The sequence below is a fragment of the Macrosteles quadrilineatus genome, unplaced genomic scaffold (assembly GCF_028750875.1).
Source record: "Macrosteles quadrilineatus isolate MER2022 unplaced genomic scaffold, UCM_ALF_1.0 Scaffold_6__1_contigs__length_79288215, whole genome shotgun sequence".
NCBI classification, from domain to species: domain Eukaryota; kingdom Metazoa; phylum Arthropoda; class Insecta; order Hemiptera; family Cicadellidae; genus Macrosteles; species Macrosteles quadrilineatus.
Genome location: NW_026542599.1, coordinates 65,650,465 through 65,865,731, shown reverse-complemented (window position 1 = coordinate 65,865,731; position 215,267 = coordinate 65,650,465). Strand labels below are relative to the sequence as shown.

The following is a 215,267-nucleotide window of genomic DNA, read 5'->3' as shown; positions in this document are numbered from 1 at the left end:
CGGCTGGACCGGGGACCACCGACATTGGCCATAAGCCTACTAAGAGCAGCAACACTCCTAGCAGCCTTGTCCGCCGTACGGAAGATCTGGTCCCTCCAGCTCAGCTTGTTGTCCACCATGACACGTGAAACACCATGACACCATGAACGGCTTGGCGCGTGTCAGACAGCTAACATGGACGGAGACGATGACATACTTGGTATTGACAGCTACAGGAACAATGATTGTATGGAGTTTGATAATTATAGACAATTTTCGGATTTATTTACCTTAGAACCCTCTGAGGGGTTTTTAAAAGTTATTCATTTCAATATTCGCAGTTATAATAAAAATATAGATAATGTATTAATTCTTCTTGAAGACTTGAAAGTAAAATTTGACTTAATTGTACTTACTGAAGCGTGGTTGGAATGTGGAAACAATTTGACAGATTTGGAGGGATATGATTTGTACTCAACTGAAATACATTGGAACAGAAACGACGGTGTAATTGTGTATTGTAAAACTGAACTTGGAGTAACATCACAACAGATATCAATGGGTGAGGCGACGGGATTACAATTAGACTTTTACACTGATAACAGACACTTTAATGTAGTAGCCATATACCGTAGTCCATCTATGAACTATCATTCATTCGTAACTGATCTAAACAACTACTATAGCAATGTTAATAAACACACTACTTACTTTTATGTTGGTGACATCAATATTGACATTTTACATAGTTGTCAAAATGTTTTTGAAAAAGACTATTACTTAAACATACTTTACAGTGTTGGCTTTACTGATTACATAAACAAACCGACAAGAGTAACTGAACGATCTGAGACCTGTATTGACCATTTATTTGTAAATCACTTTGATTATTCCGCAATAAGTTCATGCATACTTAAAACAGATGTTACTGACCACTATGCTATTGTTGCTAAACTTGAATACTGTTCTTCTAAAAATCTACACACAAAAACAGATGACAACGAAACAATCACTTACATAGACCGGAAATTGCTACAAGAGCTGATTGAGCGTCAGCCATGGGACCATGTTCTGGCTCTGCATGATGTTAATCTCTGCTGCGATGCATTTATTAGTACTTTTGACCATCTTAAATGCCAAGCGACGAAGTCTAAATATAAAACCAGTAGGCATAAGAAACTAAAGCCTTGGATCACAACCAATCTAATTCGTGGGATACGTGAACGTGATAAATTAAGTAAACGTGTAAAAACGCACCCTTTCGACGAAAACTTAAAAGTCAACTACCGTAATTATCGTAATTGGCTAAACCGAGAAATCAAGTCAGCAAAAATTTCCTATTACAAGCACAAAATTCTCGAATCAACTGGACGGCCAAAAGAATTTTGGAATATAGTAAATGAAATAAGTGGTATAAAGAAAATTCGTGAAAAATTTCCATTAAGTCTTTTTTATGAGAAATCCGATAAGGACGGTATAAAAAAAGTAGCAAACTCGTTTAATAACTTTTATACAAATGTAGGTAGGAATATTGCTCAACGCATACCGCAACTGGCTGGACCTCCGCTGATTGACGATTCAGCGTTCAGAGCCAGACATGAGTTCCGGCTAGAGCCGGTCACCGACAGCCAACTTGAGTGGTGCATTAGGGATTTGCGTGGTGGATCTGCTCCTGGTATAGATGGAATTTCGGCGATTTTATTACAAAATAATATTCCGGCACTGATACCTCCACTCAAACACCTAGTTAATCTAAGCATTCTCTCAGGACAATTTCCTGACCGTTTTAAGATAGCGAAAGTAGTTCCTTTGTATAAATCTGGCACAAAGCAAGAGTTAAACAATTATCGCCCAATATCCCTGTTGAATGTTATGTCTAAGATTTTAGAAAAATGTGTCAAAATACAATTGCACTGTTATTTGGAAGATAATAATTTGTTATCAGAATGCCAGTATGGTTTTAGGAAGAGTAAAAATACTAGTGATGCTCTCTTCGCTATGAATAAATATATTTCGGAGTGTATTAACGGAAATGAAAAAGCATTGACTGTGTTCATTGACCTTGCAAAGGCATTTGATTCCATTGATAGAAATATTCTTTTAAATAAAATGGAATGCATCGGAATTCGTGGTTTGGCCCTAAAATGGTTTAGTAGTTATTTGAATAAACGAAGCCAGTTAGTTTCTATTAACAACAATTTTAGCGATATACGTGAAATAGACTATGGAGTTGTCCAGGGCAGTACGCTGGGACCATCCCTTTTTTTAATTTACATAAATAATTTAGACAAACTTTCAATCACAGGAAAGCTCTTTTTATTTGCCGACGACACTGCAGTTATATTCAAAGGTAATACTTGGGACCAAACATTCAATGTAGCGCAAACAGATATGTTCCTTATTCAAAAATGGTTCTCCCAAAATGTATTATCAATGAATGTTTTAAAAACAAAATATATGCCAATTTTCCTCAGACAAAGTAGTAAGCCTCCCACCAACCTCAGACTAGTGATGCATGTTTGTGGAGATCCAGGTGTCTCTTGAATATTTAAAGACAAAACTTAGGAAATTAATTTATGTTTTTAGAAACGTTCGCGAAATTCTTAACATCAATGAAAAAAAAATGTTATACTATGCATTTGTCCAATCAGTACTTCAATATGGAATTATAGTATGGGGAGGAGCTAGTAGCAATATTTTAAAGCCTCTGTTTGTCATACAAAAACTAATTATTAAAATAGCTTTTCAATTCAACAGGCGATTCCCTACAAATGTATTATTCAAAAACACTCAATTACTTTCGGTGCGTCAACTTTTTATCAAAACTTTACTTGTATATACCTACTCTAATCAAGATTTGATAGTGACGCCAATCACACATAACTATTCCACCAGAGGAGCTGTAAATGTAGGTATGCAGGTACCCCGAGTTTTCAAGTCTGCAAACCTTACTAATGCTTTTTATATTGCGAATTTTTTGTATAGGAATATACCATCAGAGATTAGAGATCTACAGGTATCTCTTCCAGTTTATAAACGTTCGGTAAGCAGTTGGCTGTCGGAGATTGGGCTCGATCAGTCTGAGACACTTATCGGTTCAGTATACAATACCTAACAATAATTATACACAAGTACAACAAACAATATTTAGCGTACATATATCAGTAACTGCAACTCCATTCACTCGACTACCTTTTATTTAGCATTAACTGTTCCTGTAGCTGTCTCATAGTTTAGTTGTAAATAGTATTTTGATTAATTTAGTTTTAATTTTTTAAGAATATTTCTAATTTGTAATAGAGCTCGTCCCGCGCACAGGTCTTTTACGGCCTATGCGGGACTATTGTTCGTATTTTGTACATGTATATATTGTAAACATTTTTGGAAATAAAGCAGATTTTGATTTGATTTGATTTGATTTGACACCAAGGTACTTGGCGGTTCGCGTGGTTTGGACAACTACGTTCCCAACTCGTAGCGGAACGATGGTTTCAATCCGTTTTTTCGTGAGGATGACGATCTCTGTCTTGCTCAGAGCGAGTGTCAGACCATGATCAGTCATCCAGGCGTTTACAACGCGCATGACTTGGTTCAGTTTCAGTTGGGCTAGCTCAACGTTGCGTGCAGCAATGAGGGCTGTGACGTCATCGGCGTACCCAACTAAAACGGCCTCCTCTGGCATCTCAGATCTCAGAAGGCTGTCGTAGGCAGCGTTCCACAAATCTGGGCCGAGTATCGAACCTTGCGCGGCACCGGAAGTAACATCCATCGTCCGCGAACCATCTTTAGTTTCGTAATTAAGAGTTCTGCAGCGCAGGTAGTCCTCGATCAGCCTCAACAGATATGCTGGTACGCGGAAGCTGTTCCTCAACGCGCTCAACATATCGACCCATCTCGCCGAGTTAAAAGCATTCTTGACATCTAGCGTAACAAGAAGCACGATACGGCGAGAGTAATGAAGCTCTCGGCACGCTCTACCGCTCTGTGTACCACGGATATCGCGTCGATTGTTGACCGACCCTTTCTGAAGCCGTACTGACGAGGAGACAAATCTCCTGCAGCTTCCACGGCAGACGTCAGGCGGCAGCGGATCAGTTTCTCGAAGAGTTTTCCGGCCACATCCAACATACAGAGGGGTCTGTAAGACGACGGCATATTCGGGTCACCTTTCCCCTTGCTGATTAGCACAAGCCTAGCCCTTTTCCAAGGAGTTGGGAAAACCCCTTCGCACAGGCATGTGTTGTACATTCTCAGCAGTAAGAGGGGGTTAACTGAGAATACCTTCTTGAGAGCCTCACTGGGAATACCATCAGGACCAGGTGCTTTTATATTTTTCAGGGAGAGGACAGATGATTCCAGCTCTTTAATGCTAAAGAGTGGAATGTCCCCTACCTCGCCATAGTCGAAAAAAGGCCGCCGAGGATGAGACGGAAAGAGGGCGGTGACGATCCTGTCCATGGTGGTGCCCTCCATGACGGAAGGTGGTGATCGGGCGCCGAGTTTCTGGGTTACAACCTTGTAGCCCAGTCCCCAAGGATCAGAGTCAACATCCTCCTGAAGCCTCCCCCAACAGCTAACCTTGCTCCTGATGATAGCCCGACGAAGAGCTATCTTCGCAGCCCTATAAGCCGATGACTTAGCCTCGAAATCCGGGAATCTTCTGGCCCTCATAGCGGCACGTCTGGCTTTCAGACAAGCTTTCCGAAGGTTCGAGATCTCTAAAGTCCACCAGTACACAGCTTGCTTATCGCGACGGCGTCCCCTGCGTGGCATGGCCTGGTCACAAGCCGAGACAATCAGTTCCATCGTGGACGTTACCAATGCCTCGGCGTCAACAGGTGCAGCAGAATTCACCAGCGCTCCCCGTGAGATTACGTCAGTGAACTTCTCAACATCCAGCTTGTCCGTATTCCATCGGCGTGGTCCAGATCGTGATACAGGCGCCTGATTATGGTGTTCATCCAGTATATCAAAAACGATGTACTGATGATCATTTGCCGTGAGGTCTTCGATGACTCTCCAGTTGGAGATCCGTGCAGTCGGGGATCGTACCTCTCATGCCGGGGCGCCGGAAAGTAGGCGTGTCGCCCTCGTTTAAGACGACAAGTCCGGCCCTGGTGGCAAAGTCCAGGATGTATTTCCCCCGGGAGTTTGTAGAGGTCATACCCCACTCCACAGCCCTCGCATTAAAATCACCAGCAACAACGACATGCCCAACGGTACCCCGTACACTGTCTTCTAAGCGGTCAATCTTCAGACGGAATTCCCGAATTGGCTCGTTGGGGGTAAGGTAGACACTAAAAAACGTGACGTCCCTACACCTGACCCAAACGAAGCCTCGGCCGCGTCCGTGATCTCGCACTGGTGCTTCCGTGCTGTTTCGAACCCAACAAGCGGCAGTACCAAGAGAATCTGGGAACCAGAAGTGTGGGTCCCTGTCACGGTACTGCTCGCTGATCAGAAGGGTGTCCGCACCGATCTCTTGGGCCAGCTGATCTAAGAGGGAGTCAGCCGTTCTGGACCTCTCAATGTTACCCTGGAGAATCCTCACTTCCTAGACCTAGCCTTCTCAAGGTCGAGTGCAGCCTTGAAAACACTGCATCGCCCAGCCCCTGGAATGTGACCTAATGAGGCGTCCTTTTGGCCTTTCTCTGCGCAGAGAAAACAACGCTCTGCTGCGGTACAGTTCTTCCTGTTGTGGCCCGAGCCGCCACACCTGAAACAATTCTTGGATAGGTCGGGTCCTTTACAGTTTCGGGAAGAGTGACCAAACCCGAGGCAGCGAAAGCATCGCGGTACAACCACCCTCCGTCTGAGCCTGCAATTGACCCATCTAATTCTCAGGTGTGTGAGATTAAGCATCTTGCTGGCATCTTGGTTTCGCATTTCAGCGATAGCTATGCGTTGCTCGCTGCGGTTGGGCCGCGTAAGCCATACTTTAAGGGAGTCGGCATTTTGGATATCAGGGATGGCCTTGTTGATAGCCTCCCTGACTTCAGCCTCAGTCGAAAGACCGTCAAGGTCCCGGATCTCCACTGAGGTCCTAGGCTCGAGTTCCCGAACAGTACCGTGGTCCCCCAGAGCCTTTCTGACCTTTGCAGCAAAAGCCACTCGGTCACCAGATTTCCCCAGCTCGAGGAGAACTTTCCCATTCTGGGTACACCTATTGACTTAACAATCGTATCCGTCTCCTCTGGCTTGGCCTTAAACTTGAGTCGACCCAAGACTTCAGCAAAAGAGCGCCCCCCTAAGGGGTTGATCAGGATTGCCTCAGCCCTGGGCTTTCTCGGCCTGGGTTTCTTTGAAACAGGGGGGGGGGCCTTTCCACGAACCTCCCTCGCCGGAGCAGGGTCAGCAATCTTTCGATCTCTTGCTGCAGGTTCTTTGTTAGAGACAGCCTCCATTCGTCTCAATTTCCTCTTTTCTTTGCGGGAAAGCCTCTTCTCCCAGTTACCCACATTTGATGGTGCCACAGCAGAGTTCATAGAGCTGCTTCCGTCAACCGTTGGGAGAGAGGCAAGCTCCCTGGTTTGCTGAGGGCGCTTCTTTAGAGCTGGAGTGTGCTCAGTAGGGGGTGTCATCTGGGTGGCCCTGTCCTCGACCTTCTGCTCGACATCTGACAGAGGCTGATTGGCCAATTCAGGAAGATCGGGGCTCTCCGCTGGTGAGCTCCTTGCCCGTTCCCTTTGATTCCCGCCCTTTTCGTTCAGTTTAGGGGCTAAAACTTGGTTCACAAGCTCCCGTTCATTAACTAAAGCCTGTCTCATCAAGCCTTTAATTTCGAGAACTCGGGCAACCCGATCCTTCACCTTTAGGAGACCGTCCTTGATTGACTGGTTTACGTTGGTCCGGAGCTTCAAGGTTCCCTCCATATTATTGATGAGGTCCATCATCTCTACCAGGAGGTCAGACTCCTCCTCATCAGCATCGTCGTATTGTTGACGGTAACGCTGAAGTTCAGGATCCGACCTCTGGGGGCTGATTTTCGGCGCTGTACTTTCCAGGAGGGTTCCCGTCAACGCCGGTTCAACGTCTAATTTTCCTTCTCCACTTGTCAAAGGAGATCTAAGAGACGTAAGTTGGACCTTAGTGATGTGCTAATTGATTACTTTCAAGTACTGGTCACAATTGATAAAACTACTCTTTCGTACTGGTTGCAAATACTGATTATATTGTAATCATGATTACTCTGTCTACTTGTAGACCTTTAGTGTAACATTAAACCATTTTGTTACCGACTCCTTCTGTCTGTTCTCTGTACTGTACTCGTAAAGTCACCTGACAACTGAACTAGTGATTCAATTGGCTCTGTAGTACTCGGTTTCTTATAAAGCGCTCCTATTGACCCTAAAATACTGAGTTCCTGTCTCTGCTGTTACTAGTTACTTGTGATACACTCTTTGAGGTAATCATGATAAGTGATTACTTTGTATTTGGAGTAACAGATACTTCCAATACTGACCAGTACTGATTACAAAATACTAATTACTGTAGTACCGTCACATCGCTATAGAGGTCATTCGTATGTGTTTAAAAGAATAGGAAGCTAGTTTACAGTTATAGTGTAGAGTAGGTTCTTTCTTTTGTTTATTCAGTTTAAAGGGTTATTTGGAAATCTGGAAATGACGTAGATAATAAGGGATGGCGGATATGAGCTGACGTGATACAGATCAGCTGTTTTTTAATGTTTAACTAGCAAAACACAGTTTATACAATTAATGATAGATATAGTTAAATTCATACTCAATAGTATTGTGTAGTATCTAGTAAGTTAAGCGCCTGACTCCGGTTGGAGAGGCGAGCACAGGTCGTTTTTGGCCGTGGACTAGTTGGAGAGAAAGTGGTTTTGACGGTCAACGACAACAGCTGACCCAACCCACTTTTGACTGAGCCACAGCAATACGCTCAGACTCAGTTGTGTTGGATCGCTCGGCTTCATCACGTCTATTACGTAACCTGTTCGTTCTCTGTCCTCATTATTGTGTGTTTTGCCGTGATACGATGCGACGATGTACCGTCTATAGATACTAAGAAGGGAAATGTGTCCACCTTTGCGAGCCTGTGTTTTTGAACTACGCAGCTTTGATCGCACTCAGTGAAAATAGGTAATGGTAAAAACCAAAATTGTGCGCGGCACGGCATGCGTGTGTTCGGCTATGTGATGTAGCAGCTTCATCTCGTAACCAGCAATGAGGTAGGCCTAATGTAAAACCAAATATAAGTTATATCTTATGGTAGATGTTTATATTGTGGTGTTTGATAAAGACGTAATAAAATGGTAGATATTAAAATTTGCCCGACATTAGGGAATCTTGTTTTGCCAATAAAGAATTTGTAAAAACTTAAGTATGTATATGTGGCCGACACTAGTGTAGAAAATATTGTGGTGAACTTTGTGGTAAAAAAATATGCTTATAATTAGGTCTTTAGAAAGACCAATCTCTTTTTGTACGTGAATTATACACAATATCATGTGTCCTAACTTGTGTGAATCAAATAAATTAGTTTTCCATATTTAACGTCAGGAGGATTTGGTACATTTAATTGTGTCGGAAAGCAAACCTCTAAAAACTTGCCATAAAAGAAAATATATGTTTTACCATTTGCATTTTCATTTTTTCTTTGTTCTACTAATTGATAATGTTTGTTTTGCAACAGATATTTCAATGCAACTATTTCTGTTTCTATTGGACTCACTAGTTGAGGAAGCTTCATTTCTTGACAGATGTGATATTTGATTAGAATAATTTGATCCTGACGCATTCGAATGTAGTGGTTATTTAATTTGCTTCTGAAACTTTAGACGTATTGACATTGACTTGTGAAAATTGCTGGTTTTAGTAGTAGTAGATTTCTTTAAATTTTATTTTATTCTCTTTTATTATCTTGTGTGATTTTACTTGGCTTGTCCATAGTTAACATCAGAACAGAGCTAGCATATGTGAACAGTCTCCGTTGAAGGTTGGACACTGAATGATGTAATGTTGGAGACTTCCTTACTTAGTAGGTATAATTACCCGACAGTAGGGAAATTTACCCGCGAAGCAGGGTAAACCTCCCAACCGGCCCCCCTCCCAACTGGCTCGCGCATAAAAGTAGTGGCAACGAACGGACTGTAGTCAGTCTCACCCAACTGGTACAGCTGACTGGTTGAGTTTAGACTGACTGACTTTTGATTAAAACCTTTCGTTAGATTTGGCCAATCTAACTTAATGTTTTAGTCAATAGCATGTGCTGCATGTTGGTTTTAGCTTGTAGCTTAGATGGTTTTACTTTATGTGCATCGTGTTTTTGGTACTTGAATTGCGCAGAGTGTTGTATTTTTCTAATCATGTGATATTTCAGCTAACAAAGGATAAAGAAGTCCCCCATTACAATGAACCCTTTCTTTTGACTGTAAATATTCTATATTTAAAATTTAAGTTGACCATTTTGTAATTGATTGAAAGTTCCTATGACCTGCATACCATTCTGCATTTGGTTAAATTAAATTTTAAATTTCAAGTTCTTACATAAGACCTCTCTCACTACAACAGTATGAGAGATAGAGCAAGTTTGACACACACAAACATCTTTATGGAGACTGACCGATTGTAGAACAGCTCCGGCTTTAGCTAATGAGTCTTTGATCAATACCATAAGGACTGCCCGTTGGAAGAACAGCCTTTTGATCATAAGCCTGTAACATCAGTCTTTAGCCAATTCAGACTAACACGCAAACACAAAAATAAAAACAAACACTAATTTCCCCCCGCTACAACAAAAGGAGAGATGGAGCAAACTTTTGCTCCATCTCTCCTTTTGGCATTATTTTGAAATGACCTTGACCTACTTACAGGACTTTGAAAATATCTTGGAAAAACAGAAAACGGCATAAGTGGATCTGGCTTGTATATGTTTCGATCCAACCGGGTGTGTGTTATAGCTTGGAACCGTCAATTACTAGTTAATTCACATAAGCAGGTGCAGCATTGTTCTACCACCCACTACAACAAACAATACATACATACATACAAACACAAAAATAAAACAAACACTAAGTTTAAAATTACCTTAGAGTTCTTTATGGAGACTGACCGATTGTAGAACAGCTCCGGCTTTAGCTAATGACTCTTTGATCAATACCATAAGGACTGCCCATTGGAAGAACAGCCTTTTAACACTTAAATATTACAAACAGCATTTAAAAGGCACACACCATAAAGTGGACAGTAAATATTGCTGTCCTAATTGTGACGCACTTTTCGCTGAAAAATCTAAATTAGAAGAACACATGGATGAGACCTGTACCGGTGACAACATTCTAAAAAATTCAAATATTATTCTAACTGAAATTCAATTTCAATTGCAATTCTATTCTGAAATTGGCCAAGATCATTCCATTGCACAAATCTATTGATTTTACAGGCATGAATAACTATCGACCGATTTCTTTGTTAAGTGTAATTGCTAAGCTTTTAGAGAAAATTGCCAAAGACCAACTTGTTTTTTATCTCCACCAGTGCAATATTTTAAGTGAAAATCAGTATGGTTTCAGGAGTGGCAAAAACATATCTGATGCTTTATTCGATATTAATACATACATTAACGAGGCAATTTATGGCAACAAATGAAGTATGTTAATTTTCTTAGACTTGAAATAAGCTTTTGACTCAGTGGACAGAAGTCGATTGTTGCGCTAACTTGAGCTTGTCGGGGTGCGCGGCTCCTCGCTCGCTTGGTTAAGCAGCTACCTATCTGATAGGCTACAAACTGTCGCACTTGGTGAAGTGTCAAGCGATGTTTTGCCAGTGGAGTATGGTGTGGTCCAGGGGTCAACCCTTGGTCCTGTTTTATTCCTCATTTATATTAATAATATTTCTAAAATTCAAACAGAAGGAAAATTAACATTTGCTGATGATACTCTAATATTTGTAACCGGAGCATCCTGGGATGAGGTTAAAAACAAGGCAGAATCAGACCTCTGTTTACAAAAAAATGGCTTGACCAAAATGTATTGTCTCTTAATATATCTAAAACAAAATTTATGCCAATTTCATTACGCAAGATAACCGAATACAAACTTGATAACCTAACTATTCATGTCTGTGGAAATCATTTCAATAACTCTTGTTTCTGTAGCAAAATTGAAAAAGTTGATTCATACAAATATCTTGGTATTGTTTTTGATTCAAAGATGAAATGGTCGGAACATGTTGAATATCTAAAAAATAAATTACGTAAATATATTTATGCATTTAGGCAACTTAGTGATATTCTCGAAGAGCAAGAAATTAAAATAGCATACTATGAATATGTTCAATCAGTGTTGTCTTTTGGAATTATTGCTTTTGGTGGTGCTTACAAAACTATCTTGCAACCTGTTTTTGTAGTGCAGAAAACAATACTTAAAGTTGCTTTTAAAAAAACACTTTAGATATTCAACTGACGATCTTTTTGTAGAATCGGGAGTTTTGACAGTCAGACAGTTATTTTTAAAATTTATTTTAGTTCACATGTACAAAAACTTTGATAATATTTTTGTAAAAATTACTCATCCCCACAATACGCGCTTTTCTCGAAATGTTGGTCTAAGTGTTCCACAAACTTTCAAACCATTTTCAAATACGAATTGCTTTCACTTAACCCAAATCATTTATCGTAACATGTGTAACAGATATCAAAATGTCAACTTTCTAAATTCACCCTCTCTCTCTCTCTCTCTATTTAAGAAGCATGTTGTGGGGTGGCTTGTAGGACTGAGTTCAGAGAACACCGAGGCCGTTATCCCGTTGGGCGGACCTGACCGTTGACCCTACACAATCACTGATACACCACTTTCACTGACTGACTAATACACCACACTCCACCAATCTGGAGTGATTCCACTCTTCAATCTTCACCAGATTTAAAATTACCTCTGTTTCACCCGTTCCTGCTAGAGAAATCTTAGCACACGACCCGTTCCTGCTAGAGAAATCATAGCACTCGACCCGTTCCTGCTAGAGCAATCTTAGCACTCGACCCGTTCCTGCTAAAGCAATTTTAGCACACGACCCGATCCTGCTAGAGAAATCTTAGCACAAGACCCGTTCCTGCTAGAGAAATCATAGCACTCGTCCCGTTCCTGCTAGAGCAATCTTAGCACACGACCCGTTCTTGCTAGAGCAATCTTAGCACACGACCCGTTCCTGCTAGAGAAATCATAGCACTCGACCCGTTCCTGCTAGAGCAATCTTAGCACACGACCCGTTCCTGCTAGAGAAATCATAGCACACGACCCGGTCCTGCTAGAGAAATCTTAGCACTTGACCCGTTCCTGCTAGAGAAATCTTAGCACACGACCCGTTCCTGCTAGATAAATCTTAGCACTCGACCCGTTCCTGCTAGAGCAATCTTAGCACACGACCGATCCTGCTAGAGAAATCATAGCACACGACCCGGTCCTGCTAGAGAAATCTTAGCACTTGACCCGTTCCTGCTAGAGAAATCTTAGCACACGACCCTTTCCTGCTAGATAAATCTTAGCACTCGACCCGTTCCTGCTAGAGCAATCTTAGCACACGACCGATCCTGCTAGAGAAATCTTAGCACACGACCCGATCCTGCTAGAGAAATTGTAGCACACGACCCGTTCCTTCTAGAGAAATCTTAGCACTCGACCCGTTCCTGCTAGAGCAATCTTAGCACACGACCCGATCCTGCTAGAGTAATCTTAGCATAATCATTGATCCTCATAGTTGGAAGTTTAGCACTAATTCAGACATTCTACTAGTTTCTTATCCACAACCTTTCCTTTGTGGCTGTGATGACAGAGGCTGTTTGAAAACAAATAACATTTTGTGCCACGAATCTGAGCCATTCCTTTGCTTCCCGTTGTTTCGACCCCTGGAACAGATACCCAGCAAGTACTGAGCTATCCCGGACCTCCTCCGATCCTGCTAGAGAAATCTTAGCACCCGACCCGTTCCTGCTAGAGAAATCATAGCACTCGTCCCGTTCCTGCTAGAGCAATCTTAGCACACGACCCGTTCTTGCTAGAGCAATCTTAGCACACGACCCGTTCCTGCTAGAGAAATCATAGTACTCGACCCGTTCCTGCTAGAGAAATCTTAGCACTCAACCCGCTCCTGCTAGAGTAATCTTAGCATAATCATAGATCCTGTTAGTTGGAAGTTTAGCACTAATTCAGACATCCTACTAGTTCCTTATCCACAACCTTTCCTTTGTGGCTGTGATGACAGAGGCTGTTTGAAAACAAATAACATTGTGTGCCACGAATCTGAGCCATTCCTTTGCTTCCCGTTATTTCGACCCCTGGAACAGATACCCAGCAAGCACTGAGCTATCCCGGACCTCACTTGAGAGAGAGAACTTCACAGGCTTGAAGCATCTAATTACCCTAAACACCATATTTTGTACCAGGCTGAGAGACGTTTTGGTTTGGGTCTGGCAAAGGACGAAGCTGCTGGAGATTTACCAGTAGAATATGTAGGGCTGTGCTCCTAAGTGTAAGCAAGAAGAAATTGATACTGGAGACCGGACAAATAGTAGTTTACGGGATGAAGGCTAAGGGAACGCCAAATTTGATGTTTCGAAAACATGTGACCTTCGACGACTACTTTCAAAGTTAAATGTCTCGAGGGAATTTTGAAATTAAGCTCCCTTTTACATGCATTTCAAGCAGTAGAATGCAAATAACTACTGTTACAGGATTTAAAACCGCTCTACGATGCTACGATCCCAAACGTTTCCTCTGCTCTGACGGGATACACACCCTCCCCTTCGGAGACAAAAGGATTGAAGATGAAAAGAAGAAAATAGTAGAGGAGGAGTCAGAGGCCAGAAGAGAAAATGAGTGAAAAAAGGGGGGGGGTCAATTGTAAATTTATAAATATTTTATCAATGTAAAATATATTATATCCCACCTAAAATAAGGAAGGGGGGGGGGGTAATAAAAACAGGCTTTTTCTAGTTGTATTTATTTTATGTTTATGTATATAATGTATAGTTTAAGACTATATACAACTTTAAAAAGTATGCGTTTTTATTGCTCGAACCTGGGGTATGATTTTGGTGACATATCGGATATTCTCAAACCATATCCTATTGGGTTGGGTTAAAACATATTTTTTGTTTTGTTTTTATTTGATATAGAAAAAGAAGATAAATTGTCCAGATCATTGTTCCAGGAAATACCCTGCACATTTAGGTGTAGGGTAAAAACATTTGCTGCATATCCAGCATCATCTACAAATTTAGAAGAGTTTCTTTCCACTATACAACCAGAAATAGTAAACACTTTCCAGCAATGCTTAGAAACACTTGGTTCTTTTAAAGCCAATTTACTAGTAGAAGTGGAGTATTTAAATGGAGACGATGTGGTAACTATAAACCTAAAAACAAAAAAAAAAGGATTTTATAATTCTAGTAATTTGCAAGAATTAGTTGGTAGTGAGTTAGATAAAATCAAATATGAAATGCGAGAGTACCAGTTAAAGGGAAGTGGGCATACATTTTCAAATGTTAAAAAAGTTGAATTACGTGTAAACAGGCACTGTATATACTAAGATTTTATTTTAGTTATGTACATTGTAAATAATATAATTCTATTTTAATAATCAATTTAGATTAGTCTAGACAAATATTTTATTTTTTTAATACAAACAAGCCACCATTCCTATTAAAAGCTGTAAAAATTATGTGACAAATCCACATCACAGTCACAGTTAGTTGATACATTGTGTGAAATGACACAAATTCACATCACAGTCACAGCTAGTTGTTATATAACATAAAATTGTTTGTAAAAATTGTGTGAAATGTGTGAAATTTGAGTGAAATTTTTCACACAAATTCACGTCACAGTTACAGTAAGTTGTTATATTGTGTGATATGTGTGAAATTGTTAAACAAATTGTGTGAAATGTGTGAAAATTTTTTTAAATGTTTTACATAAATTCACATCAGAGTCAAAGTTAGTTGTTATATTGTGTGAAATGAGTAAAATGTAAGTAACTAATTCACATCAAAGTCACAGGCCACAGTCAATTGTTGTGTTTGATGACATTATTAAAACATTTTTGACATAAAAATATAACTACTTTTACTTGTGAAAAAGTACACAAACATGTATATTATTATTCAAACAAGACATCGTGTTTCATTAATTTCATCAATCCAGAAATCTCTGGCACTAATATTGGATTGATTTTCATAATTAACAAGGAGAGGCTAAAAACAAGTAGCAAATATTATTTTTATTTTCTTGTCGTACAGTATTATACTTTTGTATATATATATGTTTGAATAACATTTCCATTTAGATAAAAAATTGTAGCTCATCATGATAATTGACTCTCAGATTTACATTGCATAGCCGTAGTGATTTGTCTATTATAATGATAAAACAAAAGCAATATTATAAATAGTTCATGTTACAATTCAATATAATAAATTGATTTATCTATGTATTTGTTATTGTATAGTATGTTCGCTTGATGTTTACGACTCGAGGGGACGAATTTTAGAGTATTTGATGTAAAAACTCATATGTATTCTAGAAACGAATTTGTAATAGTATTGGTGCTATATTCTAGAATAAACCTCTTGACATCATGAAAATGTAGTACTTTTTATCCCTAGTTAAGGTTTGAAGGTGATGATTTGTACATTTAATTCTTGCAACATTCTCATAGTAATCTTGCACAGTTACAAGACAGATCAAATAATATAAGTCTATGGAGATGTTTAGCTTTGAAAATATCTTTCCTATATCCAGAGGTATCAAAAAAGTGCCAGTCACATTCTATTTCCTTGTAAAGGTCCTCTGTAACCATAGAAATCTTTTGTTCTTAAATTTAACATATAACTATATTTCAACTAAGTGGGTCTTGTATTAGCGTCTTCAATTTACAAGGTTGTAAGCTATTTAAAATTAATTTTTAATTTTAGAGCATTTTCTTGTAGCAAGACTTAAAATCACTTGTATCTCTAAAATGTTAAAAGATACAGCAAAACGGTTAAATTTTAAGTACACTATATAGATTCCAACTTTTGATAAAAAAACAATAATACATCTCAAGATTAAGACAACTTTAAATATTATTTCATATGGATGACTCTCTAAAGGTAAGAGGTATTTATACAATATGATTGGAATAACATAAAAAAGAAAATGAAAATATTATACAACTCGTACGACAAATATCTATGTAAATAAAATTAGAGTTTTGTCTGTACATTGCTCAGAATCATACATTTTTAGGTTATTTTTACGTTTTATACATTAAAGAAGCCGAAACAAGTCTCATATAATTTCTGTCTGTCTGTCTGTAACACTCAAGATGGCATTTTACGCAATCTTCTCTAGGAAAACGAGAGTACCTATCAAGATCCAAGCCATTTTAATGTTTTCACTGGATTGGCGAGAGTGTCTTTAGCCATTAAAATATGGCCTCCCTGCTATGTATTTAAAATGACGGAGGTTCAAAAATGCAGTTTTGTGCGATTTTTGTCAAGTTTTCGTCCAATTTTTATCACATAATCATCTATGAAATAACGAACAGCTGTTCGGATCAAGATTATTTTTTCTAGCTGTCACTGAAATGCTTACAAATGTTGTTTACAGACACCGCAACCATTTCCGATCTCGTTTTGAAGGCAAATCACATCCAAGTGAGATTAAAAACGGTTTTCTTACAAAAAGGATTTAATTAAACGCAAGTGGAAAAATATAGTGTAACCGTAAATTAAATAACTAGGCATCATCCAGGTCAGGAACCAGAGATTCTTTGTGTATAAAATTGTTCTGGACTTTTTATAACCAGAAAGAAGACATTGAATCACTGTTGTCTACGGCTGGGAAACTTAATTTATTAATGATCGTCGCCAATAGCTTAGAAACAAGGTTCCAATCATTGACGGCGCTTCAATGGCGGTTGTGTAAAGTGAAAAGTAAACAACCACAACTGCAGTGGGTGATTGTAACAGAGGTTTACGGATGATGCTAAACTCGATTTTCCAATGTGTCACTATCAGTTCCTACCATTGACTTTATATAGTCAATAGTTCCTACTCAACGTGTGATGCAATCGCTGGACCATACAGCCAATAGGCCCATAGCCCATCTCTTGGGTACGTACGCTTACCCAATTGCTTATAAAAACCTTTTTGACGACGATCCTTGAAACCGATACTTTTCCCTAGAATACACGGCCTACCTAGGTACTTAAGAAATAAAATTACAAACGTCCAAAAACCCAACGTTGTGTGATTTTTGTCAAATTTCCTTATAATGGTAATAGATATACCAATAATTGTTTAGAGAATACGTAATCTATTACATAACAGAAAGTTGTTGTATAAGGTTGTTTTTTTTTTCAAACTGACATCTATAAGTTTACATCAAGAGTTGCGTACAAATAAAGCAATTAATGGGAAATAACTTTTTACGAGAAAATCCAAAACCAAGAGATCAATAACCTTGATTAACGCATATAATTGGTCGGATGTACTACAGTTCTTAACTGTAAACGTTGATTTTTGGTACGGTATTGGTTCTTTTCCTTTTAACCATTGGTAGCAGCGAGAATCATTTTTACGTACCAACACATCACAGTAATTTACAAATTAGTTATCCTTGGTGTTGCACCTTATTTATTACAGGCGTATTCAATTTAATTGATGTCTTAGCTATATAAGTTTTGCTTTTTCTGTCTAGATTCCAAAATGTTAGTTTATGCTAAGAAAACGAAAACGCATTTTAGTAAAACATTTATTTAGCAAACCATCATGAATTGTTCAAACGCTTTGAACGTTGTTCATGTATCAATAAATCGTGGCCTATTTTGGTAATTTTTATTATAAATTACCAATCTAAATTGTCTATAGTACTGTACTTAGTTTCATATAGCAAACCGATTCAGATAGCATTTCGACAGAATTTCGGGTCATCTTCGGTCCAAGCAAATATAAATTGTTATGATAAAGTTTTATGACATTAACAAAGATTTCAAATACTAATTTTATATGTACTTTGTTATGCTTAAAGCGTAGCAAATTCCCTAATTAAGTTCTGTATTTTTGTGTGTATGTCTGTTGGTAACACATTAATGTCCTTATTTCTCAGTGTTTCACGGAAAGGACAAGAGCACCTTGATAATGAAAATGTCAACCCGAATAAAGTGTTAAATTATGAGGTTGAGGTAGTACCTTAAATATTTTTAACCATTATGTTATGGTCCTTTAAATTCTGAACAAAATTGTACAAATCCCATTTCCGTATATTTACTCTCACCACATGATAAAGGTTGTTGACAAACTTATGGGAGAAAGTATGTGTCAGAATGCTGATACCGTTTATTTACTTTAATCATTGGATTTAACATATGGACCAACAAGATCCGGGTGACATTTAATTGCGAAGCATTACTTTTGGCTGGAAATTGTCAGATACTGTATTTGCGAAGGAATAGTTTTGTCAGCATATCTGAAAGTATGCAAACCAACTGCTGTGCTTTATATAAGAAGGTTTTAACTGACTATGATAAGATCCCCGTGCGTAGAACGGGCACAAAGCTAATTATTTGTAATCTTAATCTAAATTGTAATCTCTTAACAAAACAAAATACTATAAAATCAAGAGCAAAATAAAGTGTTACATGGCGAGGTTCAGGTAGCACTATAAATACTTTTAGCCATTGTGGAAAGTAACTTTCAATTATAGGCCTGCCTTAGTGATATGCCTCATAGATTCAGTATGAAGCAAATTTTAGCATATAAAAAACATTTGTAGTTTAATCATTGGATTTAACATATGGACCAACACGATCCGATCCGGGTGACATTTAATTGCGTTTGTTTTGGATTAAAACTGTCAGATACTGTATTTGCTAAGGTTTATATACAATATTTTTGCCAGCATATCTGAAAATATGTAAACCAACTTCTGTTCTTAGTATAAGAAGGTTTCAACTGAAAACTATAAAATCCCCTGCGGGGATCTTATCATAGTCAGTTAAAACCTTCTTATATAAAGCACAGCAGTTGGTTTGCATACTTTCAGATATGCTGACAAAACTATTCCTTCGCAAATACAGTATCTGACAATTTCCAGCCAAAAGTAATGCTTAACAATTAAATGTCACCCGGATCTTGTTGGTCCATATGTTAAATCCAATGATTAAAGTAAATAAACGGTATCAGCATTCTGACACATACTTTCTCCCATAAGTTTGTCAACAACCTTTATCATGTGTAATTGGTGAGAGTAAATATACGGAAATGGGATTTGTACAATTTTGTTCAGAATTTAAAGGACCATGACATAATGGTTAAAAGTATTTAAGGTACTACCTCAACCTCATAATTTAACACTTTATTCGGGTTTGACATTTTCATTATCAAGGTGCTCTTGACCTTTCCGTGAAACACTGAGAAATAAGGACATTAATGTGTTACCAACAGACATACACACAAAAATACAGAACTTAATTAGGGAATTTGCTACGCTTTACGCATAACAAAGTACATATAAAATTAGTATTTGAAATCTTTGTTAATGTCATAAAACTTTATCATAACAATTTATATTTGCTTGGACCGAAGATGACCCGAAATTCTGTCGAAATGCTATCTGAATCGGTTTGCTATATGAAATGAAGTACAGTACTACAGACTATTTAGATTGGTAATTTATAATAAAAAATACCAAAATAGGCCAAAAGTTATTTCTCATTGATTGCTTATTTGTACACAACTCTTAATGTAAACATATAGATGTCAGTTTGAAAAATATTATTATTTAAATAAAATTAGAGTTTTGTCTGTACATTGCTCAGAATCATAAATTTTTAGGTTATTTTTACGTTTTATACATTAAAGAAGCCGAAACAAGTCTCATCTAAATTTCTGTCTGTCTGTCTGTCTATCAGTCTGTAACACTCAAGATGGCATTTTACGCAATCTTCTCTAGGAAAACGAGAGTACCTATCAAGATCCAAGTCATTTTAATGTTTTCACTGGATTGGCGAGAGTGTCTTTAGCCATTAAAATATGGCCTCCCTGCTTTGTAATTAAAATTACGGACGTTCAAAAAATGCAGTTTTGTGCGATTTTTGTCAAGTTTTCGTCCAATTTTTATCACATAATTATCTATGAAATAACGAACAGCTGTTCGGATCAAGATTATTTTTTCTAGCTGTCACTGAAATGTTTAGAAATGTTGTTTACAGACACCGCAACCATTTCCGATCTCGTTTTGAAGGCAAATCACATCCAAGTGAGATTAAAAACGGTTTTCTTACATAAAGGATTTAATTAATCGCAAGTGGAAGAATATAGTGTAACCGTAAATTAAATAACTAGGCATCATCCAGGTCAGGAACCAGAGATTCTTGGTGTATAAAATTGTTCTGGACTTTTTATAACCAGAAAGAAGACATTGAATCAGTGTTGTATACGGCTGGGAAACTTAAATTTATTAATGATCGTCACCAATGGCTTAGAAACAAGGTTTCCACTCATTGACGGCGCTTCAATGGCGGTTGTGTAAAGTGAAAAGTAAAAAATCACAACTGCTGTGGGTGATTGTAACAGAGGTTTACGGATGATGCTAAACTCGATTTCCCAATGTGTCACTTTCTGTTCCTACCATTGATATACAATCTAAATTGATATACCAGTGATACGATCTAAATCACCTAAGTTGGTTTGCATATTTTCAGATATGCTGGCAAAACTATTATATATAAACCTTAGCAAATACAGTATCTGACAGTTTTAAGCCAAAACAAACGCAATTAAATGTCACCCGGATCGGATCGTGTTGGTCCATATTTTAAATCTAATGATTAAACTAAAATATGCTTTTTATATGCTAAAATTTGCTTCATACTGAATCTATGAGGCATATCCCTAAGGTAGGCCTATAACTGAAAGTTACTTTCCACAATGGCTAAAAGTATTTATAGTACTACCTGAACCTCGCCATTTAAAACTTTATTTTGCTCTTGTCCTTTCCGTGAAACACTGAGAAATAAGGACATTAATGCGTCACCAACAGACATATACACAAAAATACAGAATTTAATTAGGGAATTTGCTATGCTTTAAGCATACCTAACGGAGTACATACCTATAAAATAAGTACAGTATTTATGAAATCTTTGTTAATGTCATCAAGTTTTATCATAACAATTTATATTTGCTTAGTTCGGAGATGACCCGAAATGCTGTCGAAATGACGGCTTATTATATGAAATGAAGTACTATACCATAGAAGATTTAAATTGGTAATTTATAATACGTACCCAAGAGATGGGCTATGGGCCTAATGGTTGTAAGGTCCAGCTATTGCATCACACGGTGAGTAGGAACAGAAAGTGACACAGTCATTGGAAAAGCGAGTTTAGTATCATCCGTAAACCTCTGTTACAATCACACACTGCAGTTGTGATATTTCACTTTACATTTTACACAACCACCATTGAAGCGCCGTCAATGAGTGGAAACCTTGTTTGTAAGCTATTGGCGATGGTCACTAATAAATTCAAGTTTCCCAGCCCTATACAACACTGATTCAAGGTCTTCTTTCTGGTTATCAAAATTCAAGAACAATTTTATAACCAAAGAATCTCTGGTTCCTGACCTGGATGATGCCTAGTTACGGTTACACTATATTATTCCACTTGCGATTAATTAAATCCGGTGATCGGTGATCGGAAATGTTTGCGGTATTTGTAAACAACATTCGTAAACATATCAGTGATATCTAGAAAAAATAATCATGATCCGAACAGCTGTTTGTCATTTCATAGATCATTGTGTAATAAAAATTGGACGAAAACTGGACAAAAATCGCACAAAACTGCTTATTTGAACGTCTGTAGTTTTATTTACTAAGTAGTGAGGCCATATTTTAATGACTAAAGAAACTCTCGCCAATTCACTGAATACATTAAAATGTCTTGGATCTTGATAGGTACTCTCGTTTTCCTAGGGAAGATTGCGTAAAATGCCATCTTGAGTGTTACAGACAGACAGACATAAATTTGGATGAGACTTGTTTAGGCTTCTTTAATGTATAAAACGTAAAAATAACGTTAAAATAAGATAAAAAATATTTTAAGAATTATTTCATATGGATGACTCTAAAGGTAGGAGGTATTTATACAATACTAGCTGTTGTACCCGTGCTTTGCAACGGGAAGAGGACACAAAATAGAAACATTTTAATCTTTACATTTGTTGCATATAATATTTACACATCCGCTAACGCTTTTAGAAACAAAATTCAACTTTTATGGCCTTAATAAAAACGTTTAAGTTATGACTTTTAAATCTGGTAAGTTATGGATACCACCATTTTGGTTTTGATTAGTTTTAAATCTTGTGTAGGCTGATATGAGAAAAACTTACCAAATCTTCGAATAAAACTTTGACATACATGATTTACCTTTATCTCTCTTAATTGCAAAAATACTAATTATTGAATTTAAATGAACATTTTTTTTTAATTTCACTCTTCTTTATATTAAATCGCAAATCCTTCCAGCTTCAGTTTCTTCACTCACAATAAATCATTAGCAAAACTAAGTCAGCTGTTATAAACTTAAGAAATATCACTGTGCCTTATCAATACAGTTTTTTGAAATATTAAATAAACTATATATATAGGTACTATACAAAATTTTAAACAAATAATTTTAGTATAAAGACAGCAGACAAAACTAATATGATTATCAAAGACTAAAAAATGTAATAGCAAATACAGTATATGTTTAATTGCATCTCTGATTCTACTCTACAAAAATATCAACAAACCACTTAATATACAAATAAGTTCTTTTAATCAGTTCCATTGCCCATTGGCTTTACATTTTCACACTTACCATTAAGTAAACATAACAGATATTTCATTGATTTTAGAAACAAAAGAACACTGTGTACTGCTTAGTTTTATGATATTTTCCTTGGTTTAGTTTAATCAGTGTTGTGGCAAAACACAAATAATAAATGTATCAAATAAAGTAAATGTGAACTGAAAGCTATGTTAATATAAAATAAGAGTATTTTGTATTACCATTTGATAATTAAATAACAGATTTTAGAAAATAAAAATCAACGACGTACAATTTAGTTATTGATGATATTCTATAGTTTAATTTAAGCATAGGTTTAGCAAAACATAACTTAATTTACCTAAATATACATATAAAAAACAATGTTATGTGCAAGTTATTGTTAATCAAACACATGTTAAGCAGTTAGAATTTATTTAAAGTAGCCTTCAAATTCATATAAAACATCTATACATTGTAATTTTCATACTGTTTCCATGAAAACATATCAATAACATTATTTTCATAACTTAAACGCTTTAAAAAATCCAAAGCAGAGCCGAAGTTGATACAGCAACGGTTATAGAATCTTTTTTTTTTATAATCATTGACATAGTTTTACAATAAATAATCAATGATAAAAGGTTAGATTAAAATAAACCTACCTCATAGTTATGGAAAATAATGTCTTTGTATCAGCTGTCTGAAATTATGAAATATGCAGTTTGCAGTTCTTCTTGTTTACATTTAAATGTCAAAGCAAATGTAAACAAACATTGTTAGTGTTCTAATCGCAGCCATGGAGACCAATCAATATTTACTTTTAAAATGTTCACCTCAGAACGTTTAAAGCCAAAGGGGCAAAACCTACGGTTAGTATCGAAATGTTAGTAGTCCTATAATGGTCCTTAGTATGGTAGCTATATTTTTGTAAAATTTAATCCCAGTTGGTTCAGTAGTTTTTGCACCTATTAGTAACACACATACAGACAGACACCATTAGATTTTTATATAATAGTATAGATATAGATGATTGGAATAACATAAAAAAGAGAATGAAAATATTAAACAACTTTTACGACAAATATATAGATAAGACAGAAATATTGACAACAACATATCAACATATCAAACAACTGGAAGGGGGGGAATGGTAGATGTACTAGCAATTGGACATGGGGCGGGTGAGTTGGTCCAAAAACCTCGCACCCCAAAAAACGTCACCGAAAAACTATACTGACAATATTAAACAACTCATACGACTAATATATAGATAAGATAGAAATATATATCAACATATCAAACAACTAGAAGGGGGAATGGTAGATGTACTAGCAATTAGACGTGGGGCGGGGGAGCTGATGCCGAACCCCAAAAAACGTCCTCGACAAACTATACATAATGGTGGCACATGGCACAGCTAACCTGTTCACCCTGTATATAATGTGTCCGTTAGCACAAAAACTCGAGCAATTCCGATCCGATCTCGATGATATTAGGTACAAACATGTAAACCTACGTTTACTAGAACGAGTTCTCGAACCAGCATGAACGGACTATGGGAACGGGGGTTTATGGGTGTTTACAGCATAAGGGGTAAAAACCGGATTTTCCCGTTTTTGACCCAAAACATCAAACTCACCAATTACTTTCCAAAACATTTTGTAGGGCTTAAAATAATAAATCATTTTGTATATTGAAACGTTTATGCACCTAATCGTTACGGCAAAAATTAAAAATATGGTAAATAAAAAAAAATCAGAGTTATTTTTATGGAGAATAAGTAACTGTTATAGTTTGCTTGTTTATGAAGACATTTTGATCAAATTTGGGAAATGCAGTTATTTCTTACTCAATCATTCATTTTACAAAAAATAAAATAAAATTAATTTTAGTGTTCATCCAACCAGGCAAATGGAAATTTGCTCATTCTGAAGGTTTGTTGTGGTGGGGGTATTTTATAACATCATGGAAATCATACATAAAATGTAGCCCTTTTTTTGTAACTTATTTTTTTTACAGCTGATTTTTTGAATCAGCGAAATAGAAGGCAAGTTAGAAGTTTTTTTGAGAGATTATCTTTACGTGAAAAGTATTTTTTCCTACAGTTACCTTACAATGTACATGTTTTCTCACTGATTTGAGAAAGCAAAGTGGCCAATTCGCTCATCAGTGAGACAATGTTAACATTGTCTCACTCTAATTACTTTGTCTCACTCGCTCCAGATTTGCAACGTGAAGGCAAGAAATAGTGATCGCGTAACATGCAGACAAGGTCATATGCGCGCGAAATACATTGGCAGCACAGGCTGTAAATCAACTGGTCAGCTGTTGTACTGTTGTATCATTAAATGTAATAATAAAAGTTCTCTTCTTTAATAATAAAAAAATATGTAGTTCATTTCACGTGAATTAGTAATTTTCGTTATCTATACTTATAATGAAAAATTTTAAAACAATAACGTGTTATCATCGTCAAGCTAATTTAGTTTTTATTGATCTTTTATCACTCATCTCATCCACTCAGCACGACTATAAGTTGGTTGCAAAGATAAATTACATTTATGTTGTATTTGTTTGGAGAACTGAGGTGAGTTAATTAGTACTTAGTCTTATTGTAATCTGTATATTACAATGCAAAGGCTTTTTATGCAATTCATTTGAACTTTTAAAGTTGTAATTAGTAGGTACAATATAGGAAAGAGACGACGCTTGAGAGTTTTTATCCCATAAGAATAACATGGAGATAATTTTTTGGGCAGTTAGAAAAAAATCCTGGTCTTTGCCTACGTATCACTATATAAATATCCAACCTTTTAAATATTACTAATCATCACTTATCACTTATATATTTTCAAAATCAAGCTAATTCTTTCATTTATTGACCCATACAAGTGTAAATGTAAAGTAGGGGCAATATAGGAAAGATACCCTACTTTAGGGACTTTTTCCTCGTAATAATAACATAGGTGAGCTTTGTGATGGTGCAATTTCGTCCTGGGACAAAATTGTACTGTTGGCCTCGGATAGCTAATCTAATTGAGTTAGTCCAGGGTTAGTGGTAATAATAATAGTATTTAGTTTTAAAATATGGGCTCAGATATGGTCGTTAAAGCATCAGCTTTCAGTAAATGACACATTCATCACTGCCCGGGTAAGGCCTTAATTTGAACAAAATTTGGCGTTAATTCCGTGAGTGAAACACTGGTCGTAATTAACTAAAATCTTAACTTCGAAAATAAAAATAAACTTCTACTTAATGGATATACCGTGTTTCACTTTTGGAATTAAAACCAACTATACTTATAATTAACCGATTCGATTGTCGAGAGTCCACGAGCTATTTCGCCCTGGCCTAACACCTACTATTCGACGATACCAGAGTTATTTCACCACTGGCTAATTACCGGGCTATTCCGCCCTCGACCTACCGTCTCGTACTATCCGCGGGTCCGAGAGCTATTCCGCCCTCAGCCTAACCCTAGTATTCGACGATACCAGAGTTATTTCACCACTGGCTAATTACCGGGCTATTCCGCCCTCGACCTACCGTCTCGTAATATCCGCGGGTCCGAGAGCTATTCCGCCCTCAGCCTAACCCTAGTATTCGACGATACCAGAGTTATTTCACCACTGGCTAATTACCGGGCTATTCCGCCCTCGACCTACCGTCTCGTAATATCCGCGGGTCCGAGAGCTATTCCGCCCTCAGCCTAACCCTAGTATTCGACGATACCAGAGTTATTTCACCACTGGCTAATTACCGGGCTATTCCGCCCTCGACCTACCGTCTCGTAATATCCGCGGGTCCGAGAGCTATTCCGCCCTCAGCCTAACCCTAGTATTCGACGCTTCCAGGGTTATTCCACCACTGGTTATTACCGGGCTATTCCGCCCTCGCCCTACCAGGGAGATGTTGCTAGCTATTCGCCCAGCACTCCGATTCAGAGCTCCCCAAGTCCGACTGAGCCTTGTCCTGCGCCGCTTTTATAGGGGTCGCGACGCTAGCGCAGTACGTGGCCGCTTGGAGAACTAATGACTCTGCGCGGGCCATTTGAATTCGTACGAACGCTCGTTTTCTTATCTCGTGAAATTTTTACCGTTACAGCTTTTAACCATTTTTTTTAAGACCCTGCTCTCGGCCTATACAAACCCATAGAAATGTTCAATACTATTGTACAACTCCGTTAACATTTCAAATCTACATCTATTCCCACGAATATTTTCAAACACATCGACTTGACAGTGCGAGGTTTGCACAAAACTCGAGCGCCAACCCGGCCGCGGGCATTGACATGCTTATCGCTGCTCGCTGCTTAGCTCCTAGGTATAAAATCCTCCCCTGATCATATTGTCATTTTCATCTTTCAAAATATACCTTCTTTGCCAAATACATGTCTTAAAACTTGGTCTTTAACAACTCCTCTGTATAGAATCCTCCTCTGATTATATTGCCATTTTCATCTTTCAAATATAAGTCACAGGCTTAGTATTCTTAACTTCTGCTATTGTAAATAGCTCCCCTGTCAAATTTGGGGTATATCCTGTACTAAACACATTATTATACTTGGAAATCCTTACACTATCAGCCACCTCATATATTTGGAATTTTAACTTGCACTTTAAAAGTCAAACCATCATGCACATATTTACTATTCTTAACATTCACTTGGTTAGGCTTCATTCCAGAGAACTGTGCCCTTCATTATTATATTTTCTGATTGACTTTGGAAGTAAATCCAATAATTTATAGCTTCCCTGAGTATTAAATTCTCTATATAATTAATTCTTTAAAGTAGTTCTCAGGAACCTTTCTACAATTGCAGATTTAGTAGTATATAAAGTGTGATAGTGATTAAGATTTAGTTTGATAAAATTTTCAAAAATTATTTTCCATCGTCAGTTTTAATGTTTTTAACCCCCTTTGGTAAAATGGTTTTAAGGCTTCTGTAACCCCCAACCCTGTCTTATTCTTTATCAGTGAAGCAGCAGAAGCTTTTTTAGAAAATGTATCTATTAATCCTACTAATAATATAAATTAGAAAGTTTGGATGTTTGTGATAAGTGAAGGCGAAAAATACTGGTCAGATTGGGCTGAAATTTGGCATGATGATAGCTCACATTCCCGATTAACATATAGGCATATTCTTATTTCAAAAATCCTTTCGGGCTCCGCCCCAGTGGCTCTGGAGTTTCCCATGTTAACCTTATGAGAAATGGAATTATTGAATCTTAACAGCTGTTTCAACTAAACAAGTTGGTTCTGTTCTATGATGTTCAATAGCATTAAAGTTACAAGGATTACCAACAGGGTGCAGCACTATTATTTCTTTTACATTTATGACAACAGCTAATTTGCAACCTGAAGGTAAGTGAGCGCAGCGAACGAGCTCCAACCTAAAGGTGAGTGAGCGTAGCGAACAAACTTCAACCAGGACGTGATTGAGCCATGCGAACGAGATAATCTTGAAAATGAGGAAGTTAAACGGGGCAAAGCCCGCGGGTTACAGCTAGTGTTAATATATATTTATTGCCAGAATTTTCTCTAGCATAGATTTCCATAGTTGACACCCATGTAGTAGGCTGAAATTTTAACTATTTTCAAGCTGTATTTTAAGCTGTTTTCGAGATATAAGTATTTTAAAACAATAAAGCAATGCATTGAGTTTGTAATCTTTACCAACACCAACATTATGTTATTATGCGTTGGCATACAAATTAAACTGTTTAAACTATTTAACAAATGGTGATAATTATTTTTAATCAAGTGTTGTAACCCAATTTGTAGGCTTACATTTTAATAGTTTTGCCTATTTCAACCCGGTATTGAGATATACGCATTTGAAATTAAAATACCCCCACCACAGCAAACCTGCCGACTAAGCGAATTTCCATTTGTCTGAATTGATTTTCAATTAAATATATTTTAACAACATTAGGTTTAACGAGTACCTAGGTTTGCTGCTACAAGGAAACTAATATAGTGTGTTTTTTAGTAAAGCACACTTTACTCGAATTTATCAGAGTTTTGATTTTTGTTTGATAATTTTTAGTAGGGTCTTTTTTTAGTTCAATAACTTCGTTGGCAGTGATAAACTCATCAACTTTAGCGATGTAATCTTGTTTTTACATGATAACAGTGGTATTACCCTTGTCGGCTTTGCAAAGCATAGCATCATGTTCAGACAATTTGTTTCTTATGTTTTTTAGAACATTAATTTGGTGTTTTTGTGACATCGTTAGACTGGCAGAATTAGGGCTTTGTTTGTATTTTGCTTTTAATTTTCGTGATAAACATAACCTGGCTAAATTCGAGTAAAGTGTTATTCTCTGATAACGATATCCGCTATCTACGTATCATGAACCCATCAGCCCCAATACTACGGGGGCTTCCTAAAGTTCATAAAACAGGTGTTCCCATCAGGCCACTAGTCGACTACACAAACGCACCCACATACAATATCGCTAAACGACTAGAAAGAATCCTAAAGGATAATATAGTGCTAAACAATAACCACAGCCTAAGGAATTCCTATGATTTAATTGACAAAACTAAAGATTGGCGCATACAAAACCATCATTTGCTTGCCTCATTCGACATAGTGAATTTATACACGAATGTGCCCGTAGAAAAAACCATAGATATCATACAAACAAACTTAACAAACAAATCAGCTATGTTACCAGAGGCAATAAAAGAGATTATTGACCTGTTAAGAGAGATTTTGAGGCAAAACTATTTTGCATTTAATGGGAAATATTATTCTTAAACTGATGGTCTGACAATGGGCTCCCCGCTCTCTGGAATTTTATCTAATATACACTTAAATTACATTGAAAATGAGTACATTTTATCTGGCAAGAACAAATATCATTCTAAAATAGTATTATACAATAGATATGTTGATGATACAATTGTCTTGTTTGATGGCAGTAAAAGGCAGTTGGATCTACTTCTAAATTATCTAAACAAAATAGCCCCGAGATTAAAGTTCACATTAGAAACAGAAGAAGACAACGCAATACATTTCCTAGATTTAACCATAACTAAAATTAACAATAAATTCGATTATAAAATCTACAGGAAACCCACTTTTTCAGTTCAGACCATTCACGCAACCTCATATCATCCACATTCTCAAAAAATTGCAGCATACAGCTCTATGGTACACAGACTTTTAACGGTCCCCTTAAGTCCCACAAATTACAATAATGAATACAATATCATCAAACATATAGCCATATCCAACGGCTATAATAGCGGGCTTGTAGACAGACTTATTATCAAACACCGTAATAGAGAGGTCAAACAAAAGGACGAAGTACGTATGTATTGAATATTCCCACACACTACAAAATTGCCTATCCAAAGAGCTTCGTAGGCAGGGAATCGAATTAACATTCAAAACTACAAACCGTACTCGTAACACCCTGTCACAAATTGACCGATCAAGAGATAAAATGGAAATGACAGGTGTTTACAAAATTAAATGCCAAGATTGTCCGAGCCAATATGTTGGGCAAACAGGTCGTGGGTTCGCCAATCGCTACAACGAACACAGGCCCAAACCACGATTAATCAAACAAAATTCAGCGTTTGCCCAGCATTTAATCGACCTAAACCATAACATGAGTGAGATTAATGACGGTCTTGAGGTGCTACATAAATGCAATAAAGGTAGTAAACTAAACACGTAAGAGGAGTTTGAAATTTACAAATTGTACCACGACACACTGCCAGTGGACATATCCTCAACGAAAAACTGCAGTTCCAGTCACACTCTATTTTCAATGTGCTAATTCACCAAAATAACCGGCCACCGGACCTTTGTCCTACTGATAAAATGGACAACAACGAGGAAGGAGTCTGACACTGCAGTCTACTACCTGGGCCGGGACCGTCCGTGTCGTGTGCGTGTGATAGGCCTATCAATGTCAATTAAATGTTTACTTTGTCTTTCCGTAATTAAATGTTCGTATTCGTGTATTTATTGTGTGCGTGTGACATCGATGTCTTCGTTTTTGTAACCCTGACGATGCCGTATTTACGGCGAAACATGTAGGTTGTTAACCTCAAACAACATTTGGATTACTTGACGAGGTATAGTACCATTATTATAGTCATATAAAGTAATCCAGGGGCCATCAACATGGAATTTTATTTTGAAATTAAATATATATTAACATTAATAGATACATTTTATAAAAAAACTTATGCTGCTTCACTAATAAAGAATAAGACAGGGTTGGTGGTTACAGAAGCCTTAAAACCATTTTACCAAAGGGGGTTAAAAACATTTAAACTGACGATGGAAAATGATTTTTGAAAATTTTATCAAACTAAATCTTAATCACTATCACACTTTATCTACTACTAAATCTGCACATCAATAACTGCCTTCGATGCCTTCTTTCCTTTGCAAAGAAAATGGGCTCGCTGACAAACACGTAAAACATATAGCTAGGTCTGGGCAGTGTAGTGTATTTAAAACTGCACTACAGCAAGCGAAATCCCTCCCACGAAGATAAGAATCCTTCAGTGCAATCTGGAGCGATCCAGGACGGCTGACACACTTCTCCGTTAGTTTGCCCTCGAACACGATGTCGACGCACTCATAAGCAGCGAACAGTACCAGTATCGAGATAGGGACCCACCTTTATGGTTCCCTGATAGTCTTGGTACTGCTGCATTCTGGGCTCGTAATGCAGCTTAAGTACAAGTGCGGGGTCAAACGAATGGCCAAGGTTTCGTTTAGGTTCGGTGCCGGGATGTCACTTACTTCAGTGTCTACCTTACTCCCAACGAGGCCATCCGTGACTTTCGTGAGAAGATAGACCGCCTAGAAGAGAGCGTGCGCGATACCACCGGACACGTCGTCGTGGGTAGGGACTTTAATGCTAGAGAGTGGGGAATGACCCTCACCAACTCCCGGGGCAAGTACATTCTGGACTTTGCTGCCAGAGCCGGACTCGTTGTCCTGAATGAGGGCAACACGCCAACTTTCCGCCGCCCTGGGATGCGGAGGACGATCCCAGACATTACCCTTACATATTAGTCCCTTTTGCCAAGGATCAGATCCTGGAAATCCCTGGAGGATTACACGGCCAGTGACCACCAGTACATAATTTTTGACGTCCTAGATGGTCATCTGAGACAAGTGGCAGCGTTTTGTCAATTGCCCGTTCGATAGAACATTAAAAAACTGGACGTGGCTAAATTCAATGGAGCTATCCTACGAAGAACACCGGTGGTTCAACCCGCAACTGGCGTGCCTCACGCAGAGGCCTTAGTAGTTGCATCCACGATGGAACTGATTGTCTCGGCCTGTAAGTTTATGCCTCGCAGAAGATACCGGTGCAATAAGCGTAGCCTTTCCTGGAGGTGAAATCGGGCAAGTACCCGTAAGCTCACGGGGACACTCTAGGAGAAAGTAACTTTCCGCAGTGTGAGGGCAACGGCTGGGCGCACTCCATCAGCCAATCCATGTCTCTGAGTCCGGAAGGTATGGTTATCTAGAGTGTGTGGGGTTCTCCCTGGCACCTTAATTGAGCAAAGGGTGTCGCCACCTTTGATGGATAGGTTCATCCGGGTGGGACCCACTTCTATTCCTGCCTCCTTTTGGGAAACCCTGATGGCCTGGCAGTGATGTTGAGCTTGATGGGCAAACGAAGTAGATCGGGTGCTGGGTTCAAGCCCGCTGGGGGTGTTCAGGGATCTATCGCCTTGGTCACCTCTGGTTTCCCAGCAACTGGGTAAGGCCTCGATCGGGTAGTGGTGTAAATAGGTGGTTGGGGTTTCCCCTATCAGCTTGCTAGTGGTTCCTTTCTTCCTGGCTTTGATGGCGGGTTCTGCTTGTCAGGGATTGAATAGGTCCCGAGTGTTGCTTGCACTAAATGCGTCAGGACGTTCCACTATGGTCCTTCTGGGTTTCGTACCTGGGGGAACCCAGGGGGAGTGACGCTTAAACAAGTAGCCGGTATCCCTGGTTAGGATTGAGGGGCAACCCTCTCTCCGAAGGGTTGCTTCGGGGGACCTCTCCCCTCGTCAGTATGGATTCAGAATGGGGCGATCAACTATTGATGCGATTGAGGAGGTGAAGCAACCCGTGATGAGAGCTGAGGATTTTAACCACTACTCTCTCAGGGTTGTGCAGCTCGTAACGCTCGATGTGCGAAATGCATTTAATTCGGCGAGGTTGTACGATATACTGGTCGCTCTGGAGAACACCTTCCACGTGCCGGCATACCTCATGCGCATCATAGAGGATTATTTCCGGTTTCACCTCCTCACGTATGACACTGCGGAGGGCCCGCGGACGATGAGTGTCACTTCTTGTGCTGCCCAATGTTCCATACTCGGGCCAGACCTCTGGAACGTCACTTATGACAGCCTTCTGAGGTCTGAAATGCCTGAGGAAACTGTTTTGGTTGGGTACGCAGACGACGTTGCAGCTTTGATAGCTGCACGCAGCATTGAGCTGGCTCAGCTAAAGCTTAGCCGAGTTATGCGTGCCATAAACGCATGGATGGCAGACCACGGTCTTTCGCTTGCTTTGAGCAAAACCGAGATCGTGATTTTGACAAAAAACGGATTGACACCATCGTGCGTTGAGGGTGGGAGAGGTCGAGGTTCAAACCAATCGTTCTGCCAATTATCTTGGGGACATGGTAGACAGCAAGCTTAGCTGGTGGATCAGATCTTTCGTACAGCGGACAAGGCCGCTAGGGTTGTTTCTTCTCTTAGCCGGTTGATGGACAATGTCGGAGGGCCTCGGTCAAGTCGTAGAAGGCTGTTAATGTCTTCGGTCCAGTCCGTACTCTTGTACGGTGCGGAGGTGTGGGCAGACGCACTAAATAAGGAGGCATACAGGATGCGGCTCACCAGAGTGCAGCGTCATACAGCACTGATGGTATCATCTGCCTACCAAACAGTGTCCGAGCCCGCCATCCTGGTTGTTGCTGGAGTCATCCCCGTGAAACCTTTGGAGGCAGAGCGAAAGGCAATTTACCGGCACCGTGGAGAGGACGAGGCACGAACAGAGGAACGCACCCGCAACTACCAGCTGTGGCAGGAGGGCTGGGAACAGGAGACACGGAGACCCATCATCATCCTTGCTGGACCAGGCGACTGATACAGCAAGTCCAACTTTGGTTTAATCGGCGGTACGGAGAGGTGGACTTCTACCTCACCCAATTTCTGACGGGACACGGATTTTTCCTGTCATACCTGTTCAGGATGGGCAAGGCCATGTCACCCGATTGCATATACTGCCCAGGCATTCTCGATGACGTGGAACATACTTTTTCCACTGCCAGCGCTGGGAAAGGCCCCACCTGGAGGCTCAACAGTTAGTAGGACTGCTGTTGGTGGACACGGTCATACCAATGATGACAATCGGTGAGGACAATTGGACCTGTGTGTCATATTACATCCAGGGTATTCTCCGCACCAAGAAGCTCGACATTGACCGGGATGCGGTGTAGGTCATAAAGAATCTAAATGCCAGAAACGGTGCGAGCCCTGAGTGCTTAGGTCACATGTTGGCCTGACTTGAAGTAATGTGACAAACAATTCCAGGTCTGTGTCCAACAGAGTAGAGGGGTTTTTAGTGAGTAGTCTGATAATTTCAGGAGTCTCACACTACAGACTGGCTAGTGTGCGTAAAAGCATTTTCCCACCTCTCCCTAAAAAATATATATATATATATATATATATATATATATATTATATTTGATACTGTTCACGTGTAGGGCTACTGTAATTAATATTAATAAATAATACACCATAGTACCCTTTTTTTAATTATTTTTAATGACTGATGCATTTCAACACTAAGGTCATGGTCACAGTCTTTCATAATGACCTTAGTGTTGAAATGCATCAGTCATTAAAAATAATTAAAATAAACGGTATCAGCATTCTGACACATACTTTCTCCCATAAGTTTGTCAACAACCTTTATCATGTGTAAACGGTGAGAGTAAATATACGGAAATGGGATTTGTACAATCTTGTTCAGAATTTAAAGGACTATAACATACTAAATTTTTATCAAAATTGTTCGAGCCAATTTTGGGAAATCCGATTTTTCCATTATTTTATGGGGTTTTTATGGGGAAATAAAATAATGTACAATAACTTTTGAACCGTAATTTTTACAGAAAAGGGATTTGTACCATTTTGTTTAGAATATGAAGGACTATAACATACTAAATTTTTTATCAAAATCGTTAGGGCCATTTTTGGGAAAATCCTATTTTTCCGTTATTTTATGGGGTTTTATGGGAAAACCCCCATCTAAAATCAAAATTTCTAAAAAATGAAAAAAAAACTATCAAAATTGTAAGGACCATAACCTACTATGTTAAATCAAAACTGGATTGTTGTCTAAAATCCTATTTTTCGTTATTTTATGTGGTTTTTATGGGAAAATAACATAATTTACCATAACTTTTGAACCGTAATTTTTACAGAAATGGGATTTGTACCATTTTGTTCAAAATTTAAAGGGCTACAACATACTAAATTTTAATCAAAATCGTTTGGGCCATTTTTGAGAAAATCCGATTTTTCCGGGTTTTATGGGGTTTTATGGGAAAATCCCCATTAAAAATCAAAATTTCAAAAAAATGAAAAAAACGCCTGGAGATACCATGGATTAGAACCTACATACCAAATTTCATCGAAATCGGACCACAGGTGTAGTCTCTAGCTCTGTACACATCCAGACACACAGACACACACACACACACACAGAGATCACTTCGAAAACCATTTTTTTGGGTCCAGGGGGACCCAAAACGAATATATCCACTCAAAACTCAAACTCGAAAATTTTGACGAAAACAATACTTTCTCCATATACTATGGTATAGGGGGAGAAAGTAAAAAGGGTACTATGGTGTATTATTTATTAATATATATATATATATATATATATATATATATATATATATATATATATATTTATATATGTGTGTGTGTATATATATATATGTGTGTATATATATATATATGTATATTAATAAATAATACACTATAGTACCCTTTTTAAATTATTTTTAATGACTGATGCATTTCGACACTAAGGTCATGGTCACAGAAGGAGATTATGAGGAAGGATGATTTATTGTATGTCAAATGGCTTGGGTTCCTAAGGAGGCAGAACTCATGGATTTCTTCATTTTGAGAAGCAATACTAAAAGAGCGGCAATTCATTGCTCCCTATCACGAGCTGCCACTGGGGACAAGAAGCACGACCATGGGTCGGGAGCGGGAGCTTGCCCATGCCCACGGTCGGGAGCACGCCCGAGTTCTTGTGCAAATCTCGCACAGTCACGTCCTTGATTTTGAAAATATACGTGGAAATGAAAGGGGATTTTGAATGTTTATGGAGTTTGCCTGCATATAAAATTTATAGGGGTGTATACTCCGTGGGCAGGATTAAAAACAAAAGTGGCTAAAAATGCCCACCATGTAATTCTTATGGGAAAAACGCCCCAAGTGACGTATCTTTGCCCTCCTAACCACAACTTAATTGCAGGCTACTAGAAGTTTATGCCTGCTCTATCACATGGTGAGGGTGAGATACCTGAAGTAAGGTACAGCCCAGGAATGGGGTACGGCCCCAAGGCCCTGAAATTGGGCACAGTCTAGGAATGGGATAGAACAATCTAGATTGGAGCCAGACACCCATATAAAGTATGTTGTTCGCTTGAATTGTCAGTTGTGATGCAACAATGTCAGTGAAGTAAGCTAATTAAGTAAGTGTGTATAGTCTAATAGGGCTCTGACTTATAAGAGGGGTCAAAGTTAATGTTTAATCAATAGTATAAATAACTAAAACATGATCCTAATTACTCTTTCGCTATCTGGTTGAGTAATTTATTTGACTGTGAAAATATTGTTTGCCAGTTGTCATACATTAGTATACATCGTTGTACAATCATACATTGTCGTATTGTCATACATTATCGTACATAGTTGTACCAACATACATAGTCGTATTGTCATACATTGTTGTACATCGTCGTATTGTCGTACATCGTTGTACCATCATACATCGTCGCATTATCATACATCGTCGTACCATCATATATTGTCGTACATTCATACGACAATATTATAAATTTGTAATATATTAAATTGTATTTAATATATTTTTGTTAATTTTTATTTATTGCACTTGTACATCATCCATCCTATAGATAAATTTTTATTAACACAAACATTCAGAATAATAACCCTAAGAATAACTTAGGTACTAATCAAATATATACAAATATATACATGTATAGCATTCAGTTACTAATATATATATAAACTTATTATTAATATTGGTGTGAGTATAATATTTGTAGTAAATTAATCAAAATGAACTCAACATATTGTCGGTCAATAACACCTCAAGCCATAGGTCAAAAGCCAGACTATGAGAATGTACTGAGTAACAATATGTGGTTGTGTCCATTCTTCATAATTTATACTACAAGTACCAGTGTTAGTGGTATTACAAACATTTTACCTATCATAAAACTAAATAAGTTAAAGGTTTTATGGTCATGTCCAATGTGTACTGACCGGTGTCCACTGTCACCTTGTGCTGCCAGTCAAAATACACCTTGGTGCATTTCGTGACAGACAGGCAGAAACAGTAGGCCGACTAGTGTGGCAACAGCCCTTGGGTCGAGTCGCACACACTAGCCATTTTTACACCCAGCACACCAGAACATAGCAACCACCTTTTACAAACACTCCTGAACATACCAGCTGAATTATTAAATATTAGTTTGTCTAATATGGAATTTTCGTTATTTATCTCAAAATTTAATATGCACAAGACAGTAGAATTCGCAATATACACACTGTTACTTGGTAACCAGTACTAATATTTACTATCACTGGCTGATGTTTTGTATAGGATTTTATATAATAACAATTTTACAATACGAAAGTTTACAGTACAACATTTGAACATTCTGAAATAGCCCTCACAATCAGAGGAGACCAGTGGATGTTGGATCACAGTAGGTTTCGGACGGTTTTTGTTACATAAAAACATTATAAATCATTAACAGTTTAGAATTATTTGACATATTCAAAGATATTGAAGTGTTTTTATAACTGTTCATCTTATTAAACCCAACATCAAGAACATGGCTGTATAGCAATCTTATACTGAAGGTTTAACATTTGTTTGTGTACAATTGTGCGTTCTCTTTATAGAAATGTTACCTTGTACATATGTTTTGAAGCAGCCAATATCACCACGTAGAGCTGGCCAAAACATTTATAAAACAGCAACAGAGTTAAATATTTTTATTTTTAATATGATGGCAAATAATTTGACACCTTGTCTGAATTATTTTTACACATGTCTAAAGTCAACAGACACCGAATGTCTAGTGACGGTGCTGCCATTGTTTGTTTGGTACCAACTCTAGATAGGGTCTGACTTAGGGGAGGTACGAATGAGGCATTTAGTTCTAAATTCCTCCGTGAACAGCGCTGTAGTAGAGAGCACTTTGGCAATGAAGGTTTACTAATCGCAAAAATAGTTCTGTTCATAAAATAAAATTATAATTGCCTCAAATTCAATTTTATTATTTTTTAATTATAAAATTAAACTATCATGACCTAACCGAACTAACCAAACTTGCTGATAAAGAAATAATATAACAAAAGTTTAGTAATCGGAAAAATAATTCTGTTAATAAAACTAGAAATTGCTCAATTAAAATGTTATAATGACTTAATAATAAAATTAAACTGTAATAACCGAACCAAACCAACCAAACTTGCTGATAATAAAAACATCTTGGACAAAAAGTTAATGCTACCAGCGGGATTCGAACCCGGGACCTACAGTATATCAGCCCAGCACGCTAACCATTAGACCACCGAGGCCGATGCCTATTATCCGTTTTGTTACGGTAATGGCGTTCCCTCAGCTAATAAGAAGCCCACAGCTGTCATCGTAGCCTCTTCTATACCTCCCCTGAGTAAATACCCTCTAGATATTGGTGCCCACAACAATGTTTGTCTTGATATGGAGAGCTATTGTCTGAACAAGTATTTCATAAAAAATGATGTTTGTAAATGTAAACACGTTTTAAAATACAACAACCTCAATGAATTTATCGTTCAACTTAAACCATTGTAACAAACACAAAAATGAACTAGTGAATCTTATTGACCAAATTACCTCAAATTACCATTCTAAGATATATTGGACTATTTAGCTAGAAATGTATCTAACAAACAAAAGAATAAACCCCAATATAATCAACAAATAACTAAGTTTTTGGAATGTAAAGAAAAGAGCTGTCTGTGGGAAATGGATATAAGTATTATCCACCCAACATTAGCGGTAGGGTATTTCATATAGCCTGTTGCATACATCAACTGTGTTTGCAGCCATTGTAAAAACATCTTCTGAGGCTGCCATTTTAGAAACAGGTAAGATTGGCACTACGTTAAAAGTAGAAGATGCCATTGTTTACACTATGAGTGACAACAACTCTGTATAAGTTGGTAGTCAAATTAAAAATAAAACCAAAGTGTTGTACAACATAAATAGTGAACCTTATACAATGGTTGCATATGAGGATAGATGTGTGCTTGTTGAGACAGTCAATAAAAGTGTAGAAGCAAATTCTAGAATCATGGGTGAATCCAACCAAAATATAACGGGGGATGTATCAACAAAATTAAAGATGAGCTCTTCCACAATGGCTATTGACACAAAATCACCAACCAATATAAAAGACATTAAAACACCAAAGGTCAACAGAAAAAGTGTTAAAAACCCTTTCAAAAACCCCTTTCGTACCTGGGGGAACCCAGGGGGAGTGACGCTTAAACAAGTAGCCGGTATCCGGTAGTTTAGTGAACGACAGCTGGCCAAAGCAATTGACAATATAGTCTGTTTGTTTAAATTTTTGTTTGCTTATTATTTTATTTACTTTTCTGTTTTTAAAAGAGGTGCGGTGAATGAACAGTGATGCAATTTCTAGCTGTTTGATACAAGTGAGTAATTAAAGGTGTTCGAAACACGATGAATATGAGATTAACATCGTTCCAAGAGGTTGTCACCGATCTTTAACAGGTTGCCATTTCATTGAAAGGTAAATATGCATTTTAGGTTTTGCACGCCATTTTAGAATTTTTTCTCATTCTACTCGAAATTTAACACTGATTCCGGAAATGGTGCTCTTTTTCCGAGGAAAACGATGATAACGCGGAAACACGACCAAAAAAACCAACAATATTTTTTAACCAAAACACGTCATCGCGTGCAAACACTAAAATGCATATTAACTCATTGAAAAGTATTTAATAAAGTAGACATCGTAAAAGAGAGCGGCGAGTATAGGTACAACCGTACCCATCTCGGCTACCTTAGAACGTAAGGAGGAATGAAGGTTCCACTGCTTTTAACATCCTTTCAGATGACAATTTCTCGAACTTGGGCCCTTTAAATGAAATATAAAGTAAAAGTTGATGAAATTTATTTAATGGTGGCTTCTGGACACTCGTGAATTCGCGGGTAGAATCTCTTGTATATATACATTAGTAATAGAATGCTATACATATGTTTTTGATTAGTACCTAAGTTATTCTTAGTGTTAATATTCTGAATGTTTAAGTTAATAAACATTTAATTATAGGAATGATGTCGTACAATAAATAAAAATACACAAAAGCGTATGAAATAGAATTTAATATATTACAAATTTATAATATTGTCATATGAATAAACGACAATATATGATGGTACGACGATGTATGATAATGCGACGATATATGATGGTACAACGATGTACGACAATACGACGATGTACAACAATGTATGACAATACGACGATGTATGTTGGTACAACTATGTACGATAATGTATGACAATACGACAATGTATGATTGTACAACGATGTATAACAATGTGTGACAACTACTGGAGAACAATATTTTCACACATTCAACCAGATAGTGAAATACTAATTAGGACCATGTTTTAGTTATTTCTACTATTGATTAAACATTAACTTTGACCCCTCTTATAAGTCAGAGCCCTATTAGACTATTCAAACTTACTTAATTAGCACACTTCACTGACATTCTTGCATCACAACTGACAATTCAAGCGAACAACATACTTTATATGGGTGTCTGGCACCAACTAGATTGTTCTACCCCATTCCTAGACTGTAACTCGTTCTGGGACGGGGCCTTTTTCAGGACTGTACCCCATTCCTGGGCTGTACCCCACTTCAGGGCTCTCACCCTTACCCTGCGCTAGAGCAGGCATAAACATAACTACTGATACTTTATGTACATATCGACTCAATTTACCTGCAGTAAGTTTAGGTTGCTAATCTAGGCCAGAAGAAATAAATCAATTTTCAAATTATTAATGATGTTTCATTATTTATTTGTATGTTTTAATTGAACATAAAACATATTATGTTGTATGTTTTGGGAAAAAATTGTAAATTTTTTACTTGCATATTTCCCCCCCTAAAAGAGTGCATTGCGCATTTAATTTTTGCATGCATACATCAAACAATGCAATAGTTATATACACCAAACAAGATAGGTCATTAAAAACTATTTAAAAGAGTTTACAGGGTTAGTACAAATTATTTTCATGATTTAAAACGTACATTAAATATAATTTTTATTTCTTATACAATATACTCGTTTCAGCAACCCGACTCATACTTTCTCCCATTAGCTTGTCATCAACCTCTATCATGTGTAAGTGATGAGAATAACTATGATATTAAATGGGTAAAATCACAAAACTTGAATTAACTTTTCAACAGTAAATTTTACATTAATGGGGGTTGATCTATTTTGTTTCGAATTATAAGGACGGTAACAGATGAATTTCAATCAGAACAGCATTCTTTCTATAGCATGGGTAAATTGTTACTGGATCTCAACTATGATATCTGGTAAAGGTGGTGCGTATACATTGTCTTTGATTTACCACAAGAAAAGAATCACAGGGAGTTGACCGGAAACCTTAGAGGTCAGTTCACGAGTGTGTCGAGACAATGTTAACATTGTATCACTGATGAGCGAATTGACCAATTTGCTTTCTCAAATCAGCGAGAGAACATTTACATTGTTAGGTAACTGTATGAAAAATTGGGTTTTTAATGGTCCGTTAAAGCGAGGCGATGTTTTTATAGCCAAAGACACTCTCACTAATCAGTATAAGGGAAATGTAAATGTAAAGGCTAGGTAACTACTATTCGAAACTATTTGGTATTTCCTGAGCCGTCCATATATTACTCATGCTTAAGTTTAAGACGGAAATAGCTAGCTCATTTCCAGAATCGTCTCTATGCTATTACTCTAGTGATCCAAAGAATTGGCTGCAACATATTTTGTCTAACTTAATATCTCACCCATAAGAATTCTAGGAATTATTCTATTCTATTATTCTATTATTGTATTCTATTCTAGGAATGTCACTATAATCAGTTGCCCAAAAACACATTAATGGCAAATTATGGGAAATTAATGGAAGTGTTTCCTCCCTAAAGCCATTGCCCTTTGCAACCCTCCCCCACAGGGCCACCAACGTCCGTGTGCTCCCACAATCTCCGCGTTCCGCCACCTCCGAACCCAAATCTGTCCCGCCACCTCCGAATTCTTGAGTGACCCTTATAATCCCGTCACTGCCTGCGTTGTTAGCTGTCATTACATCCACGGCTGCGAAGCCCCGTGGATGGAAGATTTAATGAAAATTTAACCCGTGGGTTAGGTTAGGTTAGGTCAGGTCAGGTTAGGTTAGGTTAGGTTAAGTTAGGTTAGGTTAGGTTTGGATGGAAAGTCTTAACGCAGGAAGTAACCGAGGATTATAGGGGTCACTCTGAAATTCGGAGGTAGCGGTACACGGAGGTGGCGGGACGCGAAGATAGCGGGAGGTAACCCCAACGTCATCCTTCTCTCTTACCCAAAGGGTAAGGTATTTTTGGGGAGAGCGGTATTCTTGTGGGGGGGAAGCTAGTTGGTGTGCGAACTGAAGCCTAATGAAGCGTAAAAGGGTTCAACCCCAGATTAGGGCTAGGGCCACCAGTTCTCCGTTTCCCGGTATTTTCAGGCCCTGAGTAACAAAACCCAGAATTCTGTTAGTAAAAACTCAAGTCCAATGTCCCTACACCTTTCACTGTCATTTTATATATTTTTCACCAAGTTAAGCCTACCATAAATATTTTGAAAAAAATAAAATTTTAAAAAAAGCTTCTTCTTCAACTGCTCTTAAACATTCAAAAAATATTTAATTAGTTAAACAAGACCTTTAATCAAACATAAACTCAGTACAAAATTGGAAATATAATTTTTTAGGTTAAAATTGCTAGTAGGACGGATGAGTATATGAAATTGGCAAATATCACAAATTGAGACAAAACTAGAACCCTTAAACGCGCGCGTGGGGGTATAACATACCCTAACGTACGTCAAATTTATAATAATTTACAAGTACGGTGGCATCCCCGGTGAGCATAACAGTAGCTGCCTAAAATAGCAAATGCTATAATCTGGCCACAGGGTTGATAGTCTTTAATGAGTCATTGACCTGTAATCACACGAGACGTTACTGACAGACCACCACCACCCACCACCGTGCCGTGCAGAATGCATCATACCGTGCATAGCTGAACTGTTCACGGGAAATTGTTATCTATATCACTGTCGCTGTCAAAACGTATCGTTTTGTAGGCTAAATATAAATTGAACTAAATTTAACTGTCATAACCTAACCAAACTAACCAAACTTGCTGATAATGGAAATATCGAATGAAGGTTTACTAATAAAAATATGTACTGTTCATAAAATTAGACTATAAAATTTTCAAAATCAATTATTAATTTCTTTAATTATAAAATTAAACTATCATAACCTAACCGAATCAACTGAACTTGCTGATAATGAAAAAAATCAAATCAAAAAATGCCTCCGGTTGGTTTCGAACCGGCTACCTTCAAATTATTAGCCCCTAGCCCTATCCACTACACCACCGAGACACAGACCGAGACCAATGGCTGTACAACGTATAGCTGCGGTAATGGTGTTCGCTCGAGCGGCGGTGGTCTGTCGGGAAGGATTTCTGTAATCACTATCCTGGGTCTAGCATACCTCCACGCGCATTCATGTGTTACCAGTACAGTACTGTGTTTATTAGGGGGTCTAGTATACCCGCGCGCGCGTAGTAGTGTCTCAGTTTTATTAACATGATTAGTATAATAACTTTATAACTTTATCATTATTATTTTTATAGTATTGAAAGTTTGCAAAAAATCGATATGTAAACCAATTGGGTGAAAATGTCAAACCAAATTGTCCACTGATCTAGCCTTCCAGTGCGAAGGCACATCTGCATTGATAACCGGCTGTCTTGGACAAAAAGAAGCCAAGACCAAATTAAATTGAAAAAACCTTAATGAACCAATGTTCTATGGACAAAATATTTGTGAAGTGTGATTAAAAGTTCTTCTAAATCATCCATATGACGAGGATGTTTGAAAAAAAAAAACGTTATCAAGGATGGATTTTTGAATTTTTATATTTTTTTACAGTATTTTCTACAAAATCAGGAAATTTATTAATTCATGAATTATTTACCGTTTCCATGGTTTTAAAGTAATATTATACTTTTGCAAAATTTAAAATAACTTTTGTTTGCAATAAAAACTTGTTTAACTAAAATGTTTCCCCTTTTTAACACCATAATTACATTCATGTCGAGAGAAATTAAGGGTTCAAACTATTACTCTCAAATCAATTAAAGCATATTATGATAGGATCATAAAATTGACATAACAATATAAGAACATGAATATAGACATTACGAAGGTTTTAAAAGTTCAATATCAAAAGATCATTTTTTATACAAATTCTTATTTGGGGGATCACTTGATTCCCGCGCACACTCCATCGTAAAAAAACAAAACAATCACGCGCGCTTGGTTTTTAATTTACCGGGTCAAAAGTGGCCAAAAATAAAAGAACACTACAAAACAATTACATTAAAACAGAGGAAAAAACCTTCAAAAACAGCTTTTAACATTATATGAAAAACTTCCTAGGCCAGCGTGACAACACGTTTGTATTATTTTGATAATTCCGAAAGTTACAATTAAAATTTGCTTGGAAGGGCCTTAAAAGTTGAAAAGAATATTCCGGAAACTTTTCCAAAACATAATAAGCCTCAAATCAAAGTCTGAGGCCAGTGGAACTTCAGGTTACCCATAAATAAATAAATAAAAATGCCTTTATTTACAAGCGAGTTTCATATACATGATTTTCAAACTTACTCAAGTCAAACTAAAACTAAACTAACCTAATATATACAAAAATTTAATATAAAAAAAAAACTACAAAGAAAAAACATTTACAATTTACATTTGTTTTTCTGCATTGCGGCCCTGAATGAGCCATAGGCCTACGATTTGGAGCTCTTTATGTCCTGAGGGAGGCCATTATTCAACTGCGGGCCAAAATAAGAAAATTACTTTCTTCCAACCTCAAGCCTCACTTTAGGAAAGTGAAGCCTGCGGTCGGAACGAGTACCACGCAGGCAGATCTCCCCCCTGTACTTAAGCCTCTCGCTGAGGTACTGAGGCTCTCCCAGCGTGAGCACTTTATGGACCAGGCAGCAGGTCAGCCCCCTGCATATTTCATCCATTGGGATGAGCTTTGCAGCATCTCGGAAGGAGGACACGTGGCCAAAGCGGTTTAGGCCAAAAATGAACCTTATAGCAGAATTTTGAATTCTTTGAACTCTTGCCATATCCTCCTTAGAGATGCTGCTACCATATGCAGGAAAGCAATATGTAAAGGCTGGGAGGACGAAGGACCGCATAAGTTGCATTTTGGCATATTCTGGCAGTAGAGTTTTAAATCTGCTAAGACCTCTCAGTCTACCCACTGCACGTTGAACTGCAGAATGCAGATGTGACATGGTCAGAAAAAGAGAGGTCTTTGTCAAGTACAACACCAAGTGTGTTGACAGTGTTGCAAACAGACAATCTCATGCCATCAAGGGTGATTTCTATAGCAGATTTACTCAATTCCTGTATCATAATGTTTGGTCCAGTATGCATGACTACACACTTGTCAACATTCAATCCAAGGCCATTCATGACAGACCATTGAAAAATGCTGTGAAAATCAGCATTGATGAGCCGGATTGCTTCTGATGTCTTGTCTTCCCATGTCATACCTCATTGAAAACTTGCTAAACTCTAAAAGGCTTATAAATTACGTTTTTCTCAACTAAATAGAATCAAACTTTGAAAAACCATGAAAACCATCTAAATTTAACTTGTTTGGCAAGGACAAAGAAACGAAATTGAATTTAAAATCATTTGCCTGGGTAACACAAACAGAAAATGTTACAAGACAAAACAAACACTATTTTTAAGGAGACAAATAAAACCATAGCTACAAAAATGATAGTAAAAAAGTAAAAAGAATAAGAATAAGAAAAAAGCGTTATCACGAAATTGATGGTGTATAGACATATTCCATGAAATTCTACACCTATGTACCATGTTTTGTGGCCCTCGGTCCAGCAATATCAGTGTTTATAAAAACTGCTAAATATATAAATATACAAAGAAACATACTCTTTTATACTTATAGACTTTTGTAAGGAGATTATAGATTACTAATAATTTATTTTTGTAAAAAAATACAACCAACTTCAAACGCTCTAAAAAGAATGAAATAATTTCAATAAAGTAAACTTTTGTATTAGGTAAGCTCACGTATTTTAAGTCGGCGCGGCTCTATAATGATTTTTGATACAAAATTGAAAGAGGGTGTCCATATTGCTGGTGACTATCTATAACTAAAGGTGTTAATCTGCATGTCTTTTTCATAGTTATGCGTTAAGTGTTATTTTATTACCGTAATCAGAGATCGGCATTAGAGTGGTGTTAACGATTATCTTTAAAAATCGTATAACGCATTTAAATGTTTTTTAATTGGAAAAGTAACGTTTTAATACTAAACTAGCTTCTTTTCCCTATCATAATCCAACTAAATTATTTTCCTATTCATATAGAACATTTGTGTGTGTTATTTTCATAATGCATTTATTCTGAAGTAGGCCTAAACATAAAATACAAGAAGATATTTCCTTTAATATATAAACAAAACAGTTCAGTATGTTTTTTTTTATATATTTATGTTAAGTTATCCAGCTACAATTTATTAATTTTCAAAATATACACACAATATTTAGTTTCAATCATATTTGCAGTTTAAGCCGCACCGACTTGAAATACGTGAGCAAGCCTAATACAAAAGTTTACTTTATTGAAATTATTTCATTCTTTTTAGAGCGTTTGAAGTCGGTTGTATTTTTTTACAAAAATAAATTATTTCATGATTTTTAGTGACTGTATAAGTTTTTATATATTTAATACTTGAGGATTTTTGATAAGCAAAACTGTTTGACACAATCAAAAGTTCCACAGAACAATCATTATTTTAAAACTGCTTGAGTCACCTGTTCAGGTTACATAATCAATGGGTATGAAAATAAACATTTTTAGATATTCCTTAAGGAAGGAAAGAGTTGTCCATTACATTAGGCCTAATGACAAACTAATTGTCTTTTCTAGATACATTGACATGTCAGACATCATCGTTTCCTGCAATCGGTGTACTTCTACATTATAAAAAGAAATACAGTAACGTCTCAAGCCTTATGGAATGAAAGTTATTCCTCAGCTACCAGCACTAAAAAATCCCTCAAAAGTGGAAAATTGGTCGTTAACACGTATAGTACCTTTGGAAAATATTATATAAAAGATTGGTTCAGCTTAAAGTGGTGTAAGTCATGTAGGGGGTTTTGTTTGCTCAAGATATAGCCTAGTCGAAATTGCAAATCATCTTCCTCTAAGACTTTCCAAAGCAGGCATAATAGTATTGATATGATATAGTAACTGGGTAGAGAATATTAATAAACATTCCACATCTGCAAATGAAATATGTATATGAAAAATTGGTTCAGCTAAAAGTGGTGCAAGCCATGTAGGTGGTTTTGTTTGATCAAGATATAGCCTAGTCGAAATTGCAAATCATCTTCCCCTAGGACTTTCCGAATCAGGCATAATAGTATTGATATGATATAGGCCTAGTAACTGGGTAGAGAATACCAATAAACATTCCACATCTGCAAATGCATGTTTAGTAATTAAAATATTTATCACTTTTAAGACAATTGACGATAATGCACTGTCACACTTCTTCGGTCGTGTAAGGAATAATTGCATTTAATTTATATTTAGACCTGTTTTACGAATGCTTTGGTTTTCACAATACACCTTTATTTGTCAATATCATACAGCTATTCACTGAAACATATATGTTTTTGTAAGTCAGTATTCAATACTAATAACAGAATTACTGTATACACAAATCAGGTCAAACGTTAAAATACATTTTTTATAGTAACCAAAACAAAATGCATTTTTCTCAATGTAATTCAAAGGCTCCATGGCAAGAAATAGTTTATTGATCAGTGAAGCAACTGTTTTATGAAGAATTGTCTGTAGCTTCATTGAAATGGTTTCAACTAACAGCTGTAGGAATGTTATTATTATTTATTGCCTTCTCTGCACAAATGTAAACAATCTGCACAAATGTAAACAAAACAAATGTTGAATATTTAAGGTTTTCAGAATTTTTCACCGAAACAAATATTATACTTAAACATAATATATAAGGTACCAAATAGAAATTCTCCTGGTTATTTTGGTGGTGGAACCACACTGATCGGTAAAAGAATCACAGAGAAATTGGTGAACATACATAGAAAAAAAAAACATCGCCACAAACAAATTGAGAACCTCCTCCTTTGTTGGTAGTGGGGAAGTCGGTTAAAAAGAGTAAATGTTCGATAGATTATTCAATTAAAGCTGTCTTTTAGTCTGCAGGTTACTAGGACATATGAGGCAGAAATCAGTAATTTCCATTAATGGAATCTGTCAGCAGATTACTTCAGCTACGTTAAACTTTCATTTTAAAACTTTCCAAAATTGTTGTTTATTATTCCAATGTTGCTTTGTAGTCAATATGAAGCTGTTGCTATTGTTGGCCCTTGTTGCTTTGGATTACTTGGGATGCATCGCCTACTCCGAGGAGGACGAGGCCCAATGGGAACTATTTAAGGTAAGGCATCTTCATAAAAAAAGGTTTATTGCTTCTGAAACAAAATTAAAAAAGGGTTTTTTCTTGTGATCACATGGCCACAAAATGACAAACTTTGACATAAAAATTAGCTCAACTTTAAAGGAATTTTATTTCATTGTTTGTGTTTACGTCAGAGATATTAAGTATAGAAAAATGTTTGAGTAAACTTGAGTTGTGAAGTGAAGTTGTGGATGAAGCATAAATTTAAATTAATCTAAACATACAACTTTGGATACAAAATCAAGCGTTTATAAGTATCACCAAATGGATTTATTCAGTTTTAAAAGTTGTTTATATAGCTTTCAATAAGTCAATGACAGTATATTCATAAATCAGTGAAACGAATAATGTTCATCTTCAGATCGAATATAATAAAACGTACAAAAATGAAGGATACGAACCTACGGAGAAATATAGTAAGAAAATGTTCATGAAAAATCTCAAGTACATCCGTAAACACAACAAGAAGTACGAGCGAGGAGAAGTTACCTTCACCGTAGGAGTCAACAAGTTCGCTGACATGGTGAGATGTAATAATATCATTTGGTTAAATTACATTAGTAATAAGGTATATTAATACCACATACGATCTTATGACTATGGTACGACCGTATGGAAATGGTTTGGTATAATGAGAATGATGATATAATAAAAATGGACTATACGATAGAATGCGACCACTGAAGCTCACAACATTACAGAACACGGTGATAATAAAAAAACATTAAAAAAATATATTAAAATAAACTGTTACCTTGTTCAATATCCTTTTTCTTCTTATAGCCTATGTGTTTTTAAGGGGAATGGTAGGCAAATTAACATCTTCAAATATTATCTGCACGACAAACACCTGCAAATTAAATTGAAAAATAAAATAGAACAATACATGAAATATACACTTACTTTAGTGTATACCTCACCCCCAACGAGACTACCCGTGACTTCCGTGGTAAGATAGACCGTCTGGAAGAGTGTGTGCGCGATACCACCGTGCACGTCGACGTGGCGGGGGATTTCAATGCTAGGGCTGTAGAGTGGGGAATGACTCTCACTAATTCCCGGGGAAGTCATCCTAGACTTTGCTGCCATGACTAGACTGGTTGTCATCAACGAGAACAACACACCAACTTTCCAGCGTCCCGGAATGAGGGGGACGATCCCAGAAATCACTCTTGTATCTGAGTCGTTCTTGCCGAGGATACAAGCCTGGAGAGTCCTGGAGGATTATACCGCCAGTGACCACCAGTACATCATTTTTGATGTCCGGAATAATCATCAGAGACAAGCTACTGTGTTTCGGCAGGTGCCCGTTAGGTGGAACACCAAAAAGTTGGACGTGGCCAAATTCACCGAAATCATACTACGGAGAGAGCCGGTGGTACCTGCTGCATCTGGAGTGGCTCACGCAGAGACATCAGTTACATCATTGATGAGGCTGATAGTCTCCACCTGTGATGAGTCAATGCCTTGCAGGAGATCCCATTGCGATAAGCGACCTGTGTACCCGTGGACAACCGAGTTCGCAGAATTGCGTCGGGCAGAATTGAGAGCCAGACGTCTTGCTATCAGCGCCAGAGAACCCGAAGATAGACGTCTGAAGCCTGATGCTTACAAGGGGGCTAGGAAGTCTCAAACCGGAGAAAACGTAGTTGCTGGGAGAAATTAAGGGACGATGCCGATTACGATCCGTGGGGCCTCGGCTACAAGATAGTAACCAAGAAGCTTGGCACCCCCTCCCCCATTATGGATGGGGCCTCTATGGATAGGATAGTAAAGTCCCTTTTCCCGACTCACACACTGCGCCCATTGCGGGAGTTCGGAAGGGTGGACGACGTACCGCTGTTCCGTATTGAGGAGTTTGAGGCGGCCATTCTATCCCTGAAGAACAACAAGGCTCTTGGACCGCATGGGATACCTGGTGAGGCCCTAAAGAAAGTCTTTTCAATAAAACCACAAATCCTTTTGAGCACTTACAATGCCTGTCTGGCCGAGGGGAAGATTCCCTTCTGCTGCCTTTGAAAATTTGATCCGTTCCCAACTGAATTCAGCTGTGGTTGCTGTGGGAAATCTGTCCCCTCGTCAGTACGGCTTCAGGAAGGGACGGTCAACGGTCGACGCTATTGAGGAGGTAAAGCGAGCCGTAATGAGAGCTGAGGAGTATAACAACTATTTTCGTCGGGTTGTGCTGATTGTGACACTTGATGTGCGAAATATTACATACGGAACTATAAGCATAGAACAGACTTATACTATTGCTTATCACACTGATCATAGTAGAATGAGACTGAGGATTGAGCAGTGGCCGCTGACATCACATGTTTTGGCAGTGCAGCCACCACACACATATTTACAAATCTCTAACTAGCGAGTTAGTTCATATATCACACTCACCCCAATTAAATTTGCTTCTAATTAATCAATAAAACACTTGACCAAGGCCATTTAAATATAATTAACTTAACTTCTCTTTAACATTAAAAACCAAAAATTTTGTTATAAAACTGATATAAAAATCTTCTCGTTACGATCTTCCGTAACTTTACAAATCAAGCCTCACAGGTTTGTGTACAGTTCTCCTGGATCTCCGAAGTGTGGGTGGACTGTACTGTGCAACTGAGGGTCTTGACGGACTCGGTGCTGTTGGTCGAGTCGGGGAACTCTGCTGCTCCGTTGCCACAGAAGACGGCCTCGAATAAGGGGAACTAGCCTTCGGCGGCGAAGTAGATGCAGGCGTTGCTGACGAGACGTGCGTCGGTGATGGTGGTTTAATTGTTGTACCAACATTAGGCCTATCAATAATAACTAGTGTACATGTTGCTCGAAATCGAGCAATTGCAAAGTACAGGAGTTAATCATAAACAAATGACTTGTTTAAAAACTAATAACAGTCTTTATTTCCGATGATTTTAAAAGAGTCGACTAAAATATTATTAACTAATGGAAATACTCACAATTTACATAACAGTCCTATTCCAGTTTAAAGGGTTAATTTTTAACTATCAAACTGTCCATGGACGGGATAAGATAAGCTTACAATTAAAGTCAACGTAAAAAGGCTGTCAGAGCTTTTATAATGTACCGTACCTAAGTTATTTAGCCAATTTTTAGACAATAAGGCCCTGATAATAAGGCTTCTTTAAACTCTACAGAACAGAGCTAGGCAAAAACTGGCAGAACAGAAATGGTGTTATTTATCATAGTCATACTCATATGAAAAATCATTAAAATAAAAATTCAATAATGAATAACTTATATAATTAAACACAAACCAACATCCAAAACCATACACATTTTTAATACATCATAGATAATTTTCACATTGGCTGTTTACAATTAACATAGGTATGTTCTTTTTCTCGCTTTTGATTTTTCCTTCGCAACGGGAAAAATCTGTTTCATAATCATTGAAATAGATTTATAATAAATTTAATAATCCATCATAAAGTTTATGATTAAATAAACCTACCACTACCACATAGTTGTTTAATTTTTTTTTTTTTTTGGATCAGCTGTCTGAAATTGTGAATTAAGTATTTGATAGTTATATTTGTTTACATTTAAATGTCAAAGCAAATGTAATAATTTTGTGAATTTTCTCATGCTTCCATGGAGACCATGTATTAACATTTAATTTCTGACAACAGCTGGAGTTTCAAAACAATGTTTGTTTCCCATGTTAATCTTATGGAGAAATACGAAACTTCAAAGGGCCATAGGGCCTCACTCTCCAATTATTTGCCTAAAAAGAAAGTTTCCTGCACAACTTTACGTTACGCTCTTTTAAATGACACAAAAAACATGTCAATCGGTTCAGTAGTTTCGGAGGAGTAATTGTCACAAAAATCCTGCTTGCGTATTAAATAAGTAATAGATCGATGTTATCTTCCTCCTCAAGCTGACTTGCTCGTAGATGCTCTAAATGGCAAAATCTGTTTTTTTGCCTAACACATGGACGATGTAAGTTACTGGACTCTTACTCTCCAAAACCTTGCCAGGGACCTAATTGACCTTTTTCTGCCTAACAGTCTTCACCAAAACTTTTTCCACTTCCAAGAAAAATCTAGGCGCTCCTCTGTGAGCGTCCGCTGCCTTCCTCTGTACCTCACGTTTGTTTTCAATCGTTGTACCTAAGTTGGGTTTTAATTGCAAGCCTTGTATGGGGTTTTCACTGTAAGAACAGTTCCGCAGGGCATAGACCGGGGCCTACGTAAACTACGGGCCGGCAGGCTTTTTCCCGCCTCCGCTGTGACGTCACGAGCGGAGTCTGACCTGAGCCGGAGTAGCCCGGTGCCACGAGCCAGCTGATCGCTGTTTGTACTCTGGTTTGTACTCGCCACTCTTCAGTTCAGTGACAGTGGTGTTTGTGTTGATGTTTAAATCAAATCAAATCAAACCGAATTATCTTTATTCACTTTATACATTTACATACATGAATAGTGTCAACGCATACAAAATTGGTTATGCAACTTAATCCAAAAGACTTAACCATACAATTTGACAATTATTTTAGAATGTATAGCTAAATCATTTTTTATTTAGAAACTCGTCTATACTATAAGGAGCCAGATTAATTAAGAATTATTTTAATTTCTTTAACAAAATTGGTTTTGTTTTGATATTTTTTTAGTAAGGCAGGCAAACTTCTTATGAATAAATTGTCGATATACGAAGGCTTCATTTTTGAAAGTTTCAGCCGATGATGACTTTTTACAGAAAGATTTTTCCACCTTGTATTGTATTTATGGGAAACTTCAGTGTTTTTATCTTTATAAACATGCTGAATAGTTTTAAAAATATACAAACCATACACTGTAAAAATTTCCATTGCTTTAAAGCACTTTTTCACCGACCTCTTATTCTTAAATTTTTCAATAACTCTAATGGCCTGTTTTTGTAGTTTTAAAACCTTTTTCAAATTTTTTTGTACTATCCCACCATAAATTTCGATTTCGTAACCAATATTACATTCTATAAGCGAGTGGTATATCAATTTTAACACAGCTTTATCACAGAGATAAGCCATTGATCTTAAAACAAACAAGCCTGAATTAATTTTACCAACCAAATCCTTAATATGTTCATTCCAATTTAGATGTTCATCAATTATCAAGCCTAAAAATTTGGTTGATTTCACTTGATTGATCAGGTTATTATTTAGAGTAATTTTAGGGGTTTGATCTTTTTTGAACTTATTTGTATGAAAGAGAACAAAATTTGTCTTGTTTGTATTTAGTGTTAAATTGTTGTTTGTTAAGAATTGTTCAACATTTTTGAGCTCCAATTCAGTAGAATTTTTAATATCAGTGATTGAATTACCCGAAGTTTTAAAATTGATATCATCAGCATATATACTTAATGTACTGGCTGACTTAGTCAATGCATTTGGGAGGTTTTTAATGTAGCATGTAAATAAAATGGGGCCCAAAATAGAACCCTGAGGAACCCCTAGATGCGTTTGTAGTAAATCTGATTTTGTCTTCTGTTTCCAATTGGTTTTTGATAAATAAGAGAGTTCCACAAATTGATAGCGATCCCCCAAATATGGAATAAACCATTTATTCGCAACACCCTTAATGCCCATTATCTTAAGCTTGTTTAGCAATACCATATGATCTACATTGTCAAAGGCCTACGGCATGTCCATAAACGTTCCAGCAGTATTTAAGCCCTTATCAACAGAATTTTCAATGTACTTTATGCAAAAAATATGAAAACCACATCTCTAAAAATACTTTTATCATTTTAATATTTTAGGATATGCAGTGAAAAAAATAATATCATGTCAAAAAAGTATCACATGCCAGGAGTTGGTCATGTATGAAAGGAATTGTCAATCGAAGAAACTGCAATGGGAGAGGCTGGCAAGTACTTGTCAATCATTGGTCGGGGTGGACTAAAAAAACCAAAGCCTCAAAAAGTACCAAAGTACTCAAGCTTTTTAAGTGCATAACTGATCGACATGAAGACAGTTTCCCTAAAGTGAAGTCACAGAAAAAATTTCTTACTACACTTTCTTTGGAAATACTACAGGAGAGTTCTGTGCTATGTTCGACTAAATGTAGTACATGTGAAATTCCTCATTTAGTAATAGTAAAAAAATGTGTTTCGATATTTGGAAATATATTGTTGAACAATCATTCGAAGAACATTAGGGATGAACTGTACAATGATAAAAAGGACAAACGTAGAGTAAAAAAGTTGTCATCTCAGTAATATGTGAACATGTAAGTACACTTCTTCAAATATATTTATTGTATTCCACGCTCGTTGTAATACGATTTAGTTGACACGATTGTGTTCCTTTATTCATGCAGATTAAAATAACGTACAATTTGTATATATTCAATCCTATGTGCCCCAGTGAGGGCAGATTAGAGTGAGCGATGACAGGCCCGCGCAATGCTTTGCAACGTAAGGCGGCTCGGCTGGTAAGACTCCGCTTGTGACGTCACAGCCAGAGCCTGCAGGCCCGTTAGTTTACGTTGGCCCCGCATAGACCCCGTAGATGTAGTAGGAATGTTGCCATATGCAAACAAAAAGTCGTCCAGTTTGTGCTGTTAGGCATGATCACAGTACCGTAAATCCAAAATGTGTTTTTGAAGGCCGCGCTTAACCTCTTGAACGCAACTTTCCACAGCACCTTTGGAAGCTGGATGATAAGGTGGAGTCCTGGTATACTTGATACAATTTTGGCAAGAAATTCTGTAAACTCGTCGCTAACAAAACTAGCTTGATTGTCACTCACCAACTCTTCTGGAAGTCCATAAGACGAAAACAAGGTTCCCAACCACTCAATGATTTTAAGTGAAGTCGTTGATTTCATAATAAAGATCTCCAGCCATTTTGGAAAAAAACTATCAACAATTAATAACATCTGCTGCCTGGAGCTAGTGTCTCCAGAAAAGTCGATATGGATACGCTGCCATCTACCTGTAGCCCTAGGCCACTGTTGCAAAGGAACCTTTTGGACGGCATTCCTAGTAAATTGGCAAACACTGCACGAAGCAACTGTGTCTTCAATGGACTGTTCTAACTCAGGCCACCACACATAACTTCTGGCCAACATTTTCATCCTCGTTATACCTGGGTGCTGCTCGTGTAAAAGGCGAGAAACTGCAGATTGAAGTTTACGAGGAATCACGACTCTTGAACCCCACAAAACACAATTATTTTCAACTGACAGCTCATCCTTACGCCTCAAATAAGGTACCAACTCTTGGTCTGAAACCTGTCACCAACCATGCTATACGAAATCTTTAACCTTTGCTGACACTGGATCTGTCTGGGTATACTTGGCTATCTCCTTAGCAGTATTTAGAGTATCACTGACCTTCATATTGTGAAATACTTCCACACAGTTGCCCACATGGGAGACGCTGTTACATTCCATTTCCAGAGTGTCCTCCACAGGCAGTGGCAGACGAGATAGAGCATCCGATCGTGGTTCCGATCTTGAGATTCCAGATACCTGAGGAAACTGTCTTAGTTGGGTATGCAGATGACGTTGCGGCTTTAATAGCTACAAAGAACAAAGACCAAACAAGGACAAAGGGAGGAGGTGTTGTAGTGCAGGTTGACCTGTTGCTGAACAGTGCGCTGCATAAAATAGATCGGTTTTTTGCCGCACTCTGTATTTGATTTCAAATTCAATGTCTAGTACTGTATTCGTGAATAACAATATAAACAATATTTATTGGTTCCGTTCAATTTTGTGAAATCTTTTTTATGAACATGATACTGATGAACATGATCGTATCTATGTAAATTTAATAAGAAGATTAATTTTGCGATAAATGTTTCAAAGCAATCACCCAACTAGTCGCCACGACCAAGGTGCTGTTTGGACTTTTTTAATCAAAATTAATGTTTAACATTTTTAGTTTGGGAAGGGATATTTCCATTTAAAATAGGGATAACCATCATCCTGACTGACTGTATTTTTTAACGTGCTTTAGCATCACTGGGTTTTAAAATTCCCTTCATTGTAATTAAAATAAAAGTTTTATCATAAAGATTATTCGTTTAATCTATATATTAACTAGCTGTACCCGCGGGCTTTGCCCCGCTTAACTTCATAAGTATTCGCATGGCTCAATCACGTCCTGGTTGAAGTTCGTTCGCTACGCTCACTCACCTTCAGGTTGGAAATCGTTCGCTGCGCTCACTTGTTTTCAGGTTAGCTCGTTCGCTACGCTTACTCGCCTCCAGGTTGATGTTCGTTCGCTACGCTCACTCACCATTTGGTTGCAAATTAACTGTTGTCATAAATAAAAAAAGTCATCTCTTTTATTGTTCATAATACTTTGATAAAGATTTTTATGTTTTAATATTTAACATTGGAGAATTTAAACGTTGTTTAGTGCACAGGTGTGCTGCGATTGGGGTTTAATACATTTGGACTTATTAAAAAGTAAAATAGTTTTCTGTGCTGCACTCTGTAGAAACACTGTGGCACTATTTCAAATCATGACTAATGCTAATACAGAATGTTGTGATTATTCAAACCTACAAAACAGTTGGTGAAAGTAGCCTAAACATCTGCTTTTAAATTATATTCATTTGTAAACATTGTGGATCAAAAAGTCTGACATTGGCCCACTTAAAACCCTCTAGGGCAGAGCCCTTTTGACGGATCTGCACCAAACTTCACTCGAACCATCCTTGAAAGATGCTTAACAATGCCTGAAAGTTTTATTACAATCTGTCTAGCGGTTTCGGAGTCCATAACGTATATACACACATACACACACACATACATACATACATAGTTCCTCTTTTATAGATACTAGTGTACATGTTGCTCGAATTCGAGCAATTGTAAAGTACTACAGGAGTTAATAATTCAAAACGAATAACAGTCATATTTAGAATAAGTTTAAAAGAGTCAACTCAAAGATTACCGGTGTGTACTCAGACCATGTTTATCTTCGTTATTGATAAACCTAAAGCATTCCGGCCGGTTTTCTCCTTCTCTAAATGCCTCGCTGTCCAAGCAACACAGGTCATTGATAGAGGACCAATTGAGAACGAAAAATCGTTTTGGGGTAGTGTTAGGGCGCATTTTTAACCTATTAGTTGAGATTGTCCAGGGTCAGGTGCTGACTATGCCTTTACGCGACACTGTTCTGTAGCTGCGGTCCTTATCACGATTACGCCTCCGTTGTCGTCACGTCGGAGGCATTTAAAAGGGGGAAAAAAACAATAAATGAACAAATTATAGCTACACAAAACAACGATAAATGTACAAATTTAAGTAACAATCATGCTAACACGATCCGTCAGAGCGACACAAAACAACTATAAATACACAAATTTAAGATAAAACCAAACTAAGACGATCCGTCTTGGGGGTTATGTTTACACAAACTCAAATAGTAAACAAATGTACTCAATGCGTTTCATTGAATTGAAAAATAAATAACAGCAATTAAATTATACAGCTGATCAAAATGTAGACAATTATGTTCTTCATAAAGATAACATGGGAACTTTCAAAGCCACTGGGGCAGAACCCGAGGGACTTTTTCAAAAATGTAAGGCCAGTTTGCAAATCTACACGACACGCTCTTTCCAATGAGACGTCAATGGATAAAATCGGTTAAGAAATGGCGGAGGAGTTCAACCGACAAAGTTCCATGTAGCGTATTAATTATATAGATAGATTTGAAACTGTTTTTCTTTGTGACAGCTATTTTGAGAGAACGGCTGGGCGTAGAAACTCGGTAGAGGTGTCTAAAGAAAGGTCCTGGTCTGTAGATAATCAATCAAAAGAGAAACATGGAGAATTCCCTCGGGGCTCTGCCCCAGTGGCCTTTAAATTCCCATCCCATGTTATTCTTACGGAGGAAAACGAGGTTTTTGTCACAGCTAATTTGAGAGAACGGCTGGGCGTAGAAACTTGGTAAGGGTGTCTAAAGAAAGGTATTGGTCTGTAGGTGAGCCCTCAAAAGAGAAACGATGTAAATTTCCTTGGGGCTCTGCCCCAGAGGCCTTTAAATTTCACTCTGCAATTTTGTTTACATTTCGACCATATGGATAATTTTACACTACTTTTAATGAACCAGCTGTTAATATTAAAATTGTATTCAAAGGTTTACTGAAACTGTCAAAATTAAATGTTTACATTATTATTTATGATTTTAAATGGATTCTCCACTGCATGGCAAGTTTTTTATAGTTTCAACAAAATGATGAATTTATGATACGTTTTAAATGTTTTGTTCAAAAATCTATGCTTTATTGCTCTTAGAAAATTTTAAATTATGAAATAAGTGTGACTTATCAATTTAAAAGGAACATATAACTATTCCTTATCGGGTTAGCTTATACATAATGTAAGGTTGGCACTTGCCTTTTTTTCTACTTTCAATCACCATTTATTTTTAAATTCAAGAAAGAACACCTGAGATGCATTTATTGGTATAACAGTTTTTGATAATCGGGTTGAAAATTGTGTCATAGATGAGTACGTTGAGGATGAGAGCTGTGTTAAAGTTTTGGAATAGACTAACTACGGAGTCTATAGTTTTGGTAAAGTAGGTGAACTAATGTCAATTCAGGTATTTTTTTTAAATGTGTGCACAGTTTTTACTTTGATGTACACATGTAGCTAGGTTTAACAACGCATCTAAACCTCACTACATACAAAACATTCGGAAACACAACAGTGTCATCACATCTCATCGCATTTGCATAATTTGTTACCAATGCTGGACTAGGTTATGGATTTGGTTCCGCAAATGTTCAAGATTTGTGATAAAATTTCCTACAATTATGGTTCATTCCATTCCACGAAATACATGCACAGCTTTATGTGATCTATATGGCCAAAGCAAAACTACCCCATAAGTTAATGAATTGTCAAGTAAGAACAGGATGATTACATACATGGGTCGATGTGGCAAGAGAAGGATTTAAAATTGCTGAGATCGAAGTAAGAATGTTACTGCTTTCTGGAGAATCAGATATTAAAAAAAAAAAAATATGAAGATTTACATCTTTTAAGATAAATCCGGATACAATCTGAATGATTTTCCTAAAGCAGATAGAATTAGTGGTTAATAAATATTGACTCTTTCCGTAACATGATAGACTAATTATATGAACTCATTCTCCCATATAGTGAAAGTGGCTTTGGTATGAAACAAACTCGTGAACAAACAATTATAAGACTCCTAAAAAACCTTTTGGGCAACCTAAAGCCGATAAAAAGAAAGGTAGGAAATATTGTGTTAAACGAATTCATCAATCACGTTTTTTAGGGAACACAATCGTCATACTTATTATTGCTTATCCTCCCTTCTTATAACTAAGATTTTAATGACTTCACTCTATCGAACGCAGTTAGCTGAATTTACATAAAACCTCAAGATTAACCGTCGATTTCGACGGGGTTCCTCTAGTCTATATATAAAGCCAAAAGTACCCATGAACCTTTGAGAAAACTACAAGTCACACCCCCATAAACCATATACTTAAAATGTTCGTCATGACGAGAAACCTTGCGCAAAATTATCCATTATTTCATAAGTTGCCCTATAAGGTCGTTATTGCTTTCCAAAGGGAACTTTCCATTTACCTAATGTTAAAAATACCTCAGCTGTTATTATTTGTTTGTATTCTGCTTTGTTTATTTTATCTTAACTTAACCAATCAATAGTTTTATTAATACTAATGTAGTAAAATGGGGTAGAGCCCGTGGGTTAATCTTATAACTGAAATATCTGATTAGTGATTTAATTTTTATTTACTGTCATGTTTTTGTTTACATTATGGATCCTCTTAGTAAAGCTGGGACTTTTTTTGGAGAGGAGGGAAAACACTTTTACGCACACAGGTAACCAGCCTGTAGTGTGAGACTCCTGAATTTATCAGACTACTCACTAATAGACCCCCTCTGCTCTGTTCCACGTCATCGAGATTGCCTGGGCAGTATATGCAATTAGGTGACATGGTTTTGCCCATCCTGAACAAGTACGACCAGAAAAAGCAGTGACCCGTCAGAAATTGGGTGAGCTAGAAGTTCACCTCTCCGCACCACCGATTAACCCAAGGTTGTACTTGCTGCATCAGTCACCTGGTCTAGCGTCCCCGTGTCTCCTGTTCCCAGCTTTCCATGGCAGATAAGGGTGCGTTCCTCCGTTCTTGCCTGGTCCTCCCAACGGTGCTGATAAATTGCCTTCCTCTCCGCCGCCAAATAATTAACGGGGATGACACCAGCAACCACCAGGACGGCGGGTTTGGACACTGTTCGATAACCAGATTGTACCCTTAGTGCTGCCTGACACTGAACTTGGGCGAGCCGCATCCTATATATCTACTTATTGATAGCGTCTGTCCACACTTCCGCACCGTACAGGAGCGAGGAGCACGGACTGGACTGCAGACTTCAACAGCCTTCTGCGGCTGGACCGTGGACCTCCGACATTGGCCATTAGGGCTAAGGGAAGAAACCACTTTAGCGGCCTTGTCCGCCATACGGAAGATCTGGTCCCACCAGCTAAGCTTGCTGTCTACCATCACCCCAAGGTACTTGGTGGCACGAGTGGTTTGGACTTCAATGTTCCCCACCCTCAACTGAACGATGGTGTCAATCCCCTTTTTAGTCAGAAGTACAATCTCAGTTTTGCTCAGAGCAAACGAGAGACCATGTTCTGCCATCCATGCGTTAATGGTGTGCATGACTCGATTTAATTTTAGATGGGCAAGCTCAACGCTACCCCACACCACATCCCGACTCCCCCCTGACGGAAAAGTATTGATACATACATGTTGCCCTAATTACAAGAATGCATGGCAATGCCACTGAGTTGCAATGACTGAATCAATACTTTTTAAATTCGACTCGATAACAAACGCACGATGCTCTGGTGACCACTGATCTATGACCACAGATAATGGCATCGAGTAGGCTTTCCAACGAGCCCAACCACACCACTCTCAGACGACCGGTCGCAGAACAGTGCGCTTCATAAAATAGATCGTTTTCTTTTGCCGCACCCTGTATAAGCATATTGTTACATATTCTTTAAAATATCCTTTGTAGTAAAAGTGTCCTTCAATAGTATGTGTATACTGTTATAAATTACATTTTTAAATTTTCATACATTGTAAGTCGTCACTCTGGAAGCGGGGAAGAAGTCCTCCTGCCCAGAAGCACAGAAAACATCAGAAGTGCCATAAATGTTAAGCCAAACAAAATTGACGAACGCTCGTTATGTCACTTGCCTAATTGTTCTGTGTGCATGTTCGTGAGATGACCTTGAGTAGAACAAGGCAATAGGAGAGAGTTAATAGTAAATTAACGCACTGAACGAGGAGACTCCCCGTTTTGGCAGCTGTCTACTGTGATGCGGTTAGCTTCAGTGGAGTGCTGGGATGTTTCCAGGGGTCTGAAGTTGGCCGAAAATGGAAAAAAGGTATATATAGCTCAGATCGATGTGGTTATCCCAACGGGATCGTACAGTTCTGGTATACAATAGTTATCAGTACTGCTCGGATTACTCTGGCAGGAAAAGGTAGGGCTCGGATTTCTCTAGTGGGAGTGGGTACTGCTCGGATTTCTCTAGCAGGACAAGGTACTTCTTGGATTTCTCTAGCAGGACTGGGTACTGCTTGGATTTCTCTAGCAGGAGTGGGTACTGCTTGGATTTCTCTAGCAGGAGTGGGTACTGCTCGGATTTCTCTAGCAGGAGAGGGTACTGCTCGGATTTCTCTAGCAGGAGAGTGTACTGCTAGGATATTTCAAGCAGGAGTGGGTACTGCTCAGATTTCTCTAGCAGGAGTGGGTACTGATCGGATTTCTATAGCAGGAGTGGGTACTGCTTGGATTTTTCTAGCAGGAGTGGGTACTGCTCGGACTTTTCTAGCAGGAGTGGGTACTGCTTGGATTTCTCTAGCAGGAAAAGGTAGGGCTAGGATTTCTCTTGCAGGAGTAGGTACTGCTCAGATTTCTCTAGCAGGAGTGGGTACTGCTCCGATTTCTCTAGCAGGATTGGGTACTGCTCCGATTTCTCAAGCAAGAGTGGGTACTGCTCGGATTTCTCTAACAGGAGTGGGTACTGCTCGGATTTCTATTGCAGGAGTGGGTACTGCTTGGATTTTTCTAGCAGGAGTGGGTACTGCTCGGACTTCTCTAGCAGGAGTGGGTACTGCTTGGATTTCTCTAGCAGGAAAAGGTAGGGCTAGGATTTCTCTAGCAGGAGTAGGTACTGCTCAGATTTCTCTAGCAGGAGTAGGTACTGCTCAGATTTCTCTAGCAGGAGTGGGTACTGCTCCGATTTCTCTAGCAGGAGAGGGTACTGCTAGGATTTCTCTAGCAGGTGTGGGTATTGCTTGGATTTCTCTAGCAGGAGTGGGTACTGCTAGGATTTCTCTAGCAGGAGTGGGTACTGCTAATATTCACCGGACCTTGTAGCGTTGGTTTTTCGTCGAGAAGTGGGAGCGAGGACCTTCTCGTTTCGATGCCCGTGATCGACTGACTCGTGGGCTCTCCTGTGCCTCACTAAAAGGTGAGATTTTTTAACCATTCTTCTAATAATGAAGAATGTTTGATTATTAAACGGCTTAAAATCAAACAAACAAACATCCCAAAGCTCAATTTATGCTGAACAGATTTTAGAAAATAATCATAATTATGGCAAATTGGAAGAATGTTTCAAAATTCTAAATTTTGAGAAAAAGAGGGAAAATGGATGTAAAAGAAGAACTGCAAATATACCTACACTCAAAATAACACGGCGACCAAATTCTTAATGTAATGCAAAAACACAAAAGAAAATCCAATTAATGAAAAAATCTGACAAATCAGGGAAGAATCTTACACATTCACATGTTAAAAAAATTCACCTAACCATTTAATCAAAATTGACTATGAATTCAATACATATGTTATTAATTTATGTATTTTATTTGTTTACATACTTGAATAACTCATACTGTGAACTTGGTCTTAGTGCCGAAATACGTACAGTTTTAATAAAAAATAATTTTAGTATACTATGGTTTTTAGTATTTCACTTATAAACAAGGTGATTAGTACTCAGTGTGACAAAAAATTGTTGGTGTAAGTACAAAGTAAATGCAGTGTGATGATGCATATAAAAGGTTCCAAATATAAAATTTAGCTTACCAAAGAATTATTTTATGTTTATAAAAAATAACTATGTTTTAAACTTAATACATCAATTTCTCAATTACCTGTACATAGATTTGAGTAGATAATATAATTTTCGTGTTCTACATTACATTTTGAATAATAATAATAGAAAATGATGGAGGATCAGTTGTAAAAACTTCATTGTAAATAGATTCAAAGATAAAAATTAAGATGTTTGATCAACATTTCAAAAACATTGGTCTATTACATTTGTTCACACCTTGTATACAAGAAAGTGTCCGAAAATTGTAAAAACTGCGCCATTATATAAGCTTTCCAACCATATGCTACACTATCGAGCTTTATGTCTGCTTATGTACGCTTTAGTGGTTTGAAGACTACAAAACATGGTGTCTTTAACATTTAAAACATAGATAGTCGGCATGTATTAAGCAAAAGTTGGATTTTTTCTGTTTGAACAGTAAAAACAGTAAAAAGTTTTCCAGTTTTCTGGTATTCAAACCACTAAAACAAACAAAAGAATATCTAAACCTCAATAGTGTAACTTATTCTTGTATACAGGGTGTGAACAAATGCAATAGACCAATGTTTTTTTTTAATTTTTATCAAACATCTTAATTTTTATCTTTGTATCTATTTACAATGGAGTTTTTACAACTGATCCTCCGTCATTTCATATTATTCTTATTCAAGTTTAATGTAGAACACTAAAATTATATTATCTACTCAAATCTATATACAGGTAATAATTAAGGAATTGCTGTATTAAGTTTAAAAACATTGTTATTTTTGTAAAACAGAATAATTTTTTGGGAAGCTAACTTTTAGACTTGGGACTTTTTATATGCATCATCACACTTCATTTACTTTGTACTTACACCAAAACAATTTTGTCACATTGAGTACCAATCACCCTGTATATATATGAATTTGAACGGATGGTGTTTTGCCTATAGGGACCTCAAAACGACAAAGTAAATCAGTACCGGGTCTAGGTCTAACCATGAGACCTGCGGCAGTAGCTTATTACCTCATATGGGAAATTAACTAAAAGTACACCATGCAAAATGAATAAATAAATAAGTAAATAAAACTGTAACATGCTGTAAAAGTTTTTAACACATGAAAAAATCACAAAATTCTCACACTTGCAGGCAGCGTAAAATTTTATTTAATCTCTTTTCAATTTTATTTCTCTTTACTTCATTGTTTTATGCTTTGAAAAGAAAACCTCCTGCAAGGAATAAAATGAGTTTGCAACCAGCCAATCCCTTACACTTTTCACTAACGCTTTAGCAGGTTTCCTTGTGACTTACAGAGGTAAAGAATTCAAAATGTTATACCTGCAACAGAAAAGCAAGTTTTTGTCAGCCTAACCCTATGTCTATGATCATTAGCACTGGCAAAGCGTGCCAAGGATGGGCCAAGGTTTCAATCCCCATAAAGACAGCCAGAGAAGAGAAGCTTCGTTTAAGACCAATGAGACCCTGGAAATTCCCGATAATATAGACTGGAGGATGAAGGGAGCCGTAACCGAAGTTAAAGACCAGGGTGAATGTTGGTCTTCCTGGGTCTTTGGTGCGGTAAGTGGATCAACCTGGGGTGTAGTGTTGAATGTATAAATGTAAACCTTGTGTACAGTCTGTCCGTGTCTGTGTGTACAGTGGTGAGAGAAGGGAGAAGTGCGAGATGAGGACGGGGGAAAGGTATACTTATGTCCAACGGTCCAAAGCCTGCTTGTGTTATTGAGTAGCCTAATGTAAACCTTTTGTTATCTGTAACCAAATGAAAAATATTTCTTGGACCAGAAACGATCGTAATTTAATAAGATTTTCAGATATAACATAAATTTTGAGCTGGATATTGTTAGTGCATTGTCAGTCTTGGCCTGTGGATAGCGTCTAAGGGTTCGATGCAATATAGTTCGGTCAATAATTTTACAAAAAAGTATTAAAATATAAGGTTAGACCTAAGCCTGCTCTCCCTTAAAAGCATTATTATTATTCTTAACAATTTGTCACTAGCGCATACTGTATTGAAATATTAACAGGATGAAAAATTAGAGACACAGTCCTATAATCTCAATTAGATTTTCTTTTACAAATGTTAATCTACTTTGTGGCTTTTTGCACTAAGAGTATAACTTTAGGTATTTAGTATTGTAAACTATAACGATAGTATACACAGTAAAGTGTTTTAAATCATAAGTACGATTCTTGTATTACATTAAACAGTAGTATAAGAGGAAGGTATACACATTTTCAATAAATATATATGCCTATGATGTTTATAAAATTGTGAAAATATTCTGCGTTGCAAATACCATGGGTATAGGAAAGAATGGATTTTGACACGTTAGGTGCATATGTTACGGTTTTCCCTGATATTTGGTGTTTAACGCCAAGAGGGATATAACAAGTGTGAATTATAATACTATCTAGCTGTACCCGCGGGCTTTGCCCCGTTTAACTTCATAAGTATTCGCATGGCTCATTGACGTCCTGGTTGAAGTTCGTTCGCTACGCTCACTCACCTTTAGGTTGGAGCTCGTTCGTTGCGCTCACTTGCCTTCAGGTTAGCTCGTTCGCTACGCTAACTCGCCTCCAGGTTTAAGTTCGTTTGCTACGCTCACTCACCTTTTGGTTGGAAATTAGCTGTTGTCATAAATTAAAAAAAATAATAGTACTGCACCCTGTTGGTAATCCTTGTAACTTTTATGCTATTGAACATCATAGAACAGAACCAACTTGTTTAATTGAAACAGCTGTTAAGATTCATTAATTCCTTTTAAATATGAAAAATCATAAGGTTAACATGGGGAACTACAGAGCCACTGGGGCGGAGCCCGAAAGGATTTTTAAGATAAGAATATGTTTTAATGTTAATCGGGAATGTGAGATATCATCATGCCAAATTTCAGCCCAATCCGTCCAGTAGTTTATGCGTGATTGAGCAACACACACACACACACAAACTCACAAACTTTCAGATTTATAATATTAGTAAGATGATAATAATAATGTGATCATGAGTGAACACAGATAAAAATCCAGAAATTTAAAGGTGAGGGAATATAATTTAATATATGAATTGAATTTATAACACTTTGTATTTAAATTATTTTTCGATGAAAACATACTCCGGTATTTGTTTGTATTACTGTAGTAGGCAATATATTTTGTTTACTTTTGCTTAATTTAACCAATCAATAGTTTTATTAATACAGTATTGATGAAGTCAAACGGAGAAAAGCCCGTGGGTAACAGCTACTTTTAAAAAGAATAGTCTAGTGGTTTTTTTTCAAAAAACTGATTTTTTTTTTATTTTATCCGTTTTTAAAGGGGAAAGATTCAAAAGTTAAAATATATTTTCAACCGCTATCTTTACTCTAATAGGGTTCATACCATCTTCTTTCTAGTAAAAAAAGAGTATAACATAAAAATATTTAATCAAATTCGTAACGGCCAATTGTGCCAAATTGGGCCAAATCTACACAACACCCTATGCCTAGATTGGTCAGCGCAATGGATCAATAGCAGTGCTTATCATTTCTGCAATACTGCCCCCCCTCCTACCATATAATACAAAAGGAATAATTTTGACAAGGTTTGTGTTTAAAGGTGTATAACATAAAAAATAAAAATACTTGCATCACAGCAATCCTTCTGATTGAGTAAATTTCCATTTTTTTCTGACTGATTTTGATCAAAATATTCCCTTACATTTGTCAGCTTTATTCTTTATTAAATATCCGTACCAGGGGACTGAGCATTGCTTGATGGTGATTAATTTGTATTGGAGATTGACCTAGCCTCTACAGCTTTGTGCAAGGCCTTCTGGAAATTTATTTTTTGTTTTCAAACAAATCATTCCAATGAATAATCCACACTTACAATAACTTTAGAAATGTAATTAGTATAAATAATGAAAAAATATATATTGACAATTGTACATAAACAGTCTGCATATTTTGTCTAAGATATAGTTGTATGTCTGGATAATAATTTCAAAAGCTAAATTTCAAGGTTTGTGAGGCGAAATATGACATTTCCTGCATTTTATTCTCTAAATTCTACATGGTATGTGTTATGATTTGAAAGAAAGTAAAGAGGTGAATCTCTACTTAATGTTTTGATATGAATTAGTTTAAAAATTTTTCGTTTACAAATTTGTTGGTTTAAATATGTAGATAATTCTTTTACACGAAGAAAATCTTTAAACACTTTTGAGAATGTGAGACAACTTAGGTTTACAAACCAGTTAATTTGTTATTAGACATGTAATCATAATTTTAAATCTGTTCTTATCTAGGGGTTTTCACATAGAGGAAGTACTACTGTACTTCCACTTTCTTCCATCATTGACTTTAAATATAACAAGTTGTATTCAAGTTTATTGTAAAAACGTATGTACTTTTTTATGCTGTTTGACAACCTTTTAATATTTCAAATTATGTAGTACTAGTAGTAGTAGGCCTATTTTTTTGATACCGTGCATAGGTTTCTTAAAACTAAACCAAAGAGAATACAGTACTGTAAAACTAAATTGAATACAGTTATATTTTGTTTTCATAAATTAATGTGAAAGGTTTTTACTATATTTAATCAATGATCAAGCGTGTAATTGTTTATCTTAGTTTATTAATTAACAATAAGTGTGTAAATTTTAATTGGCATCATCCTTGGAATCGGTAAAATGACACTTGATATTGGATGTAAAGAGTATGAATCGCATAACCGTATAATATGCTGTTTGTTGATGATGTATTTAATTTGATAAAATCTTTGTTGTGAAAAACAAATAATGAAATATTCCATTAAAGAAAGGTTGCGTTTGATCGATATTTTGCGGAATACCTTTACCTTTACCTTTACCTTCTTCTTCACCGCCACTCTCCTTAAGACAGGGGACGCCTCCTTAGTACGTTTTCCTCTTTGGGCAAAGACCAAGTGTTTCAATACACAAGTGTTTCATGTATGTGTGAGCCTATCTTTTTTAGTTAACTGTGTAGAATTCTTGTTTAGTGTAGCATGGATTTTGTGTGAGATGATTTGTTAGGGTTTGTTTGAATTTGTTTTTGTTGGATTTTAGGAATTTGATATTTTGGGGAAGGTGGTTGTAGAATTTTAAGCCAATATACAGGGGTTGGACCTGTGTCATCTTTAATCTTTTGTAAGTGTTACGAATAAACTGACAAAAAATGTGAGTACTCAGTGAAAGTAGTGACAATAATTTATTTGAACCATTTTACTAACATCTTCTTTATAAACCAACATAAACTCAACTCTTTTGTTTACATTCTCTCCTTTAAATTAATAGCATGTGTTTTAATTATTAGTAAGCATACGATATTAACATTGACCACAGCTGGCAATTTAAAACCAGTAAGTTAAACCATTGACTATAGGTTAAACCAACACAGCATATATAACATCCTCCCACCCAAGTTAATTAACTTATGGTTGATTAACTTGTACTTTGGATCGTGTACTTCTTCTTGTAACTACTTTTCTCTCTTCATTAGAGTTTATTTCCAATGGGTATAAACGTTGTACTGGGCGAATCAATTCATTGGTTGGTGTCTTCAGTCTTACTGTGCGTACAATTCCATCTCTTCCTTTCATTACTGATTCTGGCAATCACCCAGTTTATCCGCTTGTCAAAGTCATTACCTATGAGTACTATTTCCCCCACTTCAGGTTCTCGGTAACTTTTGACATTATTATGGTGTGATATTGACCAAGATACTCGATTCTGAATCCTGACTTCAGTCCTTCTCTTATTTTCTTTCTGTATACAACTTTCTTCGGTAAATTTATCTCCTCAATAGCATCTAAGTCGGGTTGTCTCACATCGCTCATATCTTTCAAAAACATTGATGGAGTAATGGGACTCAACTCATTCAGATCATCTGACATGTAAGTAAGCGGTCGAGCATTGATAACACTTTCACATTCGCATAATGTAGTTGACATTTCTTCTTAGTTCAAACTAATTTTCTTCAAAACTCTTTTCATAGATCCTTTAGTGATCTTATAAGTCTTTCATAGAACCCACCCCACCAAGGTGAATTTGGTGGAATGATTTTTCACTCAATTCTAGAAACTTCCTGTATGTTTCCCAATCCAGCTTCTTAAACAGACTTTCAGTTCCAGTGAAGTTCGTACCGTTGTCTGAAAATATTGTATGTGGTCTGCCCCTTCTGCTGATGAAACGTCTCAATACCTGAAAGAATGCATCTGTAGACAGTGCCAGGATAAGTTCGAAATGATCTGCTCTCACAATAGCACAAGTAAAAATACAAATATATGCTTTGAGGTTTCCTTTAAGATAAACTGGACCTGTCATATCTATCCCACAAACTTCAAAAGCTACAGGATCACGAAGTCGTTCGAGTGGTAAAGACGCAGTTGGAGCTTCAAATCTTTTGGATGAAAACCTTCGACAAATCACACAATGTTTTATTACAGTCCTCAACGTCCTCCTTCCTCCTAAAATCCAAAACCTTTCTCTCAAAATGCTCAGCAACCCTTGTACTCCAACATGACAAGACTCTTCATGGACGTGGCGAATGAGACGCAAAACAACAGGATGTTTGGATGGTAGTAATATAGGTTGCCGAAAATCAACTGAATCTTTTCGCTGCATTACCTTTGTCTTCAATCGTAAAAGTCCTTGTAAACCAATCTGGTGGAATGTTTATGATGAGTTTTTGTTGATGAGCGGAACTCTTGACGGATGATGCAATCATAAAATGGGTTACAGGACACTTGAAATAGTTCAGCCATGTAAAAAGTAGCTATAAAATCTCTTAAGAAAGTTCAAGAAGAAATATTCAAGGTCTAATGAAAAGACATGTAGATAAAAAAAATAGAATAAAAAAAATAGGAATTGTTAAAATGCATAGACAGTCTTGTAGATAAGTTAGCACAATTTAGAATAAAACATTTAAAAAAGCTTAACTGCGTAGAGAGTCTATTTAGATATGTTAATGCAACTTAGAATAAAAACTTGAGATAGTAGAACTGCTAGAGAGTCTGTCGATTAAGTTTTTGAATTACGTATGTAGTAATGTCTTGAAGGCTAATAAATATCTTGAGATGATCTAAGAATGTCTTGTAGAATCATTTTGAAGAACTAATTGGATAAAAAACTGTTTTAAATAATTTTGCACTGATTATAGATTATATGTTGCTAGTAAGAGGGAATGCTGTGTAATGGTCTGGTCTAGTCATTGCTTAATCATGTACTACGCCACTATCAGCATTAGCATATGACAACACAAAAGTATTTTTTCATTGATTTACTTAGTTAATTTAACAGTAAAAGTTTTCTAATAATTAACATAGGTAGATCACTTTTGGTAGATGTTTTAGGGAATACATTTATGTTAGAAATAAGAAGATTTGTAATTGTATCTGTTAAAAATAAGTAGTTTTTTTTTTAGAAAATTTACCATGCGTTTTATTTAAATTTGTGTTAGAATTTGGCAATGTTGTTAGAAATCTCTTTAAAATTTCATGATTTGTAGTAAAACCCCCGAATTCTAGATAATTAGACTAAAAAGGTTACAAATCAAGCAAAGCTTTGTTTTAAAACAGGAAATTTTACAAAATTATTGAATTCGTACTTTTTTGGCCGAGGATTGGTACACCATTATCTACTTATAATATAGCCTATCTATATATTTAATAGGCCAAAATTATTTTTGCGATAACTTTTTTGAAGCTGTCACGCATCCGATGACCATGTTAAGGGTGTAATTGATTAGGTCATTGCCTGTAGATTTGCGATCAAACTAAAACCTCTTTGAAATTTCATCGTGGCTCTGTCCCAGAGGTCTTAAAGGTTCCCATGTTATTCTTAATAAGAAAATGTTTTTTTATTTTATTTAAACAGATGAATACTTAGAAATTTACACTAGTATTTGAAACAGCTCGTTATGCTAAAATTTAAATTAATGGAGAGGTATCCTATAAGGAATTATTAGATTTGTTGAAAAGATAAAAAACTTACTCTGTTTTTTTTATATATTTTTTATTGCAAAACGCAGTTTTAAATGTTCAATGAATCTAAAAATCAATTAACAACACAACAGTTGACGCTACTACTATTCTTAATGAATGTGTAATAAAGATTAATTGTCTATTGTCTATTGTCTACAGTTACACTGTAAGATCTCTGTTTTACTGAAACCAAATAACAGGATTTAATGAATGGAGGATATCGCTATTGAAGGAACAATATTTTTCACCAGGCTTTATCTATTATAAGGGATTGTACCTTCATTCTTTTGTATGATTATTTATGATAGGTTCTCAAAAATAATGATCATATGTTATTAAAATTAGTTTTAAACACGTTTTCAAACTCCATAAAGAATATTTGCTTATATCAGAAGGTAGAATGGACAGGGAAAATTTCTAGGAAACACCATTGCTATGTTAACAAGGAATCTTGATATGTCGTCAGGCTTGATTAAGGAGTGCCTGTAGGTAAAGGAAAGGCTCTTGGAAGAATATGACGAAATATCGGATTGAGAGACAATAGTTATTTGTGCAACTAGTGAGAAAAGTGAGCAATTGACTCACTCGAGAAAAATCCTTACTCACGAGCCGTAGGCGAGTGAGGAATGGTTTCTCGAGTGAGGCAATTGTACTTTGAACTCGAGTTGCACATTATACTTTTCCTACAGTTACCATAAAACAAATAAATTGGTGAAGAAACATAACCTATTTTTACACAGAAGTGAACTTTTAATATAACATTTAATGTGAAGTGACAAATACAACAGTACAACAGCTGACCAGCTGATTTACAGCCAGTGCTGCCAACGTATTTCGCGCGCATACGACGTTGCCTGTATGTTACGCGCTCACTATTCGTGCCTTCACGTTGCAAATCTGGAGTGAGACAAAGTAATTAGAGTGAGACAATGTTAACATTGTCTCACTGATGAGCGAATTAGCCACTTTGCTTTCTCAAATCAGTGAGAGAACATGTACATTGTTAGGTAACTGTAGGAAAAATTATATTTTTAAAATACGTAATAGTCTTCTCACCTGAAATTAGGTCACACCTTTAAATTTGTCCAGATAGCTTAGCCTACAATGAGATAGTCCAGGGCTCTAACGTGTTTGCTAATTAATTATCGTTTTGAGTTTATTGGCTCAGAATAGTAATTACAACAATGCTAACAACGTTTAACTTTACTTTAAGAAGTGATCACAGCCACTCAAAAAGATAATGAAGCTAAATTTGGAATTTTGAATAAATTATCGTGAATGCGAATAAGCCTAATTAATCGGAAACTTAACCCAAACGTGATTCGTTTGTTATACTTGTTAATCACAAAAGTAGACGTGTTGGGAAAATTAGACTCGGTCGATCACCAGAGTCGATACGGGGTTCCTTCAGTCAAATTTACGTAGGACGTTCGGGTAATGGAGTAAGCCCTACAGATATTGCTCGGGTGGTTTAAATAACTTTCGTGGCAAGTAGGAGTCGAGAGTGTGAAAACGACGGGAAAAAGCGTGCAAGTCGCGCGCAGCGCGCAATCGCGTGCACAATTAAAATAAAACTTCTCTGCAACAAACAAAAAACTATATCGGTAGCACACAATAACTGAAGACTCCACCACCAAGGGAAAACTATCTCTAACTCACCGGGATGATTAGGATTTACTGATTGCTGGATTGCTCAAAACATTAACGTCTTCACGGTTCTGAGGCGGGCAGGCAACTGATCCTGTCTCCTGAGGTCTGCTCAGTGCTCCTCTGGCCCTTCATCACCATCGCCCCATGCGGCGGGGTTGCTAACTAGATTCCTCCCCTCTACGATGACGTAGGCCTGCTCCTTCGATGTCGTTGTCAACGTGGGCGTGGTTTACCCCGAAAGAAAATTAATAACCTCTAAATAAAACATTAAAACGGGTTTTTACCCCTTGACGGCTTTTGGGTCGTTACAAGAACATTTGTAGGAAATGTGAGAAAAATGAAAGGAGTCTTCGAATTATCAACAGGACAGGCCAGAGCCAATAGAAGCATGACTTGGAAGCATTTGATAACGCTGTACAAAGGGAGTTGAGCCAGCAATCATTTACGGTTGCGAATTCTAAGGTAAAAAGGCTAGGAAGGTAAGATTGAAAGGGAAACTTTTGAGTAAACACAGAAAAGTTTTGTTTAAAATAGGGAAATCAACACACAGTCTCGCATGATACGAATAGGGGGTTGACCAGAGCCATTCCAATTGACCTGCACATCAAAGAAAGGATATTTGAAGACAATGAGGCGGGTAGGACTACATGGGAAAGCAAGATTGCCAAAAGAGAGGAGACATTAGATGAGTCGCAAATGCGCCTGGAGCAGATTGAGGAATAAAGGTAAACGTTTAGATATATGTCAAACATCAGAAGGATACAGGAACAATATTGGCTGCTTGACCATTATTTAACGCAGTTTGTCACTGGACATGGAAAATGTCAAGATGAAATTGTGGAGATTTAACCTGTTGGAAGAAGAAGTATGCAAATGCAGAGAAATAGAGACCGCGAGTCACGTATATATGAAATGTCCACTTTAAGGGGCAAATAGGAGAGAACACAAAGAAATCCTGAAGAGGAAAGGTTTAAAGATGAGATAGTAAAACTTGATGAAAGACAATGAAACAATTGAGTTGTTTAGGAAAGTATCTAAGGAAATAGGAAGAACCAGGGGTGCATACAGGCTTTCAAATTGAAAGACAGGAACAAACAAAAACAAAGAAAGAAAAGGAATGAAAAATTCCACATGAAGGGGAGAGGAAAGTGTAGAGCGAATCCCTATCGCTCAGGGTGGTAGGGGGAAGGGAGTAACGCCATTAGGCCTTGAACTCATAATATCTCTGGACGAGGAGTACTACTTCTACATATACTACATCAGTGTACAACTATACTACTCAATATAACAGACAAAAAGATAACAATAGTGTATAATACAACGTTACGAGTCTCAACGTAATGAGATAGTTAGATAGGGTAATGAGTTAGATAGGGTGAGTAATGTTTTTCCTTCGTCTCACACAAATTTAGCATATTATTAAAATCGTCTAGAAATGTCTTTGTTTTGTTTAGTTTGTTAATATTTTAACTCTATTGACGACAAAAGAATCATTTACTCCATAAAATGCATAAATAAATACAAACTAGAGGGGACAGTTCCAGGGGGTACAATTCCGGTCCGTACATCTTCTTTAGTATAAAAGAAAGGGTACAATTTCAGGGTGGTGCAATCTCGGTCCCAGAAGAAATACTAGACTGTCGGGGGGTACAATTTAAATTCCAGGGCGGTACAGTTCCATCTCGTACACTGACCACATAAGCGTAGGTTTTAATTGGGGGGGGGGGGGGGGTAATTCCGGCATATACAGATTTTAGATTTCGATGGATTTAATCAAATCACTCGTGCATAAAAATATCAACGTTTTATAAAGGGGGTACAACTCCGGCCCATACACACCGTTTTGATTGAAAAAAATATACGTTATTGTGACGTCACTATCTTGAGGGGGGCAACTTTCCAGGAGGGTAGAATATTGTCACCTTGTGTAGGTTATAAACAACAAACCATAATTATGACACTTATTAACAAATGTAATTAAAATTATTAAGCCAGCTGTCACTACAAAGATGTAGAAAGGGAAACGACCATGAGAATGGGTTCTACATTAGTTAAAAGCTCAGTTCGGAAATAAAACCATGCAGTTTTTATTTTATAATTTTTTAACCAAATCGTCTTTGGATAAAGCTGTAGGTGTATATTTCATAAGCTGTCAAGCTTATTGTGTTCAGTTTCATTTGAGGTAATTTCGTATTAGTGTGTGATGTTACTCATTTAAGTAAGAAACAATAGTAAGTAATAACTATTTATTCTGATAAAGAATGCTGACAATGACCTAATATAACCTAATATTTTACTTTTTAAGATTCTGGCGTAATATATTCAACCTTTTCCAGGTTGGAAATGTAGAAGGACAGAACTACCTGAAGACCAAGAAGCTGGTGTCTTTGAGTGAGCAGAACGTTCTTGACTGCGTCTATTCCGATGACCCATGTGGTGGAGATCAGGTTGAAAAAGCTATAAGATACATCCACGAGAAGGGAATTGACACAGAGGCTTCCTATCCCTACGAGGCTGAACATAGGAAGGTAAGCGGACATAAGAGGTAGAGAGTAATAGGTGACAGTAATAGGATGATATATGAGGTGGATGGAGTAATAGTTTAAGGTCTTCTAGATAGTCTTTTGTTCTATCTTGACATCCTAGGACACTATTCCTTAGCTAGATACATGTTTATACTTTACTTAAGTCTAGTCTTACTTCGTGGCACTATAGCGTTGCTATAAGTTATTGTTGACTTGAAGGATTTTAACCCGAGACCCAAGGGACAGACGTCTAGAGCTCTACGAATAGACCAGCTCAACCCTTGTCACTAGCTTCTGGTGGAATGGTTTTTGTCTTTAGTTTTATTGGCTAATATGATAAACTATGTCTTCGAATATACATTTTTAAATCCATATCAATACTACATGGGTTTATTTAGAGTATGCATATATTGTATCACTTTGGCCTAAACAGATTTTGTTCGACCAAGGTATGTATATAAACGTGAAATGAGGCTAAAAAAACAACTGTTAGTTCATGCGTTGACCGATAATTTACGCCTTATTCTACAATATTTCTTACCAACTTACTAAAAAAAATACATCCAATGCAGCAAAAATGCTGGCCAAATGCTTCATTAGAATTTAAATTACATTAATTTAACGAGTACTTAGGTATGATGGCAGGCGGAAGAATAAAGGTGTTTTCCATAAAAAGATAAGAGTATATGATAAATTGAATAGATTTTCCGGTTGTGTTCTAATAATTTATTAGTAAACATGCAATCTACAATAGTTTCATTTTTCTTCTTAAGAATAAAATAAAAAAATTTAATTTTAAAGTTCTTATTAAGTTTTCTTCTTACCCTTCAAGTGCATAACAACACTTACTAGATTATTTCATTTTAAACCCTACAACATTGTTTTTGGATGAAATGTAGGTTTATTTCCAAATGACATCAAAATTGGTTTTCATTTTAAACTATCTATTAACAAGCAAACTATAACAGTTAAGCTTTACAAAGTGGTTTAGAGAGAAATGATGATTTTTTTCAGGGTCAAAAGTGAGAAAAGTCATGTTTTTCTACATAAAACCCCCATTAACCTCTGTTCCAATAGTCCGATTATGCTGGTTCGTGAATTCGTCCGAATAAACGTATCTTTACAACTTTAAACAAAATTTGACATAACAATCGCATCATTATTTCTTGAGTGGTCACGTTATTGGACACACACACACACACAACACACACACACGCACACACATACGGGGTTTTACAGAATACTCGCAAACACCTAATTGTGGCATCTTTCAACCTGCGGCCACCAGTGGATGAAGGAAGGTGGTAGAAACATGTCTGCATCGATATTTTTAATGAACACTCCATTTTAACATCTAACATTCCAGTTTTTAAATTGTGGCACCATGCCACAAATCGGTATATATCAACAGTGTGTGGACATGATGCCACTAATGCGTTGTAGTGCTTGAGCGGTGTGTGCGCGCCCCCTACTTCTCGCGTGCGCTGTTGCCAGTTCTCCGTTCTAGTTCCTTCATTCCGTTCTGTATTCATGTGGCTATGCCCTAGCCGCTGTAGCTCATTTCCCGCGCTCATGACGTCGTCTTTTATTAGTGTAAGGATTTTATATGAAGTTTTTTTCAAAGCTCCAATAATTTTTACAATTATTGGATTTAAAGTCAATGGACCAAATGAAATGTCGTGAGAATTACATAAAACTACATGCTATTTTGTTGATATTTTATCGTCACATTGTATGTATGGTTTACGAACTGAGATACTTGGAATAAAGGCCTTAATGTGCAGGGTAAATTATAAGTTTCATGGGAATATACAAGAAATCTATTCTATCTATATATTAATTACGTAAGCCGATTCTTTGCGTCAAAATTGTGGGCGACTGGGAAGTCGTAGAACGACGTGAGAGGGCTCAAATTAAAGGTCTTTATCCCGTGACGGCGGGAAAAATAGTGAAATTCCCAAAATCTTAAGACAAAATTAGATATAACGTACAATGTTCTCCATAAGAATAGCATTAGAAGGCATTTACTGCTGATTTTTGTTTACTTCAATCTAGCTGATCGTGATTTTATCATTAGCAAGTAAGCTTACATTTGGATTACTCATTTGCCAGTCAATTCTGCAATGTAATGTATACTAAATAAAACCAACTATATAAAGGGATAACGTTACCTTTAATAATCAAGACTTTTTAGTTATGTCAAAGTTGAAATAAATTGTTTTCAAGATTTAAGAAACGATTCAAGATTAAAAGAAGATCTTCTTTGTTTTTATTTCAAAACATATGTAAAAGATTTATTCCAATTTCTTTTTAAAATTTACTAACATTTATATTTGAGATTTATTGTAGTGTTTAATCAATATTTTGTATGAAGTGGAATAACCTCAACGGTTACTCTTAGAAAACAATTTGGGAATTGAGATAAAGTAGGTTCGTACAGGTATTTAAACGAACCAAAAATATTTATTTCGTGATTAGTTTCGATAACTGGGTAATGGAACCCTAACTAGCCGCAAAATAGTTAGTAATTAGACGTTGACTAGGCCCTTTTTTGGTAGAATATGTAAATCAATCGCACCTTTAGGAGGATTAACACCACATACTTACACTAGGCTAATAGTGGTTTTTTAATGTTGATCACAAACAAATTTAGGTCAAGTTCAGTCAATGGGATGCCTTTACTTAAGAATAATTTTGTTAAACCTTTACAAAATGAGCATAGACTTAGAAAATAATAACTGGGTAGGGTATCTCAACACACCATTTTTTACCTTTTCTTATTTGACGAAGTCAATTTCCAATACTGTATTTCAATCGGGGAAGCCTTGTTATCAGCATTAACCAAAAAACCAAAGCTACCTTAATAAACCAATATTTATTCATAAACATGTTTGCTGCCTTTAGCAGTTAAACCTCTGGAATCATTCAAATTCTTTATTGAACATAACGTTATCAACAAAAGCAAACAAAGACAAACAACAAACTGTTTTGTTTTTTTGCACAAAAGATATGTTGTAGTGGGATATCTAGGCCTATCCTGACATATAGATAATTTGATTCTGAGTTTGTTTAAATATTCCAACAATAATTCCTTTTCCGTAGCTTTTTAGGGACTATGTCCCTACAAGCCACTAGTTTACATTAAAATACGCAATAAGTATGACTCCGTTTTTTCTGTATGCATATAATTAATTCATGGTAATGTAAAAGTATGCATAACGAATTTTTCACCTCACTATGATGTTTTTAGCTGTTTTACATACATTTAGCTGGTTTATATTGGTGGCTGAAAGTTACGTTTTGCTGGCCATGCGTCTCCAGCTGTCATCGTCATATGGGGACCGAGCAGGGGTTTACATCCCTAGGGCCGCAAAATCACTTGTTCGCCTATTTACTTAAAACATTAATGTATATTAAATGCACAAGCTGTATCCATGGCATTGCAATAGACTTGTTTTTTGTCACAGCTGCCTAGACAACTATTTATTGTTATTTTTGATTTTGCTGATTCCTCAAAATATTTCACATAAATAAGAGGGACGTTATATTGCAAAACATACTTGGGTGAAAAATAGCGCTCGTACCACGAGCCAAAATGGGTTTGCAGCTCTCAATCGTTTCACGTTCTCGACTTCGTCCCGAACTTAAAACCCGATATCGAGTCGGCAAAACCTCACTGTAGGCCCTAGGTACGAAATATACTATTTTTTTACGGTGGATTTAGAGACCCAAAGATTCTCACCCCGTTGCGAAGCATGGGCAGATAGTTAGTTATAAGATTATAAAGTCTTTACTGTTTTGTCTGTACATTGCGTAGACTCATGAAGTGTTTTTGTTATTTCTACGTTGTATATAATAAGATAGCCGAAACGAGTCTTGTGTCAATATCTGTACGTTTGTTTGATTGTTACTGTCATTGTGCCTGTAACGCCAAAATTCCAATTCACGTGCCCTACCTTGGGAAAACTAGAGTACCGTTCATGATCCAAATAGTTTTGTAATTGTTTGAATAAATTTGCCAAGTTTTATCAAAATATATCCATAAACAAGCAAACTACAACATTTTACAATATTCTTTATATGAATAACAAGGGAATTTTAAATTTACAATTTTTGAATTTGTCCTGTTACAAATAACCGTACAAAAACACTTTGATATACTAAATTATTTGTTTTCTAAGCTATTTAAAAAGGTCTGGATATAAATTGGGAAATTTTGTATTTTTAAGGTAACGTTTTTCTCCATTTCATATATTAGTAACAATATACAGGGTGATTGAAAAGTCTGGGTACGGCTTAATATTTTAAAATATAATGCAGATTGAGCTACAATACTTAGTACAAAGTTACAGGGCATAAAATTCTATTTTAACACATACTCAGTGATCCAATAACTCTTCAGGGGGACGGCCCACAAGGAGTTGGAAGAAAATCTTAAATGGAAGCATAGGTCAATATGCACATCAAATTAAAGGTCTTTTTTAGTAGAATACAATGCCACAAACTGCACTTCAAAAGGTTGATCCTGCGCAAAATGACAGTTGTTCAAAGATTCATTTAATTTACATTGCTATTATACGCTTAATCCCCAGGGGGCACAGCCCTAGGAATCGGAAGAAAATTGTTAACGTGAGCATAGGTCGATATGCACATCAAATTAAAGGTCTTCACTAGTAGATTACGATGCCGTAAATTCACGATCAAAAGAGAGCCTGAGTAAAAAATGATAGTCGTTCAAAGATTCAAAATGGCGGATTCAAGAAATCTTTGAACATCTGCCATTTTGCGCAGGATCAACCTTTTGAAGTACAGTTTGCGGCATTGTATTCTACTAAAAAAGACCTTTAATTTGATGTGCATATTGACCTATGCTTCCATTTAAGATTTTCTTCCGACTCCTTGTGGGCCGTCCCCCTGAAGAGTTATTGGATCACTGAATATGTGTTAAAATAGAGTTTTATGCCCTGTAACTTTGTACCAAGTATTGTAGCTCAATCTGCATTATATTTTAAAATATTAAGCCGTACCCAGACTTTTCAATCACCCTGTATAGTATCAAATTCAGTAATAACATTGACTACTGTATTTAAACCTTAACACAAGTGTTTATATATTCATTGAGGCTACTGGTGCTACCGCTGATGGCTTATGCATGCGTACGTTAGTAGCTAGCAGACAATTTGCCAACTATAGGCAACTATAGGAACATGAAATCAGGTGTTCCCCGTCCTCACTGTCGCGGTTGCTCGCCTAGCATGTCAACAGCTGACTGCTGTAAAAATTGGATGAGGCGACAGTAACTTTTTCTAGTACGCTTCTTTACCATGGCATCTGCCAATTCAATTTTGTCCTAAAAATGTATACACATCTCTAAGATTTGTTGCCAACTAACAAGCAATTTAAATTAAAAAAAAAAACTATTGTTAATCATCCCTGCAAAACTGCTGATAATTCATGATCAAATTTTCATCAGAATTCCGTTAGTTTAAATCAACGATCACATAAGACCAATAGAATATATAATTTTATATATTTTGAGCACATCTATATAACTAACATACAAGCAGTTCAGGTCCGCCATCTTAGTGCAGGTTAGAAGTGGTAGATGCCAATGAAAACGGCACCAAAACTCAATGTCCAGCTTCAAAATAACTTGACATTTAGACTAAAGGTAAATCGTTGACACTTCGTGTGAAAGATGTCAATTAGTCTAGGACACTATTGGTTCTAATTAAAAGCTCAAAAGTTTATATTTTCTATTTTAAATCTTGAAATAAAGTCGGTACTTTTAAATGAGTTTTTAAATATGACATAACAAAGTTCGTCGGCTGCTACTGTTTTTATTTCTTCTTCAGGTAAGAAAAAAAACGGTGGATTTTGTGGCTAAAGAGCTCAATATCTTGGATAATATTTTTTTTTAATTTTTATAAAGGAGAGTTGTATAAAGAGTTTCAGAAACCATCTTGTGACTTTGAAAATTTTTACATTGTAAACCAAACGCTAAACCTTTAACACACTTTAATACGATATAGATACATATATTATAAATTAATTTGTAGCTTTTTAGAATTTTTCTTTCGCCCAACAAGTTTTTGTAATTATTGTAAACTAACTTTTTCTAAGATACGGTAAACGCTAGAAAACAAATTAAAAGCGTATTTTAAAGGCCATTGTTCAACGGTCATGAATTGTTACATACCAACCTTTAGGGCCCATTGGTGACATTGGGGGGTGGAAGTCTAAATTTAGTTCATTACAATTACGTCAATGACCTTGAGCTCTGCTAGTAAGATGCTGTGGTATGGTGGCGTGTCGGGGAGAAGGGTAAAATTATTGTTCATGCTTACTCATTCGCTCTTACCCACAAACAAATTTATTTCAAATTCGTTTGGAAAACGTCAGTAAGAGGCAAGTCTAGACTGTTCCTATGTCTGCGCGGTCCATCACTAGTTACTTTCTTTACTTATTTTTTTTTTAAAGCCTATGTGTCGATTATGTATCTTGAGCAATGTAAAATCAAGATGACGTTGTTCAAACTAAGATATAAGTTTGGACTTCCTTGTGTGACCAAAATGGTCGCCTACAGAGCAACAGAAGAATCTACAATTTCTTATAAAATTAGTTTTATTGACATTTGCAGACAGTTTTATATAATTGTTTTAAGGAAACCCAAAATCTATTGGCAATCATAAGTTAATATGATTTGAACTTTTTGCCTTATACAAATGAAATACCATGTGCATATTGGTCCTCTGGTCCTGTTAATACAATTTTTTGAAGGGTTTCTTTTATAATTTAAAACTATATCATTGCACAAGCATTTTCAAGGACTCTCTGCAGTTTTGCGTACTCTTGCAACTACTAATTCAAGAATCAGTTTGATGACCGATTTAAAATAATGTGTTTATACGTTATAAAGATTCAACTGTTAAATATCATTGTTTTTGAGGGTGGGACTGGAAATTTAGACTATATTAAAGATTTGCATTCATAGTAGAACATTATATACTTTAAGTAAACCAACAGAAAAAGATTGTTTAAAATTTTCAAGTTCATTTTAGAACAAACTGTTTGCTCTGCCTCCCAGTTAACTGAGAATTTCAAGAAGTAGAAACATCTATATAAATAAAATTAGAGTTTTGTCTGTACATTGCTCAGAATCATACATTTTTAGGTTATTTTTACGTTTTATACATTAAAGAAGCCGAAACAAGTCTCATCTAAATTTCTGTCTGTCTGTCTGTCTGTCTGTCTGTCTGACACACTCAAGATGGCATTTTACGCAATCTTCTCCAGGAAAACGAGAGTACCTATCAAGACCCAAGTCATTTTAATGTATTCACTGGATTGGCGAGAGTGTCTTTAGCCATTAAAATATGGTCTCACTACTTTGTAATTAAAATTACGGCCGTTCAAAAATGCAGTTTTGTGCGATTTTTGTCAAGTTTTCTTCCAATTTGTATCACATAATCATCTATGAAACAACGAACAGCTGTTCGGATCAAGATTATTTTTTCTAGCTGTCACTGAAATGTTTACAAATGTTGTTTACAAACACCACAACCATTTCCGATCACCTTTTGAAGGCAAATCCCATCCAAGTGAGATTAAAAACGTTTTTATTACATAAAGGATTTAATTAATCGCAAGTGGAATAATATAGTGTAACCGTAAATTAAATAACTAGGCATCATCCAGGTCAGGAACCAGAAATATGTGTATAAAATTGTTTTGGAGTTTTGATAACCAGAAAGAAGACATTGAATCAAGATTGAATCAGTGTTGTATACGGCTGGGAAACTTAAATTTACTAATGACCGTCGCCAATAGCTTAGAAACAATGTTCCACTCATTGACGGCTCTTCAATGGCGGTTGTGTAAAGTGTAAAGCAAAAAATTACAACTGCAGTGGGTGATTGTAACAGAGGTTTACGGATGATGCTGAACTCGATTTTCCAATGTGTCACTTTCTGTTCCTACCATTGACTATATAAAGTCAATAGTTCCTACTCACCGTGTGATGCAATCGCTGGACCATACAGCCAATAGGCCCATAGCCCTTCTCTTGGGTACGTGTGGTACGTATGCTTACCCAATTATTTATAACAACCCTTTCGACAACGATCCTTGATACCGGTACTTTTCCATAGAATACACGGCCTACCTAGGTACTTAAGAAATAAAATTATAAACGTCCAAAAACCCAACGTTGTGTAATTTTTGTCACATTTCCTTATAATGTTAATATATATACCAGCAACCATTGTTTAGAGAGTACGTAATCTATTAAATAACAGAAAGTTATGTTGTATAAGGTTTTTTTTCAAACTGACACCGATAAGTTTACATTAAGAGTTGTGTACAAATAAAGCAATTAATGGGAAATAACTTTGATTGCCGATAACTTTTTACGAGAAAATCCAAAACCAAGAGATCAATAACCTTGATTAACGCATATAATTGGTCGGCTGTACTACAGTTCTTAACTGTAAACGTTGGTTTTTGGTATGGTACTGGTTCTTTTCCTTTTAACCTTTAGTAGCAGCAAGAATCATTTTTACGTACCAACACATTACAGTAATTTACAAATTAGTTATCGTTGGTGTTGCACCTTATTTATTACAGGCGTAGGCCTATTCAATTTAATTGATGTCTTAACTGTATAATTTTTGCTTTTTCTGTCTGGATTCCAAAATGTTATGCTAAGAAAACTATAACGCATTTTAGTAAAACATTTATTCAGCAAACCATCATGAATTGTTCAAACACTTTGAACGTTGTTTATGTATCAATAGTTCGTGGCCTATTTTGGTAATTTTTATTACAAATTACCAATCTAAATCGTCTATAGTAGGCCTACTGTACTTCATTTCATATAGCAAACCGATTCAGATAGCATTTTGACAGAATTTCGAGTCATCTCCGGTCCAAGCAAAAATAAATTGTTATGATCAAATTTTATGGCATTAACAAAGATTTCAAGTACTAATTTTATATGTACCTTTTTATATGTACCTTAAAGCGTAGCAGATTCCCTAATTAAGTTCGGTATTTTTGTGTGTATGTATGATGGTAACGCATTAATGTCCTTGTTTCTCAATGTTTCACGGAAAGGACAAGAGCGCCTTGATAATTAAAATGTCAACCCGAATAAAGTGTTAAATTAAGAGGTTGAGGTAGTACCTTAAATACTTTTAACCATTATGTTATAGTCCTTTAAATTCTGAACAAAATTGTACAAATCCCATTTCCGTATATTTACTCTCACCGCTTACACATGATAAAGGTTGTTGACAAACTTATGGGAGAAAGTATGTGTCAGAATGCTGATACCGTTTATTTAGTTTAATCATTGGATATAACATATGGACCAACAAGATCCGGGTGACATTTAATTGCGAAGCATTAGTTTTGGCTTGAAACTGTCAGATACTGTATCTGCGAAGGAATAGTTTTGTCAGCATATCTGAAAGTATGCAAACCAACTGCTGTGCTTTATATAAGAAGGTTTTAACTGACTATGATAAGATCCCCGTGCGTAGAACGGGCACACAGCTAGTATTAAATAAATAATAAGTGAAGTTAAATATATCCCACAGTGATTTTAAAAAACATTACACAAACTTCACGGATGCCAATATACTTCTAGGAACCTTACTAGGAATTTCCTAAAACTGATATTGTACGTTGAAATAGGTTTATCTATCTATTCTATTCTATATTCTATACTATTATAAAGAAGAGGGGGTGTCTGTGTGTGTGTTTGTATGAGCTAATCTCAAAAAATACTGATCCGACTATGCTCAAATTGCACACAAATGAAGCTACAGCTCCGAGGATACATAATATAGAACTATTGCCGCTTCGATATTCACCTAGGGCTTTGCCCCGTGGGCTTTCAAAAATCTGAGATGAGAGATTTAAAAGTAAATATTGATTGATGGTATCCATGGTAACAAAGAACAAACCTAGTAAGTTTAAAAATGTAAACAAGCAGAACTAACTAACTGTCAAATTGATTTTGATTTCACAATTCAACACAGCTGGTTCAAACCTTATTAAATACTGCACGAATATTAGAACAGAGAGGGTAAGGATTATAAATTTAAAATAATGATGTCACTAGCCTGAATGTAAACATTATTTAACATTACCTAAAGGAGCTGCCAAACCATATGTAAATGTAATTTCATTATTATAGGATTGTTTCGGTAACAGTACTTCATTTGTTTATGATCTAACTATACTGAGTCTGTTTGTTAATTATACTTAAATATACTTAATTTTGTGAAATTTTGTAATAATATTTATTTATTTTTATAATAATTCATTGTAAAAGAAATCATTCGATGGATATAGGAAATAATCAACATTCTATATTGCCTTATCAACCTAGGCCCTTATCCTGAGTTATGAGGTATATTCTTTTGATTTATTTGTTTGTAAACAGTAATATAATCCCCCTGCCCCAGCAAACCTATATACTGAGGGAATTCCCGTTTGCCTGATTATAATTTCACTAAAATATGTTAGAAAATTGCCCTATTAACATGTTTGGAACTATTGTGATAGGTTTTCGTTTACAGTGCAAACCATTAATCACATTCTTTTATTATAGGTATATGTGTGCTACACTATAGGATTCCGTATAAATTAAAAGACCATATTTTCTTAAACCGTTTCCTCTCCCATCACTGCAATGATCATGTTCTACTTATATGCCAACCCCGTACGAAGGAGGGGTATTCTACTAGTTATTAATAAAGTTGAGAATACTAAAGGTTCTACAAAACAAAACATTGAATAATAAAAATACATTTGTATGAAAGTAACAGATAGATTGACAAAATTGTAAAACGATCGTATAATATCTAACAATATCAAATTATTTACAGTATCACGGTTACAACTTTTAAACTACTTTTGTTATGACTCAATGTTAACCTCTTTAGGACCTTTCATTTTATGCTTTTGTTAGTGGGGACTGGTTAAAACACCACAGTAGGTTTTACAAATATGATTGTGAGATGATATTATAATCTGAACTAGATTATGCGTGTTGATAATAATATGTATTTTAATTTAAGTACTTTAATTGATTCGGTTATATGTTTACCTCATATAACATTTGAACATGGATTGAAACATTAGATGTCTTTGGAATACTCTGAGAGTGAGAAGCAAAACATAACTTTCAGCAATGATGCATCGAAATCTACCTTTACAGACTGATTCAGAAATGTGATTGCAAAATATTTTGTCAACATGACTAAAATGTTAAAAAAATAGATGTATCAGTACGAAATAATTTAAATTATTATTTACTACACAAATTATTTGTAATGTAAAACATTGTTCACCACTCGGAGCAAAAGTATAATATTTATGGTACTTAAATTGTTTTATAGTACGTGGCAGTATAGTATTATTAGTTTATTAGTTGCTTGTTGCACTGTTCTACACACTGCTCAAGCTCTACAACTCATTAAGTGGCATCCTGTCCACACACTATTGATATATACTGAATTGTGGCATGGTGCCACTATTTCGAGTGTAGGCTGGCGCGAGAATTGGCAACGTAGCATTAGGAAAGTTATAGTTCCGGCGGACGGCGCGAGGCGCGCTAGCTACCTGTATGGTTTCGTGTTCCACAATTCGGTGTGTACCTGCGCTACTTAAACTCACATCAACGAGTTCAAAAATACTCAATTGTGGCATGTGATGTTTAAACGACGTAATAATGCTGGAAAACCTAAAAAATGATCGAATTAGCTGTGGCACCCTGAAAAAGGTGCCACAATTTTTGAAGGTGCCACAGTACGGCCGTGTGCCTGTGAAGGATGCCACTACTCGGTGAATACAAACACACACACACACACATACGGGGTTTTACCGAATACTCGCAAACACCTAATTGTGGGTCCACAAACACCACTTTTTTGGGTCCAGGGGGACCCAAAACGAATATATCCACTCAAAACTCAAACTCGAAAATTTTTACGAAAACAATACTTTCTCCATATACTATGGTATAGGGGGAGAAAGTAAAAATTGGAGACACATGTTTTAGCGAATTTCCCATATAGGGAATAAGCTATTACCGTAGTACTCATGGTAAGACCTGGACCCGGGACCGATTTTTTTTCCTTTCGAGGTCCCTAGAGGCCAAAAACACCATCCAATCAAATTCATATATATATATATATATATATATATATATATATACATATATATATATATGCATGTATGTATCCGTTAGCGCGATAACTCGAGCAAAAACAATCCGATTTCGATGAAATTTGGTACAAACGTGTAAACCTACGTTTGTTCGAACGAGTTCGCGAACCAGCTTGATCGGACCATGGGAACGGGGGTTTATGGGGGGTTTTATGGGGGGTAAAAATGGGTTTTTCCCACTTTTGACTCAAAAAACATAAAATTTTGCAATTTCTTTCCAAACTATTTTGTAGAGCTTAAAAAAAACAAATAATTTAGTATATTGAAGCGTTATAATGCACCTAATGGTTACGGAGAAAATTTCAAAAAAATTTTAATTTAAAATTCCCATGTTATTCTTATGGAGAATAAGTAAACTGTTGTAGTTTGCTTGTTTATTCACATTTTTTGCCCAAATTTGGAAAATGTTTTTAATTCTTACTAACTATTAACTTTTTACATAAAAAACACTTTTATCCTCCCTGTTGCAGCAAACCTAAATATTTGTTAAACTGATTCTATTTCAATAGGGAATAAATGTGATATTTTAAAGGAGACATTTTAGTGTAAATCAGGCAAATGGAAATTCGCTTAGTCTGCAGGTTTGCTGCGGCGGGGGTATTTTACTACATTCTTCCTCCTTAATGTTAATGAACGTAGTCATTTAAATAAATGAATGAATGAATGAATGAAATATTTCTTTATTCCAACAAAGTATATACAGCATATGTACACAAATATTTAAAGGAAGAAAAAAAAAATAAGTGAATTTAAGAATAAAATAAAATTAACCTTTACATTATATCCATGTTAAAAAAGCGTACATGTTTATAAGGAATAAGCCGACATGGGCAGCGAGCCTGTGCGTCGACAAGCATAATTAGGAGGTCTTCTGCTTCTGAAACTTCTTCTCGGATATGTGTTATGGTACTCTCCTCTAAAAGCTTCTTGTCTAGGTTGTAAATTCTCGGTAGTAATATTTATTTCATCTGCTTGATTCTGTGTTGATGATGGACTAGGAAAGTATTCAGGTTCAGGTTGAGAAGTGGGTAATAGAGTATTTTCATCACTCTCAAAATCGGTTTGCTCTATGTCGGTTTGGTACTCACCAACCGGAGCAAGATGACGTGTAGACACGGTAGTTTCTCTTCCATCAGGCAACTTAACATGAGCATACTCGGCGTTCCCTTGAAGAAGTTGGACCTATTCAACAAGTGGCTCATACTTGGACGTACGATTGAATTTCTTCAAGTAGACAGGGCCGGAATTGAGAAGCCATGAAGTAGCTGAAACACCTTTGTTCCCAGATCTACGTGGTTGTAAGAACATACGCTCGTGAGGAGTTTGATTTGTGGCTGTGCAAAGTAATGATCTCACTGAGCTGAGGGCATCCTCTAAAACTGTCTCCCATTGGTTTATTTCTAAGTTAAGTGATTTCAATGCCAGTTTAATTGTTTTCCATAGAATGCCATTATACCGTTCAACTTGTCCATTACCTCATGGATTGTACGCAGTGGTTCTACTAGTTGAGATTCCAAGTGAGTTCAAGTAGCTCAAGTAGTGAGTTCAAGTCTTGGATCAGAAATGATGTTCCTCTGTCCGAATGTATGTAACTAGGAACCCCAAAAGTAGAAAATAATGTTTTTAGTTTCGACTTAACTGTTGTCGATGACATGTCTGAACACAGGAAAGCGAAAGGGAACCATGAAAACTCGTCTACTATTACTAATAAGTAACGGTTTTGACTTGATGAAGGCAGCGGGCCTTTGAAATCGATATTCAGCCGTTCAAATGCAGAAGTGGCTTTAATCAAAATCCCTTTGTGTTTGAAGAATCTAAGCTTCGCAGCAGCAAACACATTGTAGGAGTTTGTTATTCGTCTGATTTCGTCAATCGAGTAGGGCAAGTTTTTACTCCAAACCCAGTGGTACAAACGTGTCACACCTGGGTGACATAGATTCGCATGTAAATCAATCAACAGTTTTTCTTGATTTTGGATTGAAGAACATACTCTAGTCAGGGTATCTGCAGCCATATTATCTTTACCGGGTATATATACAATATCATAATGAAAGCACGACAATTCCAGTTTCCACCTCATTATCTTTTCATTTTTCACTTTGCCATGACGGTTGTTATCCTATACTCTAATACGAGCAATGTTTGCTTGTATGTATGTATGTATGTATGTATGTATGTATGCTTGCTTGCACAAAGATCTCGAAAACGGTTCCGACGATTTTCTTCAAATGTTGTAAATAGTTTAATTCTGGCCTAAAAACGAGTTTACTGCAGTTAGAACAGCCAACAAAAATCTAATTACGTAGAAAAATGAAACTGAAAATCACATTTTTTTAACATTAGTCTTATGGGTTGCTAGGTAACCTTGTTGGCTGAATTAAATAACAAGGAAAAAGTAAACAAAAGACTTGAAGTTGTAGCATGTGTTCATAATAAGCCAACTACCCACAGTATACTAGCAAATTACAAATACAGTACAAAAGGAAAAACACCATTTAGCAAAGATTATACTGAAGATTACTCGATACATTGTCTATGATTGTAGTCAAGGGTAGCAGTGAGAAGTCTGGGATCTGTTTATGACGATTAGATAAGGGTATGGGCAATCCAAAAATGCTATGGGAAGGGAGGGATACAGGTCAGTGACGTAGGAAGTGGTGAAGGAAGTAGTCAAGGCGAGCTGTCCGGAGTGTGGGAACTGTTTATGGCGATTAGATAAGGGTATGGGCAATCCTAAAATGCTATGGGAAGGGAGGGAAACAGGTCCGTGACGTAGGAAGTGGTGAAGGAAATAGTTAAGGCGAGTAGTCCGGAGCGTGGGAACTGTTCATGACGATTAGATAAGGGTATGGGCAATCCTAAAATGCTATGGGAAGGGAGGGAAACAGGTCCGTGACGAAGGAAGGTGTTAAGGAAGTAGTCAAGGCGAGCTGTCCGGAGTGTGGGAACTGTTCATGATGATTGGATAAGGGTATGGGCAATCCTAAAATGCTATGGGAATGGAGGGAATCAGGTACGTGACGTAGGAAGTGATGAAGGAAGTAGTAAAGGCGACCAGTCCGGAGTGTGGGGACTGTTTATTACGATAAGATCAGGGTATCTGCAATCCTAAAATGCTATGGGAAGGGAGGGAAACAGGTCCGCGACGTAGGAAGTGGTGAAGGAAGTAGTCAAGGCGAGTAGTCCGGAGTGTGGGAACTGTTTATGACGATTAGATTAAGGTATCAGCAATCCTAAAATGCTATGGGAAGGAAGGAAAACAGGTCCGCGACGTAGGAAGGTGTTGAGGAAGTAGTCAAGGCGAGCTGTCCGGAGTGTAGGAACTGTTTATGACGATTAGATAAAGGTATGGGCAATCCTAAAATGCTATGGGAAGGGAGGGAAACAGGTCCGTGACGTAGGACGTGGTGAAGGAAGTAGTCAAGGCGAGCTGTCCGGAGTGTGGGAACTGTTTATGACGATTAGATTAAGGTTTCTACAATCCTAAAATGCTATGGGAAGGGAGGAAAACAGGTCCGCGACGTAGGAAGTGGTGAAGGAAGTAGTCAAGGCGAGTAGTCCGGAGCGTGGGAACTGTTTATGACGATTAGATAAGGGTATGGGCAATCCTAAAATGCTATGGGAAGGGAGGGAAACAGGTCCGTGACGAAGGAAGTGGTAAAGGAAGTAGTCAAGGTGAGCTGTCTGGAGCGTGGGAACTGTTTATGATGATTGGATTAAGGTATTTGCAATCCAAAAATGCTATGGAAAGGGAGGAAAACAGGTCCGCGACGTAGGAAGTGGTGAAGGAAGTAGTCAAGGCGAGTAGCCGGAGTGTTGGAACTGTTTATGATGATTAGATTAAAGTATTTGCAATCCAAAAATGCTATGGAAAGGGAGGAAAACAGGTCCGCGACGTAGGAAGTGGCGAAGGAAGTAGTCAAGGCGAGCTGTCCGTAGTGTGGGAACTGTTTATGACGATTAGATTAAGGTATCTGCAATTCTGAAATGCTATGGGAAGGGAGGGAAACAGGTCAATGACGTAGGAAAAGGTGTGGGACGTAGTAAAGACGAGCTGTCCGGAATGTGGGAACTGTTAATGATTATAAATTACAAGGAAAAATGTGGTTCGGATTCCACTATAAACTGTAGGTCCCTTAGTTGCCATTAGCTGTATGGGCTATTAATTAACAGCTGTGTCTAAGGAATATGTCGGCCTTAGTCACTAACAAGACTACAAGATCGCGCCACTCATCCTACACTCATCCTTCACTCATATTTGGGTTAAAATACGCACATAGTGGCGTCCCCATCTTAACTAATTGATAATTGATAATTAGATTAATTTATCTACAATCCTAAAGTGCTATGGAAATGGAGGGAAACAGGTCCATGACGTAGGAAATGGTGTAGGACGTAGTAAAGGCAAGCCGTGTGGAGTTTGGGGATGGATCTATGTGTCTCCAATACAGTACTAAGACTGCTTTCAGAGTGGACTAATGATTTCCCCCGAGCAAAGCTCGGTCCCCAGGTACTCTAAATATATAAAAGGCAAAGCCCTCACTGACTGACTCACTCACTCACTCACTCACTCATCACTAATTCTCCCACTTCCCATTTACCTAGGAGGCTGAAATTCGGTACACCGATTCTTTGGGCATTAAATAGGAAAACTAAGTAGTTTTTATTCTGATCGGGCTTTCGGGCTCCGCCCCAGTGGCTCTGGAGTTTCCCATGTTAACCTTATGTTTTCATATTTAAAAGGAATTAATGAATCTTAACAGCTGTTTCAATTAAACAAGTTGGTTCTGTTCTACGATGTTCAATAGCATTAAAGTTAAAAGGATTACCAACAGGGTGCAGCACTATTATTTTTTTTTAAATTTATGACTACAGCCAATTTGCAACCAAAAGGTTAGTGAGCGTAGCAAACGAACTTCAACGTGGAAGCGAGTTAGCGTAGCTAACGAGCTAACCTGAATCGAACATAAAAGCAACCGACCTCTGGTCAGTAACCAGCTCGAAATGTTTACCAACCTAATAGTGACGCCATTTCCGCAGTGCTTTCCCAATGGCTTGTGCTTCTTTTTCGACACTTGAATGTCTTTGTTCTGCTGGAGAAAGTATCCTTGAGAAGAATGCGACTGGACGGTTCGATTGAGTCAAAGTAGCAGCAATGGTACTCTCAGATGCATCAGTTTCTACGATAAACTATGCTTTAGGGTCAATGCAGCTTACTACAGATCCGATGATTTCACTTTTTATATTTTCGAAAGACTGGAGCCCTGCTTTGGACAAAGGGAATGTAGTACACGCAACTGGAATCACTTTGGCAGTATAATCTGGTTAAAGTGATGCATAATGTGAAAAAATACCAAGAGTCCTCCTCAGTGATGCGTTGTTTCTGGGCGGAGGTAACTTGTCAAAGGATCTAATCAACTGGGGTCAGGCTTCATAGTTTTGTTTGATATATGATAGCCCAACAAGTTGATAGATCGCAGTGAAAATGAAGAACTCTTTGTTAACCCACCGGGTGAAGCTGCTAGGTCAATAGAGTTCGTTACTTCTTTAGATTTATCCAATTGTTTGGTTTGTAATTTACCTGCCCTGCAGACCTTAGCAAAATGCCCCTGTTTACCACAGTTATGACAAATTGTATTTTTAGCTGGACATTTGACCCTAGGATGTCTTAGATTACCGCAAAAGAAACATTTTTCAGTCACAGCAGCTAGAGAACACTTTTCTAAACTGCTTGAAGTTGCATCAAGATTCTGATTGCTCGCTTGAGTTTCTTTGGAACGAAGTTGCATTTACTATAGATTGGAAAGATTGAAAAGCTAATGATTGCTCATGTGTAGGTTCTAGCATAGACTAAAAGAATGAAATATAGACCGTCAGCCGTGCTGCGATTGCCATGGTTACCATAGGTTCCGGCGCACACCGCTGTAGTTTACGTAGCGCGTACGCCGTAACTACCGTGGTGCTCCAAGCGGTGTGCGCCAGAACCTATGGTAACCGCAGCACAGCTGACGGTCTATATTTAATTCTTTTTGTCTATGGTTCTAGGGATCTGGCTTGACTAAATGCCTGATCTAGTGTCAACGAAACATTTTCTAGTAAGCACTGGCGAATTGCAGAAGATTTTATTCTAGCAATAAATGTGTCACGGATATAATCTACCGTATTCTTTTCAGCTGTGACAGCTTTAAACGGACAGTCTTTACTTAATAATTTTAAAGCCTGGAGATATTGGTCAATAGTCTCCTCAGGTTGTTGCTGACGTGCAGATAGTTTATGTCTGGAATATATATCATTTACAGGTTTTACATAGATACTTCTTGGCACAGATAAAGCATCGTTATACGTACCACTAACACTTATGTATTCGTCGATTTCCGGAGTAATAAAGTTTATTAGTATTTTGATTTTATTGGAGTCGGATGGTTGTGGTGTGAAGCTGGTAACAAAATTCTGAAACGATTTGTGCAATGTGTCCATTCCTTACTTGCAGATGATGAGTTTGGATCTTAACAGAACTTGTCTGGCTTTAGGATCGTATTTATTTCACTATATAAGTTATTAAAATTGTAATGAGAGTAAGAATGAATGAAAAATAACTTTTATCACCTTTAAAAAGGTTTTTAATAACTTGAACAATACTACATTGAATAATAATGGATTTGTTTACAAACACAACAAAACAATAATAAAGAATTGAAGACAAATGTTTTTTACTACACACATATATATATATAGGCTATATACGGAAATAAGCACTTTAATATAATAACACTAATAATGAACTTTTTTGCTGGCCAACAGTTTAAATATCCGCATAGAGACAAGACTTATATAACTAAACAATGATCTGACACAATCTTAAACCATCAGTAGTACCATAATAAGATACTTTAATGACCCTTTTTCATGAGACACGAACAATCACATATGAACATACACAAATAAATAACAAGTACCTGGGGACCGAGCTTTGCTCGGGGAAAATTATTACTTTACTCTGAAAAGTATTGCAGATACATTAATCCACTCCCAATCTCCACACTGCTAACCTTCACTACTTACTTCACCACTCCCTACGTCGTGGACCTGTTTGCCCTCCTTCCCTATACCATTTTAGAATTGCAGATACATAAATGCCACAGACAGTTCCCACACTCTGCACTGCTAGCATTACTACTTCCTACACCATTTCCTACGTCATGGGCCTGTTTTCCTCTCCTCCCTTCTCGTAGCATTTTTGGATTGTAGATACCTTAATGTAATTCCCATAAACAGTTCCCAGGCTCCAGACTGCTCGCCTTTACTACTTCCTTCACCACTTCCTACGTCGCGGACTTGTTTCTCCACCTTCCAATGGCATTTTAGGATTGCAGATACCCTAATCTAATCGTCATTAACAGTTCCAACACTCCGGGCTGCTTGCCTTTACTACTTCCTTCACCTCTTCCTACGTCGCAGACCTGTTTTCCTCCATTCCCATAGCATTTTAGGATTGTAGATACCTTAATCTAATCGTCATAAACATTTCCCACACTCCGGACTGCTCACCTTTACTACTTCCTTCACCACTGCCTATGTCGCAGACCTCTTTCCATCCCTTCCCATAGGATTTTAGGATTGTTGTTTCTTTAATCTAATCGTCATAAACAGTTTCCACACTCCAGACTGCTCGCCTTTACTACTTCCTTCACCACTTCCAACGTCGTGAACCTGTTTCCCTCCCGTCCCATAGCATTTTAGGATTGCAGATTCCTTAATCTAATCGTCATAAACAGTTTTCACACTCCAGACTGCTCGCCTTTACTACTTCCTTCACCACTTCCTACGTCGTGAACCTGTTTCCCTCCCTTCCCATAGCATTTTAGGATTGCAGATTCCTTAATCTAATCGTCATAAACAGTTTTCACACTCCAGACTGCTCGCTTTTACTACTTCCTTCACCACTTCCTACGTCGCGGACCTCTTTCCATCCCTTCCCATAGGATTTTAGGATTGCAGATTCCTTATTCTAATCGTCTTAAACAGTTTACACACTCCAGACTGCTCGCCTTTACTACTTCCTTCACCACTTCCTACGTCGCGGACCTCTTTCCATCCCTTCCCATAGGATTTTAGGATTGCAGATTCCTTAATCTAATCGTCTTAAACAGTTTCCACACTCCAGACTGCTCGCCTTTACTACTTCCTTCACCACTTCCTACGTCGCGGACCTGATTCCCTCCCTTCCCATAGCATTTTAGGATAGTAGATAACTTGTTTTAATCGTTATTAACAATTCCCACACTCCGGACTGCTCAGCCTTGCTACTTCCTTCACCACTCCCTATGTCGTAGACCTGTTTGCCCTCCTTCTTTATTGAGCGGAGCGAGCGAAGCTCTTATTCGTCGACTTTTATGCATTTCGTAATACGCAAACTCCTCCTAGACGGCTGAATCAATCGTTTTCAAATTTTGGATGGTGATAAAGACCATATCGGTGAGTGCCAACATCTATATGGCGTTAAAAATAACTCTCAGGAATCCGCCCCACTGGGTCTCAAAGTTTCAATGTAATCCTTATGGAAGCAGTATTTGACACATAAACAAAGACATATGATCAGCTGTTGACTTTTGAATGCAGTAGATAAATAAATAGCTGATAGCATTATTCCACAGATATTAGAACATAAACGGTGGTATGGATCATAAAATAATCAAATGACGACACTAGCTTGAGGTCCGTGACGTAGGAAGTGTTAAAGAAAGTACTAAAGGTGAAAAGTCTGGAGTGTGGAAACTGTTTATGAAGATTAGATTTAAGGTATCTGCATTCCAAAAATTATAAAGAAAGATAGGAAAACGGGTCCGTGACGTAGGAAGTGATAAAGGGAGTAGTCAAGGCAAGCTGTCTGGAGTGTGGGAACTGCTTATGACCATTATATTAAGGTATTTGCAATCCTATGATGCTATGGGAAGGGAGAGAAACAGGTCCGTGACGTAGGAAGTGGCGAAGGAAGTAGTAAGGCGAGCAGTCCGGAGTGTTGGAACTGTTTATGACGGTTAGATTAAGGTATTTGCAATCATAAAATGCTATGGGAAGGGAGCAAAACGGGTCCGCGACGTAGGAAGTGATGAAGGAAGTAGTCAAGGCAAGCTGTCCGGAGTGTGGGAACTGCTTATGACCATTATATTAAGGTATTTGCAATCCTATGATGCTATGGGAAGGGAGGGAAACATGTCCGTCACGTAGAAAGTGGTGAAGGAAGTAGTAAAGGCGAGCAGTCCGGAGTGTGGGAACTCTTTATGATGATTAGATGAAGATATCTGCAATCCTAAAATGCTATGGGAAGTAAGGATAACGGGTCCACGACGTAGGAAGTGATGAAGGAAGTAGTCAAGGCAAGCTGTCCGGAGTGTAGGAACTGTTTACGACAATTAGATTGAGGTATCTGCAATCATAAAGTTCTATGGAAAGGGAGGGAAACAGTTCCGTGGCGTAGGAAGTGGCGAAGGAAGTAAAAATGCTATGGGAAGGGAGCAAAACGGGTCCGCGACGTAGGAAGTGATGAAGGAAGTAGTCAAGGCAAGCTCTTCCGAGTGTGGGAACTGCTTATAACCATTATATTAAGGTATTTGCAATCCTATGATGCTATGGGAAGGGAGGGAAACAGGTCCGTCACGTAGGAAGTGGTGAAGGAAGTAGTAAAGGCGAGCAGTCCGGAGTGTGTGAACTGTTAATGACGATTAGATGAAGATATCTGCAATCATAAAATGCTATGGGAAGGGAGGATAACGGGTCCGCGACGTAGGAAGTGATGAAGGAAGTAGTCAAGGCTAGATGTCCGGAGTATAGGAACTGTTTATGACGATTAGATTAAGGTATCTGCAATCATAAAATGCTATGGGAAGGGAGAGAAAAGGTCCGAGACGTATGAAGTGGTGAAGGAATTAGTAAGGTGAGCAGTGTGGAGTGTGGGAACTGGAAACCGTTTGTAGCAGTTAAATTAATGTATCTGCAATGCTGAAATGCTATGAGAAGGGATGGAAGCATCCCCACGACATAGAAAATGGTGGAAGTAGTAGTAAAGGCTAGCAGTGCGGAACGTGGGGAATGTTTGTGGCAATTAGATTAACGTATCTAAAATACTAAATTGCTATGGAAAGTGATGAAAACAGGCCCACGATGTAGAAAATGGCTTGGAAAGTAGTAAAGTATGAGCATAGTGTGAAAACCGTCTGTGGTAGTTAGGTTGATGTATCTTTAATAAAAAAATGCTATGAGAAGGGAAGGAAACAAGTCTATGACGTAGGAAATGGTGAAGGAAGTGGTAAGGCTTGCAGTGCAGAGTGTGGGAACTGTCTTTGGCAATTACATTAATATATCTGCAATCCTAAAATGTTATGGGAAGAGAGGGAAATATGTCCACGACGTAGGGGGTTGTGAAGGAAGTAGTAAAGGTGAGCGTGTTGAGTGTGGGAATGGATTAATGTATCTGCAAAGCTAAAACGCTTTGGGACGAGACTGTAGACTGTAGGTTAAAATAATTTCGAAGCGCGAATCGATACATATTTCGATACATGCAATCGTTTATAATAGAAATTTACAACTGAGTTGACAACAGCTGATTTTTACTCCATAGAGGATAACAACAATTTTTACTCCATAGAGGATAAAAACTTCTTTTAATTCCTAAAGAGTAAAATTGCTACTTTAGACCCGCAACGCATGCATTAAAAACGACTAGTATTACTGCAGTATGACCAAAACAATATAATATAAACCCTTGATGACTCCGCTCAATTTTGTGGATGCCTCTGCGAACCCCACCTAGTACTATTTCAGAATTGCAGATACATAAATGCCACAGACGGTTCCCACACTCTGCACTGCTGGCATTACTACTTCCTACACCATTTCCTACGTCATGGACCTGTTTTCCTCCCTTCTCGTAGCATTTTAGGATTGTAGATACCTTAATGTAATTCCCATAAACAGTTCCCAGACTCCAGACTGCTCGCCTTTACTACTTCCTTCACCACTTCCTACGTCACGGACCTGATTCCCTCCCTTCCCATAGCATTTTAGGATTGTAGATAACTTGTTTTAATCGTTATTAACTATTCCCACACTCCGGACTGCTCACCCTTGCTACTTCCTTCACCACTCCCTATGTCGTAGACCTGTTTGCCCTCCTTCTTTTTACTATTTTAAAATTGCAGATACATAAATTCCACAGACGGTTTCCACACTCTGCACTGCTAGCCTTACAACTTCCTTCCCCATTTCCTACGTCATGGACCTGTTTTCCTCCCTCCCCATTACATTTTAGGATTGCAGATACCTTAATTTAATCGTCATAAACAGTTCCCACACTCCAGACTGCTCGCCTTTACTACTTCCTTCACCACTTCTTATGTCGTGGACCTGTTTTCCTCCCTTTCCATAGCATTTAAGGATTGCAGATACCGTAATCTAATCGTCATAAACAGATCCCACACTCTACACTGCTACCCTTGACTATAGAATCTAGTAATCTTCAGTATAATCTTTGCTCAATAGTAACAACTGATGTTTTTCCTTTTGTACTGTATTTTGTTTTGCTAGTATACTGTGGATAGACAAATTACAAGCTACAAGTCTTTTGTTTAATTTTTCCTTGTTATTTAATTCAGCCAACATGGTTACCTAGCAACCCATAAGACTAATGTTAAAAAAATGTGATTTTCAATTTATTTTTTCTACGTAATTAGATTTTTGATGGCAGTTCTAATTGCAGTAAACTCGTTTTTAGGCCAGAACTAAACTATATACAACATTTGAAGAAAATCGTCGGAGCCGTTTTCGAGATCTTGGTGCAAGCATACATACATACATACATACAAGCAAACTTTGCTCGTATTAGAGTATAGGAGTACCTGGGGACCGAGCTTTGCTCGGGGGAAAATCATTAGTTCACTCTGAAAGCATTCTTAGTATTGGAGATACATAAATCCATTCCCAAACTAAACACGGCTCGTCTTGACTACTTCCTTCACCACTTCCAACTTAGCGGACCTGTTTTCCTCCCTTCCCAAAGCATTTCAGAATTGCAGACACCTTAATCTAATCGTCATAAACAGTTCCCACGCTCCGGACTACTCGCCTTGACTACTTCCTTCAACACTTCCTACGTCGCGGACCTGTTTCCCTCCCTTCCCATAGCATTTTAGGATTGCAAATACCTTAATCTAATCGTCTTAAACAGTTCCCACGCTCCGGACTACTCGCCTTGACTACTTCCTTCAACACTTCCTACGTCGCGGACCTGTTTCCCTCCCTTCCCATAGCATTTTAGGATTGCAAATACCTTAATCTAATCGTCTTAAACAGTTCCCACACTCCGGTCAGCTCTCCTTGACTACTTCCTTCACCCCATCCTACGTCACGGACCTGTTTCCCTCCCTTCCCATAGCATTTTAGGATTGCCCATACCCTTATCTAATCGCCATAAACAGTTCCCACACTCCGGACAGCTCGTCTTGACTATTTTCTTCACCACTTCTTACGTCGCGGACCTGTTTTCCTTCCTTCCCGTAGCATTTTAGGATTGCAGACATCTTAATCTAATCGTCATAAACATACGCTCCATACTACTCGCCTTTACTACTTCCTTCACCACTTCCTACGTCGCGGACCTGCTTCTCTCCATTCCCATAGCACTTTAGGATTGTAGATACCTTAATCTAATCGTTATTAACAGTTCCCACACTCCGGACAGCTCACCTTGACTACTTCCTTCACCACTTCCATCTTAGCGGACCTGTTTTCCTCCCTTCCCATACCATTTCAGAATTGCAGACACCTTAATCTAATCGTCATAAATAGTTCCCACGCTCCATACTACTCGCCTTTACTATTTCCTTCACCACTTCCTAAGTCAAAAACCTGTTTCCCTCCCTTCCCATTGCATTTAAAGATTGCAGATACCATAATCTAATCGTCATAAACAGTTCCCACACTCCGGACAGCTCGCCTTGACTACTTCCTTCACCACTTCCTACGTCACGGACCTGTTTCCCTCCCTTCCCATAGCATTTTAGGATTGCCCATACCCTTATCTTATCGTCATAAGCAGTCCCCACACTCCGGACAGCTCGCCTTTAAACTACTTCCTTCACCACTTCCTACGTCGCGGACCTGTTTTCCTTCCTTCCCGTAGCATTTTAAGATTGCAGGTACCTTAATCTAATCGTCATAAACATACGCTCCATACTACTCGCCTTTACTACTTCCTTCACCACTTCCTACGTCGCGGACCTGCTTCTCTCCATTCCCATAGCACTTTAGGATTGTAGATACCTTAATCTAATCGTCATAAACAGATCCCAAACTTCGCACTGCTACCCTTGACTGCAAATGCTACAATGTATCGAGTAATCTTTAGTATAATCTTTGCTAGATTATTAACAAGTGATGTTTTTCCCTTTGTACTGTATTTGTAATTTGCTAGTATACTGTGGGTAGTTGGCTTATTATGAACACATGCTACAACTTTAAGTCTGTTGTTTACCTTTTCCTTGTTATTTAATTCAGCCAACATGGTTACCTAGCAACCCATAAGACTAATGTTAAAAAAATGTGATTTTCAGTTTCATTTTTCTACGTAATTAGATTTTTGTTGGCAGTTCTAACTGCAGTAAACTCGGTTTTAGGCCAGAAATAAACTATTTACAACATTTGAAGAAAATCGTCGGAGCCGTTTTCGAGATATTTCTGCAAGCAAGCAAGCATACAAGCAAACATTGCTCGTATTAGAGTATAGGATACATACAAGCAAACTTTGCTCGTATTAGAGTATAGGATACATACAAGCAAACTTTGCTCGTATTAGAGTATAGGATATAAACAACAAGATAAACGACGGTAAATAACAAGATTAATAGGCCTATCAGAGGTCTTGTAAGTAGTTCCGAAAGCGGTAGGTCGACTAGTTGATCACATGATGTTCGATAAAGTCCGACATAACTTCAGAAAAGTTGAAGTATAAGCGTATTACAAGATTTGTCGATGTTCGTCCCACAAGATCGAACGGACAAGGTCTTTTCACGGTAAAAATCCCCAAAAATAATTTAAATGTTTGGCCGGAGGAGATGTTACTAAATTTGAAACGTAAGGCCCGAATTGAAATATAATGTTCTAATACACTGTTTGAAGTGCATCGTCTTTGGGCAGGTTGGCTGAAGTAAAGTTAATTCATTGAAGTCCTAGGTTTGATTTAGAGGGCCTAAGAATAATTGGAGCAGATCACTTACCAAATGCAATACAGTAGTATGTTACCCTTCCACATAGGTGACGGAGTGGGTTAGCTTAGGTTGGTTCAGCTTCTGAGTTCCGACATCAGACTGCAGTGCGTAAACATCAGAGATGAGGATGAAGTGGGAGGCTTGTTGATAGTTATGTCCACTGTTGGCTCAGATTAGGTCTTGTGAGGTCGTCATCAAGCTCTCCGCTCAGGTTCGGTCAGCTACGAACGGCCCTGTAATGGTTGTACGGTCGGCCCTGTAATTCCACATTTCTTTAATATATGTTATAGGTTAAGTCAGTCATACATGACATCCTTTGTACTAAATGCCCTACAATAAGTTATAATTTACATGAAACTGAATTTAAAATGGTACAAGTGAAATTCTGCCCTAAGGCACAGTGCCTAACCTAAATTATGTTATCAAGTTGGACTAATATAAGGAATATTGTTAAAAATACATTTTACAAAACTGTCTCATAGCAAATCTAAACATTACAAATAACATACATCTCATAGTTGGATGATCTGAACTTTACTTTTCCCTCTAACTTTAAAACTTGAGTTATGTGTCAAGCTAGGCCTAGCGCCAGAAAATGTTAATTATGAAATTATTGCCAAAAAATGTACTTCTTGAGCCAAAACTACCTGGAAATGGTTTTCTAAATACAAGATAATTTTCTAAATACATAAAATATACTTTCCATCACAGTGGAAAACACGTGGTGCCTGACACATAAAATTTGCAAAACATAACCTGTTGGTGAACAGCACTATACAGTAAAATTACATATTAAATTTCTTTCTATTAAGGACCCATGTTGATGTTCTCAAATTATATCATTTTTAAACATTTCTAAGTTTAGTAATATTTACTCTGACAATAGGCTATGAGCAATAATTTATTAAAACTTTACGGTAAAACTGAACAGGTTTGAAATGGTCAAACAAGACAAAGACAAAGCTTTCCAGCTGCTAAAATTACAAAATTTACGTTAAAATCTCAATTGAGCTCTTTTGTAATTTAATTTAATTAGTTAATCTTTATTTAGCAATACCTCTTCACACATGATGTGCTTAAAATCCTCTGGAGAGAAGGGTAGATCGGTCCAATTTCTTTTTTTTATCTTATTTGCTTGAAAGCAGGCCTATGCAGCCTCGTTGTGCACTAATTTATTTGACGATTCTGTTGTTTTCATAAGAATTTGGTGAGTTTTTGTTAGTATTGACTTGGAATTGTTGAGGATATTGTTTTAGTTTGGTGGTCAATTTAATTTTGGTTTTTGTTTTTTTTGTCAGATAATAGATGGGATTTAGTAGGATTCTAAGGCCATGATAGGATAGTTGGGAGAGGGGTTGGGTTGGAGTCTTCTCGCTTGAGGGCTGTCAAGCATTTCTATCCCGAAAAGGAGGCCCATGGATGAAGAACCCAAGGATTGGAATGAATTATGTGAGTGTTTGTGTTTGGTTTTGTTTAAATTGTTCTCTTTATGTGTATGAGGAAATCTATGATTTCTTGATATACTGTGGAGTCGTTAGTTCTGAGAATTTCTTGCAGATAGCTGGAGCTGTTACATTTCTGTATTATCTTCTGTGTTGATTTAAAACATCTATTCCTAGCTGATTCATGTGCTGGGCATTCAATAATCAGGTGTTCTACTGATTCATTGCAGCCCATTGTGCAGAGTGGCGTAAAATACTTTTTAATGAGGAATAGAGATTTATTCACATTTGCATGTCCCAAACGTAGTCGACACATCGTGATAATGTCCTTTCTTTTTAATCTTGAATTTCGGAACCATGTGCATTTGGGAACTGTATCTACAATTCCCTTATACCAGTTACCATTTTCGGAAGTAATAAATAACTTGTTATGTTGGCTGTGGTAGAGTGTATTTAGGTAGCTCTTAAAATCGTCAATGGGCCAATTTCAGCGATGATGGAAGACGTAGTGGGACGATTTCAAGGATCGTCTGACTCATCAAAACTCTGGAGGGGGTAGTGACGTCACCTCGGTTGTTCGTACAACAGCTGTTCGATGTCTTTGAGCCGTTTTGTAAATCTTGCAAATATAACTTAGGCCTGTCTTATTGTATTTTTAACCAATAACGCATGAATAGGTGAAATTATAATTTCGAGGATTCTAATGACCAAATAGATATAAATCTCGCATAAAGTTGCTCACTTCCTGTGGCAAATTAAGCTTTTAATCTTCAATATAGCACTTAGTGGTGATTTCGGGACTTTTTCAGTTAAGGATAGGCTATTGTTAAGCTAACTTGTATAATTGTTGCGTCGGCCCAATTACAGTGCGCATTCTGTAAAGTTTTATATTTGAAATGGGGTGATCAATCCCGTGTCGACTTTGCTTAAGTAAACAAATGTTACACCATCCAGGCCATTCAGTAGGTCCCCTGAAATTGAAAGGTTCAGGTTTGACAAGTTGTCATTGAACTGTACTAACTGTACTATTCACTGCTTCAGCCATACTTAGGTCCCTGTGTTACTCTTTTTCCACAAAAGCTTATTTAACCTGACATCATGAAGTGAAAGGTAAAACTTACACCACAGTTAAATACTTAGATACTTTAGATACAGTTAGATACTTTATTAGCCAAGATCCCAAAAGTAAATCATCAAGCTAAAAACAACAATACATTCAAAACATCAAACCGGAAAGATCAAATGTCGCACAACACCTATTACAAAATGGCCACTCACTAGGAAAAATTGAGGATAGTCTAGATATTTTAAAAAAACTTAAGAAAGGATATGTAATGAATGATTGGAAAGAATTGTATATTATTGTAAGGAAAAATGTAAAAATAGAATTAAGTTGATTAATGAACAAGTACATTTTGATTCCAGTTGTACTTATAAAAAATTATTGGCTGGTGCTTCCTGTAGCTAATAGAATATAAGAAGGGTCTGATGATGATTGGAGTGTCCAATCGAAATCGATCACCACTTACCATCTTTTAGCGAATTTCCCATATAGGGAATAAGCTATTACCGTAGTACTCATGGTAAGACCTGGACGCCGGACCGATTTTTTTTCGTTTTGAGGTCCCTAGAGGCCAAAAACACCATCCGTTCAAATTCATATATATATATATATTTTGTATTTGATATTGTTCACGTTTAGGGCTACTGTAATTAATATTAATAAATAATACACCATAGTACCCTTTTTTTGTAAATTATTTTTAATGACTGATGCATTTCGACACTTGAAAGATGAAGACAAATTTGAGTATCTTTACCAATAAATGAAACCTGATTCTCCTGCTCAAAAACTAATTGATGGTTTTTGGTTTTCCAGCATCTAAAGAAAATTATGCAAAAACTGTAGATGTTTTGAAGTCCTGATATGGGAAAGACGAGTTCCTCATTGAATATTATGTAAGGGAATGGTTAACCCTAGTTCTAAAAAGAGAGAAAAATCTTTCTGTGACATATCTTTATGATAAATTGGGTATACAGCTTAGATCTTTAGATTTGGGTGTAACCAAAGACAAATTTGCAATAATACTTTTCCCTTTAGTAGAATCAGCTATCCCAGAACCTGTGTTTTAAGTCTGGAAAAGACACCGTGTTTTACACAATGCATCAACTAAAGAACCAAAAAATTTTCTCGATCAGCTTTTGAATTTCTTAAAAGTCGAAGTTGATGCAGAGGAGAGATAAAAGTTGCGGGTTGATAAGTTTCATTAACGTACTGTTGGTAAACAAGAATGTAAAACGACTAAATCTGTTAAGCCAAAGACAAGCTTACCCTCTATTGCTGTTCTTGTGTCATCTTCCAAACCGGAGTCAGTTGTTAAATCCAACTGCATATGTAGTTCAAAAGGATATCATTTGTTTAATGAATGTTTTTCATTGATCGACTTGAACATGAATGAACGGGTTGAGATAGTAAAGAAAAAAGGAGCATGTATAAGATGTTTAAGAAAAGGTCATTTAGTAAGTAAATGCAAGTTACAAGTTAAGTGTATTTTCTGCAAAGGTAACCACTTAACTGTCCTATGCAAGAAAGTGCAGACTAATGATGAAAAGTCAGAAGTATTCAACAAAAAGGAGGCCGAACATAATATCACTAATTCTGTAACAACAACAGAAAATAAGGATACTTATTTACAGACCCTTTCAGCTCACATTTTAGGTCCGAATAACACAATGAAAAGGGCAAGAATACTGTGTGATTCAGGATCTCAGGAAAGGTGTGTAACTGAAGAATGAGCAAGAAAACTAGGTCTCAAGCCTAAAGGAAGTGTTTTGGTCCACCAAGAAATTCTTGGAGGAAGGAAAACGAAGCCAACACAACATGCATATTATACCCATGCTCTGGAATCCTTGAGTTCAGACTACAAAATGAGTCTAAATGTATTGGAGCAGCCTATGATTTGTAGTCAAGTTCCTCAACTCACGGACCAAAATCTTATCGATACACTGGAGAAGCTAAATATTATTTTAACTGATATTCCAACAGCAACAAATTCAGATCATACTAACATCGATGTGTTGATTGGAGCTGATGCCTGGACCAATATCATCACGAACGAGTTCTTGAAAGTAAGCGATCAGTTAGTAGAGATAATGACCCAGCTTGGTTGGACTGTTGTAGGCTTATCAAATAAAAAATTGTTCTTCGTTTCAACGATGTTTGCATCCACCTTATCTACATCTGACATCGGCAACTTATGCTACCTTGAAAAATTAGGTACCGCTGACCCCATCCAAAAACATGATAGAGAAGAAACTGATGTAAGAGTACTTGAACATTTCAAAAGAAGTGATGTTTTAGACTTGGATACTCTTGAAAGAACAAGTTTAAAATCAAGATGGAGATATTTACAAAAATTAAGAGATGATCGAAGAAGAAGATTTAAAAAGGGATATTTAAGTTTGTTGAAGTCATCCAATAATTTTCAAACGGACATTACCAAAGTTGGAGACATTGTGATTGTACACAACAAAGACAATCAAAGATGTATGTGGCCACTAGGAAAAGTTGTACAAGTGTTTCCTGGCAAAGACAACGTTGTACGTCTTGCAAAAGTACAGACAAAAAATTGAGTTTTCTTGAGGCCAGTACAAAGATTCTACCCATTAGAAGTCTTTAGTGAAGAAAACGATCCTGTACTCAAGATGAACTCTACTCCTGACAAGACAGTAACAGCATCAAGATGCGGGAGACGAATACAGAGAACTGAGAAATGGAAATTGTAGTAATTTCCCTTTTTTGTAAGAAATTTGTTTGCGAACACTTTCCCAAAGGGGGAGTGTGTTAGAAAATGTTTTAGGTTGTTTCTTTTTCTACTAGCTTAATACATTTAATCAGGTCACATGTTATCCTACTAATATTATAAATGAGAAAGTTTGGATGTATGGATGTATGGATGGATGTATGGATGTATGGATGTATGTTTGTGACAAGTGAACGCGAAAAATACTGGTCGGATTGTGCTGAAATTTGGCATGATGATAGCTCACATTCCCGATTAACATATAGGCATATTCTTATTTCAAAAATCCTTTCGGGCTCCGCCCCAGTGGCTCTGGAGTTTCCCATGTTAACCTTATGAGAAATGGAATTATTGAATCTTAACAGCTGTTTCAATTAAACAAGTTGGTTCTGTTCTATGATGTTCAACAGCATTAAAGTTACAAGGATTACCAACAGGGTGCAGCACTATTCTTTTTTTACATTTATGACAACTAACAGCTAATTTGCAACCAAAAGGTGAGTGAGCGTAGCGAACGAACTTCATCCTGGAGGCGAGTTAGCGTAGCGAACGAGCTAACCTGAAGGCAAGTGAGCGCAGCGAACGAGCTCCAACCTAAAGGTGAGTGAGCGTAGCGAACGAGCTCCAACCTAAAGGTGAGTGAGCGTAGAGAACAAACTTCAACCAGGACGTAATTGAGCCATGCGAACGAGATAATCTTGAAAATTAAGAAGTTAAACGGGGCAAAGCCCGTGGGTTACAGCTAGTAATTCATATGTTTAATAATATTTTTACTCTTGTAAAAATGCATGAGTTAATTGAATTTAGAATAAGAAAATAAAAGCTTGCGTTAATTTAAAAGTGGTCTTAATATTATAATTATTTTTGATAAAATCACTCATTTGATAGGCAAGTTTCTACAGTAGTCTCAGCCGATGCATCACATTATGGTCTGGGAGCTGTCTTAGCACTTGTGTTACCCAACAAGTCTGAAAGGATTGTAGCATTCGCATCGCGGATATTAAGCAAAAGTGGGATTAAGTACGCACAAGTCGAAAAAGAAACACTGGCCCTCATTTTTGCTGTGCGCAATTTCCATAATTTCTTATATGGGGGAAATTCACACTGATGACTGACCATAGAGCATTAACATTCTTGCTTGGTCCCACCAAGGCCATACCCATTACCCACTCTTGCAGCTGCTAGAATTCAGAGGTGGGCATTAAAATGTTGGCTACATACCAATATGATTTAGTGTACAAAAAGGGTGCTGATCATGGCAACACAGATGCCCTCTCTAGGTTGCCATGCAAAGGAGAAGAGGAGGAGGAGATAGAAGGTGAAGTAAACTTTTTTGCACACAGTCAGAAATTTCCTATATCCTACAAGGAAATCGGGGTTGCGACAAAGTACGATCCGATTCTGTCGAAGGTCTTAGACCTTACTAGAAATAGCTGGCCTGCATATCCGAATGATATACAGCTAAGACCGTATTCCGTTAAAGCGTTGCAGCTTTCAGTAGAAAAATACTGCTTGATGTGGGGCTCAAGAGTAATAATTCCCCGTGTTGATCAAGAAAAAGTCCTACAATTATTACATACGGAACACCCTGGTGAGTCGCGTATGAAGGCAATAACTCGCAGCTTAGTTTGGTGGCCCAAACTTGATGTTGAAACTGAAGAGTTTGTGAAGAAGTGCAGTATCTGTCAGAAGACTGGGAAAATCGATGCCAGTGGTCCCGTTACAACCATGGCCATGGCCAAACCGCAACTGGCAAAGGCTACATCTAGATTTTGCTGCCTATTAGGGGATCGATTTTCTCATTCTAGTTGATAGTAGATCCAAATGGCCCGAAATCTTCTATATGAAATCTACAACTTCTGCTTAAGTAATAGAAAAGCTAAGAACCTAAAAACCTTACGGCTTACCAAATACTGTGGTAACAGATGGAAGTACCCAGTTCACGTCTCAAGAGTGTAATGACTTTTTGAAGTTTAATGGCATTCGGCATCTGGTTTCACCACCATATCATCCGGCTTCGAATGACCTCGCAGAAAGGATGGTCCAGACAACCAAAGACGTCTTTCTGAAACAGCTTTTGGAGGATTCAAAAACCAGTTTAAACCGGACCCTACAACATAGGCTGGGCAGCTTTTTGTTTGCCTACAGGAACATGCCACACTCGACCACAGGCATGACACCTGCCGAAATGTTTCTCAAGACCATCCCACGTACACTACTGAGTTTACTTTCGCCTCATTTGTCTGACGATATGAAGAGGAAGCAAGAAGAAACGAAGATGACAGCTGATACCCTAAGAGGAAAGCAGAGATCTTTTAATAAAGAAGATAGGGTAGTAGTCCGTACTGTGAGACAAGAGAAGATAAACTGGCAGTCTGGTTTCATTTTCAAGGTTGTCAGTCCAGGAACTTATCTAGTTAATTTGGAAGGTAAAACAAGTTTCATACATGCTGACCACCTTAAGTTGAATCCATCGCATGAAGATGAAGAAGAACAAATGTTACCCAGACCAAAAGAAAACACAAGGACTGAAGAAATTGCAGCACCGGCAATTGAATATACTCCTAGACAAACCCCAACAAAAAGCCCTAGTAAAGCCCAGACAAGACCATCATTACCACAAAATCAAGACTCACAAGAATCACCAGGAATAATCAAGTGTCCAGAAAGAGTTAACTTGAAAAGTACAGACTCGTGTATCAGGCGTTCAAAACGAGCAACAAAACCGCCTGATAGAGTGCACCTGTAGTGCTTAAGAAGAGAGTCTCCCTCTCTAAGAAGAATTATTATATAGAGTAAATATTTGATTTTTATAAGTAGGGAGGGAATTGTTATAAAGTAAAAAATATTTTATTTTCATTATTACAATCATCAAAAAGCTAGTTTTATTTAAATACAATTGGGCCTAAAGTCAAAGTACAAGTAGTACAAAGTCCAACCCAACAGAGTAGACGAATTACGAGGGAGCCTCAGTCTACGTTATGCCACAGTACGTTGAACATCATAGTGCATTTAGTCAGGTTAACTTTAGTATCAGACCGGCTAGTTAAGTCTAAATCGTATAGGTAATGATTAGGCAATTATTAAAGAATACTAAACTATTTCATGGTGACGATAATTTTAAAGTGAGTTTCTTTATTTTGTGCGCGCTTTCAAAAGTATATTTTTGCGTCAAGTGTTTCCTTTTTGTTGTTCAAGAGGGAAGGAATATTCATTTTAACCAGGAACGGCAAACGAGCAAATCAACAATCAGCTAAATCCAGAAACAACGGGTGAGGACAGTAAAGAAAGGAGTCGTTGTACTTGGGAACGGATTGAAGAGAGCAGGTCAGTAGTGGCGAACTAAAGGTTTAACGCCACTTTAGGCACGTTTTCCCCATAAGAATAACATGGTGAGCTTTTTTTGACCACTTTTTTAAAAATCCAGCAATCGGCCTATACAAGCCTATATAAATGTTCAATACCATTGTACAACTCCATTACTATTTCAAATCCACATGCATTCACATGTATATTCTCAAAATCAACAACTTGACAGTGCGAGCTTTGTACGCGAACTCGTGCGCGCTCCCGACTCATGGCGCTCTCCCCAATACGTGCTACCCATATAAAATAATGTTAAATTTTTTTATTACTTTTTGATTTTTTTATGTTGTAATATTGTTTATAATCAAAAGTTGATACCCACTATGTGTGCCAGAATTTCAACCGTTTTGCCGTATCTCAAGCCGTTTTCGAGATATAAGCGTTTTTAGACAGTTTTACGGACTTAGATGATTTTTCATGGTAAATTTTATTTGTACCCATATAAAATAATGTTAAATTTTTTTATTACTTTTTGATTTTTTTATGTTGTAATATTGTTTATAATCAAAAGTTGACACCCACTATGTGTGCCAGAATTTCAACCGTTTAGTTTTACGGGCACTGCCACAAGGGCCAAGTGAAGCGGTCACGCGACTGGGGAATCCCCAGGTTGTGACGTCACCGGGGACAAGCCTATATATAGAAGTGGCATCTGGGTGATATTTCATTCTCGTGCGTGATGCCGACCTGTCAACACTGCTCCGCCTCGCTGTCCAAGAAGAGAAATTTGGTCCGCCACTACAAGTTAGTACATCAAATGAAGGTGAAACTGTGCTAGGTATGTGATTTAATCTGTGATGATAATGTGGTTCTAAAATCGCATATATTACAAAGTAATAAGAATTGTAATTTTTGTAAGAAAAAAGTGGTTGGTCATTTTAAAAGACATGTCAATTCTTGCAATAATTGTCCATATACAATGATTGAATTTGTTGGTGAATCGATTAGAACTGAACTTAAAAATACTCTTCAGTCTTGTCCTCTTCCGATAAAATGGACTTTAGTAAGGAGAATTAAATTTATAAAATATTCAATGGATCAAAATGGGCAATTAGTTAATGAAAAAGAATGTATTGTCGATTTTAGAAGCCTTACCACCTTAACTATCGAGAAAAGAGATTTAAAGCCTCAAATTGAAAATGCACTTTTAAAGATTGATGCATCCATGCACAAATATCAAGCTCAAGGCAGTGGATGGATTTATGACCATACTAAATATTGGCAGCTGCATGTTTACAAGTATAAGCCCCTAACTCCAAAGTCATATATCCCCACACCAGAGAGTATTAAATCGAAACATGCAGTTCTAAATATAAGAAATTTTGACAATAAATGCTTCCTTTGGTCAATTTTAGCAGCTTTATATCCAAGGAACTCTAATGAACATGCTAATAGAGTCTCCAATTATGCACCCTACATAGGTCAGTTGAATATGACAAACATAAAGTATCCTGTGAAATTAGCTGATATAGATAAATTTGAAAGACAAAATAATATAAGTGTTAATGTATTTGGGGTTGAAGATGATAAATGTATATATCCATTAAGAACAACTAAACTGGATAGTAATACTCACGTAGATTTATTATTATTACAAGAAGGTCGTAAATCACATTACTGTTTAATTCGTGATTTCAATAAGTTAATGTTCCACTCTACAAAGGATGACCATAAGAAGCATTTTTGCAAGTTGCGTTTGCAACATTTTTATACTAATAATATATTAGAACGTCACACAACATATTGTAAAAACTTTGACGCCCAACGAGTGGAAATGTCTAAACAAGATAAATTACAATTTAAAAATTATAAATATCAACTTAAAGCTCCATATGTGATTTATGCAGATTTTGAATGCTTTATAAACTCTAATATACATACTCCATCGGGATTTGCATTTGTCGTAGTAAAAGATTCAAAAATTATTTCTGAAGAGTTGTACAGTGGTACAAATGTTATGGATGTGTTTTTTGAAAGATTATTTCAGACTTATGATTATATTAAAAATCAAATGGCAATATATATTCCCCTAGTAATGACTCCTGAGCAAGAGGTATCTTTCCAAAACTCAACATACTGTTATATTTGTGAAAAGCCCTTATATTTTGATAGGGTGAGAGATCATTGTCATTCAAATGGCCAATACCGTGGAGCTTCCCACAATGATTGTAATTTAAACTATAAAGCAACAAAGAAAATACCAGTATTCTTCCATAACTTGAAAAATTACGATGGACATTTAATAATGCACCACTTGGGAAAGTTTAATAAACGTAAATTAAATTGTATAGCTAAAGATATGAAAAAATATATATCATTCTCTGTAGACGATTTAGTATTTTTAGATTCATACAACTTTCTGTCCCTTCCATTGTATAAATTGGCTTCCAATTTGAACACATTTAGATTCATACAAAATCCACTACTACAACGTAAAGGTGTATATCCGTATGAATATATGACGGGACCAGATAAGTTCGCAGAGTCTCTACCTCCAAAAGAAGCATTTTACAGTTCTATAACTAAAGAACATATCTCTCCCAATGAATATGAACATGCTAAAAATGTATGGTCCCATTTTAATATAAATAATTTACAAGAATATCATGATTTATATCGTAAAACAGATGTATTGCTACTGGCTGATGTGTTTGAGACATTTAGAGACCTGTGTTTAAAGGATTATAAACTTGACCCCGTACATATGTATTCACTTCCAGGACTAACATGGGAGGCCTGTCTTAGAATGACTGGTATAAAATTACAATTATTTCAAGATATTGACATGCATTTGTTCATAGAAAGTGCAATCAGAGGAGGAGTCAGTATGATTTCTACACGTTACGCTAAAGCCAATAATAGATATATGGGCGAACATTATGATCCCAATCAAGAGAGTGTGTATTTAATATATTTAGATTGTAACTCGCTATACTCTACAGCTATGTGCGAGCCACTGCCCGTGGATGAATTCCGTTGGACTAATGAGATAGACTACAAATATAATCAAAATGATGAGTTTGGATACATTTTAGAAGTTGATTTAAAATATGATAAAAGCTTACATGATTTACATAATGACTATCCATTAGTACCTGAGAAAATGAATGGCAAATTAATACCTAATTTAAATGACAAAACTAAATATATTTTACATTATAAAGCATTACAAAAATATGAGGAATTAGGTTTGGTTGTTACAAAATACCATAGAATTTTAAAATTTAGACAATCAAAATGGCTTGCACCCTATATTAATTTTAATATTGAAAAACGAAAATGGGCTAAAAATGATTTTGAAAAAGACTTTTACAAATTGTTAAATAATAGTCTCTTTGGTCGAACAATTATGAATCAACGAAAGTTTCGTGATATATATCTCAAGGATGAGTCACTATTAACAAAATATGTCACTAATCCAAGGTTTGACTGTAGCAAAAAGTTCGATAACAATTTACATGCTATACATTTAAATAAATTAGTTGTAAAGTTTAATAAGCCGATATATTTGGGAATGACCATTTTGGATATTAGTAAAGTAATAATGTATGATTTCCACTATAATTATATGTCAAAATTTAAGAACAAAAGATTTCTTATGGCTGATACAGATTCTTTAATGTATTCTATAGTTACAGAGGACTTTTACAAGGAAATAGAACGTGACTTGTACTATTTTGATACCTCTGGATATAGTAAAGACCATTTCTTATACTCTGATAAAAATAAAAAAGTCACTGGAAAGTTTAAAGACGAGTTAGATGGTCATATTATGTATGAATATTGTGGTTTAAGACCAAAGTTATATTCTTACATTCCTCTAAAATGGTTATATGAAGAAGACAAGCAAGCTTTAGAGGTGAAGAAAGCTAAAGGAGCTGATGGTGCTACAGTTAAACATCTCCTCAGACATCAACATTATTTGAACTGTCTTGCAACTGGGCAAGATTACTATGAGAATGTGACAAGAATTAAATCTACAAATCATCATCTTCAAACCTTGACCATGAACAAGAAAGTACTATCCTTTGACGATGACAAGAGGTTTATTCTAGAAGATGGCATCAATACTCTTGCGCTTGGTCATTATAAAATTGATCAACCATAGCCAGGTCTGCCAAGACATAGAACCCAGGATCAATTGTATGTGTATATATATATATATATAAACCTGTAGGATATAGAACAATGAATAAATGTAAATGTTAAAACTTCAATCTTTTACTTATTTATACCCTTACCACCCTCTTAGTCGTTATAAAATTGATCAAAAATAAATCAATATCTACAGGGTGACACAAAGGAACCGGACGTTTTTTTAAATAAGCAGTACACAGTAGTTAAAAGGAATAAACTGGTTTTAATACTGTATATAGTGAGGTTAACATTTGCCATTTGTTACAATACAGTCATTTTTTTAAAATGACGTCATGCATATGGTGGCCATGTACTTATCTACAAATGTTCATTCTGGCCTGAAAATCATCTGAAACTCGGGTCAGGAGGTCTTGTTCAATACCATTGATATCTTCTATGATTACAAACTTCATATCCTCTAGAGTGTGTGGTTTGTGAGCATGAACACGCTCCTTAAGAAACCCCCAAAGGATATAATCACTATTGGACAAGCCAAGCCAGGTGATCTTGGTGGCCACGGTATGTCACCAAAGCGAGAAATCACCTTGTTAGGAAACATTCATTCAATACTGCTCTCACTCAGGCGATGTTTTCGGGTGTTCTCTAAGTTCTAACAAGGCCTGGGGGTTTATTTCTTGTTGTATTCCCAGTTGTTCGGAACCCTGAAACCCATCTTAATAGCGTATTTCGGCTTGGAACCGGTCAATGGCGTTCAATATTTAAATTTCGACTAAATTCCCGCTGGATTTGACGACGGATTCACCATTTCGGACCAAACTATCGTATGCGAAAACGCAATGGTCTAGGTTCCACTGAGCTATTTCAACAAAAATGGCAAGCCTCACTGAATGACATAACTTCAATCTTCCTACCACGTTCGACAACAATGGAACAGCTGTTTAAAAAACGTCCGGTTCCTTTGTGTCACCCTGTATATTATATACAACTATATTTCGTTTTATCCCTGCATTGGTGACAGAGATTGTTTTAAATTGGTCAAATGACAAGTCATTACCAACATCATTGTTATATACGTGTTTTAAATTTAAATCGCTCTGTTTGGATATTAGGAAATTTATGTTATCATGATACAGTCACAGTTCAGTCTCAATTGCACCCGTAACTTATCAATCAACCTGTCAATCAATTGGTTGCAGTCAGTTTTCTGATTCTTTATTTACTGATGTTACATGGCCCTTGTGGCAGTGCCCGTAAAACTATCTAAAAACGCTTATATCTCGAAAACGGCTTGAGATACGGCAAAACGGTTGAAATTCTGGCATACATAGTGGGTGTCAACTTTTGATTATAAACAATATTACAACATACAAAAATCAAAAAGTAATAAAAAAATTTAACATTATTTTATATGGGTACAAATAAAATTTACCATGAAAAATCGTTTAAGTCCGTAAAACTGTCTAAAAACGCTTATATCTCGAAAACGGCTTGAGATACGGCAAAACGGTTGAAATTCTGGTACACATAGTGGGGGTCAACTTTTGATTATAAACAATATTACAACATAAAAAAAATCAAAAAAGTAATAAAAAAATTTAACATTATTTTATATGGGTAGCACGTATTGGGGAGAGCGCCATGAGTCGGGAGCGCGCACGAGTTGTATAAAACGTGCCTAAAGTGGCGTTAAACCGGTAGTTCGCCACTACTCAGGTCCAATAACAGTAACAGCTCCAAGATAACAGGTCCAGTATTGCCCTGCAAGCATTTCCAGTTCCAGTTACACCAGGTAAGTAGTTATGGTAAGTAGTGTTTTGGTAAGTAGTTACCAAGAAGTTTTGGAACTTTTAAAAGTAACAGGTACAGAGAGATTTCTGTAAGTAGACACTTGTCGACTCAACGGAAATCACGTTGTAAGGATTGAATTAGTCATTACGGTGTCGTGTGCAAACTTTCTTGTCAGAGATTGCAAAGTTTTGCTTAAATCTGCTAAAAACTGATGTTTAAATGTTTGAAGCTATTTAAAGTGAATAAAAGTGTTTTAATATACAGGAAAAGTATTGTCATAGATGATGATTTGATGTTTATGTTATGTTATTATGTTTAGATTTTAATGATTTTTAGTGTAGGCCTAGGACTTGTAATATGATTAGGCAATTATTAAAGAATACTAAACTATTAATTTTTTTTCGAATCAAACAGTTAATGCCTCCAGTGGGTTTCAAACCATCTACCTTCAAAGCATCAGCCCGGTGCGCTTTTCACTACACCAAGGAGACCTATGGCTCTGCAACGTATCATTGCGGTAAAGGTGTTCGCTCCATCGAAGTTCATAACCGCTCAAGCGGTGGTGGGCAGTGGTTTTCTTTCAGGAAGGATTTCCGAAAACACACGGCGTGAACAATTTTGGCCACTCAACAAAATTTTTGAGGTTACTTTTCATCCCCAAAGATTTATTTGAATAATAATCTGTTTAATTTTATTAATTATCCATTCAGATAATCATGACGGAAATCTCTCCATGTCGACCTAATATAATAAAAGCACGGAACTGCCACTAAGTTGCAATGACGGAATCAGAATCAAGTTATTAGGTTCAAAACTACGCATTATGGAGAAAAAATTGAATTAAATATTAATATTCTGGGATATTAATATTCAGAAATTATTAATTAAACCTCATCTACAAAGTGTTTAGGTATCTAGGTACAAAATACTTTAAATTGGGATAAATATACATCAATTCTAGCTAATAAACTTAATACAGTCTGTTTCCAGATGTCTGTCCTGCAGCATGCTATTGACCTCAAGACAAGGATGATTGTTTATTATGCTTTGTTTGTGTCAAACATGTTGTATGGAATTGAGTTCTGGGGCAACTGCTCAAATCCCATGACCATTTTTAAAATTCAAAAAAGTGTCCTTAGAATTATGACATTTTCAAAACCCAGACGATCCTGTTAATTATTATTTAGAGAGTTGAAAATATTAACGCTTCCGTCAATTTCTATCCTGCAAACATTAATCTTGATAAAAAACCTTCTATCGTTTATAAATGAAAACCATAGCCATAATTATTTAACATGACACCGAAACGATTTACAACTGCCCATTCACAGACTTGCCTCACTTGAAACCCTTCCACAATATCTAGGGAAAAGGTTGTATAATAAACTGCCTAAAAATATTAAATCACTAGAATAATTTGAAAAATACAAAAAATAAGTTGCCAAATTGCTGGTTGGCAGAGCGTATTATAAAGTAAATGATTTTCTAGATTATGTATTTATTTGATTTTGTAGTTATTATAGTTTTATTGAGAGGAGCGAGCGAAGCAAGCGAAGCTCTTTGGGATCAACTTCAATGCAAACAATCGTGTAGTCCTATTCCGCCCCTCCTAGGATCTCACCCACCCCCAAAGTAGTGACAATAGGAGAAAGAGATGACGCTTTAGGCGTTTTTTCCCATAAGAATAACATGGGGATCATTTTTTAGCCACTTTAAAAAAAATCCTGATCTTTGCCTGTACACCCCTATATAAATGTTCAATACCATTGTATAACACCATTCCACATCCATTCACATGTATATTTTCAAAATCATGCAAGGTTTGCACGCGAACTCGGGCGCGCTCCCGGCTCACGGCGCGCTCCCTTGGACATCCTTAGTGGAAATCCATGAGTTCTGGCTACTTGGGAATCCAAGCCATTTGACATACAATAAATCACCCTTTCTCCTAATTACCTTCTCTATCAAATACATGTCTTTATACTTGGTCTTTAACAACTCCTCTGTATAGAAGCCTCCCCTGATTATATTACCATTTTCATCTTTCAAGATATAAGTCACAGGATTTGTATTCTTTACTTCTGCTATTGTAAATAGTTCCCCTGTCCAATTCGGAGTATAACCTTTACTAAAAACATGTTTATACTTGGAAATCCTCACACTATCACCTACCTTATATCTTGGCTTTTTAACTTGCACTACTTTAGAAGTCAACCTCTCATGCACATATTTACTATTCTTAACATTCACTTGGTTAGGTTTCATTCCTATAGATCTGTGCACCTTATTATTATATTTTCGAATTAACTTTGGAAGTAAATCCAACCATTTATAACTTCCCTGAGCACTAAATTCCCTATATAACCAATTCTTTAAAGTTCTCTGAAACCTCTCCACAATTGCAGCCTTAGTTGTAGAAAAAGTGTGATAGTGATTAATATTTAAGTTTTTCATTAGTTTGCTAAAATATTGATTAAAAAATTCTTTTCCATTGTCGGATTGAATGTTTTTAACCCCCTTTGGTAGAATGGTTTTAATGGCTTCTGTAACCACTAACCCTGTCTTATTCTTTAGTGGAGCAGCATAAGCTTTTTTAGAAAATGTATCTATTAAAGTTAAAATATATTTATTGCCAGAATTCTCTCTAGCATAGTTTTGCATATCAATTAAATCTATTTGTACGGTTTCGTTTATACCCAATACTTTAAAAGACCTTCTAATGAAATTCTTTCTTGCAGGCTTATGAAGTTCGTATGCAATTTCATTCATTTTTTATAACATCATCCTTTCCTGTAACTCTAAATACATCACCATTAGCCCCAATCAATAGATTATCTTCCATTCTTTTAAATACATAGTTTTCTGGTATATATGGTCTATTATCTATATACTTAAATCCACTCAAAGATGTGGGGTCAGCAACTAATAAATCAGGATTATATTCCATCAAATTAAAATTTTTTTCTCCATATACAAACTTTGATCCATCGTAATGCATAGATTGTGACATTAGACAAATATCATCCGAATGTTCCCCCTCTGGTAGATTCCTTATAAATATTTTTTTGGCATCCCAACATTTTTCTTTTTTATCAAAAGTTATAGTCTGTTCTTTTATAACACAGTCAGTTTCATCAATGGCAGGTTTAACACGTACTAACCTTTTATTATAAAAACTCCAATAGCCTGCTTCCATTTTTGGAACTTGTGAAACATTTACAGCATCCTTACTATCTGTACCTTCCATCAAATTGCTAAGTTTCTGTTTCTTAGCATTCCAAACACTATTCTCTGATTCTAAAAATTCATAATTATTATCATCTTGTACAAATTTACCATCTTCTTTTCGTATTAAAGTCTGTTGTAAAGTGGGCACATCATTTAAACTTTCACCCTTTTCTACATTAGTAATTTTCCGTTTCTTAGCATTCCAAACACCATTCTCTGATTCTAAAAATTCATAATTATTATTGTCTTGTACAAATGTACCACCATCTGTTCGTATTAAAGTCTGTTGTAAAGTGGGCACATCATCTAAACTTTCACCCTTTTTCACATTAGTAATTTTCTGTTTTTTAGCATTCCAATTTTTATTCTTAGATTCTAAAAACTCATATTTAGTTTTACCTTGTAAAAATATGTCACCTTTTCTAGTTAATGTCTGTCCCAAAGTTAATACATCATCTACAAACTCCCCATCTTTAACATTACCAATTTTACGGTTTAAACCATTCCAACTATTGTCTTGTAAATTTAAAGTAGGTTCACTACTAGCCCTGGGTTCTGCAGGCTTATTATATGGATTATATAAACGATAAAATTTATCTATAAACATATTTTTATTTAATAAATAATTCCACTTTCTCTCAATCTATATAAATAAAATTAGAGTTTTGTCTGTACATTGCTTAGAATAATGAACTTTTTGGTTATTTTTACATTTCATAGGTCAGAGAAACCGAATCAAACCTTATCTCAATTTCTGTCTGTCTGTCTGTCTGTCTGTCTGTCTGTCTATCTGTCATTCTCTTGGTAACGCTAAAATACGCACTTTATTACAACTACTCCTCAATAACTATAGCACTGTCCCGCCTGAAACTTATTTTCCAAATACTATACATATATGAGATGGTTTTAGACGTATTTCATCGAATATGAGACAGTTAGATATTTAACAGTAAACCCTTGAAAATCAAGTTTTTGTCGATTTTTGACGTGGAATTTCTGGAAGCCCATGTTAACCTTATGAGAAATGAAATTATTGAATCTTAACAGCTGTTTCAATTAAACAAGTTGGTTCTGTTCTGTGATGTTCAATAGCATTAAAGTTACAAGGATTACCAACAGGGTGCAGCACTAGCACTATTATTTCTTTTACATTTATGACAACAGCTAATTTGCAACCTGGAGGCGAGTGAGCGTAGCGAACGAGCTAACCTGAAAGCAAGTGAGCGTAGCGAACGAGCTAACCTGAAGGAAAGTGAGCGCAGCGAACGAGCTCCAACATACAGGTGAGTGAGCGTAGCGAACGAACTTCAACCAGGACGTGATTGAGCCATGCAAACGAGATCAGATAGTAAAAATAAAAGTAAGCCTACCGTTATAGGATCGACCGGCAGACACAGAGGTAATTTAACCTTTTATTGATTGTCATACCGATCCGGAACAACAAAAAACAACATAAAATGAAGCTATGTATAATAGTTTGGCCAGCATATCTTAAAATATGCAAACCAACTGCTGTTCTTTATATAAGAAGGTTTCAACTGAATATTATAAGATCCCCGTGCGTAGAACGGGTACACAGCTAGTTCCTCAATAATGGAATCTATTTCAATATCCACTCCTGAGTTACCGGCTTGGCGACTTAGCCAAAGAAGTCTTAACCTATCTACAAGCTCATTAGGATCATCCCAATAAATATAGTCTATTTTATTACCAGTCACTTGTCTCAAACCTTCACCAACAGATTTAAATAGAGGTTTAATTATATTAAGATATTTAGTATGTCTATTACTTGAAATCGGTGCACCATCTTTGTAACTCTTTAAATGTCCGTTTGTAGCTTCCAAAATCTCTTTATAATTTTGCAAATCAGCCTGAGTATAGTTCTCAGGTTCTTTTAATGTTAACAATTCCCATAAACCTTTTGTCCCCTTGTAGGTTTTATTTGCAACTGTAACATCATCATTGGCAATATTAACTTCCTTATTTCCAATAAAAAATTTATTTGCTTCTCGTCTAATACCATATGTAGTGTCTGTCATACTACTTTTACTGAGGTAATTTCCTAAATAGTCTGATGCTAAAAGACCAAAATCTAATTTCTGTGGAGTGGATGGTTGTAATGGTTGTAATCTTGGTATCATTGATATTCTAGATGGAGTCATTGGAAGAATCTCCATTCGAGGCCTCTCTGATGTAATTTTTTTTAATTCTTGTAATGGCTCTAGTAAAGGTTGGAATGTTTGGAACCTCTCTTCAGCCTCTAGAAACTTACCACGTTTTAAAGCTCTATATTTTTCTCGTATTTGATTTGCAGAGTCAACCAATTCTTGTTGAATGTTTTTCATCTTTTATTTACATTTTATTTATCTCATTTGACAAAGGATTGTACTCAAACACTTTATCATGTATTATCAAACAATATGCAGATGTATTTGCTGGTACATTTTCTGCAGTTTCAATCTCTAATTTAATATCAACAATTCCTTCCTTCACTGTTTCGTTATGTCTAGAACAGTCTATTACAATTAGTGGATATTTCTTCATAAACTCAGCCCTACTAATCATAGGATCTGGGATAGTATTATAGTAAGTCTCTCTAAACCTCATAAACATCTCATAAGCTTTAGAGACATCTCCATTTTCAAAGTCGAGATTTAAATCACTATAAGGATAATATTCAGAGTTTAAAAATACTTTGAGATTTTTTAATTTACAGTGATCAAATTCATCAGTTCTTTTTCGTGCACTATTATCCCTAGCTGTTTGGAAACCAAATATAATATACCTAGGCTTCTCCAAACTTGATGATGTCTTTACTGACCATGTATGTCTTGTAGTATTGGGATATGATGGTAGTTCATGCAGCTCTAAACTTCTAAATGCAATTTGCAAATTTTTATTTTGCAATAACATCTTTTGTAATTGTAACTTCTCTCCATCTGATGGAATCACATGTGGCATCACCCATTGAATTGAGTTAAGTGTAATTTTAGGAATCAAATCAGCAGTGCCACTGGCTGGAGCACTAGTGGTTGTTAATATACAATTCAAATCATTTTTCGATCTTTTCAACACCAATTCTTGTTTGACATTTACTAATACCTTATTAAAATCCTCGAATACACCCATTAACATCTCTAATGGCAAACATGTACTAAACTTGCCACCTTTATGGAACTCTTTTAAATTCGTGTCAGAATCAAATGCTACATTTGTCAATTTAGTTGTTTTATTGTAAGAGGTCAATATTTTCATAAGACTAGAAATTCCTGGGTTTCTTACAATGTCTATTTCTTTACCTGCAACTTCATATCTAATTTCATCAAATAAGAATGCAAATGCATTATTTATAAAATGACCTTTATCATGATTTTCAATTTCTCCCTTAATATACAAATAACTCCTACACGGGAGAGTTAGCAAATCTTGATTATTAATACATATTCGAATTTCATCAGAATTATTTATTGCTAAAGTGTTGTGGGGAACATAGGAGTGATTTGTAATTTTAACCACACTATCGTCAAATTGGGATTTCCCTGTAACGTCTAGAAAATCTTCCATTTTTATTAATAGAAAATTTTAACTTTAGTCCTATTGACTTTAGGAACCTAGCATTTTGTACACTTATAGATAAATTCTTATAAATTCTCATATCTTTTTTATATGACAAGTAATTGTAGTTTCTTCTCCGTTAAAGTCAATTGCCTTGTCATGCTGATCGGCAAATGTAATACTGACAACATCTAAACTTCTCTTATTTACAGGAAAATATATAATATTTCTTGGAACTTCAATAATTTTGTAGCCAGGAGGAGCTTCTGGATAAAAGCTATGTATGGTGTGTGATTTGTTGCCATTTAAATAGGACCCGTTTGCAATATTACATTTTACTCTAATCACATTTACATTATTAATGTTTATTTTATTTGTAGATTCAAACTGAACACCAGGAGTAGAAACACCTTTAAATCCCAATAAAACAGACCCTAAACATGGTTTTGTAAAATCAAACACGTGGCTAGAAAGTAGTGTCGCTTTCATAGTTTTATTATTAGCTGTAAGGAAAAAGTCTGGGACTTGCTTTTGAATTTCCTTTACAAGCTCAACCACCTCATATGTTCCTTCAGAAATTTCTATTGTAACTGGAGCATTGTGGTCATAATAGAAAACATCATCACCTTCTCTAATGGTTAATTTGTTGCCTTTAAGTTGATTTAATTTTGGAATAAGCCCTTTGAATAAAAGTTTGGATTTAGTATTAATTAATGCTTCTCCATTTTTATCTACTATAACTTTAAGTTTACCATTTAATAACTGGTTTAAATCATCAACTGAGATATCCCCTTTTGGTAATGTTATTTTCTCTACTTTGTAATATGTTAAAGTATTTAGTGGTTTTTTAACATTAAATATAGAATTATAACTTTGAAAATCAACTAATCCAATTACATAATCATCATTTAATTCTATGGGAGGAAAGAACACTGACTTTAGCTCTGGCTCTGAACCCGAAAATGTTATAGTAAATGAATCCATTTTTATAAAGAAATATTTTTTATGAATGATAAACATAAAATTCCACAAATAGAACTTTTTAAATCTTGTATTTGATCGGTTGTATAGTAGATTTTATATCCCTCAAAATATTTAATTACTTCTTTTGGAGGTTGGATTCCAAATGGGTCAAAATAAATTACAATATCTTTATTTTTACGATATGCTGTCCAATGTGTGCCAGATGAACTATCTAAATTAACTATTCCGCACTCTTTTACTCTTGGTGTTAGATTTTTTAGCTCGTTTTTTAGGTACACCCCCCTGAAGTGAGGCACGTCTTTTGCGGCCTCTAACAGCTGGTAGTTGTCCATCTTTTTTATTAAATTTTAATCCCATTCCCATTTTTGCTTTAGCCTTCATCAAATTTGTCACTGCATAAGCAGCAGCTTTTTCAGCAAGACTTGCGTCATTCGCCGTTACTCTAGTCCAAGCTAAGTCTGCTAATCTCATGTCTACTTTGTTCCGAGCAGTGGTATCGGGATTATTCATGTAGAATATGTCATGCTCTTTACAATAAGAGTCTAGTTTATTTTTTGGAGGTACATTTTTAGCTAAATTCTCACGTATATTCGTTCCAGGTCCACAGTACCGATATGATGGTATGTGAAGTGGAAATGGAAGATTATTTATAAGAGTATTCAATAACCCTCGACCCCTGTAAGGCTTTAGGAATAAACCTTTGCCCTTTTTACATGTTTTCTTATTAACATTTTTTACCATTTTTATTATATAAAAAATGTCTTTCATTCAACAAAAACATAAATTTAAAATAGTACATACTAATGAAAATATACCAAAGAATTTGGGTCTATTTCCTACCAATATTCGATGTGTTATTTGCGGTCCAAGTGGAAGTGGGAAGACGGTTGTAATTTACAATTTAATTGTAAGAAAGGAAGGATTAAAATTTACAAACTTGTATTTAATATCTAAATCTTTAGAACAAGAAAAATATAAAAAAATAATTGAAATATTTAGTTTGTGTGACGAAGTGAAATTACACACGTTTACTGACTGTGAAATCACACCAAATGATGTAAAATCACAGTCAGTTGTTGTATTTGATGACATAAATAGTCAAAATATTACACAATTTTTTTCAATGGGTCGTCATAAAAATATTAACTGTTTTTACTTGTGTCAATCTTACAGCAAAGTACACAAACATTTACGTGATAATGTAAATTTCCTAATATTATTTAAACAAGATGATTTAAATTTAAAACATGTATATAACAATCATGTTGGTAATGACTTTTCATTTAACCAATTTAAAAATCTCTGCCATCAATGTTGGGATAAAACTAAATATGGCTTTTTCGTAATAGACAAAGAAAGGTCAAAGAATAATGGCAAATATAGATTTATGTTTGACCAATTCTATCAAGAGGATGGTAAAGGTAAATAAATAAAATACTGAAGTTTTTTAACATTTGCATTTATTATATACTAGCTGTGTACCCGTTCTACGCACGGGGATCTTATAATATTCAGTTGAAACCTTCTTATATAAAGAACAGCAGTTGGTTTGCATATTTTAAGATATGCTGGCCAAACTATTATACATAGCTTCATTTTATGTTGTTTTTTGTTGTTCCGGATCGGTATGACAATCAATAAAAGGTTAAATTACCTCTGTGTCTGCCGGTCGATCCTATAACGGTAGGCTTACTTTTATTTTTACTATCTGATCTCGTTTGCATGGCTCAATCACGTCCTGGTTGAAGTTCGTTCGCTACGCTCACTCACCTGTATGTTGGAGCTCGTTCGCTGCGCTCACTTTCCTTCAGGTTAGCTCGTTCGCTACGCTCACTTGCCTTCAGGTTAGCTCGTTCGCTACGCTCACTCGCCTCCAGGTTGCAAATTAGCTGTTGTCATAAATGTAAAAGAAATAATAGTGCTAGTGCTGCACCCTGTTGGTAATCCTTGTAACTTTAATGCTATTGAACATCACAGAACAGAACCAACTTGTTTAATTGAAACAGCTGTTAAGATTCAATAATTTCATTTCTCATAAGGTTAACATGGGCTTCCAGAAATTCCACGTCAAAAATCGACAAAAACTTGATTTTCAAGGGTTTACTGTTAAATATCTAACTGTCTCATATTCGATGAAATACGTCTAAAACCATCTCATATATGTATAGTATTTGGAAAATAAGTTTCAGGCGGGACAGTGCTATAGTTATTACATAATAGTTATTCCATAACATTTTCACCACTATATAACTCTTCAGAAATAATCTTAGAATCTTTTACTACGACAAATGCAAAACCCGATGGAATATGTATATTGGAGTTTATAAAGCATTCAAAATCTGCATAAATTACATATGGGGCTTTAAGTTGATATTTATAATTTTTAAATTGTAATGTATCTTGTTTAGACATTTCCACTCGTTGGGCATCAAAGTTTTTACAATATGTTATATGACACTCCAATTTATCATTAGTGTAAAAATGTTGTAAACACAACTTGCAAAAATGTTTCTTATTGTTATGTTTTGTAGACCGCAGCATTAACCTATTAAAATCACGAATTAAACAATAATGTGATTTACGACCTTCTTGTAATAACAATAGATCTATATGAATATTACTATTCAGTTTGGTTGTTCTTAATGGATATATACATTTATTATTTTCAACCCCAAATACATTAACACTTATACTATTTTGTCTTTCAAATTTATCTATATCAGCTATTTTCACAGGATAATTTATGTTTGTCATATTCAACTGTGTTTCATAGGGTGCATAGCTAGAGACTCTTTTAACATTTTGATGTGTATTATTCATTGGATACAATGCTGCTAAAATTGACCAAAGGAAGCATTTATTGTCAGAATTCTTTATATTTAAAACAGCATGTTTTGATTGAATACTTTTTGGTGTGGGGATATATGACTTTGGAGTTAGGGGCTTATACTTGTAAACGTGCAACTGCCAATATTTAGTGTGGTCATATATCCATCCACTACCTTCCGCTTGATATTTGTGCATGGAAGCGTCAATCTTTAAAAGAGCATTTTCAATTTGAGGTTTTAAATCTCTCTTCTCAATGGTTAGGATAGTAAGGCTTCTAAAATCTGCAATACATTCTTTCTCATTAACTAATTTTCCGTTTTGATCCATTGAATATTTTATAAATTTGATTCTCCTTACTAAAGTCCATTTTATCGGTAGAGGACAAGACTTGAGAGCATTTTCAAGTTCAGCTCTAATTGATTCACCAACAAATTTTATCATTGTGTATGGACAATTGTTGCAAGAATTTACGTGTCTCCTAAAATGTCCAACAACATTTTTTTTACAAAAATTACAAGTCTTGTGATTTTGTAATAAATGCGATTTTAGAGCCATGTTATTGTCACAGATTAAATCACAAACTTTGCACAGTTTCATCTTCATTTGATGTTTCAACTTGTAGTGCCGAATCAAGTTACTTTTGGTGGAGAACGACACGGAGCACCGTTGACATGACGGCTTCATGTTTAAGAATGAGGTCTCCGACTGATGTCACCTCTATATATAGACTTTTTTTGGAAAATTTTTAAAATTAAAAAATTTTTAAAATTTTAATTTTGAAAATCAAATTTTGTAAAATTAAATTTATAAATTTAAAAATTACTAAATTAAGAATTTAAGAAATTTATAATTGAGAATTTGATAAACTTATAAATTTTTCCAAGTCCAAACTTTATGACAGTTTTGACACCTCAAAATTTTCTAAGTCCGTAAAACTGTTAAAAAACGCTTATATCTCGAAAACGGCTTGAGATACGGCAAAATGGTTGAAATTCTGGTACACATAGTGGGTGTCAACTTTTGATTTTAAACAATATTACAACATAAAAAAATCAAAAATTCCAAAAAATTTTAACATTATTTTATATGGGTACAAATAAAAGTTACCACGAAAATTTTCAAAGTCCAGACTTTTTGACACCTCAAAATTTTCTAAGTCTGTAAAACTGTTAAAAAACGCTTATATCTCGAAAACGGCTTGAGATACGGCAAAATGGTTGAAATTCTGGCACACATAGTGGGTGTCAACTTTTGATTTTAAACAATATTACAACATAAAAAAATCAAAAATTCCAAAAAAATTTTAACATTATTTTATATGGGTACAAATAAAAGTTACCACGAAAATTTTCAAAGTCCAGACTTTTAGACCATAAAGATTTTCTCTAAGTCCAGACCTCAGAAAAACCATTATATTATGATTATATCACCAGAGGTCTAGTACTATGTGTTTCATGCCATTTAAAGTGATTCCAGCAACACTTTATATTTTCTATATTTCGGGCCAACTTGGGTCCCTATAGAGTTTCGAAATCTGGTGCGAGGCGTTCCGCACGGAACGCCTCGCACAGCCGTCATACCTCAAAAATTTTCTAAGTCCAAACTTTTTGACAGTTTTGCACACCTCGAAATTTTCTAAGTCCGTAAAACTGTTAAAACGCTTATATCTCGAAAACGGCTTGAGATACGGCAAAACGGTTGAAATTCTGGCACACATAGTGGGTGTCAACTTTTGATTTCAAACAATATTACAACATAAAAAAATCAAAAAGTCAAAAAAAATTTAACATTAGTTTATATGGGTACAAAGAAAAGTTGCCATGAAAATTTTCTAAGTCCAAACTTTTAGACCATAAAGATTTTTTCTAAGTCCAGACCTCAGAAAAACCATTATATTATGATTAAATCACCAGAGGTCTAGTACTATCTGTTTCATGCCATTTAAAGTGATTCCAGCAACACTTTATATTTCGGGCCAACTTGGGTCCCTATAGAGTTACGAAATCTGGTGCGAGGCGTTCCGCACGGAACGCCTCGCACAGCCGTCGTACCTCGAAAATTTTCTAAGTCCAAATTTTTTGACAGTTTTGCAAACCATGAGCCAGGAGCGCGCCCGAGTTCGCGTACAAACCTCGCTCGATTTTGTGAATGGATGTGGATTTGAAATTTTAATAGAGTTGTACAATGGTATTGAAAATTTATATAGGGGTGTACAGGCAAAGATCAGGATTTTTTTTAAAGTGGCTAAAAAATGATCCCCATGTTATTCTTATGGGAAAAAACGCCTAAAGCGTCATCTCTTTCTCCTATTGTCACTACTCCCCAAATATGAAAAGGTCCTCCCCAAGCGAATTCCTTTATAGTATTAGGTAATGTAAAGTTGAAACACAAAGATCTCAGCATAAAAAAATAAAGTGGTATGTGTCCTTATTGATGTAGCCGTTATAAAGATATGTTAATTCTTTATAATCTGGAACATTCTTTTGGGTTTAAAAGCTTCAACAGTAATCTATATTTATAAATGTTAACTACATAACAGATTAATAAGATTTACTGCCCATGTGCTGTTAGTTACTGAATGATTGTCTCCCCATCTAAAATGTGTTAAAAAGCGAGTTAAACTATTTGGAATATAGCGTTTAACGGCAAACAGAAACATACGATAACACTGCAATCCATTCAACGATCGAGTTGTTACGGTCAAGTTTGTTTTTATGATTCAGGAGACTCAAATGCAACTTTTTACGCTGTTTAAAAAGAGAAAATGAAATTGTTATCCAAATCTTAAAGCTACAAGAGTTATCCAACATATTTTAACAAATGAATCCATACTTTCTAAACTTTGGTATACATGTATTAAGAGAAACTCCACTAAACAAAGTGAGAATTATCTGGTGCGGGGCATATACTGTGACTGACAGACAACACGTTAAAATAAGTTAATCAACTTTCAATGGTGTTGCTGTTTGCTGCTTTAGCCTATTAAAAGCGGATTATGGCTGTGTTTTAACACAAAATTTGTGGGTCAAACATGGACCACATGAAATGGTTGACATCACCCCACTTTACAGGATTCCCTACGGAGAAAATTCGTTGGTTTAGATGATGTCTCAAATCAAAGAAATAAATAAATAAATTACCCAACTTAAAATACTTAGCACAGGTTATCTCAGTAAAGCAATAGTTTTCTTCAATTCTCAATTCTGGAAATTCTTTGTTGCAACATTATTTATTTTTTATTTTACATATCAACGGACAAACTCCATTTTTACATTCATGCAACAAAACAAGGTGGAGAAAAAAACATTCGTAACAATAATATAGCATTGCTCTGGCCTTAGTCAAGGCCCCACAAGAAAAAGCAGGCCATGCTGCAGGATCCATGACGTCACACTAGTCAGTGGATAGATTTCATTGATAAATTCATTACCATCACAATTCCCATATGTTTTAGGTAAATAAACAAGCTGGCTGTTTGTAGGATTGTTTAGTTTGGAAAACTATTAAGTTAGAGATGGTAGAACGTCCTGATACGAATCTATGCTGACGAGGGGAGATGATGCTGGCTACTTTGTGCTTGATTCGGTCCAAAAAGAGTTCCTCAAACACTTTGGACAACGCAGAGAGGATAGAGATGGGTCGATAGTTGGAGACAATATTATGCGGTCCAGTCTTGTGTATGGGTACAATAAAAGCTTTCTTCAAGGCATCAGGGAAGATTCCATAGGCCAAAGACGAATTGAAGAGTTTGCATATTGGCTCAGCCAGAATGTGTCTACTGTACTTCAGAACATTAGGAGGAATTTCATCCGGACCCCAGCCTTTGGTCTCATCGAGCTTAGCAAGCTTTGCCAAGACATCAGCAGGGCTAATTTGCTGGTTTGATGAATTGCCAAGCCTATCAAAATTATCAGGAATGAAATCCTGGGAAGACCTGGTAAAGACAGAGGAAAGATACTCTCGGAAAGAATCACACATCTCCTGTGGTTCCGTAGTAGTTCGGCCATCATGAATAATATTAGGAGGAATTGAGGATGATTTTCTTTGTGTACTAGCATGACTCCAAAAATATCTAAGATTGTTAGGGATGCCTGCTTCAATTCTTGCCAAATACTGGTTAAAATCTCTTCTGGCTGCGACCTCATGACTGCGACCTGGCTGCATGATGGTCTTGCATTGGAGAACCGTAAATAGTTCGAGGCAGATGGTGCTTGTTTATAGCATTTGTGCAGTACTTTTTTGAGATAACCAGGTTCTTCAGATCAGGAGAAACCCACCTAGGAAATTGAGAAATCCCTGTTTTTCTCACAGGTGAGTGGATCTTGACGGTATTGGCAATGGCTGAGAGGAAATTATCAGTTGCTTTGTTAAGATCAGGTTCATTCAGACAGATGGTGAAGTCCAGCACAGAGAGAGAATTATAAGTATCAAATAAGTTACATCGTTTAAGGTCATACACATAATTTATATAGTTTCCAGGGTTCACTGGGGTGTTCAGGCTAACGCAGAAAGACAGCGGGGGTTGGTGTCTTTCTTCTACTGAAAGTAGGGCATCAACCTCTCGCTGAATCTCAATCTCTTCATTTGATGCGAAGACTAAGTCAAGCAACACACCTCTGCTGTTTTGGATCCGGTTTATCTGCTGGAGATCAAATATTCCATCGTTGAGAACATGGCTCTTGACCCAGGATTGTGAGGAAATAACAGAGGTTGATCCCAATTCACGTGCGGAAGATTGGAGTTTTCGATGATGAAGATTCCATCATATTGGCGGCCAGAGGACATTATTGCTTCAAATGACTGAAGAAAGCTGTTGTATTTGTCTACTTGTTCATGAGGTGGGATGTAACAAGCTACGAGAAGCCACATTACTTCCTTGCAGGGTTTGATTTCGATCATAACATGTTCGACATCGTGACAGCCAGAGATTAGTTGAGAAGAACCTATACTGTCTTTCACTGCTACCATTACTCCACCCTTTCTGGACTTAGCACTAGTAAGATGAGATCTGTCGCACCTGTAAATTGTGAAGCCAAGAAGAGATATTTCCGAATTTCCTATGTCTTCAGATAAGTTAGTTTCAGTTAGCGCAACTATATCAAAGGGTGACATAGCAATAGAATTTCCTAGATCAATAAGGTTAGTCCATAGCCTATTAACATTTTGATAGTAAATAATGAGTTGTCCGTTGGTCTTACATGGTCTAACATGTTACTGTTACTCGAATTAAAGCAGGGTGTTTAGCATTCATTAAAAGTTAACAGTTAAAACTTAGAGCAGAAATAATGTAGGTGATCCTTGACAACGCAGATAGAGATATTTAAAATTAGTTTCTAACAAGTTTTCAAACAACTCTAAGATGTTACTAGAATTCCTCAAATATAAGCATAACGTTTTCTTGGATGTTGTGTTTCATACTATGCGAAAATACCTCAGCTGTACTTATTTGTTTGTTATTCTTTCAATTTATTACGGTACCTCAGGTGTGATTATTTGTTAGTATTGCCATTGTATTACTGCATTCTGATTCGTTTATTTAAGCTTAACTTAACCAATCAATAAGGATACATGCCACCTAATATTTTAATACTGAGATCTTTGTGTTCCAACTTTACATTTATACTATCGTATAAATGAAATTCATTTGGTTTGTCTGGTTTGTCAAAGAAATATTTTTAGTTTCAATAACCGCGTAGTCGGAGGTGGAAGGTGATGGGGGTCATAGTTGTGGGAGGGTGAGTATCTAGGACTAGGAGGCGGGGCTTCACCACCGTGGATGGAATGAGACTCCTGGCGCAGGTAGAGCTGAGGATTATAAAGGTTAATCAGGGACTCTGGGCGAACTGAGACTAATTAGGCTACGGGCGAAATGAAACTCGGGCGGAATAGGACAAAACCGCAAACATAATATAACACCATCACTCAATAACGGCTAAACACATTTCAGCCAAACTCAACAAGATTACTTGGAATACTAGTGAGATGGGTTTTAAACAAACAAGTTTCAAGTGGATAATGCTAACGCAATTAAAATGAACTTAACTTTTAAAATTGTTAACATTAGGCTTATGGGACTAAAGTAGCCATGGCAGTTTTATGAATTAACAAGAAAAATGTAAACAAGAGAATCATAAGGTATTTCTGAACTTTCTAGACTTTTCTTTTAAACGTTTTTAAACCATTCCTATCTTAATAAACAAGAAAATACCGTTAAGAATTTTTAGGGCGTGAAATTCACTGCAAATTGCGAAAATATACGGAACTACTTTCTCAATGCGCGGAGCATATCGCAAGTCAAGAAACAAGAAGCGGAGTGATATGGACCGGGGACTACTTTCTTGGGCACCTAGTACATTTTAGTGTTTTAAAGGTATTTTACATTTGAGTCTTACATTAAAATAGCCCTTAATTTTTCGTAGGCCTATGTTTTATTAAGGCCGGTATTAAAATGCCGTCTCTAAATCGTCCTAAAATCGGTAGAAGACCTACATTTTAGATACATCACAATCATATCCTCCATCAAGAATACTTGGTAATAACAATCATAAATTATTTCCAGCAAAGAAAGCTGAGTTTAACCGATTGCAAGGGTTGAAATGAAGACAAATTTTAATGTTGCACAGTTGAATTTAAATGTCAAATTTCCCCTCCTGTTTTATACTTAAATACTCGTTTGTTTAATAGTTACTGTTTTTATATCTATACTAGCTGTGTACCCGTTCTACGCACGGGGATCTTATAATATTCAGTTGAAACCTTCTTATATAACGAACAGCAGTTGGTTTGCATATTTTAAGATATGCTGGCCAAACTATTATACATAGCTTCATTTTATGTTGTTTTTTGTTGTTCCGGATCGGTATGACAATCAATAAAAGGTTAAATTACCTCTGTGTCTGCCGGTCGATCCTATAACGGTAGGCTTACTTTTATTTTTACTATCTGATCTCGTTTGCATGGCTCAATCACGTCCTGGTTGAAGTTCGTTCGCTACGCTCACTCACCTGTATGTTGGAGCTCGTTCGCTGCGCTCACTTTCCTTCAGGTTAGCTCGTTCGCTACGCTCACTTGCCTTCAGGTTAGCTCGTTCGCTACGCTCACTCGCCTCCAGGTTGCAAATTAGCTGTTGTCATAAATGTAAAAGAAATAATAGTGCTAGTGCTGCACCCTGTTGGTAATCCTTGTAACTTTAATGCTATTGAACATCACAGAACAGAACCAACTTGTTTAATTGAAACAGCTGTTAAGATTCAATAATTTCATTTCTCATAAGGTTAACATGGGCTTCCAGAAATTCCACGTCAAAAATCGACAAAAACTTGATTTTCAAGGGTTTACTGTTAAATATCTAACTGTCTCATATTCGATGAAATACGTCTAAAACCATCTCATATATGTATAGTATTTGGAAAATAAGTTTCAGGCGGGACAGTGCTATAGTTATTGAGGAGTAGTTGTAATAAAGTGCGTATTTTAGCGTTACCAAGAGAATGACAGATAGACAGACAGACAGACAGACAGACAGACAGACAGAAATTGAGATAAGGTTTGATTCGGTTTCTCTGACCTATGAAATGTAAAAATAACCAAAAAGTTCATTATTCTAAGCAATGTACAGACAAAACTCTAATTTTATTTATATAGATATTTAATACACAGTTGTAACACTGTTTTCTCAGTAATTACTGGACCGATCCACAAGATCTATGTGTCAAATTAAAGGGGATAATGCATAGATTTGCCGAACTTCATTAGAATTCACGTTTTTCTACGGGCTAAGACCTACAGCCCTTCAAATGTTGAGACAATACAATTCTTATTGAAGAATATAATTTACAGCTTATTTAATAATTGTAAATCATATGTCAGCTGTTTAATGTTTGTTAGATTTGTTATTATTTTTATAACCTTACTTTCAGTATGTAATCATTAATCTAGGAGTTCCTGTAAACACGATTTCAAACAAGGAAAAGTGAATTTGTTAAAGTTGTATACCACAATGTATTATTTGTAAATGTATATGAACATTATTTGTATTTTTAGTGTCAATTTTGTATTTTCGAATAATGTGTTAGTTTTCCTGCGAAAGTGTTGCTGAAAGTGTTTCTGAAGGAAAGTGTTGATTGAGCTTATGTTTAAGTATGGAACATAAAATTATACCCATAGTAGGGGACGGAAACTGTTTGTTTCGATCAATATCATTTATTCTATACGGCCACCAGAACAATCATAGGGAAATCCGTTTGAAAGTTGTCCAGAAAATTGTTTAAGAGTGGGAAAAATACAAAAACTTTTTGTAGGCGATGAGTCTTACTCAACATCAGTGTTTGACCGTCACCAATACCAAACTTTACTTTCCCGAGATGGCGAGTACGCTGGATACGTGGAACTACAATGTATCAGGTGGTAGCAAAACGGGAGTGCCGATGGAGACCAGGTCAAGTCCCTTTAAAATGCACGCACCCCCAAAGGTCTCCATCGGCACTCCCGTTTTGCTACCACTGTATTTCGAGTACACAGGGAAGTTGCTGAAGAAACTGTGACTTATGACATTGGTTCTGGCGAAGAAGTGTGTGACTTGATGTTTAGTGGTAATGTTGACTCGGGTCATTACAGTATTATAAAACTTTCTCATAATACCCAGGATGAAAAAAGTACAAAAAGAAAAAGAAAAGGTAAAAAGTCATTAACTGGGCGTAACTGGGCGTAAGAGACAAACAGAACAAAAACACGCGTAGAAAAACGTCGAACTAAAAAAGTAAAGAGCAGAAATAGTGTAAAGTGTGCCCTGGAAGTTCCTAAAAATAACACCGACTCTTTTGAATTGGGATCATTAAATTGGATTTGTCACTACTGCAAATCTTTGAATTTCGAGTCCGAACAGATTATGAGGGACACAAATGCATTCTCCTTATGTTGTCACAAGGGGAAGGTAAAATTAGCCCCTTATCAACATTCGGAGTTTATGGAGAATCTTATCAACGGGACTACATCAAATGTAAAAAAAAAAAAAAAAAAAAACTATCAAGAAACTATTTGAATAATATAAGATCATACAACTCAGCTTTTGCTATGGTAAGTTCTGAGTCTCAATTAGATGAATCAACATCTGGTGGTATATATAACTTCAAGATCCATGACTCCTTTTACCATCGGATTGGACCGTTAATATGAAATAATGAGTTTATTCCTTCAAAACAAATAAATACAAAATAATACCCTCTACATTGAACCAAAGTATGCCCAACTCTATATATACGACCTAAACACCGCTGTTACTCACAGAATGGGTCAAAGGTCCAATGTGAAATGCGACCAACTGCTGATGCATGATTTAAGTGAATATCTTTATTCCATCAATCCCTTCATATCTTCATTTAGAACTATGACAGATATGTGTTGTAAATATGACTCTGAAATTCTTATGCATATAGTGGAAGACAAACTGTGTGACAGGAGACGCTACAATGATGCTGTTCAAATAGATGTGGCTGTTATATTCCGGTCAGAAGATGGTGCACCCCCTGGCGAGAGAAACTTAAGAGTATATTCAAGATCTAATGGTGTTCGTAAAATTTCTGTGATTGAGCCATCTTTAGACCCATTGGCCTATCCTCTGTTGTTCCCATATGGTGACTTTGGATGGAAACCCCAAACAGAACGTGACCGTTGTAGTGTAAATCTACGTAAAAAAACTACATTACTGCAGTACGCATCCTATCGGCTTGCGATTCGTCCAGATTTCAGCCTATTGCATCGATCACAAAAACTCTACCTGCAATGGATAGTGGACATGTATTGTAGGATTGAGGGCACACGTTTAAACTATATTCGTTTCAAACAAAACAGCCTACGTGCTGATCTTTATCTGAATATTGCTGACTTTGTGCACAAAGGAAGTGGTCTTCAGGACGATGCTGTTGGAAGTCCTACTTTATGTACAAAAATAAAGCAGCTCCTAAATAAAATACAACGATAAACAGAAGTTGTTAAAATTATTATCTCTTATATTGCTGACATTATTCCCGTGGCGAAGCACGGGCTGTTAACTAGTACTTAAATAATTTAACTGTTTTTAAGGGTGAAAAATGAAGTACGATGTTTTTGTTGTAGGCTCCAATTGAATTTGCATATTAAATTTCCTAATTAAGGCGTTACAACATTTTTTATGGTGCGGAATTCACTGGAAATTGCGACAATATACGGAAATACTTCCTCAATGCGCGGAGAATATCGCACGTCAAGAAACAAGGGGCGGAGTGATATTGACCGATGACTACTCACTCTTGGGCACCTATTTGTGTTGCCAGCTGATTATAAATAATGATTTAATAAGCGATATATCGAACCACATTGAAATCGATATTTAATCCGATAATACATCACAGGTTATATCATGTTGAATTACATCGAAGTACAGTAAGTTATTACACTTATTAATAAAACGCAGATTAAACACTAATCTAATTTAGGCATGTGGGGAAGGTAGGTCGGGGTTTATGAGTCTTCGTGACTACATTAAGTATTTTTAAGTAAGGTTAGATTAGGAAGGTAAAGTGTAGGTTTATAGGTAGGTGATCGGGTTGTTTATTTGTGTTGCACCATATTATTTTTTTTCCTTTGGAATAGTTGGTTAAACGGGGAAACAATTTCAAATAATTTATGAATAAAAAACTTTTTTAAAACATAACGTTTTTAAACGCACTAAAAAGTAAAAAATAATTTATGAATATGTGGAGAGGATAAATACTTGTAAGGTTTAAAACGAAAAACGTGGGGTGCATGCAATAGATAATTTACAATTACCTTCACCTATTGAACTAATGTATTATTATAAATTGCATCACTCCACGTTTTTAGTTTAAATCTTACAAGTATTTATCCTCTCCACATATTTATAAATTATTTTCTACTTTTTAGTTTTAATGTGTGTGAATGTTAAATCTATTTCAAGCATCTATATCAGATTAAGACAGAGGCATGTGGGAAATCTAAGGTTTATTTGAGTTTCTGTTCATATAATTATGTATTAGATTGAATTTATGACCTACCTACTAACTATAAATATATCAATCTATTTAATTTATTGTTTGCTTTATAGAATACTAAATAAATAACAATTTACATTATTAATAAACACCTTTATATCTGCAATCAGATTGTTTATCTTAATTTTGAAATGTTTGTTTGTATAAAGAATCTCTTGGGAGCATAACCTGTACCTCTTAACCTCTGCTCTTCGAACTGTCAAATTTAAGTATTTACAGCTGACATTAAGTGGTATATTTACATTCTTTCAAAATGTAAACATGGACAATTTTGAAGCCTATGGGGCGTAGCCCAAGGGAAATATGAAAAGTAAATGATATATTGCATTGTCATCCATTTGAGGAGCTATATTTGAAATTTCAAGTCTCTAGCTCATCGGGAACTTCGTTTAAAATTGATATCAAAATTTGTAGGAAAGCGAGCTAATAAAAACAAGCCCATGGAGCGTAGCCCATGAGAAATAGGAATATTAAATTATATTATATTGCATTGTCATCCATTTGTGAGCTATGTTTCAAGTTTCAAGTCTCTAGCTCATCGGGAAGTATCAGAATTTGCAAGAAAGCGAGTTAATAAAAACAAGCCCATGGGGCGTAGCCCAAGGGAAATATGAAAATTAAATGATATAATATTGCATTGTCTTCCGTTTGTGCGCTATGTTTCAAGTTTCAAGTCTTTAGCTCATCGGGAAGTTAGTATAAAATTGATTCCAAAGTTTGTACCGGACAATGAGAATGAGAGAATGAGAATGAGAGAATGAGAGAATGAGAATGAGAATGAGAATGAGAATGAGAATGAGAATGATTTATTTCCTGAAAGCATGACAAGAAAGCGAGCTAATAAAAATGTTTTAAAATGCTTGCATATGGTCTTAACAAACCATCTACAGTATTGTAGAATTGCTTTTATATAAAGTCAATGGTTCTAGCAAATTACTACATACAGACCAAAAGAAAAGAACATTTGGATTTGGACCTTTGACCATAGCAAAACTAACATATAATTTATGAAATGTGAAAAGTTTTATATTATTAAATACTATTCTGTAATATTAATAATTGTTCGGCAAATCCTCATTTTAATGGTTCAGCTGAAAATGGAATCTGATTTTTTAAAAACAGTAATTTTGTAACAATTCAGTAATTTCAAATGTTGATAACAGAAGCTTATCGTATATAAATACTGTTATTTGATTGCCAAGCAATGGACTATACATGACTTCAGTTACAACTATAATAATAAGTAAATAATTAATTACCTAGGCTTATAGAAGGGCACTTTAATCACGGTATGGATAATTGTCTAGGCCTGTCCAGAAGTAGGCTACTAATTCCTAATTATATATCCTATTGGATAATTGTTTAAAGAGTATTAGGAATGTGTTTTATTTATTCTTGCTATCATTCATTATTAGGGATATAACTTACATAATATTTAATTAATTTATTCACTGTACCACAATCTATTCGGTTCTAAAATGGCAAACAGCCGGGACCGGCCACAACGCTTAGTCGCTTACTACAGTATTTTCCATTCGCCAATATCGGGAGAAGTGTCACCAGAAATTATTAGAAGATGGCTGTCGCTGAGGCTACTATTGGTTAAGTAGCATTAGCCACTAGTTCAACCCTCCCTCCCGAATGTTGCCAAGCTTCTAATGAAGGCGGTGAGTATACAGGGTGAATTTTAAATGAGTTCCCCCCCTACTTTTTTCTACATTTCTTAAGATATCAACTTCGGACCACGTCAGATCATTGTAGTGTAGTAATTACTTCAATTTGATAGGGTAAACATTTTTGGCCGCCATCTTGGATCGGCCATATTGGATACAAATTTTTTTTTTCAAAAGTCAAGGGAAGGTTGTGACCTATTGTTTCAAACTAGAATTTTACGCTGATTACAATGCCACAATTAGTTTTTAAAAATCTTGATCCGTTCTAAAGTTATGAGGACGTTTTATATCTTTATTTTTAGCCCATTTTAACATTGTGCATTTACAAACTAAGACCATAATCTCAAAATAGTGCTAGATAAAGATAAGTATACACCAGCATTCATTGTCGACCTATTATCACTTGATTATGACGGATGTATTTTTTTTGGCCACCATCTTGGATCTGCCATTTGAAATGTGATAAATTAATTTAAATATGAAGGTGGTGTTGTGACCCATCATGTTAAACTACTTTTTTATGCTGAACTCAATGCCGCAATCCGTTTTTGTCTCTCAGGCTTTCTTGATGAAATATTAAAATTATCTTACTCAAATTTCCAATATTTCTAAACACAAATATGCAAAACAGATTGCAGCATTGAATTCAGTATAAAAAAGTAGTCTAAAATGATAGGTCACAACACCACCTTCATATTTAAATTAATTTGTCACATTTCAAAATGGCAGATCCAAGATGGTGGCCGAAAAAAATACATCCGTCATAATCAAGTGATAATAGGTCGACAATGAATGCTGGTGTATACTTATCTTTATCTAGCACTATTTTGAGATTATGGTCTTAGTTTGTAAATGCACAATGATAAAATGGGCTAAAAATAAAGGTATAAAACGTCCTCATAACTTTAGAACGGATCAAGATGTTTAAAAACTAATTGCGGCATTGTAATCAGCGTAAAATTCTAGTTTGAAACAATAGGTCACAACCCTACCTTTACGTTTGAAAAAAAATTTTGTATCCAATATGGCCGATCCAAGATGGCGGCCAAAAATGTTTACCCTATCAAAATGAAGTAATTACTACACTACAATGATCTGACGTAGTCCGAAGTTGATATCTTAAGAAATGTAGAAAAAAGTAGGGGGGGGGGACTCATTTAAAATTCACCCTGTATGTGATTGACGTAACAATCAATTGAAGAAATAATATGTTTATGACGCAGAACTATTATTACAGCGTGGATAAATAAAAATATACTTTAAAAGTCCAATGAACAACGCAAAATATGCTAAAAAATGTAAGGAAACTTCTGAATTAGGCAGATTAATTTGGTTTGTTTAGATTAGGCCTTTGATGTGACAAAATACGATGACGTAATTGGAGACCAAATCTACATTGTATATTTAAGGCATGTCTTCCCTTCTTATTATTATTCAGTTTTTCACTTAAATCAGCTGGATGCGATGTTTACTTATTACTTAAGTTTAGGCCTACATTTCAGTCATCTTAATTTATTGTTCAATAAGTTAGTCTTTTTGCAGTTTTTACACATTGTAACACATGATTGATAATTTTGTCAATTTCAGTCTTTTAAAGGTGTTTTACATTTGAGTCTTACATAAAATAGCCCTACATTTTTCGAAGGCCTATGTTTTATCTTTGACTATCAATACAACTAGACATTTCATCTCCATGTTAAATTTGTAGCCAGTTTTTTCATCAAAATCTTCTGTATCCAATAGTCAATTGCTTTTATTAAGGACAGTATTAAAAATGCCGTCTCTAAATCGTCCCAATATTGGTAGAAGACCTACATTCCAGTTATATTAAATTCAAATCCTCCATCAAGAATACTTGGTATTAACAATCATAAATTATTTCCACAAAGGAAGCTGAGTTTAACCGATTGCAAGGGTTGAAATGAAGACAAATGTTTATGTTGCACAGTTGAATTTAAATGTCAAATTTTCCCTCCTGTTTTTATATTTCAGTACTCGTTCGTTTAATAGTTACTGTTTTTTATACTTAAATACTTTAACTGATTGTAATGGTGAAAAATTAAGTACAATGTTTTCGTTGTAGGCTACTGTTGAATTTAAATGTTAAATTTCCTTTATCTTTTTTATACTTAAAAGCCCTTTTTGGATGCTAATATCAGATTCCAACTGATGTGATATTTTCCTAGTTAAAACAACCCCAGAAGAGTTGTCTGTATAACAAGATGTAGTTTTTTTTTTTTTTTTTTTTTTTTTAGGGAGAGGAGGGAAAATGCTTTTACGCACACAGGTAGCCACAGGTGGCCTGTAGTGTGAGACTCCTGAAAATTGTCAGACTACTCACAAAAAAACCCCCTCTACTCTGTTGGACACAGACCTGGAATTGTTTGTCACATTACTTCAAGTCAGGCCAACATGTGACCTAAGCCCTCAGGGCTCGCACCGTTTCTGGCATTTCGATTCTTAATGACCAACAACCGCATCCCGGTCAAGGTCGATCTTCTTGGCGCGGAGAATACCCTGGATATAATGTGACACACAGGTCCAATTGTCCTCACCCTCCGTCATAATCGGTATGACCGTGTCCACCGACAGCAGTCCTATTAATTGTTGAGCCTCCAGGCGGGGCCTTTCCCAGCGCTGGAAGTGGAAAAATGTATGTTCCACGTCATCGAGAATGCCTGGGCAGTATATGCAGTCGGGTGACACGGCTTTGCCCATCCTGAACAGGTACGACCGGAAAAAGCCGTGTCCCGTCAGAAATTGGTTGAGGTAGAAGTCCACCTCTCCGTACCGCCGATCAACCCAAGGTTGGACTTGCTGTATCAGTCGCCTGGTCCAGAGTCCCCGTGTCTCCTGTTCCCAGCCCTCCTGCCACAGCTGGTAGGTGCGGGTGCGTTCCTCTGTTCGTGCCTCGTCCTCCCCACGGCGCCGGTAAATTGCCTTTCTCTCCGCCGCCAAAAGTTTGACGGGGATGACTCCAGCAATCACCAGGACGGCGGGCTCGGACACTGTTCGGTAGGCAGATGCTACCCTCAGTGCTGCCTGACGCTGCACTCGGGCGAGCCGCATCCTGTATGCCTCCTTATTTAGTGCGTCTGCCCACACCTCCGCACCGTACAAGAGTACGGACTGGACCGAAGACATTAACAGCCTTCTACGACTGGACCGAGGCCCTCCGACATTGGCCATCAACCGGCTAAGAGAAGAAACCACCCTAGCGGCCTTGTCCGCTGTACGAAAGATCTGATCCCGCCAGCTAAGCTTGCTGTCTACCATGACCCTAAGATACTTGGCAGAACGAACAGTTTGAACCTCGACCGCTCCCACCCTCAACGGCACGATGGTGTCAATCCGTTTTTTTGTCAAAATCACGATCTCGGTTTTGCTCAGAGCAAGCGAGAGACCGTGGTCTGCCATCCATGCGTTTATGGTACGCATAACTCGGTTTAGCTTTAGCTGAGCCAGATCAACGCTACGTGCAGCTATCAAAGCTGCAACGTCGTCTGCGTACCCAACCAAGACTGTTTCCTCAGGCATTTCAGACCTCAGAAGGCTGTCATAAGCGACGTTCCAGAGGTCTGGGCCGAGTATGGAACCTTGGGCAGCACCAGAAGTGACACTCATCGTCCGCGGGCCCTCCGCAGTGTCATACGTTAGGAGGCGAAACCGGAGATAATCCTCTATAATGCGCATGAGGTATGCCGGCACGTGGAAGGTGTTCTCCAGAGCATCCAGCATAACAAGATGTAGTAAACAAAACTAAATTTGAATTATTATAATTTTAATCAATAAAACAAGCATTAGTACATCTCTTGACGTTTTTACATTTAGTTACTTATACAAATATCAAATCACGTTTGTTCCGCTTAACTGGCTTTCACTTCTCTGAAAGCAACTCTAGTAATACAAATTGTACACGGAGGTACAAATTGTAGTCACTAAAACTAAACTAGGTACTAAAATCGGACCCATTAAAATAAAGATACAAACTTTTAAAGGTACACACGATTTAAATTGTAAAAACTAAGCAACACTGTAAAATTCTTTATCAACCTAATTTATAATTTTTATGACCCTTTCATAAGTTTTTATGACCGATTCTTAATTTTTTTAACGACTTGATAACAACGACACTTAACTCATACGACCAGCTCTATGACTAAGAAAATTGCATTGTGTAGGCTTTCCAACGAGCCTACTTCACTTACCTCAGACGGCCTGTCGCTGAACAGTGCGCTAAAGAAAATATATAGTTTTTGCCACACCCTGTATAATGTAAACAATAGTTATGCATTTTCTGAACGTGTAAAGAACATAGTTATAGAGTGGAATAGTAGATTAGTCTTATTTGTGTTTAAAAAAGAAATGTTCAGAAACCAAATTTATATGGTTTTATTCAACTTAAAAGTATGCTACATTTTAAATGAGAGAATTAACACAAAACTGTAAACATTACATACCTAAACAAAAACAATCTTAAATAAAACACCTGATGAAATATTTGACAGTACAATAGAAATCACATAAAATAACATTCACTCCATCTTTTTTTAATGTAATCTCTTAATGTAATCTAGGCAGGAGGCCTTCGGACTCCGGTAGAACGGCGCATGTACATTGGTTAAGTTGGCTCCCAGCCAAAAAATACCTTTAGTTTTTTACCACTATGTACGATGTAGGAATATTGGATATTAGGTATATTAATCTAACCTTAACTTTTCAGGTAGGTGATTGCAGATACAATGCTACGAACATTGGAGCCACTATCTCAGGCTTTCAAAATTTGTATAATAATCCTACTGACCTGAATTTGCTACGTGATGTGGCTCATCATGGACCTATGACTGCCGTCATCGTTACAAACGACATCGCTTTCCAGCTGTACAAGAGTGGTAACGTTAATCATAACACACTACTACAAATAATCATTATTCTTTTGTATTCGTCTATCGTGTGTTATTGCATTCTTATTGGCCATTTTTTTTACTCAAAAGATGTCTCAGTATTTCACCAAAAGAAAGCAGTGACAATCCTTCTAACACTATAAACAAACATTGATGGAAATAAACATAAAGTGAAGTTACATTTCCAATGCTCAACCCAAGTCAATGAGCCGTAGTAGGGTGCGCCCTCCTTGCCCCTCCCTTATTTGATAAAAAAGACTATGTGGTTCATTCAAGAAACTTAAAATATTACTTAAAACAAGGTCTAGAATTAAAAAGAGTAAATCGAGTAATAGCATTTTATCAAGATAACTATATGGAAAAAAATATATATAAAACTGAACACAAAATTAAGAGCTCAATCAAAATCAGACTTTGAAAAAGACTTCTTTAAGTTAATGAACAATTCCGTATTTGGCAAAACAATGGGAAATGTAAGGAATAGATGTAATATAAAATTAGGTGATGAAGAATATTCATTAAAACAAGCTAAAAAAACCAAACTTAAAAACGTATAGTATATTTAATAAAAATTATATTGCTTCACATTTGATTAAAGAACAAGTTAAATTTGATAAACTAATATATGTTGGATTTTCAGTTTTAGAATTATCAAAATTATTAATGTATGAATTTTACTATAATAAGCTAAAGAAATATGATCCAAATGCAAAATTATTATATATGGACACTGATAGTTATTTTGTGTAATTAAAGAAAGATCCTTATAAAATTATTAAAGAAAATTAAATGAGTTTGATACAAGTGATTATAAAAAAGATCATGAGTGTTACACTGGAAAAAATAAAAAACTAATTGGTAAATTTAAAGATGAGCTAAATGGTGAAATACTAGAAGAATATTGTGGATTAAGATGAAAATTATATAGTTATGAATTTAACAAAAAAAATCCTGTAAAATGTAAAGGTATCAAGAAAAGTGTTGTAAATAAGACAATTAATATGAGTGATTTTAAGAAGTGCTTGTTTGATGATATAGAACAATATAGAACAATGACATGTATTAGAAGTTATAAAGACGAATTGTATACTATTAGAATAAACAAATTAGCTTTGAGTAATAATGATGATAAAAGATTTGTATGTGAAAATAGAATTGATAAATTACCTTGGGGACATAAAAATATAATTTAAACATAAATAAATGTAAATAATAATCATACCAAAAGAATTAATTAATAATGAAAAAGATATAAAAATATTTAAATTTGATAGTAAACAATCAAACAATTATTTAGTTTAAGTATTAAAACAAAATTATTATTATTATTACCATGGAAGATTTGATAATATTAGAAATCGAAATATAGTTATACAATTTATTAAAAAAATGTTTAAAGAAAATGATCAAAATGTACTTAAATGTTAATGAACTGTTTATTTTTAAAGATGAAATTTTTAATTTTTCTTCAAATTATAATGCTAATAGATTTTTTTGTTTATATTCACCTGATCTTCTAATTGAAGCAAAACTTCTTTAACGACCCAGACTTGCAATTTTTTTTAGCAAATTTCATTTTTGATTTCATAATTAATTAATATAAACCTGATTCATTAATAAAATTGTATTTTTTTTATTTTTAAAGGTATCTGATGGATACCTTTAGAATTTAATGTCTCTAAATTAATTTTATTATCATTATCAACATTTTTATAATTAATTGCTTGTTTAGAATTTTCATATTCTAATATATTACAAATATCTTTAGCTTTAAACCATGGATTATTTTGTTTATCAAATAGAATTAATACATTTTTATTTTTAAATATAAAATTATTAAATAAATCAATAGTTGTTATCATTATTTTAAACATAAGAAATTTAATTAAAGTATGAATACTAATTGTTAACTGTTACATAATTTTTTTTAATATTTTCTATGAGCATCTCTTCTGAATAATTTGTATAAATATCAAAATAATTTCTATAATTACTAATTTAATTTTTATAAACGTTTTTAATTTTATTGTATAAATTGATTGAATTTGGATTGTATGACAAATATAATATTACTTCAGATTTTTTTTAATATTCTCCTAATTTATCTAGTTTTTTGTTAAAAGACCTTCTTTGACATTTACATATCATTATATAAACATAATATTTGTATTCATAAGGTTTATTTGATTTAAGTAAAAAAAAAATATTAAAAAAATTATGTAACAGTTAAAAATTAGTATTCATACTTTAATTAAATTTCTTATGTTTAAAATAATGATAACAACTATTGATTTATTTAATAATTTTATATTTAAAAATAAAAATGTATTAATTCTATTTGATAAACAAAATAATCCATGGTTTAAAGCTAAAGATATTTGTAATATATTAGAATATGAAAATTCTAAACAAGCAATTAATTATAAAAATGTTGATAATGATAATAAAATTATTTAGAGACCTTAAATTCTAAAGGTATCTATCAGATACCTTTAAAAATGAAAAAAATACAATTTTATTAATGAATCAGGTTTATATTAATTAATTATGAAATAAAAAATGAAATTTGCTAAAAAATTGCAAGATTGGGTTGTTAAAGAAGTTTTGCCTTCAATTACAAGATCAGGTGAATATAAACAAAAAATCAATTAACATTATAATTTGAAGAAAAATTAAAAATTTCATCTTTAATAATAAACAATTCTTTAACAGTTAAGTACATTTTGATCATTTTCTCTTAACATTTCTTTAATATATTGTATAACTATATTTCGATTTCTAATATTATCAAATCTTCCATGGTAATAATAATAATAATTTTGTTTTAATACTTAAACTAAATAATTGTTTGATTGTTTACTATCAAATTTAAATATTTTTATATCTTTTTCATTAATAATTAATTCTTTTGGTATGATTATTATTTACATTTATTTATGTTTAAATTATATTTTTATGCCCCCAAGTTAATGTATCAATTCTATTTTCACATACAAATATTTTATCATCCTTATTACTCAAAGCTAATTTGTTTATTCTAATAGTATACAATTCATGTTTATAACTTCTAATACATGTCATTGTTCTATATTGTTCTATATCATCAAACAAGCACTTCTTAAAATCACTCATATTAATTGTCTTTTTTACAACACTTTTCTTGATACCTTTACATTTTACAGGATTTTTATTGTTAAATTCATAACTATATAATTTTTATCTTAATCCATAATATTCTTCTAGTATTTCACCATTTAGCTCATCTTTAAATTTACCAATTAGTTTTTTTATTTTTTCCAGTGTAACACTCATGATCTTTTTTTATAATCACTTGTATCAAACTCATTTATATTTTCTTTAATAATTTTATAAGGATCTTTCTCTAATTCCACAAAATAACTATCAGTGTCCATATATAATAATTTTGAATTTGGATCATATTTCTTTAGCTTATCATAGTAAAATTCATACATTAATAACTTTGATAATTCTAAAACTGAAAATCCAACATATATTAGTTTATCAAATTTAACTTGTTCTTTAATCAAATGTGAAGCAATATAATTTTTATTAAATATACTATACGTTTTAAAGTTTGGTTTTTTTAGCTTGTTTTAATGAATATTCTTCATCACCTAATTTTATATTACATCTATTCCTTACATTCCCATTGTTTTGCCAAATACGGAATTATTCATTAACTTAAAGAAGTCTTTTTCAAAGTCTGATTTTGATTGAGCTCTTAATTTTGTGTTCAGTTTTATATATTTTTCCATATAGTTATCTTGATCAAATGCTATTACTCGATTTACTCTTTTTAATTCTAGACCTTGTTTTAAGTAATATTTTAAGTTTCTTGAATGAACCACATAGTCTTTTTTATCAAATAAAGTAGTACATTACTTGTTATTATAATGTTCAGGAGCCAAAGGTAAGTCTGTATGTTTATCATGCAATTATTTTGGATATTCTAAATCAAGATCTAATATATAACCATAATCACCATTTTCATCTAATTCTAATATAGTTTCTTTCTATTCATCATTTATATATACATTTGGATTCATCCATTTAATATCTTTATATGGTAGTTTTTGACTTAAGACCCATCCATATAAATTGTTTGCATCTACATATAACATATAATTTTCAGGTTTATCAGAATCATAATTTTTAGTATATCTGTTATTTTATTTACAATATCTTGTAACACATTGAGAAATTCCACCTCTTATACCTTTTTCAATCATTGAATACATATCATAATCGCTTATCAATTCTAATTCTATTTTTTTTTTATTTTAACATAGAGTCCCATGCTAATGATGGTGATTTTAAATAATATGCAGGATCTAATTGATAGTTCTTTAAACAAACTGATCTAAAATTTTCAATATATCAGCTAATAGCATCACATCTTGAATATTGTACAAATTAGAATAATGTCCTAATGTTTTAACTTTTAATTTGTTCCAAACTTTTATATAGTATTTATAATCATCATCACTAATATTTTCATCAGTTAAAGAACTATAAAACTGTGCTTTATCTAATATTTTATCATAATTTAATTTTTCAATATCATCTATAAACTCATAAGGAAATAAATATACCTTTAGAAGATAATATTTCAAATGTTTCATCATCTTTTTCAATTACAGTATATCAATGTTCTTTATAAATTTAGTCAAGTGTTTAAATTATTTTAGATTTTTAGCTAACTTGTCAATTGATGAGGTCATAAATCTAAACTATCTACAAATGAGAATTTTACAAATTTTCTAGGTTTATCATCTTCAAATTTATAACCATATCCTGAATTAACTGAATAATTGATATATTTTTCATCAGTATTTGCTATTAAATCAATTTTACCATATTTTTTAGCTATTTCTTTAATAAACAAATGTGTATCATAGTTTGAACTATTATGACAAAACACAGGTATATTTTTTGGAAATTTTAGATTTAAGTTACAACTCAAATGTGCTGCGCCTCTAAATGTTCCTGTTAAATGACAGTGATCTCTTACTTTTCGTCTTGTGTCATTATCAAAACCACTAGTTTCACAAATATGACAAACACTTGCTTTATGATATTCAATTTCTTCATTTTTATTTACACTCATAGGCTTTTTGTTTTTTGAATTATATTTTTTAGGCTATATACTTCGAAATCTCACCTTAGTATTCAAATAATTTATTTGGTAAATTTTTCAACTCTTCATCTGTTTTTGCTCTATAACAAATTGGTTTATACATTTTATTAGTCACTCTAGAAACTAAATAAATTGTGAATCCATAAGGTATATGTTTTTGAATTTAATTTGTATATGAGTTGCTTGGATTATTTTCACAAGTATTAAACTTTTTCAGAATGCTTTCAAAATCCATATAAATTACATAAGGATGTTAAAGTTTTTTATAATAATTTTTAAATTTAACAGTTTCACCAGGAAATGGCATAATTGGTCGACAAGGTTCAAGAGATTTACAAATTATTGAATGATTATTCAAATCACTATTTTTATAAAAATGTGTCAGACATCGTCTACAAAATATTTAGTTTATGACCATTTTTTGAAACTTGGTTAGAAACTAATTTACTTAAATCAGTTATTAATATATAATGTGAGTTGTCACCATCTTTATAGTACAACAAATCAATGTCTAATTTTGCATCATAATTTACAGATATTTGTAATGGAACAATCTTTTCATCTTCATCAATTCTATAAACATTAATTGACATGGATGGATAGTTATATTTAGGATCAAATTATCTTTTTTTAAACAATTTTATATCTTTTAACGTTATTGGATAATCAAAACCTTTAAAAATTTCATCATTTATATAACTCTGATACTGTTGAATTCGTTCAGAATCTCTTTTTGGTCTATCAATTACACATCTATTCGCATAAATAAAACAGTATTCATCTTTATTAAAAAAAAAATATACAACACTTTTTGTTTTTAATTTCATTTGGCAACTCAATATATGAACCAGCATTTAATGAATTATTTTTATTCAATTTTAGATTTAATTCTAAAAATCTATTTAATGACCAACCACTACCTTTTGATGGTCGATTTAAATTTTCTCTTAATATCAACTTTTTGAACTGATCATCGATAAATTCATCAATATTTAAGATATCTGAACTCCTAAGAGCATAATACATTGTACTTGTTTGATCTTCACCATTAACCAATTTTCTTTTATATTCACATGTTAAAGCTAATTATTGTCCTTTTTTATTTTTAAATTCTTGTTTTTCAATCAATTTTTTAACTTCACTTCTTTGTGATTCTAAGTAATCAGATATATCTAGATCATTATTTGCATTTGTTAGAATATATTCTTGAAAATAGCTTTTTAATGAAGTAGCTTCCTGAATATTTATCACATTTTCTTTTAGAATAGGTTTATTTTTAAAATAATCATTTAATAATCCAATCAGTTCTTTTCTAGTTTTATCTACAATTTTTATATTATTTTAAACAGCCAAATTTTGAATAAATTTCAATGATCTATATTTTAAATTATTAGGATTTTGTTTAATTTTATTTAGTATTTTAATCAGTTCATTTCTTATTAAATGTGTAGAAACAGATAGTTTGTTAGCAATTTCTTTTAATTTTTCTTTATTAAATAATAAATAGTTTGCTGGATCGTATAACTGTTTGATCTGTTTTAATTCATCAATTTATTTTGTTTCATAATCATAAACATTATTATTTTTACACCAGTCTTTTAACTTTTTAGTTCCATTTTCATATTTTATTTTGTTTTCTAAATGTTTCTTTGAATTATTATAATGTTTTGAATAGTTTGTAGAATATATATTTGTAATGCAATAAGCGCATAAAATATTTTTACTTTGTCGTTCCATTTATTAGAGGAAAATTTTTGCAAAACAACTTTTCAATAAAATGAGCAATGAACTAATTACTAGTCAATTTATATTTTCTAGAGGTTTTTTTTTTTCAATAAAATCAGCAATCAACTAATTACTAGTCAATTTATATTTTCTAGCTTGTTTTTTCAATATTTTTAAGATTGAAAAAATTTTTAAGATTTTTAAGACTGATCAATTATCAAGAGTCAATTAAAATTTTCTAGAGTATTTTTTCAATATTTTCAAGATATCAGTTATTAAGAGTAGGTTTAAAATTTCTAGAGTATTTTTTCAATAAAATCAGCAGTCGACTAATTGTTGATTAATTTAAATATTCTAGAGTATTTTTTTCAATATTTTCAAGGTATCAGTTATTAAGATTCAATTTAAAACTTCTAGAGTATTTTTTTTCAATATTTTCAAGATATCAGTTATTAAAAGTCGACTAGTGTACCTGTTGCTCGAAATCGAGCAATTGTCAAGTACCGGTATTATAAAGAAGTTAATTTGAAACTACAGTAATAACAGTCATAATTTTCGATGAGTTTAAAAGACCCGACTAAATGCTTATGTAGCTAATTAAAATACTTACGCTATTTAATAGCGCTTTGAAATAATAAATAAACGCTTCTTGTAAAAATATTTAGCATTTCATGGTCCCGGGCTTATTTTTGTGTGTTTTCTACAAATGATTCCCGACTTAAAGCTGTTACCAGTAAACATTTCTTGCATATATTTATTTGATCTGACTTTAGGTAGGTTTACTTTACCACTGTGACAACATGATCTGTATATTTTTCATGGTTTTTTTTACTTCCAAAATAAGTTGCTTAGCATAACTGGCAAAAATGATTCATCTCCCCAAGTGATTGTGTTCCTGGATTCCTTACTGTCAGATCAAGTCTCTCTCCTACTCTTCTCATAACCATAAGATTTCCTATTAATTGTCTCCTCCTCGTGTGTTCAATATTTCTTCTTAAGAGTCAAGAAATTTTCTGTTCTTCCAACAAAACTGATTAACTGTTTAGATTTTGTTTATGACCTCCTAAATATTACAAACATCAATATTTACTCCCAAAACTCTGATGAGTTTATTTTTATATACAGCTGTTTTTTTCTTTTCAATGTAATTCTTATGGGAAAAATGCAACTTTTGAGAGCGTCTCGTGCCCTTAAGGGTTAGAGATTTTGAATTCAAAAACCTTTATGCAAAACTACAAATTGAGACGAATCATTTGACACCTCAAACGTTAAAATCGGTCCAGAAATAACGGAGGAGTTTTGTTCACAAAAAACAGCCCTCACGTATTAATATAAGAGATTAAAAATATCTAGAGTATTTTTTCAATAAAATCAACTAAATTATCAACTAATTATTGATTAATTTAAATATTCTAAAGTATTATTTCAATATTTTCTAAAAACAACTCTTTAGAATATTAACAATAGCAAAACTTTTTAAACTAGCAAAATGTCTAATAATATTATTAAATTATTTATTTAGTGATATTTTTATTATGAATATTAGTTTTTAAATGTCTTAAATAGTTATTGACCCATTTAATATTTCTTCCACACTCACATAATTGTGGTTTTAAAAACATATCTCTATTACATTCAATACAAATTGCTAACTTTTAATCCTTACTACAATTCGAGTTATAAAAATTTACTATATCTTTAATTTCTTTACAATTTAAACACTCTTTTTGATTTCTTTCAATTACTTTAATAATTCCTACTTTAATAATTACTTTAAATAAGTAAGTTCTATATAATTTATCACATTCCTTACAGTAATAATATAATCCATCTTTTGCCGATTTTCTTTTTGAAAACTCTGATACATCTTTTAACAATTTACATCTTAAACATTTCTTCTCCATTTATTATAAAGGAAAAATAAGTAATACAATTGAATTAATTTTAAATCATATTAATGACAGTTAAAAAACTTAAACTCTACTGAAACCCCCTTTTTTATATAAAAATGTAATGCAAATTTAATTTATTTTAGTAAACTTTTGATTATTCAACAACAGTTTTCTAAAGTTTATTTGAAATTTTATTAATAAATAAATGCAAATTCAACAAAACTTCGATGGATTTTAAAGGAAGATTAAGTATATTTTAATTAATAGAACAAACAATTTCTTTCTGTCAAAAACAGAGAATTTACATTGGTTTTCTGAACTCGTACTTTTTGCGCTAGGATCGGCACATTACTATCTACTTATCTACATATCGTTCTATTGTATAAAAATTTAATACAGATTTTAAAACACAAAAATCAACCGCAGACAATTTAGTTATGACATCATTTAGTTTAATTTAAGCATAAGTGTGACAAAACACAATTACTAAATTAATTAACCTAAATGTAAATAGTCAATGTGAGGTGCAAGTTATGTTACGTAAATTAAACACTGTCAAGCAGTTGCTTACGTACACACTTAAGCACACCTTAAGTTCGCTTGAAAATCGTCCGATTTGAACAACTTATAGCTTAAATGAAAGCCGGCATTTCACTGAAGGTTCTTAGACCAAATTATATATAGGATTATATAATTTTAACTGGTGAACTACATCTTAAATTGAGGTAAGAATCCAAAAATTAATCAAATTATGTTTTTTAGTCGAGTAGGCTAATAGGCATACAATAGTTCGTTTAACTCGAAATAGAGAAACCAAATTTAACTCCCATAAGAATTACATGGGGAACAAATTTCGTTTAGGTATAAGCCGAGTGGGATAGTAAATAAATATATGCCGATGCTTGATGGCAAATCTGTGCGTTCATACCTTCAATTTGAGACCTCAGTCTTGAAAATTGGTCGGGTAGAAGAGACAAACGAACTCGGAAAAGAGAAACCAAATTTAACTCCCATAAGAAATACATGGGGAGCAAATTTTGTTTACGTATAAGCCGAGTTGGATTATAGATAAATATATACCGATGCTTGGTGGCAAATCTGTACGTGCATATATTCAATTTGAGACCTCAATTATGAAAATTGGTCCTGTAGAAGAGTCAAACGAGCTCGGAAAAGAGAAACCAAATTTAACTCCCATAAGATATACATGGTGAGCAAATTTCATTTACGTATAAGCCGAGTGAGATTATAGATAAATATATACCGATGCTTGGTGGCAAATCTGTACGTGCATATATTCAATTTGAGACCTCAATCATGAAAATTGGTCGGGTAGAAGAACCAAACGAACTCGGAAAAGAAAAACCAAATTTAACTCCCATAAGATATACATGGGGAGCAAATTTCATTTACGTATAAGCCGAGTGAGATTATAGATAAACATATGCCGATGCTTCATTGCAAATCTGTGCGTGCTTACCTTCAATTTGAGACCTCAATCATGAAAATTGGTCGGGTAGAAGAACCAAACGAACTCGGAAAAGAAAAACCAAATTTAACCCCCATAAGAAATACATGGGGAGCAAATTTTGTTTACGTATAAGCCGAGTGGAATTATAGATAAATATATGCCGATGCTTGATGACAAATCTGTGCGTGCTTACCTTACATTTGAGACCTCAATCATGAATATCGGTCGGGTAGAAGAGCCAAACAAACTCGGAAAAGAAAACCTAAATATTTTTAATATACAAGATTACTCATAAGGTTAACATGGGAAACTCCAGAGCCACTGGGATGGAGCCCGAAAGGACTTTTGAGATAAGAATGCGTCTATATGTCAATCGGGAATGTGAGCTATCATCGCACCAAATTTGATGAACAACATAATGCGGCTATGAGTGGGAAACATTCGTAGAAAACACTAAAAAATATCAGCTTTTGAAATAGGATAAGATATTTAAAAGAAATGTTGATTACATCAAACTGGTATGTACATCTTGAGTTTTGTTATAATCTTGTAGTCGCCTCTTTTAAGTTAATCGGAAATCATGACTGTTATTATTTTTAAAATAACGCCAGTTATACTTCGTAATTACTCGAATTCGAGCAACAGGTACACCAGTATATTTTATAGCCTCTGGTTCTTAAAATTGATATTAAATATGGTATAGGTTTTTTTTGGTACCTAATCCTTAATCATAACAATTTTAATGATTACCGTAAAGCCAAATAAAAACAATGTTTTGCGTTTTTAAGTATAGTCTAAGCTTGGAGTTGAACGAACATTATATTCTATTTATTTTCGATGCCACTCAATTATTAATCACTGACAAATAGGGGGAGGGTACAATTCCAGGGGTGTCCAAATTCACCCCGTACACTGACCCATTCTGGATGGTAAAAAAAATGTTTAAAATAAACGTGAGTTCTAACTGAAGTGGGTACAATTTCAGTCTATGTAGTTTTGTAGATGGAAATGGATTTTATCGAACCACTCGTGCATAACGATATCAAAGTTTTATGTTGGGGTACAGTTTCAGCCTATACACGCCGTTTTGGTCGAGAAAATGAGACGTCATCGTGACGTCACTTACCTTGCGGGGGTACAATTCCAGGGGGTACAATTCCGCCAACTCTTTCTCTCAAACAGTGCGTCGTTCTTGAACCCTTCCTCCATGGTTTGTAGTTTTCTTAGGTAGGGCTGTGAGCCACCCTCCGCCTCTGACCATTGGAACATGCTTCAAATTTGGTTCGTTTGGGTGCAAGAACGGGTGACGTGATCCAGACAAAAAATAAAAGTTATGATTTACTTGTGTTATGCATACCGGCCAATCGTTTGACAGAAGGAAAGATGCAGACAGTGATTAACTCCCTCTAGCGACTGGCCAAAGGTTTTAAGCCCGGGTCAGTCCCAGATACAAGAAGGGTCAGAAGACAGCTAAGCTTTTCATACAGACTACAGCAGTGGCCCAAGCTTTTCTATCTTGAATACTACAATTATAGCTAGCTCTTTCCTAGCTTCTAGTTTTTTTTCACCATTGAATCTGTAATGTTATGGTTTTAGGAGTATACACGAATCCTAATTGTAATTCGTATTATTACAACCAAGCAGTGTTGGTTGTCGGGTACGGAACTGCCAAGAAGGGAGGAGACTTCTGGTTGGTGAAGAACTCCTGGGGCACCTCCTGGGGAATGAGGGGATACATTATGATGGCCAGGAACCACAGGAGCATGTGCGGTATTGCAGGACAAGTCTACATAGTCTACAGTTAAGCCGTGACTTTATGGTCCATGGTCAGCTCAAAATAGTTAATTTGTTTTTATTTAGTTAAATATAACTAATTACTGAAGCAATTGCTTTACAGTGTGTTTCAACAACACCCTCTTCATAATGTCTAACTTGCCAGGGATTGTTCTAGTTTTAATAATTTGCAATATCGTTATGTAGTTTTGGCCTCATCATTCATCAGTTGCCTTTTTTAAACAAATTACTTTATGTTTGTTGAAATATATTAGTTTTGTTGTTTTGAAGTAATTAATATAAGATACGCCCAATAACACTTAAAACATAATATATTTACGCCTATACTGTTAACTTACCAAGACGGTAAATATACATAATATGAAATATAATAAAAATAAATATAATTTGATTTATTTTATTTACATGCTTCAATACAGTTTAAACACCATTTACATTGAAGCAGTTCATGCACTTGGGTTTCTTCTTGTCTTTTCACTTCACGTTTACTTACACTTTCATGCCAAGCAACAAAATGTTCAATAACTATAACAACAATGTATATATATTTTAAAAATATTTACAGTGATAAATTATATAAATATAAAAATACTGAGTAGTAAAAATAAATAGAACAACGAAAAAATAGATAGATTAACATTTACTGATTTATTAATACTGTTTTTAATTTTAATTTGAAATTGTTTTCAGAGAAAATGTCAATATTATTGGACTTTTTTACTACGAAATTGTAGCCTTTCATTAATCGATAGAGGGGTGAAGAGGCATTGGCAGTGGTGTGGCTGTAGGGCAACGAAAAGAGATGTTTGTTTCTACTATTGTAATCATCGGCAAATAGAAGTGAATTTGAATTTAAAATACAGTCACTTAGATCATTAATTAGTATTGTAAAAAGACAAGGCCCTAGATTCAAACCCTGGGGAACTCCAGATTGGACATTAAATACAGCAGAGGAAAATTCATGATAGAAAACAAATTGCTTCCTATTCACATTGTAAGATTTGAAAAAATGCAATAAATTATTTGACATGCCATACCAATGCAGTTTCTGCAACAAAATTGAATGGTCAACCTTATCAAACTCTTTGGCCAGATCAAGAAACAAAGTGTCTGTCTGAGCCCCAGCGACCAGTGGAAACGTAAATAGTAAAATTTAATAAATTTGTGTTTGACTTACCTTCCTGGGACAAACCCATGCTGGTCATTTGAAATGTATTTATGAAAATTTCTGAATAAATATTTGTGAAAAATAATCTCAAATATCTTCGCCGGTACAGATAACACTGCTACCGGTCTATAATTCAAAACTTTGGATTTTTTCCACTCTTAAAAATTGGAGTTACTTTGGTTGTTTTCCATCTTACGGGAAATATATTAGTTATCAAGATTAAGTTGTATAAAAATTCCAAAGGTCCAACTAAAAATTCGGAACAACCTTTAAATAAATATTGTACCCTAATATTATTTCCCAATATACTCTGAATCAGACCAAATAGACGAATTACAATTTATCGAATGAGTCATTCGCCTATTGGTTCGGATGATGATTAGAGTGTGAACCACGCCTTCGCACCTACACCCAGACAAACAACATGGACGCGTGATTCCATGTGCAGGGACGAGGAATTTGTTGTACCAAATGTACCAAACACCATGAAAAACCGTGGAGTAAGGTCCAAGAACAATGTGCTATTTTAGAAAAACGAGCTGTAATAAACATTAATTAAACAAACAGCAACGATGATCAACAATAAGACATCGTTCTCAAAAAATAAAAAAATTAAACTCAAAAAATAATTTAGGATTACCCTTCTAACCTACTAGTTTACAGCAATTTTTTAATTATAAAAAACATTTCAATCAAAATAATTTAATAAAGAATTATCTTCAAAATAAATTACTAGATAGGATATTCCTTTTTTATAAGCATTGAGTCTTGGTTACACAATTGATTATCCTTTTAGAGGGCCTAATTTTAATAAATTAATTAGATGAAAAAATAAGTATAGAGTAAAATTTAAAAAAGCAATAACAATAAATTAAATTCTGTATTTTTAAATTTAACAATAAATAAAGTTTTTCCATCGGCAACCATTAATTTCTGGATAAATTTATATGTATACATTACACGAAATAATTAACACAAAACTAGCGGGAGACAGCTTAAGGTTTATTTCTTGGCGGGGGCAAAGCACCAGAGGGGCAACAAGGCAGGGTGGAGAGGGGGCCATTGTACAGGAGGTAGCCAAGGTGTAAACTTCCTCTCCACCGAGGTTGATGTGGCTAGTCCATAGTCCTCCTCCGGGGCCTTGAGTAACAAACCCCAGAAACACAGTAGAAAAAGGTCTATATTCCGCAAAATTCACTGCCACACATTCACTGTTGTCACCAGTTTCCAAAATTTCACTGAGTTAGGCCTACCGTATGCATTTTAAAAAAATCCAAATTTCCAAAGTTTGTTTCTTTAAAAGGTTATAATTATTTAAACAATATTTAATAATTTAATCGAGACACTTAAACAGATATCAACTAAATACAATAAAAAAAACATTTAATATTTGAGAAACAAATTGCCAGAAGGATAGATGGATGTGTTAAATTGACAAATATCACTAATTGGCACAAAATCAATAATTTACCTGGTTCAATGTGGCAAAAGTCAAAGTAAAAAACAAAACAATCCCATTTACACTCAGAAATTACTTCAGGAACAGCCGTAAACGTTTCTATGCTAGTGTGACAACCCGTGTATTATCGTTAACAACTGCAAAGGTTACTGTCAGAATTTAATCGGAATGGTCTTTAAAGCCGGTGGAAATAGTCCAGGCCATGCCAAGCCTTAAATCAGAGACTGAGAACAGTGGGACTTCAGGTTATCCTTGACAACCTGACTGAAAACTTGCCAAACACCAAACTGTTCAAAGCTCCCTTAATTCTTTACTAAATTTACTTAAACCCTCAGGGGACCTTTATGAGCAAACACATCAGCTAAATTTAACTTCTTTGTCAAGGACAAGGCAACAGAATTAAATTTCAAATCACTTGACTAAGTAACACAAACTAAGTTTTTTTACAAGACAAAACAAACACAATTTTTTACGGGACATAAAAAACAATATTTACAAAAGGTAGTAGCTTAAGACATTTACAATTAAAGAACATCATCTAGGCTTAGGCCTAGATTTGAACAGACAAAATACTAAGGACTGACTGGGCAGTTTCTCTCAAACAGCGGCTTTCAACCGATCATTTTCCAGTTAATTTCTGTCCTAGCATTCGGGGGAATGTAAAAAAACAATGAAATTACAAAACTAAGCAACAAACAGTTCACCTCACCTAAGTCCTTGGCTCAAAGCAAGGGAAACAATTTTCTCAGGGCAACTAACCTAAGTACAGAGAAAATTATCCAAAACTTGTCTTTCGTATATCCTCGGTCGGTTTAAAACAACATTGTAGAGAAGGAAACTAAACACACAATTTAGTAATCCATCAAAATTAGCATATAAAAGAACACAAAAATGTAGATGTGTGTGGATAAAATAATATTTCTATATTTTCTCAATTGCGCGATCTCGGAGCCTATGACGATTGAACGACAGGGGTAGGTAGTAGGGCGGGATACACAGATTCACTGGACACGTCGAACAGTTACATGGCAAAACATACACTATACAAAACAACTTGAACACTGAAAATGAGTCATGACGTCAGTAAAATGTAGTCATGTCTCAACCTCTCCCCCCAAAAGCGGACATTCCTCTCCAAAGGGAAAAACAAGGCCACTCTCCCACCTCCTGAATAAATACGACATCATTGACAACTCAGGTGTCTGGTGTGGGGAACGCCAAGGAACTATCAAACTAAATGGGAAATCTCACTCCCAGGGTTTGATCTGGCCAGACCTTGAAAATTTACTAAGGTAAAGAACTTCGCAGAACACAGGGGACAGAAGGATTTATCAGGTTTTCTGGTTCAGCGCACTTCCAACTCAGGGTCAATGCAGACACCTCTATGGGAAATTAGATAACCAAGGAACGGGACGGGTGGCGTCGTCCTGTAATCCAGCTACTAGGAGGTCCCAAATCGTGGATATTTATAGGCATGCACTGTAGATGCGATGCTCCCTGGTGTGGATTAACGTCTGCGCGAGTGAGTACTCGACTATCCGCAGTACTATCCTAAATTTAGACCAATTCGTTAACTACCAAGGAAAGAATGTAGTTCGGATTCCAGTCTAAACTGTAGGTCCCTTAGTTGGCATTAGCTGTTTGGGCTATTAATTAACAGCTGTGTCTAAGGAACATGTCGGCCTTAGTCACTAACAAGACTACAAGATCGCGCCACTCATCCTACACTCATCCTTCACTCATATTTGGGTTAAAATACGCATATAGTGGCCTCCCCATCTTAAATAATTGATAATTGATTGAAATTTCCGGCTTCGCAAAACTAACCTTGTCAGAATTTACGGTAAGGCCAGCCCTATTCAATCTGATCATTACTCCTACTAGATGAATCAGATGGTCTTCGATACTCTCACTGTACACCAAAAGATCGTCGAGACAATTGAACAAAATTTTGAACTTGACGTCATGAAATATGGAATCAATGAGTCTGGTGAGAGTCTGGGGCCCCACAGCTAGACCCATTGGAACTCGTGTGAATTGGTACAAATTCCATGGTACATAGGAGCAGTGAGAGTTCGAGACTCTGGTTTCAGTGGAATCTGATGATAGGCCTGATTCAGATCGAAAACAGACAAATATTTTGCCTTACCGAAACAATCAAACTCTGAATGCAAATCGGGGAAAGGCACAGAGTCGATTTCAATTTGTGCATTCAATTTGCGATAGTCCGGCAATGCCCAATGGCAAGTCCAGAATGGTCCTATTCTGGACTTGCCATTGGGCATTGCCGGACTTGCGTGGCTAGAACGGGACGGTCCAAAGACACCATTTAAAAAAAGTTCATCAACGATTTTTCGATGTGTTTCCATTTTGGGTGGAGCTAATTTGTATGGATGAGAACCGCACGGAACGGTTGTCTGTCAGACGAATCTCATACTCTAGCAGGTCGGTGATTTCGAGCTTTAGCGTTAGCACGTCAGGGAAACGAGAACACAAGGTTCTTCTTCAGCCTTACAAGGATTCAGACGCCCAAACGGATCAATTGTTTGCTTGATGGGTATATCACGCTCAACTACCGCAGCACCACAAACAATGTCATAAGTGAAAAAAAACTAATACCCGTCTCGCAAATAAAAAAAAAAAAAAACTGTCCTCTACCTACATCCAAAATTATGCCAGTTTGCTTGATTAAGTCCGCTCCCAACATGACAGGAAAACAAAGGTCCTTTGCCACCCAAAAACTCCAAAACCAAGAAAAGTGCTCAATTTTGAATTTGAAACGGGTTTCATATATGAAAGGAGGAGGTAAAAGTAGGGTAAGCCTGGATTGCGGGGACCAATCAGAATGCTCCATTTCAATCACTTGACACCTTAGGTAAATCAGCTGATAATCTGCTACACCTGCCAAGTGTTCCCGCCAAATGACATAACCTCACTTGTATACATACTAACCCTAGTTTACGTATTGCATACGAAGGTAGTTTTGTTTTAGATTAACATATTGGATAAAAAGTGTGTTCTTCGACCAGGGATCGAAGCCGGTCTCCTAGACGAAGGTTAGATACCTTATCCATTGGGCTACAACAGCAGTTATTAGATAATATTGGTATATATTATATGTATAAATCTCTAAAATATTGTAGCTGTGTAGCAAGAGGTTGTTATAAAGCTATTGCGGCAAGTGAAAGCGGTCACGCGTCCATGGTAGATAACTATACTGTTGCGATACATCCTAACTACCTCTACCTAGTTAAATGAATGCTAATAGCTAACTTACCGGTGTTTAAATGAACGTTGGTTCCTGTAACCCGCCTTCTGTGCTACTCAGTATGCTACTGCGTCTATATTACAACACTTAGAGCAGGTTAGTTATTCTTTGGTGTATCCTTATGCTTTAAAAACCCCTACTTTTACAATTTGGAAATGTTTTTAAATATTTTAACGGTTTTCGCTACTTTCTCCAACTTAAGTTACTTAGGTAAATCATTTTTGCAAATATTATTAATGTTTTGTATTTAATCTGGTTTATTTTAAATTTTAGTGACTTAATAATTTTTCGCACCTTTATTTCTTGACTCACAAATGGCTATAGCATAAAAACTATAAGAGCCAGTCAAGATATGAATGAATTTTCATGGTCACGAATTAAATATTTAAAAAAACCTAATTGTGTGTTTTCCAAATATTTCACCCCTTCGCCCCTAAAAAACATCCTACTTTCAAAAACTGTTAAAAATATATTTCGGTTAATAGTATTCGCAATGTTTTCCTACCCAAGTATTTTTTTTTATTATATTATTAATGCTTTCTCCACTTTGCTTTAAATTTTACTCTTTACATGTTTTTTCATAACTTTACTCCTTGACCCCCAAAATTTAAGTGTCATGTCAGATTTTAATATATTTTACCACTTGTACGAGGTTATAACAAATTCTTTACCTGTTCTATGGGCGCACGGAAATTTACTGTATTAGAGCTAACACCATGGTATGAATATAAAAAGGACCATATACAAATTACCCCCTCCAAAATTGATTTCCCCCCTTATATCTATTCTATAGCCACTAATGGTGTCTCGGTCTTTAGCGGTGTCTAGCGTGCACTTTAAATGGTCGAGAATATTTCTAGACCCACTTTCACTCGTGTTTTAAACGTTATTTTAGATACACTAAAAAGACTAATTTTTATTACAGTTATGAACATTACAAAACTCAGCATTTTTTTGTTATGACTTTAATTTGAATTTAATATTTTCTTTGGTTTTAAGTTTGTACAGTTTTGGTTGTTGAAAATTGATACGGTTGACAAAACAAAAACAAATCTTTGTTTGTTTACTTCGGCAAAATAAAAAAAGATAGTTAACATTACTCTCAAATAGTAAACATTCTTTTGCTGTTGTAAACAATGAAATTGTGAATTTTCGTATGTGGTAAACATGTAACGAAAACATGGCATTTCTCAGTAGAGTATCGAAAAATAGTTTTTCAAACTCCAAAGTAATTATAATGTAAATATCTAGTATATTTTGGGATTAGAAATATTGTTTCTTGTTTTGATTGTATTTCCAAGGGAGTCCATGGAAGCCAACGGACATCTTGGATTTGCATGCCTAAAGAGCAATGTTAATTTTGTTATTTTCAAACGGCCGGTGAAGAGTTATTTAACCTAAAAATATTTGTTAAATAACAAAGTGTTTGTCATTTAAATATCTAGTAAACTGTGAGATTAGAAATTTGCTTTGAAGTTGTTAAAATGTTTTATGAGTTAGAACGTCTAGGCTCCAAGGACTCTTAAAGGGAGGCGAGCTTGCCCCACCTCTACAACACTGCACATACCCCTCATTCTCTTCTTTCCCTTCCTCGGATCCTAGGTATCAAATCCCTTGTTGTCCACGTATTTCTTTGTTTTTATTGTTGCTTTTGATGAAAATCCATTGCTTTATTTTTACATATTGATTGTCAAGTTTTAAATGTGTTTATAGCTATTTACATTACAAGTGTAGTAAGAGCGTTTTTACATCACGCAGGTGAATGTTGTGCAACGAGCGAAGGCGAGTTGCATAATTCACCGAAGTGATGTAAACACGCTCTTGCGTAACGTGTAACGTACAAGATTTTACCTGACCCGACAATATTCAGGAGGTTACGAGCAATATGCTTCTATATCAATTTCACTCATCTTCTAACAGTAACGTTCATTTACAAACAAAAGCTAGGTAAGGAAAATTCTTCAAAGCATAACAATAAAATTCAAACACACAGCTGATTTCTAGCGTTGAACGTCGTTGGCTCCATAGAGGTATATTTTTTAAGTTATCCACTCAATGTTATTTAAATGGGTTTCATTACATCACCGAGTGAGTTTTTTTCAACTTTACATCACTCGAGAAGTAAGGAAGTTGTATACATCACGCTTGGGATAGGGAAGTTTAACATGGCGGGTTAGGTAAACTATTTTTTCATATGTATTGTAGGGTTGGACAAATTTATAAATATAAATTATAAAAGCCACAAGGCCACTACTTACTTTATTATTGTCAAATTAAGCTAAAATACTATTTGCTTTTGATAATTGAACATTTGTTTTTTATATCACGTTTTGATGGTATAACAGACCTTTTATTCCCTATCTACTAGTTCCTCAGTTTAAAATTTAAATTTGGTAAAATAACCAAAGTTAACCTGTGTAGTTAAGATAAAAGTCGTTCCTTTTCTACTAGCCTTACAGCTGAGATTTTTAGAATCTACAGTGGAAATTGTTTAGCTGGCAGGCTTAGGGTTAAGTTATGTGGGTTAAGGATAGGCCACGAATAGGCCAACAGTAGACCATATATTTAATTATTTAAGTACTATTCTAGACTTGATTATTTGTTTGTTCCTAGCCTAGTAATTATTCATTCGTTTGGATTTCAAGGATTTTTAGGCTAGGCATATAGACGTAAGTTAAGCTTAACGCCATAACCCTAAAGTTAACTTATCATTTTAATGGTCAAAGGCAATAAAGATTTCTGATTAGGCCTAGGCCCTGTAAAGTTATCTCTCACAATTCTTTACCACAGAGCCCCTAAGCAAAACAATTACCTGGGCTGTACCCAGACCATGATTTAGTTTAACTTAGTCGTGGCATAGCTGGTGAATCTTCATTTCTATTTTTAGTCTAGCCTATTTGATAAGCAAACACTCCCTTATATTTATTTTAAACTGGTTCTTGACCGTAGGAAGGTAAATTAAATAAATACGTATCATCAGTGCCGGTAGGCCCATCTAATCCATACACACGTTTACTGAATCTAGCCTAGTCCATAACTTAAATATGGGGTTCTAGTAGATATAATATAGCAATATGACCCCACTTTCGGCGTTTTTTGGCCAATTTTTAGAGGATATGGAGACGTTTATAGGGGCACTGGAGACGTTTTAGAGGCTATATGTTGGCATTTTTACACTTTTTCTACGAGAAAAATTGAGGATCATTTTTTAGCCACTAATTTCAAAAATCCTGATCTTTGCCCACAAATCCCTATATAGTTGTAAAACCTTATTTCCTACTTATTCCCTATATATATATTTTAAATCAAGCTTTAAAAGCTATTTTATTTATTTATTGACCCACATAAGTGTAAATTTAGAGTAGATATAATACCAGAATATGACCTCACTTTCGGCGTTTTAGAGGCACTTTTAGGGCACTTTTTATAGGGGGAAAATGAGAAAAAAATGGAAGAGCTTTTTTTGGCCACTTTTTTAAAGACCCAGCTCTCGACCTATACACCCCTATATAAATTTTCTACTTTTTTAATACTGAAAAACACGTCTGGAATATGGCTCATTTTTTTGGCCACTTTTTTAAAGACCCGGCTCTCGGCACGCGAACTCGGGCGCGCTCCCGGCTTATGACGTGCTCCCTTGGACATCCTTAGTGGAAATCCATGAGTTCTGGCTACTTGGGAACCCAAGCCATTTGACATACAATGAATCACCCTTTCTCCTAATTATCTTCTCTACCAAATACATGTCCTTATACTTGGTCTTTAACAACTCCTCTGTATAGAAGCCTCCTCTGATTATATTGCCATTTTCATCTTTCAAGATATAAGTTACAGGCTTTGTATTCTTAACTTCTGCTATTGTAAATAGTTCCCCTGTCCAATTTGGAGTATAACCTTTACTAAAAACATGTTTATACTTGGAAATCCTTACGCTATCACCTACCTTATATCTTGGTTTTTTAACTTGTGCTACTTTAGAAGTCAACCTCTCATGCACATATTTACTATTCTTAACATTCACTTGGTTAGGCTTCATTCCTATAGATCTATGCACCTTATTATTATATTTTCGAATTAACTTTGGAAGTAAATCCAACCATTTATAACTCCCCTGAGCACTAAATTCCCTATATAGCCAATTCTTTAAAGTTCTCTGGAACCTCTCCACAATTGCAGCCTTAGTTGTAGAAAATGTGTGATAGTGATTAATATTTAAGTTTTTCATTAGTTTGCTAAAATATTGATTAAAAAATTCTTTTCCATTGTCGGATTGAATGTTTTTAACCCCCTTTGGTAGAATGGTTTTAATGGCTTCTGTAACCACTAACCCTGTCTTATTTTTTAGTGGAGCAGCATAAGCTTTTTTAGAAAATGTATCTATTAAAGTTAAAATATATTTATTGCCAGAATTTTCTCTAGCATAGTTTTGCATATCAATTAAATCTATTTGTATGGTTTCGTTTATACCCAATACTTTAAAAGACCTTCTAATGAAATTCTTTCTTGCAGGCTTATGAAGTTCATATGCAATTTCATTCATTTTTTATAACATCATCCTTTCCTGTAACTCTAAATACATCACCATTAGCCCCAATCAATAGATTATCTTCCATTCTTTTAAATACATAGTTTTCTGGTATATATGGTCTATTATCTATATACTTAAATCCACTCAAAGATGTGGGGTCAGCAACTAATAAATCAGGATTATATTCCATCAAATTAAAATTTTTTTCTCCATATACAAATTTTGATCCATCGTAATGCATAGATTGTGACATTAGACAAATATCATCCGAATGTTCCCCCTCTGGTAGATTTCTTATGAATTGATTTTTTGCATCCCAACAATGTAGTTTTTTATTATAAGTTATAGTCTGTTCTTTTGTAACACAGTCAGTGTCATCAATGGCAGGTTTAACACGTACTAACCTTTTATTATTAAAATTCCAATAGCCTACTTCCATTTTTGGAACTTGTGAAACATTCACAGCATCTTTACTATCTGTACCTTCCATCAAATTGCTAAGTTTCTGTTTCTTAGCATTCCAAACACCATTCTCTGATTCTAAAAATTCATAATTATTATCGTCTTGTACAAATTTACCATCTTCTTTTCGTATTAAAGTCTGTTGTAAAGTGGGCACATCATTTAAACTTTCACCCTTTTCCACATTAGTAATTTTCCGTTTCTTAGCATTCCAAATACCATTCTCTGATTCTAAAAATTCATAATTATTATTGTCTTGTACAAATGTACCACCATCTTTACGTATTAAAGTCTGTTGTAAAGTGGGCACATCATCTAAACTTTCACCCCTTTCCACATTAGTAATTTTCTGTTTTTTAGCATTCCAATTTTTATTCTTAGATTCTAAAAATTCATATTTAGTTTTACCTTGTAAAAAGACATCACCTTTTCTAGTTAATGTCTGTCCCAAGGTTGATACATCATCTACAAACTCCCCATCTTTAACATTACCAATTTTACGGTTTAAACAATTCCAACTATCGTCTTGTAAATTTAAAGTAGGTTCACTACTAGCCCTAGGTTCTGCAGGCTTATTATATGGATTATATAAACGATAAAATTTATCTATAAACATATTTTTATTTAATAAATAATTCCACTTTCTCTCAATTCCTCAATAATGGAATCTATTTCATTATCCACTCCTGAGTTACCGGCTTGGCGACTTAGCCAAAGAAGTCTTAACCTATCTACAAGCTCATTAGGATCATCCCAATAAATATAGTCTATTTTATTACCAGTCACTTGTCTCAAACCTTCACCAACAGATTTAAAAAGAGGTTTAATTATATTAAGATATTTAGTATGTCTATTACTTGAAATTGGTGCACCATCTTTGTAACTCTTTAAATGTCCATTTGTAGCTTCCAAAATCTCTTTATAATTTTGCAAATCAGCCTGAGTATAATCCTCAGGTTCTTTTAAAGTTAACAATTGCCACAAACCTTTTGTCCCCTTGTAGGTTTTATTTGCAATTGTAACATCATCATTGGCAATATCAACTTCCTTATTTCCAATAAAAAATTTATTTGCTTCTCGTCTAATACCATATGTAGTGTCTGTCATACTACTTTTACTGAGGTAATTTCCTAAATAGTCTGATGCTAAAAGACCAAAATCTAATTTCTGTGGGGTGGATTGCTGTAATGGTTGCAATCTTGGTATTATTGGTATTCTAGATGGAGTCATTGGGAGAATTTCCATTCGAGGCCTCTCTGTTTTGGCAATTTTTTTTAATTCTTGTAATGGCTCTATTAAAGGTTGGAATGTTTGAAACCTCTCTTCAGCCTCTAGAAACTTGCCACGTTTTAAAGCTCTATATTTCTCTCGTATTTGATTTGCAGAGTCAACCAATTCTTGTTGAATGTTTTTCATCTTTTATTTACATTTTATTTATCTCATTTGACAAAGGATTGTACTCAAACACTTTATCATGTATTATCAAACAATATGCAGATGTATTTGCTGGCACATTTTCTGCAGTTTCAATCTCTAATTTAATATCAACAATTCCTTCCTTCACTGTTTCGTTCTGTCTAGAACAGTCTATTACAATTAGTGGATATTTCTTCATAAACTCAGCCCTACTAATCATAGGATCTGGGATAGTATTATAGTAAGTCTCTCTAAACCTCATAAACATCTCATAAGCTTTAGAGACATCTCCATTTTCAAAGTCGAGATTTAAATCACTATAAGGATAATATTCAGAGTTTAGAAATACTTTGAGATTTTTTAACTTACAGTGATCAAATTCATCAGTTCTTTTTCGTGCACTATTATCCCTAGCTGTTTGGAAACCAAATATAATATACCTAGGCTTCTCCAGACTTGAAGATGTCTTTACTGACCATGTATGTCTTGTAGTATTGGGATATGATGGAAGTTCATGCAGCTCTAAGCTTCTAAATGCAATTTGCAAATTTTTATTTTGCAATAACATCTTTTGTAATTGTAACTTTTTCCCATCTGATGGTATCACATGTGGCATCACCCATTGAATTGAGTTAAGTGTAATTTTAGGAATCATATCAGCAGTGCCACTGGCTGGAGCACTAGTGGTTGTTAATATACAATTCAAATCATTTTTGGATCTTTTCAATACCAGTTCTTGTTTGACGTTTACTAAAACCTTATTAAAATCCTCGAATACACCCATTAACAGCTCTAATGGCAAACATGTACTAAACTTGTCACCTTTATGGAACTCTTTTAAATTCGTGTCAGAATCAAATGCTACATTTGACAATTTAGTAGTTTTATTGTAAGAGCTCAATATTTTCATAAGACTAGAAATTCCTGGGTTTCTTACAATGTCTATTTCTTTACCTGCGACTTCATATCTAATTTCATCTAATAAGAATGCAAATGCATTATTTATAAAATGACCTTTATCATGATTTTCAATTTCTCCCTTAATATACAGATAACTTCTACATGGGAGAGTTAGCAAATCTTCATTATTAATACATATTCGAATTTCATCAGAATTATTTATTGCTAAAGTGTTGTGGGAACATAGGAGTGATTTGTAATTTTAACCACACTATCGTCGAATTGGGATTTCCCTGTAACGTCTAGAAAATCTTCCATTTTTATTAATAGAAAATTTTAACTTTAGTCCTATTGATCGTAGGAACCTAGCATTTTGTACACTTATAGATAAATTCTTATAAATTCTCATATCTTTTTTATATGACAAGTAATTGTAGTTTCTTCTCCATTAAAGTCAATTGCCTTGTCATGCTGATCGGCAAATGTAATACTGACAACATCTAAACTTCTCTTATTTACAGGAAAATATATAATATTTCTTGGAACTTCAATAATTTTGTAGCCAGGAGGAGCTTCTGGATAAAAGCTATGTACGGTGTGTGATTTGTTTCCATTTAAATAGGACCCGTTTGCAATATTACATTTTACTCTAATCACATTTACATTATTAATGTTTATTTTATTTGTAGATTCAAACTGAACACCAGGAGTAGAAACACCTTTAAATCCCAATAAAACAGACCCTAAACATGGTTTTGTAAAATCAAACACGTGGCTAGAAAGTAGTGTAGCTTTCATAGTTTTATTATTAGCTGTAAGAAAAAAGTCTGGGACTTGCTTTTGAATTTCCTTTGCAAGCTCAACCACCTCATATGTTCCTTCAGAAATTTCTATTGTAACTGGAGCTTTGTGGTCATAATAGAAAACATCATCACCTTCTCCAATGGTTAATTTGTTGCCTTTAAGTTGATTTAATTTTGAAATAAGCCCTTTGAATAAAAGTTTGACTTTAGTATTAATTAATGCTTCTCCATTCTTATGTATTATAACTTTAAGTTTACCATCTAATAACTGGTTTAAATCATCAACAGAGATCTCTCCCTTTGGTAATGTTACTTTCTCTACTTTGTAATATGTTAAAGTATTAAGTGGTTTTTTTACATTAAATATAGAATTATAACTTTGAAAATCTACTAATCCAATTACATAATCATCATTTAATTCTATGGGAGGAAAGAACACTGACTTTAGCTCTGGCTCTGTACCCGAAAATGTTATAGTAAATGAATCCATTTTTATAAACAAAAATTTTTTATGAATGATAAACATAAAATTCCACAAGTAGAACTATTTAAATCTTGTATTTGATCAGTAGTATAGAAGATTTTATGTCCCTCAAAATATTTAATTACTTCTTTTGGAGGTTGGATTCCAAATGGGTCAAAATAAATTACAATATCTTTATTTTTACGATATGCTGTCCAATGTGTGCCAGATGAACTGTCTAAATTAACTATTCCGCACTCTTTTACTCTTGGTGTTAGATTTTTTAGCTCGTTTTTTAGGTACACCCCCCGGAAGTGAGGCACGTCTTTTGCGGCCTCTAACAGCTGATAGTTGTCCATATTTTTTATTAAATTTTAATCCCATTCCCATCTTTGCTTTTGCCTTCATCAAATTTGTCACGGCATAAGCAGCTGCTCTTTCAGCAAGATTTGCATCCTTGGCCGTTACTCTAGTCCAAGCTAAGTCTGCTAATCTCATGTCTGCTTTGTTCCGAGCAGCGGTATCGGGATTATTCATGTAGAATATGTCATGCTCTTTACAATAAGAGTCTAGTTTATTTTTTGGAGGTACATTTTTAGCTAAATTCTCACGTATATTCGTTCCAGGTCCACAGTACCGATATGATGGTATGTGAAGTGGAAATGGAAGGTTATTTATAAGAGTATTCAATAACCCTCGACCCCTGTAAGGCTTTAGGAATAAACATTTGCCCTTTTTACATGTTTTCTTATTAACATTTTTTACCATTTTTATTATATAAAAAATGTCTTTTATTCAACAAAAACAAAAATTTAAAATAGTACATACTAAGGAAAATATACCAAAGAAGTTGGGTCTATTTCCTACCAATAATGATGTGTTATTTGTGGTCCAAGTGGAAGTGGGAAGACGGTTGTAATTTACAATTTAATTGTAAGAAAGGAAGGATTAAAATTTACAAACTTATATTTAATATCCAAATCATTAGAACAAGAAAAATATAAAAAAATAATTTTAATATTTAATTTGGGCGACGAAGTGAAATTACACACGTTTACTGACTGTGAAATCACACCAAATGATGTAAAATCACAGTCAGTTGTTGTATTTGATGACATAAATAGTCCAAATATTACACAATTTTTCTCAATGGGTCGACATAAAAATATTAACTGTTTTTATTTGTGTCAATCTTACAGCAAAGTACACAAACATTTACGTGATAATGTTAATTTCCTAATATTATTCAAACAAGATGATTTAAATTTAAAACATGTATATCGCAACCATGTTGGCAAAGACTTTTCATTTGACCAATTTAAACATCTCTGCCACCAATGTTGGGATAAAACTAAATATGGCTTTTTCGTAATAGACAAAGAAAGGTCAAAGAATAATGGCAAATATAGATTTATGTTTGACCAATTCTATCAAGAGGATGGTAAGGGTAAATAAATAAAAGACTTTTTTTAACATTTGTATTTAATTTATATCTACACATACAATTTATGTTTGATCAATTTTATAATGACCAAGAGCAAGAGTATTCATGTTCATATTTTATAGAGTGGACATTAACATATTAAAATCATGAATTAAACAATAATGTGATTTAGGACCTTCTTGTAATAATAATAAATCTATATGAGTATTACTACTATCTAGCTTGGTTGTTTTTAATGGATATATACATTTCTGGTCTTCAACTCCAAATACATTGACACTTATATTATTCTGTCTTTCGAATTTATCTATGTCAGATATTTTTACGGGATATTTTATATTTGTCATATTTAACTGTGTTTCATAGGGTGTATAGTTAGATACTCGTTCAGCATGTTCGTTAAAGTTCCTTGGATATAAAGCTGCTTAAACTGACCAAAGGAAGCATTTATTATCTGTATTCTTTATATTTAGAACTGCTTTTGTCAACTTAATACTTTTTGGTGTGGGGATATATGACTTTGGAGTTAAGGGCTTATACTTGTAAACATGCAACTGCCAATATTTAGTATGGTCATATATCCATCCACTGCCTTGGGCTTGATATTTATGAATCGATGTGTCAATCTTTAAAAGTGCATTTTCAATTTGAGATTTTAAATCTCGCTTCTCAATAGTTAAGGTAGTAAGGCTTCTAAAATCCGCTATACATTCTTTTTCATTAACTAATTTTCCATTTTGATCCATTGAATATTATATAAATTTAATTCTCCTTACTAAAGTCCATTTTATTGGGAGAGAACAAGACTTAAGAGTATTTTCAAGGTCAGCTCTAATCGACTCTCCAATAAATTTAATGATTGTGTATGGACAATTATTGCAAAAATTTCTATGTCTTCTAAAATGACCAACAACATTTTTCTTACAAAAACTACAACTCTTGTGATTTTGTAATATATGTGATTTTAGAGCCATGTGGCTATCACATATAAAATCACAAACTTCACACAGTTTCACCTTCATTTGATGCATTACCTTATAGTGGCGAATCAGGTTGCTTTTGTTGATGAGCGACACGGAGCAGTGTTGACATGACGGCTTCATGTTTAGGAATGAGGTCTCGGGCTGATGCCACCTCTATATATAGACTTTTGGAAATTTTCCAATTTTTTCTTTAATTTATAAAATTTTAGAAACTACTTCAACAAATCCAGGACTCGATCAAGAGCTACCACTAGAGACAAGAAGCAAGACCCATAGGAGCGGCATTTCACAGCCCCACCACTAGAGGCAAGAAGCAGGAGCGCGCCATGAGCCGGGAGCGCGCCCGAGTCCGCGTGCAATCTCGCTTGATTTTGAGAATATATATGTGAATGGATGTGGATTTGAAATAGTAATGGAGTTGTACAATGGTATTAAACATTTATATAAGCTTGTACAGGCCGAGAGCTGGATTTTTAAAAAAGTGGCTAAAAAAAGCTCACCATGTTATTCTTATGGGGAAAACGTGCCTAAAGTGAGGTCATATTCTCGGTTCACCACTACTGGTTCTTAACTTAACTAAGCTTTAATTAGGGTTGTACTTACCTTTATCAAGGACAATTCACTGCTGAATATTGTTTTAAAAAATAACAATAATGTAACGACAACCTGACAACAACACTGTATCAAGACGCAAGAGAGAGTAAGACTGAGAAAAAGGCGACACGACAAGATGGCCGTCCTTTCTCCGCCGCCAAAGTTTTCCTTTCCACTTCGTTTTCACGCATTCGCAAAATGAGTTTTTTTTCTCGTGTCTTGGACGGATCATATTAATATTATCTTCCCGTATTCAATATTTTTTGTATGAGTTTGGTTTAACAGGTGGTGGCGTTTTTTAGTTTAACAACATATGAAATATTTATTTTCTTACCATCAGTTAGCAAAATTGATAAGTCGGCGTATAATAAAATGAAAAAAAAAATAATAAATGCAAATTATAAATCAATATTTTGTGTAATTTACATGGAAAACAAACATCAGGAAAATTTGTGGACAACTAATTAGGAATATTGTAATTAAGCACTCAGACAACAACTGACAAAAAATCCTAAAATGTCTATTCATCACTACTCTTTCATGTTTAAATTTTTAAGGTGAAAATAATGATTCCCGTTTTACTTTCACCTTTTAATGATATGGTTCTTCAGGTGAAAAAAACGTTATTGTCCACTTATGTCCCGACTGGGATGTGGCCGAAGACCGTACATTAGTTGCCGGGCTTGCCTTCTTGGTTGTTTTGTTATCTGCATTCACCTTAGGTTTATTCTCTCCATTTGGCTTGGTAGTAGTGGGCGTATTCGCTGGCTTCTTGACAGAGTACCTAAAATTGTCGAAGATTTTCCGCCGTTCAAGAGTGCCAGCTGTCACCGCAGAATTCAGGTAATCACGGATAGATGAAGACACCTTTTCATTGATGTAAACCTTGTAATTTTGGGCGATGTATGTTTTTATAACCCGTAAGCTGGAACCTCCACGCGTGTTCAGATTATCGATAGCCGCGTGTACCATGTCAGATATAGGGGGGTGTGTGGTCTTATTAGGTTGTTTCTTTCCTGCCGCTACCTTGGATTTCTTGGGTGTAGCTGTGGCTGGGGCCGGTTCAGTTGTCGGCGTGGTTGGTTCAGTAGTTATATCTGGGTGCGGAGCCGATGCAGTAACTGTAGCTTCGGGTGGGTCCGGTTCAGTAGTGGTAGCTTTAGGCATAGCCGGTGCAGTAGTTCCATCTGTAGGTGGGACCGGTACTGCTAAGGGCGGGGTTGGTTCGGTAGTTATATCTGGGGGCGGAGCTGGTGCAGTAACTGTAGCTTCGGGTGGGTCCGGTTCAGTAGTGGTAGCTTTAGGCATAGCCGGTGCAGTAGTTCCATCTGTAGGTGGGGCTGGTACTGCTAAGGGCGGGGTAGGTTCAGAAGTTATATCTGGGGGCGGAGCCGGTGCAGTAACTGTAGCTGTGGGTAGGGCCGGTTCAGTAGTGGTAGCTTTAGGTATGGCCGGTGCAGTAGTTCTATCTGTAGATGGGGCCGGTGAAGCTATTGGCGGAGCCGGTGCAGTAGTTCTATCTGTAGGTGGGGCCGGTACAGCTGTGGGCGGGTTTGTTTTAGTAGTTATATCTGTGGGCGGAGCCGGTGCAGTAGTTATATCTGTGTGTGGAGCCGGTGCAGTAGTTATATCTGTGGGCGGAGTCGATGCAGAAGTTGCCAAGTCTGCCGTCGTTGGTTTGACAGAGGATTCTCTGTAATAATATTTACTTGTTTACTGTGGTGTTCCTGTGTTATCTGCAAAGACCTATATCATATATCATACTTAATATTATAAATGTAACAGTCTGTGTCCGTGTTTGTAATTACTTTTGGTTTTATCACGCAATGACTACTGGTTGGATTAGGCTGAAATTAAGCGTGATAATAAAATATAGGCATTCCTAATTAACATAATATAGGCATATTCCGATCAAAAAATACTCTCAGGATTACCCCTAATGGCTCTGGAGTTTCCCATGTTAACATTATGATTATATAAATTCAAAAGAAATTTTAGAATCTTAACAGCTGTTTCAACTAAACTCGTGAGTTCTAAAGATGTTTAATAACACGGAATAGTTACAAGGTTGATCAGCAGGTTGGAAAACTATTAATTGTTTAGTTTTAATCCATAACAGCAGCTAATAATTTCTAAAGTCGGGACTACGCAAGTCTGCAATTGGTGGCAGCCAATCACAAGACAAGGCTAGTGCAACGTTGCCACATCATCCCTTGACAACACTAATTAAAATATACTAAGCAATATTTTCAAATCAGCTGGTATTATTAGATTTGGCAACACCGCACGGTTTTAATTAGTTCATTTAAAACCATATGGTAAATAGGCTCCTCCCTCAACTGCAAACTTACGTGGTCCCGACTGTGAGCACAGAAAACGTACTACTATAACCCAGAATGCCAACCGCATGGTAAAAAGCATTAAGCGGTTTGAGAGAGCTTTGCCTGGCAACGCTATTGCATGACAACGCTGGTGGCGCTGCCTACGGATTGACAGGCAAAGCTCTCTCAAACCGCTTAATGCTTTTTACCATGCGGTTGGCATTCTGGGTATAGTAGTACGTTTTCTGTGCTGTAAGCAGCAACAAGAAGCTGTGATACACACAGATAACTATCACGGGGTTTTTTTTACTATTGCTTACAGTTATTTTTACGTTTATAATTAACGATATTGTTTTACGATAATTTTTTTTAACAATTGACGATATTGTTTGAAAAGAGTGTTTTTATTTTTAAGTACATATCTCTTCGATTTATTTACTGTCTTCTATTTCATTTTTTTTAATGAATTGTATTTGTATGTTTTTTTTTCAAATTAACATCTGGGAAATAGTGTATTATGTTTATACTTTTAGTGGATATTGATCAAGTGAATTACTTGGATGGAAGGAACTAATCTTATGGATGTTAAAAATTGGAGTATGTCAATAAAGTGAAAACTATTGACTACTTGAGGTGATTTATTTCCATGAATAGATCCAATATACCACAGGCTTAATAGACATAGTCATTTTATATTTAACACTCTCCTATGGCTCTGCCCTGACGGCTTGCAAAGTTGATATACCGTTTTTATTAATACACTAAATATTAAAATTGCCAAATGTACATTAAACAAGTGTTTGCAAAGGATTTTGTTGGTGTGTTTTAATTTTATAAAAGTCGTATTAATTGAATTAATAGCTTTTCATACACCAGAACCTTAGATCATAAATTATTCTCCTTATCGTCCTATTCTCATTGCGAAGTAAGGTTGTTGCGGCCTGTAGGTAATAAAGAGATACGAACAAAAGCAATCCATATCACCAACAATGTAATCATAATTTGTGCTTTCCAACCAAATATATCTTACCTTATATCATGCAAGTGAATACTGTCCACCTTCTCAACACAGATGTGCACTGTTGAATCATGTACCATCAGCTCTATATGTCTCCCTGGTATCAGACTCGCTATCTCTCTTGCTGCTTCACAACATTTCAATCCTGTCACCACTTCTTCAGATGGAGCCAACCTTAAGTCATTCTGGTTGTACTTCCTTCTTCTACACTCCCCGTCCTTAATTACCATCATGGAACCAGGCTCGTTTTTTTTGCACAGCACTGCGTAATTCTCCGTTGGCAGAACGCTGGCAAAAACACCATCCCTTTGATTCACTCTCAGCTGTTCCACTTCTTCTTCTGACGTTACATGGCATTGGAACTCGTCGTAGACTACGCTGCTCTCCACAAATAAGGCCAAAATGTATGGAGGCCGTTCTATGTTCCCGCCTAGAAGGATCTTGTAGTCAACCACGTCTCCATTGTGCTTTTCGTATTCTTGTACTGGAACTGAAAAACAATTGTATACTTTATTTAGTACTTTACTAGTCCGTTACATTACTGGAAACGATCGATGTACAATATACAATATACTTTAGTTACATTATAGACAGTTATCTTTTTCTTGCATCGTTTCGGACTATTTAGTGCGTTCTGACGGAACAGTTACGGTAGTTGTTTATTTTATCTTGTCACTGTTGCTACACACTTAGAAAATCTGGGTTTTTATTTGTTATTAACAATTATTGACATTTTTTACCTCCTGTCTAATGTACTCGTAAATTTAGATACTTTTATACCTAACAAACAACCAAATTGTTTAGTTGAGATGTTTTACAGCATTTAAAGAATTTTTTTGTGAAACCCTCTTTCAACCTGACCATTGCATGAATACAGTTACGTGTCTATTTAAAAATCGTACAAGATACAATAGTTTGTTTGTATCAAAAAGGTGAGTGGAGGAATACAAAAAAAGATTTAACCGCTATTACATAACTAATGTATTGGATTTTAAGAATGTTTTATTCATTCCATTTTTTATTATCCATTTTGGACATCAAAGTGTACGCATTATAGAATGCTAAAGATTCTAAATTATTTGCGAAGCGCAGCGAGTGCCGTTCTTTTTTGCCGTGGGGGTCATAACCTGTCAAAACTGTCAGGTAGGCCCTAGTACTACTTGACTCCCCAGAGCGTAAGAGTGATTCAGAGGAGGGATATTAGTGGAAGGGGATGAATGGGCAGGATGTAACGGAGATCTGGTAGGCCTACAGTTTCATAACTGGGCTACCCTGATATCGATTGAAAATACCGATTCGATTAGTAAACCTTCATTCGATTTTTTCATAATCAGTAAGTTCGGTTGAATTAAGTTATGTTTTAACAGTTTCGTTTTATCCCTCAAACAGGGTTTTCTCATCCTGCCCCCCCCCTGGTCGACCTTTTCACCCCCTACCCGCCGCACCGTGGAACCAGTCACTGAAACCTGGCTGGCACTCGCACCGCCAATAGGCTGTAAAATGTCACTCGTCAAAGTGTTTAGGCAAACTGCACTCGGCCCAGCACTCAAATTGTCTTTGGTATATTTCAATGTTATAGTTAACTGGACTTAACGAAATGTAATATTTACATAAACAGCTTCTTGTATAGTATAATTGTTTAACGTACTTAAAAAAATAAATGCAATTTAAGACTTACGATCAGTTTCGGGATCCGAAAGCCTCTTTGGGTAATTTGCATTCGTCAACGTTACGCTGAGCTGTAAATGATTTTTTATTAACACTTGACAAGTCTACAATCATATTCGCTTATTTGTCCTATAAATTGTGCCACTAGTATAATTTTTATCTAAATTAATCACGATTTAATAAACATTTTTCACAGTAAAATGCACATTGCACAAACTGTAACTATATCAAACAAAATGCATTATTGCTTTACTAAAACGTTTATATGTAGGTCTATTCATGTCTTGTTTTGATGAATACTAAGTGAATTTAACTCCTCATTAATAAATGGAAACTGCGTTATACAGTTATATAAAACTATGAATTAAACAGTTGCAACCACCTAACAAAAATCGTGAAAATATTTCAGTGTACTTACTATGAGACATACTACCAGAATCGTTCCCGGCATTTGTAGTCAGCTAAAAATATTAGAAAACTAGAAAACTTTACAAGTAAACACAAACTAGTACATGTAAAGTACCAAATATACAATGCACAGAGTTGTGGATTCAAACACCGTAGAATGTAAAAATTATCAACAGAAACATGTGTTTGTGACATCTGTCAAATTATAGTTAAATTGATCCATCTCTAACAGATAATTAAGTGAAATATTTAATTTTTGCAACTGAACCCTAAGCTCCTACTCTTAATGTTTATCCCAGAAACATACTTCTATAGTTAAGCAATTGCAAATAAAATTATTTACTCTTTTCACGGTTGAAACGTTTGATTTCCTTTGGCATCCTTGTTTTGATTGATTTTATTTGAATATCAACTTCTAGGCAGACTAAATCGTATATAAATTACATACATAACTGATCTTTATCTTGATTTTATGATTACTTGAATAACCAAAAGAAGTTATGTACACTTTCGACATTATTTTTGAGTTTGACAAAATTTTCTGAAACCATGGAACACATTTTAGTCATTTTATTTTATTTATCTATATGACTCCAAATTAAGACGAATCTCAATCATTAAAATTGCGTGTGAAATTGAGGTGTTAAAGTGGTAACTACGTAATTATAAAGTAGCAATAGATCAACAATTTCTTTGGTTTCAAATTGCTTGTCACGTGGATCAAATTTGTTGATTCACCGAAGGTTAAACTGCGGTTAAGCTATATGTAACAAAGACGAAAGATCTGCTTCGAGACCTTGTATTTTAGTGTGACTATACACATTAAATTTTCAGGTCAACATGAGATAAAAATAAAAACGAACTTTCAATGATGTGTAAGAACCGTTGTAAGAGCTCTGCAAGGTAACTACACATAATTATACCGTCGTTTGTGAACAACAAAAAGAGAACATCTTATGTTTTACTTCATAAACTTAGTTAAGATAATTCTTAATCATTTACTTTTCCACCACGCAATACTGTTTATATACATACAAAATAAATGATTATAATGGTTCCTCGATACTCAAACTAGTTTACAAGATAGAATATTGATAATAGATTGATTATCATACAGTAAATTATACAGAATTAACGAAAAATTAACTATAAATTTTATTCCCATAAAGCTGGGTTTTCCTAGGCCCGGAGAGCGGAAAAGAGATTAACATGGTGTTCCGCTCCGCTTCTAGAAAAACAGTAACTTTAAAGTACCTAAGACAAGTGGAGTCCGCTCTGCGCTTCCGCACCTAGGAAAACCCGGCTTAAGTTGTCAAATACATTTAAACAAGGGACAACCCAAAAAAAATTTAGGAAGTTAAATATTTTAAAATTACTACTTTACAATTATTAAAATCATTTGGAATGAGAATGTAATAGTAGCTTAATTATACAGACTGTCCCAAAAGTCCCAGACCGGTTGAATATTTTCTAAACAACAACAGATAAATCAATAAGATTTGGTACATCAACACCACACCTGGGGAGCGGTGGTAGTGGTGTTGTACTTTCGACGGAGCAAAGTCGAAAAAAATTTAGCTATGACAAAAATTAAAGTGTAAACATATGTAAGCTATATAATTAAAATAAAAATTAGGGGTATTCTCTTTTGGCACTGATTGTGTAGTGTTTTTGTTGGAAATTAAAAAAGCTACTACAGTAATACCGATGAATGTCTGTGGAACACAATTGGATATGATAACTACAAGACTACCCCGAGTCAATATTCAATGGGACGACGGTTCCTAGTTAAGGGTTGCTCTGAATATCGACTTTACATCCATTATTCACTATTCACTCCACAACAATACAGGCAAAGGTCGCTACGAAATGTCACCAGACAATCTATCACAATACGAACTGTAATTTGAATTTTACAACATTATTTGAAGTTATATATATTAGACAAAAAAGAAATAATTATGTTTTTGTTGAAACATTTACAATTTAGTAATCAAAAATTGTGAAAAATATATTGCAAAAAACTATCCAATGACTTTATAAATAAGCATTATGATTATACTATTTTATATATTTACATAGATTAAATGAAAAATTTGTTTTTGGCTAAAAAGATTTTCAATACAAAGACAATCAGAGCAAATATATGTTTACAAAACTCAATAAAGGTTTTATCCTAATTGCTTTTTTACATCCTTTGCAATTTATGGAAAAAAACCCTGAGGATGAACAAAAATAAAAAAAACTAACCTATTTTTTACGCCTACGTAATTGTTTTTACAACGAATACAAATACCCTTTTGTGATATACTACATGACAAGAAGAACGTACATATACAGTTTTAAATATTACACAATATTCTAATTATATCTTTTATTAAAATGGAGAAAAATAGCAATAAAAGATAACTATACTAGTCTAATATTTATTAATATATAGTCCAAACGAATCTTAAACAGCTTCAATTTCTAAATATGGTTAACTACTCTAAATTTGATTTTAATTTTCCTGTTAATATTCTCAATATTCATAAACATTATATGGTAGTAAATATACTTCTTGTAACTAAAATACAAAAAACTTTGTGTTTATGTCGTAACAAAGAAACATAGGATTAGTTTCTATTTGTAGAGGTCCAACAAACAAGTTTAATTATAATCACTTATAGCTCATACGGTAAGTCATTTTTACTAGACAAAGCAATGGCCTAAGGTAATTTACTTATTTTATGCCCCTTTATGTAGACGACGTGTCATTCAGCTTAATAGAGCTCAAAACCCTTTTATATGGATATTTCATGATAAAAAAACCAAACAAAAACTCTTTGCTGAATAATTATAAAGCTGAAAAGGTTGTAAATAAAAAAGTACGAAAACATAAATTTTATTACATTTTGGTTATATGCTTGCAATAAATTTAGTTTAAACTAAATTGAACTCTCTATCAATGTTTTAAGGCATTGGGTAAAAAACATGTCTAAATATTATATTAACATTTTCCGGAAGTCCTAAGTTACTCACACAGCCGCCATTCTAATTTTTCACTTGTTAATTTTTTTCAAAAAAGTGGTTAAACGTACGAAATTCGAAACTGTGCACAAATGTGTATGACAACTAGACAAAACCAAAAAATTCTAAATTCACAACAAAAAGGCGGTGATTTACAATTTATTTAAAAAAAACTCAAAAATCTTTGATTCTACAAAAAATATTTTAAGGTTAACATATTAATGAAATTTAATTAGACATCGATTAAGGCCTGATGTTTTTAAGATTGGACGAATATTAACTGAGATATGGCAGCTTTAGTGACACGTAACCGTATGCCTCGGGCATGCACTGCAACTAACCTCAGCGGCCATAAGTTTCAATTTCGTATATTAAACCACTTTTAAGAAAAAAAATAATGAGTTAATAAAACAAAATAGCGGCTGTGTGAGTAACTAAGGACTTCCGGACATTTTATATATAATATTTATATATTCTCTTACCCAGGAACAATGCTCCAAAATAGTGGTAGAGAGTACCGGGACACCCTGTATGTACTTAAAGAGAGTGTCCATCTTTGAACGAGAGGAAATGTTGACTCAAACTAAAGCGAACACAACAAAACACCGGACGTTTGTCCTCCGACCACACTTCTTTTTTAGACTTCTGTCTCCATTAAATAGACATTTCCTTCATATATATAGGACTACTAGTTAATTGTATGACATAAGGGATTATTTTAATTTTATAAAAAATATTTAACTGCACGATGTTAGATCATAAACTTAAAGATTCGAGTAAATTTCGATTCCATTCTCGTACAGGCTATAGGGACAGTATCATTATAATGAATTTAAAAGTAAACCAATTCGTTGGTAACACACCTCTGATAAATCTTATGACGACAAAATCACTATTCATGCAAGTTTTTTACGCTACAAAAATATCAGTATCCAAACAGATAAAAAAAAACACGTACAGAAAGAATAGAGGCTCCAAACTAAGTGGTTTGAATATAAAACGTCAATGCACTAAAAAAATCCGTCTTATAGAAGTCAATTCTTTCACACATCTCTCAGCAGTGGCAATTCCTTTACGAGATCCAAGTCTTCGTTTCGGTTTGCAATAAATTTCTATATTTGTCAATTAAGCCAAGGAAACCTTAGTAAATACTTTTCATAAATGTATGGCATTTCCCTCAGTGGGGATCAGTGTCACCAACCATGTTAAAGATAATACATAATTACATTATCAAAATACATAAATTTCATTAATTTAAATATCTAAGGTTAAAATATTTAATGTGATATAATATAGACAGCTCAAACATCTGTTTTATTTACTCTATGATTTATATAGACTTTGTTCCGGATGTTAAAACTTATTTTAACCGTTAATGGAATCAAGTGTTGATGGAATTTAATTTTAATTTTTCCCCCTAAATTTTTGTTAAACGGTGTTCATCATGTATAAAGTTTCAAGAAGCGTTTATTCTACAATTATAGAACTGTATCTAACATAAAAGTAAAATATTCTTTAATGGAATGTTTAGTTAGAAAATATTTTGTATTTGGCAACAGTACTATTACGTTAGGTGGGGGAGCGAGGTGGTCTAGTAGTGAGAGTACAAGACTTCGGTTCCAGAGGTCCCGAGTTCATATCCTGCCAAATCACCAATGGATTTTATCCATGTGATAATACCGCAACCCCTAGGACTAGCCTAAAGTAATGTGAAAAAACAATTCCGGGCACGCGCCTAGCGTCCTAGGACAAAAAAAAAACATCTACGTTAGGTGCCCCTGATTAATTCTTACATAATTCTAGGAGAATAAGTTAGGGAAAATGTGAGTATTTTCTGTATGGGTAAAAAAAAAACAAATAAACTTGGATATTTAATAAATTGAGAGTTTGACTGTAATTTCAACGGTAAGATGAAATATAGCAGCAGACATCTAATATACTGTTGTTTTTAATATTAAACAATATACGACATTTTTGGCGTCCCAATAAAGTATATACTTTAGTATGGAATGTGTCATGGAAGAAACTATATTAATATTGTAAATTCCCTTTTCATGTTATAGTATTTTTGACACTAATATAAAACCCTAATCATTAATCAAAGAGATATGATAAGAATAAATTTGGTATCTTGTAAATTAATTTATTACTTGAACTATGAATGATAAATCCGTTTGCCTAATTGGTACAAACTATTTTACTTACAGTTTGCAAGAAGAATTTTGAAATAATCTATTAAAACATTTATGCTAGTAGTTCTTATTAATTAATAGGTTACATTTCGATTGTTTAATTGTTCTGAAAATCGTAATATAAAAGTTTATCGCAAAATTAGGGGAATGTAAAATGAGAGTTTTCCTGATAAACCATCTGATCGATATGTACATACTGATCACACACTCCACAGAAACGTGCACAACGGCTTAATTTACGAAACGCTGTTTTCAGAATTCAACTTACAATTTGAACAAAAGACTTTTGCTCTACAAAAGAATATTGCACCAAAACTTCCAACGCAATTGAATAACATATGCCATAAAAATATTTAATTTTAGTTAGGTAAGGTTATATGGAAAGGTAGGTATCAACGAATAACTATAAAGCTTCGAAAAAAATTTATCTAATTTACAACTGTAATAGTTTCCAGCACATTATCATTATTATAATAAATCATTATCCAATTATTATAAAATAATTGACTTTTATATAGTGTATGAACTTATGATCAGGCAGTGAAGTGTAACAGATAAAATAATAACCACAACTATGTTGACACATTAACACAATGTTGCGGTTTTATAGGGGAGTGAAATTAGCAATTACTTCGTTGTTTTTTGTTAAGACATCACAAAAACCACTAAACTTTTCTGAAAAAATACAGTTTACAAAAACTAAGCAAAATTTTCAATATTTTTACGCGTGCTTAAAAATATCCGTACTAAAATATTAATCCATGTTACACCAGAAAATAAATTCTATACCAATTCTATTTGTATTCTATCAGAGTGATTGGTTGGGACATTAGTTAGGCCTGGATAGAGTAATTCAGTTGCAAGGCTTTGCGTGCATTTGCAATTGTAATGAGCCAAGTCCTCTAGGTAGGCTTGAGGTAACAGCTGATTGTAGATGTACATGTATATGTTAGTGTGATGCTGGTGCATGTGCAATTGCACCGAGTGCATCCACAGTACGTGCATCCACAGTACGTACATCCTCAGTACGTACATCCACAGTACGTGCATCCACAGTACGTACATTTACAGTACGTGCATCCACAGTACGTACATCCACAGTACGTGCATCCACAGTACGTACATCCACAGTACGTGCATCCACAGTACGTGCATCCACAGTACGTGCATCCACAGTACGTACATCCACAGTACGTGCATCCACAGTACGTACATCCACAGTACGTGCATCCACAGTACGTGCATCCACAGTACGTGCATCCACAGTACGTGCATCCACAGTACGTGCATCCACAGTACGTGCATCCACAGTACGTGCATCCACAGTACGTACATTAAAATTATTGCGGCAAAATAAAATGAGCATGACAAAAGTAGGTAAATGCAGCAATTAGCTACTTTGCGTGCTATAATCAGTGCAAGGAAGCCCACTTTGTCCGGTGACTGTAGGAAATGTATCATTGAAACGTTTACGTAAAGATGCATTTGCCTGTAAACTCAAAAAGCAAATTTTTCTTTAGCTAAGTAGGATAACCGCTATAAAATAATACAGTTAAAAATGGATCGAACTGTTATATCATTTTGATGACCTGTAAAAGGTTGTATTGATGTATTTCAACTGAACAGTGTTGTTTCCTGGAACCTGTGCTCTGTCGATGAAAATGTGATCAAGAAAAGTGATTGATGAATCTTTTTACTGAAGCCAATGAACGTGAAATGAACCCGCAACATCATGTCACCCAGTCAAATGTTGATATCTGTCTCTCACTTTATTATTTTGGAAAAAGTTGCTCATCGGTTTCTTGGATTTATTACGTTGATATTTTTCTCTTTAATTAATAGCTAAACATATTTTTCTTCCCAATAATAATGCACGTTGTAGAACAATAGAGGCAGTAAAAATTATTAAAATTAATATAAATAACGTAAAACAGTAACGTTTAAACTTTCATATAATTGAGATTAGATTAGGCGATCATGATCACATTAAATGTGTAGCAAAAGACTTGACCCGTTTATACTAAAAAAATTCAACACAGTTATTTCATTTGGGTTTGCCCGAGTAATTTTATAATTAGTAAAATTATTAAAAAAAGCTATTAAAAAGTCGGATTGCTAATCATTCTACTGCGATCTTCGATTAATTACTTTGTAATCTCATTGAAACCTAAATCACTTAAATGCCATATTATTTGCAATTTTAGAGCGTTAAAATAAATCATTACGTTAATGCTCCATTCCGTTCCTTTTTTATACCGGTCAATAGAGATGGTGATTAATAATTAAATGAATAAGACAGAGTATACATCTTTTAAAATGTATATAATAAAAATATAAAAAGTAAAGCTTAACAAGATGCAACCAACGTACGTCAACACTCATATTACTAATATAACGTTTAAAATATATAAAGAAATCCTTCGAAATTATTTTAAACTACAAACAAACAGGCTTACACTAAACTGAACCTTATCTCAAATACTGCAAAACAAAACTGGATCCTCTGGGATTTGATTGGTCACTGTTGCTACCCACTAGAATGGTTTGATTCTTTTATCAATTCTATTTCTGTAACTCTTAAGGGTGTTTGGTCGAAAATTTACCTGTCTGATTTTTGTTTTGTTTTGTTGTACTAAAAATTAGAGATACAAATATATAAGATTGTTTTATTTTGAATATTAAGCGAGATATAGAGCTTGAAAGTAATAAATTTGTCATCTTTGGCACCAATTCACAGGGAGAATGGGTAATGCGATTCTCACAAAAATTTGCATTCAGGTGTGGAAAAATAAGATTATAATCAGTAATCACTAACTATTGAAAATTATATTGAAAATTATTCACGTTTGGGCTGTGAATTCGTACCTTTGATGCATTGCACTGTCGGAGCACTACTCGTTGAGAGTTTGTACACTAACATTGGGTCTGTAGAATACCTTAACATCACGTAATTATTATCATCTTTAACATTAAAATAATACGTTTATCATTGTATTCTAATGACCCGATGTATACAATTGAACGATAACAAAAAATAAGACATCAATTTTTTTCCCAAACACCCTTAAAGATAATGGGAGGACAATCACAAGTAGAGCAACAAAATAACTAGCATTTTTATGTATTATATTCACAAAATCAAGGTGAATTACTTCCTCCCACAACACGGCATCTACTGCAGTAACAGCCTTCACTATCAGGCCATGACAGTTTGATGGATTGACCAAAGTAAAATAAATAACGGGTATATTTACCACCATTCAAGCAGTTTATGCTCTTTCATTAAACCCAAAAAATATAAAACAGGTTTTTGGTGGCGTAGCTTTACAAACTGAAAAAGGTAAAAAGGAAGTTTTATGTTAGAAAGTATTTTCGTCAGACTAAATTTGACTTTTTACCTTATATAATCTACCAAGGTTTAATTCAACATTCGTTATATTTGATTCATTATCAAGTATTTGTGTTTTAATATGACACTGATGTAAGTAATTCGACTGTGTGAAATGCGATTTAATATAGATTTGTTTAATAGTAGACAACAGTTAATTAATACGTTTCACTAAAGAACTATTGTATCATAAAATTACTTGTGAATGAGATAATCGTGAATGTACAAAGCGTGGTGTATATAATATACGACGATAACATACTTAGTGTAGATAACATAACCGTGTTCATTCCATGTTTGAAACTTTATATTAAAAAACAATTAAATTAAATAAAAGGATTAGCTGTCACTGAGATTTCAAACGGTAGGTTTATTTTGTAAATCGAAATTAAACAACTTTATGAGTAAAAATTCTCATTTTTCATGTTCACTACATAAACAATTTCCACAATCGACAAAAAAGGCCATAGTTTAACCCCGGAATTATTTCATCTCGTACGACGATTTGCTTGAATAAGGGCAATTTCTCTGACACTTTTATCACTGTCGTTTTTCATTTTGGCTTACCACTACATTTTTACTGTCAGTCTTTATATATATTTAAACACATTGTATTACAACTTAGAGGAATATATTAAACATCCAACAAAAGCTTAAGTGAATATAATTGATCTTTGAAATATTATTAATCATACAAAATAATTGATGTGTTAAAATGTAAAGTGACACACTCCGAAAAGAATTATACTAGCATTAACAGATCGTATTGATGGTATAGATTTGTAGTAAGTTATTATTTTTTGTTTTGTTTTAATATTTATTATCAGTTGAGATGGGGACGCCAAGTGAAAAGATCTGTGTAGCTTTTCCACTAACCAGCTGTTTTTAGCCAGGATTATTTATTAAAAGCCCAATGATCAGGAACAGCGGGGTCCAGTTTCGAGCCATCAAAAAGCAAGGTATATGTTTTAAATGGTTTGTTAATATATATTTACCATAATATTTTTATTGTTTGTCTTGTCCCCTGAGAAGATAATTCATAAAGGTTCGCGTCAGTGAGGATGATTCAATCATCACCAGAAAACTAATTAAATTGTTGTTTGCCTGAAAAGTATGGCCACTGTTACTTTTAACAAAGTCATACAAGTAAAACAATTTGATTTTTTAAACATGCACATAATTTCCACAAAATATTGTAAAACATGAGGCCATTTTAGCGTAAATTAATGTTATAGCTATCCACAATTGTAAAACCAATAGAAATTTGATGTTTATTAATAAACGTGTTCAAATTATAATTATTCCAGGCACATAAAGTATGGATATCGGTAAATGTTTACTCATAACAAGATTTTTCGTAACAAGTATATCTACACTAGCAGAGTACCCGTCCTTCGTACTATTCCTGTAGAAAATTGATAGTAAAGTATTAATTTTGGTGTCATTAACAAATTCATATATTCAGTAATTATTATAAAAAATTGAGCAACAATAGCTCAATTAATATTGTAAATATTTGTTGTAGACTGTATTCAGGTTTTCAAGGAAGTCAAAGGAAAAAGCCCATTATAGATGCTGGTGCCAGCTTCCGTTCCATCTGATAATTAATTCACCTGTCTAAAGTAAGTCATACAATGGTAAATTCGCAACGTTAACATTCAAATCCAATTAGGCTATTATTAATAAATCTAAATACTTGATACAAATGTTCGTTAGATGTTTACTTAAGTCCGGTGACCAATTTGAATATATATATATTTTGGCTTTATACAAAATTGCAAAACAAAATCAACAGTTTCTTTAGGTAGTTTTAAAACGATGTATTCTCTATGTAGTCCAATATTATAATTTTTTTAATCAATACGTGTAGAATTTGTCGACTGGCCAGACAATGTAGTATGGCTATTTAATATGTCCAGGGTGGCTACTACAGACTCGCCCCCTTCAATTTTTTACTGTAGTACAATATGGTAGTATTTGATTTATTTCAGAAACACCACTTCTATGATAATCGATTACTTTGTCCTGAGTACTAAATAATATTATTGAACATACTATTGTATAACGTATTGCCAACTACAGTATAGTTGTGAATATGGTTGATGCAAGAGCTCACAACCAAATACCTGACAACATGTAATTATGAAACACTAATTATTTAATGATTTGCCTTTAACTGTTTAGGGACCAAATATTGAATGTATTACCTACAAAAAACATTTAAAATTTGATCATATACTTTGCTAGTTACAATTCAAAATTTATCAAATTATTCGTTTTTCTCTGGATTAAGCCTACTAAAGAAATCCCAAAAATAATGTATTCCTAATCCATCACAACTACATAGGAGTTTTCTACATGTATTTAAAATGCAATAATCAATATTGCAAATTGAAAATCCACTTTGCTTGGCCTGTGTTAAGAGTGTAAGCAATGAATTGAGTTAATATCATGTTTGAATGCTACAGCACAAGTACCAGAGTAATATTAAGCCATTAGGAAATGCACCGTGTAGTTGTAGTCGTTTGTTTATGCATAATTCATACAGAAGCCCTTCTAACACTGCACTTGTATTTGAGAGTTAGGTATTCAAGTTAGCTTAAATACAGTTTAATTATTTTGGAATGTAATATATTTTAAGTTTATTTAATCATTATTGTAAGCTACTTCTTGATCGGCACTGTGGATGTTATTACAATTATGGAAAGTAAAAACATACGTCTGATAACACTTTAACATATTCAGTGATATATATACATTGCAAATGTATGGATTTTATAGGTATAGGTATAGGTAGATTGATTTTATAGGTGATTGATTTCAATTGGACACTGCAATCATCATGACAAATAGTAAAATTTTCCAATGGTACTAGGAATTCGGGTGTTAATTTAAAAGTCCCTTAATTATTAAATGTTACTTGGACAAAATAAAAAACTGAAGAGTGTTGACTTATTCAATCTTAATACAGAGACATTTCTTAAAGTTACTGACTATATTAAAGAAGTTAGAGGTAACTGTGCTGAGAAGATAGTGAGGGTGCCAAGTTTAAGCTAGTTGTATCAGGCTTAACATCCAAGACACTTCAATTAAGCTACTATGTCATTAATATTTAGGTTATACTTTTTAAAAGTAGATATGTGGAAAACATTTGAAATGCACAAAATAACAATGTAATTGTGAAAATATGTGAAACACTAACAAATAAATAGACTGAAGTTGCAACGATCCTGAAAGGAAAACTTTTTATAATATGTAGAGCTACCTTAAAAGTTAGTTAGTTTTTTTGTTATGTATTGCAATTCTTTTTACAATTCCTTTGAAGTAAAATGTTTCTTAGCAATTACCAATATACAAGTATTGAAAATTCTCACATTACTATGCTCTGTACCAAGTCTAAATTCACCACTGTAAATGCACAACTCGTCTTTAAAGTTGATAAATCTCATTACTGTTACTTCCCCTTTGTAATCCACTCGTCATGTAATTCCCCCGGGACTTTTGTGGTGAGGGGAGGCACTGCCAATATGGGGTTGATAATGGGGATTATTCATGACTTTTTGCTATTTCCGGTCGGAACTAATTTTCCTTAAAATAAAGCTATACTGGATAAAATAGTACATTTTTTATGTAGAATAATATAATAATCATGTCATAGTTATTTGTTAGTTATGGAGTTACTATTTGTGATGGAGAGATATCTGCAAATACCAATGGCGCAAACAACTATTCTAACTTATAACAATGAATACAGAACCTTATAAGGAACCACTTACCACTAAAAACTATACGATGCCGGAAAAAAACAAATGTTTATAGTAGTAAAACCCACATGTAGTACGATAGTAAAAAATTCCAATGATCAATATTTGTATAAATAATAATAATTTATTAGAATTACTGGTAACTGAGATTTCAAACAGTAGGTTTATTTTGTAAATCAAAATTAAACAGCTTTATGAGTAAAAATTCTCTTTTTTCATGTTCACTACATAAACAATGATTTCCACAATCGACAAAAAAGGCCATAGTTTAACCCCGGAATTATTTCATCTCGTACGACGATTTGCTTGAATAAGGGCAATTTCTCTGACACTTTTATCACTGTCGTTTTTCATTTTGGCTTACCACTACATTTTTACTGTCAGTCTTTATATATTTAAACACATTGTATTACAACTTAGAGGAATATATTAAACATCCAACAAAAGCTTAAGTGAATATAATTGATCTTTGAAATATTATTAATCATACAAAATAATTGATGTGTTAAAATGTAAAGTGACACACTCCGAAAAGAATTATACTAGCATTAACAGATCGTATTGATGGTATAGATTTGTAGTAAGTTATTATTTTTTGTTTTGTTTTAATATTTACTATCAGTTGAGATGGGGACGCCAACTAGGTGCATACCCTAATGACTGTAGGATGAGTGTAGAATGAAGTGAGAAGATCTGTGTAGCTTTTCCACTAACCAGGTGTTTTTAGCCAGAATTATTTATTAAAAGCCCAATGATCAGGAACAGCGGGGTCCAGTTTCGAGCCATCAAAAAGCAAGGTATATGTTTTAAATGGTTTGTTAATATATATTTACCATAATATTTTTATTGTTTGTCTTGTCCCCTGAGAAGATAATTCGTAAAGGTTCGCGTCAGTGAGGATGATTCAATCATCACCAGAAAACTCATTAAATTGTTGTTTGCCTGAAAAGTATGGCCACTGTTACTTTTAACAAAGTCATACAAGTAAAAAAATCAGATTTTTTAAACATGCACATATGTGCATGTTATCGGGAGATAACATGAGAGGTTATATAACCATGTGCATGAGAGGTTATATAACCTCAACAAAATATTGTAAAACATAAGGCTATTTTAGCGTAAATTATGTTATAGCTATCCACAATCGTAAAACCAATGGAAATTTGACGTTTATTAATGAACGTGTTGAAATTATAATTATTCCAGGCTAAAGTATGGATATCGGTAGATTTTTACTCAAAATAAGATTTTTTGTAACAAGTATAACTACATTTCGTTGTAGTTGTAACACTATGGAATGGTAGGTAGGTCAGTGAAGATCGGTAGATTTTAATGGTTTGATTATTGCATTTACCTACTTATTTGCTGGTCCAGTATGGTCCGGAAATATAAATTGATTATCCACTATTTGAAATATATGTACCTGGAATTAATTGTGAATCAGCTTTTACCATACAATATTAATCATTCTTCTTAACGATAACCAATGAGATAGATGAGATTGGAGGGATGATATAGTGGAAAGTCAATGACAGATACAGCAAACTGCAATCTGCAGAGCTAATCAGCCAATGACAAGGCTCTTAGATGAACCTCGCCTCTGTGTGAGCTTTTAATGTGCCTATTCTCTTTACTCTCCCCAAAGATTGCTTTATACAGTGATGATTCACCATGCATCTATAGTTAGTTATGGTTTCAGTGGCTAAACAACATGTTACATTACATAAGTTCTTTATGTTTGTTAAAACTCATATTTATTGATAAAATGTAAACATTTACGAAGTAGCGGTTTTTCGAACGAATCATTGATTAAAAGTGCAATCATCCATTCATTCGTTCAATTCTTTTTTTATTCAATCATTCATTCGTTTATCCTAGATATATTCCCAGTGATCTAGTCAAAGATAACATAATCAAATGAAAACAAAGAATAAAGATGTTTTGTAGAGAATTATTCCAAATTTTATCCATAACGATGGACTAGAAATAAAATACACCTGACAGCACAAGCTGTAATGTTCTTTAAAACTGTATATCTTTGTGATAACCATAGTTTGAAATATAACTCTTTATATATATAGTAAAATATAAAACCACACTCTTTGGGGTTTACAAAGCTAAACAACTAAATATATAACCAATAAATAACTGTATTGCATGTACAAGTAAGGGCCCTATCTTATATATATGTAACAGCCAACTGGGTTACACCATGTAATAATGAGGTTGTAACTTGTCATGTTACAAGTTTGTAACATAGTTGTTGTATATTCATAGTGTGACACCCCGGTGTGACACACCAAACAACTTTTAATTTATAAACCAAAAACATCAATGAATCTCGTATCCATACACTGTCTCACTCAATAAATTGAGTAAAATTTGAAATAGTTTTTCAATAACTTGAATCCTGCGTATTTCGTACAAGTATTGTTAAAACTTACTTAATCATCATTAAACGATACTTTAGTTTTACCTATGCTATTTCTGATACGTCTTATAAATCAAACCTTTTAACTCAAATGATTTTTTACATTTAAAAATTGTTATAAGCGGTTTTTATAATATATGGAGATTTGTATTAAAAAGATACTTAAAATGGCTACTTTTTCACAAGATCATGATACATCAGCTGTACTTTTATCAATAAATGCATTAATTGCAGTTTAAATACTTCACTCGTATCCCTTAGCAACCGGTTTGGATTCCTTTTTCATTCAAAATCTATAGTAAATTTTCAAACCAATATTTTGCAAGAACTTACAGTTTAAGAAAAACACCAAATAGTAAATGTCATTTTGATATTTACAAAAAACAACGATTTACACAATTTAATTCAATTTTTATTTAATTTTAGTTTACATTCCATCGGTCAAGAACCAGTTTACGATGAATATACGAAGATGGCGTAATTTTGGTAGTCGCTGAAGACTTGAGGATGCTCTTATTTGGGTGCAAAACTCAATAAAAGGATTATACCGTCTGACAGGATGGGTGTATAATTCAGGGTTGACTAAATCCATTGTAATCCAGTTACGTAATCTACGTAGAAAGGGAACATATTTGATCGTGGTTAGAATCACAAATAGCGTTCTGGTTGGTTGGTATGTGTGCGTGTACAAGTGCGTGGGTGTGTTTGTATGTGTGAGAGTATTACGTTTAATAACGTATATGTCAGTGCGAGTTAGTATTGTCAACGAGTTTTCTATTTGAATCAAGAACTATTGTAGAATAATTAGATAAGCGAACTCTACTTTATTTTGAACGATAAATGTACGCTTTTTTAAGTTTTTGCACGCATTCAAACATGTTTGAGATTAAAAACCTTCCGGGAATAATGGATCCTCACGACTTTTTATCTTTCCTCCAAAAATGGTAGGTTCTAGCCGAGGTAGAATTTAAATTCACTACAGGCTAGTCCTTAAAGGTGCAGCATTATGACTTAGACAAAATCCATTGATCACCGGAATTTGAACCCGGAACCTCATGAACCTAAGTACCGTGCTCTACTGGACCAACTCGCTCCCCGTATTCTTTATTGTTACTATTAACCAAATTATACTTAACATTTTTAGATAGGTTTTGCAGTTTTGTTTGTTACATACCAAAAACAATACGATATGAATAATATGTGTAGTAAACTATTGTACTGCTTCTTGGTTTAGGGAATTTGTTACCTATGATGCTAGGAAGGAGCCCGAAATAGTTATTCACATTACTTCAGGCTAGATCTAGGGATTGCGGCATTATCACATAAAATCCATTGGCGATTTGGTGGAATTTGAACCCGGGACCTCTGGAGCCGAAGTCCTGCGCTCTAACCACTATACCAGCTCACTCCCCTCTTGTTTTAGGTGTAGGTAGGTTGATATCTAAATAACGGTGTGTGCCTACGAATCTGAAAAGATTGAGCTAACCTAACCTAACCTAACTTAACCTAACCTAACCTGCTAACCTAACCATTTAGTTGCGGCACTATCACTATCACTTAGGATTATAAGGGAATATTACGTTTTAAGGTTATTCAGTTGTATTGTTTGTGACTTGAGTTGTCTTGAAAACCAGTTTTGACTGAAGACCGCTTTAAATAAATGTATTTTAATATTATTATTATTGTACGTACGTGTTTTGTTTTTAGGAGATTTTAAACAAACATTATGTTTTACCAAAATGCTTTTGCAATTAAAATGACCTTAAACTACTTAGCATTATATTTAAAAAAAAGGTGTTTACTTGGTAAGTTATACATTACAAATAAACGAGGAATTTTTGTAAGGTAAATATAAATCCGAAACAAAAGTACAGTATAAGGAAAATCTATAAAATTATGTAAACTCTTAAAATAAGGAAAAAACATAAGCCTTATAACTGATCAATCTAAAAAAAAACTTCTTAACATTGATAGTTTAAATTTAATACCTGACGACAATAAAATGCATCTGATATCCTGCAGTTTTAAGCGTTTGCAAAACACCATTATATTGAAGCAGTTGAGCTGCAGTTTATTTCTCATTGCACATGCATTATGCAACTACTGCAGTCTGAATGCATCGCAAGTGCTCTGATGGGCTTGTTTGATTTTTCATTCCTGGAAATTTGTATTTTCCTTTAATAATAATAAAGGATAATAATAATAATAATAATAATAAATAATAATAATAATAAAATAACTTATGAAGATACTTGCAAAGATACTATTTCCATAACTGTTTAACAAACGTAGGCAAAGAGTCTAGTCAAATTAAACCTAAGAGACCGATTAAATAAATTACTTAAAGAACCTAACGCTTAGGTATAATTTACAGTCACACCAATCTTGTATATAGAATTAAGTATGATTTAAGATTTTAATTATAATATTTTTAGTTTGGATTAGCATTCAAAACACATAAATACGTGGTAAAATAAGGTTTTCAACCTTATTTTACACTAGGCCTTACACTAGGCCTACTTTAGTGTATTGATATTCCCTGAAAGTTAAAACACTTTAAAACTCAACATCCGTGCTGCAAACCGCAAACCGTGGGACTTCGGTCCCTGAGGTCCGGGGTTCGAATCTTACATTATCAACATAATTGTGTGCAACACCTGATTTCTTGTCATAAGTACAATATACAGATAGTGCATATCTACCAATGATCCAAACAATACATTTTTGTTTTGTTAAGTGCTAGAAATATGAAATAATGATATTAATAAGTGCTAGGCTTATTCAAAATAGCATATGGGGAGCGAGCTGGTCTAATAGTTAAAGCGCGGGACTTAAGTCACCGAGGTCCCTGGTTCAAATCCCGCCAAATCACCAATGGATTTTATCTGTGATAATGCCGCAACCCCTAGGTCCAGCATGAAGTGATGTGACAAAGAATCCCAGGCTCGTGCCTAGCGTCTTAAGACAAAAATAATTGAAAAAAGCCAGTGCCATTATTTGCCTCTATAATTAAATCTCTATGGTAAAATATTATGTTTGTGTTACCAAATCCTATAATTTATTAACACATTTCTTGTCAAACCAACATTAAGCAGCAAAATATCCTGTAATTCCCAATTTCACGAAGTATTACAAGATAAACAAATAATAATCCAGCCTTTCATTTTTAATTCTCAATTAGGAGGAGATTCAAGTTACATGCTAACATCAAATTATCAGCCAAATATTCTCATCCCCTCACTGCCTGTCTCATGGGACATCTTCAAGAGAAGAGACCACAAAGGGAGGAGGGGAATGGGGGAGGGAGGAAATATTAGCTGCCAAATGACGAGTCATTCTTTTGTAAGTTAAGGCCAAGAAGTTATGTACACAATTGATATGAAGAGAGGTAGTGTGTACCTTTTAGGACTAAGAATAATATAATGAACGTGGTAAAAAAATTTTTAACTAAATATATTTCAATTGCCCTTTATATGTAGATTATTATTGGTTATTTGTTTGTTTTTATTCTTTAACTGTAATAATTTTCTAAATGTTAACATTTTATTCTGTTTGTACTTATTCTATATCAGTTTTCATAATATAATTTCTAATTTCTCTTTAGATTATATTGACAAATTTCAAATAGAAATAGTACCTTTACAATAGGGTAAAAATAGAACTTCCTCATTGTTGACCCTAAAAACACAAAATTTCAAAATCTTTTCCAACCCGTTTTGTAGAGCTTAAACAAATAAACAATTTTGTATATTGAAGCGTTTTTTTACGCCTAACGGTTACGGAGAAAAAAAATTAAACTTAAAACTCCTCTGTTATTCTTATAAAAAAATTATAAACTGTTGTAGTTGGCTAATTTAACGATATATTTTAATCAAATTTTGCAATTTTGTTCATTTCATACTAAGCTATCTACATAAAAAAAAAAAAACACACCACAGTGCCTCCACTGTAGCAGTGAAACTGGGTACTCACTAAAATTTGTGTTATTTAAATAAGAAATAAATTTGAAGTGAATATTATGGAGGAAATCCAGCAAGGTCAATTGAAATTTGCTTTGTCAGCAGGTTATCTGCGGTGCGGGTTTGACTTTGTTATAAGTGAAATGTTTTATTTTAAGTTAGTTTTATTTTATATTTGATAGTAGATATTTCTAGTTACACTGACAACCTATCAATTGATGTTTACTAGTTTTGGGAGACTGTGCAAATTTACGCTTTCTATGCCGTAAGAAAAAACAGTCCTACTCATGTTTGGAACAATGATAAAGTAAATTGCTACTGTACCAAGAAGGGTAATCAACGACAATGCCTTTACGGAAATGTATCCCTAACAACAGTATTAAAAAACATATGTAACATGTTTAATTCAGTGCCCCTCCCCCCCACTAATATTCTACTTTATATTCCCCACACAGTATAATATTATACAGTTAATCCAAAGTAGACTGCGTAACAAGATTACATCAGAATCAGGCTCCCCTTTAAATCACCCACAAATCTTTAATCTTTCCAATTGCACAATTCAGTCCCTAGCCATAAAACCAAATGGAATCAATAGCTTGTCATGTAAAAGGGCAATAGTAAATGGTGAAATGTACTTACTTTATTTTGTGATTTCTGCATGGCGTATGACATATTCAATCCTCTCTTTAATAAATAGGTCTTGAGCAAGATTTATTTAAGTTTTGTATACTTTTCATAATTAAAGGTTCACGAAGAAAAATGTTTAATCCCACAACTCTTGTAAAAACAAATGAACAATATTGTGGTCAAATTGTAACTGATAGGATACAAAACGTAGGCTAACCTTTTGGTATAGCAAGTACAAACTAAATTACCAAACTAGTTTCCCACATACAAGCCCAGATGATCACATAGAAGAGGTCTGAGACACGCTCATAGAGGTTCACTTGTGGTACACTCAGACATTGTTGACGTTGAGAATGTGTCATTCTTACTCTCTCCACCGTGTAACCAGGCTCTAGCTTTCATCATGTAGCTGTGATGTGTGTTGTGTTGAGTTATTAGTTGTTATGGTTGTAGATTGTATCTTGTAAAATATTGTGTAAGTTCTTGTTAGTTCACAAAAGTTATATATACTGTATTTCATTATTTACTGTATATATGTATATATAATACATATAAATATTATATATATACTGTATAATGTTCATTATTTATTATACTGTATATATATATATATATATTTCATTATTACCTTACACATTTACTAAACGTCAAAACTAACAAACAAATAAAAACGTTTAAAAATGTATTGCTGTAAAAATATTAAAAAACTAACAATACTTTTAGTAACTTAATTAATACTCACTTAAAAACAGACGTAAATTAATTTTTACGTGAATTATTGTGATTTTAACAAGAAAATGTATTAGGCCAATTTACTGCTTCTAACACCAACATCTTGAGTAGTAACTTATTCGGTATTGTAAGAAAACTAAAAACCAATAATATTAAAAACATCGATGTAGAAAAAGGTCAGATACAAGAAGGTGTTTTCCTATCTCTAAAAAAATAATTTCCTAAAAGCTGCTCTTAGCCAATGCCAAAAAGCTATCAAATTTTGATGAGAGACATTTTAGTTTTTTTTTACATATAAATAAGTTACTGCTGTATTATAGATCTGCATGAGAAGGGAGAACAATATAAATGTAAGGACCGAACCGGTGGCTTGGAGACTCAAAATAATCAGATAACAGGAAGCGAGCGGCTGCATGAATAATACATCGTGATAATAACTGGCTTAATGAAGACGATGGTCCGGCAGAATGGTGTTGAGTTCAACACCATAGTTATGTATAGTAAATTAATATGTGTAGTTAGGAGATGTAGGTTCAATTTATGAGTTCTTTCTTTCATTTACTCTTGAACTGTGTGAAATTCTTACCAACAAACTATTTAAAATAAATAACAATGTAAAATATAATAGCGATGGCATTTTAGCAGTTATACCACTTAGATTGTCAATAAAAATTTGGCATGTGTATGATATTAAAAAGTAGGAAAAAAGAAATAATACATATAAGTACAAAATAAATGTTAAATACTATTATTTCTGTATATTTACTACCTAATATATTCAAGGATAACTACATACTCTTTATCACTACATTATTTAAAAGTTACTTCATAATATTTGAAGTCTACAACACATACTAATTGACTTGAAAGTAATCAAAACGTGATAAAGTAAATTAAGATTACTAAAACCACCACTCTGAGCAGTTAAACTAATTTATTACTTCTTAGTAAACCAATTGTTAATATGGTTTGTAATTATTTTACATATAAATTAGATAAAAAAGCAGATGTATCTTTTCTTAATCCTAAGTGCGACCTTAACTCTAGTAACTTTGGCGTGGAAACGAGAATTTAATGAGGTTTCTTGTGAAGATTAGATTATCTAGACTAACGCGTACCATAACAGTTGATTGTCTAATGTAGCTTCTATAAAAGAAGATTGGAAATGTTTTCAACATTTACGTTGTGTAGGATCAACAATGTTTTTGAACAACGGGTAAAGAAAAGTAGTCCTAAAAATTATTTGTACAATTTTTTTGTATCCAACAAACAATTTGGGCAGAAAATAGGAAAATTGCTGTATCAACTGCGAGTTACAATGTTATATGAGCATATGTTAATATAAAATATTAATAGGCACAAGTTGCTTCTACATTACAATAGGTGAAATACCATGTTACTATTTTGAAAAAAATTATAATAATCATGGAAATTCAATTAACACCAGAAGTTCAGTACACTTGTACATTTTATTTCATCCTCTTTGTTTTACTTTAAACTAACTCTCTTCTCAGCAACATGTGTTGGTTTTCATATTAAATTATTCTTTGTTCATTAACATATGTTGCATTCAAAATGCAAATAAATCAGTGTCTTGTACTCTTGTAATCTTAAAAGGTGTGTTTAATTTTCCCTCTCATATATTCTATAAATATTTCTTATACATCAACATTTTATCTCGTGGTCCTTCGAAATATTTATCGTTACTCTCACTTAAATTATTCACTATTCCCATCATGCTTAAAATAATATTTTATTCCCATACTAATATCATTCTCTACAAACAAACCACCATATTATAAAAACAACTTAACTGATAAGTAATATTTATAAATATAAATTTTAAATAAGAATATGCTCCTTATAAAGTAAACAGACTTTAATTGTAGAGCCTTTTTTATTTTAAAACTGTCCGAAAATATTATTATGGAAATATTGTCAGCCAAAGTACTTTTAAAAGTACGCAATATACAAAAGTCGAATCTTAACATTATGTACGGACATTAATCATTGCAAGATGCTTTTGTTCTTTATTATCATTATGAAGAGTATAACTTATTCCAAAGCTAAAAACATAATAGATTTCCCAGAGGTGGGAAGCAAAGGATCACAAACAAAATGTATTTTAAGTAATGAAGGTTCTGCGTATATTCCCTTCAGTTGTAATCTGTTAGGCTGAATGCAGTAGACTTGAATAAATGTTATATTACAATGTATTTTTGCAGTATACATGAACTTCTTACAATAATGTATGATTTGATTCATTTAATTGCACTCACGTAATTATATTTCTGGTATCATTTAAATAGAGTTATTGACGAATTAATTGACATCCACCATTTTCAAATCAAATGTAAATGTGAAATGTGACGAGTTAGATACATACGTTATCAAAATGGTATACCCTACTAGAATATTTTCGTAATAAGTATTCATGTTGTACACAGTACTGGGGAGTTTTGAATATGTTTTTACATTCATTAACAGATGATACAAGGCATACCACCAAAGGGGAGTGTGACGACTGGTAGGCACAGTGTTAAACTAGGGTTAACTGTCAGTTTTTCAATGAGGATGTTTTGCAAAACCAATCAATGGCATATTATGTATACGTAAATTAAAATTCAACATTAAATCAAATTAATCAATCATTTTTTAAATGGAAATGTTCCCTTGATTTCTTGGTCTTATGTTCATATAGCTATTAAAAAAATATTGTGCGGCCAGGTCAAAGAAATGTATTTTTATCACCTTTACTGTTTCGTATGATTCTATAATTAATTATTATCAATTTCTGTTGTTTAAAATCCTTAACTTCTCCTTCCTGCCGATTCGGCTGATTAACAAATCTTGGATTCTCTTACAAACAAATCTTACAAAGTTTCCATGGTAGAGTTTACTTAAAGTGGTTCGACTATTGAACCAGTATATTTCCGGCCTAGTTTCAGAAACCAATCTCGATGCCACACCTGTGCCTTTGTTCCTTCAAACAAGAATCTGTGCGAGAACTAAACCTACTTAACTTATAAATTACAATATCCAAAATTGATCCTTTCATTTATGGCTATTTTAATATGCATGTAAATATTATATAAATTATTGAACGTGTTTAAATTTTACTACTTGAAATAAAACTGGGTGTAAATTAATTATAATCCTCTTACAACAATCAACCTTTCGACAATGAATTGTAAGATTTTTATGCACTTGATCCATAGTTACTTTGTATAGCAATTATAATGAACGCTTAGAATCCAGAAGGAAAAAAATAGGGAATATAAAAAGTAACATTAGCGTCAAATGTGCTTCGGCTTATATTGCAAAAGTTCTCAACTTTTCAAAACTTTCTTTCTGAACTTCGTGCCTTTCGAAGTGTACTGAAGTGTTTCTAAAGTTTAAATTATAGGGAATAAGACTTTTTTTATTTATTATTTAGCGGACTGCCAATAATGTGACGGTTAAGACACTCAAAAGATCTTGTGATGATACGATCAGATTTTTTTATTTCAGCAATTAGTCCGAAATAATGCAACGTCTAAATATTTACCAAACCAAAACTGAATTTGTTAACTTGAGCCAACAGTTATTAAATGTTTCCTGAAATCAAGCCATAGTTTTATTCCGTAAATACTGGCATAAAAAATTTAACGGATTGTACATTAATCTACTTACAAAATCTCAACCTACACCGTGTAATAATATTTCTACAGTATAAAAATAATGCAAAATAAATCAAATGTAATTAGAAGGATTACATCTATAAAATACGTGGAAAACCATGCACAATTTGCCTTTGAGTTAAAATCTAATAACAGTACTAACACTATATTCTCGCTCCAAACCTAGCCAGTTCAAACCATAAAATAAAATCAATTTAAAATGTAGTTTATTACTCCGTAAGATTATAATGATTGGAACAAAAGCCAATGCTGCATTTTTTAGGTACAAGAGAGGTTAATACATGTATTTTGTTCAGTAAATTATAATTTGATAAGATATTGTACTGAAAAAAAATGTATTGTTACTACACCATACTTTCGTTTTTGACGATTGTAAATCCCCCAAAAAATATTGTTTAATATGTTAGCACAGTTAAATAATTTTATATTTTAGCTCTAAATGCTTAGAAATAGTTCTTTGTTAATAGAATACCACGATTGAATGGCTCGACGCAATTTTTCAATCCAATTTATAGGTTTGCCAATTCCCTTTAGTTTCTCTTTGAACCAAAGTTAGCCCATGTAGTAAAATCTGAAAGTCGAAACAGTTTACATGAAATGACAATAAACAAAATTCCCTCCAAACTAATTCATACCTGTAAGTGCATTGCTACAGAGGTAGATCATTCCATTGTACAATTTGAGTTTAGTCGATATGTAAAATTTATGGAAACTTAGTTTATGGTATCTAAAATATATATTTTAAATTAGAGAGCAAAAAAGGGAAATATTTATTATTGTTTTTTTTGTGTTTCTTTGTTGTTAGTTTATTTTTTATTTTTTGAACTAAACCCAACGTATTTTCTTAGTAAATATATTCCAGAACAAATTGTTGTTTTTATATCTGTAAAACATCCTCTTTGTACTTTTAACGTACTTGAACTGAAATATTATTAATTTCATAAGTTTTTATCGATGTAAAAATTGCTTATGTGATGTGGCGAAATACATGGGTTAACATTGTTTTGACGTACAAGTGATCTCTAAGTATAACTTTCAAATTACAGTTTAGCAAAACTAACGTAATCTATGTGACTAATTTACTGACTATTTTAAAAGATATTTTGGTATTAACAGTAATTTATATTATGGAAGGGAACTATAAAATTGTCAAAGCAAAAACGCTTGTAATAAGTTGAAGCGTTTTAATCCATTTCAACTCTGCCGCTCTTTTTGACTAGAAATCTTAAAAATAATACACGATTTTTTTGTGGCTTAATATCATAAATCCAAATATTATACTGAAGTATTCTGTTTTGGGTACTCTGAATTAGGCTATAAGCTTCAATTTCTACACCAGCCAGGTATGCTAGTTTGTTTATTGCACTTTCATAATGCTTTTAACAGTTTCTCAATGTAGTATTTATTTTCATTGATTCCACTCATACACCTGATTCATAATTAGTTAATTTGAGATTCATGCAACAAGATGAGTGTCTAGCCTACCAGAAAAAAAATACAAAAAGGATAAAAATTCCAGATAAAGAAGATACATTTGGAGAAAGGTTTCTGTTTTTTGCCGCAAAGTTTTTAGAACAATTAACTTACAGATGAGTGCGGCTTGCAAATGTATCTGGTAAGAAGAACTAAAACAATGCTTTGTGAATTTAATCGCTTTATCTTTGTTGTATCTTCCGGAAACTTGTGAATCACTTAAATCTTTGACATGATTCTCTTTGAGCAAATCCCTTGTCAAAGGAGGTTCAACTTATAAAGGTCTAACAATGATTGTTCCAATGATAAAATCTCTAAACTTTGGGTAGAAAAAAAAATTATTGTTATTAGCAGCATTATTGTCCTGTATTACCCAAATTTTATAACTTTTTGTGTAGCCTCAAAACTATATTTATTTATTTCGATTATTTAAACTGTCTTGGTAAGCAAATATGACGTGAACCATTGCGCAAGATATCCATTATTACGTAAATAGCCCATTAAGGTCGTAATTCCTTTTTTTAAAAAAATTTCTATATACCTAATGCTAAATACCTCAGCTGTACTTATCTTTTAGTCATTCTTTCAATAACCTTATTAAAATCAGTAGTGATTATTTGTATAATAATGCAATATGTTTTGTTTATTTAAGCTTAACTTAACCAATCAATAGTTTTATTAATACTTATGAAGTCAAACGGGTTGAAGCCCGTGGGTAACAGCTACTATAAATAAGTTCAACAACGAAAAAATGTTACAAGAATCTTATTAAACATGCAATGTTTTACCTAACACGAGTTAAAAGGGAAAACAAATAGTTATAGCAGGTGTGTAAAAAGCTTTGTTGAGGTAATCTTTGTTGTAACTACGAATAATCGTACCTTTGTTTGAGAGGAGCGACAAAGAGAATATTTTCTTACTTATCCTCTTTAAGCTATGTTATAAGCACAATATGTTTGCTTTTATATGTTTTAAGACAAAATGAAACTCCTTTACCACTAAAATTATTTTCAATTACCAATATTAATATTGTAGAAGGGTAAAACAATCTTGACACTGTAATAAATAGGTTAAGCTCAAACTTTTTTTATTAAATGTTAAAAATAGCACTTTAGGTTTGTAATTTATCATTATGATATTTGTAATATTTTCTTTTATGTGCATTTCACACGAATAGCTTACAAAAGAAATACTGAGTAGTATTGCTGAGTAAGAAAAGTTAATATATTCTCGAACGTTAAGTTATATTATCGTATAGAAATGGTATTAGAAGTTTATAATGAATTTTATGTATTTTTTATTTTTATAATTCAGTTACGCAAACATATGTTTACATTTTGTGAAATAGCTCATTTATGTTGTCAATACATTTGGTCGACCACATCTTTTCAACCGTTTCCAGACCATTACCCGAAGTGCACGGTGGCCATTCATTGGACAGACTCGGTTGACTGGAAAATGTGACCAAATGCTCTCTTTACCGACAATTTACAGCGGTGTTCAAAATTGTATAACGAAATGAATGTGGCATTGCTTTTAAAATTATGTTTTACGCATTGCAAATATTATTACTACCTAAGTGAAATAGTTACTTACACGTAACATTTTGTAGCTTAGGTTTATCCCAGTCTTTTACACTCAAAAAATAAAATATTCATAAATATTTATCCATTAGGCAACGTGGAATTTTCACCAGGTATTGCAGTGAACGGCTTACCAAACGTGGGTAAGACGATCATTTAGTGTTGGTTCTGTAATTACTTTATAGTACAAAGTAATCGATGCTATTTTCGCATCTCAGTCAGGTTTTCCCCCACTAATGGCAGATCATTGATCGACTTACTGTCTACGCCCCAAGTCACCAATCAAGTCTACCCTCTTTTAATGAAGATTGTCTGGCAAAAGTCCAGCTGTAAGATACTGATATCGCACTTCTGTTAAATACTTGCTACACTTTTCTTGTGTTACGGTCATTGACCTGATAAGTTTTTTAAGGAAGAGATTAACCTTTTGTTTATCTTTATTTTGGATAGTACCATCAATTGATACCCAACCATAAACTGCATATGGGCTAATACTTCGTACTAATTTGCGAATCAACTAGATTCAGGGATTAATAAATTAGAAAATTAACATAAAATCCGAGTCTAAGTAATCTGATTATTTTGTAACAATTTAATAATATGACATTGGACTAAAAATATCAATAGAAATTATATAGAGGAATTTTATAGTTGAGAGAATCAAGGTAAAATTAAATGCTCACGGTCTGAATTAAATATTATCATTAAAATAGGAACTACTTAGCAAGCATATTGCCAAAAATATTAGTAATAGTGTATACACATTTTTGTATATAAATAAATGTAAAAAAAATAAATCTGTAAAATTATAATTACATTTCGTATTGTGATAGATTGTCTGGTGACATTTCGTAGCGACCTTTGGCTGTATTGTTGTGGAGTGAATAATGGACGTAAAGTCGATATTCAGAGCAACCCTAAATTATTAGGAACCGTCGTCCCATTGAATATTGACTCAGCGTAGTCTTGTAGTTATCATCCAATGCTGTGACCCACTGACATTTTTGGTCATTACTCCTTTTTTGTGTAGGAATTTTATAAATAATAATAAAAAAATCACGGTTCATAGGGAATATTTATTTTTTAGAGTCTAATTGTTTTGTAACAGTTATATATTCCGAAGTATGTAATTTGTAGCTTGTTTTCAGAAGATAAACAGAATAAAATAAATTGTAGTTTTTTCAACATGATATTGATGAAAATGATATATTGTGGGATGATTAGAGGACGAAGATATTCATTTGTTGCGTCACATGTAAAAAAACATATAATTATGCGTTGCTAAGAAGCAAAGTATATCTCAGCAATAACAATTAATTGGTTTTTCTTTTCATCTTAAGTCGGTCTGGTTGACTTGTATAAAGTGTAAAAGGATCTAGGCAGTGACAAAACAAAATTTTAGTCTTCTTTCTGTGATAACTGTTAACTTAAAAAAAACAAAACATGTACGTAGATTCGTCCTCACACTTATCCGCACTTACTCGCAATTAATGCTATTAGTAACAGAAGAGAATGTCGTATGTTTTTTTTTATATTTTAAGATTTAAGTTTTGTCTCCCTAATAAAAAATATAGTAATTATATTTTATTTTAAATGATTTATTGAAAAAAATCTATATTTTTTCAAACACTACACACAATTTTACTAAAAAACGTGTGGTAGAAATGTGTTCTTAGTTGCGTATATTGACACTAATGCAGTGCACCGTTAATGAATTATTTCTGTACAGATTTATCGTTTTTACAGACGGGATACACTGAAAATAATTAATACAAGGTTACAATAAAGGATACTTGTATAAGGAGTGTTTTATCTATTTACACGCCACCTGTAAACGGTTGAAAACATTTTCTTTCAAATCAGATTTTACAGTAGAAACAACCAATTTATAAATAAACGTAAAATACGTAGACAGTTGTTATAGCTATTTAATTTGATATTGAATTACTGAAATGATATCAAGTTAGATATTTACAATATTCTTGTTTTTTTTTATCTCATAAGTTTAGTGAAATTGAAATAGTTTTACCATATCAACAACTGATAGAGCTTAATTCTGTTTAGCTATAATTTTACAGATGCCACAGACATATGTTTCTGTGATGTCAACAAACATTTAGTGTGCTTGTAGCGTTATCCACCTCTGTAGTTGTGTGATAAAGTTATATGTGTGATATTACAAATCCACCAGTTTGTTTTATTTATGGTCAATAGTTCGGGTTTCCCTTAAGTTATAAGCTGTCCACTGAATCAGAAGGTGTATCATCAATGACGACAAAGATTTTAGCCATCTTTGTCATCGTAAGTACTTGAAAATTTTCACTTTCTATTTTAATAAATGGAATTTCGACTGCACTGTTATTGCATTGCCTTTACACATAGAAGTATTTTAGTCTTTGCTTGAAAGTATTTACTATTTTAAATGCAATTCCCATTTATACTAGTATAGCGTACTTTTAAAGAATGCAAGAAATGCAGAAATGCATCATACATAAGACGAATTTAGTTTGATATTAAATTAAGGGTGTATTCAGTGTTTAGCCTATTTTAAGGTTAAAGCTCTATTTACCAGATTTTTTGAAATACCATAAACCTATAATATTACAGATACCATCGCGATATTACGAGTTAAGGACGGTCATTTTGTGGCATGACTATGGGAGTAGTATACCTAATAGGATAAAATCGTACGGATGTACAAAAATACTAGCTTCTATCACAGAATATATAATACTGTAATGCAGACGGTCAGCTGGATCTGCGCTATAGGCGCTGAACGCGCTTTTAATGAGATATTTCTCGAAAACTATTTATGATATCTTTATGAAACTTGGTATACAGTTTTAATACGTCATCATGTATTTAAGGAAAAATAATCATTAAAAAATATGACCCTGTTTCAAAATTGTTGTGTTTTAGCGAATTTCCCATACATATAATAAGCTTTTTTATTAACATAGAATAAGGTTTATTCCATTGTCTGTGCTTCTATGCCCTTGCTTCGAAACGATGGGTGGGGGGGGGTTCTCGAAAGATAACAATCCTGCTCTTTATATCTGACAATAGATGTATCATATATTTACCTTAAAACAAGGCACTTATTTCACTTGTAGTAAAATTCTTTTTATAAACTCAGATAATGGACTCAAATTATCCAAGCAACCAAGTACGGTTATTAACAAAAATGGCACTGATGGGAGTTTAATACTCTATGGTTTCATCTAGAAAAGATTAACTTTACTTCCACAATGTTATTAATGCACGATCAAATATCCTTGATTGATAAATTGGGAGATAAACAAACAAGTTTTTACTGGATAGACCAGCTTTTGTGTATTCAATTAATTTTATGATGTAAAATTTTAAAGCGTGTAAGGCCATCTGGAAATAGTGGAAATAGGCCTGCGGGGCAGAGCACTTAAGAATATTTTTTATACTAATACTTTTGGCAAGTCCACACGCCCTGATCTGCATATTGAAGCACTTTATGCCCTATACTTTTATTTAGTTTGTATACTGAAGCAATGACCATGAACTTGAGTGCATACCATTCGTAGTTTGATAGGTATAGATATTTCTGACTCTTTTGTTTCATTCACAGGTCGTTTTGACTTTGGTAAATGCAGAAAAGGGATATCCAGAAAGGCTGTCGGATAGTGATACACAACGTAAGTTACAAGTTATTTTATATTTTTGTTTCAGCCATTTATTTCAGTTCATTTATAAACGGGTTAAAATATACTAAATATGAAACAGAATCTGATCTTACAAATTATCAATAACTGTTAAGTTAGAAAAGATAATCTAAGATATCAGTGATTTAAAACAAATTCTGACCAAACCCTTAATTAAGTTAGTGTACTATGTGTATGTTCAAACACACTTATGCTCGGAATCATAAGTTGGGATGAATGTTTTAAAATTATTTTAGATTCATTAAACATAACACAAAATTAAATAATACAGCCAATTAAATGATTGGCTTTAGGAAGTGCAAGCGTTACCCATTAGGCATTCTCTTTGGAAATGCGACTGTTTTAACTACTAGGCAACCTTTCATAGGAAAGTTCCACGTTACATTTTTTTAAATTAAAACAACATTTTCTCCATCATATTCCATCAATATACCTCTTGATTTTGAATCACTTCATTACAACTATTAATACTATTTTCTTCTGTCAACTCATTTATATTGCACTCATTTTGTTCCGTTAACTTACAATTCAATTTTATAGGTATTTATTTCTTTGAGTTTAACCATCCAAGTTGAGTATAAACTCCCTCTTTAACGAACCCCTAAGAGCAGCGATCTTAGGTTCGGTCCCAGGTACAAAAGTAATTCAGTAAAAATTTAACAGTTTAATTGTACCGGCTCACATGTTGCTTTACCAGAAACCTTCCATCTTCCATTCAGGGTCCCAGAACTTGTGTGGATGTGCAAAATCAAGATGAAAAGAAAACACACCCTATGTTTCCCTACAACGATCGGTTTGAAGGAGAGTCCCATAACAATGCAAGGCTCAAAAACTTTGGTTATAAATATTGAGTGTTTTTCTTGAAAATCGTTTAATTTACAACTACGTTAAGACTAACGTTAGATAACATTAGTCAAAAAAGTGGAACCTGAATAAAATAAACCCTTTGTAAAAGCCACCTTTGATAACAAGATATATTTTAAATTCTTTTAAATTTATTTCATTCCTGAGCATTTGTTATTGAAAACTTCGATAAGAAATCAACCTTTTTTGTCCTAGGACGCTAGGCACGAGCCCGGAATTGTTTTTCACATTACTTCAGGCTAGACCTAGGGGTTACGGCATTATCACTTAGAAAAATTCATTGGTGATTTGGTAGGATTTGAACCCGGGACCCCAGGAACCGGAGTGCCGCACTCTAACCGCTAGACCAGCTCGCTCCCCAAGAAGTCAACCTTGATAAAAATAATTTTCATAGTCTTCATGAAAATCTCGTAATCAACGAACTTAAAAAAATAAAAATATGTAATGCTTACCAAAAACTTTTGAAAAGTTTAACTGTTTTCAAAGCAAAGTAAAGTATCCTCCTTATTCAAGGCTGCACTAGCTACAAGAGACCATATGACCATCCCCAAACTATACTTAATGCACCAAATCCCCAGTAGTGTTTAGTAATTACAACGTCGTAAAAGCGATTTTCTATCAGTTACAGTCCAACAGTTCGGAAGACACCCCGGTGAAGTATTCGACTTCAACATCCTACTTGGCGGGAACATAGAAAAGCCTCCCTTCATATTGGGACTATTTGTGGAGGGAAACGGTGTCTACGACGAGTTACAATGCCCCATGACGTCAGAAGAAGAAGTGAAACAGCTGAAGGTGAAAAACAGACATGACGTATTTGCAAGCGTTCTGCCGAAGGAGTCGTACGCAGTACTATGCAAGAAAAGCGAACCTGGTTCGATGATTGTGATAAAGGACGGGCAATGTAAAAGAAGGACGTACAGCAAGGAGGACCCAAGGTTGGCTCCGTCTGAAGAGGTGGTGACAGGATTGGCGTGTTCCAGAGCAGCCAGAGAAATAGAGAGGACCATACCAGGAAGTCATATCAAGCTGAAAGAAAATTCAAATGGTTTGATTGGTGGAGTAGTATGGGTAGTTGAGAGTATTTTCTTTACACTTGCTGGATGGTGTAGTGCAATTGGGCGTTGGTTGTCCCATGAAGAAAAGTCCCAAAATGAAAAGCCTACTATTAGTCCATTTGGTTGAGGTGTTATTTTTTTCGTGACTTTAAAAGGAATGATGTATTTAGGCTTTGGATAACGAAATTCATTCAAAATCAATATAGCAATTTTGATTAGAAAGTTTGTTATTTTATATCCCCTTCTCTATAACGTATTCTTTCCTGAAAGTTCAGGATGATAAATTGATATACTTAGCTAGGAACTAAGTATGGTACCTTTACGATACTTTACTAATGTTTTTAAATTATATAATTTAGTTACTATTTTCCTACTATGTTCTTGAGGACACTTTTGAATTTATTATTTTAGAATTGGTCGTGAAAATGAAGCTATCTTTGGAGATCCAAGCCAATAACAAAATTGTTTTCATGAAATAAGTTTCTCAGTTGAATGTTTTTGAAAGAATGTTAGTCTTGATTTTGTTTAACTAATGTGCAGAGCTTTTTCTTGGTAAATTGAGATTTTCGTGTCAATATTATGTCGCAAATCATACATTTATCTTACTATTTTATCACACGAACAGCTATTTATACTAAATTTTATTAGACGGATTTTAAAAATTACAGTAAACTTTGAAAGGCGTTAAGCCGAGAAACTAAGTTGAGTTTGAAGAAGTCAGGAACTTTTGCAATATGATCCTAAGCAAAACATTTGGCACTAATGTTACTTTTTTATACTTCTAACTTTTTATCCTCCTGACTTTTTTGTTCTCCTGCAGGTTTAACTTTTTTAAATGTTGTACATTATCAAAAACATTAACACAGTGCTAACTAAATATTTAGTCAGTCAAATAACAAGTGATTTTAACAGTATAGTTTATTTTTTAATAGGTTTTATTTATATTTGAATGACTTGAGTGTACAAAATTAATTTTTAATGTCCACAATAAAACACAAAGGTTATTTTAGCAACTAGTGACGTGTTACACATTATATTTTTTCCTACAGCTTTTATAAAGCATAGAAATAATTAGTTATCAATTACCAAACAACACGGTTAGGTTGAATCCAAGCGTTGTACGAAATTGGAAACACTGCAACAGCAGATCGTTGTCGTAGTATTTTTAGTGTTACCAAATCATTTCCAAGCGTACACAAATTATGTGCCTAATAAAAGCGTATTGTTTTTTGTCGTTTGGTTGGAATACTAGAGTGCGGCAAAAAATCAGTGCGACAAAATTAAAATGAGTGCGGCAAAGAAAGTAAATGCCGCAATTAGCTACTTTACGGGTTATAATCAGTACAAGAAAGCCCACTTTGACAGGTAACAGTAGGAAAAAATACTTGATCAACTCGCCGTACAAGATGTGGCTATTTCCAGGCAAGGCTAATATCAAAGAAAGTAATTGTCAAGCTTAATAATAGTAATAAATCAAGCTCTAATAGCGAGGGGAAAACGATCAGCTGATTGGTGGCCGATCTAAATTTACTTTTCTTCTCCCCCCCCCCCATAAACATACCGCTCAATAGTAGTATTGGTCATAATAATAGTTGATTGGGTCAATTTATGTGAATACACATTAAATAAACGGTATCAGCATTCTGACACTTCTCCCATATGTTTGTCAACAACCTTTATCATGTGTAAGTGGTGAGAGTAAATATACGCAAATGGGATTTGTACAATTTTGTTCAGAATCTAAAGGACTATAAAATGCTAAATTTTTATCAAAATCGTTCAGGCAATTTTTGCGAAAATCCGATTTTTCTGTTATTTTATGGGGGTTTTATAGGAAAATGACATAATTTACAATAACTTTTGAACCGTAATTTTTACAGAAATGGGATTTAAACCATTTTGTTCAGAATATAAAGGACTATAACATACTAAATTTTTATCAAAATCGTTCGGGCCATTTTTGGGAAAATCATATTTTTACGTTATTTTATGGGGTATGGGAAAATCCCCGTTAAAAAAATAATTTAAAAAAAATAAAAAAAATATCAAAACTCTAAGGACAATAACATACTATGTTAAATCAAAACAGAGTTTTTTCTAAAATCCTATTTTTCGTTATTTTATGGGGTTTTTATGGTAAAATAACATATTTGGTCCATAACTTTTGAACCGTAATTTTTAAAAATATGGGATTTGCACCATTATATTTAGAATTTAAAGGGCTACAACATACTAAATTATTATCAAAATCGTTTGGGCCATTTTTGAGAAAATCCCATTTTTCCGGTTTTTTATGGGTTTTTATGGGAAAATCCCCATTAAAAATCAAAATT

The 215,267-nt window shown here is 34.8% G+C and overlaps 4 protein-coding genes across 5 annotated transcripts; 3 read left to right on the top strand and 1 right to left on the bottom strand.

Annotated features, from left to right (window-relative positions):
• Positions 1–25,378: 25,378 nt before the first annotated feature.
• Positions 25,379–158,596, top strand: LOC128997259 (crustapain-like). Of its 2 annotated transcripts, XM_054422873.1 has the most exons (8): positions 25,379–25,389; positions 48,897–48,997; positions 49,380–49,541; positions 65,534–65,719; positions 76,129–76,320; positions 145,353–145,521; positions 157,376–157,605; positions 158,264–158,596. In XM_054422873.1, the coding sequence occupies exons 2-7, from the start codon at positions 48,902–48,904 to the stop codon at positions 157,582–157,584; spliced, it is 1,014 nt and encodes a 337-aa protein (XP_054278848.1). In that variant the 5' UTR covers positions 25,379–25,389; positions 48,897–48,901; the 3' UTR covers positions 157,585–157,605; positions 158,264–158,596. The 2 variants fall into 2 exon arrangements, with proteins under 2 accessions (XP_054278848.1, XP_054278849.1); XM_054422874.1 differs by lacking the exon at positions 65,534–65,719.
• A 1,147-nt stretch (positions 158,597–159,743) lies between these two features.
• Positions 159,744–180,577, bottom strand: LOC128997587 (mucin-2-like). The gene is made up of 5 exons (XM_054423226.1): positions 180,487–180,577; positions 180,079–180,139; positions 178,413–178,890; positions 175,731–176,754; positions 159,744–159,881 (listed from the first exon to the last, which is right to left on the bottom strand). Exons 1-5 carry the CDS (start codon positions 180,517–180,519, stop codon positions 159,744–159,746), a joined length of 1,734 nt encoding a protein of 577 aa, XP_054279201.1. The 5' UTR covers positions 180,520–180,577.
• Positions 180,578–186,634: 6,057 nt separating this feature from the next.
• On the top strand, positions 186,635–187,015 carry LOC128997586 (polyadenylate-binding protein 1-B-like). The gene has a single exon (XM_054423225.1). The coding sequence runs from the start codon at positions 186,635–186,637 to the stop codon at positions 187,013–187,015; it is 381 nt and encodes a 126-aa protein (XP_054279200.1).
• A 22,446-nt stretch (positions 187,016–209,461) lies between these two features.
• On the top strand, positions 209,462–213,100 carry LOC128996108 (uncharacterized). The gene is made up of 3 exons (XM_054421221.1): positions 209,462–209,618; positions 210,919–210,985; positions 212,499–213,100. The coding sequence occupies exons 1-3, from the start codon at positions 209,586–209,588 to the stop codon at positions 213,059–213,061; spliced, it is 663 nt and encodes a 220-aa protein (XP_054277196.1). The 5' UTR covers positions 209,462–209,585; the 3' UTR covers positions 213,062–213,100.
• The last annotated feature ends 2,167 nt before the right edge of the window (positions 213,101–215,267 follow it).

What these genes read in the sequence shown, in the direction of transcription:
- LOC128997587 (XM_054423226.1), bottom strand. Translation starts at nt 180,519, where the DNA reads ATGCCGGGAACGATTCTGGTAGTATGTCTCATA. An exon ending in TTCGGATCCCGAAACTGATC is followed by an intron (nt 178,891 to 180,078) that starts GTAAGTCTTAAA and finishes ATTGTTTTTCAG; the next exon opens with TTCCAGTACAAGAATACGAA. An exon ending in AGGCAAGCCCGGCAACTAAT is followed by an intron (nt 159,882 to 175,730) that starts GTACGGTCTTCG and finishes TTGTTACTCAAG; the next exon opens with GCCCCGGAGGAGGACTATGG.
- LOC128997586 (XM_054423225.1), top strand. Translation starts at nt 186,635, where the DNA reads ATGCTGGTGCATGTGCAATTGCACCGAGTGCATCCACAGTACGTGCAT.
- LOC128996108 (XM_054421221.1), top strand. Translation starts at nt 209,586, where the DNA reads ATGACGACAAAGATTTTAGCCATCTTTGTCATC. An exon ending in TTTTAGCCATCTTTGTCATC is followed by an intron (nt 209,619 to 210,918) that starts GTAAGTACTTGA and finishes TTTCATTCACAG; the next exon opens with GTCGTTTTGACTTTGGTAAA. An exon ending in GTCGGATAGTGATACACAAC is followed by an intron (nt 210,986 to 212,498) that starts GTAAGTTACAAG and finishes ATTTTCTATCAG; the next exon opens with TTACAGTCCAACAGTTCGGA.
- LOC128997259 (XM_054422873.1), top strand. Translation starts at nt 48,902, where the DNA reads ATGAAGCTGTTGCTATTGTTGGCCCTTGTTGCTTTGGATTACTTGGGA. An exon ending in TCAACAAGTTCGCTGACATG is followed by an intron (nt 49,542 to 65,533) that starts GTGAGATGTAAT and finishes TATGATCATTAG; the next exon opens with CACTGGCAAAGCGTGCCAAG. An exon ending in CTTCCTGGGTCTTTGGTGCG is followed by an intron (nt 65,720 to 76,128) that starts GTAAGTGGATCA and finishes AACCTTTTCCAG; the next exon opens with GTTGGAAATGTAGAAGGACA.